Source organism: Homo sapiens, chromosome 21 (genome assembly GCF_000001405.40).
Source record: "Homo sapiens chromosome 21, GRCh38.p14 Primary Assembly".
Classification (NCBI taxonomy): Eukaryota; Metazoa; Chordata; class Mammalia; order Primates; family Hominidae; genus Homo; species Homo sapiens.
The window spans coordinates 17,475,646-17,738,716 of NC_000021.9; the positions used below are offsets into that span (position 1 = coordinate 17,475,646).

At 40.8% G+C, this 263,071-nt stretch overlaps 2 protein-coding genes, 2 long non-coding RNA genes and 3 pseudogenes across 19 annotated transcripts, besides 5 other annotated features; 3 read left to right on the forward strand and 4 right to left on the reverse strand.

Moving 5' to 3' along the window:
- RPL39P40 (ribosomal protein L39 pseudogene 40) lies at positions 24,835-25,228 on the reverse strand (annotated as a pseudogene).
- On the forward strand, positions 30,808-31,083 carry RN7SL163P (RNA, 7SL, cytoplasmic 163, pseudogene; annotated as a pseudogene).
- Positions 36,849-36,968: a silencer, noted in NCBI's record as "silent region_13221". NCBI's record gives its function as "represses an Ori minimal core promoter by ATAC-STARR-seq in GM12878 lymphoblastoid cells {active_cell/tissue: GM12878}" and the evidence as "EXISTENCE:reporter gene assay evidence [ECO:0000049][PMID:35858748]".
- Positions 37,029-37,568: a silencer, noted in NCBI's record as "silent region_13222". NCBI's record gives its function as "represses an Ori minimal core promoter by ATAC-STARR-seq in GM12878 lymphoblastoid cells {active_cell/tissue: GM12878}" and the evidence as "EXISTENCE:reporter gene assay evidence [ECO:0000049][PMID:35858748]".
- CXADR (CXADR cell adhesion molecule) lies at positions 37,398-160,617 on the forward strand. 10 transcript variants are annotated; one of them, XR_001754814.2, is made up of 9 exons: positions 37,398-37,527; positions 71,382-71,548; positions 76,104-76,308; positions 83,331-83,486; positions 85,057-85,179; positions 85,693-85,831; positions 89,783-89,966; positions 151,248-151,404; positions 157,504-160,617. XR_001754814.2 is itself a non-coding variant. In XM_011529476.3 (8 exons), the coding sequence occupies exons 1-8, from the start codon at positions 37,485-37,487 to the stop codon at positions 157,531-157,533; spliced, it is 1,047 nt and encodes a 348-aa protein (XP_011527778.1). In that variant the 5' UTR covers positions 37,398-37,484; the 3' UTR covers positions 157,534-160,617. The 10 variants fall into 10 exon arrangements, 9 of the variants coding, with proteins under 9 accessions (XP_011527778.1, NP_001193995.1, NP_001329.1 ...); XM_011529476.3 differs by lacking the exon at positions 151,248-151,404; NM_001207066.2 differs by lacking the exons at positions 151,248-151,404; positions 157,504-160,617 and adding an exon at positions 117,507-117,965.
- On the reverse strand, positions 41,289-43,416 carry BTF3L4P1 (basic transcription factor 3 like 4 pseudogene 1; annotated as a pseudogene).
- Positions 52,319-53,255: an enhancer, noted in NCBI's record as "H3K27ac-H3K4me1 hESC enhancer chr21:18900282-18901218 (GRCh37/hg19 assembly coordinates)". NCBI's record gives its function as "activates a minimal SCP1, AML or CMV promoter by ChIP-STARR-seq in naive H9 embryonic stem cells {active_cell/tissue: H9 hESC(naive)}" and the evidence as "EXISTENCE:reporter gene assay evidence [ECO:0000049][PMID:30033119]".
- On the reverse strand, positions 118,008-137,256 carry BTG3 (BTG anti-proliferation factor 3). 7 transcript variants are annotated; one of them, XM_011529441.2, is made up of 7 exons: positions 137,054-137,256; positions 136,012-136,129; positions 133,327-133,507; positions 129,215-129,352; positions 128,500-128,631; positions 122,972-123,179; positions 118,008-118,687 (listed from the first exon to the last, which is right to left on the reverse strand). In XM_011529441.2, the coding sequence occupies exons 2-7, from the start codon at positions 136,031-136,033 to the stop codon at positions 118,448-118,450; spliced, it is 921 nt and encodes a 306-aa protein (XP_011527743.1). In that variant the 5' UTR covers positions 136,034-136,129; positions 137,054-137,256; the 3' UTR covers positions 118,008-118,447. The 7 variants fall into 7 exon arrangements, with proteins under 7 accessions (XP_011527743.1, XP_047296626.1, NP_001124386.1 ...); XM_047440670.1 differs by having other exon boundaries at positions 135,131-136,129; NM_001130914.2 differs by lacking the exon at positions 136,012-136,129.
- Positions 136,041-138,469, forward strand: BTG3-AS1 (BTG3 antisense RNA 1). Its single transcript, NR_149073.1, has one exon. It is a non-coding gene; the product is annotated as a BTG3 antisense RNA 1 (long non-coding RNA).
- LOC124904999 (uncharacterized) lies at positions 183,631-198,774 on the reverse strand. The gene is made up of 2 exons (XR_007067821.1): positions 198,711-198,774; positions 183,631-184,024 (listed from the first exon to the last, which is right to left on the reverse strand). It is a non-coding gene; the product is annotated as an uncharacterized LOC124904999 (long non-coding RNA).
- Positions 190,995-192,194: an enhancer, noted in NCBI's record as "MED14-independent group 3 enhancer chr21:19038958-19040157 (GRCh37/hg19 assembly coordinates)". NCBI's record gives its function as "activates an origin of replication core promoter dependent on BRD2, BRD4, P300/CBP and CDK7 cofactors, and independent of MED14, by STARR-seq in HCT116 cells {active_cell/tissue: HCT116}" and the evidence as "EXISTENCE:reporter gene assay evidence [ECO:0000049][PMID:35650434]".
- Positions 212,737-213,639: an enhancer, noted in NCBI's record as "H3K27ac-H3K4me1 hESC enhancer chr21:19060700-19061602 (GRCh37/hg19 assembly coordinates)". NCBI's record gives its function as "activates a minimal SCP1, AML or CMV promoter by ChIP-STARR-seq in primed H9 embryonic stem cells {active_cell/tissue: H9 hESC(primed)}" and the evidence as "EXISTENCE:reporter gene assay evidence [ECO:0000049][PMID:30033119]".

The window sequence follows — 263,071 nt, forward strand, 5'->3', positions numbered from 1 at the left end:
CCAGAAGGAAAAAAGGGCAATGGTAGCCAATCTCTAAAATGACCTTCAACGATTCCTGCCTCCTGGTGTTTATATCCTTGTGTAGTCACCTTCCTCATTTTAACAGGGTTGGTCTGTGTGACCAATAGGATCCCGTGGAAGTGATGGTATGTCACACCCAAGACTACATTATAAAAGACACTGTAGGCCAGGCGCGGTGGCTCACGCCTGTAACCCCAGCACTTTGGGAGGCCGAGGCGGGCAGATCACCTGAGGTCAGGATTTCGAGGCCAGCCTGACCAACATGGAGAAACCCCATCTGTACTAAAAAAATACAAAAAATTAGCAGGGCGTGGTGGCACATGTCTATAATCCCAGCTACTCAGGAGGCTGAGACAGGAGAATCACTTGAACCTGGGAGGCAGAGGTTGCGGTGAGCCGAGATGGCACCATTGCCCTCCAGCCTGGGCAACAAGAGTGAAACAAAAAAAAAAAAAGAGAAAGAGAGACACTGTAGCCTCTGTCCTGGTTCACTTTTCTCCCCTGGACCAGTCACCCTGGTGTAAGCCAGCTGCTCTGCCAAGGTCAACCTGATAAGGAACTGAAATCTTTCACAAACAGCCAATGAAAAACTAACTTGCAACAACCACCACATGAGTGAGCCGTCTTGGAAGTGGAAGTTCTAGTTCTGGTCAGCCTTTGACATGACTACGGCCCTAGCCCACAGCTTGAATGCAGTATCATGAGAGATCCTGAGCCAGACCTTGAAGCTGAGCTGCTCCCAGATTTCTGACCCTCAGAAACTATGTATCATAATAAAGATTTGTTGTGTTAAGAGGCTAAAATTTCCAGTAATTTGTTTCACAGCAATAGATAATTAAAACAATCCTCTAAAAGGGAAATAGCATGTGGCCCCAAAATATCAAACATATACATTGTGACCCAAGAATAACATATTCAGACGAGATGTTATTCAAGAGTAGAAGTGTATATTTTCATAAATAAAAAATGTTAGGTGCCAGGCACAGTGGCTCACGCCTACAATCCCAGCACCTTGAGAGGTTGAGGCAGGTGGATCACCTGAGGTCAGTAGTTTGAGACCAGCCTGGCCAACATAGTGAAACCCCGTCTCTACTAAACATATAAAAATTAACTGGGAGTGGTGGCAGGTGCCTGTAATCCCAGCTACTCGGGAGGCTGAGGCAGGAGAATCACTTGAACCCAGGAGGCAGAGGTTGCAGTGAGCCGAGATCACACCATTTGCACTCCAGCCTGGGCAACAAGAGCAAATCTCTGTTTCAGAAAATAAAATAAAATAAAATAAAATAATGAATAGGCAATGCAAGATTCATTAAAAGAACTAGGCCAGGCGCAGTGGTTCCTGCCTATAATCATAGCACTTTGGGAGGCCAAAGCAGGAGGATTGCTTGAGCCTGGGAAGTCAAGCCTGAAATGAGACATAATTGTGATACTGCACTCCAGTCTGCAGCAGACTAAGACCTGTGTCAAAAAGAAAAAAAAAAAAGAATTACTTGTTAGGGAAGACCAGCTGATTAAAAGATTCATCAAAGCAAAGCATTCAGAAACAGAAATCATAGTGAAAAAACTGGCAGTGAGCATTGACTCTTTTAAATTGGAGAAATAAGTTCCTATGGAAATTTATTAAAATTTCCAGTTTTTATCAATAGAGTAGAAAGTAAATGTTAAAAATCATACAATATACAAATAATAAAAATAATGTCAATAAATAATGTCAATGACAAAGATGAGAGGAATTACAGGAATACTGAGGTCTTCAATCTTTTTCTAGAAGACCGTTGTTAATTGATAGGTAAACCGCAAAGATTTTATTAAATAAACACACTGACTCCAATGCTTCTATATTTTCCACAAATTCATTGTTAAGATAAATCTTTTAGGAAATAGTATCTCTTTTGGTAAAGAACTACGCTCTAATTTTTTTTTTTTTTTTTTGAAACGGAGTCTCGCTCTGTTGCCCAGGCTGGAGTGCAGTGGCGCGATCCCGGCTCACTGCAAGCTCCGCCTACCAGGTTCACACCATTCTCCTGCTTCAGCCTCCCCAGGAGCTGGGACTACAAGTGCCCGCCACCACGCCCAGCTAATTTTTTGTATTTTTAGTAGAGACGGAGTTTCACCGGTTTAGCCAGGATGGTCTCGGTCTCCTGACCTCGTGATCCACCCGCCTCGGCCTCCCAAAGTGCTGGGATTACAGGCATGAGCCACCGCACCCGGCCATTTTTTTTCTATTTCACCTACAATTGACTTGAGAAAATATGCTCTGATTTTGAATTCACTTGTTTCTTTTCTATTGTAATTTTTTTTTTTTTTTTTTTTTTTTTTTTTTTTGCTACAGAGTTTCACTCTTGTTGTCCAGGCTGGAGTGCAATGGTGTGATCTTGGCTCACCACAACCTCAGCCTCCCAGGTTCAAGCGATTCTCCTGCCTCAGCCTCCTGGGTAGCTTGGACTACAGGCGCATGTCACCACGGCTGGCTAATTTTGTGTTTTTAGTACAGAAGGGGTTTCTCCATGTTGGCCAGGCTGGTCTCGAACTCCCGACCTCAGTCGATCTGCCTACCTCGGCCTCCCAAAGTGCTGGGATTATAGGCGTGAGCCACCGCACCTGGCCATATTGTAAATTTAAATTATAATTGTATTTAGAAATAGAATGTATATTATGAATCCATTTGTAGAGAAGTTATTTATTTATTTAATTAATTAATTAATTTATTTATTTATTTATTTTGAGACAGGGTCTCATTCTGCAGTCAAGGCTGGAGTATAGTGGCACAATCATGGCTCACTGCAGCCTTGAACTCCTGGGCTCAAGGGATCCTCTTGCCTCAGCCTCCCTAGTAGCTAGGACTACAGATGAGCACCACCACACCAGGCTAATTTTTAAATTTTTTGTAGCGATAAGGTCATGCTATGTCACCCAGGCTGGTCTCAAACTCCTAGGCTCAAGTGATCCTTCCACCTCGGCCTTCCAAAGTGCTGGAATTACAGGCATGAGCCACCTTGCCTGGACTCATGTCTGCTAACAGTCCATCATATGGAGTAATTTACTTAATTATTTCCCCCTTGCTACATAGCGAAATTTTTTCTAAAATCTCATTTTTATAGAAATTCAGAGAACATACTTGTACATACATTTGTCTGCATATCCATGTTTGTTATTTCCTCAGAATAGATTCCAAAATGTAGATTTACTAGATCAATGAGCATGAATATTTTTAAAGTAGTATAAAAAGCAGTTTAAAATAATAATATAGTTATAAGTAACATTTATTGAGCACTTACTCTAGTACCAGATATTTTACTAAGAACTTTACCTACATTATCTCTTTTAATGATCACGTAAACCTAAGATGCTATTGTCATTTTACAAATGAGAAAATCTAGGCTGAGAAAGTATCATTTCCTGAAGTCACACAATTAATAAATGTCAGAGGCAGCATCAGAAGCAAGGCCAGACCCTGGGGCCTAATTTCATCCTCAAAAGTGAAAGTTTCACAGTAAGATTGCTTGTGTTTGCACCTTACCTCCATTTACTAGCTATGAAACTCTATACAAAATACTTAGTATCTTTGGCTTTGGTTTTCTCTAAACTGGAGAAAATAATAGTACCTTTCCCTAGAGTAAGAATTAAATGAAATAATGCCAGGCTTGGCGGCTCATGCCTGTAATCCCAGCACTTTGGGAGACTGAGGCAGGCAGATCACGAGGTCAGGAGTTCAAGACCAGCCTGGCCAACATGGTGAAACCCGTCTCTACCAAAAATACAAAAATTAATTGGGTATGGTGGCACACACCTGTAATCCCAGCTACTCGGGAGGCTGAGGCAGGAGAATGGCATGGCCCCGGGAGGCGGAGGTTGCAGTGAGCCGAGATCGCACCACTGCACTCCAGCCTGGGCGACAGAGCAAGACTCCATCTCAAAAAAAAAAAAAAAAAAAAAAAAAGGATTAAATGAAATAATTTAAATAAAACAGTAGTGACAATACGAAAGAAGAACTCGTTATAAATTACCTACCCAATTGCTACCCTTATTATTTACAACTCTCTGAATATACCTTGTATATTTTCCATAAACCCTTCCCAAATTACATTCCTACCAGCAGTATTGTTGACAGATTTATGTAAGTGTGGATTATAGTGGGTTCCAAGAATGCTAAGAAAAATAATGCACCAAAAGGTGACCTATGTATAATCCACTTCCTGTTGTTTGTGTATCATACATGCCTCCTAAAGGTGTTATTTGAATTGGCCCCCCTAAGCTTCCTTTTCATTCTTTGCTATAGTATTCATTTTAGAAAGAGGAATGTAAATAAGTGAAGTGGAGAATTAAAGGAGTATTTTTGGTAAATCAAGCTCTTAAAATTAATTCAATTTAAAAGTTCTGGTTGATGAGGGCAAAGCTGATATTGTTTGAAATTAAAGAGATAATTTCATCATTATCCTATTTTTTTTCCTATGCATACAATAAACTAGAGGAAGAGAAAGGGAGAAAAACAGGGTACCATCCTCTGTTTGCTGTTTCAAAAAAGACGTTTAATTTATAAATGTTATTATTTATAGCAATCAATTTTTATCATCCTCATTGATCCTCATTGCAATAAAACACAAATTTCATTGCTGCCTTTACGATTTTCTGATAATTTGTGATCTATAGACAGTAAAGATATTGGAATTAAAAAGTAAAATGTGGCTGGGTGTGGTGGTTAATGCCTGTAATTCTAGCACTTTGGGAGGGCAAGGCAGGAGGATTGCTTGAGCCCAGGAATTTGAGACCAGCCTGGGAGATATAGTGAGACCCTGGCTCAAAAAAGTAAATAAGTAAATAAATAAATAATAAAACGTAATTATATTCAAAGTGTACAAAATTTGATGATGAACATGTACAAAGTATACCAAATTTGATTATTACTTTCATCAAAATATGGAAATTAAAGAAACATGAAAGATCAAAACATGAACAGTTTTCATATTTTTTTAAATGTTATTTTTTGAAAACTACAAATGAGAATTAAGGAATATCACAATTTCAAATCAAAATTATTATTATTATTATTATTCTTTTGTGAGACAGAGTTTCCCTCTTGTTGCCCAGGCTGGAGTGCAATGGCACGATCTCAGCTCACCACAACCTCTGTCTCCCGGGTTCAAGTGATTCTCCTGCCTCAGCCTCCCGAGTAGCTGGGATTACAGGCCATGAGCCACAATGCCCAGCTAATTTTGTATTTTTAGTAGAGACGGGGTTTCTCCATGTTGGTCAGGCTGGTCTGGAACACCTGACCTCAGGTGATCTGCCCACCTCGGCCTCCCAAAGTGCTGGGGTTACAGGCGTGAGCCACCATGCCCGGCCCAAAATTATTTTTAAATGCTGAATTCTTATTTCAATTTTTGAACTTAATTATATTTTATATTAATATTTGAAACTAAAATCAGCATAATTCTAGCATTCAGTGTCCATCTAGTTGCCCAAATAAAGACTCCTTCTCCCATTTCAGTATGCTCAGACTATATGAACATTTAAGAGTAAGAGGAATTGTTCAGTCTTATGTAGTGCTGTTCCAAACACTCTGTCATTCTTGAGTTCCTTCAGAGGTACTCCTAACTGGGAACATGAAAACAAGACAGAAAATGGAAGGTCCTCATTACTTGGAAAATGATGATTCCATTAAGCAAGGATCTCTGCATTCATACTGTCTCTGAGTGGAAGGATTTGACCCTTTGTGCTTTCTTTTTACCTAGGCACTCCTGGGCTGAGAGCCTCTCTGCACTCCAAGGCAGTGTATTTGTCTGACATTGGCAGCAGCATATCATGCTGGCTTTTGGTTTCAAGAACATCAGCAGGACATGTGGAGAATCCATCATTTCCTTGGGGCCTCAATGACGTTAGCCTCAGGACTGATCGTTTAGGGTGACAGGTCATTCTGCGTCTGCGTGGTCATTAGAATGACAAAGTTGTCCATGTGTTTTGGTTTTGTTTTTTGTTTTTTGTTTTTTTGAGATGAGTCTCACTCTGTTGCTCAGGCTAGAGTGCAGTGGTGTGGTCTCAGCTCACTGCAACCTCCGCTTCTCAGGTTCAAGGGATTCTCCCACCTCAGCCTTCTCAGTAGCTGGGATTACAGACATGGGCCACCATGCCTGGCTAATTTTTGTATTTTTGGTAGAGATGGGGTTTCACCATGTTGACCAGGCTGGTCTCAAATTCCTGACCTCAGGTGATCCACCTGCCTCAGCCTCCCAAAGTGCTGGGATTACAGGCATGAGCCAATGCGGCTGGCCTATGTGTTCTTTAATACATTTATTTTGTGGCTGTTTCAGTAATATGTGGCGCTTGCCGGTATGGGATTCACAGCAGTGGTCCCACTGGCCTGGGTCTAAGAGCAGAAGTGAGTATTGCTCCATAAGTATTGTGGAGAAGCAAGTATTGCTTCTGTCTTCAAAGTCTTTATCCTGAGAACCAAAGTAGAGACTGTCATCATTAGGGTTGCTGGTGCAGAGCCCTTTAAAACCATAGCAGATCCTCAAGCACATGCATCCCCTGAGAGGCAAGAATCCCAAGTGAGAGTAGTAAGGGGCCAGCTCTTCCAGTCACAATAATAGTAACTCAGGAAGCAGGGGCTGGGCACGGTGGCTCACGCCTGTAATCCCAGCACTTTGGGAGGCTGAGGCAGGTGGATCATGAGGTCAGGAGTTGAAGACCAGCGCGACCAACATGGTGAAACCCTGTCTCTACTAAAAAATACGAAAATTAGCTGGGCATGGTGGCTCATGCCTGTAATCCCAGCTACTTGGGAGGCTGAGGCAGAAGAATTGTTTGAACCCGGGAGGTGGAGGTTGCAGTGAGCCGAGATTGCGCCACTGCACTCCAGCCTGGGGGGCAGAGCCAGACTCCGTCTCAAAAATAAATAAATAAATAAATAAATAAATAAATAAATAAATAAATAAATAAAATGAAGCAGGGGGCCCAGGGTGGCTGGTGTAGTAGAGACTGCAGGGCCAACTCCTCCAGCTCTGCAGAGCTCCTCGGGGCTCTGATTTAGAGGTCAGAGCCAGCTCTTTGCTCCCACATCTTATTTTGGGTACAGTGCTGCATTATTTGCATCTGGGCCTTGATTGGGACCACCCTGGTCCAGATCTACAAATCCACCAGAAAGCAAATCTTGGGGAACAAGCTTGGGGAGCAGGGAAAGAAGTATTTATCTCTCCCTTCCCAGAAGACCATGGTCTCCTAATGTAAAAGTTCTCAACTTCTCAGCTCAGGAGCTGGCTTTAAACAAAATGCCTCTTTTTACCTTTCTCCTGGGCATCACTCAAGCTTTCTCAGTGCAAAAAAAGGCATAAGGATCTGGTCAGGGTGATTTTCCATCTCTACCTATACAGGGAGGCAGTGGCAACATCTTTTGCAGAAAAAGAGAAAAAAAAAATATCTTGTGATCCCTAGTGGCAGATAATCCCATTAGGCAGGTGAATAAAAGCTTAATATTTATATAATTGGAATTCAGTGGACCCTTTCAAACAGTGCTGAGATATTATCATAGTAATTTGAGTCACTAGGAATTTAATACATTTATCTAGTTGGTGCTCTGGGGGAATATGTATCTCTATTGTTTGTCAACGGTATTTCCTTTGTCTTTCATTAGTGGTTATGCAGTTATTCCTTCTTTCTTTCTTTCTTTCTTTTCTTTCTTTCTTTCTTTCTTTCTTTTCTTTCTTTCTTTCTTTCTTCTTTCTTTCTTTCTTCTTTCTTTCTTTCTTTTTTTTTGAGATGGAGTCTTGCTCTGTTGCCCAGGATGGAGTGCAGTGGTGTGATCTCAGCTCACTACGGTCTCTGTGTCCTGGGTTCAAGTGATTCTCCTGTCTCAGCCTCCTAGGTAGCTGGGACTACAGGCATGTGCCACCACACCCAGCTAATTTTTGTATTTTTGGTAGAGATGGGGTTTCATCATGTTGGCGAGGCTAGTCTCGAACTCCTGGTCTCAGGTGATCTGCCTGCCTCTGCTTCCCAAAGTGCTGGGATTATAGGCGTGAGACGCTGTGCCTAGCCTATTAGCAGTTATTCTTAAGTAATCTTTAAATTATATGTTGAATGCTTCTCAAGAGCCTGGATTTCACCACAGAGAGGCAAATATAACATGTACGTCTGTAAAGATTAGTATAAAATTTCTTAATCTTTTTAGACAGAGAAGATAAAAAGAGTCACCACTATAATCCCAGCACTTTGGGAGGTCGAGGCAGGAATTCCAGACCAGCCTGGGCAACATAGTGAGACACCATCTCACCCAAAAGAACAAAAAGAAAAAACAATTCATCAGGAAAGGTGACGCATGCCTGTAGTCTCAGCTACTCAAAGGGCGAGGTGGGAGGATTGCTCTAGCTGAGATAGTTGAGGCTGCAGTGAGCTATGATTGCACCACTGCACTCCAGCCTGGGCAACAGAGTGCAACCCTGTCTCTCAAAAAAAAAAAAAAAAAAAAAAAAAAAAAAATATATATATATATATATTTATATATATATGGAAAATGTTGTTTACTGCCTAGGATATGAACTTTATGCAATCACACAATAGAAAATTTTAAAATTATTTTTATTACCTAAACTATTCATTTTTGCTGATTACAAAATTAACACTCATTACGGAAAACTTGGAAAATATAAAAAAGTACAAGGAGAAAATAAAAAGCACTTATATTTCTTCATCCAGATTTAAACCTGTTCGTATTCTGATGTAAAACCTACCAGTCTTTTTTCAGTATATTTGTCTATATAGATAATTCATTTCAAAAACTGGAATTTTAGCATGTGTTTAGTTTTACAGTTTGATGTCTTCAGTTACCATATTACAATTTTTTTTCACTTATTCAATAGTCTTCTGTGATATCTTTTTTTTTTTTTTTTCTTTTTGAGATGGAGTTTCACTTTTGTTGCCCAGGCTGGAGTGCAATGGCGCAATCTTGGCTCACCACAAACTCCGCCTCCCAGGTTCAAGCAATTCTCCTGCCTCAGCCTCCCGAGTAACTAGATTACAGGCATGTGCCACCACACACAGCTAATTTTGTATTTTTAGTAGAGACGGGGTTTCTCCATGTTGGTTAGGCTGGTCTGGAACTCCCAACCTCAGGTGATCCGCCCGCCTCAGCCTCCCAAAATGCTGGGATTACAGGCGTGAGCGACCACGCCCGGCGATGTCTTTTTTTTAAGAGGCAAAGTCTGATTATGTTGCCCCGCCTGGAGTGCAGTGGCTAGTCCCAGGTGCAACCATAGTGCATACAGCTTCAGACTTCTGTGTTCAAGTGACCCTCCTACCTTAGCCTCCTGAGTAGCTGGGACTACAGTTGTGCACCACTGCACTTGGCCATGGTATCTTTTTTGTTTGTTAGTTTGTTTTTGTTTTTTTTTGTTTTGTTTTGTTTTTTGAGTCGGAGTCTCCCTTAGTCGCCCAGGCTGGAGTGCAGTGGCGCGATCTCGGCTCACTGCAAGCTCCGCCTCCCGGGTTCACGCCATTCTCCTGCCTCAGCCTCCCAAGTAGCTGGGATTACAGGCACCCACCACCACGCCCGGCTAATTTTTTGTGCTTTTGGTAGAGACGGGGTTTCACCGTTTTAGCTAGGATGGTCTCGATCTCCTGACCTCGTGATCCGCCCGCCTCGGCCTCCCAAAGTGCTGGGATTACAGGCGTGAGCCACCGCGCCCGGCTGCCATGGTATCTTTTAATGTCTAAAGAGGATCATACCATTACAGTTATATACCCTGTTTATCTTTAGAAAAAAATGTTTCCTAATTTTTTTTTTTTTACCAACCAATCAAGCAGCAGTGAATCTATTTAAACAAACTCCTATTTTTAGAAATTTTAAGTTATTCCTTGTGTTTTACTATTATTTACTTGAAGCACATTTCTAGAACTAGAATGTTTGGGTAAAAGTGCCTATACGGGTCGCAAGCCCCTGGTAACCACAGCAAACCACATACAGCCACCTCCTTCCCACTCCTCACCGTCACCCCACATGCACGCTAAGCAACTAGTTTATGCTCCCACCAGAAATGCATATAAAAAGGCTGTCCCTGCACCTTCCTTTATAGGGCAGTATATGGTTTTTTTTCAGTATGGACAATTTATTTAATTACTAGAGAAAGGTTTTTATTTTCTTTTTTTCTCTTTTTTTTTTTTTTTTTTTTTTTAGAGACGGAGTCTTGCTCTGTCGCCCAGGCTAGAGTGCAGTGGCGCGATCTCGGCTCACCGCAAGCTCCGCCTCCCGGGTTCACGCCATTCTCCTGCCTCAGCCTCCCGGGTAGCTGGGACTACAGGTGCCCACCACCACGCCCGGCTAATTTTTTGTATTTTTTAGTGGAGACGGGGTTTCACCGTGTTAGCCAGGATGGTCTCGATCTCCTGACCTCGTGATCTGCCTCCCTCGGCCTCCCAAAGTGCTGGGATTACAAGCGTGAGCCACTGTGCCCAGCCAGGTTTTTATTTTCATACATTTAATTGCCTCTTGTATACTTTACCATTTTTCTGCTTGTTTTGTTTTGTTTTTTGAGACGGAGTCTCTCTCTGTCACTCAGGCTGGAGTACAGTGGCATGATCTGGGCTCACTGCAACCAACCTCTGCCTCCCAGGTTCAAGTGATTCTCCTGTCTCAGCCTCCCGAGTAGCTGGGATTACAGGTGCCCACCACCACGCCCAGCTAATTTTTGTATTTTTAGTAGAGATAGGGTTTCAGGCCGAACACGGTGGCTCACGCCTGTAATCCCACCACTATGGGAGGCCGAGGCAGGTGGGTCACTTGAGGTCAGGAGTTCGAGACCAGCCTGACCCACACAGTGAAACCCCGTCTCTACTAACGATACAAAATTAGCCAGGCATGGTAGTGCATGCCTGTAATCCCAGCTACTTGGAGACAGAAGAATCGCTTGAACCCAGGAAGCGGAGGTTGCAGTGAGCTGAGATCGGGCCATTGCACTCCAGCCTGGGCAACAAGAGCGAAACTCCATCTCAAAAAAAAAAAAAAAAAATAGGCCAGGCGCGGTGGCTCATGCCTGTAAGTAATCCCAGCACTTTGGGAGGCCAAGGCGGGTGGATCGCCTGAGGTCAGGAGTTCAAGACCAGCCTGGCCAACATGGTGAAACCCCATCTCTACTACAAAAATACAAAAATTAGCCGGGCACAGTGGCGGGCGCCTGTAATCCCAGCTAGTCAGGAGGCTGAGGCAGGAGAATCACTTGAACCCAGGAGGCGTAGGTTGCGGTGAGCTGAGATTGTGCCCCTGTACTCCAGCCTGGGCGACACAGTGACTCCATCTCAACAACAGCAACAACAAAAAAGAGACAGTGTTTCACCATGTTGGCCAGGCTGGTCTGGAACTCCTGACCTCAGGTGATCTGCCAGCCTCGGCCTCCCAAAGTGCTGGAATTACACGCGTGAGCCACCATGCCGGGTCCCCATTTTTTAGCTGTAATATTCAAGTTTCTTAATGAGCTTTTTACTTTGAAAAAATAAAGATTAAGGTAATTATCCTATGTCATGTATTTGCAAATATTTTTCTAGTTTGTCATTTTTCCTTTGTAATTGTGTTTGACATTTTTTGACATACAGATGTTTTAAATTGTCTATGCTGTTAAACTTATCAATCATTTCCTTTATGTTTTCTTCCTTTTGTTTTATTACACAGGAAATTTCACTTGCTGAAAATTTATCCACACTTATGATTTGTGTACATTTCCACAAGTATGTTATATTTCAGTAAGGTTTACCAAAAATAATAAAGGTTTTTTCTGCATAGTGTGTGTGTGTGTGTGTGTGTGTGTGTGTGTGTGTGTGTGTAACCATTTGTCCTTTTTTTCTGACCTAGGCATTCCTGCCCTGTAGAGTCCTCCCCTGTACTTGGAAGCAACATATTTTTCTGACATTGGCAGCAGCATACACTCAAACCTTCACATTTGGTCATATAAATATGATCAAATGTCAAATACACACACACATACACACACACATATTCTTCTAGTTATTCTATTACTTCATTTTTTAAGTTCTTTAAGCCATTTGGTTATGTTGTAACGTGAACCAACTAAATTTATTTTTCCAAATTGTCAACTAATTTTAGCAGAATCATTTGTCTTTGAATAGGGATAAATTAGTAGCTCTTTTTACCCCCTTAATTTTAGCATTATTTGCAAAACAAATGAGAAAGGTTGGTCTTTTGGCTCTTCTGTGTTCTTAACTTCTATGACTTAGAATCATATATGTTAGAAAATCACCGATGGTGATTTAAAACCATAAAGAGGAGAAAACACTGATGTAAATATACTAATCAAGCATTTTACCTAACTAGTCCAGAAAGACTTGAATAACCGACCTACCAATGGTAATTGTTTTCATACTAGTAAAGCCCAAGATATTAAAAAAGATAAAAACGGAGATAGAGAAGCTGTTTCTTCCAGATTTCTAAGATAAACAGTCTAGGGAAGAAATTATCAGAAGCAAATCTAGCCACATTGGCGGCAGAACAGTTCCTTATTTTGCGGATGGGTTCCTTCTCCTGCCTCTGGTGATGGGATAACTCTTTGGCCCCATGGTTCCTGTGCATCCATATATCCTTCCATTGGCTACTAATACTGACTTGGAAGCTCTTCAGACTCTGGGGTTGAGCATAGGAGCAAACAGGAGGTAATGCTACTCACCATCACTGAGTCACTGTTATTTCTACTGCTTCTCCATGTCTCCTAATTGGAGGAGCATACATTGCCATCATCTTGCCTAGCATTCTGTGACCTGTTACCATCCTCCTGAGCACCTACTGCCTCCTGGAGTAGTAGCTAAGGATCCTGCAAATTTATGGAGGCACTTATGCTTCCTCATAACTATGAGAACCACCTCCTAAATAGTAACCGGAGGCACTTGGTTAACTCTTTGGTCCTCAGAAAATAGGTGTTCCTAAAAATCTGTGTACTCCCAGGAATTTTGGATACCAATGTATGAACAGTCCTTAACATTGTTGATAAAACAACCCATATTTATTGTTATGGGCATAGGTCAGTAATGAATTCTACTTTGCATTTACTGTTGGGGACAGACTGCCAGTATCAACCAACACTACTTTCTGTCTCTTTAATCTCAGCACATTTGTCAAAACTCCAGCATATCTGAGTCTGTACCTCTGCTGGGTTTCATTTTGAATAAAGGAAGTCAGAAGTGAAAAAATGAAAACCACCTTCTATGTCAATACTGATCATTCAAATGTAGCCATGCTATCTAACTGTATTACACACTAGGGATCTTATAATGAATTTCATTTTCTACTAAATTGATTAAATTAAGGCCTGTTGATTTACTCCAGGAGAACAAAAAACTTGTTTGTTCCCTAATATCTATAATAGTGTCCATCACATATTTGGTGTGAAAAATAAATTATATAAAAAGTTATTTATTTTTTAAATAGGCAATGCATGCATATACAAATTCAAAAGATAGAAAAGGATATATAGTGAAAATTTAATTTTTGTTTCCTCATCTCCCAGCCAACAACTCTCTTCCTCAGAAGCAATCACTGTTATCAGTTTTTTTCTATCTTTCAGAAAAAATCATATGCATTTTAACATACACACACACAAACATATTTCACAGAAATTGTGTTATATGATAAAGTTTTGTAACTTACTTTTTTCCCATTTAACAGATGTTCTTGATGTATTATTTCACAAAGAGAAAAATATTAACATTTCATAAAAAGCTGCCTCAATGAAGGACATTTTGTATTTTTTGCCTAGTCAATATGAAAACTTAGTCATTGATAAAACTATTTCTACCTTCTAATGAGAATTTTAAAAACTATAAACATGATTTTTTAAAAAAAAATTGAGTTTCCAAAAAGAAAGGAAAGAAGATTAATCCAGAAACTCCACATCTTCCTGGATTGGAGGGTACCCTATCGTTCAAAAATTCTTCCAGAGTATCATATGTTTCAGATGGATTCAAGCAGAATATTTTTTCAAAGATCAGTAAGCGGTGCACTTAGAAGAGAAACAGCCTCTCTACATCTAAGACTGTGAGTATTAAAAGCCACATGTAGAAAGCACCTGCCTAACATAGAGCCAAACCAAATACAAGCAGAGCCAAAGGAACTGAGTCATGATGTGATCATTTGAACTTCTGGATTCAGCTAGGCCTGAAGCAGGGCCAGGACTAGGGTGAAGTAAGCGAGGCATTAATTTGAGGGGCAAATTTTAAAGGGATGCAAAGAAACCTCAGTAATAAAAGAAAATACAGTATTTTCTTTTTTATAATAAAAATATTTTAATTCTTTATTTCAATAAAATATATTATTCCCTCCTATTTGTCAGAACATGAACATAGAAAATATTTCCAATAATACTTTTAAGAATCAAAATTAATGCCCAAAAAATCCACAAGGAAAAAAACACCATTATTTGTTTATTTATTTCATTTATTTATTTTTTTTTAGACAGAGTCTTGCCTCTCTGTCACCCAGGCTGGAGTGCAGTGGCGCAATCTCGGCTCACTGTAACCTCTGCCTCCTGGGTTCCAGTAATTCTCCTGCCTCAGAATCCAGAGTAGCTGGATTACAGGCATGCACCACCATGCCTGGCTAATTTTTTTGTATTTTTAGTAGAGATGGGGTTTTGCCCTGTTGACCAGGCTGGTCTCGAACTCCTGAGCTCAGGTGATCTGACTGCCTCGGCCTCCCAAAGTGCTGAGATTACAGGCATGAACCACCACGCCTGGCCCAAAAGTACTAATTAAAAAATATATATTATTATTATTAAGTTCCGGGGTACATGTGCAGGTTTGTTACATAGGTAAATGTGTTCCACGGTGGTTTGCTGCACCTAACAACCCACCACCTAGGTATTAAGCCCAGGATGCATTAGCTCTTTTCCCTAATGTTCTCCCCCAAAACTCACCCTCCCTTGACACGCCCCAGTGTGTGTAGTTCCCCTCCCTGTATCCATGTGTTCTCATTGTTCAGCTCCCACTCACAAGTGAGAACATGCAGTGTTTGGTTTTCTGTTCCTGTGTTAATTTGCTGAGGAGGAGGCTTCCAGCTTCACCCACATCCCTGCAAAGGACATGATCTCGTTCCTTTTTATGGCTGCATAGTATTCCATGATGCATATGTACCACATTTTCTTTATCCAATCTATCATTGATGGACATTTGGGTTGGTTCCAAGTCTTTGCTATTGTGAATAGTGCTGCAATGAATATATGCATGCATGTATCTTTATAATTGAATGATTTGTATTCCTTTGGGTATATACCCAGTAATGGGATTGCTGGGTCAAATACTAATTTTTTTTTTTTTTTTTTGAGATGGAGTCTCGCATTGTGGCCTAGGCTGGAGTGTCATGTGCGATATTGGCTCACTGCAACCTCCACCTCCTGGGTTCAAGCAATTCTCCTGCCTCAGACTCCTGAGTAGCTGAGATTACAGGTGCCCACCACCACGTCGGGCTAATTTTTTATATTTTTAGTACTGATGGGGTTTCACTATGTTGGCCAGGATGGTCTCGAACTCCTGACCTTGTGATCCGTCCACCTCAGCCTCCCAAAGTGCTGGGATTACAGGCATGAGCCACCATGCCTGGCTAATTTTTAAATGAAAACAGGATCTTAGTCTGCACTTACATGAGTTTACCTTACTTGGCCTCCCTCTAATCCCAGCTCTGAGACATTCTGGTTATTACATGAGCAGATAATTTCTATACATTTTATTTTTACTTAAGTTAATTTTAGCTGAATTTCTGTCATTTGAAATTGAGAAAACCCTGCGTAAAGGATCAATTCCCAATGCTACTGTAAGCATTACATGATTTCATACATGTGTAGTTCTTAGGAAAGGCTTGGTGCATGTATAAATGCAGATTATTATGGCTATTGTTACTGCAATTTCATTTCACCGCCTCTACCATCCTAAAATACTCCAAACTCCTACAAAAATTTATTGCAGATATGCAAAATTGTAAAAGCAGCCCTGTTTGCGCAGATCCCGTGGGACAACCCCATGTGTTGTGCTGTGTATCCCCTATGCGTGGGTACTGAGGTTAAGCTTCCAATGGGCTGCTCCTGGCCAGGGACCAAGTGTGGCAGGGAAACAAAGGCAGACCCATTTTTCACCTGGTGATTCTGGCTTGAGGATTCCGCATCAACCTGGACAAAACTTTCTTAGAACTGCACTGCAGTCTAAGACATCCTACTCATTCTTCCTTCCTGCCCTCTCTCCATCCCAGGGATGAGATCAGCATTGCATCTGAAGCTCTCTCAACCCTCCTTTTTTCTGCTCAATTTTCCTTCACAAGTGTTTTCTCCAAGAAATTTCTCACACTTCAAATCCTGTCTTGACATCAGTTTCTAGAAAGACCAGAACTAACATTTGTTGATAATCTCTCTTTCTATTCCGGTGTGTACATTTCTTTCTAAATAACTCAGAACTATCAAACTTGGTACACACACACAAGCACACACGCTCATGTTCCTAACCAAAGGCTAAAACTCCTCGGCCATCAGGTCGGCCTTAGGGACTTGGTGGTGGTACTTAGGGGAAGTCAGGCTGTGGTTAAAACAGACTTACCAGGAACCACAAGCACTGGCAGATTATCAAGAAGCTGAATCACGGACCGTTACAAGAAGCTGAATCATGGATAGTTATTCCTCCTGATTCTTGTGTGGGTGTTTTTTTTTGTTTTGTTTTGTTTTTGTTTTTTACTGTAATTTAATCAGTCAAGAAATAGAAAAAAATTCAAGTATTTTCTAGCTTAATTTTCTGAAATACCTAGATGCCTCGAACCCTCAAATTAGAACTTCTAGTACATAAGCCATAGCTCCGATCTCCCACTGCTCACCTCTGGTGACGCAGGCACCACATGGGAACAACGTAGGCCAAACACTTTGCCACCACTTATTTTCCTTTAAGGGAGTGAGGAATTCTCCTTCAAGAGAGTGAGAAATTCTCCTTCACTTACTAACCACTAATTGGTCTCTGACAGGATTAGCAGGTCCTCTTGAGAAACAAAAACACAGAATTCTTGTATCTTCAAAGGTTGTTTTATGATATCTCCCTTAACCAGCACCTGATTTAAAAAAGGTTTTATCTATGCAGTTGAACCAGACTCCTGCCTGTCTAGCCCATGAGGGTATACCAGAACCCAGGGACCTAGTACCATAATCCCCACCAGTGGGTCATTAGGTGTTAAGATACAGCCAAGCCACAAACAATGTCCAGTGATTCCCAAGCCACCACACAGAGAACATCTGCATGCTGCAACAGGCAAGGCGTACGCCAGCCCAGAAATCTTACCAGTAAACCAAAAAGCCTCCTGCTTTACCTGGGCAGGTACAGTGGACTGTATTTACTGGTTTTATGATGCTGCCTTTGTTCCAAGGTCATGATGACATCATAGCACTTGCAGGTATTGTTTCCCAATAATGGTTCATTTTACTAGGTACTGGGAATCTTCCTCCCATGGCCATCCATACTACTATGCTACAAACTGATAACTGTTATTGCTTCTAGAGAAAGTCTAGGTGACTGACAGTCAGGCATAAGAAAAGATTTTTTCCTTTTTTTTTTTTTTTTAAAGTAGAGACAGGGTTTTGCCATGTTTCCCTGACTGGTCTGGAACTCCTGACCTCAAGTGATCCACCTGCCTTGGCCTCCCAAAGTGCTGGGATTACAGACGTCAGCCACTGTGCTCGGCTACAATTGTTTACTTTTAAATCCTCTACTGAAGTTGGAGCCACATAATTGCATCACCTACTCAAAAAAGAAATAAACTAAAATAACATAGAAGTTGTGCTATTCCCACAGAAATTTTAGATGGCCTTACCAGTATCAGAGCAGGGTTCACAATTTACACAATGATGAAAGATACTATTCTTCAGTCTCTAGGGCTTTCTCCGGCATAAAACTTTTCCAGTGATATTTTAGTTTTCTACCACCTGCCACGTGAACACCTGGGTCTCTCTCCTTCACACCTCTGAGGCCTGCTAAAAACGTCATCCATTCTTCCATCAAAAACAGTGTTTCAATGTAAACATGGAGTCTATCATTTGGATCTCATGATACCTTCTGTCCAGGGTTGATAATTCCTGGCTGGCCCCAAACACCCTGTACTCACCTTCTGTATTAGCCTGTTTTTGCATTGCTATAAAGAAATACCTGAGGCTGGGTAATTTATAAAGAAAGCTGGTTTATTCTGGCTTATGGCTCTGCAGGCTATTCAGGAAGCATGATGCCAGCATCTATTTCAGGTGAGGGTCCCAGGAAGCTTACAGTTATGGCCAAAGGTGAAGGCAGAGGTGGCACATCACATGGTGAGAGAGGGAGAAAGAGAGAGAGGAGGAACCAGGCTCCTTTAAACAACCAGCTCTCGCTTGAACTGAGTGAGAACTCACTTATTACCAAGGGAAGGGCATTAATCCATTCATGAGGGATCTTCCCCAACGATCCAATCACCTCCCACTAGGCCCCACCTTCAACACGGGCGATTACATCTCAACATGAACATGAGATTTGGAGGAGACAGACATCCAAACCATATCAACTTCTAATATGCTAAGACAAAGTACAATTTTTCCATAGATCAGCATAAATCCTCAAAGACACAGACTCTTTGCCACTTCAGGTGGAAATCCCAGTAAATTGAATACAAAGTCATGTACACATATGCATTTATAGGCTGGGTGCAGTGGCTCATGGCTGTAATCCTAGCACTTTGTGGGGCTGAGGTGGGCAGATCACTTGGGCCCAGGAGTTTGAGACCAGCCTAGGAAACAGGGCAAAACCTAATTTCTACAAAAAATACAAAAATTAGTTGGGTGTGGAGGCACATGCCTATAGTCCCGGCTACTCAGGAGGCTGAAGTGGGAGGATCGCCTGAGACCGGGAGGTCAAGGCTGCAGTGAGCCAAAATCATGCCACTGCACTCCAGCCCGGGGAACAGAGTGAGACTCTGTCTCAAGAGAACAAAACAAGACAACAACAATAGCAACAACAACATATATGCACTTATTTTTCTTAGTGAGAAGATTCTTTATCATTTTTTCCCAATCAATGACTGCCTAAGGATCTTTAGCTTTAATCAAATTCTCCAAGTGATTGATAGCCACCAAAAAAATTTAACCATATAGCAGATGCCATGTAGCAGTGCCTGGTCCATAACCATTCTGCATTCACTGTTCCCATTTTTCCTACGGGCAAGCACCAATGACTGACTGCCTGAGGACTTTCTTTAGCTGCAGGAGTGTGCTAGACCCCTAAGAGACAGATGGTGAAAATTTGGGAGTTCATACCTCCAGGAAAAGCCTTCAACCATTGACAGATGAAAGTTGGTGAATAAACACCCCAGCTCCTCACCCCTCCGATGGGACAACTCCAAGACCTACTCTATATAATCTTTCAGGATCTCCCATTAGGATTGACCCAATATCCACAAGGTCAACCTGCCACCAACATACCCTCTCTTGGCTTTTTTCCATGGTTGTTTTACTTCCCTATTTCCCTACTCGTGCTTGAGATCACCTTCTACTCTGCACCCAAATCTGTACCTTAGGGTCAGCTTCTGGGGAAAAGTTCTCAGCCCAAGTTAAATGACTATCCTATTGGTTCTCTTACAGATTATCCATTCTGGCTATCAACTGGTTCATCTGTACTTCAATCAATACTAAATTCACAATGTCTGCTGAGTCAGACCAGTTTTATATCCATCTTTGGAAATCTACCTGTATTTCACTGATCCCTTCTTTAATGGTAAATCAGACCCTACTTTGTATTTAAACTCACTATACTGTACACCAAACTAGAGGTAGCTTATAAAGAAAATACATTACTCTTCCTAACATTTTAGGTTTTTGTGCCCAGCATACCTTCTTAAAAAAAATTTCTGGAGCTCTTTGAGGCCTTGGGGAAAAAATAAAATGAATGAAAAAGGAGCTGACCTGCGATATCATGGAGGCTAAATATTTCACTAATTCTGTTTTGTTGAAGATTACAGTCTGATTTGGTTTATTTGTTTTTTGTTTTGGTTTGAGAGCTTTCCTTCTTTCTCCCTTTATTTGGCACTCATCCTTCTTAAGAGACTATTTGAGTTTTAGTAGCTGGACTCTGGGAACCGCAGGCATGTTGTTTGGCAGATGGATTTTTGCAGTTCTACAGACCAAACCTAATTATCCATTTTGAGTTGTCATCTGAGTTTCTGTTTGAGTTGCCAATGTTTGTCCATTGGATTTTTCTCCTGTCCATTAAGCAATTTTCTCGCATGATAGAGCATCTACACAAAAAGAATTTCAGGAAACCAGCAGCCATGTGTTGAGACCCATAGGGGAGCTGCTGAGATTATTCACACAAAGTCCATTTCTCTCCTTAAGCAAGGAAGCAGGAAATATATAATACTAGAATAAGGAACTCAGAAAAGATGTGGCCTAACACATCTACAAGACACAGTCTGGAAAATTCCTATCATGTTAACAGTCCAACATATGCGCTGAATGCATTTCTACTTGGTCAAGCCAGAGAATATTTAATCTCCATCTGAATAACATAAAAATGAAAATGCTATAAATTGCAACTACCTAAATATTTTTTGAATCAATACATATCAAATATGTTTAAGTGTTCTTTTCTCATTTTTCTTAAGTTTCTACAAAGGATCAACTGTCACCCGCACCCAGCATCTCCTGCCATATCTGAAGTTTGGGTGACTCACTGACCCAACAGAAATCAGTCTCCCTTTAGTGATACCCCCTATATTCCTTTCTTTTTTTCATTGCTTAGCAATAGCACTGCCAGGGAAATGGAAACAAACAAAAAAGGAGAAAATCAACCCCCGTTTATTTTTATGTACAATAAAGTTTTCATGAAAGTGAAATCATAATGCCTAATGGTGACAAGAATGCTTTTTAGTAATGAGAGACTTTGTAAACCTTTCAAGTGCTTTAAAAAACGATATATAATATTTGTACCTATTTTGGGGGTACTTGTGATATTTTGATACATGTATACTATGTGAAATCAAATTAGGGTAATTGGGGGTATCCATCACCTCAAATATATATCTTCTCTTTGTGTGGGGAACATAATAATTCTTCTAGCTATTTTGAAATGTACAATAAATTATGGTTAACTATAATTTCCCTATTCTACTATTGGATACTACAACTTATTCCATCTAACTGTACCTGTCAAGTGTTTTTGAATAAGAAACATTTAACTGACTTTTTTTTAAAGAGATGGGGTCTTGCTGTGTTGCGCGGGATGAATTTGAACTGAACTCCCTAGTAGCTGGGACTAAAGGCACATACTTTTGAGTTTGGCTTAACTGACTTTGAAAGCTATAAAAGTAGGGATAGGTAAGATCAGCTGAACAACATGTCCATTTGCATAATAGCAGAGTTCCTCCTTTATCAGAAATGTGCAAGTTTCCTTGTCCTTTAGAGTTTGAGTTGTGAGTTGAGATAATATGTTTTTGCTACCAGCAATCGTAAATTAAATCAACATACCTACAAATGGCTGTCCTAACAGGGAGTCATCTAGTATCCAAAGAACCACCATTCCCTGCCCACTCCTATTGCTCCTGGATACCCACGCCACTTCACCTTCCTTCTCTTCTTCATTACTGATTAGTAGAATGTGTGGCTGCTATCTTCCCAAACTCAATAATAAGGTCACCAAAGCTGCCAGGGATCTGTGGTTCCCAGGCATCCTATTCTTGCTGAATTACCACTCCTGCTACTCACTCCTTCAACCCTAATCAGGGTCCTTCACTCCAACTTTCCACTCCATTACTATCAGCCTCTGCCTAAGCTAGATACTTATCCTTTCCTGAAACATCTGCCAATTCTCTCTCTCACTTTGTAACATGAAAATGTAACCCTGTCTCCCTAAAACTACAAGCAGTATTAGTTCAACACCAAAGAATCTGCACTTTGCCCTTAAACCATCTATGCTCCTTTGTTAGGAAGGAGAATAAGGTTTGACTCCTAATTCTGTGTCTGAGCAAGAAAAGGTGCTTTTTTTTTATTTCATATTTTCTTTTATTTATTATTATTATACTTTAAGTTTTAGGGTACATGTGCACAATGTCCAGGTTAGTTACATATGTATACATGTGCCATGCTGGTGCGCTGCACCCACTAACTCATCATCTTGCATTACGTATATCTCCCAATGCCATCCCTCCCCACTCCCCCCACCGCACAACAGTCCCCAGAGTGTGATGTTCCCCTTCCTGTGTCCATGTGTTCTCATTGTTCAATTCCCACCTATGAGTGAGAATATGTGGTGTTTGGTTTTTTGTTCTTGTGATAGTTTGCTGAGAATGATGATTTCCAATTTCATCCATGTCCCTACAAAGGACATGAACTCATCATTTTTTATGGCTGCATAGTATTCCATGGTTTATATGTGCCACATTTTCTTAATCCAGTCTATCATTGTTGGACATTTGGGTTGGTTCCAAGTCTTTGCTATTGTGAATAATGCCGCAATAAACATACGTGTGCATGTGTCTTTATAGCAGCATGATTTATAATCCTTTGGGTATATACCTGGTAATGGGATGGCTGGGTCAAATGGTATTTCTAGTTCTAGATCCCTGAGGAATCGCCACACTGACTTCCACAATGGTTGAACTAGTTTACAGTCCCACCAACAGTGTAAAAGTGTTCCTGTTTCTCCACATCCTCTCCAGCACCTGTTGTTTCCTGATTTTTTAATGATTGCCATTCTAACTGGTGTGAGATGGTATCTCATTGTGGTTTTGATTTGCATTTCTCTGATGGCCAGTGATGGTGAGCATTTTTTCATGAAAGATGCTTTACTGGAGTACTGACTTGGCCTGGTGAATACAAGTCCTCCTAGAAACATTCTTATAAATATTTCACCACGCTCTGTCAAGAACACTGTAGGCTAAATGGGTGTTTGGAGGCTTCCTTGGTAAATTAACTACATTCATTTACAGCATAGCTGCTATGAGAAGATGCATTTAGTTTTACTTCCAATATGAAAAACAAACAAATTCCTCAAAGGAGTACAATCTAGGTTCCAAAATCTAGATCTCCAGCCAGGTCGGCTCTCTTTCTGGCATCTTCACTTGGATGTCCCTCGGGCATTGAAAACCTAACATTTGTATTCCACTAAACCTGCTTGTCCACTAACCCTATTCAATTAGCAGCACCTTTTTACATTGATTGCCAAATCTAGAAACCTGAAACAGCTTTGTTTCTTGTTCCTCACTGCCTATATCCAGCTGGGCTCAAATTTTGCTAGTCATCCCTCCAAAAATCTCCTAAGCCTCTCAGATTGCTGTAACAACTTGAGTTCAGACCCCACCAGTTTTTACTGTGACTTTAAAAACAATTTCTTCAATAATTTCCCTTTTGTTTTTTCTGCCCTCTTCAGATCCATCCTTGGCACTGCCTCTAGAGTTTTCTTTCCAAAACACAGACAGGATTATGATAGGCCCCTGTTTAAAAGGAAAGAAAAAAAAAAGCAAACTTAGATTGTTCTCTCTGCTAAATCAAAAAGCCTGACTTCAGAAGAAGAGGGATTCTTGCCCATTCTGTCAAATTTGAGCACCTGGGCAGTACAACAAGGATTTTGCTGGCAGCAATTCTCCAGGAGTCTCAGATGTGAGCCCCTCAATAAGGCCAGAGAATAGACAGCTCTAATGCATTCAGTCTTCTCTCTCTTCAGGTGCCCTAGAAAAATCTTCAGTGAGGACCCCCTCACCCAGAGCAAAAAAGATGCATGGAGAGGAGTCTGCCTCTTGGATTCAAGTGGGAACAGTTGCTACAGAAATAATCCCCTGGCTTTCCTGTCTAATCTCAGATTTCTAATAACCAGAGTTAAATTTTGTATTAATTGTGGTAGATCCCCTTAATCCCAGTTTTTCTGAGCTCTCCCCCTTTCACTACCTTCCTAATTTGTCTCTTATCTTACTCAAGTTTTAATGACTATATTTTAAGTTGTTAAGGCATTCTATAAATTTTCTGTTCAAGCAGATTTTAGAATAATTAGAATGCCAATCATTTTCTCCCTAATTATAATCCCAAGTTGAAGTTGCAGAATTTGGGTGCAAATTTTGAAAGAACACTCAACTGGGCGCAGTGGCTCACACCTGTAATCCCACTACTTTGAGAGGCCGAGGCTGGCGGATCACGAGGTCAGGAGTTCAAGACCAGCCTGGCCAATATGGTGAAACCCTGTTTCTACTAAAAATACAAAAATTAGCTGGATGTGGTGGGGAGCGCCTGTGGTCCCAGCTAAGGCAGGAGAATCACTTGAACCCGGGAGGTGAAGGTTGCAGTCAGCTGGGATCATGCCACTGCACTCCAGCCTGGGCAACAGAGCGAGACTCCATCTCAAAAAAAAAAAAAGAAAGAACACTGTTGGTTGGGCATGGTGGCTCATGCTTGTAATCTCAACACTGTGGGAGGCCAAAGTGGGAGGAGGATCACTTGAGGCCAGTAGTTCAAGACCAGCCTGGGAAACAAAGCCAGTACCTATCTCTCTCTCTCTCTTTGTTCTTTTAAAGAAAGAACACTCTTTCTAAAATCTAAATGCATTCAGTCAACAAATACGTTTGAGCCTATATTTAGTACTAAACTAGATGCTGGAGCTACAACAGTAAGGAAAAACCGACATGCACCCTGCCCTCACAGAGCCTACAGTTGGGTGAGTGGGATAGGCATGAATCAAACAATCAAACAAATAACACATTCAAGTTTGACACTGCAATTGTAGAAAGTGCTCTGAAGGGGAGGTGACCGGTGCTTTGAGAAATATAATGCAAATTATTATTATTTTTATTTTTTCAAATGAAAGGTCTCACATATTTATTACTGAACCCAGCCAACCAGCGCATTCACAATAGATTCAGAGAGGAAAAAAATATATTCCCAATAAAACATGACCAACTGTCCAGATAGTGGTGACATTTTCAGCTTGATATGGTAACATGGTCATGACCTTGAGACAGCATAAATACGTGTGCCATCTCGTATGCAGTTCCTTGCAGACCCAGCTTGGTTCTTCTCCAATATCTCCTCTTGGAGTTGTACCCGATTTTATTTCCAGTTTTCATCCGAATCTACTGTGGAATGGGATAATTTTGCTTTTGTTTCATTGCCAGGAATTAATCCTGAAAGCGTGAGAAAACATGGCGAAAAGTGGAGTCAAGCACACACCACAATGGCAAAGAAAGGAAGAGACAGCTGTAATACAAATTAAATCAAATGTAATCAGAGGGGTCCCTTAGGAAAGGATACTTGTTCTGAAATAGTAAGGATGACTAGGAGATACCCGCTTGAGAAGGTCAAGTATTCCAGGCAAAGGGAACAGCATCTGCAAAGGAAACAGCCACAGCAGGGACGGGGACATTGAGATGAACTTAGAGAGGCAGGTAAATGCAAACTCTTCAGTTAAGTATTATCTTTATCATAAATGCAACTGAAGTCCTTGAATCAATCCCTTCATGAGGAGGAAATGAGGGTGCCACTGGTTTCATTCTAATCAAAGGAAGGGGGACTTATTCTGAATTCCATCTCTGATTCCCAAAATATCTGGCTAGTGCTTTAATGTTTCCATGACTCTAGTTTCCTTACTTATAACAAGTTTACCTCAATGCTTGTCACCTCCAGTTTTATAAAGGTATTTTAAGGAACAATGAGTCATAATTGCTGAGTTCTTTGAACTCCTTGGATGAAAGATGTTATACTGCCTATAAACATAAAGCATTGTTATTATCTATCAGAAAAAAAGCTGTCCCCAGCCAAAAAGAAACCAGCAAAATACAAAGTATATGAGGCGCCACACACTTCTGTAATATTTAAATTTATAATCTGGGTATAAATTAAATGGGTTTGACATTGAGTTAAGCCCAGCATCTTTGATCTATACTGCCCACAGCACTATGCAAACATTGAGTTAAGCCCAGCATCTTTGATCTATAATGCCCACAGCGCTATGCAAACATTGAGTCATCTAATCTGAAAATGCTCTGGGGGTGTGTATGTCACAAACACCAGACATTATCATTCTTTCTTTGAATTTTTTTCCTAAAGCACACCACCAAAGCTAGTGTAAAATCTCAGAAAATGAACACAAATTAGTCGTTATTCTGCTAGTCTTCTTTCTTTTCATTCAAACGCCCAATCAAAAGCATCTCTACACCAAAATACAAACATGATCACAAAGATAAGGAAAAGCTTAAATAAAACAAGCAAAAGATTTTTATTCCTGGGTAAACATCTTATCTTTTTCTTATTTTTAGTACAGGGCAGGTTTGCTACTTTGTGAACTGTTTTGGCCTAAGAAGGAAAGTAGAGAAAAAGGACTAGAGATGAGGATACTATAAGAATGGGAACTTTGGCAAAAGAAGTGAAATGGAAACAGGGATGAGACGAAAATTTATATAGGTTCATTCCTTTTCTTTTTTTTTTTTTTTTTTGAGAGGAGTCTCGCTCTGTCGCCCAGGCTGGAGTGCAGTGGTGCGATCTTGGCTCACTGCAACTTCCGCCTCCCGGGTTCAAGCGATTCTCCTGTCTCAGCCTCCTGAGTAACTGGGATTACAGGTGCATGCCACCATGCCCAGCTAATTTTTGTAATTTTAGTACAGACGGGGTTTCACCATGTTGGCCGGGCTGGTCTCAAACTCCTAACCTCAGGTGATCCACTCACCTGAGCCTCCCAAAGTGCTGGAGTTACAGGAGTGAGCCACCACACCCAGTAGTTCACTCTTTTCTTTCCTTTCACTAATATAGCTTACAGTAGAGATGGAGGGAGGGTGAGACACTTAAAACCCAGGGCCAACTTATCCAGGGCCTGTGAAAATGTTTTAATTTCTTTTAAAATCAGAAGAAATAATGATATGATCCAGCCTGAATTAAATTTGTCTTTATACCAACACTGTTGTAAAAACAATTATTATTATTTTTAATGGTGGCAGGGGTTCACAAAGATGAAAGTACTTAAGGCCCCTGAAAGTCACAATGTGGCCCTGGAAATGCCCTTAGATATTTTGAGGAAAACTTGCTGAGGACATCCTTGACTATTTATTTATTCTACCTGGACACTAGAGAATTCCACAAAAGCAATTGAATACAATATTTGAGAAGTAATTCAATAAACTGAATGGAGGAAGCTAAGTAAAAACAGAACCTGGGCCGGGCGTGGTGGCTCACGCCTGTAATCCCAGCACTTTGGGAGGCTGAGGTGGGTGGATTGCCTGAGCTCAGGAGTTCCAGACCAGCCTGGCCAATATGGTGAAACCCCATCTCTACTAAAATACAAAATATCAGCTGGGCATGGCAGCAGGCCTGTAAGCCCAGCTACTTGAGAGGCTGAGGCATGAGAATTGCTTGAACCTAGGAGGCGGAGGTTGCAGTGAGCTGAGATCATGCCATTGCACTCCAGCCTGGGTGACAAAGTGAAACTCTGTCTCAAATAAACAAACAAACAAACAAACCCTGGGGGATTATCAGTAAAGGAAACTGTGGTTTAACTTCTCCATACAGCTTATGTACACGGCATGGGGTATATTCCCCTATTTACAAGGCTATTGAAGAGAGTCATGAACCTCATCTAAGAATTGGTAATTATAGGCCAGGTGCGGTGGCTCATGCATGTAATCCAGCACTTTGGGAGGCCGAGGTGGGTGGACCATCTGAGGTCAGGAGTTCAAGACCAGCCTGGCCAACATGGTGAGACCTCATCTCGATTAAAAATACAAAAAATCCCAGCTACTCAGGAGGCTGAGGTGAGAGAATTGCTTGAACCTGGGAGACAGAGGTTGCAATGAGCCAAGATAGTGCCACTGCACTCCAGCCTGGGCAACAGAGCGAGACTCTGTCTCAAAAAAAAAAGGGGGTCTCTTCTCTTGGCTTTGGAGCCCCCGCATCTGTCTCTGTACAAGGTAGCTTCTTCCTTTTTTCTTCTCCCTTCTTTCTTGCCGATTAAACTCTCCACTCCTTAATACCAAAAAAAAAAGAATTGGTAACTACAAGCCCTTCCTCATGCTAGTGTCTGATCAGAATTTACATTAACAATATAATCTATAACGTAGCACCAAGAGGGTATTTTAAACATTTTCCTGGAATAGGAGTGTCCCTAGGATCCTGTCAGAAGCTAATACAAATCCCCTCTCAAGAAAAACACTTAAGGCGGGGCGCAGTGACTCACGCCAGTAATCCCAGAACTTTGGGAGGCCGGGGCAGGTGGATCACCTGAGGTCAGGAGTTTGAGACCAGCCTGGCAACATGGTGACACCCCAGCTCTACTAAAACTACAAAACTAGCTTGGCGTGGTGGCACAAGCCTGTAATCCCAGCTACTCGAGAGGCTGAGGCAGGAGAATCGCTTGAACCTGGGAGGCAGAGGTTGCAGTGAGCCAAGATTGCGCCATTGCAATCCATCATGGGCAACAAGAGCGAAACTCCGTCTCAAAAAAAAAAAAAAAAAAACACTTAAAACCCTCAAACAATTCACACAGATAAAGCTCCATAAACATGAGTTTATAACAAAAAATCATCATAAAACACATGAAATAAGCCTAACATAAGCAAAAATGTACAAAAACAGCAGACAATAAAATGAGAGCTGGGCACAGTGGCACACACTTGTGGTCTCACCTACCTGGGAGGCTGAGGAGGGAGGACTGCTTGAGTCCAGGAGTTTTTTGAGACTGAATTTTGCTCTTGTTGCCCAGGCTGGAGTACAATGGCACATTCTTGGCTCACTACAACTTCCACCTCTTGGGTTCAAGTGATTCTCCTGCCTCAGTCTCCCGAGTAGCTGGGTTTACAGGCATGCACCACCACACCTGGCTAATTTTGTATATTTAGTAGAGACAGGGTTTCTCCATGTTGGCCAGGCTAGTCTCAAGCTCCTGAGCTCAGGTGATCCACCTGCCTCAGCCTCCCAAAGTGCTGGGATTACAGGCATGAATACTGTGCCTGGCCAAGTCCAGGAGTTTGAGTCTAGCCTGGGTAACATAGAGAGACCTTGTCTCCAAAAATTAATTAATTAATTAATTAAAGAAAAAAAAAACCAGCCAGGCATGGTGGCTCACGCCTGTTAATCCCAGCACTTTGGGAGGCTGAGGCAAGTGGATCACTTGAGGTTAGGAGTTTGAGACCAGCCTGGCCAACATGGTGAAACTCCATTTCTACAAAAAATACAAAAATTAGCCAGGCATGGTGGTGTGCACCTGTAGTCTCAGATACTCGGGAGGCTGAGGCAGGAGAATTGCTTGAACCCAGAAGGTGGACGTTGCAGTGAGCGGAGATTGCACCACTGCACTCCAGGTTGGGCAACAGAGTGAGACTCCATCTCAAAAAAAAAAAAAAGGAAAAGGAAAAAGAAAACAAACCAAAATGAGACACATAATGATTTCAGATCATGCAATTATTGCACACATAATATATAAGTATATTTAACATGTTTAAAGAAATGATAACTGGAAGTATGAGTAGGAATAAGCAACCAAGCAGATATATATTTTTAAAGCTTAAATATTATGAATAAAAATACACAACTTAAATAAAAACTCTTAAGGATAATTGAAAGTAGATTCAACACAACTGAAGAGCAAAGTTGTTAATAGGTAGATAAAACTGAAAAAAATCACCCAGAATTCAGCTCAGAATATCAAATACATGGAAAATATGAGACAATAAGATATAAAGGATAGGATGAGAAGGTATAACACTTATCTAAGTGGCACCCCAGAGGATGACAATAGAGAGATATGGGAAAAGCAACATTGAATAAGAATTTAAATATTGAGATTTTTCCAGAATTGAGGGATAACACAGATAGGTATTTTTAAACAAATAAAAACAAAGTTTGCTTTAAAAAGACCCTCTTAGGCCAGGCACTGTGGCTCCCACCTGTAATCCCAGCACCTTGGGAGGCCGAGGCAGGTGGATCACCTGAGGTCAGGAGTTCGAGACCAGCCTGGCTAATATGGTGAAATCACGTCTCTACTAAAAACATAAAAATTAGCCGGGCATGGTGGCCACCTGTAATCCCAGCTACCTGGGAGGCTGAGACTGAAGAATCGCTTGAACCTGGAAGGGGGAGGTTGCAGTGAGCCAAGACCACAGCATTGCACTCCAGCCTGGGCAACAAGAGTGAAATTCTGTCTGGAAAAAAAAAAAAAAAGTCCTCTTGGTGTAATCAAGTTGCCAAAACAAAAAATAAAAAAGATACTCAGTAATTTGTAAAGGACATACTTCTGGAAGAAGGAATTATCCCAGAAGTGGTTTGATATGCAAGAAGAAATGGTGAACAAAGACATGCAGACAAATCTAAAGGAACATTGACTCTATTGAGGACTAAACTCTGATTTTTTTTTTTTATCTTTCCCAAATTCTTATCTAAGGGGTCTGGGGAGTCATGGCCTAGAAATCATAAATTCTCATCAGATGGGTTTTATTTAACCCTATATATAGTGACTTACTTTCCAACCTGACTCTGGCATAACATTCAGAGACAAGGAAGAAAATCAAAATATTTTACCCCAAAACATGTTTCTTTGCCGTATCTTGAAAGCTGTCCTTTGTGGGGGAAAATTTGCATCTGTAAGGAATTTCTATTAACATAGCTAGTTCTTCTTCCTCTAGGACCTCCCAATCCTAAAGAGATTAACTGGCTGGGAGCGGTGGCTCACACCTTTAATCTCAGCACTTTGGGAGGCCCAGACCGCGGATCACAAGGTCAAGAGACTGAGACCATCCTGGCCAACGTGGTGAAACCCCGTCTCTACTAATAGTAAAATCCAAAAAAATTAGCCGGGCGTGGTGGCGGGCGCCTGTAATCCCAGCTACAGGGGAGGCTGAGTCAGGAGAATCGCTTGAACCCTGGAGGTGAAGCTTGCAGTGAGCCGAGATCGCGCCACTGCACTCCAGCGTGAGTGACAGAGCGAGACTCTATCTCAAAAAAAAAAAGAAAAGAAAAAGAAAATTTGAGACGGAGTCTGGCTCTGTCGCCCAGGCTGGAGTGCAGTGGCGCGATCCCGGCTCACTGCAAGCTCTGCCTCCCGGGTTCACGCCATTCTCCTGCCTCAGCCTCCCGAGTAGCTGGGACTACAGGCGCCCGCCACTACGCCTGGCTAATTTTTGCATTTTTAGTACAGACGGGGTTTCATTATGTTGGCCAGGCTGGTCTCAAACGCCTGACCTCAGGTGATCCGCCCGCCTCGGCCTCCCAAAGTGCTGGGATTACAGGCGTGAGCCACCGAACCCGGCCTAAATCTAGCACCTTTTAAAGATCTGGATAGGAAGCATTTGTTATCTATTGTCTCTAAGGGCACCCACTATAAGACTTCAAAAGAACCTTGGTCTCCACAATCTCTTATCTTAACCTGAACATTTCCTTTCTGTGATCTCGCGTCTTTAGATAAACTCAACCAATTGTCAACCAGGAAATGTTTAAATTTTCCTAGAGCCTGGAACCCCGCCCGACTTTGAGTTGCCCCGCCTTTCTGTACCAAATTAATGTATTTCTTACATGTATTTGATTGATGTCTCATGCCTCCCTAAAATGCATAAAACCAAGCTGTGCCCCGCCCACCTTCGGCATGTGTTCTCAGGACCTCCTGAGGGCCATGTCATGGGCCATGGTCACTCATATTTTGCTCAGAATAAATATCTTCAAATATTTTACAGAGTTTGACTATTACTGTCAACTATTAAAAAACAAGTCAATGTATAACTTAGAAGGTGGACAGGACAGAAACATTGGATTACACTATAAATTAGGAAAGGGATATGATAGGAGTTAAAACAGTCTAAGATCTATGATTATTCAGGAAAATAATAAAAATGTTCATTTTCTTTAGACTTTTAAATTTAAATATCCATGGGGGCATTTCATCCCAACTGAGGGCAGACTTCCGAAAAATAATGAAGAATTAAACACATGCATTTACCGTGATTCTTCCTGAAACCCTTATTAAAACCACATTAATAGAATTTAAAAGGTTTAAAAAAAAAAAAAAAAAAAGCCTGAAGGCAGAAAGACAAAGATAACAGGGTAGAAGACAATATCAACATTTTGGGAACTGGAAGGCAGATAGATGAGAGATACTGACTGAACACATTCCAGACAGCTGAATTCTAAACCAGCAGTAGTCAAAGTGAACCTTCCAAGAATTTCAGGATTTGATGGTATCAGGATATTTGAGAGTGAAGCGAAGGTGGGGCTAAAAACAGGGAGATTGGCTTAAGTTAGTTTAAAAAGAAGTTAAGCGGCCAGGCACAGTGGCTCACGCCTGTAATCCCAGGACTTTGGGAGGCCAAGGCGGGAGGATCATGAGGTCAAGTGATCGAGACCATCCTCGCCAATATGTTGAAACCCCCGTCTCTACTATAAACACAAAAATTAGCCAGGCGTGGTGGCGCACATTTGTAGTCCCAGCTATTTGGGAGGCTGAGGCAGGAGAATCGCTTGAACCCAGGAGGCAGAGGTCACAGTGAGCCGAGATCGCGCTACTGTACTCCAGCCTGGTGCAGAGTGAGACTCCGTCTCAAAAAAAAAAGTGTATGTATTTATACATTCATTGCTTGGGAGTAAACAGGTAACTTTTGGATGGTATTAACCCATAAAGCCAATGTTCCTGGTAATGTAAATAGAACACACTAGAAAGAAATTTTCATTTCTTTTTTTTTTGAGACAGAGTTTCGCTCTTGTTGCCCAGGCTGGAGTGCAATGGCGCGATCTCCACCCACCACCGCCTCCCAGGTTCAAGCGATTCTCCTGCCTTAGCCTCCCGAGTAGCTGGGATTACAGGCATGTGCCACCACACCCGGCTAATTTTGTATTTTTAGTAGAGATGGGGTTTCTCCATGTTAGTTAGGCTGATCTCGAACTCACGACCTCAGGTGATCTGCCCGCCTCGGCATCCCAAAGTGCTGGGATTACAGGCGTGAGCCACTGTGACTGGCGAAATCTTCATTTCTTAAGAACAGCATTATCATTTTTCAGAAAACAGAAAAATTAGCAGCAGTTTCACATATAATAGAAAGTTTCTTGGCCTGGCGCAGTGACTCACGCCTGTAATCCTAGCACTTTGGGAGGCTGAGGCAGGCAAATCACCTGAGGTCAGGGGTTTGAGACCAGTCTAGCCAACATGACGAAACCCCCATCTCTGCTAGAAATACAAAAATAGCCGGGTGTGGTGGTGCATGCCTGTAATCCCAGCTACACGTGAGGCTGAGGCAGAATTGCTTGAACCCGGGAGGCGAAGTTGCAGTGAGCCGAGATCATGCCACTGCACTCCAGCCTGGGTGACAGATGGAGATCCGTCCCAAAAAAAAAAAAAAAAAAAAGAGAGTTTCTTAATTCACATGTCTTCATATTCCAAGCTGAGAAGAGATGAAAATCCTTTAATTCTTAAGTATAAATTAACCTTTGAATATGATTGTAGGATTTTAATAATCTATGGGTGTGTTCATAGATCTATTAGTGCTGAGACATTTTTGTAAGGATGGATGCTTTATTAACCACAGTTATTTGTGTATCTGTAATTATAGCCTTGATGGAGCAAGGATCATCACCTTTAAGCTGGTTTAGAGGCTATATAATGTGGAGTGCTTGGTGCATTACTAAGACAGGGCAATTCACTTAATGGCTGTGCACTATTTCTTAGCTTGGTTTGAAGACAAAAAAGAATAATTTATATGTTCCAGAATAAATGAGATTATCTTATTATAGCTTCCAGAAGACATAATTTCCAAGCTGACAACAGCCACAAATGCATTTTAAGGTGTCTTTAATATATTTCACATAACTGCATAATTTTAGCTACTGTTTATGAAATAATTTAGTCACAAACCAAAGTCTAAAAATGACTTCATGTAACTTTTTAAAGAACAATACTTCCCCAAATAAGATCGACTGCTTCTTTCAAGATTATTTAAATCTTAGAATGGTACATTTTAAAAAAATCTGTGTTCAGTAATCTAAAGCAGCAGAAAAAAATTGATGTAAAACTTACGTTTTAAAAAACGCATTCTGGGCTGGGCACAGTGGCTCACGGCTGTAATCCCAGCACTTTGGGAGGCCAAGGTGGGCGATCACCTGAGGTCAGGAGATCTAGACCATCCTGGCTAACATGATGAAACCCTGTCTCTACTAAAAATACAAAAATTAGCCGGGTGTGGTGGAGTGCACCTGTAGTCCCTGCTACTCAGGAGGCTGAGGCAGGAGAATCGCTTGAATCCAGGAGGCCAAGGTTGCAGTGGGCGAGATCACGCCACTGCACTCCAGCCTGGGCGACAGAGCGAGATCCTGTCCCCCTCTCCCAAAAAAGCACATTCTGAAAAGATATATTTAAGGTGCAATGATTTGTTGTTGCACAGATACTTAAATTTTATTAACATATTGCCATAGAAAATAAGCATTCAATTCAACTTGAGAAATACTTGAGAACCTAGTATGTGCTTTCAGAAGTGACGAAGACAAAAAAAAAATGTGCTTTTTCAGCCTTCTAGAAGTATTTAGAACAAGAAAAGTGATTAATAGGTATGCAAATGCCTAACACAGAAGGAGGCAAAAGCTAAGAATTAGAAGAAAAAGTACCAGGAAAGGGATTAAGATAAAAATCCTTTTGGGTAGTTGTTGTTCCTCTTCCTCCTCCTCCTCCTTCCTCCTCCCTTCGTCCTCCCGGTCCTCCTCCCTCCTCCTCCTAAATCCTTTCGGGTAATTCCTCCCCCCCCCCTCCTCCTCCTAAATCCTTTTGGGTAATTCTTCCTCCTCCTCCTCCTCCTTTTCTTCTTCTTTCTGCTTCCTTCTCCTTCTTGGATCAAGGCTCTCTGCAACCTCTGCCTCCTGGGCTCACTTTATTAGCTCCACTTACTGAGATCCTGCTTACCGGGTTCCTGCACATAGTAAGTGGAAGATAACAAAACTAATATTGGATAATATTTGTCCTCCTACCTCAGCCTCCGGAGTAGCTGGGACTACAGGCACTGCGCGCCATCACATCCGGCTCATTTTTTATTTTTAGTAGATATGGGGGGTCTTGCCATGTTGCCCAGGCTGGTCTCGAACGCCTGGGCTCAGGCGATCGTCCACCTCTGCCTCCCAACATGCTGGGAGTTCGAGACCAGCCTGGCCCATATGGTGAAACCCCGTCTCTACTAAAAATACAAAAATTAGCCGGGCGTGGTGGCGCGCGCCTGTAGTCCCAGGTACTCGGGAAGCTGAAGCAGAAGAATCGCTTGAACCTTGGAGGCGGAGGTTGCAGTGAGCCGAGATGGGGTCACTGAACTCCAGCCTGGGCGACAGAGCGAGTATAGAAAAGTTCTCGTAGAACACTGTTAAACAGATGAACAACTTCAATACTTGCTCTTCTCTGCTTGATTTCATTTAGTGTGGTGAGTAAAAATTTAAATTCCAAATATTATTTACACGCAATTATATCCAGTAGAATTCCTGTTTGCTCAAATGGGAAGTCCCTAGCCGTTACTCATGTTGTCTTACGTCTGTATTGAACTCTTATTAGTTTGTAAAAGCTTTGGCAGAACTTTACAATCAGATGGTATGATTTTGCAAAGCCACTTCCTCTTACTACCACTGGTCATCTGTCATTTATTGGGCTGCCGTAAAGCAGGATTCCCCTTAAATCAAATTAAATTGGAATCACTTGAGTAAGGCTCAGGTACTAGTATATATATACATATATAGATAGATAGATAGATAGATATATTTTTTTTTTTTTTGAGACGGAGTCTCGCTGTGTCGCCCAGGCTGGAGTGCAGTGGCGCAATCTCGGCTCACTGCAAGCTCCCCCTCCCGGGGTTCACGCCATTCTCCTGCCTCAGCCTCCCGAGTCGCTGGGACTACAGGCGCCTGCAACCACGCCTGGCTAATTTTTTGTATTTTTAGTAGAGACAGGGTTTCACCGTGTTAGCCAGGATGGTCTCGATCTCCTGACCTCATGATCCGCCCGCCTGGGCCCCCAAAGTGCTGGGATTACAGGCGTGAGTCACCGCGCCCAGCCAGGCACTAGTATTTTTAAAACATTCTCCAAGTAATTTTCATGTGCAGCCAGAATTGCAACTCACCAGGCTAAACTGCAGTTGCGCAATTCTGGTCTTCTTGATACCTGATTTCTTTGCCCCTTCTCTTTTCTGGTTCAATGCATAATAAGAATTTTCCAATATTAGTTTTATTAGCTTCCACTTACTGAATTCTGCTTACGGGGGTTCCTGCTTAGTCTAGATAGTAAGCAGGAACTTACAAACTATGTAAGCTTATAGACTACATAAGCAGGAACCCTGTAAGCAAGAACTCAGTAAGTGGAAGCTAATTAAAACTACGTGCCAGGCAGGGTGCCAAGCATTTTTTGTGCATTATCTCATTTAACTTTCATAGCAACCCCGAAGTAGGTGCCATTTCTATGAAACCTGCCCAGTTACTGCCCCACTCCGCGGAATAAGCTCTTACCCACCGCTCCTCTTCTTCAATTCATTTCTGTTATGGAACTGTCGCGGCACTACAAAGTCTCTATGTAGTTATAAATAAACGTTATCTGGAAGAGCAGCCGACAACAACTTTCAAGATCTCCAATTCCCCGACCCCACACTCCAACTGACGCCTTCAACCACAACTACTGAGCCCCACTTTCAAAGCTCACTCACTAATATTGGATAATAGTTGTCTGCCTACCTCAGCCTCCGGAGTAGCTGGGACTATAGCGTCTTACTAGCCAGCTTCAGGGCTAGAATAGCCTTTCTGTGCAAGTGGAAAAAACCTCAGGTATTTCCCAAATCGGTAGCTGCAGAGGGGCTCTATCCCTACCAGAGATGGAGAAAAGCCCTCTCGCGCTTTTTATGTCAGCCAGAGCGGCTCGTTAAGAGAGCGAAGGCCAGGGGCTGCACAGGTCGCATCCCGTGAGCATGAGGTCAGAGAACCTGCCCCTGGGGCAAACCGCGAGGGGTGGGACGGGTGGGTGCAGGCGGGGCGGAGGGTAGGAGCCGCCCTAGTGGCGGCCCCTGGGAGTGTCCCGTGCCTCGCCTTAAAGGAGGGCGCCAACGCAATTTCAGTATGTGGGAGACGGGCTGCCCCACCCCCGCGCGCAAAACCCTGGTTTAGCTTAAGGGATGGAGGCGGGGACCCCTGCGCAGGCTTGCGGCGTGGGAGGCGGCCGCCCGCGACCTACGACGCCGCGCGCCGGGAGGCTGAGAGTTCGGCGCCGGGAGGGTCCCGGGGACAGAAGAGCGCCTCGCCCGGTTGCCAAGGCAACCCCACGCGGCTGGAGAAGCCGGCGCTCGCAGCCCGGCCCGGGCCGCTGCCGGAAGTGACGCGAGTTCACCTGCCGAGCGGGGGCTGGGAGGAGGGGCGGAGGGTGCAGAGGTGCCGCCGCCGCCGCGAGCCAGTCGGGAGCGCGCGAGGCGCGGGGAGCCTGGGACCAGGAGCGAGAGCCGCCTACCTGCAGCCGCCGCCCACGGCACGGCAGCCACCATGGCGCTCCTGCTGTGCTTCGTGCTCCTGTGCGGAGTAGTGGGTGAGTAGGGGCCATGGGGTCCTCAGCACCCGCCCAGCCCGGGGGCGCTCGCTGCCCGCGGCCACCCAGGAACAATGGGGCGTGGGGGAGGGGGCGGGCGCGATTTGGGGGCGCTGCTGCAGGGGCGGCGGGGCGGGCAGAATTGCACAGGGGCGCTTTTGCTGGGCCGGGCGCTCCTGGAGCCGTCCCGTAGGGAGCCGCGCAGGGCGCGCGGAGTGCCCGGGGACGGAGCCCTCGGCGGGGGGTGGAGGCGGAGGGGCTCGGGCGCGGCGTGTCGGGTGCGCCTCGCAGCTCTCCCATAGCATTCTCTGCCCCGGTGCGGGCTTGCCTTTCTTTGCTCTCGCCGTCTCCCTTGTCAGCCTTCGTGTCGGTTCTCTCCAGCGTTACCCGATTTCAAAAACCTTGGGCGGCGAGTTTTCAGGTGTCGAGTCGCCCAGGCGGGGAGGCTGAATTGCAAACGCCATTATTCAATGGACATGGAGCTGCCCGGTGCCTCGGATCGGCCAGGCTACCTCTAGGAAAGAGGCGCTGAGCGAACGCCAGCCTGGACGGTGTTAGTCTCCTGGAAGCAGCTCGCCCAGGCAGGAGCTGCTAACCAGACGCGCATTGTGAAGGAGACCGTGGAAAATCAAAAGTGGGTTCCTGCAAAAATGTAGCATTGGTTTCTGCAGTCCTTGGGCGAAGTGCAAAGGAGAATTCAGTGACCTCGTTTTTGAGTTTGTAATGAGTCGTTCATTTTGGAGATAAGACGGGCTGAGTTGTACAGGGTAATTGCTAGAGGATTTGCCAAGTGCGTTTGTCGACTGCTCCTTTCTCTGGGAGGGGAAAAAAGGCATGTGAAAAATGCGTGGACCATTAGGAGGCGTAATCATTTTGACACTTTAAAAAACGGATTTTCCATGTCGGTGTTTTAACCAACTGATCTTGTTTGTCAAACTAAGCACTTGCTGCGTTTTATAACCAAATAATTCATTTTTAAAAATCCGTAGGTGGGATCCTAGGAGGCGCACTTAGTATAGCCTCTGGAAGGGTAATTTTTTGTTGTTAGGTGCTCTGAAGCAGGATCTAGTGGCCCTTTCTGTTGGGATGGCTCTCTGCTTCCTGTTGAAATGTTAATTCCATTGTTGGATGCCACAGCTGTGAGCATTACTCATGGGATCAACATTCTATTAGCAAGTCTAATCTTCGATCTGAGCCTATAGCACTACCTCCACCTTTTTGATATATATCATTTAGACTTGGCGGGCTGAAATGTCCAAAGTAAGCCTTCCGGAGAAGATGAAGGGTCATAGAACCAGTTTACAGGTACATTCCCACCTTTCTTTCTTTTTTTTCTTTTTTTTGTCTAGGCCGAACCTGAAGATGAAGTTGAGAACACAGTGTGTTCTCTGGGAAAAAAAAAAAAAATAGTTTTAGACCACATCTAAAGCAGAAAAGTGGAAGAACATAAATTATGTGGAGGAACTTTTTTTTTTTTTTAAATGGAGTTTCGCTCTTGTTGCACAGGCTGGAGTGCAATGGCGTGATCTTGGCTCACCACAACCTCCGCCCCCCGCGTTTAAGCGATTCTCCTGCCTCAGCCTCCTGAGTAGCTGGGATTACAGGCACCCCCCACCATGCCCGGCTAACTTTTTTATTTTTAGTAGAAACCATGTTGGTCAGGCTGGTCTCAAACTCCCGACCTCAGGTGATCCGCCTCCCTCAGCCTCCCAGAGTCCTGGGATTACAAGCGTGAGCCACCATGCCTGGCAGGAACTAGTTGTTGTTGTTTTAACGGGAATATTTAGATAATTGGATTTAATTTTTTTTTTTTGGAATGCCTCACTTTGATAGGCACAATTCTAAGAAATAATATTTTGATGCAGAGAGTCATTGTGCTCATAAGGTATACACGGGTACAGTGAACATCTACTCGAAGGGCCAGTGTCTCAGCTAAACAAGGCAACTATCTTTATTCCAGTTTTTCAGTTTAAGAACAGCTGAGGCCAGGCACGGTGCTTGTAATCCCAGCAATTTGGGAGGTTGAGACGGGAGGGTCATTTGAGTGTAGGAGTTTGAGACCAGCCTGGGCAACATGGCGAGACCGCATTTCTACAAAAAATACAACAAAATAAAACCCAAAAAGAACTAGCTAGGTGCAGTGATGCTTGTCATAGTCCCAGCTACGCGGGAGGCTGAGATGGGAGGTTTGCCGGAGCCTGGGAGGTCTAAGCTCATGAGGTCTAAGATCATGACGCTGCTCTCGAGCCTGGGCGACAGAGTGAGACTCTGTCTCAAAAAAAAAAAGAAGACATACTAATTGATGAATGGCTTTATTTCTTCAGATATTTCTGACCATTTAGAAATGCATTGGTATGGGCCGGGCGCGGTGGCTCACGCCTGTAATCCCAGCACTTTGGGAGGCCGAGGCGGGCAGATCATGAGGTTAGGAGATCGAGACCATCCTGGCTAACACGGTGAAACCCCGTCCCTACTAAAAATACAAAAAAATTAGCCGAGCCTGGTGGCAGGCGCCTGTAGTACCAGCTGAGGCTGAGGCAGGAGAATGGCGTGAACCCGGGAGGCGTAGCTTGCAGTGAGCCCACATCGCGCCACTGCATTCCAGCCTGGGCGACAGAGCTAGACTCCGTCTCTGAAACAAATAAACAAAAAAAAAGGCATTGTTATTAACTCAAGTTCACTGTTAACATGATTGACTCCTACTTTAGCAAAACAAGGGAAAGACTCATTCAGATTATACCGTCAGTGATAGATATTCCTCCAGCTCTGAAACAGTTTTGTGGTATACTCTGGCTGCAGATGGGACTCCTTTCGATGCATTTTTATTGGCTGCCTACTAGTGAGTCATACTACTAGTAATCAGTAGTAGCAGCAGTAGTAAGCAGTGGCAGTAGCAGTAGTAGTAAAATTAAACCCTTGATCAGTTATGAAATGCCAGATACTGTTCTAAGGGCTTTACATACCTATATATTCAATCCACCAAGCAACCCGAGAGGGTATTTATTATACTTATCCCTGTTGTACAAATAGAGAAACAGAGGCACAGAGTCGTTATATAATTAACTTGTGAAGATCACAGATTTGCTCTTGAATCTGTGTTCTCATCACACTATGCTCTTCTGTCCCTACAGCAGCCACTTTCTCTTACTACCACTGGTCATCTGTCATTTATTAAGAACCTACTGTTGGTTTGACTGTGTGTCAAATACTGAAGGCTTTTATTATTAGCTCTTTAATGTCATAGTCTTAATTGAATACTTTGAGGCATTGTGAGGACACTAGTTTCTCCAGGGCTTGGGTTGACATTGTAAACTAATGTGGCCTAGGGACCTGCAGCGTCAGCATTACTTAGGGATCTTGTTAAAGTTTGGGGTGGTGTTCTTCAATTGCCAACATGAATGGAACTAAAAAAGTCTGGTCTCCCAACCTCTTGTTAGCTATTTGATGGTGGCCAAGCCTCACTGTGTGTCTGTTGCCTTACGTGTCAAGAATGGGGATCCTGGAGCAGGTAATGGGGGTTGAAGGTGGAAGGGTTGGGTAGATGTTGGTCAAGGGATACAAAATTAAATCCATTATCCAACATGGTGACTATAGTTAATAACAATGTATTATATTTTTGAAAATTGCTATGAGTGGATTTTAAGTGTTCTCACCACAAAAAGTATGTGAGGTAATGCATATGTTAATTCCCTGGATTTAACCATTTCACAAGGCACACATATTTCAAAATAATGTGTTATATGTAGATAAACATACACAATTTTTGTCAATGAAAAATAGAAAAAAAACAGAAAAATACCAAATTTATAAAATAAATTGAGGTGTTTGGATGAAAAAAAATACAAGAGCTTTGCCTTCATGTCTGTAGATCTCTTAATATATTATTGGTCTTGCATCTCAGATATCAAATAAAGGTACCTAGCTTGACACAAAAGTTGGTAGCTGCAAGGTTAAGCTGTATTAGTTTGATGATGGGCCAGGAAATGATATATTTTCTAAATTTTATCCTTAAATATTGGCTGTAACAAATGCTGATATAGCAAAACGTAAGCTTCTATTAGACAGCAAGAGGGAAACTTGAGTGAATGAATGCAACTTACCTCCAAGTCCTCTTAAAGGAGGTAAAATAATAAATACTGTGTTTTACCAGTGCTCCCCCCAAAGCATTATTCTAAGCATGCAGGAGGGTATAGTGAGCAGCTACAATAGTAAGATCCAACCCAGAGGTAGGTTCAAGGCCAAGAGTAGGAGAGTGGTTGAGGAAATCCTCCTAGGGCCAGTACCATTTCATAGAATGCCCATTTGTGTTGGGGGATGAGTCTGGCCTATTTTCTTCTGATTCAAAAGCACATTCCCAATTTCAACCTTGCTGAAAAAGAGGCATTTTTGTACCTGCTATTAAGAACAGCTAGGATACAGGATAAGGCTGGCATAAAATTATTTAGCAAGCACATGCTAGCTATTCCAGTTTGAAATCTACCAAACTGTAAAATCGGGGAGAAATAAAAAGTTGAAGTTGTTGTTCCTCAAGATGAGGGAACAAAATCTTACAAAAGGTGGGATTAGGCACTCGCTTAACTCTATATGGAGAACATCCTTCTCAAGCTAGGTGGAAGATGAGGAAGAATATTACCAAAAGCTGACCAGGCCATTTGGAGACCAAAAGGAAAGGAAAAAAGGCATTTAGGAAGCAAGCTAGTAAAAGAAGTTCTTCTGGGTCTGACTAGGTAAGTGAATCTAAGGGAACCATACCAAAGATATGTTACCCATTACTCCAGCATGAAGCCAGTGGCAAAATACCTCAAGACATTTTAAACCCAGAGAAGTGTATGAAAAATATGATAGTTAACCAAGCAGATTAAAATCAAACCACTAATGGTAAAAATCTCTTCAGATCTGAAATCCAAGATACTCACTTTCCATTAATTCTGTGTTTTATAGGGGGAAAAGAAAAGTAACAAATGTAAAGATTTTTTTTATTTCTACTGGGGAGGGAGGAGGATAAATAGAACTGTTTTCCAATTTGCTCTCCACTGTATACACACATACCCACACACATACATAAGCAAACATACACCAAAAATACCCCAAACCAAAAACAAAAAAACCAGGAATCAAAACCCAGAACACCCTCAAACTGCACCAATACTTCATATTTTGACCAAAAAAATATCCTGAGAGGAAGGCAAAATGCAAAATCAAATGACAGAAAAATGCTGAACAGCATTATTAATATACAAAATATTTATATTAGTGAACTAGTAACAGGTGATGTTCTCTGTGTCTGTAAAACTTTGGAACCACATAGCTGATTTGTTCAATCTAGTCCATGCCAGCTTCCAAAAACCATGCCAGCTTCATTCTTTGATGCCTCATCAAAATTTTCTACAAGATCGGGAACATCATCATCCTCCTCATCAGTGTCTTCTGGTTTTGCTGCTTTACTGTCCAAGACTTGCCGTGGGAACTGTTCAGCTAACTTCCTAAGGCTTGTTAAACTGTCAGCACCAAGCTGACTTAATATTCCAGGTATCATTTCTGTGATTGGTTTGGCTTCTGCATGACCAGTAATTGCAAAGGTGTTAGCAGAAAGGGAAGCTTGGACTTTGGGATTGTTGAAGTGAATAACTGTCCCATCATCTTTAATCATGTTCATCTCTTCAATACCAACTATATTATTCACAGCCAGTTTTTTTAGAGAACTCTGAAGCTTTTTGTCATCAGCCATGGCTGTTTTATGTACCACCTTCTTTCTGCGAGCTGTACCCTTGCCCCCTATCCGGACCTGAGCCTGAAGTTTGGCTAACTTTTCTTGATTCATGCTGTTGGTAAATCTGAAGCAGGGAGGGTCCTCCAGCACCAGCACGCGGCAAGAGCAAGATGGCTGCCCGATATGCCCCCTCTTAATCTTTTCATTCCTGCGATTATACCACCATCAGAGGAAAAATGCCTCCCCTCCAAGGCAAGCCTCCCTACATTGGCTCCTTACCCTGTCTGTTGTGGGGTCTCCATCGATTACCAACTTAGCTCACTGCACTAGATCAGAGGACAGGGCCATTACCTATATTCATTGTTGCAGTCCCTGCATGGTCTTGTGGCTCCTGGCAGACAGCTAGTGTTCAGCAAGTCCTTTTTGCATGACTGAAAGTTTTCAACTTCTTTGCCACTAGGCCTGTGTGTATGATAGAGCTCTCTTCAGTTCATCACTCTCTCCCTTCTCATCTAATAAAGATGGTCCTTACAGTGATTATTCCACTAGTCATGTCTGAGTCAGTTTTTAATCTAAAGAAGCTGAGCTTCTGCTTTATCTTTGACCTCGTTCTATTTTTTCTCCTGCTTCAGTTGCCAAAGGTTACAGTAATGCATGTGCCAAATTGGTTTATCTCTTTGGAACTCCTTGACACCTATTTTGGTTCTTTCCCACCCTGTTGACCTGCGCTTTACTGTCTTCTAAAATAGGTCCCTTAAATGTCAGCCTTCCTTATAGTTTAGCCCATAGTCAATCTTGACCTTAAACCTGGGTGACCTCTTGTATCCATCATGGTAATCTCCCAAGTATTGGTAGTGAATTAAAAATATTTTCAGCTCCCAGCCTGGCCAACATGGTGAAACCCTGTCTGTACTAAAAATACAAAAATTAGCCAGGTGTGGTGATGTGCGTCTGTAATCCCAGCTACTCAGGAGGCTGAAGCAGGAGAATTGCTTGAAGCTGGGAGGCTGAGGTTTCAGTGAGCTGAGATCGCGCCACTGCACTCCAGCCTGGGTGACAGAGCGAGACTCCATCTCAAAATAAATTATATGTATACACACACACACACACGCACGCACATGCACACACACACATATATATATAAAATATATATTTGCACCTCAACCCACCTCTGCTTTGGATCCTGGGCCACTATTTCCAACTGCGTAACTATTCAACTTCCATTCGAATACCTAACACTCTTCACTCTCCAAGTACACTCACCTGTTAATTAAGTGATACTTAATGTACTGATACTACTATGTGCAAAGCCATGTGCCAGGTGCCCCTACAATAGAACATGACATTGCAAGTTGCAAAAGCTTTGGCAGAATTTTCCAGTCAGATGGTACAGCTTTTGCAAAGACATAGAGATCTGAAGGGTTTGATATGTCTTGGGAGTTGAGTAGTTCAGTGCATGTAAGGCACCTAACCAGTGCTTCTCAAACTTTGTGCATCTGAATGATTCTTACAAGGAAGTCTAGGTGGGGCTTGTGAGTTTGCATTTTAACAAGTTTTACATGATGTCACTGCTGACCACGTTTTGTGTGGGCAAAGATCTAAAGGCCATACTGAGAGCTTGGTGGGAGCTGACAGGTCTGTCAGGTTATGCACCCTAACCCCACGGTACTAAGACATTTGTGGAAGTGTCGAGAAGTAAGGTTATACGCTGAGATTTATTTTATTGAATGGTAGCTATGTAGCAGTTCTCAAGGAAGGTAGAACTGATAGAGCTAACACAGGAATCCTCTGGGATGATCTGGACGTAAGCAGTCCCTGTTGAAACGCAGCAGAAGAGAGTTGGGCTTCTGCTTTGATCTGGAAAGCTTTTCTGAAGAAGATAGTAGTGGAACCTGATGTCTGGTTGCTTGAATGAGTAGCATGAAAAAGTTGGAGAGATTTCTGGCTTGAGTGTATAATGATGTCACTAACCTACGGGAAATAAAAAGGAGCAGGTTTTAGGGAGATGACAATGAGCTTAAGTTTGGACAGGTAGTATTTGAGGTGCCTGAGAGGCAAGGAGGTAAAAAAATATCTGATAGGAAGATTGCAACACAGGACTGGATTTCAGGAAAGAGACAGACATTGGTGATACAGACTTGAGAATTCACTGCTGTTAGGTGGCGTCTGTATAAAGTTAAGGAGGAAATGCAGGTAGGACTAGAAGAGAAGGTGAAATGTGAGGCGGGGGAAACATGAACTTCTAATAAGTACATGAGGAAGCAGCTGGGAGTAAGAAGGAGTGATAGGGGATATAGGAGACCTAGAGGATGAAGGTGTCCTAGAGAATGATGCAAAAGTGAGGCTAGTGGGTTTTAGCACTGGGAGACTGTTGAGAACATTCAGAAAGTTCCCATGGGGAAGACAGCTCTGCAGAGGTGAGAGTGAAGCCAGATTTTATTATTATTATTATTATTTTGAGACGGAGTCTTGTTCTGTTACCCAGGCTGGAGTGCAGTGGCACGATCACGGTTCACTACAACTTCCACCTCCTGGGTTCAAGCGATTCTCCTGCCTCAGCGTCCCGAGTAGCTGGGAATACAGGTGCCCGCCACCACACCTGGCTAATTTTTTTATTTTTAGTAGAGATGGGGCTTCGCCATGTTGGCCAGGCTGGTCTCGAACTCCTGACCTCAGGTGATCCACCCTCCTTGGCTTCCCAAAGTGCTGGGATTATAGGCGTGAGCCACCGCACCTGGCCAGGCTCCAAATTTTGATAGAGGAGTGGGCATCAGGTAAGTGGAGAGTGAAAAATAAACTTCACATTTGCAGGTGGTTTGACAGTGAAGCTTTGCATGTGTGGCCTTAATTCCAGAGGACAGTAGCATATCCCAGGGGAGAAGGTAGAAGCCAGCAGATAAAGACTCTTTTAACTTCCCTCCATCTAGGCCTACAATCTTGTCCACATCATCATTCCACAAAACATGGTATTTCTCCTTAAGGCCAATTCCTGAACTTCAGACCTTTTGGCTTCTCAGGGATGTCACTCTGTTATCCCATCTATTATATCTGGATTCCGTCAACTTTAACCAAGCTTATTTATCCCTCTTTATATTCCTTCGGTACTGTTGTCGCTTTGCCTTTATTTTTTATTTTTAAATTATTTATTTTTTTGAGACAGTGTCTCTCTCTCTTGCCCACGCTGGAGTGCAGTGGGCTCAGGTGATTCTTCTATCTCAGCCCTCAAGTAGCTGGGACTACAGGCACCTAGGCTTATTTTTCTTCTTTCTTCCTTTTTTTTTTGGAGACGGAGTTTTGCTCTTGTTGCCCAGGCTAGAGTGCAATGGCGCGATCTCGACTCACCGCAACCTCTGCCTCCCGGGTTCAAGTGATTCTCCTGCCTCAGCCTCCCGAGTAGCTGGGATTACAGGCATGCACCACCACGCCTGGGTAATTTTGTATTTTTAGTAGAGCGGGGGTTTCTCCATGTTAGTCAGGCTGGTTGTGAACTCCCGACCTCAGGTGATCCGCCCGCCTCGGCCTCCGAAAGTGCTGGGATTACAGGTGTGAGCCACTGCGCTCAGCCTTTATTTTTCTTTATTAACCAGATTTCTGGAAAAAATAGCCTGCATGTACTGACTGCATTATTTTCTTTCATGCCCACTAATTCTTCCATCCTTTGCAATCTAATTTTCATCCCCTTCTACTTCTATGAAACTGCAGTTGCTGTAGATTGCAGTTGACACTGTGGCTACATCCGGTGGTCACATCGTATCTTCAGCCTCTTAAACCTCAGCACAAATAGCTCTATTGAACAGTTTCTTTCTGCTCTTGAGCTATTCCTCATTTCCTTTTGTATGGTCCATTTCCTTCGTGTACCGTAAATGCCAACATTTCTCAGTTTATGGGTGCAGTTACTGTTTATTTGCCTACAGTCTCCAGTACATTTCTAGTCTCCCTTCTCCAACTTTACCCACATCAAAACCATCCACTTAATGTCTCTACACACACTTCCCACAGGCATCTCCAGCTGATTCTGTTTCACACTCTTCTCTCTCATATTAATTGGCATTTTCAGACACCAAAATGCCCAGGCAAAAATATGAATATCTTACTTGGCCTTTCCTATTTTCCCATCTGCTCATATCCAATTTCGAAGTCATTGTGTCCCTCCAGCCACTACCTGTAATCTAGGTTATACCATTCTCTCTTCAGCTTGTTGAGATGCTTTCATAATTGGCCTCCTGTTGAGTGAACTTTACCCTGTCCTCCAGGCACATCCTGTTACTTACTGCAGCATGTTCTAACCTTTATCAAGCATGCCGATACTGTCATTGTTTTCTCTTGCCAGAATGTACATTTCATAGGTCAGGCACTGTTTACATTGTATTCCCAGTATATGGCACAGGGCATGTTCATTGCATAAATGGGGAAAGTTATGCTAGACAGGAATTCATGTTTGTAGGCTTGGGAAGGACCTAGAAGAGAAAGAGCATTTGAAGATCAAGAATAGGTACCTCATGGAAGAGGTGAGCAGGGCTGGGCTCTGTGTCCTGCACAGGTCAGCTTTGTGTCAGCTTTGCCAGGTGTTCAGGAGTGGAGTTTATATCACCACTCACATTTAGTTCTCCTACTTGCAGCCAGTTCTCTCCCCTTCCCTTATTTCCACCTTTCATCTGTCATAGAAGTCATCATCAGATGAGAGTTGATGCTTTGTGTCATTAAATAAAGGAAATAATTGAGGCTGGGAACTTTGGATTCAGTTTATTTGGTGGCTAGCAAGTAGTTGATGTGAAGATAATTATTAAATTAAATTAATTATTAAAATAAGATAATTATTAAAATAATGCAGAAAACAATTAAAAATTATCCAACCAGAATGACCTTATGGGTTTATCTTACTGTCTTTCATCTAACTTCTGTTTCTTAAGAAAACAAACCTAGTAATCTAGAATAATAATTGTTCAATTGGGTTTGGATTTAGGTTGGTTCTTTTTATTTTTCTTTTTCTTTTTTAAACAGAGTCTTGCTCTGTCGCCCAGGCTGGAGTGCAGTGGCGCGATCTCGGTTCACTGCAACCTCCGCCTCCCAGGTTTAAGCAATTCTCCTGCCTCAGCCTCCCAAGCAGCTAGGATTACAGGCGCTCACCACCATGCCCAGGCGATTTTGTGTGTGTGTGTGCGTGTGTGTGTGTGTGTGTGTGTGTATTTTTAGTAGAGTTGGGGTTTCACCATGTTGGCCAGCCTGGTCTTGAACTTCTGACCTCAGGTGATCCACCCACCTCAGCCTCCCAAAGTGCTGGGATTACACGTGTGAGCCACTGTGCCTGGCCTACATTGATCTCTTCTGTGCCTTCCCATTTGTCTTTCTTCCCTCAACTTATTGCCTCACCCATTCTTTTTTCAGTAGTTACCCAGGGCCAGGCGTGGTGGCTCATGCCTGTAATTCCAGCACTTGTGGGAGGCCGAAGCAGGCGGATCACCTGAGGTCAGGCATTCGAGACCAGCCTGGCCAACATAGTGAAACCCTGTCTCTACTAAAAATACAAAAATCAGCTGGGCGTGGTGGTGTGTGCCTGTAATCTCAGCTACCTAAGAGGCTGAATCAGGAGCTACCCAGGAGGAGAATCGCTGGAACCCGGGAGGCAGAGGCTGCAGTGAGCCGAGATCATGCCACTGCACTCCAGCCTGGGCAACAGAGCAAGACTCTATCTCAAAAAAAAAAAAAAAAAAAAAAAAAAAGCCAGTTAGAGGCTGGGAGTGGTGGTGTGCGCCTGTAATTCCAGCACTTTGGAAGGCTGAGGTGGGAGAATCACTTGAGCTCAAGATTAGCCTGTGCAACATAACAAGACCTCATCTCTACAAAAAATACAAAAATTAGCCACGTGTGATACAAAAATTAGCCGGGTGTGGTGGCACGTTCCTGTAGTCCCAGCTATTCGGGAGGCTGAGGTAGGAGAATCACTTGAGCCCAGGAGGTCAAGGCTGCAGTGAGCTATGATTGCACCACCGCACTCCAGCCTGGGCGACAGAGTGAAACCCTGTGTCCAAAAAAAGTTAGCCAATTAGACTTAAATTAAGCCTTTGAGTTTAAGTTGACTCAAGTTTTTGTAGTTTATTTCAGTTGGTGGGGTGTTTGCAGAAGAAAAGACTTTCTTGATCTATTGATAAAAAAAGGAAGATAGGAAAAGGGAAGGAGATAATAGTAACAATATTTTTAGGGTAAGTGTGAGATCAGTGGTATGGTTCAGTTTGTCCTTTGGTACTTGGTGAGAAAAAGGATTAACAATTAAATTAACCAACATTTATACATACTAAGAAAATGCAAATTTCTTTGGAAACGTTAAAATCATTTTCATTCTTTCAAAGATATTTCTTACAAAGTGGAATGGGAATGGTTTTAATTTCATTTACTTCTAAGAAATAAAAGTATGTTAAGATTTTAAGAAGAAACAACATAACTAATTGCAGTTATTTTTTCACTTTCCCATCGTTAGATGTGTGTTCTATGTGAGTTTTAGACATTTTCAGAGGAAGGGTGGATTGACTGTATGTTTGAAGTCCTCTCAAGGAATCTCAAGGGACATACAATGAACTAAATGTGTTCAGCCCCCACCTTTGTTCAGTTGTTGGAGTGACTATCACTTATTCTCTTCAGTCTCTCTCACATGTATTTTAAACACTTGAATACTGGACAGTTCCCATGGGAGATTTCTGTCAAGGACCAGATACAAACTTTTGACTTTGTTTTGTGCCAGGGTAATTCTGCAGGAAGAATTGAGAAGACTCTTAACTTACTCAGTTGTACAGTGGAAATCTGATACTTCTAGAATGAACTTGTAAATCTGGATGAGCAAAATGATCATATCTTATTTTTAAAGACAATTGCACACGCATCTCATTTAGAGCCACTCTCTTAACCTTGGGATAGAAAGGACACATCATATTATTCTCATGTATAGGAAACAAGTCCTAAAGCCCAGGCAATTGTGGCATTGGTGTTAGAACAGTGCTGTCCAACAGAAATATAATGCAAGCCACATATGTAATTTAAAATTTGCTAGTAGCCACATTAAAAGGCAAAAAGAAAAATGTGAAATGAAACAATATATTTTGTTTAACACAATACATACAAAATATGCTTTTTTCCCCATGTATTCAAATGAAAAATATTGGGATATTAAAATGTTTTTCGTACTTTGCCAGAATCTGGTCAGTGTTTGACCTACAGCACATCTCATTTGCACTAGCCATGTTTCAAGTGCCAGCAGCTACTGTATTGGTCAGCACTAGGAGTTTTAGTTCCAGTCATCTTCCACCATAGTCCTAGAACATTTAACCTGAAAAAGCATGGGGGCAGTGTGCCATCAAAACAGCTTTCTCAAATGGAACATGCCTTTGGAATAGTTCTCATGAGATTTTACTTCTAAAATCGTTATTTTTTTTTTGTCACATAGTATTTGTTTCCTGTTAGCGATGAGCTAAAATAGTTTCTTATTTCTTACTTAATCTCTTGTAGTCATCAAAACATTTGTTACAGGCACACAAAATTGTATCAGCTCTCCTTATTCCATAGTTAAAGCCAATCACATCTTGAGTATAAAGCAGAAAAGTATATGCATAATAATTATATTTTTAATTTGCCTAGGTGGGGAAATAAATGCATTTATGGAAAGGTCCAAAAGAAGCAGGATAGAATGGCCCCAGGTAATGGTTGCTGGGGAAATTTGAATTCACTTAGAGTTATTAAAAAGGAATCTATACCAAGATTGGGGCAATCAGGTTAGACATGCTCACAACAGGGATAATTTTCTTATTGGAGTTAACTTTTTCTTCATTAACTTCAGGACTTTTCTATAAGGAAATACACTATTTGCTCATTTTGCTAATAACATCTGTGTCTATTTCTTGGATATCTTATTTTCTGTGATCACATCTTTATAAGACACTTCATCTGGGTGGGTTTTGGTGTTTTGTTTTTGTTTTTGTTTTGCTAAATAGTCACTTTTCCTGTCTCATGTTAATTGAAGAGGAAGAGAAGCGAGCTGCAAGTTTTATATGAGCCAGGAGGCAAAGGAAGATTTCCTTATATGGAGTGATACATATTATTCTATGAAGGTGATGAAAATATTCACCATGGCAACTGATCTGCCTTACCCATAATGCAAAATACCCTATTTGCATTTATTTTGCCAGAGAATTCTGAAATTAGGATCTATGTAGTAGAGAATATGAGGAAGGTAATATACTATTTCGGTTGAAAAGGAGAATAATTTTTCTTTTGACTCGTCAAGTGCAGTAGTAAGAAGGGGGGAAGAGAAGAACAAAGAGTTGGATCTGTAACTGTGAACAATTGATTGAAATAATTCACTACTTTTAGACCAACCAAGAAGAAGAATAGTTTTGACCAGAATTGGAATTTGAACGCTCCCCCAAGTTGAGTATGTCTGTGTGCTAGTGGAGTGGGGAAGGGTTGAGTCACAATCCAGTTCAGCAAATCTCTGCCAGGATGTTTACTTTTTAGCTCCCCTTATCTGATTTTCCATTGTAAATTTGTATTAAATATTTCTGATAAGCAGCCTCAATTCTTGTGGAAGTTTGAGGGCAAATAAATAATATGTACTTATGGGCAAGGCATTGTAATAGTTGCTTCAGGAGATTTAAATGAGTAACACACCATTCTAGTACTCTTGGCAAGCTTAAATCCAGAGGGAGGAGTCAGACAATTATTCGTGCAGCTATGGTACCAGGCAGAGCAAGGCAGGAATCATAGCAGATATGCTATCTGAAAATGTAAGGTATTCTGATTATTCCTTCCATGCCTTAACTGGCATCTCTAAACCATTTTTCCTTCCACCTTGGGAACCCCTCATCCTTTGAGACTTCTGCCCTTTGCTTATATCTAACTTATAGTTGCTGCTCCTTTTTTATTTTTTTATTTTTATTTATTTATTTATTTATTTTTTAATGAGACGGAATCTCGCTCTGTCGCCCAGGCTGGAATGCAGCCTGCTTCTCCTTGTTGACAGGAAATGCTCAGCTTCACATTCACCCCCTGCCCCAGCATTATCCGGCATTTTAGTATTTACGTTTTACAATGCACTTTTCTAACATCCTTACACCACATTTTCTTGACCTTTCAAATACAGTGAAAGGTATTTTTTAGCAATTTTACTTAGGCAGTGCTCTCCTTATGCTTAGTTCTTTCTTTTTTTTTTTTTTTTTTTTTTTGAGACAGAGTCTGGCTCTGTCGCCCAGGCCGGATTGCAGTGGTGAGATCACAGCTCACTGCAAGCTCTGCCTCCTGGGTTCACACCATTCTCCTGCCTCACCCTCTCGAGTAGCTGGGACTACAGGTGCCTGCCACCTCACCCAGCTAATTTTTTTGTATTTTTAGTAAAGACGGGGTTTCACCATGTTGTCCAGGATGGTCTCAATTTCCTGACCTCGTGATTCGCCTGCCTTGGCCTCCCAAAGTGCTGGGATTACAGGTGTGAGCCACCGCGCCCGGCATGCTTAGTTCTTTTTTCTTTTTTCCCACGCTAAACCAGAGACCCTTTTTTTGAAATGGAGTTTCGCTCGTTACCCAGGCTGGAGTGCAGTGGCGCGATCTCGGCTCACCGTAACCTCCACCTCCCGGGTTCAAGCGATTCTCCTACCTCAGCCTCCCGAGTAGCTGGGACTACAGGCATGCGCCACCACGCCCAGCTAATTTTTTGTATTTTTTAGTAGAGACGGGGTTTCTTCATGTTGGTCAGGCTGGTCTTGAACTCCCGATCTCAGGTGATCCGCCCACCTTGGCCTCCCAAAGTGCTGGGATTACAAGCGTGAGGCAGCACGCCCGGCCAACCAGAGACCCTTTAATGCTTAGATCTTCACTTCTAAAATCTTGAACTCTAATATCATGCCTCCCAGCTTTCTCATTCTGCATCACACCTTCTCCTTAATATCAGTGAGGCCTCCAGAGCCTTTCCCAACTCTCACACCCCTACTGGTCTTCTGGCTACTTTAAAACCAGAATTTCGTCACTAGTCCTGGTCAGACTCCAGCTCCCGTTCCTGATGTGGATCAGTTCTCCGGGGCAGTTTCTTTGCTCCTACTCACGGACTGTGATGCACAGCTGTGTGGCTTGGGGAGGTACTTTTTATTGTCCAATTTGACTGGACTTTTTGTCTTTTTTTTTTTTTTTTTTTTTTGAGACAGAGTCTCACTCTGTCACCTAGGCTGGAGTGCAGTGGCGCGATCTAGGCTCACTGCAACCTCTGCCTCCCTGGTTCAAGCGATTCTCCTGCCTCAGCCTCCTGAGTAGCTGGGATTACAGGAGCCCGCCACCATGCCTGGCTAATTTTTGTAGTAGAGACGTGGTTTCACCATGTTGGTCAGGCTGGTGTCGAACTCCTGACTTCGTGATTCACCCGCCTCGGCCTTCCAAAGTGCTGGGATTACAGGCTTGAGCCACTGCACCTGGCTTTTTTTTTGAGACACAGTTTCATTCTCCCTCCCAGGCTGCAGTGCAGTGGCATGATCTTAGCTCACTGCAAGCTCTGCCTCCCGGGTTCAAGTGATTCTCATGCCTCAACCTGTTGAACAGCTGGGATTACAGGCATGTGCCACCACGCCCTGCTAATTTTTGTATTTTTAATAGAGATAGGGTTTTGCCATGTTGGCCAGGCTGATCTCGAACTCCTGACCTCAAGTGATCCACCCACCTTGGTCTCCCAAAGTGCTAGGATTACAGGTGTGAGCCACTGCGCCCGGCCGCCTTTTTGAATTAAGTACATTAATAAAGCGTTAGAACATTATGTATTTAACACAAAGACAATTTGAATTTGCTTTTTTGTTGCTTATTCCTTCAGGTATTCTAAAATTTATTTTTAAGTAAAGCTTTTAATTGAAGTTATGACATGCACAGACTACCACACAGTTTAGACCATTAATTTTTATAAACGTACAGGGTAGAGCATTGTCACAAAGTGGCCACACCTGCATACCTAGCAACCTGATCCGGAAATAGAACCCAACCCACATATCAGAAGCCCTGTCATGCCCCTTCCAGTCCCTTCCTTTACTATTTTTCTTTTTCTTTTTCTTTTTTTTTTTTAATTTGAGATGGAGTCTCGCTCTGTTGCTCATGCTGGAGTGTAGTGGCTTGATCTCGACTCACTGCAACCTACACCTCCTGGGTTCAAGCGATTCTCTTCCCTCAGCCTCCTGAGTAGCTGGGACTACAGGCGCATGCCACCATGCCAGGCTATTTTTTTTTTTTTTTTTTGTATTTTTTAGTAGAGACGGGGTTTCACCATACTGGCCAGGCTGGTCTCCAACTCTTGACCTCAAGTGATCAATCACCCACCTCGGCCTCCCAAAGTGCTGGGATTACAGGCGTGAGCCACTGGGCCCGGCCTCCTTCACCCTTTTTTCCACTCTTTTCTGATTTCTAACAATGTAGATTAGTGTTAACATTTTATATAAATAGAATTTTACAGTTTGTGTTTTTTGTCTTATTTTACTTCTCATGTTGGTAAGATTATTCATGTTGTGTAGCTTTGTTTTATTCATTTGCATTGCTGTGTGATATTCTATTATGTGACTGTATCACAATTGATTTATTTATTCTACTGATGGACCCTTTTTCCCAGCTTTTTTGCCATTATGAAATAACTACTGTGAAGGCCGGGCGTGGTGGCTCACGCCTGTAATCCCAGCACTTCGAGAGGCCAAGATGGGCCTATCACTTGAGGTTAGCAGTTCAAGACCAACCTGGTCAACATGGTGAAACCCCTTCTCTACTAAAAATACAAAAATTAGCCGGGCGTGGTAATGCATGCCTGTAATCCCAGCTACTAGGGAGGCTGAGGCAGGAGAATCACTTGAGCCCAGGAGGCAGAGGTTGCGGTGAGCCGAGATTGCACTGTTGCACCGCAGCCTAGGCGACAGAGCGAGACTCAGTCTCAAAAAAAAGAAAAAGAAAATACTACTGTGACATTATCCTACATGTGTTTTCATGCATATGCACATAAATTTCTCCCTATCAATGGAATTTCTGAGTCCTGTAGGTTATACATAAGTTTCACTGTGGTTGATACTGCCAGTTAGTTTTCCAAAGCTAATTGTACCAGTTGACACTTCGATCAAAGAGTATGAAAGTTCCAGTTGCGGTCAGGCGCAGTGGCTCACGCCTGTAATCCCAGCACTTTGGGAGGTCGAGGTGGGTGGATCACGAGGTCAGGAGTTCAAGACCAGACTGGCCAGCGTGGCGAAACCCCATCTTTACTAAAAATACAAAGCTTAGTTGGTCGTGGTGGCAGGGCGCCTATAATCCCAGCTATTCAGGAGGCTGAGGCAGGAGAATCGCTTGAACCAGGGAGGCGGAGGTTGCAGTGAGCTGAGTTTGTGCCATTGCACTCTAGCCTGGGCGACGGAACGAGACTCTGTCTCAAAAAAAAAAAAAGAAAAGAAAAAAGAAAGTTAAGAAAGTTCCAGTTGCGCTACATCCTTATCATGGCCTTCTTTCATTTTGACTATTCTGGTGGATGTGTTAGTGCCATCTCATTATAATTTTCTTTTCTTATTCTTTTTGTTATGGAAAATTTCAAATATATGTAAAACTAGAGAAAATTATTTGGCACATCCCAGTATATCTTTGCTCAGCTTTATCAACTCTCAGCTCATGTCAGACTTTTTCTGCTGCTCTGTTGACTCTGATTTGTTTCGCCATTCCTCCTCACAGGTGTCTCAGACTTGGACCAGTCTCTAAAATTCTCTACCTACAAAATGTTCAGCCTCTTGTATTTTAAGTTAATATTGTAGTCCCCGTTTGTCACAGAGGATATCAGGTACAAATTCTTGCAATTTCTTGTACTCTAATGTGTAAACTTAACGATAAGTGTGCCAATGTTTACATCTTTCCTTCAATCTCTTTTTGGTTTTTTAGAGTTAAGGTCTCACTGTATTGTCCAGGCTGGTTGAGCAAGTGATGCTCCCTCCTTGTCTCCCGAAGTGTTGAGATTACAGGCTTGAGCTACGGTACCTAGGGTCTAATAAAAGGTGTCTTATTCCTGATATTTGTTTTTTGGGTTTTTTTTTTTTTTGGTGGTGGGGGACAGGGTCTTTTTCTGTCACCCAAGCTGGAATGCAGTGATGCAGTCACAACTCACTGCAGCCTCGACCTCCCAGGCTCCCACCTCAGTCTCCGTAGTAGCTGGGACTGCAGGCATGCACCACCACGTACAACTAACTTAAAAATTTTTTTTTTAGAGATGGTGCCTTCCTATGTTGCCCAGGTTGGTCTCAAACTCCTGGGCCTAAGCAGTCTTCCTGCCCCAACCTCCCAAAGTGTTGCTATTACAGGTGTGGTGAACAGGTCCTTATTGACAGTTTTCTAGGTCTCATTCTTTTTTGAGGGCTTGATCTTTTAGTCTCTGGTGTTTGGCTATAAGATTTTTAACGTCTCCTATTCTATTTGCTTTTTCCTTTTGACTTATAAATGTACTCAATGTTTCCCATTTCAAAAAGAACCTTTCCTTGACCACATATCATACACTGTCTATTTTCTCCCCTCATCGAGAACAAATTTCTCAAACTAGTAGTCATTTCTGTCTTTGCTCACATCTCTCAAGCACTGTGGTCAGATAATATCCTGTTGCAGCTCCCCAAAACCTTCACTAAATCTGATTTGGCCTAGGACACCGATGATGTTCTAATTGCCAAATCTAGTGGATACATTTCAGTGTCATTTTTTTTACATAATAAATTGTGAGTTCTTCCTAGTGGAAGGCACTGCTAAATGCCTTTTAAATATAAAAGATGACAAGACATAGGGTTATGTATCATAGTAGAAGTATTAGGCTTATCAGATGACAGTGAATTGCCTACTAGCTACTATTTATTGAAGAGTGAACACCAGGATGTGCTGCAGCTGTTCTAAGAGGTTTACATGTGTTATTTAATTTCTCCAATGAAGTAGGCATTATTATTTTTAATCTTCATTTTAGAGAGGAAAACATCTAGTCACGGAGAGGCTAGAAATTGCCTGTGGCCAAGCATTTAGTGAGATAAATTTGAATCTGAACCCAGATCTAACTTTAGAACTCCTACTGTTTAAGAAATGTCTGCATTTGTTGGGAGCTGGACTCAGAGAACTCCTGCTAATGCCTTTGAGATGTGGATACAGGGGAGGAGAAGAAATGATTGTCAGGGAAGGCTTCTTGTTGGTTGATTGATCAATGGGCTAGAATTAGAACATACTTAGTTAGGTCTGAAATAGATAATTTAGTTCAACACCCCTAATTTACATTTGAGCCCTAGGGAAGCAACTTGTCCAAAATCATACAGAGCTTTTTTGTGTAATAAATTTGGCAACAGTCAGATAACCTAGTCTGACATTTATTTTTCTGTTTTTCCAAAAAAAGAAAAAGTTTCACCCAAACCCCTGAACCATGTGCCACCTAAAATGCTACTAGAAATGTAGCATAGAAGAAGAGTATAAATTCCAAACATTTCTCTACCATGGTGATTGGAATAGGATTTCTAATAATGCACCCATTGTATTTTATAGTGACTTCAGAAATGAAATCTTTATTACTGTTGTATGATGTTCGTGGATTGACTTCTACATACAGAGTGAGTGTGGCTCCAGAATCAGTCGGCCTAGATTTGAATCTTGCTCCTTCAGTAGCTTAGATGTGTCTCAGTGTGTTTGTTTCTTCATTGCAAAACACGGATGCATAATATTAGTACCTTTTTCTTGGAGTTGTTATGAGAATGGAAAGAGTTAATACGTGTAGGGCATTTTGAAAAGTGCTTGGTCTGTCATAAGCACTCAGTAACTGTTTAGTTGCTGTTTATTGTTAAGGTGATGGTTTCCCCATTTCTATTCCAGTTTATTTCCTGGGGGCCTGCTTTTTGATTTCTCATTGGGGATAGGGAGCTGGGAATTGATATTTGAAAAGTACAAAGAAGAGCAAGTGTGTATACTTATGCCATTTCTCATTGTTACTAATTTATCTTGCTGTATTAATTTCCTTAGCTCTGAGTACATATTAACAGTCTATACTGAGTAACACTCGTGGGAATTAAAGAACTAAAACTCCTAGACAATGAAGAGCATAATTTCTACTTCCCTGTATTTTCTTCTCTTTCTCAGCAATATATATATATATATATATAGCTATATATATATATATACACATATATATAGCTATATATATACACACACACACATATATATATATATATATATTTTTTTTTTTTTTTTTTTTTTTTTGAGATGGAGTCTCGCTCTGTTACCCAGGCTGGAGTGCAGTGGCGCGATCTTGGCTCACTGCAACCTCTGCCTCCGGGTTTCAAGCGATTCTTCTGCCTCTAGCTGGGACTACAGGTGCCTGCCACCACACCCGGCTAGTTTCTGTATTTTTAGTAGAGACGGGGTTTCGCCATGTGGGCCAGGCTGGTCTTGATGTCCTGACCTTGTGATCTGCCTGTCTCAGCCTCCCAAAGTGCTGGGATTACAGGCGTGAGCCACGGCACCCGGCCTTAGCAGTATTTAAAGCCTTAGTTGGTAGAGTTAATTAGTGTTAACATATTTAAAGTGTTTTTCCCTTCTAGAAACTGGGATACTCACTATTTAGATGACTTTCAAATATTGCTAATCTCAAAGCAACTTCCTGGGAAGAAGAAAGGCAAAGGTTGGAGTTAGGGTCTGGCAGAGGGGGAAAGGAAATGGTGCAAATAGCATGGTGGTCACCTTTTTGTATAGAGTTTAGAGTATCTCAGTGACTTGCTAACCTAGACATCTATAGTATTTGTAATTAAATGCACAAAATTACACTTGTCTTTATCAATCTTCTTCTTCATTTTCTCGAACCTCTAAATCTACTTATAAATCTTTTAACATACTAGTTCCTGATTTGTCTAACTTATTTTCTTCCTTTTTTTTTTTTTTGAGAAGGACTCTTGCTCTGTCACCAGGCTGGAGTGCAATGGTGCAATCTTGGCTCACTGCAGCCCCTGCCTCCCAGGTTCCAGTGATTCTCCTGCCTCAGCCTCCTGGGTAGCTGGGATTACAGGCACATGCCACCACGCCAAGCTAATTTTTGTGTTTTTAGTAGAGATGGGGTTTCATCCTGGCCAGGCTGGTCTCAAACTCTTGATTTCAGGTGATCCGCCTGCCTTGGCCTCCGAAAGTGCTGGGATTATAGGCATGAGCCACCGCGCCCGGCCTCTAACTTATTTCTTAAAGTTGCTGTAGTGAATCATTTTTTGACTATTATTGAGTGTGTGTTTTGACACAGCGTCTTGCTCTGTTGCCCAGGCTGGAGGGCAGAGGCGCAGTCATGGCTCGTTGCAGCCTCAGCTTCCCAGGCTCAAGTGATTCTCCTATTCAGCCTTCCTAGTAGCTGGGACCACAGGCGTGCACTACCACACCTGGCTCATGTTTTGATTTTTTGTAAATATGAGCTCTCACTATGATGTACCCTGCTTAGATCTACCATGCCTGGCTAATTTTTTTATTTTTTTGTAGGTATGAATTCTCACTATGTTGCCCAGGTTGGTCTTGAACTCCTGGACTCAAGTGATCTTTCCTCCTCAGCGCCTCCGAAAGTGCTGGGATGGTTACAGGGGTGAGCCATATTATTGTGTTTTTATAGTAAGTCTTCTGATTTCTATGATTCGAATTCAGCATTCACATTCAGAATGTGTTCTCCCTTTAAAATAGTAACCCTTATGACGGGTTTTGACATTTTTCACAAAGCTCAATATTAAATAAGTTCTTCATAACATTTGGTATTAAGGTCATATCCCCTTTCCAAGCAACCGAACAAGCATGTAAGACTTTGGAATATAAATTTAAGTTCCTCTTATTGGCTGGGCACGTTGGCTTACACCTGTACTCCCAGCATTTTGATAGCCCCAGGCAGGTGGATCGCCTGAGTTCGGGAGTTCAAGACCAGCCTGAATAACACAGTGAGACCCCATCTCTACAAAAAAATACAAAAATTAGTGGGGCATGGTGGCGTGCACCTGTAGTCCCAGCTACTCGAGAGGCTAAGGTGGGAGGATGGCTTGAGCCCAGCAGGTGGAGGCTGCAGTGAGCCAAGATTGTGTCACTGCACTCTAGCCTGGGTGACAGAGCCAGACTCTGCCTCCAAAATAAAGAAAACTCCTGTTTTTATTTGTAAAACTTTTCATTTTTTTGTTAATTTCTTTGGAATGGCGCCAGATATTTCGAGAAGAATCATGTATCAGTGTGTAATCTTTTTTCCTTTATTTCATCCTAGAGATAGCTGAAAGATAACAGCTCTTTTCGTCTATAGAATGAAGAATACGTAGTTGTGATTTTAGAGTATCCACAATAAAAGTTTTTCTTAACATACTTCTTTTATGTCAACAACTATACATAAAGTAGCATCAGTGTTCATTTCTTCTCAGATTTGCTAACATTTCTCATCAAAAAATAAGTATCCTGTCTTTCCTTCCATCAGTATGTGACCAGGCTCGCTCAATTCCCTGAGCTGTTTCTCCCATGTAGGCTTCATTGTTCGGGTTCTTTGCTTCTCTGGATGCACAGTCACCCCAGGGCTCCCTTCTCATGCCTTATGGTCCTCTCTCCCATCACCGGTCTGCCTTCAGATAGCTCCTTCCTTTCACTTTCCCTCTACTCTGAGCTCCCTCCTTCTACTTGTCCAAGGCTGGAAGGGAGAAGGCTGACTGAATAAGTCTAGGGACACACCCTCCAGAGAGGAAGCACGTTCACTTCCAGTTAAGTTAGTATGTGCTTCAGAATAGGGACATGTAAATACCTAGAGGAAATGTATAAAACAGAGGAGGAAGCAATTAACACTGCCTGTGGGGATCAGGGGAACTTCTGAGATGAGCTGACAAGTAAAGTGCATTATTTATTTTTTTTCTTTTTGAGACAGTGTCTCACTCTGTCTCCTAGGCTGAAGTGCAGTGGTGTGATCTCAGCTCACTGCAACCTCTGCCTCCCTGGTTCAAGCAATTCTCCTGCCTCAGCCTCCCAAGTAACTGGGACTACAGGCGCCCACCACCATGCCCAGCTAATTTTTTGTATTTTTAATAGAGACGCGGTTTCACCATGTTGGCCAGGCTGGTCTCAAACTCTTGACCTCAAATGATCCGCCCGTCTCAGCCTCCCAAAGTGCTGGGATTACAGGCATGAGCCACCATGCCCAACCTAAAATGTATTTTGATAAATGACTAGAGGTGCTCTCTGGGGACAAGGTGGAGCAAGAGAGAAAAGGGACTTTTACACATAGAAGGAAAAGCATATGCCAACAGTGTTCCACACATGTGGACTGATTTGTCTTTTTCCCCTTAGTGCCTCCTCTGATTTGTTGTTTTTATTATTGGTCCCAGACCAAAACAATCTCACTGTTGTGGTTCATTTTGTTGTCAATTTTTTTCACTATTTGTAAATGTACCGTCATTCATTCCTAGTGCAATTTCCCTTCTCTTATACAAAGGCACTTGTGCCTGTGAACATTGTTTTGCCTGCCACTTCCCTCAGAGATCTCAAAATTGTTATCTGCTTACCTCCAGGCATCCAGACTTGCCTGATTGCTGTTTTATTGTTACAACAAAGTGCTTTGTTGACTGCTTAGATGTCAAGACAGATTATGCAGTTATGCAGTTGCCTAACTCATAATTCATAGCTCCTCTCTGTCCCTGCTTGAATTCTACAATGAGTCATGATCTTTAAAATCCCTGTGCATGTGCCATCACTGATCAGGGTTTACATCTAGTATCTTTCTGGGATAGGTTAAAAACACAGAAAATATGTTTCAAAGTGTTCCTTTTGTTTTGTTTCCTCAGCGATAGAAAAAAGAAAACCTTCATTCAACAAATATTTGTTGAATGCCAAGTGCCCAAAATTTTGCTCTGCTAAAAAAAAACCAGTGATGATCAAGAACAGCATGAGCTTTGCCACCAAAGTCAAATGTGAAATAGTCCCTGGAGGCAGAGGGTGAGCGCAGTTTCAGTAAAGTGAGGAAAGTGCCCGTGATGAAAGCATTGTTAGTGCTAGTCCGAGGAGTAATTAGAGGACATATGTTCTGGAGGAAGGGGCTGAACTGAGACCATAGTAAGCCTAAAAGGTGGGATGGAGCAGAAGAGGAGGTATCTTTTTTTTTTTCTTTTTAAGATGGAGTCTCTCTCTGTTGCCCAGGCTGGAGTGCAGTGGTGCGACCTCGGCTCACTGCAACCTCCACCTCCCGGGTTCAAGCCATTCTCCTGCTTCAGCCTCCTGAGCAGCTGAGACCGTAGGCATGTGCCACCACGTCCGGCTAATTTTTATATTTTAGTAGAGATGGGGTTTCACCGTGTTAGCCAGGATGGTCTCAGATCTCCTGACCTCGTGATCCGCCTGCCTTGGCCTCCCACAGTGCTGGGATTACAGGTGTGAGCCACCGCGCCCAGCAAGAGGAGGTATCTTACACTGTGCTCGTGCTGAGTGAGGCGAGATGATGATGGAGATGATGATGGCTGTATTATACTGTGGGAGTGGGAAGTGGTAAGAAGCTAAAGGTGCTAGAGGGTGGCTAGTCAAAGGACCTTGAGGGAGAATTAAGGTGTCTGAATCAATGAGGAGCGACCAGAGATTGTCAGACATGTCAGTGACGTCTTTTTTACAAAAGGAGTTATAGGCTGGATGCAGTGACCCATGCCTGTAATTCCAGCACTTTGGGAGGCTGAGGTGGGAGGATTACTTGAGCCCTGGAGTTCAAGACCAGCTTGGGCAACATAACGAGACTGCAACTCCACTGGGAAAATAAAAATAAAAATAAAATTAGTGGGCATGGTGGCACATACCTGTAGTCCCAGCTCCTTGGGAGGCTGAGGCAGGAGAGGATCCCTTGAGCCCAGGGGTTTGAGGCCACAGTGAGCCTTGGTTGTGCCACAGCACTTCAGCCTGGGCAACAGAGTGAGACCCTGTTTCAAAAAAATAGATAAATAAAAGCAATTATATAGAGAACACTCTGGGTGAAGTATGGAGAACAAGTTAGAATGAGAAAGTGTGGTTGCAGGGAAGCCAGTTAGCAGGCTACATCCAGGCCACGTGAAAGATAATAGTGGCCTGGATATAGGTAAAAATGGTTGGATTTGGAATGTATTAAAGAGGACATAGTATGCTTTGAATGAGTGAACGTTGATACCCTGCTGCCTTTCATTTTGTCTCCAGGTTTGTGCAGATGATTGGTGATGCAGCTATTTCTTGCATCTGTGATCTTATGCAGGGATTGATTGCCAAAAGTGTTGGTAGTAGGTCACGTCACTGAGATAAGGAGTTCAAAGGAGAAATTTAGGGTTGTGCTGGGGAAACAAACAGTTTGATCAAACATCATCTCAGCTTGCTGCCACTGGTCCCCCTGCCTCCAAATCAAGTATGTGGGTTGAATTATAAAATTACCCCCATATTTTCTTGTGTTATTAGAAGTCTTCCAGCCCAGCTTTAAAACTGTCGCTGGTTTGTGCTTTCCTTATTTTAGATTCTCAGGGGATCTACAAGGATATCCCTATTACCTAAACAGACTTCTTCCTGCTCTTGAATTTTCTTGTCTCATATCCTCATTTTTCTTATTTCAGTGCCTTTATGATCTTTCACTTCCCTCTTCTCCTTCCACATTAGTCTGGATTAAGTAACTGGTATTATTCAACATTTACTTGGATTTTGCATAAGAAGCAGTTCTTTGATGTCATTGTCTGTAATGCCTGTTCCACAGGTTTTGTAAGGATCAGATGAAATAATTAAAGCCCTTTGCATAATGCTTGACTTACAGATAAGCAATAAATTTAAATTCCTGTGCACTTCTGTATATTAATGTACATAATTTTTTTTTCTCCTGAGAGGGACCATCCAGGCAGTTCCCTCGTGTCTTTATTGGCTAATGGATTGAAAAGTACATTTTTCCATCATTTTGCGAATTCCCAATATGTTTAAATCTTCTTGAGAATTTCTGCTGAAATCATTACCTTCATGTCCAGTTGAACAGTATACCCTATCCATGATGAGAAACTTCACTGCTCTGTATGCAGTCTGTATTAGTCTGCTCAGGCTGCCGTAACAAAATGCCATAGACAAAATACCAATACAAAATACCATAGATGCCTTAAACAATAGAAACTTGGTTTTTCACAGCTCTGGAGTCTGGGCAGTCCAAGATTAAGATGCCAGCAAGTTTGGTTTCTGGTGAGGGCCCTCTTCCTGGCTGGTAGACAGCTGCCGTCTCCCTCTATCCTCACGTGGCAGAGAGAGTGCTCCGGTATTTCCTTCTCTTAAGCGGATGTCAGTTCCTTCTGTTCTGGGCTCTATGCTATGGCCTCATTTAATCTTAATCACTTCCTTAAAAGCCCTACCTCTAATACAGTCACATAGGAGGTCAGGGATTCAACATATGAATTTTGGGGGGGACATGATTTACTCTACCGCCGTCCCCCAAAAGTATTTTTATTCTATTAATATATTTATTAGTATACATTATATGTTTAATGTTATGTTCCTTTTGAAAGACCTAATTTCATTCGATGATTGTATTTGCTGTTGGGTGAATGGAACCAAAGCTGAAGGTGGCAATATTTAGTCATACTTCTATTTATATGAGTGAAAGTCAGCATTACTCCCCAGAAGCCAAATTTTAGTAGCATCTTTTTGCTGGAGGGGACTGGTTCTACCTGATCTGTTTGTCCTTGCTCTTTGTCTGAGGTAGGTGAGCTTGAATTTCTTACTCTGATTTTCCTGACTGTTGTTGGACATTTAGGTTGTTTTCAGATGTTTTTGTGTTTCAGAGAGCATCAGTGAGTAATATCCTTGTACATATGAGCTGTTCAGTTATGAGAGTTCAGCTGCAGTTCCTAAAAGTGGATTAGCACACTGACATTTCACACGTCTTCTACTGCGTTGACAGTAGGTTGTGCTGATTTACTTTCTGTGTTGCCACAGTTTCCAACACTTTTGCCAAGATTGGCCTTATTGAATTTTTTTAACCACCGTCAATTTTATATTTGAAATATGTTACGTTATTCTAATTTATATTTATTTAATTATAAATATGGTTGTGTGCTCTCTTGTTAATCTTTTTTAAAAATAGACTTTATTTTGTACAGCAGTTTTAGATTTACAGCAAAATCGAGCAGAAAGTACAGAGTTCCCCTGTACCCCTTTCCCCCATGCACCAACATCTCCCTCGCTTGTCAACACGCCCCCCACCAGAGTGTACCTTGTTAGGATTGATGAACCCGTATTGACATAACATTACCACCTAGAGTCCATAGTTTACATCGGGGTTCACTCTTGGTTTTGTACATTCTACGGGTTTGGACAAATGGATGACATGCAGCCACCATTATAGTATTACACAGAAGCATTTCCCTGCCCTAAAAATCCTATGTTCCGGCTGGGCGCGGTGGCTCACGCCTGTAATCCCAGCACTTTGGGAGGCCGAGGCGGGCGGATCACGAGGTCAGGAGATCAAGACCATCCTGGCTAACACGGCGAAACCCCGTCTCTACTAAAAATACAAAAAAAAAAATTAGCCGGACGTGGTGGTGGGCACCTGTAGTCCCAGCTACCCGGGAGGCTTGAGGCAGGAGAATGGCGTGAACCTGGGAGACGGAGCTTGCAGTGAGCCAAGATCGCGCCACTACATTCCAGCCCAGGCGTCAGAGCAAGACTCTGTCTCAAAAAAAAAATCCTATGTTCCACCTATTCTCCTCTTCCCTCTTTCCCCTGCATCTGTTGATTTTTTTTTTTTTTTTTACTCTCTGTAGTTTTGCCTTTTCCAGAATGTCATATAGTTGTAATCATACAGTGGCTTTTTTCACTTAGTAATATGCATTTGTGTTTAAGTTTACTCCATGTCTTTTCATGGCTAGAGTATGCATTTTTGACTTGGTATGCAATACTACAGAAGTAATACTATGTTCTTTTCTAATCAGGAGGTACATAATGTCCATTTGTTCTGGTGAAGGTAAATTTGATCGTTTGATTAAGGTGATGTATACCAGATTTCTTCACTGTAAAGTTACTACTTTTTCCTCTGTAATGAAAGTGTTTTGTGGGAAGATACTTTGACATTATGTAACAAATGCTGTTTCTCATCATAGCTTTCAGCACCAATTTTCAATATTTTGCCTGAAACAATTATTACTCTGTTTTTGCCAAATGGTGATTTTTTAATAAGATTTTTAGTATAGTTAAATTTTTGTCTTCTTCCATAGCTTTTGTGTTTTTCTGTTCTACTTTTCTCTAAGGCTTTCCTCACTCAAAACATTATTAAAAATTCTCATGTTTACTTCTCTTTTTAAAAAACTAGTGATAACATTTCATGAGCACTTTCTAATGTTTATGACTTTAAGATTGCCAGAAGGAAAAGATCACTGAAGACCACCTAGGTTAACAAACAGCTTAAATTTGAAAAAACAAGTGAAAGAAGCCAACGCATGTTATCAGTTCATAACATTACCTCCCTTCTAGAAGAATAGCTTCTTCCATTCTCTCCAGTTTGCTTCCAATCTTATAGTGGAACCAGATCTTCTAAGGCCTTAGTAGGAGGTGACATCAAGGGCTAAAAAAATACTCTTTGATGAACTCATGTCACTTTGATGCTCAGATATAAGTCAGACTGTGCAGAAGAGAAGCTTTAAAGATCCAAGTGATTTAGAAACTGGAGATAAGAAAAGCAAGCAGAAAACTGGGAAATGTTATTTCAGTCACTGCCAATATGGGATGTGGTTCCGTCTGTTTATTTACATAATATGATCTAGTGCTGTGCACTTATTAACTAGACTGCAAATACTTGCAGCTTAATAATGTGCCGCATATTTTATCACATCCTGAATTATAAATTTGAATAAAATTGTAAGAAGATCTGATATTTGATTTACCTTTTAAACCGTGTTTCAACCTGCAAGTAGTTTGCAAGTTAAATTGTTAATCTACTTGCTGCATAAATAAAATTGGGCAGTATTAGGAAAGATGCCCAGGGCCGCTGTCTGAGACCAAGTGTCTGTCTTTTGTCTTATGTAATTTGTGTCTGTTGCGTACTTCAGCACTTGAAAAACTATTCCTCTGTGAAAAGAGGCCCTTCAGTGTTGCTAGGAAACCCAGGAACTGTTTTATATGATCTCAAGATTTTAATTCATTTCTAGTGCAACACAGTGAAGAGGAATTGAAGGCTTTAACCATTTTTTGAAAGAAAAACAAAAAACAAAAAAATCTAAAAGTCATTAAAAAATCGTTTTAAAATATCATAAGCAGCATACTCATTTAAAAAAATCTCAGAATAAAGCAGAAATGGACAGTTGTCTTCCTTAAAATCCTAATTCTCAAAAGTAGTTGCTGTTAACAATTTGACATATATCTTTTCAGATTATTTTGTTACACATATATGACTATTTTAAGGCAGTTTTTTAAAATTACTTTTTATGTATCAAACGAGAAAGAAAGATAATATAAAAACTAAGTTGTATTTTATTTTGATCACTTTGTATAGTGTAAGTACTGAGAACATGAATTTGGGGGATTTCAACTTTTACAAATGTAGGTGTCTAATTGAAGTTATTTAACATTTTTATTTGATTTCTACAAAATGAAAACTCTAAAAACACACAGTAACCCGGAAGTTTTTATTGTTATTGATAGCAATTTTTTATTCTCACTTATATATTCTTAGCTCCATATTTGAACTATTTCTTGGTTTGTTTTGGAATGAGATTTTTATTTTTAAGGGTACTTAGATTACTCATATTATTTGATGCATGATGTGTTAATAACCAAACTAAATTTCTGAAATTGATCAAATTTATAATTCACTCATTAATTCTTTTCTATTATGTGCAAAGAACTACAGCAGGAGATAGAGGTAGCCGCAATTTGCAATTTATTTCAGCCCTAATAGAGCTAATGATTTAATAGTAAATCAGGGCATGCATTTTAAAAGTTCGCAAAAATACAAGGTAACATGGGAAGAAGATAAGTTTCTCAACATCTAGGAAGATGTGACAGGCCAGGCACAGTGGCTCAAGCCTGTAATCCCAGCACTTTGGGAGGCAAAGGCAGGAGGATTACTTGAGCCTCAGGAGTTAGAGACCAGCCTGGGTAACATAGTGAGACCTCATCTCTTAAAAAAATAAAAAATAGAACATGTGACACAACTCTGGATGCCACCTAAGTCAGTTTCACCATAAAATTTATAGAGGAAAAAAAATTCCAAGGCAACATATGCTAAGTGCCGAGTAAGTGATACCGATGGTAGAAAGTAAAGTACAATCAGCATTCATAGAGAAAGAAAAATCATTGTAGGGTGGAGAGGTAGAAATGCCTTAATGAATGAGATAGGAATGGAACTGAGTTTATTAGAAATAATAGAGTGTATTTAGGTTACACATTTAGGAGAAACACTTGAGATTATGTACATAAATACCAAATCATATCATTTTAAATAGAAACATGGGCATGAAATGGAGGCCAGAGTAGTTGGACTTTTGGGCTGGATCAGTGGGTTTGGATGATGTCTGATCAATATTTGCTGTATAACAAAACAACTCAAACTCTAGAGGCTTAAAACAAAAATCATGTATTCATGATCCTGTGGGTTGCTAGTTAGACTAGGCTAGGATGGAAAATTATGGGCTCAACAGTGGGGCTGCAGAGAGCTGGTCTAGACTAGGGCTGAGTGTTCGAGGGTTGGCCAGACACCTCCGTTGCCCCCTCTGTGGTTTGTTCACACAGTGGCCGGTGACCGAGGAGGCAAGAGTGGGTGCAGCAAGGGTTTTTGAGGCCTAACCTCGGAACTACACAGGTCATTCCTGGCACATCCTGTTGGTCAAAGCTGGGCAGGCCTCAGGTTTAAGGGAGCAGGTGCAGATAATTTGAATCCCAATTTAAATTTATTTCAGGAGTGCATTTACATGTGATTGAAAGCTTACGATGGTGCCTAAACGTAAATGGTGTTGAATGTAACCAGGATTTTCTTTAGTTCTCAGTCTATTGGCTTTGACTTTATTAAAATTTTATTAGAACTGATAGTCTGTGTATATTAAGCTTATTTTAGGACTAATGGAAAGAATCATGCAGTGACTAACTCCTCTTCATTTTGGTTTGTTCTGTCAAAATTTATTTGAAAAACAACATCAAGATAGTCATGTGGAGAATTAGGACTTTGGATTGATTTACTCCTAATTTTGCTCTAATGTGTTTTTTTTTTTTTTTTTTTTTTTTTGGTGGGAGCAGGGGAAAAGGGAGAGGAAGAGAGAGGCAGGCCCCGTGAACCATACCATATCTTAGTGCTTAGGGCCTCCTCCAGGTCATCATCCAGCTCTGAAGGTTGTCAGAGTCAGGTGACATAGGTCCAAATAGAGTTGCTCTTCAACAGAAAGTAGTGAAACTTAATGGTTATGCACACTTTAGATGTTTGAATTTATACTTAAGAAAATGTTGGGTAATCACAAGTAAACCATAGATGTGACAAACTAGTGCTATGCATACTTTTATAGTATGAATAGGAAAAAAAGTTTTATGTGATTGTTCACTTACAGACTAAATTTGCATTTAATTTTTTAATTTTTTGAGACAGAGTCTTGCTTTGTCACCCAGGCTGGAGGGCAGTGGCACGATCTTGGCTCACTGCAGCCTCTACCTCCCAAGTTCAAGCGATCCTCCTGCCTCAGCCTCCTGAGTAGCTGGGATTACAGGTGCACACCACCACACCCAGCTAGGCTAACTTTTGTATTTTTGGTAAAGATGGGGTTTCACCATGTTGGTGAAATTAAGTTATGTAATTTTAAGACGTCTTTTATAAAATAAAATAAATGTGATTATTGGCTTTTTCAGAAGGGAAATAAAAAGGGATGAACAGTAAGAAGTGTCTCAAAAATAATATGAGTCAACTATTTGGTTTTTTTTGTTTTTTTTTTTTTTTGAGACAGAGTTTCACTGTTATTGCCCAGGCTGGAATGCAATGGCACAATGTCGGCTCACTGCAACCTCCGCCTCCCAGGTTCAAGCAGTTCTTCTGCCTCAGCCTCCCAAGTAGCTGGGATTATAGTCATGTGCCACCATACCCAGCCAATTTTGTATTTCTAGTAGAGATGGGGTTTCACCATGTTGGTCAGGCTGGTCTCGAACTCCTGACTTCAGATGATTCACCTACCTTGGCCTCCTGAATTGCTGGGATTACAGGCGTGAGCCACCGTGCCTGGCTGTACATTTTTAAAAGATAAGTAAATTGACAGTGTTCCTTTTCTTTTTGAATTATCCTCATCAAAACTTATTGCTTAGAAATATTTTTAAGCATTCAATAGAAGGTTATAGAATTAAATCTAATAAAAATTTAAAGAAGCCTTAGCAGAAACTGTGTCACAGTTGATCAGCATATACCCTACCGACAGTGACTTAGTTCCCTGTGTGTTTGTGGTGAGCATGAATTAATGTAGCCTTGAATTTGTATGACATGACTGACCGTATTAGTCCATTCTCACACCGCTATAGAGAAATACCTAAAACTGGGTAATTTATAAAGAAAAGAGGTTTGATTGGCTCTGCAGGCTGTACAGAAAGCATGGCTGGGGAGGCCTCAGGAAACTTACAATCATGGCAGAAGGCGAAGGGGAGGCAGGCACGTCCCACGTGGCCAGAGCAGAGAAGGGGGAGGTGCTGCACACTTTTAAACAACCAGATCTCCTGAGAACTCACTCACTATCAGCAAGGGGGAAATCCACCCCCATGATCCAGTCACCTCCCACCAGGCCTCTCTTCCAACACTGGGGATTACAGTTCAACATGAGATTTGGGCGGGGTCACAAATCCAACCTGTATCACTCACCTTTCAGAGATTCTAGCCAAATTCAGTTTTAAACATCTGCTTGCATATAGAAACCTTCTACCAGTAGAAACTTACATAATGTCAGGAAGTTCACAGCGTTCCTTAAGGGAATTGTATCAAATAAGATGATACTACTTGTGTCATTCTACTTTTACAAAGGCACAAATTAAAAACTGGGCATCTCTTGAGTTTGGACTCCATTCCTCGGGACCCAAACCCCGTCCTGTATCCCTCGCATCAATGTGCTGCTTCTGAATGGCTGCGGGGCACTGTGTGGGCTGTCAGCGTATAGCAAATGCTTAGTCCCTTGTACATTTCTTTCTCTAGATTTCGCCAGAAGTTTGAGTATCACTACTCCTGAAGAGATGATTGAAAAAGCCAAAGGGGAAACTGCCTATCTGCCATGCAAATTTACGCTTAGTCCCGAAGACCAGGGACCGCTGGACATCGAGTGGCTGATATCACCAGCTGATAATCAGAAGGTGGATCAAGTGGTAAGTTTGATATGTCCTTGCTCGCTTAGCAGCTGTCTGTGCAACTATCTGATGTGTCCATCACCTTGCCAGTCACATGGATGGGCTGCAGGGAGCTAGGAAGGAAGCCCCCCAACTTCTCAGGCTTTATGGTCTGGGTGAGGAAGGCAATTGCTCTGGTGGAAATTGAGGACACATGTAATGGAGGGAAATAGATAATGAGTGTGACCTAAGGTTACAGAAGAGCAAAAGATCACTGGAGTTCTTAGAGACACTTCAGGGAAGAAGAGGAACTTATGAAAGTTCTGACAATCTGGATTTGAGGCGGGGAATAGCAGAGGCCTAGATGGAGCAGGCATGACGTTGAGACAGGAGTGTGTGTTGTGTTAGGAGATGGCACATAACTGTGCTTTGTTAAACGTTAGACAGAATTGAAATTTTTAAGTTTTACCCAAGGATTCTGTCAGCAGTAGAAGTGTCATTAGCTATGGTGTAACAACTACATAGTATTACAGTCTATTTTCCTTATTTTTTCAAGTTAAATATCCTGTCCAATGAATTTTTTAAAAGACAAAATCTTTTTAAATTTATTTTTTTTACTTTGACTTTAAAACTTCCCAGTGTAAAAATGAAGTCTTTAGAGCAAAAAACAATCTATAAAATATTTAGTCTTAAATTTAAAAAATCTTAAAACATTGTTTCAGTATTTTTTCTAATCAAAGTAATAAGAGTCTAATGTAGAAAACTTGGAAAGCCAAAAATAGCACAGAGGAGGAAACATGCCTAATAATCTCATCTCCAAATATATGTCATGTTTTACCTTTTCAATGGTTCTAGAATACTTTATTTAGAATGTTGCATATTGGCTTTGTCTGACACATTTAATTTTTTAAAAAGTTAATAAATTATATTAGATCAGGGAGAGGAAAATAAGTCCAAATATTTAGGTAAATATAGTAATATATATATTTGGAAGAGAAATTTTGTTTTTACTTCATTTGTTCATGTAAAAGAAGGGGATATTTAAAAGTTACAAGTAACATCCTTCCATTTAATGGCTGAATCAGTGCAGTTAGGTAATTAATATTTTTGGCAAACCCAGTCGGTTTGCCCTTGATGTTTATGTTAAGGAAATAATTAAGGTGCTTTCCCAAGTTGTGAGTGACTAGAGCCACCCCCTCCAAAGATGTAACCTCTGCCCTGATTCTGTTACCAGAACTTCTTTCTGTTTCCCTGAGCAAAATAAATCGGGCCTGACTCATTTTATCTACTCAGCCTCGTTGCCCTGTTCCCTGTCACTCTTACCTCCCCCTTCTCTCCCTTCTCTCTCTCTGGAGGTGCTGGCACCTAGAGTACAGGCTCCTGTCTGAGGTCCTGCAGTTCCCCGTTCCTGTGACAGTGCAGTGCCTGTCCCGCTTTAGAGCCCAGGACTCTGATCCTGTGCGTAAGATAGGGGAAGCCTAGGAACCATATGGAGAGCGTGGGTCTTCCGTGCTTCTGCTGAGTGAAGCTTGTGACCAGGTGCATGTAGAGACCAAGAAGCACTGTGCCCTGAGCCATTAGCGTGTCTGTTAATGAGAAGAAGACTCCAAGTCGTCCATGCTGAGTGAGAGGCACGGCTTTGCCGTCTACAGGAGTTGTAAGATAAATGTGAAACTGGGACTTGACTCTGAGTGACCGTTTCTGGGTTAAAAACCTAGCTTCTAACCTAAAACACAGTCACATCAGACCAAAAGAAAGAAGGGTTAGGAAGAGATTGATGCAGAAGAGGATGCATACATGGAATTTAAACTACATATGTTAACAGAGCCCCTATTTTAATATATTTCAGCTAGTAGACAGAATGGTTAAAAACTAGGAATTGGAGGACTGAGCTGGAAAAATTTGCATTCTTATTCCTTATGTGATCTCTTTAGTCAGCAGTTACTGTAAACAGCGTGCTTGGGCAGTGTTTTGTATACTTTAATTGTATATACTTAAGCCTTAAAACAACATAGTAAGGTGAGAATTATTATACATATGGCAAGGAGGAAACAGAGGCCCAGAGATTTTCATGCCCAGAGTAACAAGTGCAGTTGGGATTTGAACCCAGGTCCCTCTGACTCTCACAGCTGCTCTGTTATCATTTGCACTGTCCTCTGCTGCCTCCCGTGTTTCATAAACCTGTTTCCTCATGTGTAAAGTAGGAACAGCTATACCTAGCATCTCAGGGTCATTACAAGAATTCAGCAAAATACTGTATTCACACGCATTCTGTAAGCTTATAAATGATATTGAAATGATAATCATGTACTGTGCCAAGTTAAATGGATCTGGTCTGCATCTTTGTTGTGTGACTTGGCAAAAGCTGATCAGTGAGAGCCACTTCTTTCCTCAGCCTAAATGTCAATGTGGACAATGCCATCGTCCTTGCAGGGTTGTGAAGGGGAATCTGAAGACATGTAAAATTTCATGGTAAATTTCCCATTCCTTAACTAATATTTATAACATTGTTTTCTGGGAAGACACTAAGCTAGCTTATAAAATAACCAACAGCGGGAATGCATCTTATTTCTCAAGCCCCCCTTAAAGGACTACTAAGGTGTGTGTGGAGCATAATGAGCTATTGGAAGTATAAGAGATTGAACTCTACGACCTTTAGAGTTAGATTCCACAGGCAAATTATGATAAGCCTTTTAATCAAAGGAAATTAATCAAAGGAAGATAGAGTAGCCAGATTTGTGGAGTAGTCAGTGTTGCTTTTGACAAGTGGGTATGTCAAGAAGATTGAGCAAATAAAGTAATAGCTTGTGTTTACAGAGTAAGTCAGCTGTGGACCCGTCAACTACTTCTTTTATTTACTTAGCAAACTGGTATTGAGCGCAACCTAGATGCACACAGTTCATATATAAATAAAAGATCTAGCTGGGCACGGTAGCTCATGCCTGTAGTCCCAGCACTTTGGGAGGCCGAGGCAGGCGGATCACAAGGTCAGGAGTTCGAGACCAACCAGGCCAATGTGGTGAAACCCTGTCTCTACTAAAAATACAAAAATTAGCAGACGTGGTGGTGGGCACTTGTAGTCCCAGCTCCTCGGGAGGCTGAGGCAGGAGAATCGCTTTAACCCAGGAGGTGGAGGTTGCATTGAGCCAAGATCGCACCACTGCACTCCTGCCTGGGCGATAGAACAAGACTGTCTCAAAAAAAAAAAAAAAAGATCTTTGGTGGGTTGGGGTGGGGTCAGTGTGGTTGGGAAGGAGATAATACAGAAGAGAACCCAAGTTCCTCCACTCAAGAAGTTTCTGCAGAATAAACCTGGAAAACAGTGTTCTTAGATGACATTTATTCTGATTATACTGCCCATAATTAGCACTCAGGTAAAAGAAATTAATTGCAGGATACAGGCCGTAGTTGTGTTTCCTGATTATTATTTGAGTTTTGGCATCACTGCTCTTTGGCCCATGGGTCTCGTATAACCAGAATGAAGAGATTTCATTAGCAAAAAAGAAAAATTATAAAATGTGTTAAATTAATGTTAGAGATTGTTAGAGATGACTACTACAGTTCTCTTCCAAGAAAATATTCCAAACATAGATTTTATTTTCCCTCTAAAGCATCCAGCCTTTAGTAATTGCCTTCAAAGGCTATGTGTGGTTCAGAAAACTCAGTGGGTTAGGCACAGGTCTTTGCTTTAGTTACAGAAGATTCATTCAAAGGACTTGTTAACCTGGGTACACATATCTTAAGAGGTTTATTTTATGATTTTATCTGTTAGAGTCTAGAGCCCTCAAGTAACTCCAACTTAGTATTAAGACCAAACAAAGTTATCTTTTTGTTAGATTCCACAGGCAAATTATGATAAGCCTTTGTAGGGGCAGGGGGCAGTAGGTACTTGATTTTGTTACACTTGGTTGGCAAACTACAGCCTCAGAGGCAGTTGAAAAATAGAGTATATAAGAATGAGCAGGCCAGGCATGGTGACTCACACCTATAATCACAGCACTTTGGGAAGCCAAGGCGGGTGGATCCCCTGAGGTCAGAAGTTCGAGACCAGCCTGGCCAACGTGGTGAAATCCCTTGTCTACTAAAAATACAAAAATTAGCTGGCTGTGGTGGCACGTGCCTGAAGTCTCAGCTACTGGGGAGGCAGAGGCGAGAGAATTGCTTGAACCCGGGAGGTGGAGGGAGCCGAGATCTCACCATTGCACTCCAGCCTGGGCCACAGACACAGACTCCACCTCAAAAAGAAAAGAAAAGGAAAAGAAAAGACAACGAACAAGCAAATCTGTGTTCTTGCCCAATCTTACTAAATTGCTCTCTAGGACAGTATAGGGCTTTACTATTTTATCATGTTGCGTCTTGGTTTCCCCATTAAAAATAGAAGTCTGGGACTATACCCAAGGATCACATTGATTCCTTTCCATTTTCTCGTTCTGTGGTTTGGGTAGTTTTATGTTTCCCCATAATACTGTGTTCTTCTTTTTCTTTTCTGGGAGGGGGCGTTCTGTAGCAGCAGGTGTATCCAGGGCTCCTTTAAGAGACAGTTTTTTTTGTGTGTGTTTGTTTTTCCTCCTGTCTAATTTTGGCTTTCTTTTAGATTATTTTATATTCTGGAGACAAAATTTATGATGACTACTATCCAGATCTGAAAGGCCGAGTACATTTTACGAGTAATGATCTCAAATCTGGTGATGCATCAATAAATGTAACGAATTTACAACTGTCAGATATTGGCACATATCAGTGCAAAGTGAAAAAAGCTCCTGGTGTTGCAAATAAGAAGATTCATCTGGTAGTTCTTGGTAAGTTATTTTTATTTGTGTTAACGGGTTACTGAGTAAGAGAATGATTAGTCATAGTACTGTAGTAGCAGCACTTGTATAAAATAAAGCTTAATTTTTTAGAATAACAATTTTAAACACTTGAAGTACTTCTATGTTGGATAGCATCAAATATAAAACTAGCTTTTGGTTTTGGATAGGAAAAGTAAGAAGTGATCAACTTCTTTGTGAAATTCATAAGAGTTTGAAAATAAGTGAACGAGTATTATGGTATGGAGGAAGAACCCTAAGCTAGGAGTTAGGAGATCTAGGGTTTTTGCCTTGTCCTCAGAATTTGCCCTGAGAATTATGTAGAACCATGTTTCTATGATGAATAATTTAAGCATTTAGAATGGAGATGAAGAAATATGGAAGAAGGAATATTGAATTCAAGTAAGGCCATTAGGCATCACATAGTATTTAAGCTTCTTGGCATCACTGTTTTTCATCATTAAAGTGAGGAGATGAGACATTCACTGATATCTTATAGCCCTCTCTGTAATAGTTAATAGGGAGGTAGTGTAAACTGCTTTGTAAACTGCCAAAGACTACAGAGTTTATTATCCTTCTCTAGATTCTGTGATAATGTCTACAAGCACTCTTAATCCCTTCAAATTGAGAAACTGAAAGATAATAGTTCATAAATATACTTCTAAAACCATACTGTGGTAAGCTTTACACAAAATGTACATTGGCTACCATGTAGAAAAACATAGCTGTCTAGCTCTCTGCTTAATGACAGTAAATTCCCCTGTCCTCATGTTTTAGGGGACACTTGGGGATTGACTTTCATAGGAAAAGCTGATGCTAGAATTGTCTAGCATGACTGGAAATAACTGATCAGGGCAGGCCTCCCACATCAACATTTACCTCATTCCTTCTGTTTAGAGAACTGATTAGGGGTGGGGTAGAATATTCTAAAGAATACTCTTTATTTTAATTTTAATTTAATTTAATATTATTTTATTTGAGATGGAGTCACACTCTGTTACCCAGGCTAGAGTGCAGTGGCACAATCTCTGCTCACTACAGCCTCTGCTTCCCAGGTTCAAGTGATTCTCTTGCCTCAGCCTCCCAAGTAGCTGGGATTACAGGCATGCACCACCACGCCTGGCTAATTTTTGTATGTTTAGTAGAAACAGTGTTTCACCATGTTGGCCAGGCTGGTCTCAAACTCCTGACCTCAGGTGATCCACCCACCTCGGCCACCCAGAGTGCTGAGATTACAAGAATACTCTTTAGGAGAGCAATGTTCAAGATGACTTGGGCACCCAACACTTAACTACTCCTCCTACAAGTAGACCCAGCACTTAACTATTACTCCTAGAGACTAGGAACAAGAGTGGGGATTTTTGTGTACCTTCATGGCAAATTCATGCATTGTCTTGGTAGATAGACTCTGCTGGCAGCATCATTGAATGGGGACCTGAAGAGGTCCTGGTGAAATGCATCATTCTGAATCGCACTAACTAAAAATGTTTCTTGTGGTGTGAAAGTAAGTCAATCTAAAAAAGGAACCAGGAAAAGGAATATGGTAATGTTGGAAATTTGAATTTTCTGTGTCTTCATTGAGTAAACATGGAGTAACTTTTCTTTGTTATAAATGTATAAGCAAGTGAAAGATTAACACCTGGTCCGAATTCTTTTTTTTTTTTTTTTTTTCTTTTTGAGACCAAGTCTCGCTCTGTCACCCAGGCTGGAGTGCAGTGGCATGATCTCGGCTCACGGCAACCTCCGCCTCCTGGGTTCAAGCAATACTCTTGTCTTGCCGTCCTGATTAGTTGGGACTACAGGTGCCCGCCACCACACCTGGCTGATTTTATTTTTGGTAGAGACGGGGTTTCACCATGTTAGCCAGGATGGTCTCAATCTCCAGACCTCGTGATCTGCCTGCCTTGGCCTCCCAAAGTGCTGGGATTACAGGTGTGAGCCACCGCACCCAGCTACCTGGTCTGAATTCTTATCACAGACCCAGGAATTCCTGAGATTATAACCCTGACTATACTTTCTTCCAACACTGCTCTCTAGGAACTATTAAGTTGGAAGATGTATACGGAATATTAACTGGTTCATGATATGCGAAGCAGAAGATATTTGATTATCGGAATTATTTATTGTGAAACCCCTGTTTGATGGGACAGTTACACTGGGATTAATGGGGTTGGCACATATTCCCAGAAGAGTTGTGGACAAGCATGTTTGTGTGTTTGTGTATTGTCTGGATCCTGTGGGACCAGGTTCAGGGTCACATTTGCAGTTCTCAACTGAAGAGAACATTACAGCAGAACATGTCCCAAAAAGGAACCTGAGTTGGGTGGTAGGGGATGGCACATGATGTGGCTCAGTTCACTCATGGCAGGAGCCGTGACTGCCCGGCAGTAGGAATGGCCTTTTTATATTAAACTTTGAACCCCAGCATGTCCTAAGAATGGGTAAGTGGGAAGCATTGACACAGTTCACCCTGAGTTACTCCTGGGGAGAATTTTATAGCCAAGTCAGCCTTCAGTTCAAACCAAGGAGGGGGAGAGGGGATAAACTGGGGATGAGAGGAGAAAGCAGGGAAGTGATTGCCGAAGAGAAGTAGGGACGACTGGAACTCTGATCTGGACGAGGTTGTGTCAGAGCCAGAGAATTCCTTGTAGCTTTTTCTTCCATGTTTTTAGATGAGTCGTGACTGCTGCTGGGAGAAACCACCAGAATTATATTCTCTCGAAGGTGAAAATTAATTGGATTGAAGCTTATCTGTTAGTTTTGCCTGGAAATTCTGCCTGGATTATCTGGGGCAAAAGATAAGATGAAGTGCCCTCTAGTGACCCAACTAAGTGGTGGTCACTGGAGCTCATTTGATTGACTGATAGTGGCTCTGTCTAATGCTTTGGTTCTTTTGTGGGAAATCTGAAGTAGTTGCCATCATGGCATTCACAGGGTAATGGCAGTGCATTCATTGAGCTTGTGTGTTATGTGGCCGTTAACCCACAGAGATGATTGATAGTCGTCTGGATGTGAGGGGCAGCATGTTGCTGTAGCTTGCTCCATTGCCGTGCCTGCCTTGCTCTTTCAGACACAGCAGAAGCTCTTGTGGATGCAGCTCAGTAAAGAAGCAGAAGTGGGAAATGATAACAAAGAGAGTTGATAGAAGGTTACTGTTGTGGCCATATATCACGGGCACCTTCCCCTGGAGCTCTGGAAGGGCCTGTTTATTGAAACCTTTTGGTATAAAGAGACAGAGTTGTTTTGAAGAGCAGAACATGCACAGTTAACAATTCCTGGACATATATGGTATACTCCCACTGCACCATGCCACAGTGGCAGCAGCAAGTGTAGTGGCTCAGTCATCACTGGCCTTAAAGGTCCTAAGGGATTTGCAAACCATTGATACTGGGCACGGCCCCTCACTACTTTTTATTTTACAATAATTTTTAGTTTTATGGAAAAGTTGCAAAAATACAAGGAAGTTTCTGAGAGTGGATCCATCATCTAATTTCCCCTAATGTTAACATCTTACAAAATCATATTATAATTATCAAAACCAGGAAATTAACACTGATACAATACTATTAACTAAATTACAGACCCAGTTTGAATTTTACTGTTTTCCGGTAATGTCCTTTTTGTACTAGGATTGCATCTAGAATCCACATGGCATTTATATCTCCTTAATCTCCTCCAGTCACGTCTGGGGGCACATGATGTCATGTCTTATTGTTAATCGTGATCGCTTGGTTTAAGTTTTATCTGATGGGCTTCTCCACTCTAGAGTTATTATTTTTCCCTCTATAATTAAAAAATGTCTTGGGGGAGCTACTTCGAGACTATGCAGATATGTTATTTCTTATTTAACTTTTGCCTATTGATTTTAGCATCTATTGATAGATTTTGCCTGGAGTCAGGGTATTTTTGAACCAATAAGAAATTATATTTCTTGGAAGGATGACATCATGATAAAAGTATCCCCTGTCTCATGTAGGGATTTAGAGATTATTTCCAGTAGACTGGTGCAGCCACTAGCAGGAAAAGATGATGAAGGAATACGTGTATGGAACAGAGCATTACTAAATTGGTGGGATACCATGTCCAACTACAACTTGATGGTCACATACCCATATCTGAGAAGGACTGTTGTTTGTGTTAGTGATCATGGAAGCAGATGTTCTGAGGACAGCGGCCAGTATGTGGGAAGTCCAGACCAAAGAAACATTTAGGAGACAAGACTTTATTCGTGCTCTCTTTGTGGTTTTCTTCTGTTCCAGCAGAGTACCATGGGTTAAGAATTAATCTTCCTCGTAGTGTAATGGTTGGATGTTGGCATGTAAAAGACTTGTACTTCCTCTTCCCAGTGGAAAGCAGGTGGGCCACTCCAAAGTGTCATTCAGAAACCTGTGTTGGTAGAATCTTGTTTTATTGTGGACGGGTTGTAGTGAGGCCCTGAATTTCCTAGCAGCTATTTTAAATAACTATCCGTTATTAGATATGTTTAGATTGCTGGTTATATGGGAGAAAATGGATATAGAAAGGATGAGCGTTAGAGTTAGAATACCATATTACCCATAGATGTTTGATGCACAAAGCATTGCATCAGTTATTTATTTGCTGGTAATTTATTCTAATAAAGGATTTATTGGTAGTTTGAAGAACTGGAAGAGAACAAGGCTCATTTCATTGAAGACTCCCAGAATGAAATAATTTGCAAAACTTATTTAAAAGTCCAATTGATGTAGTCTCCAGAGCACCTGGTCAGATTGAAAAATAAACAGATTTGTTTGGAAAAATCAACAGTGCAGTTAAATATGTGTTGACCCTTATTTTAAAAATGTAAGTAGGAGCAGATGAAGGGGAATACAATTAAATTTGTTAAGGAGTTACTAAGAAAGAGTAAGGTCATGGTTGATAACCTTAGTTGAAGATACCCCACTGAATATGATAAATCATGTTGAGCCAGTTTTGGGAAACAATTTGACAATTTCTTACAGTGTTAAAATATGTACAGTCACCATATGATCCAGCAGTTACTAAGACAAAGGAAAGCATACGCCAGTGTTCACATGAGTGTTCAAGCAGCATTATTCATAATACTGCAAAACAAAAATGCATTTACCTTTATTCATAGTAGTGAAAGAATAAAAACCCATTCACGACTGAAAAAATGAAAATCAGCTTAAACTAAAAAAGAAAAAAGTCTTGACGTTTATCAGCCGGAAGGACAGATACAGATTAAAGTCAGCCACAGAGTTTATAGAAAACATTGTCTCTCCCAAGGTTATAGAGTAGTAGTAAAGCATAGACTATTGCTGTCTTTTCTAGTGTTGCCCGCAGACCCACATTTCTCTACCCATCCTTTACTGGAATACTCAATTACTAAATGGCCCCACCTCCTCACAGCTCCCACTTCCTGTTTAATCCTCATTTTTCCTAATCTCAGAAACAGCTGATTGACAGCTGATGGCTACTTCCTTACAACCTCCTGAGAATCCTTCAGCATCCCTGCTCTTGTCCAGTGGCATTCCGTGGTTCCTCGTAATGCCGTCCTCACTAGTCAATCTGATTTTGATAGACCACACACTTGCTCCTTGTCAGTTTGGCTGACTGGGCTTTGACAGTAGCCCCAAACTGGAAACACAGTATTCATTAACAGGTGACTGGATAAGCAAACTTGTGTTATAGTCCATTGAAATACTAAAATAACTATATATACAATAACGGCTCAATCTCAGAAATGTTATGCTGAATAAAAGAAGACAAGAAAATACATACTGTAGTATTCTATTCATGTGGTTCCAGAAGAAGAGCTAATCTACAGTGGTAGAATCTGATCAGTGGCTTCCTGGGTCCAGGGTTTTGGAGTCCCATCTATTGTAACCAGCATGAGGGAACTTCCTTGGGAGAGGGTTGGAGTGGTGCTTAATGGATATAGACACATTTATTAAAAGTGATCAGCCCACGTGATTAACATGTTAACTTTATTGTGTGAATATTATACCTTATTAAAGTTCAGCAGAAGAGTATGCAATGCCAAGGTGTTAATCCAGGATTGGGGTGAGTTGCAGGTAATGGAGTTAGTAGTTGTTCTAAACAGTTACCCAGAAACACCTGGAATATAACCTCAGATTTCCTTTTTTTTTTTTTAATTAAATATTCTTTTTTACACATGAATTTCCAGGCTGTGAATATCTTTTTGATTCAGGGTCTGGTTCTGTCACCTAGGCTGGAGTGCAGTGACATGATCAAAGCTTCACTGCAGCCTCAAAATCCTGGTCTCAAGTCATCCTCCTACCCCAGCCTCCCAAGTAGCTACGACCACAGGCACACATCACCACACCCAGCTAATTTTTCGAAGTTTTTATTATGACAGAGTCTCGCTATGTTACCCAGGCTGGTCTCAAACCCCTGACCTCAAGTGATCCCCCCACTGTCTTGGCCTCCAAAGTGCTGAGATTACACTATGCCCAGCCCAGGTTTTCTTTTTTGTAGCCTGCTCTTTGGATGGATTTGAGGTGATGTAAATGCAGAATGCTAGTTGTTCCTTGCCACACTAAGTGTTGTTAGTATTGTTGATGATAAACTGCCTGATTGTCAGGGTTATGGCGCCTAGAGGGATGTGACTTGGTACATACTGCCAGAGGGTTACATGTCAGGCATGGGGAAGAATAGCTAAGGAATGGGAGGGGGAGCTTCCTTGACTCTCAAGTGGTCTTGCTGAAAAAAGCAAGTGCATCATTCTTGCTTTTTTTCAGGTGTGCCCCATGAAATGGACAGGCACCGAGCTATGCCTGAGATATTGCCATATCTACTAATGCAGTGGCTGCTTGTCTGAGCTTATTCTTTGCTGTTTTGTGTCAGATAAAGCTGAATAAACTGATGTTGATCACTTACTGTGGTCTTTCATTCTTTTGTGAATTCTGAACCCAGAACCAACTGATAATGAGTCAGTGGTTGTGTACAATGCTGTATTCATAAAAGTAAGTTCCATTCTCTTATGTAAATTTATAATTTGTTTTCTCTTTCAGTTAAGCCTTCAGGTGCGAGATGTTACGTTGATGGATCTGAAGAAATTGGAAGTGACTTTAAGATAAAATGTGAACCAAAAGAAGGTTCACTTCCATTACAGTATGAGTGGCAAAAATTGTCTGACTCACAGAAAATGCCCACTTCATGGTTAGCAGGTACTGCTGATAATAGTATTTGTACCACATGCCATTGATTTGGACTAAGATCTAGTAGGGGTGTGTGTGTGATTTGAGATAGGGCCTTGCTCTGTCACCCAGGCTCACTGCAATCACGGCTCACTGAAGCTTCAACCTCCTAGGCTCAAGTCATCCTCCCACCTCAGCCTCCCAGTTAGCTGGAACTACAGGTGCATGCCATCACACCCTGCTAATTTTTTTTTTAAAAAATGTGTAGAGACAGGATCTCCCTGCGTTGCCTGTGCTGGTCTCAAACTCCTGGGCTCAAGGAGTCCTCTTTCCTTGGCCTCCCAAAGTGCTGGGATTACAGGCATGAGCCCAGGCATGTGCCCAGCCTGCTTGTATATTGTAGATTCCCAGATGCTTTCTTTCCCTTTTCTACATAGAATAATCAGGATTTCCATAGGAATTATTCAGTGTTTTATAATATCAATTTAGTGTCATATATTATAAATGAAGAGCTATTCTATGATTTCATTTTTTTAGGATATTAGTTACTTTGGTACTTTTTTTTGGGTTTTTTTTTTTTTTTTTTTTTTCCGAGACAAGGGGTCTCGCTCTGTCACCCAGGCTGGGCGTGCAGTGGTAGAATCTCGGCTCCCTGCAGTCTTCACCTCCCAGGCTTAAGTGAGCCTCCCACTTCAGCCTCCCGAGTAGCTGAGACTACAGGCATGTGTCACCACACCCTGCTAATTTTTGTATTTTTTGTAGACATGGAGTTTCTGCATGTTGCCCACACTGGTCTCAAACTCCTGGGCTCAAGCTCTCCACCCACCTCAGCCTCCCAAAGTATAGGTGTGGGCCATTGCGCCTGGCGAATTTTTTTTTTTTAATTGATGAGACATGTTCATGATTACAACTTAGATGGTGGCTAAAGTATAGTAAGAGTTGGCTCTTTAGTGTTTTGCCTAGATTGAAAATATAGTAATTTACCCATGGTGTGTCTGTAAATTAAAAGAAAACCCGTGTGACACTAACTAGAAAGTTACAAATTGGCCAAATCTGCTCACCTATTTGTTATAATTGACTTCTTAGTTCAAACTGATGACCAGGCTCCACCCCGCCATCCACTGCATCCTGGTCTTTAGTAGGTTTTCTCTCTGCCTCTCTGTTTTTCAAACTAAGAGACCAATCTGGGAGTCCTCTTCTGACTTCCTTTTGTATGTTTCTTCCATCTAGGGGGGAATAAAATAGGTTTTGTATGTTTTCCTGCTGCAGGAAAGATCCTTTGTGGAATGCGGTAGCGTTTATAGTCTTATGTGCCCCAAGATGGGTTTGCAGCAGGTACACAGTGGACCAGCACCCCTGCTCCAGCTGAGGCTGTGTGCTGCAGGGGATCATGGTTACTTTCACCTTGATACATGTGAACTGGAAGCATGATTGAATTCTGGAAACATCTGTGTGGCTCAATGCCAGTTTGCTTGCATCCAGCCTTGGTCTGTCTTGCTTTTAACTGGATTGTTTAATTTGGAGAGGACTATGTTTACTAACACCTGATAACAATACATACTATAAAAATGAGTTTGTTTTCTTTTTCCTCCTTCCATAGAAATGACTTCATCTGTTATATCTGTAAAAAATGCCTCTTCTGAGTACTCTGGGACATACAGCTGTACAGTCAGAAACAGAGTGGGCTCTGATCAGTGCCTGTTGCGTCTAAACGTTGTCCCTCGTAAGTTATCTTCTTTCTGTTGGTGGTTTTGTTTCTGTTATCTTTATACCACCTCCTTTAGTTCAGTCAGCAAGTGTGTATTAAGGACAAAGGGACACTGACTTTGATCAGAACACTGTGGTTTGATTATTAGCTTTTCTAGAAAAATACATTTTATTAAAAAAACTTCATAATTGCAATGATATATTAAGAAGGTAAGAGTTGTCAAATCAACCCTTGTACCATATTTAGCTGTTATAAGTATGAGTAGCTTAGAACATTCTTATATGTTAACCAAGATAGCTTTGAATATTAAAATCTTTCAGACAGGTTTTATCATTTTAATGCTTGGAATAGATTATACAGTTCAGAAGACAGTTCTTTTTATGAATTTTTCCCCCGGATCAAAAAGACTAAATAATTTGTCTTAAAGTTAACACGTGATGAAATCAATCTAAAAATGTATAGCCTACCTTCAGTATCTATACATGTATATATGTATATATTTTTTACTATTAATTCTTCTTATTTTAGCTTCAAATAAAGCTGGACTAATTGCAGGAGCCATTATAGGAACTTTGCTTGCTCTAGCGCTCATTGGTCTTATCATCTTTTGCTGTCGTAAAAAGCGCAGAGAAGAAAAATATGAAAAGGAAGTTCATCACGATATCAGGTAATTAAGTGAGACAGGAGTTGACTGATGTATACCAAATATATGTCATTTCTCTAAAGCATTCGTTCTCTTATTAACCACCCAAAGCATCTTTCTTAGGAGAATGGGTAAAAGCTCTGGCCGCCTTCTCAATACATTTGAAAGCATTTACTTCTAACTGCAAGTGCAGAGCTCCAACCACCATTCGTTGTGCCCCGCTCCCCAACCTTCTCGTACCCCATTTTAAGAACCACTGCCAAATGATTATCTCAAGACTGCCTGCTTCTTGAGAAGAATCCCTGCCTGCAGTGGTAGGGATGAAGTAGATATTGAGGTTTGAAAAAAAAACTGACCTGATTGTATCAAGTAATCTGGAAGTTTGTAGAACAATTGGTAGTATAATTTTTATTTTCCTTAAATATTCTAAATCAGTAGGTCTTAACGAGAAGTGTGCATATTAGATAATAGAATTTTAGAAGTAATAACACATGACTTCACACCCTAGAAATTGACATTTGGCAGGTCTAGGGTGGGGTCTGGACACTTGTACAGGCACACTTCAGAGTTATCGCACACTGCGATAAATCACATGAATGTTTTTGTTTTTCCAGTGCATAAAAGGTTATGTTTATACTATATTGTAGTCTAAAATGTGCAGTAGCATTATGTGTAAAAAAACAGTGTAGATACCCCAATTAAAAAATATTGCTAAAAAATGCTAATGATTATCTGAGCCCTCAGTGAGTCTTAATCTCTCTGCTGGTGGAAGGTCATGCCTCACTGTTGATGACTGGTGGCTGATCAGGATGGTAGTTGCTGAAGGTTGCAGTGGCTATGGCAATTTCTTTCTTTGGTTGTTGGGTTTTTTGTTGTTTGTTTTCTGAGACAAGGTCTCGCTCTCTGTTGCCCAGGCTGGAGTGGAGTGATACAATTATGGCCCACTGCAACCTCTGCCCCCTGGGTTCAAGTGATCCTCCCACCTCAGCTTTCCGAGTATCTGGGACTACAGGCATAAGCCACCACACCTGACTAATTCTTGTATTTTTTGTAGAGATGGGGTTTCACCATGTTGCCAAGGGTGGTCTCGAACTCCTGGGCTGCATTGGCTCCTGCCAAGATGTCAACCTGTCCTTTAAAGCTTTGAAGCCAGACATTGACATCTTTAGCCACTAAAGGCCTAGATGGTGTCTTCTTCCAGTAGAAGTCTGTTTTGTCTCTATTGAAAATCTGTTACTTAGTGTAGTTACCTTCATCAACGATCTTTTAACTAGATCTTCTGGATAACTTTCTGTAGCTTCTTCATCAGCACTTTGTTGCTTCACTTTGTATTTTTATGTTATGGAAATGGCCTTTTTCCCTAAACTCATTAACCAGCCTCTGTTAGCTTCCAACTTTTCTTCTGCAGCTGCCTTAGCTCTCTCAGCCTTGATAGAATTGAATAGAGTTAGGGCCTTGCTCTGGATTGGGCTTTGGTGTAAGGGAATGTTGTGACTATTTTGATCCTCTATCCAGACCACTAAACTTTCTCCATATCAGCAATAAGACTGCTTCACTTTCTTATCGTTCACGTGTTCACTGGAGTAACACTTTGACTTTACTTTAAGAACTTTTTCTTTGCATTTACAATTTGGTTTGGCTGTTTGGTGCAAGATACTAGCTTTCAACCAGTGTTGGTTTTCAACATGCTGTCCTCACTAAGGTTAATTATTTCTGGGTTTTGATTTAAAGAGAGCCTTGCTGATGATTGCTTGACTCCAGGAGTTTGAGCTTGCAGTGAGCTAGGATCGCACCACTGCACCCTACCGTGGTTGACAGTCTCAAAATAAATAAGATATTTTTTTAAAAAGTAGAGCCATGATAACTATTCCTTTTACTTGAACACTTAGAGGTCATTGTAGGGTTATTAAGTGGCCTAATTTCAATATCATTGTGTCTCAGGGAATAGGGAGGCCTGAGGGAGGGGTGAGAGATGGGGAGGATGTTGGGGGGGATGGCCAGAACACACACAACATTTATTAAGTTTGCTGTCTCTTATGGGCATCATTCATGGTGCCCCAAAACAGTTAAAATAGTAACATCAAAGATCACTGATCACAGATCACCCTAACAGGTATGATTATGAGAAAGTTTGAACTGTTGTGAGAATTTCCAAAATGCAACACAGACATGAAGTGAGCACATGCTGTTGGAAAAATGGTACTGGTGGCCGGGCACGGTGGCTCACACCTGTAATCCCAGCACTTAGGGAGGCCGATATGGGTGGATCACGAGGTCAGGAGATAGAGACCATCCTGGCTAACACGGTGAAACCCCGTCTCTACTAAAAATACAAAAAATTAGCCGGGTGCAGTGGCGGGCGCCTGTAGTCCCAGCCACTCGGGAGGCTGAGGCAAGAGAATGGCGTGAACCCGGGAGGTGGAGCTTGCAGTGAGCTGAGATCACGCCACTGCACTCCAGCCTGGGCAACAGAGCAAGACTCTGTCTCAAAAAAAAAAAAAAAAAAAAAGGTATTGATACATTTGCTTGACACAAGGTTACCACAAACCTTCAATTTGTAAAGAAAAAACAAAACAAAACAAAAATGCAGTAAGTATCTATGAAGTGTAATAAAAGCAAGGCACAATGAAACGAGTATGGCTGTATTTTTTAAATGCACCAAAGATAACTCATATACATAGTTATTCTTCGGTATCCATGGAGGACCTCCTGCAGATACCAAAATCCAAGGATGCTCAAGTCCCTGATATAAAATGGCGGCCAGGCGCAGTGACTCACGCCTGTAATCCCAGCACTTTGGGAGGCGGAGATGGGAGGATCATTTGAGCCCAGGAGTTCAAGACACCAACCTGAGCAAGATGTCTCTATTAAAAAAAAAAAAAGGAAAAAGAAAAAGATACAATGTATATAACCTGCACACATTCTTCTGTATACTTCGAGTCATCTCTAGATTACTTATAATACCTAATATAATGTAAATACTATGTAAATAATTGTTATAATGTATTGTTTAGGGAATAATGACAAGAAAAAAGCTGTACATGTTAGGTATTTTAAAAATATTAAAACAAAATTTTCTATACATGGTTTGTTGGCTTCACAGATGTGGAACCCGTGGATGTGGAGGGCCAGTTGAGCTCTCTGTCAGTGTTTGGTATGAAAATTCTTATGCCTAAATTCCCAGCAAACTTAAATCTGTAGTGTTTTCAGCTAAGGTTTTAGATAACTTTAATATAAAAAGAATTTTTTCTTTTCCTTTTTTAAAAAATTTTAAAATTTATTATTTATTTCTCTTTTTTTGAGACAGAGTCTCACTCTGGCGCCCAGGCTGGAGTGCTGTGGCGCAATCTTGGCTCACTGCAACTTTGGCCTCCTGGGTTCAAGCGATTCTCCTGCCTCAGCCTCCCGAGTAGCTGGGATTACAGGCACCTGCCACCAAGCCCGGCTAATTTTTGTATTTTTAGTAGAGATGGGGTTTTGCCATATTGGCCAGGCTAGTCTTGAACTCCTGATCTCAAGTGATCTGCCCACCTCAGCTTCCCAAAGTGCTGGGATTACAGGTGTGATTAAGATAGAAATATACCTGTAGGTGTTAGTGTTTTCTCAACTATAAAGTGTTACATGGCTTTAACTAGATTGTCTTGACCAGTGATACTAGAATATGAAACTATTTGAGATTTGTGTTTTGTAAGACAACATTCTAGAATCATCTACATTTGTGTAAATACCATATTTCATTAAGTGTGAAGTTATAACTCTTTAATCAGAATGACAGATTGGAGACATACACAATTTATGACGTTATGGCTTGTGCTTTTTGCTTTTTTGTGACACACACACACACACACACACACACACACACTTTTATATGTTTAGTACCTAAATACAGGCTCTTATCCATGATTCATAGCTTGCATAATTGTAGGTTTTTAGAAACTTATTCTCTTGACATGTATTGGGGATTTTGCTTTGCAGGGAAGATGTGCCACCTCCAAAGAGCCGTACGTCCACTGCCAGAAGCTACATCGGCAGTAATCATTCATCCCTGGGGTCCATGTCTCCTTCCAACATGGAAGGATATTCCAAGACTCAGTATAACCAAGTACCAAGTGAAGACTTTGAACGCACTCCTCAGAGTCCGACTCTCCCACCTGCTAAGGTAGCTGCCCCTAATCTAAGTCGAATGGGTGCGATTCCTGTGATGATTCCAGCACAGAGCAAGGATGGGTCTATAGTATAGAGCCTCCATATGTCTCATCTGTGCTCTCCGTGTTCCTTTCCTTTTTTTGATATATGAAAACCTATTCTGGTCTAAATTGTGTTACTAGCCTCAAAATACATCAAAAAATAAGTTAATCAGGAACTGTACGGAATATATTTTTAAAAATTTTTGTTTGGTTATATCGAAATAGTTACAGGCACTAAAGTTAGTAAAGAAAAGTTTACCATCTGAAAAAGCTGGATTTTCTTTAAGAGGTTGATTATAAAGTTTTCTAAATTTATCAGTACCTAAGTAAGATGTAGCGCTTTGAATATGAAATCATAGGTGAAGACATGGGTGAACTTACTTGCATACCAAGTTGATACTTGAATAACCATCTGAAAGTGGTACTTGATCATTTTTACCATTATTTTTAGGATGTGTATTTCATTTATTTATGGCCCACCAGTCTCCCCCAAATTAGTACAGAAATATCCATGACAAAATTACTTACGTATGTTTGTACTTGGTTTTACAGCTCCTTTGAAAACTCTGTGTTTGGAATATCTCTAAAAACATAGAAAACACTACAGTGGTTTAGAAATTACTAATTTTACTTCTAAGTCATTCATAAACCTTGTCTATGAAATGACTTCTTAAATATTTAGTTGATAGACTGCTACAGGTAATAGGGACTTAGCAAGCTCTTTTATATGCTAAAGGAGCATCTATCAGATTAAGTTAGAACATTTGCTGTCAGCCACATATTGAGATGACACTAGGTGCAATAGCAGGGATAGATTTTGTTGGTGAGTAGTCTCATGCCTTGAGATCTGTGGTGGTCTTCAAAATGGTGGCCAGCCAGATCAAGGATGTAGTATCTCATAGTTCCCAGGTGATATTTTTCTTATTAGAAAAATATTATAACTCATTTGTTGTTTGACACTTATAGATTGAAATTTCCTAATTTATTCTAAATTTTAAGTGGTTCTTTGGTTCCAGTGCTTTATGTTGTTGTTGTTTTTGGATGGTGTTACATATTATATGTTCTAGAAACATGTAATCCTAAATTTACCCTCTTGAATATAATCCCTGGATGATATTTTTTATCATAAATGCAGAATAATCAAATACATTTTAAGCAAGTTAAGTGTCCTCCATCAATTCTGTATTCCAGACTTGGGAGGATGTACAGTTGCTGTTGTGTGATCAAACATGTCTCTGTGTAGTTCCAGCAAATCAAGCTGAGCTTTGAAAAAGTTTGTCTTAGTTTTGTGAAGGTGATTTATTCTTAAAAAAAAAAAAGAAAGAAAAAGAAAAAAAGATAAGAAGGAGGAGTAAAGGGACTACTCCTCCTTGCCAAATGTGCTAAATATCATTTTAGGAGAAGAAAGTGGGTTTATTGTATTTCCCTTAAGATTGTGAGGGAGTGTGGATACAGTAGAATGAGCCAACAGTTTCTTTATAATAAATACGGTCTGCAATAAATTATTTCACTAGCTCTAAAACCTTTCCCTAGATTTTAGTAGGGAGTTGGTTTCTGTTAATATCTTTGGGTGCTGTGGTGGTAAATGCTATATTATGAACGGTGGCATGTATTTACAGTTAGAGTATTGTGTGTACACTTTTTAATGGTAAACTTAAGCTGAATGTGTAATGGATTTGTGTATAGTTTTACATATTTGGAAGCATTTTAAAAACAGGTTTTAACCTTATGTAAAATTACTTTTATACTCGTGTTAACATTTTCATCTGTGCCTTTTGGTAATTTAATTTCTATTATGAATTTCTGGTGCCTATGAGCTAGCTATCACCTACCTGAAAGGTGCTTAGAGGTGAAGGTACTGTTTCTAAAAACACATCACTGTGATACCTTTCTATCCTCACATTTTCAAGCTTGCCTCTTTTCTGTTCTTTGTGGATATAACTTAAGCAATTGTGTTATTCATAAAGGTTTAGAAATTTCAATATTCCCAACACTCTATGTTTCTGATTTTATAACAGTAGCCATTTTTGAAAGTCAGATGTTTGGCCTGTTTTATATGAATAAAGTTTATTTATAAAATATTATAAAAAATAAGTAAATAAACAGAACATTAATAATAAAGTTTTGGTTCTTCCTATTCCTGACTTTCATATAATGAAAATTATCCTATTGATCTAAGTAGAAGTTATCATAGAAAGTGGACACGTATAAGACTTTCCTTCCTTTTTTTTTTTAATAACATATGAGGAACAAGACTTCTCTTCCCATATACTTCATATTTTAGAGGACATTGTTTTAAAGGCTTATGTCTCACTGTAAAATTCTGTCAGCCAAATAGTACCAATACGTTTTCAAGTAGTTCTCACTGATAATTTAGTTGAACCAGAGATCAAATATTTGCTCCCGAATTACTACTGGTAATCAAGTAGTTGAACAAAAAATTACTAAAGCATTTCCGTTAGATCAGTCAAGGACAGTACTGCATCTTTTTTTTTTTTTTTTTTTTTAAGACGGAGTCTCGGTCTGTCACCCAGGCTGGAGTGCAGTGGCGGGATCTCGGCTCACTGCAAGCTCCGCCTCCCAGGTTCACGCCATTCTCCTGCCTCAGCCTCCCGAGCAGCTGGGACTACAGGCTCCCATCACCACGCTCGGCTAAGTTTTTGTAATTTTAGTAGAGACAGGGTTTCACCGTGTTAGCCAGGATGGTCTCGATCTCCTGACCTCGTGATCTGCCTGCCTCGGCCTCCCAAAGTGCTGGGATTACAGGCGTGAACCACTGCACCCGGCCCAGTACTGCATCTTAACAGCAAAGCCATTTTATTCTACTTTATAACTGAGAGACTTGATACCATCCATCTCTTTAGGTTACAGAGGATAATTTGAAGAGAAATGTTACTGTAGAATATATAGTTCTGTACTTTTTTTTTTTTTTTTTAAGAGATAGGGTTTCACTATTGCTCAGGCTGGTCTCAAACTGCTGGGCTCAGGAGATCCTCCTGCCTTGGCCTCCCAAATTGCTGGGATTACAGGTGTGAGCCGCAGCATCCAGCCAGTTCTGTACTTTGAATATGGAGTAGTTTACAGCTATTTTTTTTTCTTACTGGTAATCTTAACTAATATGATTCCCTTGTTAGAGAGCCTCTCACTCCCCCACCCCCAAAAATGTCTACTATTCATGACAGTAACCAATTATTCTGGACAAATTGCTTCTTTTTAATTTGAGCTATCTGCCATGGACTTTCTAAAATGGAAACACAGCCTGAGTGTATCTTAGGGAGAGTTTGATTGAAAAAATCCAAATCACTATCCATATAGATCATGGATATAAAGAGATACCTGATTTTTATTAAAAAGATACTTTTTCAAATTTAAGAGTTAATCTTGGAAATTTGGAACAAGTAAAGGGGCAAGTAAACCTTTTGATGAAATATAAAAGGAACTCATTGCATGAAGTTGACTATCAAATTCTGTGATGTGTGGCTTCTTAAAAATATTCTCAGTGTCTTTTGTGTGCGTGCAGCATGTACATTTGATGTTATGTGAATGTTGAGTTTTTTCTTCTAATTTTCACTTCAGCAGTGTTTAGGGCTTTCAGATGCCTTATTCCAGTGTGAACAGAAAAAGTTCATATTTTATGTGGTTAATGCTTTGATGTGTCACATAAAGAGTAGTTTGTAGAAAATGTTGGCACAATTTTAACTTCTTAGTGGCTTGTGACATTATATATTATATATATATATGTACATATATCTTTATAACATTCCTGTGTTTAGTAGTGTAAATGTTCTGGGCAAGTTTTAATATTTTGAATGCCTTTGGATATTCCAGCAATAAAGGCATCATGTTCTGCAATAGGATTTCTTACTCATTTACCTATTTTAACACTAAAATAGACCACAACTGAGCACAAATTCCTTTTATAAATGTTATAGAAGCAGGGAAGAATAATAAACACATTTGTGAATTGTGGTTCAGTTTATTTATCTTTAGGGAAGGCTGATCATTTATCTTATAGCAGATAACCCCAGCCTCTTATTCATTATGGTTAACTTTTATAATTTATCTTATTTTATAATTTAAGAATATAGTACATATCAGTTGGGTTTGGTTTTGGTCATCGAGACTAAAAGCTCCATCAAAACAGAACTTTGTGTTTTCTGCTAACTTATTTAATGACACAAGTTTTAAGAGAACCACAATTCATTGATTCACTTATTCTTTTCCCTAATTGTGAATTTTAGTGATAAATACACCTGTACTACTGAGGAAAATATTCTGACACTTCACGTGTGCAAAGTATAGAACTGACAGTGTCAGTTTCAGATTTTGTATGTACGATTTCTGGCTTATATATCCAATGGTGCAGATTTTGAAATTTGTAAGAACAAAATTTGTTAAGAAAAACAACTTGCTCTAGTTTTGTGACCTTGTGTACTTTTGAAATAAAATCAAGAAAGCAGTTCTCTGCCTCATGGTGTGGCTTTATTGTGCCTTTTATACAGTGTCCACTAAAGCTTTAATATTTTATTCCTCCCTGCTTGCTGTGTCATGGTTTCCTTCCCCCCGTGTATCCTCTAAACAGAAAGAATAAAGATTGCGACAATCATATTAATACATCATTGAAAACATGTCAAGCATACAGACCATTATCTCCCCATTCCTGTGTGCTTATATAACAGTATATACTATTTGGGGTTGAAACCTCCAACGTTCTGTGATCATTTCAGAATTTACAGTATAAACTCAAACATTTTTCAGATACATTGCCCAATGTGTGTATATATACACAGATATGAGGATGGGAAGTCAAAGATCAAGGCACTGGCAGATTTGGTGTCTGGTGAGAGCTTACCTTCTGTTTCAAAGATGGGGCCTCTTGCTGTATTCTCACATGACAGAAAGGAGGAAAGGGAGCTTCCTCTAGCCTCTTTCATAAGGCCATTAATGCTATTCATGAGAGTGGAGTCCTCCTGACTTGATCACTTCCCAGAGGGGCCCCACATCTGAGTGCTATCACGTTGAGTATTAAGATTTCAGCATAATGGTGAGATTTGGGCTTCTGGCTAATAAAATGTATATCAACATGAGAATTTTAGGGAGGCACAGATATTCGAACCAAAGTAACATCTCGTTATGGCTTAAAGTATTTTCATTCACTGTAAATGTTGATTTCAGGAAAAACCAGAATGGGATGTTGATGCTACTTTAAGAAGCATGTTGAGGAATATTGTGTTTATACTAGGGTTTCTCAACCAGCACTATTAACATTTTGGGCTGGATAATTCTTTGTCGTAGGGGACTGTCCTGTGCATTGCGAAATGTTTGGCAGCACCCCTGGCTTCCACCCGCTGGATATCAGTAGCACCCTGGTCCCCGCCACCACAGCATCCCCACCACAGTTGTGACAATAAAAAGTATTTCCAAACATTACCAAATATCTCCCCTGGGGTCGGAGCCAAATCGCCTCCTTTTGAGAACCACGGATTTATACTGATGTGAAATTTTCTACTCGGCGATTAAAAGGTGAAGAGCACAGGGCTTAGAGTCAGGCATGTTTAAATACCACTTATTACTAGTTGCTTCACTTTGCTTCAGTTTCCTAGTGCTTAAAATGGTACAAAATACCTACTTCACAGGGGATGTTGGAGGATTTCAAAGAGATAGAACTGATATAATAATGAAAGTTCTTTGTATTTATCCTTGATAGCTGGGATGCTGATAATGATACAGACTTTCAAGGAATCGAGATTACAGTACAATATGCCAAGTGGAACTGAGAATAATTAAATGCCTTTCATTTAGACCATATTTTAATCTTATAGCTCTAATGGCTGGATCATATTTCTGCTTAACAAATGGCAAAGCTGATTAAACTGAGACAACATTGGGTATGAAGTAACTTATTATTCAGTAAAAATAGTGTAAGTCTAAGGCATAATCAAAGATAATTTCAAGATGCAGTAATACCAACAGTGAAAAAATCAAGAAGCTACTCCAAGAAACTAAGCTCAGTTTTTCTGCCGGTATTTCCAAAATGTAAGTCAAACATACTTTGTTACTTAGATGATTTTTAAATTGTGTTAAATATTTATAGGGGGAAAAGTTGCTACTCTAAGGTAACTATACAAAAAGAAGCTATTAGGTTTTCCAAATTTGGGATACTTCTGTGCCCTCCTCAGTGTCAACACAGGTCTTTTATGGCACAAAACCTTTGCATTCTAATTGTTTCGCATGCTTGATATACCTCCTTCAGTAACCTGAAGGTGATTTACCCACCTCAGTCCCCACTGCCTAAGTCTATGACTTCCAAATTGCTCAGTAAATGCTGAGTGGATATTTAGTAAGAAACCTATGGACACTGGGGACAAATATGTGTTCATTAAATATGCATCATATACTCTGCAAGCCACCTGGCCTGGTCTCTTCAAAAAGGCAGTATTGGCCAGGTTGGGTGGCTCACGCCTGTAATCCCAGCACTTTGGGACGCCAAGGCAGGCGGATCACTTGAGGTCAGGAGTTCGAGACCAGCCTGGCCAACATGATGAAACCCCATCTCTACTAAAAATACAAAAAAAAAAAAAATTAGGCAGGCGTGGTGGTGCATGCCTGTAATCCTAACTATCTGGGAGGCTGAATGGGATGATTGCTTGAACCTGGGAGGCAGAGGTTGCAGTGAGCCGAGATCGCGCCACTGCACACTCCAGCCTGGGTGACAGGGTGAGACTCCGTCTCAAAAAAAAAAAAGGGGCAGTATCATGAGAAAAAGGATGAGTATGTGCAGTGAGGGGAAAGGCTGCACTTGGCTTAAAGAGTTAACTTGCGCAAATACAGCATGGGGTTACCTGACTCAGTAGTAGCGAACACGGAAAACAGAACTCATTGTAAGAAGCATTTCAGAAATATATTTCTAAAGCCCTTCTTACGGATTCCCGCTGAATAGGTCTAGGGTGAAATCAGTGACTCTTCTCTCCCAGATTATTTCAATAATTAACCAACTTAGGGAGCCTCTGGGTGCTTAGGAAACCCTTTGCAGATGACTGATTTCCATGCTGAGGCACTAACTAACGTTGTTTTTTTTCCCCTGGGCTTCACAAAATTGCAGACTTTTAGTGTGGTTGAAAAAAAAAATACCTGCTTAAAATTTGTTGTTTAATTTTGGTATACTAATAATATATCTTAGTATCAGAATTTGAGGTGATCTGCGAAAATACCGAAAACAATTTCTTAGAAGATTTTAGCTTTCCAAAAGACCTGAAGAGTATTCCGTCAAAGTCTTTTTAAATGGCTAGTCTTCTGAAATGCCTAGTCATTTACAAGTCATTTCTATGTGTGATTGTATTAGCTGTAACAAATGGCTACAAATTGCTTGAAGAACAGAAATGTGTTATAGTTCTGGAGGTGGAAGTCCAAAATCAAGGTATTGGCAAGATTGGTTCCTTCTGAGGGCTGTGAGGGAAGGATCTGCTCCAGACCCCTGTCTTTGGCTTGTAGGTGACCATTTTCTCCATCTCTCTTCCCTCTATGCATGTCTACCACCGTGTGTACATTTCCATTTTTTTAAGGACACCAGTCACTGAATTAGGACCTACCCATATAAGCGCATCTCAACTAATTGCGTCTGTAGCAAATCTGTTTCCAAACAAGGTCACATTCTGAGATTCTAGGGAATCTGAGACTTCAACATAGAGGTGTCCCATAGAGGATGGGGACACCTCAACCCGTAACAGTAATGATGACTGCACATTATGAGAGGGACTAATAAGATAGTGTGCATTGGTATAAAACATGTACCCAGAGGGTTCTCTGTTTAACTTTCAATGGCATAATAACAGTATCAACACCTAAATAACTATGCCAACATAGTTATTTCATGATCCTCAACTGCCTCTGCCTACCCCAGGAATATACTATCTTTATTTCAAATATGGGTGACTTTGTTAACTTCACATCTGCTTGTCAAGTGAAAAAGTAGTTGAAACGGTTATGAGGCTGGGCACGGTGGCTCACACCTGTAATCTCTGCACTTTGGGAGGCCGAGGCAAGTGGATCACTTGAGGCCAGCAGTTCGAGACCAGCCTGACCAATGTGGTGAAACCCCATCTCTACTAAAAATACAAAAATTAGCTGGGTGGTGGCACATGCCTGTAATCCCAGTTACTCGGGAGGCTGAGGCAAGAGAATTGCTTGAACCCAGGAGGCGGAGGCTGCAGTGAGCCGAGATTGTGCCTCTGCACTCCAGCCTGGGCAACAGAGCAGACCCTGTAAAAAAGAAAAAAATTCATAATCTGAATTTGTCTTTTTAAGTGAATCCTGCTGACAAGATAAAACTAGTTTTTGAGGGAAGTAAAGCTTAGAGGAACTTCTACATTTCACACTTGATCTTAGCCAAAAGGCCAGGAAGTGATAAGAACTTCTACATTTTAAGTTATTCACAAGATAACTATTAATGAACCTGAAATAGTTTGTAAAGTATTTCAGAAAGGTGATGCACAAAGTATAGAGTGAAATCTAACCCTCTCACCCGTATTTCCCAGTTTCTGTCCCCACTTCCCCTTCAAAAGGCATTAACTGATTGCTTCTTCAATTTTGATAATTTTTGAATAGGTCATCTATTTCACAGAAGAAAATTCAAAAGGTCTGAGTATATAGTGAAAAATGTGATCAGTTTTTTATTTACCCTTCTAGGAATGCTCTATACATAGTCCAGTACTTGTGTATGTGTGTTTGTGAGTTTATCCTGAATATTTTATTTTAAAAAGTTAACAGTGAATGGATTGGTCATGATGGGTGAGTGGATATTAGGTTTTTGGTTGGAGTAACTGTGTGGGAAATTATGATACTAAGCTAGGAAAGACAGAAGGATTAGCAAATTTGAAAGCAGAACCCTGTTTTAGCCATGCAACATATAAAATGTCTATTAGAATCCAGGCATGATGATAGGAGGCAGGTGAATTACCAACTTGGACCTAAGTAGAAAATTCAGAAATGGAGAGAAAATTGGACAGTTTTAAGCCTTAAGGCAGATTTTAGACAGGAATAGATGAAGTCATCATGGTAGAGAATGCAGACAGAAGTAAAGGTAGTGATCAGAGCGCTAATTCTTTGAATGTTCAGAAGTGAAGCTAAGGAAATCAGTTTTGAACATGTTGAGTTTGAGAAGTTTGTTAGATATGCAAATGGAGATGTTGAATAGATACCTAGATGTATCTGGAGTAGGAGAGAGGACTGGAGATAGAAAAATGTGGATTACCAAGGATGTGTGTGATATAAACAAGTGCCCAAACTATGGGCACTTCACTCAAATAGGAAGTAGGGAAATGGAAAAATATGGAATATATATATATTACATATATACACACACATACATACATACATACATACATACATACATACATACATACATACATACATAAGGGTTGATATTTAGGGGTCCAATGCTGTCAGCCAGTGAGAAAGATAATATTCCTGGCAACCTTGAATGAAGTGTCTCATTCTATCTGCTGCTGCTCCTGTTGGGAAGGCTTTTCTGTTTTTTGTTTTGTTTGGTTTTGTTTGGTTTTGTTGAGACAGGGTCTTGCTCTATTGCCCAGGTCGGAGTGCAGTGGTGCGATTATAGCTCACTGCAGCCTCGATCTTCTTTGCTCAGCAATACTCCTGCCTCAGCCTCTCAAGTAGCTGGGATAACAGGCGCACCCACATGCCTGGCTAATTTTTTTGATTTTTGGTAGAGAGAGGTCTTGCTGTGTTGCCCAGGCTGGTTTGGAACTCCTGAACTCAAGTGATACCCCTGCCACGGCCTCCTAAGTCCTGGGATTACAGGTGTGAGCCACCATGCCTGTCCTCAATTGTAAAATTTTTTTTTTTTTTTTGAGGCGGAGTCTCGCTCCGTTGCCCAGGCTGGAGTGCAGTGGCACGATCTCTGCTCACTGCAAGCTCCGCCACCCGGGTTCACGCCATTCTCCTGCCTCAGCCTCTCAAGTAGCTGGGACTACAGGTGTCCACTACCAAGCCCAGCTAATTTTTTTTTATATTTTTAGTAGAGACAGGGTTTCACCGTGTTAGTCAGGATGGTCTTGATCTCCTGACCTCGTGATCCACCCACCTCAGCCTCCCAAAGTGCTGGGATTAATTTGTAAAATTTTTAAAGTTAAAAAAAAATGATTTTAGGCTGGGCGCAGTGGCTCACGCCTGTAATCCCAGCACTTTGGGAGGCCGAGGCTGGTGGATCACCTGAGGTCAGGAGTTCAAGACCAACCTGACCAACATGGTGAAACCCTGTCTCTACTAAAAATACAAAAATTAGCCAGGCATGGTGGTGGGTGTTTGTAGTCCCAGCTACTTGGGAGGCTGAGGCAGGAGAATCACTTGAACCTGGGAGGCAGAGGTTGCAGTGAGCCGAGATCACGCCACTGCACTCCAGCCTGGGTGACAGAGCGAGACTCCATCTCAAAAAAAAAAAAAAAAAGTTTTTAAGGGCTTTGAAAAGGAGGAAAAAGAAACATGCCCAACAGGGTTCCATTGATTGAACAAATTTAATTTGGTGCAAATGCAGTAAGTGCTTAATAGGCTGTTGGCAGGGAGCTAGGGAATCCTCCAGAAATACTTTGGTCAGGATAACACCATAAAAGGAGCTTGGGAGATAGCCAGCTCTGGTTCCATCTCTGGCTTCACTACTTACTAGCTGGATGACCTTAGACAAACCACTTAACCTCTCCATACTCCTTTACCTCATGAATAAAATAGGATAATAGTATCTACCTTGTAGTATCTATCCCAATTTTTATGGGATTGCTGTTTACATATGTCAAGTATACAGGCTGGCACCTGGTCAGTGATCAGTTAAGTGTTAGCTTTTAGCATCGTTATTATTCTTGTATTATACTAGTAATATTTACCTCATATCTCACTAATATAAGGTGACTGTATCCCACTTTTCCGGGGGTAGATTTATGTCTGTTACTTCGGTGTAATTGATAACAGCAATAAATCATTTGCTCTCAAAAGTATGTCGGATTGGGCAGTAAGATTTATGGTTACCCTGCCTTTGGGATTTTTACAGTAACTCGGAAGTAGTCCCTTGGTGTTATGTACTAACCATGAGAAAAATAAATGTCTCTACTCACACTTTCTCTGTCACTGTTCAATCAAAAGCAGAACCAGCAGTTCCAAAGATAGTGAGTTATCTCCATTAAATGTTCACAGTTACAGGTCAAGCTCTTTGTTCTACTCTTTTGCCCCTTCTCACTTTTGCACTTGACTGGTCTTTATTTTAAAACAAAAAACAAAAAAGCACTATATTTATAGTTAAACAATATTTAACTATTTAAAAACAAGTTTAAATAGTTAAAAATATGTTACATTTCCATGCTGTTTAGACTATCTCCAAAACTCTAGGATATACACCAGTACTGCTATAATGTGTGACATCATTTACTGTGTTATATCAAAATACCTGCCAGTAACGAGAGTGCCTCTGCACTTCAGTCTGGGCTACAGAGTGAGACCCTGTCTCAAAAAAAAAAAAATTGTTTCCTTGTTAAGATAACACTGTGACCAATAGTAAATGAATTTTAAAATATTTTACCTGACATCATCATCAAAACCTGTCTGTCCTATTTCACTTCTGGCATATTTAAATACATATGTTTGATTTTTAAAGTGCATGTTCTCTAATTTTTTTTCTACTTAATATTATTGTATCCTAAACATCTGTTGTTGGAAGTATTTCATATATATCCATTTTAATGAAGCATGATGTTTCATTAAGTTGACGTTCCATAACTTATCATTTTCTTATTTTTGGACCTAGAGATTGTTTTTAATTTTATGTCATATGTAATGTTGCATTCCTGGAGTCTTTTTCATTCTTTTGAACATTCAGAGCACAGGTATTAAGACAATGGGTTGTTGGGAAAAATGAAATGAAATTTAAGTGAAACCACTTTTTCTCACACGTCAGACCATTCTGCAAGCTTTTTTTTTTTTTTTTTTTTTTTTTTTTAACTGATGCATTGATCTCTAGAACACAATTTAAGAAACCTTGGTAAGGAAAAAAAGTGAACTTCTGGCCTTTCTTTTTTAACTTGTGGTAAACACATTTAACATGAGAACTTAATCATCTTGCATAATTAAAACTTTTTACCTGTTGAATAGCAATTCCCCATTTCTCCCTCCCCGTTTCTCCTGGCACTCTCTGCTTCTCCTACTCTCTGCTTTCTATTTTATATACCTCATAAAAGTGGTTTTATGCAATATTTGTCCTCCTGAGACTGCCTTATTTTACTTGGCAAAATGTCCTCCAGGTTCATTCATGTTGGATATAGCAGGACTTTTTTTTTAAGGCTGAGTGATATTCCATAGTATTTAGATACCATTTTCTTAATCTACTCATCCATCTATTAACATTTAGGTTGTTTCCACATCTTGACTAATTCAGTGAACATAGGAGTGCAAATAGCCCTTCAATATCTTAATTTCAGTTCTTCTGAAAATACCAAAAGATTGATAGGATTGCTGGATCATAGGGTAGTTCTATTTTTAATTTTTTGAGGAATCTCCATACTGTTTTCTATAATGGCTGTACCAATTTACATTACCACCAGCAGTGTACAAGAGTTCCAATTTCTCCACATTTTCACCAGCACTTACCTTTGGTTTGTTTTTGTCTGTTTGTTTAATAGCTAAACTGACAGGTGTGAGGTGATAAGTTCTGGCCTTTCTAAGTGAAAGGTGTATGGTGAAATCACCAGGTAAGAGTGTGTAGAGTGAGAAGAAGCCCAAGTCAGCGCCCTGGGGCACGCAGGAACTAAGAAAACCCTACTGTGAAAATGAAATCATACATGATGATGGACCAGTTCTGGTAGGATGGTTGGGTCAACACTTAGAACAGTGGATTAAAGAAATCTAAGGAAGCAGGGCTGGGCTCAATGGCTCACGCCTGTAATCCTAGCACTTTGGGAGGCCAAGGCAGGCAGAGCCCAGGAGTTCGAGACCAGTCTGGCCAACATGGCAAAGCCCCATCTCTACAAAAAATATAAAAATTAGCCGGGCATGGTGGCACGTGCCTGTTGTCCCAGCTACTCAGGAGGCTGAGGTGGGAGGATTGCTTGAGCCCCAAGGGTGCAGTGAGCCATGATAGCGCCACTGCACTCCAGCCTGGGTGACAGAGCAAAAGACCTTGTCTTCAAAAAAATTAAGAAATCTAAGGAAGCAGTACATTTTGCATATACCTGTCTCAAATGAAATCCTATGTAAGGTTCAAATCATATCAGATGAAATGGTTATTGTTTATCTTCTCTTTGCCTCCCCACATCCCCCCTTCACCAGATCCCCCACTAGCTCCAGAGACATCTGATTCATAAGACCCAATATAAAAGCTAATAGACTATTCTTTCAAAGTCCTTGGTGGTGAAGGGAAGGAAAAAGCAAGACGGCACAGTAACTAGAAGCAGGGCAAAGGTTAGTTTAAGATAGGAGAGATGCAAGCATAATTAATGTAGGCTGTGGAAAGAGAGCCTGGAAAGAAGGGGCCAAGATAAAATGAAGAACTTGAGAAAGTGAGAGAGATGGATGCAGATTTAACACATTTGTGACTGTGTGGATAGGATGTTATTAGACGGTCTTACTTTTCTTTTTCCTTTCTTCTCTTTTCTTTTTTTTTTTTGAGATGGAGTCTCACCCTGTCACCCAGGCTGGAGTGCAGTGGTGCAGTCTTGGCTCACTGCAACCTCCGTCTCCCAGGTTCAAGCGATTCTCCTGCCTCAGCCTCCCGAGTAGCTGGGACTACAGGTGCATGCCACCACACCCAGCTAATTTTTTGTATTTTTAGTAGAGACGGGGTTTCACAGCGTTAGCCAGGATGGTCTCGATCTCCTGACCTCGTGATCTGCCTGCCTTGGCCTCCCAAAGTGTTGGGATTACAGGCGTGAGCCACTGCGCCCCGCCGGTCTCACTTTTCTTTATGATGTATAGGTGAGGCCATTCCCTGGGCGGCTTGCCAGTTGTAGGGCAGGGTAAGAAGACAGAAAAGAGATGAAATTTAGGAAATTTCGGATGAAGAATGGGAGAGAGAAGAGGCTTAGAACACAGAAAGCAGTCCTTGAATGGTGATGGTGCTGGTGAGGTTTGAATCACAAACTTGTTACACTGGCCATTTAGGGCCTGGATATTAGCTGGCAGAGTAAGTGCTCAATAAAAGTGTGTTTGTATGAAGACATGATTTGTTCCATTCCTGTTGTATTTTATTAAAAAAAAAAACAACCTTTCCTATTCATTTACTATTGCATATAGAGGACTTGGGTGCATCTAACCTCAGGAAGACATGAAGAGGTGATGGACTACTTTATTTATTTACTTATATTTTTTATAGAGATGGGATCTTGCTATGTTATCTAAGCTGGTCTCAAACTCCTGGCCTCAGGCAGTCTTTAGCCTTTGCCTCCCAAAGTGCTGGGATTATAGGCATGAGCCACCATACCTGGCCCTGGACCACTTTGGAAAGAAATATGAATCCACTTGATTATGAAAACAGCCGTTTATTAAATTTATTAATTTATTAAACAGCCTCTGCAGTTAAGTATGTTCTCCTAGACAAGAGTTGGCGAAAACTCTCACTTCTGGGTTAACTTTCTTAAAACACTTATGTTCACTCTCTTGCTCAAAAGCTTTCCTAGACAACTTCCAATTTAAAGAATTCCAGGCCAGGCGTGTTGGCTAACACCTATAATCCCGGCACTTTGGGAGGCCGAGGCAGGCAGATATCTCGAGCCCAGGAGTTGGAGACCAGCCTGGCCAACATGGCGAAACCTGTCTCTGGTAAAAATACAAAAGTTAGCTGGGCATGGTGGCAGGCGCCAGATACTTGGGAGGCTGAAGTAGGAGGATCACCTGAGCCTGAGGAGGTCAAGGCTGCAGTGAGTTGTGATCGCACTACTGAACTCCGGCCTGGGTGACAGAGTGAGGCCTTGTCTCAAAACCAAAAATACATAAATAAAGATTAAAGTCTAAACCATAGGTTTAGTGGCTTCAGACTTTTACATCTGACCCTGCACTATTATACTTACTCTATCCTTATACTGGCATATACATGTATTTTTTAAAAAATAAAAGTTAATACAATGTTTCTTTTTTGAGACAGAGTCTTGCTCTGTCACCCAGGCTGGAGTGCAGAGGGGTGATCATGGCTCACTGCAGCCTCAACCTCCAGGGCTCAAGCAGTCCTCCCACCTCATCCTCCCAAGTGACTGTAACTATGGGCACGCACCAGTACACCTGGCCAATCTTTAATTCTTTTGTAGGGAGGAGGTCTCACTATGTTGTCCAGGCTGGTCTCAAACTCTTGGGCTCAAGTGATCCTCCTGCCTTAGCCTCCCAAAGAGCTGGGATTATAGGCATGAACCATCTTGCTAGGTCACAAACTTGTTTTTAATTTAACAATTGCTCTCAGGTCATTCTGTATTTCCCTTTGTATCTATTATCTTTGGTACAAAGCAAGCTTTTTTTCTCCCAAAACTGTATAGTGTTACATCAAAGTGATACACTATAACGTATATAATCAGTTTCCAATTGATGGTCATTTAAATTAATCCCATCCTTTTGGTATAACAAGTAAAATTACAATCAATATATATGTATATATGTCATTTTGTGTATGTATAAATATATCTTTAAAATAAATTTCTAAAAGGAGCAAATGAGTAAAGAATATTTTGATAGATACTATTAAAACAGCATCCTAAGTGTTGTGGCAGCTTATGCTTTCAATATATGAGAGTGTTTATCCCCTGAAAATCTTCACCATACTTTTATCCAACTTCTTGATCTTTCCTGACCTCAGGAGAAAATTATCACATGGTTTAAAAGTCTACCTCTCTTTCAATTTGCTCAGTTGAGCATCTTTTTCTTTGTTTAAAAACATTTGTAGGACCAGACACGGTGGCTCACACCGGTAATCTCAGCACTTTGGGAGGCTGAGGTAGGAGGATCACTTGAGGCCAGGAGTTCAAGACCAGCCAGGGCCAACATAGTTGAGACCCTATCTCCACAAAAAATAAAAAATTAGCTGGATGTGGTGGCATGTGCCTGTAGTCCCAGCTACTCAGGAGGCTGAGGTGGGAGGATCACTTGAGCCCAAGAAGATTGAGGCTTGCAGTGAGCTCTGACAACACTGCAACTCCAGCCTGGGGTGACAAAGGCTAAGACTCTGTCTCAAAAAAAAAAAAAATTATATTTTTGAGAATTCCATTTTTCCTTTGTACTAGTAGTCTGGCTAATTTGGGAGGAGTTTGTTTGTTTGTTTGTTTGTTTGTTTTGTTTGTTTTGACGGCGTTTCACTCTTCGTTGCCCAGGCTGGAGTGCAGTGGCACAATCTCGGCTCACTGCAAACCTCTGCCCTCCCGGGTTCAAGTGATTCTCCTTGTCTCAGCCTCCTGAGTGGCTGGGATTACAGGCACCTGCCACACATTTCCTAAGGCCACATAGCTAGGAGTGGGAATCTAGGTCTCCCTGAATTCCTGGGTCTAGCCGAACACACCCAGGTAATTTTTGTATTTTTAGCAGAGACAAGGTTTCACCATGTAGGCCAGGCTGGTCTCGAACTGCTAACCGCAGGTGATGCACCCGCCTTGGCCTCCCAAAGTGCTAGGATTACAGGCATGAGCCACCGCAGCCCGCTGGAGGAGCTTTTAAATATTAATAATATTAGTTCTTTGTGATTTGACCCGCAACTTTTCCCCTCAAGTTATCTGACTGTTTGTATTTGCCCTTTTATGGCTATGTAATCTTAATCCTTCCTAAGTCCCACAGAGAAGCCATTTCCAAACCATTCTGGTTCAACACTGACTTATCTCTCCCTCCTTGAAATTGTACCCTCACTGGGAGCTCAGGGTCACCTGTCTTTTCATGTGTTTATCTCCTATCTCTAAGCAGATGTCAGAGTTCTGAAAGGCAGAAACATCTTTACATCTAACTGTTCAACACATAAACTCTCAGTAATCTTTGCTGATGATAATAATTGTAGCAGCTCTGGCTGTGTTCATATCAAGCCATTGCTGCATGTATCGCCATAACAGTGTGTCTCCTTGATTTATCTTTGGTTTCTTCAAGTTGTCGGAATTTTTGCCAAGAGCAGTTTTATGGAATCAGCACAAACTAATGAAGAAAGTGAGTTATCTTGCATTTGAAAAGATGTGTCTAGGTTACATCTTAGGTCAGCTGTCACACACTATCCCAAGTTCAATGTTGGCTGCTGGCACTGTGCTCTTTTAATGTTTCTAAGTAAGACATCTTCTCACATAGTCCCAGAACTGTCAACAATGAGATAATTTTTTGGGAACAGGAGAATGACCTTGCGATTCTGGGAGGAGAGAACGTGATAGAAAAGATATCAGTGACTGCAATTTGCAACCTGTTGGGAAATCATAGTCCTCTAACATTCACCAGTCTTTTAATCTGACAAGGAGGGGACATTTTATGTGTTCACAGAAACGAGAGAACACAAAGTAAAATTAAACAATTACATGAGAGGAACCATAATCTCTGCCTTCTCAAGTAAAAGATACTATCTGCTGTGTTCGGGACATGATAAAGATGTGCTATATAGTAGACCAGGAGAGCTTTATGAATGTATGTATATATAGATTTGGTTTAAACTTCTTGTAATGTTATGGGCAAAAGATTTGTGGTACAGTTAAGTGAAGAAATTTACATAGCAGTTAAAGTTCTGCAAAAAACAGAAACGTCCATAGGCTGTTTTAAATGTTAAAATAAAAACCTTTAAATGTCTATAGTAGTCATAGGAAAGATATACCAAATTTTAAGAGATTAACTTGGGGTGGTTGTTTTTCAGATTTTCTCCAACATATATGTATAACTGTTGTACATCATCCATTTTAGTATCAGAGCAATACTTGAAATACGCTACCATCTCATCCAAAATAGCCATCAGATGATTTGGCCATGCTGACACACACTCGAAATCCACTTTGCTCCCCCTGGTATCAGTGAACAGACATATTTTAATGATTAAATACCCAAATGTTAACTAAGAAATAAATGTATAATCCTCTCTTTGAGTTTGCTCAAAGGCTGAGGAAGAAGAGAGAAATATCTTAAAGAGATTTTTAAAATTCAGCACTATCCTAATGATCACATGGGATTCCTTTTTGGACCCTTTCTTTGAGGACAGTTTACCAGAAAGACCTCATTATGATCTGGTCCCATCTCTGTTAAAATTAGCTTGTAATGGATCTACAAGGCTGCCTACGGGTGTAGTAACCTCACACAGAATGGATCTTAACCTCCTTCCTTCCTTTTGTTGCTATGTTAGAAAGGGATCCATTATAGCCACAAGTTAGTGCTTTCGAGGCTTGCATACATAGGACATGCTTATTCCTGGGTTTGTGTGTTTGTGTGTGTATGTGTATGCAATCAACTCAGGTGGGAAAGATTTGTGCTTACTCATGATTTAAGATAAATGGAAGGATTCTGTTAGAAGAAGTAAATGTAATGGTTAAGAGTTTGGACTCTGGAGTTAGAGGTTATCCTGGCTCAGCCACTGAACAAATGAAGAACAAACTGTATAGACCTCAAGAACATACATGAGATAATCCATGTAAAGCACCTAGTCCAGCGTTTGGCTGGTATGAAGCCATCAATAAATGATGATTTTTAATTAAAGACGTAGCTTTGGCTTTTTATTTATTTTGGTCTGTAACAGCGATGTGAAGATCATCTTCTAAGGAAAGAGCGTATTGTAGTGCAGGGTGGTTCACGTACACATCATCGTGCCATCCTGCATTCACAAGTTTGGTTATTCTGTCTTGCAAACGTTCAAATGGTTCCTAATGTATTTGGACATCTTACTATTATTAAGGTCTTGCGATTCTGAAAGTTTTAAAAAGTCCTGCCCCTAGGCCGGGCGTGATGGCTCACGTCTGTAGTCCCAGCACTTTGGGAGGCCGAGGAGGGCGGATCACGAGGTCAGGAGTTTGAGACCAGCCTGGCCAACATAGTGAAACCCTGTCTCTACTAAAAATACAAAAAGTTAGCTGGACATGGTGGCGGGCACCTGTAATCCCAGCTACTCTGGAGGCTGAGGCAGGAGAATTGCTTGAACCCAGGAGGCGGAGGTTGCAGTGAGCCGAGATTGCACCACTGCGCTCCACCACAGAGAGAGACTCCGTCTCAAAAAACAAACAAACAAACAAAAACTCAAATAACAAAACTGACTTTATATTTTCATGTTACAGTCTCTTTAAACAAAGTTCAAAAATTTTAAATACATTTTCATTTTCAATCAGTATATTTTATCACTTCTTCTTTAGAAGTGGTTGATGGATGATTTATAAGATGCAAAAACAATGTTTGTTTTTTTCCATAGAGTTTAGTAAAACAAAATCACACTGTTTTTCCATTGAATTTTGTGGCTTTACTTATTAAATTAACTCTGAAAAATGTATTGTCTATATTTTTTATGTGTGAATTCATAAAGTTGGTAGTTCTGAGATTAACTTGGCTGTTTATTTCTGGACTTTAAATGAATACTCCTGACCAACATCTGACATTGATATGCATTGAGATATATGATTGAAAAGATATTTCTGAAAGAGATTTGTAGCTTAAAATCTAGTAATAAAGATTTGTTAAATCAATTACAGCACATACATATGAGTACCATGAAACTATAAAAAATCATGTTTTAGGAAAAAAACAATGGCGTAAGAAAACATTCCATGTTTTCGAATTGTGTGACCATAAAATGAACATATTTCATATCATAATACAACAGTATAGGAGTATATAAAGTAAAAGCTCCCCCATCCATTAAACTATTAATAGTGGTTTTCGATTCCAATGATCTGTCTTTGTGCTTCTGGGTGTTTAATTATTATTTTTTTTTGAGACCGAGTCTCGCTCTGTCGTCACGCTGGAGTACAGTGGCGCCATCTCGGCTCACTGCAACCTCCGCCTCCCAGGTTCAAGCGATTCTCCTGCCTCAGCCTCCTGAGTAGCTGGGATTACAGGCGCGTGCCACTACGCCCAGCTAATTTTTTTGTATTTTTAGTACAGACGGGGTTTCACCATGTTGGCCAGGATAGTCTCGATCTTTTGAGCTCATGATCCGCCCGCCTTGGCCTCCCAAAGTGCTGGGATTACAGGCATGAGCCACCGCGCCCGGTTTTAATTCTTTTCTTAAATGAACAATACTACTTTTATTAACAGAAAAATAATTATAGTAAAGAAATGTTTTGTATAATAACTATGACATAATTCATTAAAATTCTCCATTACCAGTGACAGTTTTTACATGTAGACCCATAGGAAAAGAAGTGATTTAAGCTATAACCACTAACACTTTTCCTGTAGAAGCTAGATTATTCTTTGCGAATATAGTATTTAGCTAAGCTGGAAAGGGAAATCTGATGCCCTCTTGTGGCCAGTAATTTTTATAGGCGATTTATTCCTTTTCATCTGGTCTAAATATGGTCTCAATTTATAGTTCCCTCGTCATTAGTGTGCCATTGTCTTATCTTTTAATATTTTTAGCCATTTGTGTTTCTTTATTGATTTGGCCTTACTAAATGATTTACTTTAATTATATACAGACCCTTTTTGTATATAGTGACATTAATTCATTTTCTTTTACACATTTTGTGAAAATTTAAAATTTTTTCCCCATTCCAAATGGCCTGTCTTCCAATATTTCCCAAAGCTAAAGTTTATATGTATATATACAAAATGTGTGTATATATATATATAATGTGTATATATATATATAATATATATTATATATGTATAATCCTTCCATATTTCCTCTCAGTTCTTTTATTTATTTTTATTCTTGGTAAAGATGGGGTCTCACTTTGTTGCCTAAGTTGGTCTCAAACTTCTGGCCTCAAGCAGTTCTCCTACCTTGGCCTCCCAAAGTGCTGAGATTACAGGTGTGAGTCAGCCTCTTCTCAGTACTCCTATAGTTTCATAACTTACGTGATTTCTTTAATATATTTGGAATCTATTTTTATGGTTTGAAGTAGGGGGTTAATTTTTAAAAATGGATAGCCAAATACCTATTAATTTTTGTTTTGTTTTAGTTTTTTAAAATTTTTTATTATTATTATACTTTAAGTTTTAGGGTACATGTGCACAACGTGCAGGTTTGTTACATATGTATACATGTGCCGTGTTGGTGTGCTGCACTCATTAACTCGTCATTTAACATTAGGTGTATCTCCTAATGCTGTCCCTCCTCCCTCCCCTCACCCCACAACAGTCCCTGGTGTGTGATGTTCCCCTTCCTGTGTCCATGTGTTCTCGTTGTTCAATTCCCACCTATGAGTGAGAACATGCGGTGTTTGGTTTTTTGTCCTTGCAGTAGTTTGCTGAGAATGATGGATTCCAGCTTCATCCATGTCCCTACAAAGGACATGAACTCATCATTTTTTATGGCTGCATAGTATCCCATGGTGTATATGTGCCACATTTTCTTAATCCAGTCTATCATTGTTGGACATGTGGGTTGGTTCCAAGTCTTTGCTATTGTGAATAGTGCCGCAATAAACCTACGTGTGCATGTGTCCTTATAGCAGCATGATTTATAATCCTTTGGGTATATACCCAGTAATGGGATGGCTGGGTCAAATGGTATTTCTAGTTCTAGATCCCTGAGGAATCGCCACACTGACTTCCACAATGGTTGAACTAGTTTACAGTCCCACCAACAGTGTAAAAGTGTTCCTATTTCTCCACATCCTCTCCAGCACCTGTTGTTTCCTGACTTTTTAAATGATCGCCATTCTAACTGGTGTGAGATGGTATCTCAATGTGGTTTTGATTTGCATTTCTCTGATGGCCAGTGATGATGAGCATTTTTTCATGTGTCTTTTGGCTGCATAAATGTCTTCTTTTGAGAAGTGTCTGTTCATATCCTTCACCCACTTTTCGATGGGGTTGTTTTTTTCTTGTAAATTTGTTGGAGTTCATTGTAGATTCTGGATATTAGCCCTTTGTCAGGTGAGTAGGTTGCAAAAATATTCTCCCATTCTGTAGGTTGCCTGTTCACTCTGATGGTAGTTTCTTTTGCTGTGCAGAAGCTCTTTAGTTTAATTAGATCCCATTTGTCAATTTTGGCTTTTGTTGCCATTGCTTTTGGTGTTTTAGACATGAAGTCCTTGCCCATGCCTATGTCCTGAATGGTATTGCCTAGGTTTTCTTCTAGGGTTATGGTTTTAGGTCTAACATGTAAGTCTTTAATCCATCTTGAATTAATTTTTGTATAAGGTGTAAGGAAGGGATCCAGTTTCAGCTTTCTATATATGGCTAGCCAGTTTTCCCAGCACCATTTATTAAATAGGGAATCCTTTCCCCATTGCTTGTTTTTCTCAGGTTTGTCAAAGATCAGATAGTTGTAGATATGTGGCGTTATTTCTGAGGGCTCTGTTCTGTTCGATTGGTTTATATCTCTGTTTTGGCACCAATACCATGCTGTTTTGGTTACTGTAGGCTTGTAGTGTAGTTTGAAGTCAGGTAGTGTGATGCCTCCAGCTTTGTTCTTTTGGCTTAGGATTGAGTTGGCAATGCGGGCTCTTTTTTGGTTCCATATGAACTTTAAAGTAGTTTTTTCCAATTCTGTGAAGAAAGTCATTGGTAGCTTGATGGGGATGGCATTGAATCTATAAATTGCCTTGGGCAGTATGGCCATTTTCACGATATTGATTCTTCCTACCCATGAGCATGGAATGTTCTTCCGTTTGTTTGTATCCTCTTTTATTTCATTGAGCAGTGGTTTGTAGTTCTCCTTGAAGAGGTCCTTCACATCCCTTGTAGGTTGGATTCGTAGGTATTTTATTCTCTTTGAAGCAATTGTGAATGGGAGTTCACTCATGATTTGGCTCTCTGTTTGTCTGTTATTGGTGTATAAGAATACCTATTAATTTTTGATTAGTGGATTCTTCATCTTTAATTTGAAAAGCCCCATTCACCAAACTTCTGTATATAAATGTTTCTGGTTCTGGATCTGTAATTCTGTTTCACTGGTGAATTAGTTTATTCCTATGTTATACTTCAGAGTATGTATTAATAAATAATGTAAAAGGAAAAATACTCTCTGCTCATTGTTTTACTTAAAACAATTCTTGGTAATTCTTGAAATTTACTCTTCCATGTAAACTTAAAATCAGGCTTTCTAGTTACATAAAATTTTGCTGGGATTTTAAAATTATGATTTCTATTGACTTTATGTATTAATTTGTAGAAAAGTAAAGCTTTTATAATATCAGGTCCATTTAAAAATGATATATTCTTCTATTCAGTTTTTGTCTTTCACCAAATTTTAATAATTTTCTTCTCTATAGGACTCACTCCTTTTTGTTGTTGTTAAAGTTTATTTCCAGGTATTTAATAAATTTTCTTTCACTTTTCTTTTTTGCATCCCTCTACTCCCTAATACTTTTTCTTAATAATGGGGTTTTCTCCCACCAAATACTATATTTAACATTTTTCTCATGAATATTATCATATTATATATAATGGGAACACTGGAGGAAACTATGCACTATTGCTACCCCATTATAAGTATTTACTATTTCAGAATATTTCCTTGTAGACACAGTATGATTACAAACATAAAACTGTAGCCACATTGCAATTGTTTAATTCAGAAATACAACAGATTGTCCACAAAACATACAATTTGATTATCACTGATGGCAGCATTTGCATCTGCTAAAAATAAATCCATTGAACTTGTCTTAAAGCCCTTTGAGAAAGTGTCTTTTTACCCTCCAGTTACAAAGTAATAATGCTCAATATAAAAATTTAAAGATCAAAATGTTGAAAGTAGAAAAATAATATTCTCTGTATTTGTCCCATTCCCCGCCTCTGAGAACACTAACTACCATTAACAATTTTTTGCCCCCAGACAATACTAGCACCATTCTAGGCATACCATTTTTTTTTTTATTCTACTCTTTTTTAATGGCTACATGGTATTTTCCACAGCATTTCCTTGAACAGATGTTCAAATTTTATTAAACTGTTCATCTATTGGTGGCTACTTGGGCTTTTGTTATTTTTGCCACCCAAAACAATTTTGCAGTGAACACTTATTACGTAGGTAATGGTCCTCGTTTGAGTACTTCTGTAGATAAATTTCTAGAAGTACGTACAATTGCTTGATCAAGGGATATATACTTCAAGAAGGTGTAACTGCCCTCCTCTTTAAGCCTCTAGTAACACTGTAAGAGACTGCTTCCCCTACACCCTCACCAATATTGGGCATTATTAATTTTGATTCCCAAAATAAATGTTTTAATTTGTATTTAGTGTTCATATATTTATTGGTCATAACACTAATATTATACACAGAAATGATCCATTAAACCTCTAGTCTAGATAGAAATGTGTTTCACCCATATTCCCTATGGATTTATATTTTATAAATTTTATATATGTATACACACAAATAAACATTTTTTAGCCATGGCATTGCTGTCTAAATCATAATTAGTATTTTTAAGTCCTATGAAATTTAAACACAAAGTCTCCCATGATTATGTTTCTTAACTTTTATGGAAGAAATTTTTGTAGCTAGGTATTTTTTTTTTTTTGATAGGAGAAACAAATTCAGTACTTTTATTTGTGCTGATTGTGTGCTTTACAGAATAAACATCAAACTACCCTAATTGCAGTGATGTATCTGCTACAAGTCTTAATGGTGAATTTGTTTTTGATAAGGGTTAAACATGCTTCCACTTTTGTCCTTATGTTACCCTTAAAAGTATACATGAAAGAACAAAGGAACATAGAAGATGGACTAATGCTATTAAATTTGGAAGTGGGTGATGGTTTCTGCAATGAATAAAATGTACATATTTTAAAGAGGAATTGCATGAGCCTTCCCTTGTGCTCATGAGTGCTTGTGTGACAACTTCGCAGTACGAGTCAATGCCATAAAGTGCCATATGCAATGCAGGGATATTGTTGTGTTTCCGTAAGAGCCTCACAATGTTATTGCTTCATCCATTGCAATAGATTCCAGAGTATATGAAGAAATTTGGCACAAAGTTTACTAACGTTGTACACTCTGTTAAATTGCCAAGTAACTGATAAGTAAGAAAAAAAAGTTAAAGACTGTGACAGACTTGGGAATTACTACTCATTATGTGTGATCTTTCCATGTAACAAGTCATTGGTACAGTTTGCTTTGTCATCTCAGTCTTCACTCTACTGGGTTGTACTGTTTATTGCAATTTAATTTCTATTTCCAGCAATAAAATTACTATCAGATGATCAGCCAGCTCCCTCTTCAGATATATCTGAGTAGTTTGTAACAAGAAACTTGGCCAAAGATTTATTAGTGGTTAATCAATAGATACTTTAATGTCTTATATTCTCATTAATTTACCTTCGCACTGGTTCCTTTTTTTAAAAAAAATCTTGGTCTGATAATGAACCTTCTTACAAGTTTCAAGATTTGGTAGATTTTATAGGTAACAAAATGAATCTGATGGCAAGGTACCATGGCATGGGCCTTAAAAAAGCCCAGCTGGGTTTTAAGTCAGAGCTTCATTATTTAGTTTTCTGTGATCTTGGGCATTTTTAACTTCTCTGGAATCCTTATCTAACTGGGATGATAATGGTACATACCCCCTGAGGCTGTGATGATTAAATAAGTTGTTGCCATGTAGTAATAAAAATTAAAAAAATTATTTACTATTATCTGTAAAATGGACAGAATGGCTACACAATAAACTGTACATGGTAGGTGTTTGTATTTTTCCCTCTTCCTAATCATAAAATAAGAAATTAACACATACCTCTGTTAGCTGAGAAGTCAACATAAATGCTTTATTATCTTAACTTGGAACCACAGAAGTTTACTAAAAAGTTAAATACTTTGAGATAAATATTATACTAATAAACCAGAAATAAGCACTGCTTTAGTATTAATGTGATAGAACTTACTAAAACTTTTTTTTTCAAATATCCAAGTTTAACCTATAAAATTTAGAGCTTTGCAGTTATGCCTACAAATACAAAAATAAAATGGAGAATTTAAACAAATTATTGTTCAGTGATAAACCACTCCTGCTTGAAATAGCCCGATAAGGCTTTCAAGCTGAAATTATGTAGTCATGTTTTAAGAGCCACCTTGGAGTTGTCTAAGGGAGACAAACTTAAGAGAACAAAGCACCTAGAGTCATAATTACTACTAAAAAAGGGTTTGGCAAACTTTTGTACCCCATGCTTGCTAGAACTTAAGACCCAGTTGCTGAGTGACAGTTTTATTTCATTAGGAATAGATTGGAAAAGCCATATTTATGAGAGCTTTCTTTTGCTCTAAATAAGTTTCAGGACAAGGTGGAGGATGGGTAGTCGAAACACTGGCAGAATCTTCTATGAGTAATAACATCTACCTGTATGCAGTTGAATTCAAAACTAGTGGTTTCCCCAAGAGGCCCTGTCATTTAATCGTCAGAACTAATTAAGGAGATTTTGTAGTAACGTGGAATGTTCTGGCTACTAGGTATGTGCCAAAAATAACACTTCCTTCTTTACACTATTATGCTTCTGATTTTCCCAACAAACCTATATAGTCATCCCTCAGTATCCTTGGAGGATTTGTTCCAGGACCCTCCTGGATACCAAAATCCTCAGATGCTCAAGTGCCTTATATAAAATGGCTTCGTATTTGCATATAACCTATGTACATCCTTTAAATCTAGATAATACCTAATGCAATGTAGTTATATTTTAAAATTTGTATTTTTTTAATTTTTGAGTATTTTCCATACATGGTTAAATACAGATGAAAAACCTACAGATGAGGACCAATTTGCTCATAAGCAAAGCAATAAATAAATTCTGTCTGCTAACTTCATGATAAAAATACTTGAAACTTTCCAACTTTACGCCAATCACCTACAAATCTGTCATTATCACCACAAAACTCTCAAGGACCCATAAGGAAGCAGTGTGATGACTCTGAAAGTAATTTTTTTTTCCTTTTTTTCTTTCAATAACTTTGGTTAAAAAAAATTGATAAAACGCATCTCCCTTGTGACACTAATAAACAAACATGCTCATGTTTGAATAGGCAGTCACTAGATTTCAGGAAAAGAGTAGATATGGTTTAGAGAGATGTTAAAATTGTGTATGGCTTAAAGAGTACAATATTAAAGCTAGAAAAGTCTCTAAGGTTTAAAAATGAGTTTTCTGAAGTTGCAAACTTTAAAAACTGACATTTTCATACTATTGAGCTATACCTTTATGATTTGTGCAGTTTTGTATTTCAACAGAATTTATCTTCCTAAAAATAACAATAATTTGTGGAATAGCCATGGCCATTCAATGATTTATTAGCAAGTTGTGATTTTTCTGGTAAGTCAAATAATTTAAGACTGCAAATTTAAAGATGAAGGTGATGGAAAAAGTATTGCTGATCTTAGTTTTTAAAAATTTACCTTTGGAGAAAAATCAAAACTCTTATAGAGATATCTCTTTTTTTCTTTTTGTAGTTCAAGTACCCTTACAAGACTGATGGAATTACAGTTGTATAAATATGGACTACTGAAGAATCTGAAGTATTGTATTATTTGACTTTATTTTAGGCCTCTAGTAAAGACTTAAATGTTTTTTAAAAAAAGCACAAGGCACAGAGATTAGAGCAGCTGTAAGAACACATCTACTTTATGCAATGGCATTAGACATGTAAGTCAGATGTCATGTCAAAATTAGTACGAGCCAAATTCTTTGTTAAAAAACCCTATGTATAGTGACACTGATAGTTAAAAGATGTTTTATTATATTTTCAATAACTACCACTAACAAATTTTTAACTTTTCATATGCATATTCTGATATGTGGTCTTTTAGGAAAAGTATGGTTAATAGTTGATTTTTCAAAGGAAATTTTAAAATTCTTACGTTCTGTTTAATGTTTTTGCTATTTAGTTAAATACATTGAAGGGAAATACCCGTTCTTTTCCCCTTTTATGCACACAACAGAAACACGCGTTGTCATGCCTCAAACTATTTTTTATTTGCAACTACATGATTTCACACAATTCTCTTAAACAACGACATAAAATAGATTTCCTTGTATATAAATAACTTACATACGCTCCATAAAGTAAATTCTCAAAGGTGCTAGAACAAATCGTCCACTTCTACAGTGTTCTCGTATCCAACAGAGTTGATGCACAATATATAAATACTCAAGTCCAATATTAAAAACTTAGGCACTTGACTAACTTTAATAAAATTTCTCAAACTATATCAATATCTAAAGTGCATATATTTTTTAAGAAAGATTATTCTCAATAACTTCTATAAAAATAAGTTTGATGGTTTGGCCCATCTAACTTCACTACTATTAGTAAGAACTTTTAACTTTTAATGTGTAGTAAGGTTTATTCTACCTTTTTCTCAACATGACACCAACACAATCAAAAACGAAGTTAGTGAGGTGCTAACATGTGAGGATTAATCCAGTGATTCCGGTCACAATGCATTCCAGGAGGAGGTACCCATGTCACTGGAATTGGGCGATATGGTTTATTTTTTCTTCCCTGATTTGGATAACCAAATGGAACAGGAGGAGGATAGTGATTCTGATGGCCATTCCCTCGATACATTCCTGGCTTTTTTCTGGGCAAAGGGTGCCACATTGGAAGAGGTGGAAATATAAGTTCTGAAATCTGTAGGGAAGAGAACACATTAAGTTAATTCAAAGGAAAAAATCATCATCTATGTTCCAGATTTCTCATTAAAGACAAACAAAGTTACCCACAACACTGAGATCACATCTAAGTGACACTCCTATTGTCAGGTCTAAATACATTAAAAACCTCATGTGTAATAGGCGTATAATGTATAACAGGTGACCAATGTTTTCTGAATGCATAAAGAAATGAATAAACTCAAACACAGTACTTCCTAAACAACTTCAACCAAAAAAGACCAAAACATGGAACGAATGGAAGCTTGTAAGGACATGCTTGTTTTAGTCCAGTGGTTTCCACAGCTGGCTAAGCCAGGAGTCACTTGGAGGCTTTTAAATACAAAACATTGGAGCTGGAGGCCATTATCCTTAGCAAACTAATGCAGAAACAGAAAATCAACTACCGCATGTTCTCACTTATAAGTGGGAGGTAATGATAAGAACTTATGAACACAAAGAAGGAAACAATAGACATTGGAGTCTATTTGAGAGGGGAGGGTGGGAGAAGGAAAAGGAGCAGAAAAGATAACTATTGAGTACTGGGCTTCACACCTGGGTGATGAAATAATATGTACAACAAATCCCTGTGACACATGTTTACCTATGGAACAAACCTTCATGTGTATCCCTAAACCTAAAATAAAAGTTAAAAAAAAAAAAAGATAAACACAAAACATTCATGCCCTAGCACTGGTCTAATGAACAATAATAAAATCTCAGAACTAGAGGCCAGGTATTTTGACAAAGCTCCCCAGGTGATTCTGATGTAGCCAGTTTAGTATTTGGGAATAATAGTTTTAGATTATCCCATAAATCAGGTGGGCACGTCAGGTTCACATTATTCAAAGTGTTCTTATCAGCAGTTTTAGACCTCTCTGCTTAGAATGCCACATCTTCTTAAATTTCTGATTTTGCTGATCTCAAATCTGCATTTCTAAGTATAGGATTTTTTTAAAAAAATTATATTGTGTATAGCATTGCATTCATGATAGAAAATTCAAAAAGTACAAAAGGGTAAACTGTGGAAAGTCCCTCTTTTTTTATCTCACCCTTTATCTTCTTTATCTTAACCCTTCTCAAGGGCAACTGACACCAAACATTTTTTTAAATATACCTTTAGAGATATTCTATCCACATCTATACACACTTTAAAAATATATATGTATACTGGATTGTATCCTGCTTTTTACATTTCATAATAATACATTTCAGAAACATATCAATACATAAAGATCCTTCTCATTTTTCTACAGCTAGATAGTATAGCAATGACTATAAATTAAATGGTCTCCTAGTAATGGGACATTGAGGCTGTTTTCAGTCTCTTACTATTAAAAAAACAATGATACACAACGAACAAAACAATGCTGCAATGAATAACAGCACAGTTAATTCTAATAGAAGGCTTTATAGGCATATTTTCGTTTCTTTTGGTAAATATTTAATACTTAGGAGTGGAACTGCTGAGTAATAGAAGAGTTACACATTTAACGTTAAAAAGTTCCAGTTTTCCAAAGTAGTGGTACTATTTTACATGACTAGCAAGTTTATGAATCTAGCTGCTTCACATCCTTGCTAACATTTCATGCTGTCAGGCTTTTAAATTGTGCAGTTCTGGAAGAACTAGTGTTTCATATGGATTTAATCTGCATTCCTCTGATCATAAATGAGGCCATTCACATAACTCCTTTTGTAAAGTGTTTATTCACATCTTTTGCTCCTCCTGCCCTTTTTTTGAGATTACAGCAGGATATGCCCATTATTTTTCATTGAATCATTTACCTTTTACTAGTGATTTGTGAGCGATTTTAAAAAAAGTATATTCTGGAAATAAGTCCTTTACAGATATATGTAATGAGAATATTTTGTCCTAGTCTATGGTTTGCCCATTTTCTTAATGGTTTCTTTGATGAACAAAAAGATGATTAATTTTGATGAAGTCCAGTTTGTCAATTTTTTTCCCTTATTAGTTACTTTTTGTGACCCTCTAGAGGAAATATTTGCCTGTCACAAAATAAAGATTATATTTCCCTATGTTTTCTTCTAAAAGCGTCAGAGATTTATCTTTTATGTCTAGGTACACAATCCATCTCAAATCAATATTTTTGTGTATGGTGTCAGCTAAGTTAGGTTCGTTTTTTTTCCTACACAGATCATCCAGTTGTTTCAGCACAAGTTCTTGAAGACTTTCCCCATTGAATTGCTTTGGCACTTTTGTTAAAAGGGAGAAAAAAGACTAACTGTATGTATGTGGGTCTACTTCTGGACTCTCTATCCTGTGCCATCAATATATTTGTATGTTTTTAAACCATTACCACACTGTCTTGATGAATATATAATAGCTTTGAATTAGTGTGAGCCCTCCAACTGATCCTCCTTTTTTAAAATTTTGAATCAATTTGTCACTTTCCAGAAAAAAACCTTTTAAGATGTTCATTGATACTGAATTGGATCTACAGATCTATTTCAGGAGAACTGACACAATCTTCATTTCTTCGTTTTTTAAGATATGAATAATTCTTTATCCCCTCTCTTGGGATACCTTTTAGAAAACAGTAGAGAACAAAAATTCCAAGCTAGAAATTTTGTTGTCCTTATTTGATAAAACTTTTTTAAAGCTTGTGGCAATGCCAGATTCAAGATACTAGAAAGAAGAAAATCAAAGTGGGCCATTTGCACTAGCTTTCACACAAGTAGTGTTTCTCTATTATAAAATGTTTTGCTAATGAGTATTAGGCCAAGGAGAAATGTTTTCCTTAAAAAGCACGTAAGAGACACCTCAATTTCCATACCTTTCTGTTATCCTAATAGTCTTTCAACATGAGGGAAAATAAATGCAATTTAATTTTAAAAGAAATCCTAAAAATTAAAGGTTAATTTGCTTGTAAAAAATTAGCAGCAATCAATTTAATTTGAGACTTACATTCTTGCTTAACAACAAATAAAATTCTGAGGTAAAATTGCCACACATTTGGATGAATTCCAGAAAATTCAATATACCTAATTTGCAATATATAATCCATCACACAGAGAAAAAAAATGCCTCAAATATTTATGGCAAGGTTTTTAAAAATGATCCTGAAGTACAAATACTATGTTTACTTATTTATATAGGGAATGTCTCTGGAAGGATACTAAAAAAAAGAAAAAAAAACCTGGTAATGAATGTCTCTGTGGAAATGCATAGGGACTGGTGGTTGGGGAGAAAGAGGACTTCTCACTATTATACTGTCTTGTACTGTTTGAAGTTTCATAAAGCCAGGTACATGTTATATACATATACATATACATACACATATACATAGAATCCTAAATTATGATAATCTTCAGAAATAATCTTCCCCTAAAGTCTAGGAAGAATAATTCAACTGAGAAAAAAATGAGAAAACCAAAAATTAAGTTACACTGAAATAATGTTCATTATGTAAATGTATGCTGAATTTAAAAGTTTAGTTTATCATACTAAAAGCTCCAATATTCTGCTTCTTACTCATTAGGTCTAAATTTTCATTTTCAGCTCAACCTTACCACAAACCTGGTATGTTTCACATTTAATCAAAGCAAGTAAGTAAAAATAGATAACCTTTAAAAATTAGTAATAAGTACATTTACAGAATAAGGCTCAACTCAAAAAATCTCTTTAAATTGTTATGACTTTAAAATATCTTTCCTGTTGAAGAATGCTGTTTGGTCAACAATTTTTTAAAGTCGATTAAATGTTCTTTGGTATGTAGATATAAATAGTAAATCAGTGAATGGATCTGTAAGTGCAGGCACACTAGCTATATGACTTTTCAACTAGTAAAGCAAAAAGGGAGACAATGTTTCAGCTTGAGTAAAATATTAATTATAATATAATAAATTTAGAGAGGTTTCTCTTTAATCATGGAACGGGAGAGAATAGAAAGTTAAACCCAAAGGTACAAAACAAAGTGTTACATACTACAAAAAATAAGTGGTAACTTTTGAATGAGATTTTAAAATATCAGGAATGTTTTACCATCATGAATTTTCTACTTTTTGCCAATTTTTCTGAAATATATTTATCCTAGTTATTGTATAGTGAAGCTGACCTTTGATAAAATGACTCAGGATGCCTATTTACGTGCCAGAGAAACAGCTTTCCCTTAGCATGGGGAAAGGCAAGAACTATTATCCAGAATCTCAAGTCAGAAACCTTGGGCAATGCCAAGTAGGACTACCTGAAAGGTCCTGGCAATCCCTGCACATCCCTTTAAAACTGAGCTGTTTTCATGGTTACCTGGTACACAGGACTTGCGGCTGCAGTCACCGAACTGGGTTTCACTTCCATTTCCTTACTTGTTTCTTCATCTGAAGAAGAGGATCCTGAATGATAATCAGAGGTAACCTTATCAAGGGCCCTGGTAACTTTCCTGGAGATCTCATCCTTGTTCTCATCTTTATTTTCAAAGCTGGCAACAATGAATGCATTGTTTTTCTCTCCATACCTAAGAATAAAATTAAAAACTTACAAATCTTGAAGTCACATCAGCAAAGCAAAAAATGTCCATAAAAACAAAGAGATCTGGACATGCCATCAATACAAGGCAAAGATTGAATCATCACAGAACTTGACCCTACACATTTAATATCCTAATACAGCTCAATGCCAGCAAGCAAACCACAGTTTTCTACTTCTGGTCTATTTAAGTATTCATAAACATAACCCCATTTTCTTTCCCTTATTTTCTTTCTACTAATTCCTAAAAAAAAAATTGTTTAAAACATCAAAAAAAGTCCATTGTTTTGATTACATTTTTGTATGTACCAATGAAATTGGTTGTACAATAAAACATTCTGATGTATTTTTATTTTTTTGAGATGGGTTTCACTCTGTTGCCCAGGCTGGAGTGCAGTGGCACAATCACAACTCACTGCAGACTCTACCTCCTGGGCTCAGGTGATCGATCCTCCAACTTCAAACCTCCCAAGAGGCTGGGACTACAGGAGTGTACCACCATGCTCAGCTAATTTATATACATTTTTAGAGACAGGGTTTCACCATGTTGCTGAGGCTGGTCCCAAACTCCTAGGCTCAAGAGATCCACCCACTTCAGCTACCCAAAGTGCTAGAATTACAGGCATGCGCCACTGGCTGATTTTTTTTTTTTTTTTTTTGAGACGGAGTCTCACTCTGTTGCCCAGGCTGGAGTGCAATGGGTGCAATCTCGGCCCACTACAATCTCCACCTCCCAGGTGTTCAAGTGATTCTCCTGCCTCAGCCTCCTAAGTAGCTGGGATTACAGGTGCCCACCACCACGCCCAGCTAATTTTTGTATTTTTAGTAGAGATGAGGTTTCACCATGCTGGCCAGGCTGGTCTTGAACTCCTGACCTCAGGTGATCCACCCGCCTCGGCCTCCCAAAGTGCTGGGTTTATAGGCGTGAGCCATCACGCCCAGCCCCAGCTGTACTTATAAATGTAACATATATGCTAGTAATTCAAGTCACAGATCAACTAGAAATTTCCTATAAAATTGACTTTAACCCCAATTAAATAAAAAAGGGGGCCTGTTATTTATACTCACAAAAATGAGAACTGAGGCAGTTATTGAGATTAAAGAAAAAAGATAGTTGTTGAAGAATATAGAGGTTTTGCTTAAATTATATTGCTTACTTCAGAGTTTCCTAGGATAACTACTCACCTCTCATCTTAATTTTTTTTAAGGTAAGATGAAAAAATCTTGTTATTCTTCCAAAACATTTTTGAAGATTTTTGATTTTTTTTAAGTTGTCAAAATATGTAACATATGCTGCTGGTTACTTAAAAAAAAATTCTGAACTGTAGGAAAATAGTGTAATAAACTCAAGTAAAACCAAGAGTTTTTATTCAGTGGACATAGGAGAAATCCACAAATCTATTTAAATAGATTGCACAGTGTCAACACTATCAAACAATTTCTAGCATCAGGACAAAGGATATTGTTAAGCGGTTCTTACAAAACACATACAGTTAGAAATGTAATTAAAGTGATTCTAAGTTTGAAAAAAGATAAAAATAAGTAACTCTAAGTAGAAATAATGTCAAGCTTTTGATTCAATAGTTAGCTGAAGTTAATTCATTTCAAGATAGCACTCGTCTCAAATTATTTCTGAATCAGAATGGTTATCTATTATAAAGTAAAAGGCTTAACTGCTATAAAGCCTTTGAAAATGTACATGAGGCTGGGTGCAGTGGCTTACACCTGTAATTCCAGCACTTCAGGAGGCCTAGGTGGGCAGACTGCTTGAGCCCAGGAATTTGAGACCAGTCTGGGTAACATGGTGAGACCCTGTCTCTCAAAAAAACAAAAAAACAAGAACAAAAAATTAAAAAAACAGAAAAGAAAATGTATGTGGAAATCTAGCAGTCTCAGAGATCACACATAGATGAGTTCTATTTCTTCAGATAGCTATGCTGTCTTCCATTCCTATAGGCCAAATGAAACTATAAATACTACTTAAATATAGTACATAACTTCGCTTTTGTATTCTTTTTTAGTTTACCTCATAAAAGTTGCTACAGGGGCTGGGCGCGGTGGCTCATGCCTGTAATCCCAGCACTTTGGGAGGCCAAGGCGGGTGGATCATGAGGTCAGGCGTTCGAGGCCAGCCTGGCCAACATGGTGAAACCCTGTCTCTACTAAAAATACAAAAAATTAGCCGGGCATGGTGGTGTGCGCCTGTAATCCCAGCTACTCGGGAGGCTGAGGCAGGAGAATTGCTTGAACCTGGGAGGCAGAGGTTGCAGTGAGCTGAGATCGCACCACTGCACTCCAGCCTGGGCGACAGAGTGAGACTCCGTCTCAAAAAAAAAAAAAAAGTTGCTACGGGATGGTAGAAAGGGCATTAGACTAGTTTCTCATTCTGGCTCTGCCACTGACTAGCTTGGTCACCAGAGGCAAGTCACTTAATTTCCCTAGGCCTTAGTTTCCTATATGCTGGACGAGGAAGCTGGAGCTGGCTAGATAGTGGTTGATCTACGGCTGGTGACTCTTCGTAGTATAAAATACCTAAACAGAAGCTGGACATGGTAGCTTACATCTATAATTCTAGTACTTTGGAAGGTCAAGGCAGGAAGATTGCTTGAGCCCAGGAGTTCACAATTATAGTGAGCTATGATCATGCCACCGCATTCCAGCCTGGACAACACAGCAAGACCCTCTCTCTAAAACAAAACAAAACAAACAAAAAATAAATTCCTAAACAATTGAGTTCCTCACAACATAAAATTTGTGTTCTCTAATTTCAAGTTTACTTAGCATAAGGTTTTAGCAATACACATTTACTCCATGTCCCCTCCACAGTTGGAAGACTCAACAAATTTCAAGACAATCAAGGGTTAATTCATGTGTTAATGACACTAATATAACAATGACTTAGGCCTATCTTCAGTTTTGCCCATTAATGGAATCAAAATTCAAAAATGGAAAGGCAAGAAATTTGAGAAAAATTCCTGCCTTTGTAAACAGAAACCTCAACCAAGGGCAAATATCTAATGATTGAAGGATCAGCATTATTAACTCAGATTTCTTTGACACCTAGTTTGGTTCTGCATTTTTCCCTTTGTACTATTTTGGTATGAAGGCTCTCTCTTCATGGTAAGAGAAGCTGCTGACTATACTACTATAACATTACAATGTGCAGTCGATATCTTAGGAGAATTAGTAGACACCTGGACAACTTTTAAACTTTCCATTTTTCAATGATCACTGATAAAACATCAAGGCTAATTTAGTTATTTAGAAACAATCAATAGTATTTAACACTCTATTGGGGGAAAAAAAGGATGGCAGAAATCACCAAAAAAAAAAAAAGTTGTAAAATATGTTGAGTAGATAAGCTGGCATCTGTTCTCAGAACTTCTCATCATAGGCAAGATTTATTTTCTATTCTGTATCACGAAGTGATAACCTTTCTAACTATATGGCACTCTTTGTACTCTTGCAGCATTTTATTCTATCAGAGTAAGTGAAGACTATGAAGAATGTTCTCAGTGCATCTCAATTTTTTTTTACAATCTTAGTCTCTAGTATACCAATGAGTTATTATTTTTAAAGATTCTCAGATATTTGATCAATTGTATACTTGCTAGATCAGCTTTAATTTTCAAAATATCTATGTTTCCAGTTTTGGTGAAAAAATATTTCTCAATGTCTTTTTCTTCTGTTAACTTATATCAACCACCTCTACTAAACGATTAATACGTCTTTCTTTTTGGGGTTCTGTTATTGAATGAACACCTGACACTCGCAGGTGATTTCTATTAGCTGTGAAAAAAATCACATCAGAGCCAATTTTTGGCAAATTTACATATAAATTAGAAGCCTACTGAATGAAAAGGTTTTCTAAGATTAATAAGATGAAAGCAAAGTAGCAGTTTTTTCCTACCAGGCATCATCAAGTAATGAAATGTCTACTGAAGTAGAATGTCCGTATAACTAAAGTTTTTATGTTCAGGTACTGAGACTTATTTTAAGCATTTTAAATACATAGGTCCAAAATGTTTATATAATTATGTAACTTGTTAAACATCCTTGGACATAAAAACTTTCCCCTGATGGTTTAGGATCATTATATTGAACGTAAACTATTTGATTGTGTGATAACATAATCGTGCTGATTTTTTAGCTTTTTCATTTTTGCCTCTATGTCAGACCACATGACATTTTTTGGTAGCGTCTGACTCATCAACCCTCTTTAAAATGCTGCTTCTCACATTTCATGGGTTAAGAAACCACACAACTAACTTAACTGTGTGTTAAATAGGAGCCAACTAGGATCTAAGTGCAGGTCAAATTAAAAAGTAAACAATTCAATATAGTAGCTTTTTGACAGCTATTTCTTATAAATGGAGGTCTTCTGCACAGGTTCAGTGGCCAAAGTTTTCCAAGTCTGAAACTAGCCTAAAGCAGGTCCTTAATTAGTCCCAGAATCTAAAAATGTTTATTTTCTCAGACCTAAATTTGAGATAGCTTGCTCCTTTTCTACCCGAGAAAGAAGTATTGGAGAATGTTTATCACAAACCTCTACCACCTACATCTGGTTTCCAAAAGCAATAAACTTACACCAACCACTGGCAAATCAGGTAGTAACCTCAAGCGGTGGTCCTGACAAAATTTAATGGAAGAATAATCATGTAATTCATCTCTCCTGTCTTCACCTCCACCTTCATTGCTGGAATCAGGTCAGTCTGCGACCACCTTAGGAGTACATAGTTAGGGTTCCTTCAAAAAGCAACTTTACTACAATCAATAAAGAGGCCAGGTGGTCAGGTGAATTGTACCTCAAAACCAAATAGAAACATCCTAAAGGCAGAGCCACAGGAAAATTCTTGCAGGAATTCCATGCCTCTGTTCATCTTCTTCCTGCTAGTTAGAACATCCTTCCCACCTTGTCACCTGGTCAACCATGGCTCATCCTTCACCTCCCAGCTCAAGTATCACCTACTCAGTAGTCTCCTGACTCCTCACCAGATGCAGTAACTTTCTACTTTGTGCAACCTACCACTGCATTTTGTACACATTTCTAACATAAATCAGATAACAATGTAATTTGCTTACTTTTCTTCTCAATTTCAAACTGAATTACCTAAAAGCAGAATGTTGCTTTCGTTTTTGAAAACCCTACAACTGAGAGTGCCTGGTCCACAAATAATGGTTTTTGAGCAAGTGGAGTTCAAAAAGATTTCATACCTAGCACTGATCTTTCACAACTCTATTCATTAGGAGATGTGAAAAATAACTTCCATTATAAAAATAAAACCACGAAGTATCACTCAGTCACTTACATAATCAAAAAGGAGGAGGCCGGGCGCAGTGGCTCACGCCTGTAATCCAGCGCTTTGGGAGGCCAAGGCGGGCGGATCACGAGGTCAGGAGTTTGAGAGCAGTCTGGCCAACATGGTGAAACCCCATCTCTACTACAAATATAAAAAAAAATTAGCCGGGCACAGTGGTGGGCGCCTGTAATTCCAGCTACTCAGGAGGCTGAGGCAGGAGAATCACTTGAACCCGGCAGGCAGAGGTTGCAGACAGCCAAGAATGCACCATTGCGCTCCAGCCTGGGCAACAAGAGTGAAACTCCGTCCCAAAAAAAAAGAGGAGAGAGGGAGAATAAACAGAAACAGAAACAAACCAAAAGTGGTTATCCAGTATTATTTGGGATTAGCTTCTTAATTTGAAGACAGACAAGTGCACCACCAATTAAAGATAATAGACACCTAGCGGAATCTAGGTGTCTACTTCTTGGTCTACAATAAGCTTCTTGGCAAAGCACTACTAGAAAACCCCCGCCTAATCAGTTTCTTTTTTCGGCTATAAAGCAGAAATCTAACTAGTCCTTCAACATCACCTCCAGAAAAGTATTTCATAAAATTTACATCTGAGAGAGTTAAACCACCAGCTCCTGGCCATAAAGATACACAGGCAGGCCGTACATGACAGAATGTCATAAAATTAGTTCCAGCATGGTCATCAGTTCAGCCTCTAAACTTGAGAACTCACCGACAGCACACCTCACATGGGTCCACCCAGAGAGTGAGCTCCTTTGGCAAGCCCAGGTCACTATACAAGATGCAGCTGTTTTCACAGGCTTTCAGGACATCAGGATCAACTCTCTGAAATTTATTGACACGAATACATCTACAACAAAGTGGAGTTACGTTAATGGATTTAAATGAATTTAATCATAAACGCCGTAATATCTATTCATACTTGCCAAGGTGAGTAATAAAATAGTAATAAAAAAATACCCTGGTAGAGAACCTAGGAGCATATCTATCCTAAACAGATAATAAATGTGAACTACAGGCACAGAGGCAGCCTGAAAAAAAGATGGCACCTATGTGAGCCCAAGGAAATCACTAGTACTGGGTCTACCTCAGTCTACCCAGAGACTTGACCACCCATGTACATTAAATGAGCACGGAGTATGAAAGTTGCACGAAATTTTAGAACTCTGAAGGTAAAAGTTTCTATAGGCCAAGTTCCTATACAAAAAAATCTCTAACAAAAGGCCTCATCTAATGTTTCAGATGGTATTTGGAAATGCTTACGACAAATTCTGATCTGTCATTAACTTGCTTTTATATCTCAGATAGTAAAGTGGTAAGAGGACACCCTTGCTTTACCTATAATTGTTCTATAAATACAGGATAAGTGAAGGACACAGATTCATTCATATCATATACTTATGATTAAAATACCTAACTAACATGTTATTGGCTTATTTCATTTAACTTCTATTTACCCAAGCACTTTTATTTAAATAGTTGTCAAAATTAAGTGAGGAAAATTTCTAAACCAATAAAGCCTCTGTCCCATCTTTTTTTAACCTATTATACGACATCTACCTAATGGAATGTTTAATAAATAAAAAATATGCATTCTGTTAAATGATAAGCATTCTGATTAAGTAGGGAAATAGGGCCTATGAAGGAAAAGTATTTACTGCCTACAATCAAGAATCAATCAAGAGAACTTGGATTTCAGCACTAATCCTAGTATTTATCAGGTAAGCCTAGTTAAGTCACTGTACCTCTTCCTCAGACCTGTAACTATAAAACATGGAAATACAAGTTAATTGATGAATAGTAATTACGCTGTAAAATACAATGATATAAAGACTAATGTGCTATTTAAAGTTTTTGTAAAAGTTAAATTATTAGTTGGTTTTAATTTCTATTTAAAAAATGAAAAAGTTCTCAACAGGTAATAGGAATAAGTGTTTCTACATAATAATATTAACAATAATAAGCATTTTAAAAAATTTATTATGCAATGGACAATTTCCTAAATGCTTTGCATGTATTAACTCTTAATTCTCATGATCATCCTGTGAGTTAGATACTTTTTTCCTCAGCATAAAGAAAAAAGGAGGCAGAGAGAGTTTGAGTAACTTCCCAACATTACACAGCTACTAAGTGATGGATCTAGGGTTCAAATCCAGGCCACTAGACTCCAAAGAGCAAGTTATTTCCTTAATACTCAACCCTGTATATACGTACCTATCTTAGCGTCACCATTAACAATATAACAAAGGCAAAGTGAGAAAAATTATTTTCTAGTATGTAAAATACTGCTTAGTCCTTTTAAAAACATGGTCTTATGCTATAGATTCTAATATTGTATAGGGTAATTTGAAAGATCCCATGTGCTCTGGGACCAAAAGCAGTTAAGGATAAAAAGATATATCTTAGATGTATGTGTTTTTCTTATCTACAATTAAGGTGATACAGGCTCTAAGCTTACAAATTATATATAAATATAGATGCTTAAACAGAGACTATGCTTCAACAAAATCTGCATACCTTACATGTTTTGTACTATTTTTTTTCACTCTACATACTACTTATCCATTAACTACTCTTCAAAAACAAAATTTTAAAAGTTGCATAAAAATATTCTATCATTTACTTAATGTTGACAGTTTAGTTCTTTCCATTTTTGCAATTACAAAGTGTAAGAGACATCCATATTCATACATGTTCGTCTGCATTTCTAATTATACTTCTAGAATAGATTCTTGGGAGACTTACTGTTCAAAAGGTATGAATATTTTTATAGATCTTGATAATATTGCCAAATTGCTCTCTACAAGTATCTTATTTATATTGCAGAAAAACAATTTCAACTTACAAACATTTTGTAAGAGAAAGAACACTCCACCTATTCTACAGACTGAAGTCTCTACTAACTTGGTTAATCTTATATTCTATTCATTTTTATAATAGTAACAACCCACTATTTTTTCTACTTCAAATACAGCTTTAAAATGACTCAGTAATGATACTTCTGATCACATGCCAATTTAATCGTTTCAGTTTTTTTCTCAAGTTTTTAGAATTAATGGAAATGAAATTGTACACTGTCTGACCTTTAAATATTTACTTGACAGTGCCTCCTTTTTCAGTAATAGTATGGTGGCTTGGCACTTCCAAAAAGCCTTCATCCAATGTCAGTTAAATCAGAGTAAAAAGCCTCAACAGTTCTAACTTAACGAAAGCTGTTCACTCTATTGGAAATGAAAATATGCAAAAAAAAAATTAAGATAATCAAGAGATAAGATAAAAAATGACTTGAGCCTGTGTTAGCGTGCACATTTCTATTTTAATTCATTTTCCAATTTACTGGAAACCTCTTTGGATTAAAAATGAAAAGGAAAATAAACTATTTTGATTCTCTTCTTGTCAATAGAACACAAGCTCACTTGACTTTCAGTACATGAGAAATTAGCAAATAATATGTTTACCTCCTTTTTAGACTCCTTGAATAGTGCTGTACTTGCAAGAGCCCAGTGGCAGAAAGGAAGTCCTTCTGACATCAAAGCACAAAGTGTTGATTTGTGTAGGAAACTTTGGGGACATCAATATACACAAATAAAAGAGTATTTCTGTAGTTATCACTATAGTCACTGTTCCACTTTTATTTCTCGTGGCCACATCCACAAAATGGGACAATGTTTGGCAGCTGAGTTTAGCAGAACATTCTCAACTGAGGTTCCTGAGCAGTCACATAAATACTACAGTGAGCATGCCAGGGCATGTTTTATAGGAGTCTGCTCTTCTTTACTTTAAGCTGTAAATGTACCTTATACAGCAGAGTACAAAAGACAGCTCCAAGTGAGAATTACCTTCGTTCTCAGTGCCAAAACAGTGGTAACACTGTGGTGTGCAGAAAGCCCATGAAAACATGGGGTCATGTAGACCTGAGTTCAAATCCCAGAACCTTGGCCAGGCATGGTGGCTCACGCCTGTAATCCTCACATTCTGGGAGGCAAAGGGAGAAGATCGCGTGAGGCCAGGAGTTTGAAACTCACCTGGGTAACACAGCAAGATCCCATCTATACAAAAAAAAATTTGTTTTTAAATTAGCCTGGTGTGTTGGCACATGTCTATAATCCTAGCTACTTTGGAGTCTGAGGCAGTAGGATTGCTTGAGCCCAGGAGTTTGAGGCTGCAGTGAGCTATGGTTATACCACTGCACTCTAGACTGGGTGACAGAGCAAAAACAATACCACAAAAAAAAAAAACTCCCAGAAAAGCAAATCCCAGAGCCATTATTTACTAGTCGTGGATCACAGGTGAGTCACATTCATCTAGAAAATAGTTACACTGACTTCTACCACAAATATATAAATGAGATTATTCTTGTATTAACGACATATCAGGTGTCTGATAATCTTAGTTCCCTTTTTCCATACTTTTTTTTTTTTCAAAGAACATATAACATGTAATTTACTTTTAGATGCAAGATTCACTTCTTTCAACTCCTACCATGCCCATTAATGTGTTATTAGGGGTCCTCTAGAATTGTGAAAATCCCTAAGTATTTGTGATAAACAGAAATGCACTGTTAGGAGCCAGGCTATAACCACAAAAGACTAACTCCTTTGACCCCATAGCATTGGCCTCCTGTGTCCAGGCAGTGGGACTCCACCACTCCGCCAACAAATACTTGTTTTAAAATGAGTAAGGAGAAAATATACAAACACCCCAGAGTTCTATATTTTGCAGATGAAACACCTGTAGGCATGGTCTGCACACCCTTCAATCATCCGGCCTTGAACCCACCTCAGGGGTTGATCAGCCTCTGCTTAATCCAATCTAATCCTTTACCTGTAGGCCTGTCCTTTCGATGGTTTTTCTGGATACCAGTGATTTTTATATTTTTCTTGAAGTATTAGGGTCAATTTCTCAGCAAACCTCTCAACTGCCTCTTTTTTCAACTTATCATGTTTTCGAACTAGCCTTGTGAAAAAGAAGACAACGGCAGCAATTTCATTCTTCATTTTTTTCCCTGCAAAGATAAAACATGTTTTCTCAGAAAAACAAAATATAAAAACTGGGAAGATGAAGCTCTGTAAGATATACCTCCTTTACAGCTCTCCCCTTCCTCCTTCCAATTTTATCTTGTATTTCTTTGGCTTATATCTGAAGTAGAGAACAATCTACTTATCTTTATGCCATAAAGGCCTTATTATAAAATACTACTTAAAAATCTTATCACTTAGCTTCATGAAGAAATTCCATAAAGATAGCACGTTGCTCCTGTTGGCTAAAATAAAACCACACCTATCAGTAAAAGAGAAGCACTATAATAAATGATACGACATAGATGTTACTGTGTGTGTCAATATTTAGCTGCAATAATCTAAGTTTAAAATTCTGTGAAATGATTTGAACTTTAAAACATAAAAAAAGTCTACTTTAAAATCTAGAACTGTAGAGCTATTTTATAACAGAAAAGTTCGGCAGTTCCTAGAAAGGTTAAACACAGAGTTATCATATGACACGGCCAATTCTACTTCTATTTGCCCAAGAGAAATGAAAACATATGTCCACACCAAAACCTTGTACAGAAATGCCCATAGCAGTATTCATAATAGCTAAAAAGTGAAAACAATATGTTTACCAACTAAAGAATGGACAAATACTGTGTTATACACACGTATGGAATATTATTCAGCAATGAAAAGGAATGAGTACTAATACAAGCTACAATATGGGTGAACCTTGAACACAGAAATGCCCACAGCAGTATTCATAATAGCTAAAAAGTAAAAACAATCTATATGTTTACCAATTAAGGAATGGACAAATACTGTGGTATATACATGTAATGGAATATTATTCAGCAGTTAAAACGAATGAGTACTAATATAAGCTACAACATGGGTGAACCTTGAATACATCACACTAAGGGAAAGAAGCCAGTCACAAATGACCACATATTGTACGATTCCATTGATATGAAATATCCAGAATAAGCAAATCTATATAGACAGAAGACAGATTAGTGGCCTACGGGGAAGTGGGAAACCAAGAAAAGGAGCATTGCTAATAAGTACAGGGTTACTTTTTGAGGTGATAAAAATATTTACTAAATTTCACTATAGTAATGGTTGTACAACTTTGTGAATATACTAAAACCATTGAACTGTACATTTTAAATGGGTGAATTGCATGGTATATAAATTAAATCCCAAAACTGTTCTACATAAAAAATTTCAGCATTGACTTTCCGAAAGTACTCTTTCAGGAAGAGAGATACATTTATCCACAAGTTAAGAGACACAAAAACTAGTGGATCTATCAGGACATATTTAAGAAATGGAAATTCAGGTCACCCGCAGAAAAACAAACTAAAAGAAATAATCAGAGATTTAGCTACATTTTGGATTGCCTCAAAGGACTTTAAAAATGGTATATCTGATTTATCATTGATTAATCCTTAAGGGCAAACCCTTGTCCTAAGATTGTTTTGATGTATGTTGTCTCTACTCAGTGAGCTCATTCATCTGGCTGCTGTAACCTGGAGTTATTAAGATGCTGCCTTTAGTAAGCAACATCACCTTTTTGGGAGCCAATTACGTATTAAAAACATACAGCCTCTGCTATGTTTAGCATAAAAACAACTAACCTAGCAGTAGTTTGTGTTCCCACATTTCCAAAAAAATAAAGCTGATTGTTAGCTTTCTTTTCTCAAACTGCTCTTTCAGTCTCTCTTCAGAATATGACTCCTTTATTCCAAGTGCAAATTCAAACAAGGAACCTCACTGTGAAATAAATTCTACACAGTTATCTGAGAGGTGTGCTGGCAGCCGCAGATAGCCTGATGGAGGGGAAGGCACACAAATCTTCCTCCCAGAACCCTAGAATGAGAAATTCACCTTCTACAGCCAGCTAGCAGGCACCGGGCATGGGTCCACACACGAGTGTACACGTATACATAACCCCAGCCCACCACGACTGCTGTGCAGCCTCCTCCTGAAAAATGTAAGCCATTTCCACTTTGTAAAGCTACGTTTATATTCCACCACGATACGATGGAAAAGAAAACCCAAGGCAATTTAATATACGGGTTGGGAAGAAAGTTTTGCTGATGGAACTACATTAGCCTCCACTCCAGCAAAGCAAACAAGGAACCACACTAAAGAAATGTACTGAATCTTTTAACTAGATCTTTCTCCTCATTCATTACATTTGCCAACTATGTGCCACATATCTGAGTTCTGGATTTGTTTCTGTTTGCTCTGCTTCATATAAAAAAATAGAAAAGAAGGAAAGAACCACTTAGTGGTTGCTTTTGGTTGTAACACAAGATGACTCATTTGGACTTTTGTTTTCCCCGTTTGAAGAAATGATAGCTCGAACAGCTGAAAAATAAGCCCACTCCCACCAGTATTCTAGGAGTACCAAAAGGTGAAAGAGGGAGAGTTACAGTCAGGGCAAGAACCACCAGAGGCAAGCAGGGCCAAGAAGACCTCAGGCGTCTTGAGTAAGTAGGCGTCCTCCACCCACACTCAGAGCAAAAGGCTCCCATTTTAAATATCGCACGGTGACGTCATCCTGGGACCTCGTCACCGCGGCGGCTGCTCCTCAAGTTCTACTTTGTTCCACAAGGCTCCTCTGCTCACGGCTGCGTGGATAAAACCCAAAGGGAATCCAGAATCAAGCTCGGCCTCGCAGGAGTTTATAACTTTTGTACTTTTCCCTCCCTTGTAACGAAAAGCTAATCGCAAACGTTTCTAGGAACACATTTTTCTCCTGATAGACGTTCCCAAGGTGGAGGGCGCGAGAAGACTGGCCCGTGGGGTGAGGAGCCCCGGCCCGACCTCAGCGGCGCCACAAAGCCATGAAGAGGGGAAATAATTTTCCAAGGGGCTAAGAGTTGGACTTTCTGAAGCCATCGAAACCTGCTGCTAGGCTCTCCCGCTGGGGTTTTGAGAGAGGTAGGTGAGGAGGGATCAAACATCTCCACCCGCTCTTGAAAGAACCGCCTTGAGCTGCGCCCAACTTCTGCAATCCCGGTTTTCCCCAAGTTCAAGGGGAAGGGCCCTGGCGCCCAATGCCCAGCCTCCCCGACAACATCCTCGCCAGGGTGCGCCTGCCCCGCGGGTCCGCTGTCCCCGGCGGGCGGCCCTGGGTTCGAGGACCCGGCTTCCCGGAGGCGCGACTCTCCAGCAAACAAGCGGAGCTCCAGAAAAAACACCGACGCGAAGGGGGTGGACAGAGGGTGGGAAGCCGCGGGGTTGTCGCCCACCCGGAGGCGGAATGTAACGCGCTGTGGGAAACGTGGCAGGAGCCCTGAGGCGGCGTCTTTTTCCTCAGGCGCCCGCCGAGGGTCCCGCGGAAAGCCTCGCGGGCCGCCCTCGCGGCCCGCAGCCCCGCTCTGGCGCCGAGCCGGAGCCCATGCAACCTGGTTCCATCCCCTGCCCCTCCCCTGTCCCCGGTGCGCCGCCCGCCAGCGAGCCTTCGACGTGGCCGCAGGGGCGACGGGACCACCCTCCCCCGATACCCACAGCCCCGCCATGTCTGCCTTTCCCCGGCCCGGTCTCCTCACCGCCGCTGCCGCCGCCGCTCTTCGGCCGGAGATTCGGCGGCCCAGACCGTGTCCTGGCCGGGAACTGAGGGCTCCGCCTCAACGGGCCCGCGCTGGGCAACAGGGAGCGCAGCGAGCCTCGTCCGGCGCGTGCGGCTCCCGCGTCGTCGGGCGGCCAAGCGCGCGTTGAGAGGACTGGCGGGCGGACGAGCGCGCACACGAGTGAGCGCAGCCCCAAAGCGGCGCGCAGGGGGCTCGCGGCCCGGAAGAGGGGAGGGGCGATGACCCGGGAAAGGGTTGGCGCGCGCGGGATCGGCTCGCGCGCCTGAGGGGCGGTGCCGGGGGCGGGGCTTCGCCGCGAGGCCACCCCCGAGCCCCGGGCCTAGCCGCACGGGAGGCGACACACCCTCGCCCTACCCTGAGCCTGGCGCAGACCCTCGACCGCGACGGCGCGGTCCGCAGAACCGCGGGCTTCCCTCCCCGGCAAAAAGCGGCGCTGAAGGCCTGTGGGACCCCCGCCCGGCCGCCCTACGTGCGTCAGCGCCTTCGGGGGTCGCGCGGGCTTGGTCCTTTCGGCTGTCTCGGCCTTTTTGTTTCCCCCTCAGGTCTCTCCACGCTGCACTTGACACCCTCAGGGCGGAATGGCGAGTTCTAGACCCAGCTCTCTAGACCCGGGGCTTCATGGGGGACACGGACTCGACGGGAAGGGGAACTTGGCATTTATGGACAGATCCTCATCCTTCTTGCTGTAGTCAATTACACGCACGTTAACCGTGCAGCCGCCCTGCTGTATTTTAGGCGGTTGTTGGCACTCCTAGTTGGGCCCTTCCCTGGCCCCTCACAGCAGGGCCTGCCTCCTGTGGACGCTTGTGTGCTGCCCTGGCACCGGCCACTGTGTTTTGCATAAAGGAGAGGCTCCAAAGATGTTGGCCAAAGGAATGAAGCCTTGAGAGTCCAGGCTTTCTATTTCTGAGACACTCTACTCAAGGACTTCCCAGATGCAAAGCTTCATCTTTGAGCAAATACAAATATGGAGAGGGAACATTAACTTTCTGAAGAAAAGAAGGAACATCTTTTCAACCTTTTATATTGAGTTAACACCATGGTCTTAGTTTTGTGAAAGCACTTTAATACATCCAACTAGCGGGAGGAATACAAGATATTCCTACCTTTTTATTATTATTATTAAAAGAGGGCTAAACCATGTTGTAAACTACTTAAGAACTGAATGTTCAAGTTGTACAGTATATTGGCCAGATTCCTTACTGCCCACTAGGCTTGGGAGCATGTTTTCAGCTCAGTTTTATGAATGTTTTAAATTTGTATTACTGATCTTTGTTATAGCCAATTAGCAATTCAAAATGGTAATTTTTTTAGCAGTAATAAATATACCATCCCCCAAACAGTACAATAAACTTTATTTGTAAAAAAAAAAAATTATACTCTTCTAGGACTTAGTCTACTTACTGGTACATTTAAAGAGGATATTTACACCTTGGAGTCTTCTAGGAGGTGTGAAGGTGTTTTTATTTTAAAATCATAACAATCTGATGAGGTTATTTTTACAGATAAAGGCCTTTAATTCTGCAGTTTCATAAAATAGCTAGGTAACCACCCACATTACTCAAAATTTGTCCAGAAATTTCTATAGTTTAGGATTAGTATTTTGTGTAGTATTTATAAATCTGTGGTCCACATTTTCCAGTCTTAGAGCAGTACCATATTCAAAAAATACAGGCAAGAACCTGAAACCCAATTTCAAAATGACTTTTAAAAAATTCTCAGGCTGGGCACTGTAGCTCATGCCTGTAATCCAGTACTTTGGGAGGTCAAGGAGAGAGGATCATTTGACTCCAGGAGTTCAAGACCAACCTGGCCAACATCATGAAACCCAATCTCTACAAAAAATACACAAATTAGCCAGGTGTGGTTGCATGCAGCTGTAGTCTCAGATACTCTGAAGGCTGGGGTGAGAGGATCACCTGAGCCCAGGAAATTGAGGCTGCAGTGAGCTATGATAACATCATGGCACTCCAGCCTGGGTGACAGAGCAAGACTCTGTCTAAAAAAAGAAAAAAAAATTCTCATAGCTGAACACTGTGAAATAGACACATAGCAAACAATGTCTCTTAAACACTTTTTCTCTCATCCACTTCCCTTGCACACACAGTATTTGTTTTTATGTCTCTTTCAAAACTTGCCCTACTCTTGTGTGCTTCAGATGCTTTGCCCCAGCTCTCTTTCCTTGTGAGTTGGAATCACAAAATCACAAATGAATTGGTATGGCAAGGCAGAGCCCTCCTCTTTATGGGACTGAAAGAGGAGAGCTGCTATAAACTAAATGTTTGTGTCCCTCGCAATATTCGTATGTTGGAGACTAAATCCCCAATGTGATGGTATTTGGAGGTGGGGCCTTTGGGAGACACTTAGGTCATGAGGGTGGAACCTTCATGAATGGAATTAGTGCCCTTGTAAGTGGAAACATGAGAGAGATGATCACTCTGTCTGCTCTCTTGCCAAGTGAGGATATAGGGAGAAGACAGCAAACCAGAAAGCATACCTTCACCAGACACTGGATCTGCTGGTACCTTGATCTTTAACTTCCCTACCTCCAAACTGTGAGAAATTTCTGTTGTTTAAGCCACACAGTCTATAGTATTCTGTTATAGCATCCTGGAATAAGACAGGAGCAGAGCTGATGTAAATAATTACAGTAGTTCCCCCTTATCCACGGTAGGATATGTTCCAGGATCCCCAGTGGATGTCTGAAACTGCACATGGTACCAAACCCTATGTATAATTTATAAATTAGGAACAGTAAGAGATTAACAATAATTATAATAACAGAACAATTATTATAGTACACTGTAATAAAAGTTATGTGAATGTATGCTCGCTCTCTCTCAAAATATCTTATTGTACTGTACCACTGGTAACTAAAACTGGTGAAAATGAAACCAGGGATAAGAGGGAACTACTATACTCATTAATATGTATTTCCATTTCACAGCTAACTTTAAGATATTCACTTCTATTGTGTGTTAATGGTGTAGTTTGCTTTTAGCACAAGTGGTTTCTTATGAAAATGAGCCACTCTAATATGTCTAGGGCTTTATAATCACAGGAATCATCACACACATCCTGTGGTTGTGTCTCAGAGTTGCAGAGAATGCAACTTAGAATCAACAAAATCTGTGAAATAGCTTTCAAAATTAGGACTTATTTTCACTAAATATGTGAGTCTTTAAAATCCTTTGAACTCAAGAGTTCAGCATTAAAAGCAAAACAGTCGGCGGGTCGTGGTGGCTCACGCCTGTAATCCCAGAACTTTGGGAGGCTGAGGCAGGTGGATCACCTGAGGTCAGGAGTTTGAGACCAGCCTGGCCAACATGGTGAAACCCCATCTCTACTAAAAATACAAAAATTAGCCAGGTGTGGTGGCATGCTCCTGTAATCCCAGCTGCTCAGGAGGCTGAGGCAGGAGAATGGCTTGAACCTGGGAGGTGGAGGTTGCAGTGAACTGAGATCATCGTGCTCTGCACTCCAGCCTGAGCAACAGAGCAAGACACTATCTAAAAAAGAAAAGAAGGAAAAAAAAACAGTCTTGGGTACCATCTTCTCAATTCACTTGTCAAGTTTGAATCTGAATACAAAAGTCTTTTTTTTTTTTTTTTTTGAGACAGAGTCTTTCTCTGTTGCCCAGGCTGGAGTGCAGTGGTGCAATCTCGGCTCACTGCAAGCTCCGCCTGCCAGGTTCACGCCATTCTCCTGCCTCAGCCTCCTGAGTAGCTGGGACTACAGGTGCCCACCACCATGCACGGCTAATTTTTTGTGTTTTTAGTAGAGACAAGGTTTCACTGTGTTACCTAGGATGGTCTCGATCTCCTGACCTCATGATCTGCCAAAACAGTCACTTTTATAATGGACATGGAGGATTTTGTGTTATGTTAGTTGCATTAGCTATGTAGAGAAACTGGTATGTAACATAGAGGATGTTACGTTACATAGCATATGTTACATTATGCTATGTAACATCAAGGAAAAGTGTGTGCAGCCTTCTGGGGCCTTTGGAGGTCCAGCAAGTAAGATCTGAGACTATAATTTTAAGAACACTTCAACACATTTCTTCAAAAATTTCCAGAACTTAGCCATGTAACTAAATTAAAAAAGACTAAATCTACTTCTCTTGCATTAGCTTCTTAAATATCCATAAAGCAGCAGTGATTAAAGTATAAGCATAAAGAAAATTTGCAATCTTCATTATTTTCTCCGTTACATCATGCCATAAAACTGACTTCCAAAAGTCAAAACACAAACTCTCTTGATGAATGAGGCAATGGAAACTGGGCACACCAACCTCCTATTTTGAGTTGCATTAACTGTGGAAACTTTCCTCCCTACCTCAAAGAGGCCTCAAACTTGGCTCATCTTTTTCAGAAGAAAATGCTTTGATCAAACTTTTCATATTATTGTTTGGTAATTGGTTAGGATTTATGTGAACTAGGTTAGGGTGATGTATAAGTTATGACACTCAAGTGGGCCAGACACTCTATGCTTAGGTAGAACTTCATATTGGAAATCCCTGGAGTAAAATTTCCCAGCTTGGCAGGAGAGGTGCCATTATTGTTGTTGTTGTTGTTGTTGTTTGGCAATACTCTCCTATTCTCCATGCCAGCAGAGAAACTGACTTTTATTAGTGAGTAATGCATAAACTCCTATCTTTATTTTAGTATATGTGCTGCCGAAGCGAGCACAACTCCTATCTTTATTTTAGTGCAACAAAATTAAGAATATAATAAGAATATAGGTATTCCGGCATACCTCGGAGATATTGCGAGTTCAGTTCCAAACCACCACAATTAAGTGAATATTGCAATAATGCAAGTCACACACTTTTTGATTTCCTGTGCCTATTAAAGTTATGTTTACACTATTTGTAGTCTATTAAGTGTGCAGTAGCATTGTGTCTAAAAAGTACTTAATTAAAAAATATTTTATTGCCAAAAATGCTAATGATCATCTGAGCCTTCAGGGAGTCCTAATCTCTCTGCTGGTTGAGGTCTTGCCTCGATGCTGGTGACTGCTAACTGATCAGTGTGGCGGGTGATGAAGGTCGGGGTGGCTGTGGCAATTAAAAAAAATAAGACAGTAATAAAGTTTGCTCCATTGATTGACTCTCCTTTTCATGAAAGATTTCTCTGGTAGCTTGTGATGTTGTTTGGTAGCATTTTACTCACCGTAGAACTTCTTTCAAAATGCAAGTCCATCTTCTCAAACCCTGCTGCTGCTTTATCACTAAGTTTATGTAATATTCTAAATTCTATGTTGTCATTTCAACAATGTTCGTAGCATCTTCACTAAGAGTAGATTTTATCTCAAAACACCATTTTGTAGCCAGGCACCGTGGCTCACACCTGTAATCCTAGCAACTTGGGAGGGATTGCTTGAGTCCAAGGAGTTAAAGGCTGCAGTAAGCCTTGATCGCAGCACTGCACTTCAGCCTGGGCAACAGGAGACACTCCTCATTCATTCAAATTTTATCATTAAATTACAGCAATTCAGCCACATCTTCAGGGTCCACTTCTAATTCTAATTCTCTTGCTATTTCTACCCCATCTGCAGTTACTTCCTCCACTGAATTCTTGAATCCCTCAAAGTCATTCATGATAGTTGGAATCGGCTTCTTCCAAACTTCTATTAATGTTGATATTTTACCTTTCTCCTGTGAATTGCGAATGTTTCTAATGGCATCTACAATAGTAAATCCTTTCCCTAGGTTTTCAATTTACTTCGCTCAGAGCCATCAGAGAAATCACTACCTATGGCAGCTATAGCCTTATAAATATATTTCTTTTTCTTTTCTTTTTTTTTGGAGGCGGGGATGGAATCTTGCTCTGTCGCCCAGGCTGGAGTGCAATGACACAATCTTGGCTCACTGCAACCTTTGCCTCCTGGTTAAAGCAATTCTCTGGCCTCAGCCTCCCAAGTAGCTGGGATTACAGGCATGCACCACCACGCCCGGCTAATTTTTGTATTTTTAGAAGAGACAGGGTTTCACCATGTTAGCCAGGCTGGTCTCAAACTCCTGACTTCATGATCCACCCGCCTTGGCCTCACAAAGTGCTAGGATTACAAGCATGAGCCACCACTCCTGGCCATGAATGTATTTCTTAAATAATAAGACTTGAAATTCTAACTTATCCCTTGATCCATGGGCTGCACAATAGATGTTGTGTTAGAGGGCATGAAACAACACTAATCTCCTTGTAGATATCCATCAGAGCTCTTGGGTGACTAGGTAAATTGTCAATGAGCAGTAATATTTTAAGAGGAATATTTTTTTCTGAGCAATAAGTCACTTAAGTAGGCTTACAATATTCAGTAAACCATGCTGTAAACAGATGTGCTGTCATCTAGGCTTTGTTGTTTTATTTCTAGAACATAAGCAGAGAAGATTTGGCATAATTCTTAAGGGCCCTAGGGTTTTCAGAATGGTAAATGACCACTGACTTCAACTTAAAGTCACCAGCTGCATTATCCCCTATTAAGAGAGTTAGCCAGGCTGGGCGCAATGCCTCAAGCCTGTAATCCCAACACTTTGGAAAGTTGAGGTGGGTGGATCATGTAAAACCAGGAGTTCAAGACCCACATGGCGTTCAAGGAGTTCAAGACCAGGAGTTCAAGACCAACAGGAGTTCATGGCTAACATGGCAAAACCCTGTCTCTACTAAAAATACAAAATACAAAATTAAAATACAAAATTTAGCTGGGCATGGTGATGCATGCCTGTAATCCCAGCTACACAGGGGGCTGAGGCAGGAGAATCGCTTGAGCCTGGGAGGCAGAGGTTTCAGTGAGCCAAGATGGTGCCATTGTACTCCAGTCTGGCAGCCTGGGCATCAGAGCAAGGCTCTGTTTCAAAAAAAAAAAAAAGAGAGAGATTCAGGCTATACTTTGAAGATCTGAAGTGAGGCATTGACTTCTCTCCAGTTATGAAGGCCTAGATGGCGTCTGCTTCCATTATAAGGTTGCTTTGTCTCCATTGAAAATCTGCTGTTTAGTGTAGTCACCTTCAACCATGTTCTTAGCTAGATCTTCTGGATAAATTGCTTCAGTTTCTCTATCAGCATTTACTGCTTCGCCTTGCACTTTTATGTTATGGAGATGGCTTTTTTCCATAAACCTCATGGACCAACCTCTGATAGCTTCCAACTTTTCATCTGCAACTGCCTCACCTCTCTCAGCCTTGGTAGAATTGAAGAGAGTTAGGGGCTTGCTCTGGATTAGGCTTTGGCATAAGGGAATGTTGTGGCTGGTTTGATCTTCCATCCAGAGACTAAAACTTTCTCCATATCAGCAATATCATGCTATCTTATCATTCATGTATTCCCTGGAGCAGCACTTTTAATTTCCTTCAAGAACTTTTCTTTTGTATTCACAACTTGGCTGACGAGTTGGCACAAGAGCCCTACCTTTCAGCCTGTCTCGACTGACTTTTGCCATCCACGCTAAACTTAATCATCTCTAGCTCTTGATTTAAAATGAGAGATGTGTGACTCTTTTTTTCACTTGAACATTTGGAGGCCATTGTAGGGTTATTAATTGGCCTAATTTCAATGTTGTTGTGTCTCAGAAATGGAGAAGCCCAAGGAGAGAGAGACAGTGGAATGGCAAAGGTCAGTAGAGCAGTCAGAACACATGTAACATTTATCTATTAAGTTAACTGTCTTGTATGGGTGTGGTTCATGGCACCTCATAACAATCAAAATAGTAACATCAAAGATCACTGATCACAAATCACCTTAACAGATATATTAATTTTGAAAAAGTTTGAAGTATTGTGAGAATTACCAAAATGTGACACAGAGACACAAAGTGATCACAAGCTGTTGGAAAAATGATGCTTAAACACTTGCTTGACACAAGATTGCCAAAATCTTCAATTTGTAAAAAAACATGCAATATCTGCAAGTTCCAGTTAAGTGAAGGGCAATAAAGCTAGATATGCCAGCATTCAATTAGCAAAAGGTTCAGAAATAACGTAAAAAAAAAACTGCTTGAAATACAACTTTATTAATCAGGGTCCTCTAGAGTCAGAACCAATAGGAGGCACAGAGAGAAAATAAATAAATAATTTTAAAAGAAAAAAGACAGAGAGGAGAGATTTATTTTAAACAATTGGCTCATGCAACTGTGGGAGCTAGCAAGTTCGAAATCTACAGGGCAAGCTGGCAGGCTGGTAACTCAGGCAAGAGTTGAAGTTATAGTCTTAAACCCAAAATCCACTGGCAAGATTTTTATGTTATGGTTTTGAGGCAGAATTTCTTCTCTAAAAAACCTCAGTTTTTGCTCTTAAAATGTTCAAATGATTGATATCCACCCACATTATTCAGGATAATCTTCTTTACTTAAAGTCAACTGAGTATAAATATTAAGCACATTCACATCTAGCAATCTGGATGTGGGCACCATAGCTTAGCCAAGTTGACGCATACAATCAACCATCACAACAACCTTCATTCAATAGCATTTTCTTACAGGCATGATGATAAATAGGTTTTAAAACATAAATCCCCTAGTGAACCACATAAAGCATGCTTTTATTAAGAAAACAAATTACCTTGCTTTTATTTTTCTTTGCTCTTTTCAGTCAGTTGTGTGGTAGTGAGGATGGGGTGGGGACGGGGGAAGGAGGATTGGATGTCTGTTTTCAGGAGCATCTGCAGCATAACCATGTCAAATATTTGTGCTAGAGCATTGGGAACAGTGCACACATTAGAAAGGATCAAAAGGAAATAATAAATTGCTCACAATACAGTCAAAGATACTGCTATAAATTAATGTGACCCCTGCAAAATTCAGGTGTTGCTGATGCTATCAACAGTACCAAGAGATGGGACCTTTAGAAGGTAATTAGGCCATGAGGGCTCCTCTCTCATGAACAGGATTAGGTGCCTTTATAAAAGGGCTTGATGGAGGCTCTTCATCCCACTTGCCTTCAGCCATGTGAGGACACATCCTTCCTCTTCTCTAGAGGACGCATCTCTCACCAGATAATAGAACCTGCTGGCAACTTGATCTTGGCCTTCCCAGTCTCCAGAACTGTGAGAAATAAATTTCTGTTATTCATAAATTACCCAGTTCCAAGTATTTTGTTGTAGCAGCACAAACAGACTAAGACATATGTGAGCAATCTACTTTACACATTACAAGTTGTATTATGAATTAAATACCGCATAAAAGTATAAAGACAATAATGGTGTAGGTATATAAAAGGGTTTGTATGTGGTTGGGCTCCCAGCTGAAAGGAAGTTTCACAGGCTTATGAGGGCATCATTGCAAACCTTCTTTGTAATTTTCTGATACAGACTGGTAGAAAGGGAGAAGGCATAAACATAAAGGAATTGCCTCTGAGGCAGAGTCACTCCTTTAATACAGGCAACATCAGTTGCACCACAGAGATGGCTAGAATTAATCAGATTCACACAGCAAGTCCTGACACTTGATGGCTTAATTAGGGTGATTACGGGTAGGCTTTTAAAATTCTGCTTTGTCAGCAGATGACCCAATAAAATGTTACCGTAAAGAGCTTGTTCCCACCCCACCCCAGCCCAGGAGGAGCTCAAAACCTGGACTGTAGTTAGTATATTAATAATGTTTGTGATGTGGTTGGCAAAATATTTTGTAATGATGTGCTTATAAAAGTTGCTTTAGGAGGTAATGGCAGCAGGTCAGGTTTTTCTTTACCTTGTAGGAAGTTACAGCTAACTCTTTTTGTGATACAAAAAGACATGTCTATACCTATATATAATGCATATATGTATATGCTTTATTTCAGGGGGGCATGAAAAGAGATTTATGACAGAACATTTTTGTCAGTGTTTTTATCCTAGCTTGATGTGCTCACAAATAACTGGTTTTTTTTCCAGAAGGAAATAACTAATAAACTATGATGTGTATCATTAGCAACAACCAAAACACAATGGAGGTATTATGTATAGAAGGAGAGTAGAACGAAGTTGTTAGATTGGTGACTCTATTTTGTTTTGTTTTTGTTTGTAATTGTAGACTTGTAAATATTGAACTATCATGGAGCTGAAGAACGAATAGGAGAGAATAATTCTTCTCACTGAATGTTCAACATAAATATAATATAAAAAGGTGCACCATTCTAAGACACTAAAATGTTTCAGAGCAACAACTATTGGGAGAATATATTCACTAGTCCTTCAATATGGGTGTGTAGCTTATGCTAATTTCACTGGGGATCCTCAAGTATATAATCTGTTTAATTTGGAATATCTAAAATTAAGTGATGACTCTTTTTTTTTGAGACAGGGTCTTGCTGTGTCACCCACCTCAAGCAATCCTCCCACCTCAGCCTCCTGAGTAGCTGGGACAACATGCATGTGCCATCATGCGCAGCTAATTTTTGTATTTTTTTATAGAGATGGGGTTTCACCATGTTGCCCAGGCTGTTCCTGAACTCCTGGGCTCAAGCCATCCACCCACCTTGGCCTCTCAAAGTACTGAGATTTACAGGTGTGAGCCACTACACCCAGCCAAAGTGATGACTCTTTATTTTGGAAGTATTTATTTATTCTGGACCCTTTATTTCTTTGATGTATTTTTTAATTCGATTTTATTATCTTATAGACAGATAATTCATTAAATACATAACTAAATGTTTTAACAATATTTTGGTGTGTGTGCTTACTGATATGTTTGTATTCACAAATCAGAAAAAAAAAATTTAATGTAAGAGAGACTTTCGAAAACAATTAAGCCCCGAGGCAGCATCACTCCTCTCTTTACATTCATTTCCTCTGTGTTTGAACTCACCCCATGGTTTTGAGTACTGCCTGTGTGAGAGGACTCCCTAATTAATCATTCCAGCTCTTGATAATCCTCTGAACTTCAAACTTGTGTATCTAACAATGTGATGGACATCTCCACTTGGATAGCTGATAGGCATTTCATACATAACATGTCCCAAGATAAACCCTTGTTTGCCCTTGTCCCACAACTCCCACTAAACTTGCCACTCCTCTTTGTTATCTCATTATGTCTTTTTTCTCCATGGCTGGGACCAAAAATTTTGGAGTCAACAATGACACCCCTCTTTCCCCAACACCCCATAAGCTATCCCTGAGCAAATCCTCTTGATTCAACCTAATTTTCAATTCTTTTTGAGACACTCAAGTAGCAGTTTTAAATGGTTCAACCCAACATATCCAGAATCTGACCATTCCTATGTCCATTGTAATTTCCCTAGTTCAAGCTGTTGCATGAATGATGGCAACATTTGTCTAATTGCATTCTACACAGGGTAGTTCACAGTGATCCTTTTATCGTGTAAGGCTGATCGTGTCATGCCTCTGCCCCAAACCCCCATAGGCTCCCCATTTCACCCACAGTAAAAGACAAAGGTCTCACAATGTTCTACTAAGCCCCACAGTAGCTGACCCCTCATTTCCTTACCTCCCCCAGCCCATGCTTTCTCCCTCTCTTGCTTCATCTCCTGCTATACTCACCTCCCATTTCAATCAAGTCTCACAGTATTAGTTTTCTATTACTTCCACAACAAATGACCACAAATTGCCACACACTTAGCAGCTTAAAGCAACATAAATTTATTATCTCACAGTTCTGTAGTTTGGAGGTCTGAACTGTCTTGGCTGTTTCCTGTGTTGGTAGAATCCAGTGCCTTCAGTCTGCAGGACTGAGGTCCCTGTTTCGTCACTGGTGTCAGCTAGGGCCCACCCTTATCTCCCAGAGGACAATCCTTGCTCATGGGTCCCCATATCTCAGAGCCAGAAACAGTGCATGCTATCCTCATGTTTGGAATCTCTCTGATTTTTCCCTTCTGCTGAATCTCTCTTGCTGCAGCCAGAAAAAGTTTTTTGCTTTTAAGGGCTCATGTGACTCTATTGGACCCACCTGGATAATCTAGGATAATCTCTTTATCTTAAGGTCTGAAATGCCATTTCCGTCTGCAATTTCTTTGCCACATAATGTAACAAATTGACAGGTGCCAGGCATGTGGGCATGGACATCTTTGGGGCACCACTATCTGCCTACCATATGGTCTCTTAGCCACGCATGCTTCCATCTCTGGGCCCATATGCTTGCTGTCCTGCTACCTGGAATATTGTTCCCCCGGTTAATTACGAAGCTCATTACACAGCAGGTCCTTGCCCAGGTATCACCAGATCCTATCAGCCTTTCTGACCAGCCTGTAAAAGAAACATCCCCCATTACACTTTTTTTTACCCCTTAACCTGCTTTTTGTTTTCTTTCTCTAACCACTATCTGACAGAATATATTTGTGTATCTATTATATGTCTCCCTCTACTAAGACCTTTGGGAGCAGAAACTTTGATTTATTCACTCCTGGATTTGCCCTACCTAGACCTGTTTCTTGTACTTGGTAAAATGTTCAATAAATATTTGTTGAATCACCAAAAAAGCCCCAGAGGCCCCACTGCATTAATCATGTTTGGGCAAAAACATGAGTCCACGAAGTGTGAATTTTACCTAAGGAACTATTTTTTTTTTTTAAACTTATTCATAGGAATACCATTAGTTTGTCAAATGCCTTGCTGAGGTCATTATAGCAACTTCTATAGGTATCTCCTGAAGCTCTGAAAGAAAAAAATTTATTGCAGATTTCAAAATACATAGAAAAGGAGAATTCTAATGTTGCCAACACAAAGAAAAGTGTTTGAGGTGATAAATATCCCAATTACCGATTTGATCATTACACATTTTATATATGTATCAAAATAATGACGTACCCCAAAATATGTACAACTGTGATATATAATTGATATATTAATTTTAAAAAAGAAAAGAAGTAGTTTGGCATTACTGTCCTTGGTATACCTAAACTAGCTCAAAGTGTTCATCTCTTTCATCTCTAATTGCTGATAAACTTTTTATTAATCTGTGCTAAAATCTTTAAAGAGCTCGAGATCAAGTCTGTAGTTTTCAAATCACTTTTCATCTTCTTTCAAAATCAGGACATATACCATTTGCAAATTCCTGATATTTCTCTTATACATTTCCTCGTTTAATTATCAACAGCATACCTTAAATCTACAGATGATTCTAGCACCGGAGATATCAATCCCCTCAGAGTTACTATTTCTTCTTTTTCTTTAACTCCTCACCTTAGGATGTTAGCTCTGTTCTTTTTTACTTAAGGTTGCTTTTCTTGGAATAAAGAATGAAACAAAATGAGATTCTGAAGATTTTATTTTTGCCTCCATCTGCACTGAGCGGGAGTCTGAAGACTTTCTCTGAACTTAGCAAAACAGCTTTTTGAGAACCATTAGCCCATTTTTGACATTTAGCCTTCCCTTCCCCATTGTTATGGGTTTCAGCCAGTGACTTTTTCATTTGCAGCTGGTCTACCTTATGCAGTCTTTTCGGTTTCCTATGCATTTCCCCCTTTTCTTTCTTCATGGGCATTATTTTTCATATACGGACAGACTATTTTAGAGTTACCCATTTCTCATGAGCCATTTTCTGTTTTAGATATTTGTCAATGCAAACATACCTATCCCCTTGGAATTAAGACAGGTTTTTTAAAAAAATAATTTTTGAGCACATGCTAAATGTAAGCAAGAAAATGTGCTATATACTGCAGAGCAGTTTTTTCTCAAAATTGGTTCCTGGACCATCTGAATCTGAACCATGGGGTGGTGATAATGGTATTTATTACCATGTAAATTACCAATTACTCAATCAGAATTAGAAGGGGGTAGATGGGAGACTTGGGAATCAACATTTTTTTTTTCTTTATTTCTTACTTGATGAAAAGTTTCCCAAGGAATCAGCATTTTTTTTAGCAAGTTTCTCAGGTTATACTTTTCAAAGCCTGACAACTTTATCTGTCAAGGATATGCAGAAGCATAAGTCCCTGCTGATAAGAAGCTAATGCTATATTTAAGATGCTATGGCATAAAAATAACATAAATAATGAGTGGCACAGACAATCAGCGCACTTGAGTCAGCAAGTGCAGCTGCTGGGAATGGGGTAGTGGGTGTTAAGGCTGGCTTCATAGAGCAGGTGTTTATTGCTCATAAAAAGCACTCAAGAACTGTTTGTTGAATTAATGACAAAAGCTGTGCTGAAAGGTAAAGAAGCCATAATATTGTTTTAGTTGAGAAAGAACTTACAACCCTTTTGTTTTCCCCCATTATCATATAGGTAAAGAAATTGAGTTCCAGAAGAGTAATTGACACAATTGCCCCATGTCACACAACACGGTGGTATTGAAAGAGACAAGAAGGAAAGTTTCCTAACTTCAAACTTTGTGCTTTCTCCACTATCCCGTGAGAGAATTTGGACTGGCTACAAGCAAGGGGTAAGGCATTTTAAGAACTGGAGTAGGCCAGGTGCAGTGTCTCATGCCTGTAATCCCAGCACTTTGGGAGGCCAAGGCGGGCAGATCACCTGAGGTTGGGAGTTCGAGACCAGCCTGACCAACATGCAGAAACCCCATCTCTACTAAAAATACAAAATTAGCCAGGCGTGGTGGCTCATGCCTGTAATCCCCACTACTCAGGAGGCTGAGGCAAGAGAATCACTTGAACCTAGGAGGCGGAGGTTGCGGTGAGCCGAGATTACACCATTGCACTCCAGCCTGGGCAACAAGAGCAAAACTTCACCTCGAAAAAAAAGAGAACTGGAGTAAATTTAGTAAGATGTGTAATAAATGGGTTGTCATTAACCAACAAGGAAGGACAAAGGACTTGATTGAGAGATTGATGAAAGACAGGCTGGAAAAGGCAAGTTAAGATTGTGAGGCTGCGTGTGGCACCTCATGCACCTGACCTCACCATCCTGTAATCCCAACACTTTGGGAGGCCAAGGCAGGAGAATTGCTTGAGCCCAAGAGTCAAGACCATCGGGAAATATGGTCTCTACAAAATATTTAAAAGTAAATAAAAGAGAAGACTGTGAGTCACTTGAATACCAGAGCAAAAGGAGTAGATATTAGAGAGCTGCTAAAAATTTTGAGACAAGATAAAAGCAATGTTAGGAAAATTAACTTGTGGTTGCTACTCGGAAAGATGAGAGAGACAAAAGTTCAGAGCCAGTGAGATGCCAGATTAGGATCCAACTTTGTGGACCATGATGAGAAAATTAAGACCCAGATTGGTAAAAGTATGGATGTGTGAACAAATTTAAAGTTTGGGTCAATACAATATGGAAACAAATCCAATTCTGGTCTAGTTCAGTAGTTTCTTTCTTTTAGTTGATTAAGTTTTTAGTTGATTTTTTCTAAAAGCAAGTAATTCTCTTTTTTTCACACTAATGTAGAACTCAACTTTTCCTTTTCTCAAAGCCCAACTTTTTTTGTGCACAAACAAATCAATACTCAAATAAGAGTTATACACTTAAGAGATTATAAAAGCACCATTTCATTCAGCAAACCTTTAAAAGAAGCATCTACTCTTTGTTAGGCACTGTTCCAAGTTCTGGGCCTTTAGAAATGCATAAGATATGGTCTCTGTTTTAGTCAGGGTTCTCCAGAGAAACAGAACCAATAAGATGTGTATAAATATATATAAAGAGATTTATTTTAAGGAATTGGCTCACACGATTATGAAAGCGGGCAAGTCCCAAGATCTGTAAGATAAGTTGGGAAGCTGGAGACCCAGGGGAGCCACTGGTATAGTTCTAGCCTGGGTCTGAAAGCCTGGGAACCAGGAGAGTCCATGGTGTAGTTCCAGTCCCATTGCCGGCGGGCTTGAGACCCAGGAAGAGCTGACGTTTCAGATGGAGTCTGAAGGCAGAAAAACGTCAATGTCCCAGTTCTTTTTTTTTTTTGAGACGGAGTCTCGCTCTGTCGTCCAGGCTGGAATGCAGTGGCGTGATCTCGGCTCACTGCAACCTCTGCCTCCCAGGTTCAAGCGATTTTCCTGTCTTAGCCTCCCGAGTAGCTGGAATTACAGGCGCACGCCACCACGCCCAGCTAATTTTTTTGTATTTTTAGTAGAGATGGTGTTTCACCATGTTGGCCAGACTGGTCTCGAACTCCTGACCTCAGGCAATCCGCCCTCCTCGGCCTCCCAAAGTGTTGGGATTACAGGCGTGAGCCACCGTGCCCGGCCAATGTCCCAGTTCTTAGAAAGTAATCAGGCAGCAAGAATTCTCTCTCACTTGGGAGAGGGTCAGCCTTTTTGTTCTGCTGAGACCTTCAACTGATTAGAGGAGTCATATCCACAGCATGGAGGGCAATCTGCTTTACTAGGTCTACTGATTTAAATGTTGATCTCATCCAAAAACACCCTCACAGACTCACCCTGAATGATGCTGGGCTAAATAGTTGGGCATCCTATGGCCAGTCAAGTTGACATATACAATTAACCATCACAGTCTCTGTCTTCAAGGAGCTTACAACTTACTGGGGGTAAGAGACAAGGAGGCCAATGAATCACAGCACTTTGGGAGGCCGAGGTGGGCCGATCACTTGAAGCCAGGAGTTTGAGACCAGTCTGGCCAACATAGCAAAACCCCATTTCTACTAAAAATACAAAAATTAGCTGGGTATGGTGATGCAGGCCTGTAGTCCCAGCTGCTCAGGAGGCTGAAGTGGAAGGATCGCTTGAACCTGGGAGGCGGAGAGTGCAGTGAGCCAAGATGGCACCACTGTACTCCAGCCTGGGCGACAGAGAGAGAGAGAGAGACTGTGTCTCAAAAAAAAAAAAAAAAAAAATTAAAAAATTAGCCATGTATGTTGGTATATGCCTGTAGTCCCAGCTACTTAGGAGGCTGATGTCGGAGGATTACCTGAGTCCAGGAGGTTGAGGCTGTGGTTAGCTGTGATTGTGCCACTGCACTCCAGCCTGGGAACAGAGTGAGACCCTGTCTCAAACAAAACAAAACAAAACAAAACCCAAAAAGAAGCAAAAAACAAAACAGACAAATAAAATTGCAACTTGTAATTCATACTCCAATATAGGTCTTTATTTTAATTCTATGAAAACATCAAATGGAGGAGCTGGGCATGGTGGTGGATGCCTGTAATACCAGCTACTTGGAGGCTGAGGCAGGAAGATCACTTGAGCCCAGGAGTTTGAGACCAGTTTGGGCAACATAGTGAGACCCTGGCGCTATAAACAAACAAACAAATAAGCAAATAAATAAATAAATAAATAAAACAAAGTGGAGAGTGATAAACTCTGCCTGTGGAGAAAGGTGAAGTCAATAACGTTACAGGGAAAATAGTTTCTGTTTAGGAAAACACCAAGATGGGCCATTTTATTTATGGCTATCAAGCTATCTGAGCATTGCCAGAATAACCCAGGATGTCTCCAAACTGCCCCAGGTGGGAGGTAAATGGGCTTCCGGGTGTTGGATGTAGTTGGGACATTAAGAGTGAGATTCTAAGAAATCAAGGCTACCCAAAAATATATTGGGCTCTTTCTTGAATTAAAAAAAGACAGTCGAATGAAAGTTTCTAAGATTCAGGATTTATCAAGAGACCTAAGAACAGGAATATGTTATTTTTTACTTCCAAATTAGAAAATTGTATGAAGTGAAAAATTTTAAACATATCCAAAAATAGAGAGCAAAGCACAATGAAGCCCAATATCCATCGAGATTTAAAATTACCAAGATTGTGTCACACTTGCGTAATTGCTTTTTCTTTCTTTGCTAAATATTTGAAAACAAATCTTAGAAATCCTGTCATTTCACTCCTACATACTTCAAGATGCATCCCTAAAAAATATGGTCTTTTAAAAATTCATAATGCCATTTTTACATCTAACAAAATTAATAGTAATTCCTGGTATTTTTGGTATTATGGAATAGCCAGCAATATTAAAATATCCCTGACTGTCTAAAATATTTCTGTATACTGTTGGTTAGTTGAATGGTAACGCAAAGTCCACATATTTAAATGTTTTGACTCTCCTGTCTTTTAAATGTAGAGAAGACTTCCTTCTTCCTTCTTCTTTTTTTTTTTTTTTTTTGGTTTCTCATGGTATTGATTTGTTGAAGAAAATGCATCTATTGTCATTAAAAATGTTCCATATATTGAATTTGTTATAATATTCATTTTAAGTTATTTTTCTGCAATATAATCTACATTTCACTGTATTGTTTCAGAAATTCTGCTTCCTACTCAGCTTTAAGTCAAAGGTAATTATGGGAGCAAAGGAACTTAGGAGATACTTTCCAGGAAGGTAATGGATTACAGAAAAGAGGAAGGAAGTGCAGAATTCGAAACGCAGGGTGTCGAACAAGAAGACAAAGAAAGCAGCAATGGAGAAAGAGAGATGACGCAGAGAGAGATAAGGCAACTCCCTGGCTTCCTTGTACTTACCAAAAAAAGTGAACCAAATTTGAGATTCTCTAAGATAGTTGTAAAAAGATCAGTATTATATTAAAAGAATGATGGAAATCTGAATAGTAAAATGTATTGAACCTACTAAATAGTTTGTTACATTAGCACTGTGGGTTCTTTAGCCTAAATATAGAACTTACCATTTTTTTCTTGAGGAAAAGATAGATTATGACACTTACGGTAGAATCATGTAAAATTCAGTGGTAAATAGGTTCATGTAGTTTTACAGTTCGTTGCTTTTATAGTCTTAGACTATAAAATAAAACAGTTGAACTGAAAATGTCTGCTCTTACCCAGTTTTATCATCCCACTGCTTTTCACGCTCTTTTGCTTTTTGTTGGCCAGCACACTAGTTCGTTTTTAGCCAAGTATTTCAAAGTGTCAAATAAAAGTACTGCTGCAGCCAGGCAGCAGCTGACTTCATTTTTACTCAAGTGTGAGATAGCACTCACAGATGTCAACTTGTATTCTTTTTTAATGAAATAATTTTGATGAATTCTAAATATACTAAAGCATTGTCAGAATCAGCTTTGAAAATTCAGGGTTTAGTAATCAGTGCCAACTCCAGTGACACCTCAAACATACCAAATATTCGTTCTCTTAGAGACCTGGTGAGATTAACATGACAGTATTAATGATTTTAGCTTTCTATATTCACTCTTGGTATTGCTGTCATTTTATACATTTCTCCACATTACTGCCATCTAAGACAGACTCTAAGCTAAAGACATTTATTTGTTTTGCTCAGCTACCCCTACGTGTGGTAGACTAGATACCACTTGATTATGATGACAATTAAAGGAAGATGAGGCTTAAAAAATGCTTGAATTTGGATCACGGCTCACTGCACCCTCTATCTCCTGGGCTCAATAGATCGTTCCACCTCAGCCTCCTGAGCAGCTGGGACCACAGGTGTGCACCACCAACCTGGCTAATTTTTAAATTTTTTGTAGATACAGGATTTTATCATGTTACCCAGGCTAGTCTCGAACTCCAGGGCTCAAGTGATCCACCAGCTTCGGCCTGCCAAAGTGCTTGGGACCACAGGTGTGAGCCACTGCACCCAGCCTGAATTTGGAAATTTCAACAGAAAGCAGCAAACATGTTTGAGAATTTGAGTATAAATAACTTATTTATTTATGTATTTCCAGTTTCAGTACCACATAGTGAGAGATTCAGAGTGGACCATTCGCAGTTGACAAAATTCACACTTCTCCCCAAGAGTTTGAAGGGTTTTATAGTCTGTGTTAAGATTGAAGCCTGAGTGAAAATGTCTGTGAAAAACAAAGTTTAAGAGCTCAGAGGGAAACTTAAGAGAACACCATGTAAGTGAACAGCCTATTAAGAAAGATCAAGGATAAGAAGAACTATAAAAAGAACAGATAAGGAAAGCACTCAGAATAACAGTTGCATATTGATGTGGAGGCTCAACTCAAAGGGGGTTAGAACAGGCTGGTCAAGGTTTCCAAAGCGCGACATTTAGGAGACACAAACAAACTTGGCAAGTCATGTGGTCATTAACCTGTACTTAAAACTGAAGAGAGGCCGGGCGTGGTGGCTCACGCCTGTAATGCCAGCACTTTGGGAGGCCGAGGCGGGCGGATCACGAGGTCAGAAGATTGAGACCATCCTGGCTAACACGGTGAAACCCCATCTCTACTAAAAATACAAAAAATATTAGCCGGGCGTGGGGGCAGGCGCCTGTAGTCCCAGCTACTCAGGAGGCCGAGGCAGGAGAATGACATGAACGCGGGAGGCAGAGCTTGCAGTGAGCTGAGATCGCCACCGCACTCCAGCCTGGGCGACAGAGTGAGACTCTGTTTCAAAAAAATAAAAAAATAAAACTCTGAAGAGAAGGGTGTGAAGGGTTTGAAGGAGGGTGCTCAGATTTGGCTAGGTGTATAATCACAGTGTTCCCAAGGTTTAGGTGGTCTTATTCTCTAAACCTGTGCTAAGACAATTGGATAATGTTGGGGCTCAGAAAACGATGTCTCATAGTGTGGCTCTATAGCATGTTGAACACAGTGAATTAAAGAAAATTGGAAGGCCTGAGAAGCTGCCTCAGAATCAAGGTCTCTCTGATCTTCCTTTGTTTTCTTCCCCCAGGCACAGGGAGAGCTCTCCCTGAAGTTCTGACTGAGGGAATTCCTTCCAAAAGAAACACAATTGTCTTCAATCTCCTGTCTGAAATCTCACTAACCAGGGAAGATTAATCACCAAAGAAGAAATTAAAGATTATCAGCTGGGCCCGGTGGCTCATGCCTATAAGCTCAGCACTTTGAGAGGCCAAGGCGGGAGGATGGCTTGAGCCTAGGAGTCCGAGACCAGCCTGGGCAATATAGTGAGACTCCATCTCTACAAAAAATAATAGCTGGGTGAGTTGGTGCACATCTGTAGTCCCAGCTACTCAGGAGGCTGAGACAGGAGAGTCACTTGAGCTGGGCGGAGGCTGCAGTGAGCTGTGATCGTGCCACTGCACTTCAGCCAGGGCAACAAAGCAAGACCCCTCAAAAAAAATTAAAAGAAAAGATTGTCCCCACATAGTCCCAGACACACTTTTCATCTATTCTTCTGAGGAATGGTGCCTGAGAGACTTTATCTGCGTAATTAGACAGCCTTTGTTCACAGTGCAATTCTGCCACTAAACTTCTCATAAATTGTCACCATCTCTCTCAGAGCCCAGACTAACTTTGTCCCAGGCTATTGTCTGTTCTTTGAGCCAATTCATCTCCCCTAAAAATTATCTATTCTTCCTCTAAAATTACCTACATCCCCTCCTTCCCTCTGCCTTATGAAGAAGGTATTTAACCTTCAATAATCTGGCCCTTCTTTGAGTTTTATACTTTGTCTGACTCCCATGTGCTTGTACATTTATAAATTTGTATGCCTGTTCTCCCATTAATCTGTCTATTGTAAGTTTGTTTATAGATTCGAATTCTCAAACCTTCAGGAGGTGAAAAGAAAGTTCCTTTTGCCCTTACAACAACGTGAGACTAGCTCTGAAGTTTTCATTAGCTATGTGAAGCTTATATCTCAGAATAGCCTCACATACACTGGTAAAGATTAGCAGGTCATTTGGGCTGATGGCATAGTCTGGAATAACAGAGGAGGAAATAAAATTTTAAAAGCTCATGAACCCAAGAGTATGATCTTCAGAGGAGAGATTTCCTATCTCTTAAATTCTACGTAAATAGTGAAGTCCTATATGGGGGGGATCCTTCATCTGGGGCCTACCTTGGGCAGAATAATGTAGTTGTACCTCATTCTATCATAGCTAAAAGACAAAGTACTTTTTAAGACTTTGCAAAATTTTGTTCATGTTGCGTATCTTTTTAAAGTCTGACTCTCTGCACTAAAATAGGATAGCCTAAACAGGGCTCTTTTCGGAGTAAAATTATTATGAGCCCAGTAGTTTTCCCAGTAAGTAAGCTATCAGAACTTACAAAAATATGAGACAGAGCTTTGCAGATGTAGCTAGAGAAAGGTCAGTTGGTGGACTTGAACTTGTTTTTAGTTTATTTATGTATTCTCCAATACTCTAGACTGTTCTAGAAATCACTAGAGAGAAATAATGGTGGTATTCCATGCCTATGATACATCACAGACTACATTTGGAGGACTGCAGAAAGAAGCAAAAACAGAAGTTTCCATAATGAGTGGTAGAGATGTGCTAAATGTCTTCTTTTTCAAACTTTAATTTTTAATTTTTAATTTTTTTTAGAGATGTGATATTGCTATATTGCCCAGGCTATAGTGCAGTGACTATTCACAGGTGCAGTCATAGTACACTGCAACCCTGAACTCCTGGGCTCCAGCAATCCTCCTGCCTAAGCATCCTGAGTAGTTAGAACTACAGGTGCATGCCACAATACTGGGCTTAATGCCTTCTTTACTGATCCTTGATGGTAAAGGGGAAGACCATTTTAGAACCTTTGATTCCTTGGACATAATCCCATGGTACTGCTCTTTAATAAAGATAAATTATAAGGAATTGGATTCTATAGGGAAGAAATGGATGGAAGTTGTAACAAAATGTAATAGTAATGAAATATTAATAGAAAGGCCTAAATAGAATCTGTGGCATAACTCTCAAAATAGTCCTTTAATAACCTCCTTTTGAAAATATCAAGGTTAAGACCTAGAGACGTAAAGTCCTGCCCAAAGTCAATTGTCTGGTTAGTGGCACACAGAGCACTAAAGTTTACATCAGCAGGTTCCCAGTTCAGTACATCTTCTAGAGCTTCTAAAAATTAATGTGAAGATAGTCTTTGCTCTATTGAAGCATAATTATAAACATCAAATATTTGTAAAATATCTTCTATATAGTAGGATGTTTTTCCTTTTATTTATTAGTAAATTTACCACAATATTAATTTAGTTAGTAAATTAGAATTTTTCTTTCCCATTCATCATTTATGTCACCAGCAGGTAATCCTACTCCATCCTCCCACCACATCTCATTTCATTATCACCTGGCCTCCAGAGGGTGGAATCACTTGGGCACTGCTCAAGCTTATGAGATCTTAAAATTTATTTTTAAAATATTTCAAATCAAAAAGTTTTTGAGCTGTGAAATTTAATAAGATATTGAGCTTTCTTCTAGCCTTTTATCCACTAATTCTACTCTTAGAAATTACTTCCTAAAAAAATACTTTTTAAGAAAACCACACACACACAAAATGTCCTCTAACTTTGTTCTTTTTTCTTCCAAGTTGTTTTGTCTGTTCTAGATCTTCTGCACTTTAATTTAAACTTTAGAGTCAGCTTGCTACTTCTACAAAGTAGCTGGCTGGGATTTCTATTAGAATGCCTTGAATATACAGATCAATTTGGAAGAAATGACGTCTTAACAATATAGAGTCATCTAATCTAGGAATATGGTATATTTCTTAATTGACTTAGGTCTTCTTTAACATTTAATTTTACTCAGCAATGTTTTATAGTTTTCAGTGTACAGGTCTTGAACATCTTTTGTCGAATTTATCCTTAAGTATTTTACAGTTTTGATGCCACTGTACATGGCAAACTTTAATTTTAATTTCTGATTGTTTATTGCTAATATAAAGAAATGCAATTGGTTTTTGATATTGACTTTGTACCCTGCCACTGAACTAAACTCACTTTCAGTTTTAACAGCTTATTTGCAGATTCTTTAGGGTTTTTTGATAGATGACAATATCGTCTGTGAATAAACAGAGATTTATGTCTCCCTTTCCAGTCTATTTGCTTTTTATTATTTCTCTTTCCTTATTAGAGTGTTAGAACCTCCAGGATAATGTTGAATAAAAATAGCGGGAGTGGCCATCTGCAATGGTTAATTTTTAAAATTAATTAATTAAGTTGCTTCCAAAGGATGCAGTGTTGGAAGATGGCTCCAGACTTTGAATCCTGTTTTTGGGCAGTAAGATCAAAAGCTGAAGGCAAAAGGTATATACTAACTGATTCTGTCCCTTTTCATTAGGAATAAAATAGCTTTCCTGGAAGATCTAACCAGTAAATGTTCATTTACATTTCATTAATCAGAAATGAATTACATGTCAACTAACGTCACGTTGGGAGGTATCTGGGGAAATAAGTTTTTGTAACTGGGTATTTTGCTGCGTCAAAGAAAATCGAGGTTTAGAAGGTAGGAGAGAGGTTATTGGGTAATTAGCAGACATGATATTGATACTAACAGTTGCTGTTTCATTTATCTAATGCTGTGCAACAAAACATGGCAAAGTCTAGTGACTTAAACAACGACGACATTTAATACGCTCAGGTCTGGATTGCGACAGGGATCAGCTGCAGTGGCTCAAGGACTAAGGCTGGAATAATCTGAAATCTTGCTTCCTCACATGTCTGGGAGTTGATTTTGGCTGTTAGCTGATGGCTCCACTGGGACAGTGCCTGGAACACCTTCACTGGCTCCTCTATGCAGCTGCTTGGCATCTGCACAGAATGGTGGCTGAGCTGCTTTTTATGACTCAGCCTTGGATATCACATGGTGTTACTATTGCTGTAGTCATAGGCTTACCTCTCTATTCAAGGGGAGAGGACCTGACCCCACATTTTTTTCTTTAAGTCTCCTATCGCTTTTTTTTTTTTTTTTTTTTGAGACAAGTCTCACTTTGTCACCCAGGCTGGAGTGCAGTGGTGCGATCTCGGCTCAATGCAACCTCCACCTCCCAGGTTCTCCTGCCTCAGCCTCCCGGGTAGCTGGGATTACAGGCTCCTGCCACCACGCCAGGCTAATTTGTTTTTGTTTTTTTCTTTTGTATTTTTAGTAGAGACAGGGTTTCACCATGTTGGCCAGGCTGGTCCCAAACTTCTGACCTCAGGTGATCTACCTGCCTGGTCCTCCCTGAAGGCTGGGATTACAGGCCTGAGCAACTGTCCCCGGCCAGACCCCACTTCTTGACAGTAGAATGCCAGATACAATTTGCCCGAAAGTGCTTACATGCCCATGCGCTAATGTCTGAACAAGGTTGTTTCACTTCTACAAATGTTAGCCAAAACACTCTTTTTCCCTCCCTCCCTCCCTCCCTCCTTCCCTTCCTTCCTTCCTTCCTTCCTCCTTTCCTTTCTTCCTCCCTTCCTTCCCTTTTCCCAGATAATTTTTTTAAAAAGAAAAATTGGGCCATGTTGTTTGCTCACTTAAAATGTTTCAATACTTCTCATTATAAATCAAATACAGCCAGGCGTGGTGACTCGCGCCTGTAATCCCAACACTTTGGGGGGCCAAGGTGGGTGGATTGATACCTGAGGTCAGGAGTTCCAAAACAGCCTGGCCAACACGGTGAAACCCTGTCTCTACTAAAAAACACAAAATTTAACCGGGTGTGGTGGCACAATCTGTAGTTCGAGCAACTCAGCAACTCAGGAGGCTGAGGTGGGAGAATTGCTTGAACCTGGAGGTGGAGGTTGCAGTGAGCTGAGCGAGATCTCACCACTGCACTCCAGCCTAGACGACAGAGCGAGAACCTGTTTCAAAAATAAATAAATAACTAAAAAGAAATAAATCAAATACAATTTTTTTTTTTTTTTGCTGCAGTTTATGAGGCCTGGTTTATCACTCCAATTTCATCTCATTTTATTCTGCCCTCTCCTTGCTGTGCTTCTGTTACTGGACATGTCAGATCCACAAACATATCTGCCTCTTTTGCTCTACTGCTTTGCACATGCTCTTTGCTCCTCCTGGGACATTTCCTCCAGCACATTGAATGGGCCAGCCCCTGCTCGTTCCTCACTTCTCAGGGGACCTTTTAATAGATGACCAGCTAAGACATTACATATCAACGTTTATGTTTACTAATTTATTGTTTATTTCCCCCTGTGATATAAAGTTTCACAGCCACAGAAACCTTGCCAGTTTGGTCACTATTGTATATCTGTTAGTAGTATGTTTGGCATGTCATCATAATCTGATGAACTAGATACTGTTATTATCAATAGGAACTGAAGCCCAAGGCTCAGAAATGGCACAGCCACACTGGAATCCAGGTTCTCGGACTCCAGAAGCAATATTCGTATTTGCCCTGCTCTGGATGATTTAGCAAAAGAGGGAAAGGATGCATCGGTTGAGTGTGTCATAGTTAATTGAGAAAGGACTCCATGAAGGCAAGGCCACTTGAGCAGGGCCTTGAGTGATGCATATGCATACATTTTGTCAGATGGTGATTGAAAAAAAGGGTATTACAGGTGGTGGGAAGAGTGTGAACAGAAATAGAGTTGAGAAAGCACTTGTACAGTCTAAGAATAGTGAGTAATTGTAGAATAGGTTGTGGAGGATTTAAAACTGGAAAGGTAGGTTGCATCATTCTGTAGGTAATTAGAAGACATTAACATTGTTTTGTGAAGAGGAGACTCCATCTGTGCTTTAGAAAGCTAAAGCTGCACAGGCAAAGTGTAAGGAGTCAGATGTTGGTCTTGAACAAATCGTATATATACCTAGAATATCATTTTACTTATTTATAAAATGGAAGCTGAGTGCAATGGCTCACAACTGTGATCCCAACACTTTGGGAGGCTGACATGGGAGGACTGCTTGAGGCTAGGATTTTAAGACCAGCCCAGGCAACAGAGTGAGCCCCTTTCTCACAAAAAGTAAAAAATAAATACAATTTGAAAGATGAGAATATAAATAACATCATGTTCATAGTTTTTGGTGAGAGTTAAATAAGATGATCATGTGAAAGTACTTTGCAAACTATAAAGCACTACACAAACATTAGCATTTTCATCATAAGTGTTCTGGGTGGTCCTGGGGTAGGGAGAGTGTACAAGTAGGCACATAGCCAGAGTAGTTGGGCAATGGCAGAGATCCAGGTAAAATGTGACCAAGGTCTAAAAGAGGATAAGATAATAAGATAACATTGTCCACAAAATCAAGTTTAAGTAGGTTGTATTAGTCCATTCTTGCACTGCTGTAAAGAAACATCTGAGGCTAGGTAATTTACAAATAAAAGAGGTTTAATTGGCACAGTTTTGCAGGCTGTACAGGAACCATAGCAACTTCTCCTTCTGGAGAGGCCTCAAGAAATTCACAATCATGGCAGAAGGTGAAAGAGAAGCAGGCACATCTTACATGACGTGAGCAGGAGGAAGAGAGAAGTGGGAGGTGCTACCCACATTTAAACAACCAGATCTCATGAGAACTCACTATCATGAGAACAGCACTAGGGGAATGGTGCTAAACCATTAATGAGAAACCACCCCCATGATTCAATCACCTCCCACCACACCCCACCTCCAACATTGGAGATTACAATTTGACATGAGATTTGGGTGGGGACACAGATCCAAACCATATCATTCGCCCCTCGGCCCCTCCCAAATCTCATGTTCTTTTCACATTGCAAAATATGATCATGGCTTCCCCACAGGCTCTCCAAAGTCTTCATTCATTTCAGCATTAACTCCAAAGTCTCAAATCCAAAGTCTCATCTGAAATCAGGCAAACTCCTTCCACATATAAGCTTGTAAAATAAAAAACAAGTTAGTTACTTTCATGATACAATGAAGGTACAGGTATTGGGTAAATACTCCTGTTCCAAAAGGGAGAAATAGGCCAAAAGAAGGGGCTACAGGCCTCACAGAATTCCAAAACCCAGCAGAGCAGTAATTAAACCTCAGAGCTCCAAAATAATCTTTTGGACTCCATGTCTCACATTCAGGTTATACTGGTGTAAGGGGTGGCCTCCCAAAGCCTTGGGCATCCCTGCCCCTGTGGTTTTACAGGGTTCAGCACCTGCAGCTGCTTTCATGGGCTAGCATTGAGTGCCTGAGCTTTTCCAGGCACACAGTGCAAGCTGTTGATGGCTCTACCATTCTGGGCTCTGGAGGATAATGGCCCTCTTATCACAGCTCCACTAGTCAGTGCTCCAGTGGGGACACTGTGTGGGGGGCTACAACCCCACATTTCTCCTCTGCACTGCTGTAGTAGAGGATCTCTCTGAGGGCTCCACCCTGGCTACAGGCTTCAGCCCGGACAGCCAGGCTTTTTTGTACATCCTCTGAAATCTAGGCAGAGGATCCCAAGCCTCAATTCCTGCACTCTGTGCACCCGCAGGCTTAGCACCATGTGGAAGCCACCAAGACTTATGGTTTCCACCCTCTGAAGCAGTGACCCAAGCTGTACCTTAGCCCCTTTTAGCTAAGGCTGGAGCTGGAGAAGTTGGGATGCAAGGGGAGCAGGGTCCCGAGGCTGTGCAGGGCAGTGGGGCCTTGGGCCCAGCCCAGAAAATCATTCTTCCCTCCTAGGCCTCTAGGCTTGTGATGGGAGGATCTGCTGTGAAGGTCTCTAAAATGTCTTTGAGGCCTTTTCCACAGTGTTTTGGCTAACAGCACTTGGCTCTTTTTCACTTATGCAAATTTCTGCAGCCTGCTTGAATTCCTCCCCTAAAAATGAGTTTTTCTTTTCTACCACATGGTCAGGCTCCAAATTTTCCAAACTTTTATGCTCTGCTTCCCTTGTAAATATAAGTTCCGATTTCAGGTCATTTCTTTGCTCACAAATATAAACAAAGGCTACTAGAAGCAACCAGGCCACATCGTGAATGCTTTGCTGCTTAGAAATTTCTTCCACCAGATACACTAAATCATCACTCTCAAGTTCAAAGTCCTACAGATCCCCAGAGCAGTGGCACAATCCAACCAAGCTCTTTACTAAAGCATAGCAAGAGTGACCTTTACTCCAGCTCCCAATAAGTTCATTATTTCCATCTGATACCCCCTTAGCCTGGACTTCATGTCCATATCACTATTGGCATTTTGGTCACAACAATTTAACAAGTCTCTAGGAAGTTCCAAACTTTCCCTCATCTTCCTGTCTTCTTCTGAGCCCTGCAAACTGTTCCAACCTCTGCCCATTACCCGGTTCTAAAGCTGCTTCTGCATTTTCAGGTATCTTTATAGCAATGGCCCACTCCTTAGTACCAATTTTCTGTATTAGTCTGTTCTTGCGCTGCTATAAAGAAGTACCTGAGGGTGGGTAATTTATAAAGAAAAGAGGTTTACTTGGCTCACAGTTCTGCAGGCTGTCTGGGAAGCCTAGTGGCTTATGCTTCTAAGGAGGCCTCAGGAAATTTACAATCATGGCAGAAGGTGAAGGGGAAGCAGGCACATCTTACAGAGCCCAGCAGAAGGAGGCTAGAGAGGTGGGAGGTGCTACACACTTTTAAACAATCAGATCTCATGAGAACTCACTCACTATCATGAGAACAGCACTAGTAGGATGGTACAAAACCATTCATGAGAAACCACCCCCATGATCCAATCACCTCCCAACAGGCCCCACCTGGGAGGGCCCTCAATTTGACATGAGATTTGGGCAGCCACGCAGACCCAAACCATATCAGGTTTATATTCATAAAGCTCTTAGAAGATCACCTGGATGATAACTCAAAATAAGTGATTATATATACACATCAATCTATCCACCTATCCATCTATGTTTGCCAAGTAATAGAAATGCAAAAGACATTTAATGATGAAACCAATCAAGATTATATTCTTTATTATATGAAGGCCATTTGCAGAGAGGAAAGAATCAAGGTTAACAAAAAATTGTAACACAGAGTGCCTGGGAGAATGTTCATTAACTGAGATAGGGAAGAAACAACAGTTTTTAGAAAAGATTAAGACTTACTTTGAAGATGATAGCTTGTCTATAAAAAACACATATCAAGTGTTCAAAAGCTTGTTGAAAATGGAGACATAATATACAGGATGGAAGGAGCTCATGGTCAGAAGAATAGATCTTGGGATTTTTGCTTATAATTAAAGTATTTTGTTGTTGTTTTTTTGTTTTGTTTGAGATGGGGCCTCGCTCCATCACCCAGGCTGGAGTGCAGTGGAACCATCAGGGCTCACTATAGCCTCAATTTCCCAGGCTTAACTGATTCTTTCATCTCAGCCTCCCCAGTAGCTGAGACTATGTGTGCACCACCACACCCAGCTAACTGTTTTTTTGTTTGTTTGTTTGTTTGTTTGTTTGTTTTGGTAGAGATAATGGCTCCCTATGTTGCATAAGCTAGTCTCAAACTCCTGGGCTCAAGTGATCCTCCCACCTTGGCCTTTCAAAGTTCTGGGATTACAGGTGTGGGCCGCTATGCTCAGCCTGGTTAGTTGAAGTTTTGGATCAGACTATCAAGAATAGAAAGAAAGCAGGTTAGAGAAAATGTTCAAGGGCAGACCCTTAGAGCTATGCTTCTCAAGCTTTACATGTACATGAATCATCTGAGCAGGTACTTAAAATTCAGATCCTGGGATTCTGATTCAGCAGGTTCTTAGAAGGGGCCTGAGATGCCATATTTCTGACAAGCTTGCAGATCACTGCCATATTGTTAGTCCATGGCCACAGAGCAGCAAGTCCCTCCAACCTGGTGTACTGAGGCATGACTAGAAAATTCAGGGCCAGGGTGGAGTAGGAGTAAATGGAACTTGAGAATGCAATATAATTAATAAATGGAGAAGAAAGTTTCCAAAAAAGAAAAAAAGAGAGAGAGAGAGCAAGAGAGAGAGAGCTTCTTAGTGCAAGGACAATAATTGAAGTTGTTAATTTTGGCAATTAAGCCAAAAGGTATAAATGGGAGAATAGTTTAAGTAGATGAAAGATGGAGGTCAGATTACACATAGCAGGTAGAAAAACTGAGCAGTGATTGTAAACCAGCCAGTGGAAAATTCAGCAGAGAAAGAAAGATGGGTAGTGGCTGGTAGCTCAATAGGGTAGTAACTTTATGAGAAGTATTGCTTTTAGGAGCAAAAATACTCTAGTGGAGAAGAAAAGAGAAAGAAGAGAGGAGGACAGACAGAATATGCCCTAGAGAACAAAAGGAGGACTTAAATCCAATCACAGGCAAAAATTAGACTTGGAAAGAGGATAGGTGAAAAATACAGAGATGATTTCAAGCAGAGGAGAGGCTAGGAAATAGATACATTAATTTTCAATAATTTTATCTGCTGAGAGTGGGGTACAGAACTAAGACAGATGATTCAAGGAGCATAGAAAATATTTCTAATAGTCTTTCTGGGTGACATGACAAAAAACAAAGAAGAGTGAAATAAAGATGGCCCTACAGAATGAGGACACATTGAGGCTAGATAGCATGAATTCATAGTGATGCCAAATGGCACCATTACATGACTTTCTCAAGCAATGCACAGATGCTTACAAATGAAACAGAAGTAGATGGCTGGGCTTATACAGGTGTTGGGAGATGGACAACACGAGAAAGTCATGCTGCTCACATTTTAATATCTTTGATTGTTGCTTCACAGTTGGGTAAAGAGCCAAGTGAAACCAGGAGAGAGGGAAGAATCAGTGGTTCAAAGCAACGTGATACAGAAGAATGAACACCAGACGGATAGACTGAGAACCAGGAGACTTAGGTTCCAATTCCAGTTCCACTTTCTAGATGGCTGACTTTGTCCCTTCACCTTCATAATAAAAGTGTTGACGTAAATCAGTTAAAAACCTTGGCTATGCATAGAATTGCCTGGGGATGTTTATACAATATTATTCCTGGTCCCTATTTTAGAACAACAAAATCAGATTAGGAGATGTCAACTGGATATCTATGTTTTTAAAGCATGTCAGGTGATTTCTATTAGATAGCCAGGGTTGAGGACAACTAGGAAAGATGATCTCTAAAGTTTATTTTTCTTTCTAGTCTTTTTTAGATTCTCCAAGAAAGACAATGGTAAGACCAGAGGCAAAATCAAATTCAGTAATAGTGGATATCCTTAGTCCATTAAGGCTGCTATAACAGAATAAACTGGTTGCCTCATAAACAACATAAATTTATTTCTCACAGTTCTGGGGCCTGAGAAGTTCAAGAGGAAGGTGCTGGCAGATTTGATGTCTAGTGAGAGCCCACTTCCTGGTTCATAGATGCTGCCTTTTTGCTGTGTCCTCATGTGATAGAAGAGGTCAGGAGGCTCTCTAGGGTCCCTTTTATAAGGTCACTAATCCCATTCATGAGGGCTTCTCCCTATGGCCTTATCACCTCCCAAAGGTACCACCTCTAAATACTACCACATTGGGGATTAGGCTTCAACATATGAATTTTGGGGGACATAAACATTCAGTCAAGTGCAGTGAGTGATAAGAAATGTTGAAAAAATAGATCAGAAAGTGCAATGTCAGGGCAATGATGAGGTTGGGGGAAAGGCCTTTTATGTGGGTGGCGAACACTACCTAGGGTTAAATGCTGTGGCAGCACAGAAATAGATTTTATTCTTTTTCCATGAAGAACTTATAGAGTTCAGATGTCCCTTCCAAATCTCATGCTGGGATGTAATCCCCAGTGTTGGAAATGGGGCCTGGTGAGAAGTGTTTGGCTCATGGGGGTGAATTTCTCATGAATGGCTTGAGCCATCTCCTTGGTAATAAGTGAGCTCTCACTCTGAGCTCACATGAAATCTCGTCGTTTAAAAATGTGTGGCACCTCCCCCCCACACACATTGCTCTTGCTCTCTTGCTCTCTCTCTCTCTTGCTCCTGATTCTGCCGTGTGGGATGTTTGTTCCCCCTTTGCCTTCTGCCATGACAGGAAGCTTCATGAGACCTCCCCAGAAGCAGATGCCAGTATGCTTCCTGTACAGCCTGTAGAACCATGAGACAAACTTCTTTTCTTATAAATTACCCAGTCTCAGGTATGTCTTTATAGCATTGCAAGAATGGCCTAATACAGGGATATTATGCAAAGAATCTGTAGAATAAAAGCCATAGTCAAAACAGTGGACAGCATGTGGGATCTAGCCAGAGCCAATCTCAGCACTTACAGACTGGGCCACAGACTAACATAAATGGTCACCTGGCAGCTGAGCCCAGGGTGAAATGACAAAACCACAGAAACTTATTGGCTATTAATTCCTTTCATGTCTCTCATGTCTGTCACCCTCAGGTCTGGAATGCAGGCTCCTCAGCGGTCTCTCTCCTTCGTATTTTCTTCTCCATCCTGCTCTGTGATTCATTTCTCTGGGTCATCTTCCTATCACTTCCGATGGCTGACCTCTCTCACAATTCTTCTACTACTCTCTAGAAATTTCATTCTATTTTCTATGACATCCGCAGTGTCTTTGCAGAACTTACTATGTTCCTGTCCTAATGGAAATTTGGCTTTTCCTTGATGTCATCACTTCTCTGGCAGTTTTCTCTGAAAAAGCTGGCCATTCTTCCTTTCTGTATCTCTGGGCCAGGAGATGATAGTGACTTAGACCTTCATGGTCACTTCCAAAGTTTAACTCTACAATCTTATCCAAAAAGCCCTCTTTCCTTGGTTGTATGACATCTAAGTCTAACATGCACTACCCTGCATCAACTAATCTGGTCACTTCCACAATCAATTAGAACTAAGACAAGTGGTTCCTCATCAAAAAGAATATGAAATGAAAATGGCCTTCCCTATATGTCTTCCAGTCTCTTATTACTTTACTTTGGAAGCAACTTTTATCACCAGCTTTTGGATATCCTTTAAAGGTATTTTGTGCAAATATAATCACATGCATAGATATGCACATATAAATGCATGTTTATATAAATTTTTGGTTTCTTAAAGATAAACAAATGGTAGAAAATTATATATCCTGTTCTAAAACCTTTCTTTTTTTAAACAAAATATTTTAAAGGCTTTTTCTTATCAATGCATACAAACTTTTCTTTTAGAAATATTACTGCATAATATTTTATGTGGATGTTCAATAATTTATTTGACCTGTCCCCTACTGATGAACAACTAGATTCATTCTAGTGTTTCTAGTCTTCTGCTATTGCAAACAAGGCTTCTATAAATAACATTCTACTGATGTCACCTTTTACTTTTACAAGTTATTTGGGTCAAAAGTTATTTGCTTTTTAAAAGTTTTGATAGATACTGAAAAAATTATACTGCATGAGCTGTGCACTAATTTATATACCCATTAACTACGTTTAAAAGAACCAGTTTCCCATTAGCCTTGCTAACATAATATTTTACACTTTTTTTTTACTTTGCCAAGAACATAATTGAAAATATTTCATTGAAATTTTAATTTATGTTTTTCCTATGTTGAGTGAAGTTGAGCATCTTTGCAAATGTTTAACACTGTACTTTCTTTCCTGGACATCTCCCCTGCCTATTTTCCTATCGTTTTATTGCAAGTCTTTCCATAGTAAGGAAAATAGACTTCTACTAAAATATGAGTTGCAATAATTTTTTCTCAGTTTGTTGAATTGTCATTTTGGTGTTTGTCATGCAGAACAATTTTATTTGCATGTCGTTTAGTTTATAAATCTCTTCATTTTGCTATCTATATTTTATATCATACTTTATACTTGTTCTATTTTGGATAATTTTTTAAAAATTATTTTAACACTTCCATCTTTTTTTTATTTTTTATTTTTTAACACAAATCATTGGTCCACCTGAAATCCTAGTCTTCTTTCCAACTCTTGCCTCGATCGTGGATCACTTCAGTGTTGACGTCACCTACACAAACCCCACCCACCATGTTCCCGGATCTCCTCTGCTCAGACAACCACCTCCCTTCTCACCTCTCATGACAACATCCTGGAGTGTCTTATCCTTGTGTGATGCTTCTCCATTTCTAAAACTGTAAAACTCTCACATTCTATTATTCTCACTCCCTCAACATAATCTCTTATCCTTCTTGGTCTCTTGCTCTCTTAGTTCTGTTACATATTTGTAATAGTTTCATTTAAACCTCAGATGTTTCAAATCTCCCTTTTCTCTCATATGTCTGCCCTTGCTAGGCAGGGCCACATCATTACGTAAGCACTTTTGCCTTTTGGGGCCCCTTCCTCCATAAAAGAATATTAAAAGGTACATTTTATGATTACCTTATAAAGATAAATATATTACTATGCATAAAAACATTTTTTTGGTGTGAAAGTTTTTTTTATTCTGATTCTAAAAATAAAATAAAACATTTTTGTGGGCCCCAGAAGCCTAGTGAACCCCAGGTTCCATTCTTACTATGTGTAAAGTATCAGTCAGCTCTGCTCCTAGGCACTGATTGACTACTACCTTTTTAAAATTGAGACAGGGTCTCACTCTGTCTGGAGTGTAGTAGTGCGATCTCAGCTCATTGTAACCTCTGCCTCCAGGGCTCAAGCAATCCTCCCACATCAGCCAGCCTCCCAAGTAGTAGTTTTTTTTGTATTTTTGGTAGAGAAAGTGTTGCCCAGGCTGGTCTCAAACTCCAGGACTCAAGCTGTACGCCTGCCTTGGCCTCCCAAAATACTGGGATTACAGGCATGAGCCACCGTGCCTGGCCAGAACCACTTTTCTCCCTTGGCCCTCTTCTCCCTTGGCCCTTGTTTTCCCTGTGTATCTGCATTGCCCACCTCCAACCCTAGATAAATCTGTTGAGCTCTACTAGAGAAAATTATAAAGAGGGCTGATGCTATCAAAGATTTAGGGTCTATGACATAAATTGGGCCCTCAACACTGCTTAACCATTTTTCTACTTGTCCCTGATGAATTTTTTGTTTCATTCCTCAAATTAATCATTCCAAATCATTTAGCAGTCTCCCCAGCTAAGAGAAAATAGTGTAAATTATCTTAATTCCCTGTCCTTTCATATTCTGATTAGCCCTGACTAAGTAGCAAAATAACCCAAGATGTAGTGGCTTAAAACAAAATTTATTTTTCTTTCAAGAGTCTGTGTACTGACAGCACGGCGGGGCAGTTCTTATTGTGGGTCTCTTATGTGACCTCCATCACCATATTGAAACTATTCTTTTTTGGTCACTAAAGACTTCTCAATTGTCTAATCTAATAGGTACTTTAAAACCTTTATCTTAACCTTTTCATAATATTTAAAGATATTGATCACTCCCCTGTTCTTGAAACTATTTGTGGGCTTTTCTGAATCTTAGTTTTCCGTATGACTTCTTGGTACAATATGGATGGTGAAGTCTTAGAGAATGAAAATAAAGAATAGGATAGTGTATTAGTTTCCCACGGTTACTAGAACAAATTACGACAAACTTGGTTTAAAACAACAGAAATTTGTTCTTTCATGCTTCTGGAGGCCAGAGGTCCAAAGTTAGCATTGGTGGGCTGCAATCAAGGTGTTGGCAGGGCCATGTTTCCTCCAGAAGTTCCAGAAAACAATCCGTTTCTTGCCACTTCCAGCTGCTGGTAGCTGTCAGAATCCCTTGGCTTGTGGGTACATCACTCCAATCTTCAAAGCCAGCACCTTAAATCTCTCTCTCTCTTCCATCTTCATATTGCTTTCTCTCCGTGTGTGTCAAATCTCCTCTTGCCTCTTTCTTATAAAGACACACGTGACAGCATTTAGGGATCACACAGATAATCCAAGACAATCTCTTCAACTTGACATCCTTTATTTAATCACATCTGCAAAGACATTTTTTCAAATAAGGTGACATTTATAGACTTCAGGGATTAGATCATGAATATCTTTCAGAGAACCATTTTTCAGTGTCATATTGGAGAATAAAACTGACCTAGGAATTCCAAACTATTTTGAAAGTCATGGATAATTGGCTGAGGTGAATCTAGCTAGTGTAAACAAATACATGAATTTCAAAAGATCAGTACAAATCATTCAGAGTGTTTTTTGTTTGTTTTAAGAAAAGACTGGAAGCTGTACTCTGGAAGAAGAAAATGGTGACTCTCTTGCAGGTTTAAGACTAGTAGAAGGAAGTGGCTGTCACTGAAATGGGCTTCAAGGGAAGAAATCAGGAGAAAGCTAAATTTCAGTTAGGACAGGAAGGTAGTGTAGGGGGGCTTGGAGCACTCCTGTAGTCCCAGCTACTTGAGAGGCTGAGGCAGAAGGATCATTTGAGCCCAGGAGTTCAAAGCTCTAGTGTGCAATGATTCGTGAATAGCCACTGCACTCCAGGCAACAAAGTGAGACCCTGCCTCTGAAAAACAAAAATAACAAAGGTAGAAGTAGCATTAAGTGAATATTGACCTTGATATAACAGTTATGATAAAATGAAATCTTGTTAGTGTAGGGAGAGACTATCATAAGTTAATTTGAAATAGTATTTATTTCAAATTTATATAGTGGTAGCAGAAACCACTAGAATAGATACTGTATAGTTAATGCATCAGTAATTAATTACTGTTGATATGGAAAGACTATTCAAATTTCAAACAATAGTGCTTAACTGTGCACTTATTCAGTAACTATAATTAAACAGAATTAATTGAATTGATCATCTAATGAACATAGTGATCTTTAGAAGTCTGACATCACATAGCTGTAGAACAATTGTCCCAGGAGACTCTTTTGAGCCCTGACCTATCAGGGGGTAAGCATACTTCCTCATGTTATCAAGTAGTCATTTACATATACAGCTCCTTAAATCCAATTTTAAACTGTTTTCTTCTTCTTTACTTTCAATCTAAAACAGTAAAAATTTTAAAGGCAGTTAATTGTTAATGGTAATAAAATCATATTTTAAATTACCATGAATTTGCTTTGAAGTGTAGAGACAGTTTTTAGTGTTGAACACGGTAGACTGAAATTCAAAAAGAACAAAGTCAAAAATGCACCACAATTGCTCCTGAAGCAGAGGCTATTGATTTCTTGCCCATTATCTCATCACACAGAAAGTGAAGGGAGAAAAATACAAGTTCAAAGACACCAGCTACTCAGGTAACAGGCAGGAGCTTCAAGTGAAAATTTCTGCCTCATTAAAAACATTTAAAGGAAGCAGCTTTTCTTTAAGTAGGAATCATTATTCCCAGTTTGAGTTCATCCTCTGGAGTTTTCACCTCTTCAGAAGGGCACATTCTGTGCAATTTCTAAGAAGTGCTTCTTTAATGGGAGGGATTTATGTTAAGTTGGTTCAGGGGAGGTAGACCATTGTGGAGCCTTTTTAATGGACTACAAAAGACTGTCGAGTAATTAAATAGATTTCCTTTCCCTTAGACTGTTCCATGGTTCTAAAAACACTCAGCTGAGCATGTAAAATCAATTTCCATTACTGGCCTTGACCTTTGCAGTTTTGTAAACATGTTTTTTCCCTGGCTTTGGAATGTGGTTCAAAGGCAATAGCAGAAGACTAGAGGATGAGACAGGTTCTCTTAATGGAAGTTAACTTTTTTTACAGTGAAAATCTCCTTTTCTCACAGACATTCATTCAACTGCATATGTTATAAATATAATTATATACATACCTGCTTATTTATGTTTATATACATATGTATATGTGTATTTAAATTGGAGTATATAAATATATGTATGTATTTTTTTTAATTGACAAATCATAATTGTATACATTCATGGGGCACCATGTTATGTTTTATGTATCTATACAATATGAAGTGACTAAATCTAGCTAATTAACATATCCATCACCTCACTTACTTATAATTTTTTTTTGTGGTGAGACATTTGAAATTTACTCTAAGTTATTTTGGAATATACTATACAATACTGACTGTAGTTACTCTGCCGTGCAATAGATTTCGAAACTTATTTCTCCTAATCATACATTTGTGCCCTTTGACCACCAACTCCCCATTCCCTGCCCCCACAAAATATAGGAAGTTATACATCTTTTTGTTTTCCTCCACAGATACGTGTTTCGTTTTCACTGCTCAAAGGTATTTTCCCCCTTCCCATTCCAAGAAAATAGCCACGCCATTGTGTTCCAGGGGCTTTGGATGGTCGAATGGAAAGCAGGTGTTCCCCAAGAACAGCTTCATTCCATTTTTGTTTTGTTTTGTTTGGATGATTAGACCTACTGCAGGGATTATGCCACATCACGTAGAGTGGAGGAAAAGAAAGATGAGGTCTTCTAGGGGGTGCTGGGAGGTGGAGGCAGAATTGACTTCAGGTAGCAAATTCCTCGAGACAAGAAGGAAGGGAGTTTGGGTGGTTTGCAAAGAAAGTAGCCCCCAGGTCCTGCTTGTTAACTCCTAGTTGGGTGGATTGCCTCAGGACAAAGGGAAGACCTCTAGGAGCCCTGGTCTCAGGAACTGCCTTGATAGAGAAGTCAGAGACCTTTGTCCAAGCTTATCGGTGAGTACCACTTCCCTCAGGGACTAGATCATGAGAGCCTGGACAATAAGCATATCAGTGAGGACCAGTGGAGGCCATACACCTTTCTTTCAGGATTTAGGACCTAAGAAGACATCTCTACTCCCGATTTCTGTGTCACCTGGAAGTGGAATTGGAGGAGGGAAGTCCAGAAATGATTAAAATGCAATTTCCTACTTGCTGACGCAGCTCAATTTGATTTAAACAAAATTTGTGATACTTCTTTTTCTCAGAGCTAAGGTGAAATTTTCACTGCTTTTTCTTTCCCTTACCATTTGTTCATCTGCAAAATGGTGATTATTGTACTCACCTTGCAGAGTTGTTTCTAGCATTTAATCAAATGACCTGTGTAGAGTGACTATATCACCACCATAATAGAAGGTGCTCAATAAATTGTCACTAGGAAATATTCACATTATATGTGTTCATAGTGTTGCAAAAATGGAATCAGGTGCTAGGTTTTTAAAGCACAAGACATACTTCTAGTTTTCAAGAATTTTATATTATAATTATAAAGCTATCTAGAAGTACTAGGTTCATATCTCTAAGCAAGAAATACAGGCAGGTGAATCATGGGAAATTGAATTCCATTCAATTTCATAAAAGTAAATTGAATGGAAGAATTTGGAGGCAGAAGTCATGATGTAAGACAGAAAACCTATGGGAAGCTTAAGAGAGAAGATAGCAACACTAAAGGTGAAAGGAATTTGTCTGTGATGCTATCATTAGAAAATCTCATAAACAGAGAGAAAGAAAATCTTCTCCAACACACAACATTTGGACAGCAGGTTTAGATTTTCTTCATCTTTTTTCTCTTCAATTTTTTTCCACTGCAACGATAAGCTAAGAGATTGATTTTATTTCAAGAATAACTAAGGGTATACTAATATGCATATCTCAAAATAACATTGCATTATTGAAGACATACTGTTCCAATAGTCAAACAGTTAACAGAGAGGGGACAGGAACCAACAAACTGGAAAAACACACCTGTATTATACATAAAAATCAGTGGCCAATATTTCTCCAGTTATTCTCAAAAGAAAAATACTCAGCAAGTTACAAACTGAAAAGCTTTGCTTAAAAGCTAAACAAAACAAAACAAACCTTCCATGTATAAGAAAAGCTCAGCCCCTTAAAAACGAGACTGTTGGTGGGAGTTGAACCGTTGTGGAAGACAGTGTGGCAATTCCTCAAGGATCTAGAACCAGAAATGCCATTTGACCCAGAAATCCCATTACCGGGTATATACCCAAAGGATTATAAATCATTCTACTATAAAGACACATGCACACGCATGTTTATTGCAGCACTATTCACCATAGAAAAGACTTGGACCCAACCCAAATGCCCATGAATGATAGACTGGATAAAAAAAATGTGGCACATATACACCATGGAATATTATGCAGCCATAAAAAAGGATGAGTTCATGTCCTTTGCAGGGACATGGATAAAGCTTAGCATCATCCTTAGCAAACTAACAAGGAACAGAAAACCAAACGCTGCATGTTGTCACTCATAAGTGGGAGTTGAACAATGAGAGCACACGGACACAGGGAGGGGAACATCACACACTGGGGCCTGTCAGGGGCTTGGGGGAAAGGGGAGGGATAGCATTAGGAGAAATACCTAATGTATATGATGGGTTGATGGGTGCAGCAAATCACCATGGCATGTGTATACCTATGTAACAAACCTGCACGTTCTGCACATGTGCCCCAGAACTTAAAGTATAATAAAAAAAGATTTAAAAAAGACAAAACAAACAAAAACCAGATAGACATCCATAAAGTAAAACAAATGAGAAAAACTGGCTAAACTTCTCAAACTAAATTATATCAAATATATATATGCATTTTTGCAAAATAAAGTACTAAACTATTCTTTGTAGACATATTCATTACATTTATTTTAATAACTACTTTGATATAGGTTGACTGGCTCTATTCTATTTGTTAAAGAAGGCAAATGTTCCCAGCCATGTTTTACATTAACATGAATTATACTGCCTTTTTTGTTTTTCTGTTTTGGTTTTTTTTTTTTTTTTTTAAGGGGATTTCACTCTTGTTGCCCAGGCTGGAGCGCAGTGGTGTGATCTCTGCTCACCACAACCTCCACCTCCTGGGTTCAAGCGATTCTCCTGCCTCAGCCTCCCGAGTAGTTTGGATTACAGGCATGCGCCACCACGCCCGGCTAATTTTTGTATCTTTTAGTAGAGATGGGGTTTCTCCATGTTGGTCAGGCTGGTCTCGAACTCCCGACCTCAGGTGATCCGCCCACCTCAGCCTCCCAAAGTGCTGGGATTATAGGAGTGAGCCACCGTGCCCAGCCTGAATTATACTGTTTAATGAAGACCCAGCTTTTCATTTGTTTTAAATCAAAGTTATAGGTGCACAAAGTTTAAAAAATAAAATAATTCAACAGAATATTCCAAATACTCCTTACCTCCTGTGATCCATTTTTTTCTACTCAGGATCAACCACTTTCAACTCTTACCTGTTTTGTTTCTTTCTCAGGTATATGACCTTGATGTTTCTAAATAATGTGCTAATATTTCCAGTCTTGTTTTTCCCCAGCCATTATCTATTAATATTTACATCCCATTTTGTTTTGTTAAAATTTTTTATTCTTAATTATGGATACAAAATAGTGGTATAGCTTCCCATTTTGGAAAATGGTGACTCCTCTTTACTTCTCATATCTATACTCCACCCCCATCCCATCACATGAATTCTTCTTTGCTCCCCATCTTTCTAAGGTGGTTATATTATTATTTAAGTTGTAACAAATTATTGTATGATGATGATGATGATGCAAATGCTATTCACAACTATGCCTTGTAGAATACAATGATTTATACAAATATGATTGTTTTTCCTATTTAAAGCCTGGTTTTCTCTAAATTAAATAGCTGTCCTTAAATATTTTTATATTAGTTTTCTATATAATCCTAATTCATACTTTCTGCCAATTGCCTAAATCTCTCCTGGTGTTGCATACCCCTGATGCACTCCTTCTCGAAGATGATAATTTGTTTTAATCTGGAAAGGCTGATCTCAGAGCTGGTCACACAGCTGTATTCATGGAATTGACTATGACCACACTCCTGCCATTTCATTCACCTCTCTCCCCTGTCCCCAGGGTTTCATGTCTTCATTTTTCTTGGTTTACCCACTGACTTTACTTAAGCACATTCTCCAGGTGGTTATCTTAGAGAGGGTGCAGGTGATGTAAAATTCTTGATACCTGAATGTCTGAAAACATTCTTATTCTTCTCTCATACTCAATTGATAGCTTGGCTAGATACAGATGTCTATATTGAGAAATGCTTTCTTTCAGAATTTTTAAGATGTTGCTTTTCTAACTTCCAGTGTGCTGCTGAAAAATCCAAGGCTATTCAGATTCTTGGTCTTTTTAGGTGACCATTTCCCCTCCTCTTTGGAAGCTTGCCTTTGTCCCCAGTTTTAAGACTTTGTGATGATGTGACTTCAGTATGGTTTACTCTTAGCCATCATCTGCACACTATGAATTCTCTTTTAATCAGAATACTTAGGTCATTCTGTTCTGAGAAACTCACTTGAAATACTTCTTAAATAATTTTCTCAGCCTTATTTTCTCTGTTCTATTTCTTGAGAACTCTTATTTGAATATTGAACTTATGAACTTGTCCTCTAAGTTTCTGATTTTTTTCTTCTCTTTTTTATTTTTGGTTCTGCTTTCTGGAAGATTTCTCCAATTTTATTTTGTGAAACTTCTATTGAGTTTGTCATTTATGCCATTACGTATATTTTTCTTTTCACTCAGCACGTTCTAGTCTCACCATTATATTTTTAAAGAATCTAATCTTTTATATTTTTATTTATTGGATATTCCTTTTCTTATGGCAGGCTATACTTGTTTCATGGAAACAATATCTTCTCATAGTTCCCTGAGGATATTAATGATAATACATTTTCTTCCCTCTGTGTCATCTCTGGTTCTTTTGGTTTGCTTACACTTTAACTTTGTTTTCTATTTTTTGTATTAGATGTCTTAAGTATCTAGTGATCCTTCATTGTTTGCATATATTTAAGAATATGGCTCACTTAGAGTGTGTACGTGGAGATTGTGAACTTTGTTGTGGGGATATCTGTGTAGGTCAGTGTCATGTAATATTGTTAGCAGTGGCAAATCTGTACAGGTGTGCAGTGACTCAATTCTTGCCTCCTCTGAGGAAAGAATTTGGCTAAGGGGCATAAGATAGACTGAGAGACTGAGGCAACTTTTAGAGCAGGAGTGAAAGTTTATTAAAAAGTTTCAGCGCAGGAATGAAAGGAAGTAAAATGCACTTGAAAGAGGGCCAAGTGGGCAACTTGAGAGCTCCAAGGGCCCTGTCTGACCCTTGACTTGGGATTTTATACATTGCTGTGATTCTGGGATTTGCATTTCTTTTTCCCTAACTCTTCCTTTGGGGTGGGCCCTCCGCATGTGCAGTGGCTTGCCAGCACTTGGGCTGGGCTGCATGCACAGTGAATTTACTGAAGTTGTACACATGTTCACTTGAGGTGTTTTTCCCTTACCAATCGAGCGTACTTAGAGGCAAGTCATATACCATTTATGTCCTGCCATTTTGCCTCAGTCCACATGCTTGAGCCCACTTGCCCAACCCCTGATATTTTATTGGGAACCTGCTGATAAACAGCTTCAGCTATTTTCTGGCTATTTCCTTGGCACCAGCTGCAACCAATTATTATTTTAGAGAGACAGTTTTAACAACTGCCTGACCATCACCTGATGGTCGTCTGACATTCCTCGGGGTTGGGGGGCAACCCTCTTCTGCCCTGCTCATGTCTGCCTGGCTACCTGCTCTAACAATATAACTTTTTATGATGTTGAACATGTTCTATATTTGCACTGTCCGATGCTATAGCTACTAGCCACATGTGCCTATTGATCACTTGAAATGTGACTAGTGTGACTGAGGAACTGGTGTTTTAATTTTACTTAATTTTATTACTTTAAGTTTTAGAATAAATTGCCACAAGCGTCTACTTCCTACTTCATCGGACAACACAGATCTAGGCTATCTCTGAATTTTTTCTATAGCCAGTTTGGTGGATTCATTAGATAAAGAGTTTTTAACTCCTTTCTGGAAGATTTAGGCCTGATTGCTAGCATGAATGAATTTTAGTTTTTAATATGTCAACATCTACCTAATCCTAATTTTCTGTTCAGTATTGCAGTTCTCACTTCTCCCAGCACCCTCTGTGTTAGCTTTGCCCAAAAAATAAATTTCCAGGCTTTTCTTGAAAGTAGATAGGAGACTTGAGGCTCTAATTGTTTGTTTTTGCTCTTTTCAATTTTATTTTCAGAGCCACCTAGCACTACCAGTTCCCAAGACTTGTGTTGCAATCAATGGCTTCTCAGCTTTTCTCCTACCATCTTGGGAGCCAGCACTTTTTCTGTATGCTACATCAGTTTTCTTTCATTTATTTCCTTTCCAACTTCCTTTTTTCTTTTTTTTTTTGAGATGGAGTCTTGCCCTGTCACCAGGCTGGAGTGCAGTGGTGCGATCTCAGCTCACTGCAACCTCTGCCTCCCAGGTTCAAGTGATTCTCCTGCCTCAGCCTCTTGAGTAGCTGGGACTACAAGTGCGCACCACCACGCCCAGCTAATTTTTGTATTTTTAGAGATGGGGTTTCACCATGTTGGCCACGATGGTCTTGATCTTTTGGCCTCGTGATCCAGCCGCCTCAGCCTCCCAAAGTGCTGGGATTCAGGCGTGAGCTACCGCGCCCGGCCTTCTTTTTCTTTTTTCCGTCACATGGGCTGGAGTGCAGTGGCACGATCACACTCACTGCAACCTTGAACTCTCAAGCTCAAGCAATCATCCTGCTTCAGCCTCCTGAGTGGCTGGGACTACAGGTGTGAGCCACCATGCCTGACTAATTTATTTTTGCTTTTATCTTTTGTAGAGACAAGGGTCTCACTACGTTGCCCAGACTGGTCTCGAACTCCTGAGCTCAAGCAATCCCGCCCCAGCCTCCCAAAGTGCTCAGATTATAGGCATGAGCCACCACACCTGGCCCCAACTTCCAAGTTTTGATGCTGTTGTCTCTTCCCTCATTTTTGGTCCCTATAATTTTATGTTCTGGAAAAAAAAAACTCTTTATCATGTTTTAGTGGGGGTTCAAAACACAAATGAATATGTTCATTTAGCCATCTTTACTCCAGCGTTGGTTTATTTCATATGTGAATCTATATTTATAATCTTTCCAATATAATCACTTAGTCTACTGTTTTTTAAGTTGTCCTTTAAATGGAACATTTACAGTGTTACCCAACTGTTATAATTTAGAATTCATACCTCCAGGAATCATTACAAATCCGTGTAAAATATTTTTGTCTTCTTTTTTTACCAACGCCATCAGCTGATCCCTATAAGCATTTTAAACTTGCACTGATTGAGACTGAATCAGAACATCGTGTCTTCTCACAATGAGCTTTTCAAAATAATTGGATAGGCCTCTCATAACAGGAAAGATTTTGTACAGATTAAAATATAAGGTGAATTCTTGTATCTCTAAGAAAAAAATGGGAAAAACTACACTTTATATTCATACATATATAATTAGCTGTTCAAAATAATTGAATAGGACTCCTATAACTGGATAGATTTTATAAAGACTCCAATATAAGGGAATTCATTTTATTTGTATGAAAAAATGTTCAGGGGAAATGTCATCTTACATTGAAGTATTTATGGTATTTAGGCAAATCTGCACAAAATATAAAGTATTAGTGTGACTTAAATACATAATCATTGCTACTGTGTTTTCTTTTCTCTTCTCCCACTGTAGGGGTGGTCATCAATAATGACTACAGTTGTACATTTTCCTGAGCATAAAGATTCTGATTAGCTATAAAAGTGCCATTGATTGTACCTCCATGTTCACGGGATTGGGCATAAGCCCATTATATTTAAGGGAATATCTGACGAGGGGGATAAGCAGAGTCATAGGAAGAGTAAGCCATTCTAACCTTACAAGGGGCTACATTTTGAAACTTACATTTCAGCTTGTACCTTTTCTGGAATGGTATGATTTATTTCTGCTCCTTGTTTTCTAACTGTAAACTGACTTTTCTTGCAAAATAAAGATGGCGGCTCATCTCTTAAACGCCACGGGTGGACCCAGTCAAGGCCCATGCTTAGAACCTTCAAAGCCCACCAGTCTTCGAGAATGTTTCTTTGGGGAAAAAGTAACCAGAGCTAGCTGCTTTTGCTTGCATGCCCTTTGGGTGCTAAAAATGAGCCTTGGTGTACAGCTCTTCTGTTTTTGCTGGACCTACTGTATGACTTCTGTGTAAATCTTGACAGTTGGCAAATCACGCTTATGTTTGTTTTTCTGTTCAGTGGTTGAAGCTATTGCTGCACCCTCATTGTTCTTTCTTTTCCCTGAATTCCTACCCCACCCAGAATTTGTAACACACAATTTTCTATCTAATTATATAGTGTCGTTTTGTTGCTACTTGCTTCAGGTAGTCCCACTCTCCCTACCTCCTTCCTTCCCGCCTCCATCTAACTAAACCGTGGTGGTTCAGAAGACAAAAGTCAGGCATTGTCTGTCTTTGTAACCCCCACGTGCTGCTTGCAGAGACACTCGGATAATAAGACTCTTGCAGGGAGAAAATTTCCCCTTTGCCCTCTAAAGACTCACTGAAAATCAACAGACAAAAAGCACATTAATAAAAGAAAACGCATACAGAATTTATTTGATGTGCACAGGATGGGAGAATTGCTGGAGAATGATTACCCAATAACCCAGGGTGGTATAGAAGCTTATATATGCTTTTTCCCAGGGGAGGGGAGAGATGAGGAACGTGGAAAATTCTTTTGAGGGGCAGCAAATCATTTGAGAGAATGAATGGACCCAGAAGATGGGAGGCAGACATTTTGGGAAGGTGAGAGGTGGGGCTGCACAGGAATGAAGGTTGACTTATTATGAAGCAAAGTCCTCTAGGTAATCACTTGGAGCTGTCCTCAGAAGGATAGATGAAAATTCTGTTGGGGACATGGTGATGACTCCCAGTCTCTTCTTTTCTCTGGTGGTTGATCCTCCCTGGTTGTTTGATGAGATTCCCTAGAAAAGGGGTTTAAGACAATTACAATTCTTTTGGAAAGAAATTTTCTTGGTCAGATAAGGACATTCCAGAAAGAATCACTCCCTGTGCTTGAGGTGGAGGAACAAGTCAAGGTTAGAAGGACCTTGATTCTGAGGCAGCTTCTAAGTCCTCTCAACATTTCAAAGCACCAGTCTTTGGGGTATCGCTTTCTGAGCCCCAACACTCTCATAGCGAGAGACATGACTATCGCATGTGTTACCATTTATAGTGTACATCCTCTGTCTCAAGTGCTGTGAAAGCACTTCATGTATTATTTCTCATTCTTACATAGATCCTTCAAGGGGAATGACATTTTTACTGCCTTTCCCAGTTGAATCTAAGACTCAGAGAAGGCCAGTAAATTCCATACAGCTAGAAAGCATCAGTCAGGATTTGAAGCCAGGTTGAACCCAGCATTTGAATCCATGCTCTTTCTACACTTGTAGTATACCAACTCCTTTCATTCTCAGAACTCACATAAGGTCTGCATATTACAGATAAGCTTATTCTACAAGCATATTCTAGCAGCATTATTGAATTTTCATCTAGAGCTGTAATGTGGACTACTAACCTAGATAGAATCGAAATCCATCTAGGATGGACTGGATGCTGAGACATATAATGTTAGCTCTGTCCTTTTGGGAATTAGGTGACCAGTTTTCCAAGCAAATGTACTTGTCTCCTTAGGGCCATTGGATCCTGGTGAGAACCTGGGAGAGTCAAGATATCATCAATGAGCAGCCTGGTTCTGAAATTCAGAACCCCTCCTGAGTCTAACAATGGCAGAAAGCTCTTAACTTATTCTTCATTTCCTTCTCTGCATTCCTTACTCCCCAGATTTAAAAACGACACTCTCTCCATGATATAATCATGGGCAAGCACTCTGAGTTGAGTGTCAGAGGTATTTTATTTGTCTTGGGAAGATGTAAATTCCTGGGTGTGTACAGATTCCAGTGGCTTTCCGAGGGAAAGAGCATGCTGCTTTTCTTAAGAAAGGCCACCAATGGGAATGATTTCTGGTGATGCAATGTTGATATTTTAGTACCATTCTAGAAAAGGGAAGAGGTGGGGTTTCTCTGGAGCCAGATTAACTCATAATTAGTTCTCACGCAGCCTGCTTAAGTAATTATGGTGAAACCAAATCACATTACTTTTTTCTCCTGTTCCTGATAAAAGCTTCAACCCCACTCCTTCTGCCCCATAGGGCACTTGGCTGGCCATCATACCCTACACTACAGGCACTATTCTTCAGTTCTGTTTCCAGGCTACAACTGTCACTGTGTAAAATAAGAAGTGTGGGGGAAAAATGTACACCTCTCGGTCTCACTACTTCAGAGGCACCTAGCAACCCTGTCTCCAGGCAGGCAGCACGCATCTCCCTGGTAGTTTACAGCCCACTCACAGCAGAGGCGGCATGCTCTCTGCAAATAGCCTACGTCTTTGCTGGTGCCAGCTTGGCGGTGGGGTGGTGGTGTCATTTGGTGTCCTCAGGGACGTTTGGTTCTTGTTCTGGGAAGACTAGGGCAAAGCAATGACTATTTCACCAAAACTGCCTGAGGGATTAGAAATTAGGTCAAGCAGTTCTGTACTTGGGGTTGCATTGTCTAAAATCAAAAGCAATGGTTTTTAATCTTTGTTTTTCTCCAGTCTTTGGGACATTTCTGTCATAAACCTTCCAGTATGCTTGGGAAGATAGAAAAGGATGTTTATGGTGTGGCGTGGTGGCTCACGCCTCTAATCCCAGCACTTTGGAAGGCCGAGGCGGGCAGATCATCAGGTCAAGAGATCGAGACCATCCTGGCTAACATGGTGAAACCCCGTCTCTACTAAAAATAAAAAAATTAACCAGGCGTGGTGGCGGGCACCTGTAATCCTAGCTACTTAGGAGGCTGAGGCAGGAGAATTGCTTGAACCCAGGAGGCGGAGGTTGCAGTGAGTCACGATCGCACCACTGCACTCCAGCCTGGCGACAGAGTGAGACTTCACCTCAAATAAATAAATAAATAAACAAATAAAGGTTGTTTCTAAAAGGTATATTGGCCAGGCATGGTGACTCATACCTGTAATCCCAGCACTTTGGGAGGCCGAGGCAGGTGGATCACCTGAGGTCAGGAGTTTGAGAACAGCCTGACCAACATGGTGAAAGCCTGTCTCTACTAAAATCCAAAAAGTTAGCCAGGCATGGTGGTGCATGGCTTTAATCCCACCTACTTGGGAGACTAAGGCAGGAGAATCGCTTGAACCTGGGAAGTGGAGGTTGCAGTGAGCCAAGATCACACCATTGCAGTCCAGCCTGGGCAACAAGAGCAAAACTGTCTCTCAAAAATAATAAATAAATAATAAACATAGAAGGTGTATCTATGCAATGAGCAACTCTGCTGGCCACTTTGTCTATCTGTCAGCCCACTAACAATGATACACATCAACCATTCTCACATCCATCCTCTGCTTCTAGAATGTCAGCTGGGCTGAAGAGCATCTTGCACTGGTTTACCAACAAGCCCACATGAACATTCCATTTCAGGCTCAAGTACCACAGGATATTATACATAGATGCTGAGACTTTAAATTAGATTTCTGTACCTGAGGGAATTTGTAAAGAGTCTTTGTTTCTTAACTTCTTGTATTTGACTTCATTTTAAGCTCCCCCCCTGGAAGAAGGGCCTTGGAGAATGAAAGTTGTGTCTCTTTGGGAGGCACACAAAGCTTTTCCTATGTGGTAATTGATTAAAGAATGGAAGAATGCAGGCTTTTAGGAATATAAGGCTTGGGAAACTGAGTCCTGCTGGGTAGAGAGATGATCTCAAGATATCAGGAAAGGGCCGGGCGCGGTGGCTCACGCCTGTAATCCCAGCACTTTGGGAGGCCGAGGCGGGCGGATCACGAGGTCAGGAGACCGAGGCCATCCTGGCTAACACGGTGAAACCCCGTTTCTACTAAAAATACAAAAAATTAGCCGGGCGTGGTGGTGGGCGCCTGTAGTCCCAGCTGCTCAGGAGGCTGAGGCAGGAGAATGGCGTGAACCCGGGAGGCGGAGCTTGCAGTGAGCGGAGATCGCGCCACTGCACTCCAGCCTGGGCGACAGAGCGAGACTCCGTCTCAAAAAAAAAAAAAAAAAAAAAAGATATCAGGAAGGAACAAGGTTTTAACCTGCAAGAGTCATTCACTCATTCACAGAACAGTTATTGAATTCCTACCACGCGCCAGGCCCTCTGCTAGCAAGGGAAACAAATATGAATGACAAGTGTAATCCACAAGCTCATAGTCTACAGGATATTTTAGTAAAAGCAATAATTAGAAACAATGTCAGATTTGTTGTAATGCAAGGAAGTGCATAGCCCTTTGGAATCTCAGACAGTAATGGGAGACCTCTCTAGGGAGATGAAAGGGAGGGAGGAAGAGAGGGCTATATAATTTAATTGTTGATAATAGCCACGTTTAACAATTGGCTGCAAAATTTCTGAAAATTTAACACTCCACTCTCATGAGCTGATAAAAACTGGCTCCACAACACCATGGGATGAAGGTGAAATTGGGAAGTGTAGATATGTCTTGTTGCCATGCTAAGGAGGTTGGACTCATTCCACAAGGCAGGATAATTTGAAATACTAATTAGTGCTTTTATTTTTCTTGTTTTATATATTTTTACTTTCCCTCACCAAAGAAGTTACCTAACTTCTGTTTTTCTTGTCTCAGGGTCTTTTGTGCTGCTGGGCAGAAACCAAATATTTTAAAGAAATAAGGCTGGCATTACCTATCTTCATAGCACCTTGTAGATATGGTAGAGGTGAAGAACGGTAGACAGCATTGTAGGCAAAGACCAGAGGGCCTATTTGTGAATATTCTGGATGAGAGCCCTGTAATTTCAAAAGATCTTTGATAGAAAAGGAAGGAGCACAATAAAAAGACTGAAATTGAATTTCTCACTGGCTGAGTGGAAGAGGGTTGAATATAATTTAACAACTGCAGAGAATTTAAGGGAAGAGAACTTCCTTGCACTCTAGTGTTATAGGGTAAAACTGATACCTGCTAGTCATACACATGTTTTAACCAGAATTATGACCTGATTTTATCTAAATTTTGGAAGGATAACTCTGCCACCTGCATAGAGAAGGAATTGGAAAGGGGAGAACCGGATGAGCTTGTTGCAATCATCTATGATGGTGAGGAGAGTAGCCAGGGTAGTCTAGGAAAAAAAGAGGAGAGGATAGACTCCAGAATATTTCAGAGGATAAATCACAATTGATGTCAATATAACTTTGAGGATTTAAAATATGAGTGGTGTGATTTAGAGGCAAATGCAAGCCCCATGCCTATTTTGGTTATATCTCTATTTTCTGCCTGGCACAAGGCCTGGCAGTTAGCAGGTGCTCAATAAATATATATTGAATGAATGAAAGAGCAAATACATGAGTAAGTCAAATGCACAAACAACTAGGCATGTTTTTATTACATTAAAAGACTAGTCAAAAGAATGAGAAGACAAATCACGGATTAAGAAAAAAATCTTGGCAAAAGACAGATCTGACAAAGGTCTGCTATGCAAAATATACGAAAACCTTTTAACACTCAATAATTAAAAAGCATCCCAATTAAAAAGGAGGCAAAAGACTTGAACAGAGACCTCACCAAAGAAGTTACACAGATGGCAAATAAGCATATGAAGAGATGCTCTAGTTCATATGTCATTAGGGAACTGAAATCAAAGTAACAGTGATGCCTGTCCTCTAGATGCCTAATCACTAGATGCCTGCTAGAATGACCAAAATCCAGAACAGTGACAGCACCAAATGCTTGTGGAAATGAGGAGCAACAAGAACTCTCATTCATTGCTGGTGGGAACGCAGAATGGCACAGTAACTTTGGAAGGCAGGTTGGCAGTTTCTCACAAGGCTATATATACTCTTACCGTATGATCCAACAATCATATTCCTTGATGTTTACCCAAATGAGTTGAAAACTGCTGTCCACACAAAAACCTGCACAGATGTTTTTAGCAGCTTTATTCATAATTGCCAAGACTTGGAAGCAACCAAAATGTCTTTCGGCTGGGTGAATGGATAAACAAACTGTGGCACATCCAGACAATGGAATACTATTCAACATCAAAAAGAAATGAGCTGGCTGGGCACAGTGGCTCATACCTGTAATCCTAGCACTTTGGGAGCTTAAGGAAGAGGATCACTTAATGTTGAGACCAGTCTAGGCAACGTGGTGAAACCCTGTCTCTACAAAAAATGCAAAAATTAACCAGGCATGGTGGTGTGCACCTGTGGTCCCAGCTACTTCAAAGGCTAAGGTGGGAGGATTCCTTGACCCTGGGAGGTGGAGGCTGCAGAGCTATGAAAAGACATGGAGGAAACTGAAATGAAAACTACTAAGTGAAATAGTGAAATAAGCTAATCTGAAAAGGCACACACTGTACAATTCCAAGCCAAAAGTATGGGTATGGTAAAAAGATTGGAGCTTGCTGGAGCTGGAGGAAAGGAAGGGATGAATAGGCAGAGCACATAGGATTTTTAGGGCAGTGAAACTATTCTGTATGATATTATCATGGTGGATACATGTCATCATATACTTGTCAAAACCCATACAATATATAACACCCAGAGTGAATCCTAATGTAAACTATAGACTTTGAGTGATAAACACAATTTATGGGAGGCCATTGTTTTGAGCTAGCGTTCCACATGAGGCTCCAGCAGACCAGACCAAACTAGGATGGAGTCACTTATGTTCCACATTATCAAACGGAACCTTAAAACGGGCCAGTTTAAAAAAATAAAAACAGCCCAGGAGATTCCAGGCAATCTGAGTCAATGAATAAGGGAGTGCCCTCTGTTTCAACCTTACAAAGAAAGTAACTTTGAAACCACCAATACACTTTTTGTTCTCTGTTTCTGATTTCTTCAACATTTTCCTGTCTATAAAGCCAATCTCCTCTGCTCAGCTTATCAGAACACTCATTCTGTTTTATAGAATGTGGTATTGCCTGATTCTAGAATCTCAAATAGAAGCCAGTTAAATTTTTAAACTAGATTTGGGGTAATTTGATCTTTTGACAGTGATGGTGATTTGTTAATGTAGTTCATCAGTTTTAACAAATGTACCACTGTGGGGCAGGATGTTGATTGCGGGGAAGGCTTGTGTGTGTGTGGGTGTGTGTGTGTTGGCAGGTGGGGGAGGTGCATGTGGCAGTTATGGGACCTCTTTGGACATTACGCCCAGTTTTTCTGTGAAACTTAAAGTGCTCTGAAAATAAAAGTCTAGGCCAGCTGCAGTGGCTCACGCCTGTAATCCCAGCACTTTGGGAGGCTGAGGCGGGTGGATCACGAGGTCAGGAGATCGAGACCATCCTGGCTAACACGGTGAAACCTCGTCTCTACTAAAAATACAAAAAATTAGCCGGGCATGGTGGTGTGCACCTGTAATCCCAGCTACTCGGGAGGCTGATGCAGGGGAATCACTTGAACCCAGGAGGTGGAGGTTGCACTGAGCGAAGGTCACACGACTGCACTCCAGTCTGGGCAATAGAGCGAAACTCCATCTCAAAAAAAAAAAAAAAAAAGGCTATTTAAAAGGAAAAAATATGAGTCTCAAAGTGACATGAGAATTTGTGACTCAGTGTCAGAATAGTGGTTATGGAAACTTCACTTCTAAGTCACCTGCAGCTGATATTCTGACCAGTAGACTGCACTTGTGTAAAGATCAATGAACATGATCAGAAAAACAAATGCTAGTGTGGCAGAAGGAAACTGAGATATAACGGATCATTATGAGGTCTGTGTTGAAGAAGAGGGTATGAGAATTTGAACCAAGAGTTCTATGAATGTCAAATGACTTTGGGCTTCATTGGAACTCTCTACTAGTTAGAGGGGGTGAATTTCCTATGCACTAGCTTACCACCGGGCAGTTGTAGCTATTAACATATGACCATGAGATCTACGGAAGAAGGAAAAAGGAAACAACTTTATTTTCTGAGTAACAATTAGCAGATTAGGGAAATGTGCTTTCAAGGAAACCAAAAGCATGCAGAAGGGAAGGAAACAGTGGAATTCAGGTCTTCCAGGGTCTGTCTTACATGCTTATTCATCAGGCTTGGGAAATAGCTATTAATATTTATGGGAAAAGTCAAGCTCATGTCCAGTGAGTTAACATGTATGTAACATACATTCCATGTTCACTTTGGGGTGGGGTTTTATCATTAAAGTGAGGTGGAATTTGACTTTTTACCTCAAAAAGTGAATTATAGGGCACAAAGACATTTGTGCACAGTCTCTGAAAGCTGGCTGGGACCGGATTAGGGTCTGTAGCTGCTTATCAGGAAACAATGTTTGTAAGGCAGGTCTCTTGTAAAATGGGTGCTGCTGGCAGGATCCCTAAGGTGGGGGTCCACCCAAATGAGTCTGGCAATGTTTTCCTAGAACAGGTTTCAGTCTAACTGCAGAAAGAAAACTTTATAGCAGTTAACAAGCCTTTTAGTAGTAATGCAGGATTTTTTGCTCCTTTTCTCGGCTAAAATCCGAGTTCTTGTCTCACAACCAGGAAAAATCAGGTCCACGGACACATTGAAAGGTGAGGAGAGCGGAATTTATTAAAAGAAAGCTCTCAGCAAAAAGAGGGGGTCCTGCCAATAGGCTCCCACCTCACAGACTGAATACCAGGCCACCACACACGAGCTGAAGAAGCCAGACTCTTTCCCCTGATTAGGCAGAATTCCTGGTGGCTCCACCCCATTCCCCCAGTGCTCACGTGAGCCCCCAGTCCACCCAGTCCATTGCAGGCATGCCCAGGCAAGATCCTGGGCAAATTCCCTTATCTGTCTCCTGGATCTATCGGTAGTTAACAATGTACAGGTACATGACCAAACCCTTTTCTCTGTTATGGCCGCTTAATTTTCTCTTGAGGGTCTCAGCCACAGAGAGTTCATCTCATCTGTCAGCTGGGGGTATGTTAATGTTAATATACCAAATGCCATTTCAGACCATATTGTTCTAAGCAAACAAATATTTGCTTGTAAGCAGGCACAACACAATTTTACAGCCTGTGGTGACTTGGAATATTTTCACTTTCAACCCTTGAACATCACCTTCATGAAAGGATTTCTGCATGATGGAGGCAGATAGGTTCTGATCGATGAAAGGGCAGCCCTTTTGGTGAGATCTGATGACAGGATTGTCTGCTAAGAGAAGGAGCACACGGCCACTGGGGCCTTCAATCTAGAAGCTGCCCTTTGGTATGAACAACTGGCCCAGACAGGTATTTATTTATATGTAACTCCTGCAAATATGGAGATGTCTAACTTCCAACAATCACACACAACTTAAACCCCACTAATTTCACCAATGAAAAATTCTAACATGCTAAATAATAAACCTTCTGTATGTTGACTTCATACAAATACTTTTTAATGCCACCTGGCCAATTCTTTTTTTTTTTTTTTTTTTTGTGATGGAGTTTTGCTCTTGTCATCCAGGCTGGAGCGCAGTGACCCGATCTCGGCTCACTGCAACCTTCGCCTCTTGGGTTCAAGTGAGCCTCAGCCTCCCGAGTAGCTGAGATTACAGGCACCTGCCACCACGCCCGGCTACTTTTTGTATTTTTAGTAGAGATGGGGTTTCACCATGTTTCCCAGGCTGCTCTCAAACTCCTGACCTCAGGTAATCTGCCCACCTCAACCTCCCAAAGTGCTGGGATTACAGGCCACGCGCCCGGCCCCACTTGGCCAATTCTTAGGGTGTTAATTCTATTAGGTTACTTCATGTGCTAATCGATCCCTAGGGTACAAATTAGAGTTAATTGCTGCACACAGAGTTCCCAGTGTTTACATACCGTAGTATTGTAAAGTGAATTACAACACACAATGAAATCAAAGGAAACATCAAAAAGAAAATTTTAAGAAGTCCCCAACATCAAAATGACTGTACCTCTGCTTTACATTGTATCAGTTATAGCTGCCTAATAACGGAGATTCAATTGCGCAAGCCACCAATTATTGTGTTGGAGGGCATGAGCATATATGGGGCTTTGCAACATTTTAATAAAACAGTTTGAAATAATTTACTGTCTTGATGGTTGTAGCATCATGGCTCTTTTAGAGATTCCCCATTAACAAAAGGTAGCCCTTTACTTATAATTGCATGTAATTTTTTTTTTCGATTAACAAGAAAAACCGTGAGTACTAGGGATGTCTGGGGAGAGCAGTCAGATATCCCAGGGAGAGGTTGTCATAGAAACTGTGCTGGAGAGCAGCTATACACAGGGTAAAATGCACCCTCCAAAGAAGAGAGGATGGACATTATTGTGAAGCTGCCCTTTCTATCAGTTTCAGAGTGTAAAGCTCTTAATGAATGTCTTTGTGGAAATCATCCTCAGTGATAGCAAGGGTAGGTAGAATAGAAGGATGCTGGGGCTAATGATATATGCCTCAGCTGGGTGCAGTGGCTCATGTCTATAATCCCAGCACTTTGGGAGGCCAAGGCGGGAGGATTACTTGAGGCCAGGAGTTTGAGACCAGCCTGGGTAACAAACATAACAAGACCCCCGTCTACAAAAACAAAAACCTTCATAGGATTGTTATAGAAAATTAAATAGATAACAATCATAAAACACCCACTATGTATAGTCCTTGGAAAATATTAATAGAAATGATAATAATTTTTACATTTATTATCTCATATAATTCTCACTAGAGCAATCTGAGGGAGGCACAGTCATTATTTCCAACTATTTTTGGATACAAAAATTTATTTTCAATCATGTTTGGACATGGGGAAGGAAGAGACATATTCTAGAATTCTATCAGAAGATTAACATCACTTGAGCAACTGCTCAGTCATACCTCTGAGAATAGTAATTTTAAATAAAATAACAACTTTTTTTTTTTTGAGATGGAGTCTCACACTGTTTCCCAGGCTGCAATGGTGCAATCTCAGCTCACTGCAACCTCCGCCTCCCATGTTCAAGCGATTCTCCTACCTCAGCCTCCCGAGTAGCTGGGATTACAGGAGCCTGACACCGCGCCTGGCTAATTTTTTGTACTTTTAGTAGAGACGGGGTTTCACTATGTTGGCCAGGCTGGTCTCGAACTCCTGACCTCGTGATCTGCCCACCTCGGCCTCTCAAAATGCTGGGATTACATGCATAAGGCACCACGCCTAGCCAAAATATTTCCTTTTTTTCAATGAGAAAATGAGGATCAAAGAAGTTGAGTTGCTCAAGGTCACATTGAAAGTAGTAGAGCTGGAACCCAAATGCAAGGTTATCTAGCTCTAGGGCCCATGCCCTTAACGTCTCTGCTGGACTGAACTAGTGGGCAATCAATAACTGGTAATGATTACAAAAATGGTGGTAGAATAATAAATAGTGGAAGTTTTGATTGCCACGCTATATGTATGGCAGAATGTCATAGCATTTGTTGATTTTGTTCATTTCCTAAGTTTATTTTTCCCAATGGACATGGAGGAAAGTGTCATCCTATAGGATGACAACCAAATTGTTCTGTTTTCTCCTCCTGACTCCCTAATGCAGAGCTCCAGGCTGCTCCAACCAATCTATGGCAGATAGCACTTAAGTTAAAACCTGTTGGTCATCCCCACCTAATCTTAGTCCTTCTTCAAAACTCCAGGAAAACCAGGAATTTTCTCTCTCTCTCTCTCTCTCTCCGTCTCCCAAAGGAGCAATTTATAGCTGGAACTTCCTTACCATACTTTCCCCAATGTTTTAAGACCCTATGTTTTGGGCTGAATTGTGTCCCCCTTCTCTCAATTTATATGTTGAAATTTTAACCCTTAGTACCTCAGTATGTGACTGTTTTTGGTGACAGGACTTGTAAAGAGAGGATTAAGGTAAAATGAGGTCATAGGGTTGGACCCTAATCCAATATGACTGCGGTCCTCATTAGAACAGATTAGGACACAGACATACACAAAGGAAATACCATGTGAAGACATTACAAGACAACAGTGTTGGGGCTCAGGACACAATACTGCAAGGTATGGCCCCTTGGCGTGTTGAGTACTTTGAACTGAAAGAGATAGGGAGGGCTCAGAAGCAAGGTCTCTCTGACCTCTTACCTTCCTTTCTCTCTCTCTCCTTTTCCCTCCAAGGCAGGTCACAGAAACTAGAACTCCTCTCCCCAAAGGCAGCTGCAAAACCTAAAAATGTCACTCTCTGACCCTCTCACTTTTCCCTTGAAGGCTTTCATGTGACAGGTGTCCTGACCTGTACCCGGAGAAAGGAATGCTACACAGAGAGGCCAAAAAGAATTTGAACAAACAGGCCTCGCTAAGTTGCCTCCTCAGTTAATTACCATTAGAGCATACCATATTTGTCCAATCACATTTCTATTCTTCATTGAACCTAAGCATAAAAATACATAGGGTTATACAGAAGTTCTCTGGGCCTTCATTCTTTTTTTCTTTCTTCTTTTTTCTTTCTGAGATGGAGTCTCTCTCTGTTGCCTAGGCTGGAGTGCAGTAGCGTGATCTTGGCTCACTGCAACCTCTGCCTCCCAGATTCAAGCAATTCTCTTGCCTCAGCCTCCCAAGTAGCTGAGATTACAGGTGCCCGCCATCACACATGGGTCATTTTCGTATTTTTAGTAGAGATGGGGCTTCACCATGTTGGTCAGGCTGGTCTCAAACTCCTGACCTCAAGTGATCTGCCCACCTCAGCCTCCCAAAGTGCTGGGATTACAGGCGTGAGCCACCACACCCAGCCTGGGTCTTCATTTCTGAAAACTTCCATGTCACATGAAACACTGATTAAATACATGTGTTATACTTTTCTCTTGCTAACCTATCTTTTGTTTAGGAGTGTTGGCTGTGACCCTTGTGATGGGTGAGGAAGAGGTATTATACCTTTTTTGCCCCTGCAACAACCATCTACAAGCCAAGGAGAGAGGGGCCTCCAAAGGAACCAATCATGCTGAAGGCTTATCTTAGACTTCTAGTCTCCAGAACTATAAGGCAATAAAATTGTGTTACTTAAACCCCCCTGTGACACTTTGCTATGGCATCCCTAGAAAATGAATGCACTGCACAGCGGCCTGAGCACCATGGCTCTGTTCAAACCCATGCCACCTTTTCTTCCAGTCCTCTTCACTTTTGACATTCTGTCACTGTGTCGGTTTCCCAGTAGTTAAGCGCCAGGTGTGGAATGAGAACCCATTGTGTAAAATGGCACAGGTCCACACTGCAATTGGCTCTGGGGAGGCTAAGTCCCGGGAAAATTAATCAAGATGTGTACTCTCCTTTGTGTTCCTGTGCCTGACTCCCACTTGCTCATGCTCTCCCAGGGCATGGTGCCTTCCTCAGAGCTAACACAACACTGTGTTCATATCTAGATGAAAGTTCTCACAGGACTGTGACACCATTAATTTTTTTATGTGCCTGTTTGCCACCTCAACCCTATCTCCAGTTAAATTCTGAATTCATAGACACTGAGATTATGGCTATGAATTATTCATTTTGGTATCCCAGCATCTGCTACAATTCTAGTGGTTCAAAAAAGGCATAAATTTATATTTGGATTTTTTGAGTGGATATCTTTTTTTCTGATTTCTTTCTTTCTTCTATACCTCTGTGAAGGGAGTTTTATAATACAGATGTAAGGGAAAGAAATTTTAAATACGTTAAATATGTTGGTCAGGCATGGTGGTTCACGCCTGTAATCCCAGCACTTTGGGAGGCCAAGGTGGAAGGATCACTTGAGCCCTAGGAATTTGAGACCAGCGTGGGCAGACCCTGTCTCTATGAAAAAATTTAAAAATGAGCTGAGTGTGGTGGCACACACCTGTAGTCCCAGCTACTTGGAAGGCTGAGGTGGGAGGATCACTTGAGCTCAGGAGTTGGAGACTGCAGTAAGGCATGATTGTACCACTGCACTCCAGTCTGGGTGACAAGCAAGACTCTGTCTCAAAAATAAACAAACAAATGAATAAATATGTTATGCTATCAGCAGTGGTCAATGTCTTAAGAAAAAGCATTCATGTTTATCTTAAATGCTCTAATCAGAAGATTCTAAAATGTCTAAGCTTCTTCTTAGGGGGGAAAATCCAAGCACAATGAAGGTTGAGCTGTCTAGGAAAAACAGTCCTCAGGACCTCAAGGATCTTACTGCTCCCTCCACCTGCAAGATGGAGCCGAGCCCAAGGAGAGGAGATGGTTCTAAAATAGGTACTTTTCAGCTGGAGCTGGCTTAGAAAGTCACTCTTAATGTCTGATGAAGCTGTAGACAAGGAATTACCCTCAAGTAGTTGAAGCTTCTGTTCCATCGTTCAGGAGATAGGGAGAGAAGGGAGACTGCAGAAGAAAGAGACTCCCCAGTGCCTACCCAAGACAGACTCTGTAAGGACTGTCAGGCAGTGGGTTGGAAAATCAATGCTTTGCCTCTAGACTCCTCTGAACTCTCTTTGTGTGTTTGGATCAGTTACTAGTATGGTTGTTTCTTTTTTGGCAATGAATTGTCTCTAAATCTCCTTGAACTTTTTGGACAGAACAGAGGGACATAGTAATATATTTAGATTGTTATGAACTGTATCTTGCTTGTCATATTGAAACATGGAAACACTACCCTCATCCACTCCTTAGTGAATCTCCTGCTTTATCATGGGATCTGGTTGGAAAGAAAGTATGGTCTTTCTGCCCTTCACCCGTCTCTTCCTAGAGACACTATCCAAGGATGGTCAACTTCTTTGAAAGTCTTAGTAAAAAGCTGGGTCATGAGCTTTGGTTATTTTTAGACAACAATAGGCGATGGATGAAGCAAGTTTGTAACTAGGAATGCGTGGTTTGCACTACTTGGAATGCAGTTTGCCTTCGGGGGTTTGCTGTTTGTAAGACAATTGGCAACACCCCACAGATTTGTGTCAGGAACACCAAAGAATTAGAATCAATCATTTGTGAAGAAGCAGAACAGTCCTCCATTAGACTTTATATATTAATAAAAATGAGCACAAGTGAGGGTCAGATCTGTTCACCAGGTCCCTAATTATAATTCAGAGAGCCAGGGGAAAGAGAAAAAAGTAAAAAAAAAAAAAAAAAAAAAAAGAAGAATGCCTGACGTTTGGGAACACTAAACAGAGACAGAAGATTTTTCTGTCTTTCACGTCAAACATCCAGCCACGTGCTCACTTTTTTTCCTTGAAAGGCATTTAACGTTGTGGGATTATATTTTTCTTCCTGACTCCTAGAAAAATATAAATGTCATCGACGTTTGATCTCATCTAGGTAGTTTGAAGGCTCTTCGTTTGTGGGTAGGAAAGTTAATGCCACAAAATGTACTAAAATTCAAAAACATTCCAACTTTAATGATTCACAGCAAAGTCAGAATGCAGGTCAGATGCTGTATTTCTGATATTTAAAAAATACAAAAAGAATTCTTTGAAAGTATGTTTCCAAAAGACAGTAGACATTTGTACTATTTATCATTCAGCAAGAGCTAAATAGCATAGGAACATGGTTATTCTAAGTTACATTTTGAAAAAAGAGAAACAAAACAATTATTTCTGAAAACAGCAAAAACATCAAGCTTGCTAATTTGAACAGTTTTGACAGTTGACACAAAGGAGAGAAAAGGGCCTTTTATGTGTTGTATAAGGAAGATCTGTTGAAGAAAATTAGCTCCTACAGGAATAGGATTGATAATGTGACATATACTCACTCTGATCTAAATTTAACATCTTCCCACGTTCTCATTGCTCCAATGCCCTTCGAGTTACTATAGTGATCCTACCTTGCCATTCAACATTTAATTCCTAGGTAACAGACAACAACCGTGGCGACCAGGGAAGGAATAGGCAAAAATCTATTTATTAAATATTATCTGGAGTTACTTGCTTGAAAAAACATCTCCCCCACAACCCCAGCAGATTTTGGGCTGAGTTACAACTAAAATATAAATTGTACAAGAAGAACCAAGAAGAATTTTCAGGCTCCAATTTTGAGTTTTAGAATCTTGACATAATGGCACAGACCCCCAAAATAAAGATTCTGAAATAAGCACTTTTCATCTGGAGCTGGCCTGGAAAGTCTCTCTTAATGCTTGATGGAGCTGTAGGCAAGGAAATACCCTCAACTAGTTGCGGCTTCTGTTCCATCCACTGATGTTGTACCATATGCTTATCCTTCCTCTAAAATGGGCAGATACATGATGTGAGAGTTTTTTCTCACAAAATTAGCTTGCATTAGAAACTTCCAAATGAAAGACTCTTCTGACCACTGGAAAAACAGAGTAAGTACTTACTAGGTTCGTGCAAAAGTAATTGAGGTTTTTGCATCACTTTAATGGCAAAACCGCAATTAACTTTTGCATTAAACCTCATACATACATCATGTAAGTATACTTATATACATACTTTAAAAATATCTTCTCAGTAGCCTTCTCTTTCAGCTCTCCAGTAAAAGGGCGTCCAAAGATGGTAGCCTTCTCTTTCAGCTCTCCAATAAAAGGATGTCCAAAAACGCATACCTGAGGAGCACAAAAATACCCCACTATTTCCAGGTATTGGTCCTGTGGCAGGCCAGGTCTCACTAATGCAGTCTTCCATAACACCTGCTTCGGTACTGACTGACTGGCTAAGTTTTAAAAGCCAGTGCCCTTATACAAAGACTGGAATGTAACAAAAGCCCACCAAGAGTTTTGCCTAGGCTTTTCCTGAGCCTTAAAGCATAACAAAATAACGAAGGAATCCTTAACGGGACCCATTTAGGATTAAACAAGTTTTATTGGGAGTCTGAAGAAACTCCCCAGGCTTCACAAAGAAGCTTATTGGGGTTCTGAAGGAACTCCCCAAACCTCCATGATTTAGCAGGAGACAAGATAAGGGTAATCACCCCAGCACCTGGACCCATTTAGATCAAGTAAATTTATTGAGGTTCCAGGGGAAGGTCTCAGGACTCAGACCTTAGTTATAGATTAAAAGAAGTTAATCATGGCCAGGCATGGTGGCTCAAGCCTGTAATCTCAGCACTTTGGGAGGCTGAGGCAGGTGGATTGCCTGAGGTCAGGAGTTCGAGACAGCCTGGCCAACGTGGTGAAACCCCATCTCTACTAAAAATACAAAAATTAGCTGGGTGTGGTGGCAGGTGCCTGTAATCCCAGCTACTCAGGAGGCTGAGCCAGGAGAATCGCTTAGAACCCGGGAGGCAGAGATTGCAGTGAGCCAAGATTTCACCACTGCATTCCTGCCTGGGTGACAGAGTAGTGAGATTCTGCCTCAAAAAAAAAAAAAAAAAAAAAGGAAAAAAAGTTAATCACATGTGTCTTTAGATGAATGCACACTTACATGTAGACATATAGCTTACAAGGTATATAAGCGCTGGAAAACTTTGTGATTTTGAGTTGGTCTGGTGATAATTTCCAGGCCTTCTCCCTGTAAACGGCTGCAGAAATAAAAACTCTCTTTCTCCCCAGTTCATCTGCATCTCGTTATTGGGCCACGAGAAATAGCAGCCTGATAGTCAGTTACATCTGGGAACAGTCCTACAATGCAGTTTTCTGTGTTAGAAATAGCAATAAATCCATTCGAATGCAGGGTCCTGAACTAAGAACCCGTACTTTAAAATCTAACTTTTTCATTGCCATGGAGTGAGCAAAGGGGAACACAAACAAAAAATTAATAAAAGCAGACCAAAAGTACACTAGAAAAGTAGACAGTGAAAAAAGGAAAGGAGAGATAGATATGACGAAAATAAAGTGTTATATTCAGAAATCAGAAAGTAATACTGATTGTAACATTTGTTAAACTCTTCCTTTATCCCCAGGCTCATGCTAAGCACCTTACCTTCATTATTGTATGAAGTCCTCGTGGCAGCTATGTGGGCTTGCCACTATTAATATTTCCATATTACAGAAATATAGGGTCCAGCCCTACGGAGCTTGGCGGGTGTTCTCCTGGTGTGCAGAGATGAGAGATTGTAATAAATAAAGACACAAGACAAAACGATTAAGAGAAAAGAGCTGGACCCGGGGACCACTACCATTAAGACGCATAGACTGGTAGTGGCCCTGAACGGCTGGACACACTGATATTTATTGCATATAAGACAAGGGGGCAGGGTAAGGAGGGTGAATCTTCTAAGTGATTGACAAGGTGAAGCAAGTCACATGATCACAGGACAGGTGGCCCTTCCTTCTTAGGTAGCCAAAGCACACAGAGAGAAGGCAGCATAGGTCAGTGTTTTCTTCTATGCACTTATAAGAAAGATCAAAGACTTTAAGACTGTCACCATTTCTGCTACCGCTATCTACTACGAACTTCAAAGAGGAACCAGGAGTATGGGAGGAACATGAAAGTGGACAAGGAGAGTGACCATTGAAGCACAGCACCACAGGGAGGGGTTTAGGCCTCCGGATGACTGCGCGCAGGCCTGGATAATATCCAGCCTCCCACCAGAAGCTGCTGGAGCAGAGTTTTCCCTGACTCCTCCAAGGAAAGGAGACTCCCTCTCGCAGTCTGCTAAGTAACCGGTGCCTTCCCAGACACTGGCGTTACCGCTTGACCAAGGAGCCCTCAAGCGGCCCTTATGCAGGCGTGACAGAAGGCTCACCTCTTGCCTTCTAGGTCACTTCTCACAATGTCCCTTCAGCACCTGACCCTATACCCACTGGTTATTCCTAGGTTATATTAGTAATGCAACAAAGAGTAATATTAAAAGCTAATGATTAATAATGTTTATAATAATGATTGATAATTGTTCATGATCATCTCTATATCTAATTTGTATTATGACTATTCTTATTCTAACTATTTTCTTTATTATACTGAAACAGTTTGTGCCTTCAGTCTCTTGCCTCGGCACCTGGGTAATCCTCCGCCCTCAGAGACAAGGAATCAAGGGTGAGTCCATTAAGGCAATTTGCACAAGAAATCCCCAGTAAGAAAGTAAGTGGGCCGGGCTTGGTGGCTCATGCCTGTAATCCCAGCATTTTGGGAGGCCGAGGCAGGCGGATCACGAGGTCAGGAGATCAAGACCACCCTGGCTAACACAGCGAAACCCTGTCTCTACTAAAAATACAAAAAAAAAAAAAAATTAGCTGGTCATGGTGGCAGGTGCCTGTAGTCCCAGCTACTCAGGAGGCTGAGGCAGGAGAATGGCGTGAACCTGGGAGGCAGAGCTTGCAGTGAGCTGAGATCGCACTACTGCACTCCAGCCTAGGCAACAGGGCGAGACTCCATCTCAAAAAAAAAAATTAAGTGGTAGAACTTGCATATATTAAAAAAAAAAAAAAAAAAGCCCAAGCTGTCTGGACTCCAGAATCTGAACTCGTAGTGGGTATCATGGAGAGAGGGAAAAGTATAAATATAAAAAAGAGAAAATATGTAACAAAAGAGAAATTAATTCCTGCTGTATGTGGAGGAGACATTACAGGTAATTGGTCTCACAAGTGCCAAAATATACGCTACAGCAGGTGTCCCCAGCTACTGGGCCAGGGACTGGTACTTGTCTGTAGCCTATTAGGAGCCAATTCACACAGCAGGAGGTGAGCGGTGGGCGAGTTAGCATTACCACCTGAGCTCTGCCTCCTGTCAGATCAGCAGCAGCGTTAGATTCTCATAAGATTGCAAACCCTATTGTGAACTGCACATGCAATGGATCTAGGTTGCATGCTGTTTTTGAGAATCTAATGCCTGATGATCTGTCACTGTCTCCCATCACCTCCCAGATGGGACTGTCTAGTTGCAGGCAAACAAGCTCAGGGCTCCCACTGATTCTACATGATGGTGAGTTGTATAATTATTTCATTATATATTACAATGTAACATAATAGAAATAAAGTGCACAATAAATGTAATGTGCTTGCATCATCTTGAAACCATCCCCGCATCCAGTCCATGGAAAAATTGTCTTCCATGAAACTGGTCCCTGGTGCCAAAAAGATTGGAGACCACTGCTCTATGGGATCCATGAGCCTTGTACTTTACCCTAAACCAGTGAATTCACAAAGTCAAGGAGTCAGAATGGGTTTCCAAAGCTCTCCTTGAATGGAAGCAACCAGAAACTGTGGTGTAGATTTTACTTTTACAAAAGTGAAACAATTCTTTTGAATAGAATAACTTTTTATTCTCCTGCTTAGGAGAATGTTCACGTGTCCTTTGATAAAAATATTTACACTTATGTATGTATTCACATCGCCGAGTTGGAAAGCAGAATAGGTAGAAGTTCTTTATAACATCTGATATGCAAGAATATGATAATTTTAGACTTTTTGTCCTACAAAGTAGTCCTATGGACCAAAGGTGGATGGCAGATTTATTACTGTTCTTGGGAATTCAGGATGGGTGTCAAACAGCGATAATCATATTTCATTATGGTCTAGAGTAATTTTAGAAGTTCATTCTGAAAGTTCCAGCATGTATTATTGATTATTGTTCTATATGAATTAATCACAGATGAAATGTAAGATAGAGTGGTGTCTTGTACAATGAGTTACATAAAATTAAACGGGTCTATACAAAACTTCTTAGTGGTAGAAAAGAACAGTAACTGCAATACACCACAAGAGGGCAAACTGGTACTGTTGAATATCAGTAACTTGGCTGCAAAGAGTGCAATGAAAGACAAGGTGATGTCAGATCCAAGCCAGTTTACTTTTCTGCAATCATTCAAAGATCAAATCAGAAAGCTTTTCTTTAGTAAGTTTTGTGGTATTTGAGAAAAGTAATAAGGTCTTACTAGTTAGTAAATAAAGCATACTGCTTTTTACTTTCATTGAAAAAAATAAGATTTGTCTCTAAAAATATATTTTCCTGGGTTAATATTGTATTAGATACATACTTTGTATCATCACCAATTGTCAAGAAAATTTGGGGAAAATTAAAAGAAAAAATTATTTTCTTTTTTATCAGCAGTGTACAGCAATATAGCAAAACAAGCTACAAATAGGTGAAATTGGGGTTCACTTTAGCAGACAGGAGAAAGGTTAACAAGGTTAAGGTTAATATGATAAATAAATTATGGCAGAGAATTGAGGCAAATGAATAGAGATTCAGACAGTTCTCCCTGACGCTTCCCCTTACACATGTAACTAGGTGATTCATTGTAGATTAAAGAATGCCATTTGACAGGGCACTTTGGCTCACGTCTGTAATCCCAGCACTTTGGGAGGCCGAGGCGGGCAGATCACGAGGTCAGGAGATTGAGACCATCCTGGCCAACATGGTGAAACCCCATCTCTACTAAAATACAAAAATTAGCCAGGTGTGGTTGCGGGCACCTGTAATCCCAGCTACTCAGGAGGCTGAGGCAGGAGAATCGCTTGAACCTGAGAGGTGGAGGCTGCAGTGAGCTGAGATCCCACCACTGCACTCCAGCCTGGGCGACAGAGCAAGACTCTGTCTCAAAAAAAAAAAAAAAAAAGCATTTATAAACAAGACTGTCCATTAATTTTTAGGCCCTAAATTGTCTTTTTAATAACGAGTGCAATCTGAAAATGAGGTTCTTTGTATGTTGTGGCCTGAAGATAACGATAAAAGATAAAGAAACATTGGCAAACTGCAAAATCCTCACAGCACATGCAGTTTAGAGTGATGCTAGAAGTAATGTGATGTTTCCCTATTGAAAGAAAACTTATAAATATTTTCACTAGGAATGTTCCGTTAGTCCAGGGGTTGGCAACTTTTCCTTTAAAGAGCCAGATAGGACTGGGTGCGGTGGCTCACGCCTGTAATCCCAGCACTTTGGGAGGCCGAGGCGGGAGGATCACAAGGTCAGGAGTTCGAGACCATCCTGGCTAACACGGTGAAACCCCATCTCTACTGAAAATAGAAAAAAATTAGCCTGGTGTGGTGGCAGGCGCCTGTAGTCCCAGCTACTCAGGAGGCTGAGGCAGGAGAATGGTGTGAACCTGGGAGGCAGAGGTTGCAGTGAGCCGAGATCGCGCCACTGCACTCCAGCCTGGGTGACAGAGCGAGACTCCGTCTCAAAAAAAAAAAAAAAAAGAGCCAGATAATAAATACTTCTGGTTTTGCAGGCCATCTGGTCTCTGTCTACTTCTGGCTACTCCTTTTTGCCACTGTAGTGTAAAAACAGTCAGAGACAAGCAAATGAATGGACGTCATTGTGTTCCAATAAAACTTTAGTTAACAAAAATAGATGTCAGGCTAGAATGGCCCCTGGGTTGCAGTTCGTTAAACCCCACTTTAGTCTAGCTGTGGACCCCTTCATAGTAAAGGAGTAAATGAGAAGGAGAAATAAACTTGAGACTTGGACGTAGGGACACAAATAGCCTATAACTGGAGAGCAGAAGGTTATAAAAATCTCCACCTCAGGTCCCAAGAGATGTTCAACACTCAGAGTCTTAACAAGAAGCAAAAATTGTCTTAGGAAAAAGCGTATTTTAGAAAATTGGTTGAAACACATCCATAGCCTCATGCTTAAAATATGTAAATCCTGAAAGTGAAGTAAATCTAAAAATGTATGAGCTGGGGATTCTGTCCTGAGCATCAGAAGCCCGGGCATTTTGAGCCATCAAGAAGTAAGGAAATGCTTGAATCTTGCAGGAAACAGTAGGGTTTTGCAGCAAGACCATTGTGGGTGACAAATTCGCTCCAAAAAGCACCCTCATTTTCTGAGTGTAAGGAAACATCCCATAAATTACACCTCACAGACATTTCTAAAAGACCACTGGAAATTTAAAAATTTTGAAAACTTATTTCGTCATTTGTAGAAAGAACAAATTTTCAAAGAGTGACACATGCATTCTACTTTGATTTGAAAGATGAGCTAAGTTTTTCATGAAATCAACTAATTAATTGCTGGGGGAAAAAATGGCTTAAAAGAGTATATACTGCAATGGTGCCCAAGTCTGGCTGTAGGAAAATGTCAAGGAGACTTTTGTCAATGAAAAGTGGCAAACTCTGTAAAATATTTGAAGAGATGTATTCTCAGGTAAATATGAGTGACCAATGGCCTCTGACACAGCCCTCAGAAGATTTTGAGAACACGCACCCGAGGTGGTCGGAGTACAGCTTGGTTTTATACATTTTTGGGAGACATGAGACATCAATGAATACATGTAAGATGTATATTGGTTTGGTCCAGAAAGGTGGGACAACTCAAAGCAGGAGACCTTCCAGGTTATATGTAGCTTTAAAGATTTTCTGATTGGCAATTTGTTGAAAGAGTTATTATCAATAGAAAGGAAGGTCTGGTTACAATAAGGGGTTGTAGAAACCAAGGTTTTATCGTGCAGATGAAGTCTCCTGGTAGCAGCCTTCAGAGAATAGATTGTAAATGTTTCTTATCAGATTTAAAGAGTCTGTTCTGTCAATAATTCCAAAATGGAGGAGGGTATAATGAGGCATGTCCAGCTCCCCACTCCCATCGTGGCCTGAACTAGTTTTTTCAGGTTAACTTTGAAATGCCCTTGGCTGAGAGGAGGGGTCCATTCTGTTGGTTGGGGGCGGGGGCCTTAGAATTTTATTTTTTGATTTACTTTTTTTTTTTAAAAAAGCAACACAGCTTCCCAGATTTTACTCCAAACACTGAATTGGATTTTCTGGAGCCTGTGTGTGACACAGGCATTTTTATGACACTTCCCAGGTGAGTCTTGGTAGAAACCAGGCTAGCACCAGTCCAGGGAGTGGTATTTAGGAAAGAAAAGGACAAAGTATAAAACTTGGGTTTGATTTTGACCATTGTTGGGGCCAAGGAAAAACTATTTCACCCTCTGAAGGTCTGGTGAAAAATCAACTCACAAAAGGCATAAAAATCTATTAATGTGCACACAGGGGAGAACCACAGAGCGCATGCAAGGACAAAGCTGAACTGCAACAGGAATTTGGAATTGAAAGCCAGTTCCAGTCCCTAATGGGGTGCAGAAGCTTATATACCATCCTGAAGTACAGAAAGGATAGAGGCTCAGAGCATGGCCGATAAAAGGTTACGGTGGTAAATCAGGTTATAGTGATAAGACAGGCTACAAGAGGGAGAGAAGAGGAGGCCTGTAGCAAAGGTGGTCTTGTTATGTAGGTGAAAATTCACAGCTGGCAGCCCTCCAAGAGGGAGAGAAGAGGAGGCCTGGCTAGAAAAGTTGGTCTTGTTATGTAGGTGAAAATTCATAGCTGGCAGCCCTCCAAGAGGGAGAGAAGAGGAGGCCTGGCTAGAAAAGGTGGTCTTGTTATGTAGCAGACCTCAGACTGAATAGATGATGAATGTTTCTTTCAGGCCTTTAAAGGTGTCAAACTCTCAGTTTATCTTTCCTAGATCCAGACAAGAAAGGGCCTGGGTGCACCGATGCAGATTCTCTACAGAGGTGAATCTTCCTCACAAAAGACAGCTTTGCAGGACAACTTCTGTTTACTGGCTCTGTAACAGCCATCTCAAAATATGTCAACTAAATATATTTGCGTTAAAATATTTTGATTTCCTTCACTATGCTGAGTTCAAAGCTGCACCCTGCCATGTATTAGTCATTTGTCCCTGAGCTGGTGATGTACTCTTTTAAGGCTTCAGTTACCATCCCCATGACATGAAGCCAGTGTTTGTCCCTAAGGTAAGGATGGAAAATCTGAGAATGTGACTCTGTGTGGGCTTCAAGTATACATGCTTTATCTCTTTCACACCCTTCTCCTCTTTCTTCCTGGGAACAATATAACTGGATTTGCTTCACTCAGCAATATACAGAATTTTACTGAAAATGAGAGCCTTTGGAGAAAATATATTATTTTAGCTTTGTTCCATTGAAGCATTTCTTCCTGAATTTCCTGAGAACTCTGGGTTTATTTATTTTTTAGACTTTTGATTTTATTTATTTATTTATTTTAACTCTTTTTTTCCAATAAGTTATTGGGGTTCAGGTGGTATTTGGTTACATGGGTAAGTTCTTTAGTGGTGATTCGTGAGATTTTGGTGCACCCATCACCCAGGCAGTATACACTGCACCATATTTGTAATCTTTTATCCCTCATCCCCCTCTCACTCTTCCCCCTAAGTCCCCAAAGTCCATTGTATCGTTCTTATGCCTTTGTGTCCTCATAGCTTAACTCCCACACATCAGTGAGAACATATGATGTTTGGTTTTCCATTCCTGTGTTACTTCATTTAGAATAATAGTCTCCAATCTCATACAGGTAACTGCAAATGCTGTTAATTCATTCCTTTTTATGCCTGTGTAGTATTCCAATGTGTGTGTGTGTGTGTGTGTGTGTGTGTGTGTGTGTGTGTGTGTGTGTATATATACATATCACAGTTTCTTTATACACTTGTTGATTGATGGGCATTTGGATTGGTTCCATGATTTTGCAATTGTGAATTGTGCTGCTATAAACATGCATGTCAAGTATCTTTTTTGAATAATGACTTATTTGCCTCTGGGTAGTAGTGGGATTGCTGGATCAAATGGTAGTTTACTTTTAGTTCTTTAAGGAATCTCCACACTGTTTTCCATAGTGGCTGCACTAGTTTCCATTCCCACCAGCAGTGTAGAAGTGTTCCCTGTTCATCATACCCATACCAAACATCTACTGTGTTTTGATTTTTTGATTATGGCCATTCTTGCAAGAGTAAGGTGGTATCGCATTATGGTTTTGATTTGCATTTCCCTGATCATTAGTAATGTCGAGCATTTTTCCATACGTTTGTTGGCCATTTGTATATCTTCTTTTGAGAATTGTCTATTCATATCCTTAGCCCAGTTTTTGATGGGATTGTTAGTTTTTTTCTTACTGATTTGTTTGAGTTCATTGTAGATTCTGGATATTAATCCTCTGTCAGATGTGTAGATTGTGAAGATTTTCTCCCATTCTGTCTGTTTACTCTGCTGACTGTTCCTTTTGCTGTGCAAAAGCTCTTTAGTTTAATTAGGTCCCAACTATTTATCTTTGTTTTTGCTCCATTTGCTTTTGGGTTCTTGGTCATGAAATTCTTGCCTCAGCCAATGTCTAGAAGGGCATTTCCAATGTTATCTTCTAGAATTTTTTATAGTTTCAGGTCTTAGGTTTAAGTCCTTAATCCATCTTGAGTTGATTTTTTATAAGGTGAGAGATGAGGATCCAGTTTCATTCTCCTACATGTGTCTAGCCAATTATCCCAGGATCATTTGTTGAAAAGGGTGTCCTTTCCCCACTTTATGTTTTCATTTGCTTTGTTGAAGATCAGTTGGCTGAAAGTATTGGGTTTATTTCTGGATTCTCTTTTCTTTTCCATTGGTCTATGTGCCTATTTTTATACCAGTACCATGCTGTTTTGGTGACTATGGCCTTATGGTATGAGTTCTGCTCTGATCTTGGTTATTTCCTATCTTCTGCTGGGTTTGGGTTTGAAATCAAGTAGTGTGATGCCTCCAGATTTGTTCTTTTTGCTAAGTCTTGCTTTGGCTGTGTGGGCTCTTTTTTGGTGCCATATGAATTTTAGAATTGTTTTTTCTAATTCTGTGAAGAGAGATGGTGGTATTTTGATGGGGATTGCATTGGATTTGTAGATTTCTTTTGGCAGTATGGTCATTTTCAAACAATATTGATTCTACCCATCCATGAGCATGAGATATGTTTCCATTTGTGCCATCTATGATTTCTTTCAGCAGTGTTTTTTAGTTTTCCTTGTAGAAGTCTTTCTACTCCTTTGTTAGGTATATTCCTAAGGTTTTTGTTTGTTTGTTTGTTTGTTTGTTTTGTTTTTTTTTTCAGCTATTGTAAAAGGGGTTGAGTTCTTGATTTGATTCTCTGCTTGGTCGCTGTTGCTGTTTAGAAAAGTTACTGATTTGTATACATTAATCTTGTCTCCAGAAACTTTGCTGAATTCTTCTATCAGTTCTAGGAGCTTTCTGGAGGAATCCTTAGGTTTTTCAAGGTAAACAGTCAGCAAATGGTGACAGTTTGACTTCCTTTTTACCTGTTTGGATGCCCTTTATTTCTTTCTGTTGTCTGATTGCTCTGGCTAGGATTTCCAGTACTATGTTGAAGAGGAGTGGTGAGAGTGGACATCCCTGTCTTGTTCCCATTCTCAGAGGAAATGCTTTCAACTTTTCCCCATTCATTATTATGTCGACTGTGGGTTTTTCATAGATGGCTTTTATTACATTAAGGTATGTCCCTTATATGCCAATTTTGCTGAGAGTTTTAACCATAAAGGGATGCTGGATTTTGTCAAATTTTTTTTTCTGCATCTATTGAGATGATCATGTGATTTTTGTTTTTAATTCTGTTTATGTGGTGTATCACATTTATTGACTTGCGTATGTTAAACCATCCGTGCATTCCTGGTATTAAACCCACTTGCTCATGATGGATTATCTTTTTGATATGTTGCTGGATTCGATTAGCTAGTATTTTGTTAAGGATTTTAGCATCTATGTTCTTCAAGGATATTGGTCTGTAGTTTTCTTTTCTGGTTTTGGTATTAGGGTGATATTGGCTTCACAGAATGAATTAGGGAGGGTTCCTTCTTTCTCTGTCTTGTGGAATAGTGTCAATAGGATTGGTATCAATTCTTCTTTGAATGTCTAGTAGAATTCTGCTGTGATTCCGTCTGGTCCTGGACTTTTTTTTGTTGGTAATTTTTAAATTACAATTTCAATCTCACTGCTTGTTACTGGTCTGTTCAGGGTATCTAATTCTTCATGATTTAAGCTAGGAGGGTTGTATTTTTCAAGGAGTTTATTCATCTATTTTAGGTTTTCTAGTTTATATGCATAAGGGTGTTCATAGCAGCCTTGAATGAACTTTTGTATTTCAGTGGTGTCAGTTGTAATATCTCCTGTTTCCTTTCTTAGTGAGGTTATTTAGATTTTCTTTCTTCTTTTTGTGGTTATCTTGCTAATGGTCTATCAATTTTACTTATCTCTCAAAGAACCAGCTGTTTGTTTCATTTATCTTCTGTCTTGTCTTTTTATTTCAATTTCATTTAGTTCTGCTCTGATCTTGGTTATTTCCTCTGTTCTGCTGGGTTTGGGTTTGGTTTGTTCTTGTTTCTCTAGTTCCTTGAGATGTAACCATAGATTGTCTATTTGTGATCTTTCAGACTTTTTGATGTAGGCATTTATGACTATGCAGTTTCCTCTTAGCACTGCCTTTGCTGTATCCCAGAGGTTTTGATAGATTGTGTCATTATTGTCATTCAGTTCAAAGAATTTTTAAATTTCCATCTTGATTTCCTTTTTGACGCAATGCTCATTGAGGAGCCAGTTATTTAATTTCCATGTATTTGCATGGTTTTGAAGATTCCTTTTGGAGTTGATTCCCAGTTATATTCCACTGTGGTCTGAGAGAGTGCTTGATATAATTTCGATTTTCTTAAATTTTTTGAGGCTCATTTTATGGCCTATCATATTGTCTGTCTTGGAGAAAGTTCCATGTGCTGTTGAATAGAATGTGTGTTCTGTGGTTGTTGGATGAAATGTTCTGTGTATATCTGTTAAGTCCATTTGTTCCAAGATATAGTTTAAGTCCACTGTTTCTTTGTTGAATTTATGTCTTGATGACCTGTCTAGTGCTGTCTGTGGAGTATTGAAGTCCCCCACTATTATTATGTTTCTGTCTATCTCATCTCTTAGGTCTATTAGCAATCGTTTTATAAATTTGAGACCTCCAGTGTTAGGTGCATATATGTTTAGGATTGTGATATTTTCCCACTGGACAAGGCCTTGTACCTCTTTGTCTCTTTTAGCAGATGTTGCTTTAAAATTTGTTTTGTCTGATATAAGAATAGCTACTCCTGCTTGCTTTTGGTGTTCATTTGCACGAAATGCCTTTTTATACCCCTTTACTTTAAACTTACGTGAGTGCTTATGTGTTAGTTGAGTCTCTTCAAGGCAGCATATAGTTGGTTGGTGAGTTCTTATCCATTCTGTGGTTCTCTATCTTTTAAGTGGAGCACTTAGGCCATTTACATTCAACGTTAGTATTGAAACGTGAGGTACCATTGCTTTCATCATGTTCCTTGTTGCCTGTGTACTTTGGTGGTTTCTTTTTTGTTTTTGCTTTTTAACTTGTATTTTTGTTTTATAGGTTCTATGTGATTTATGTTTTAAAGAGGTTCTATTTTGATTTGTTTCAAGATTTAGAGCTCCTTTAAGCAGTTCTTGTAGTGGTGGCTTGGAAGTGGCAAATTCTCTCAACATTTGTTTGTCTGAAAAAGACTATTTTTTCTTCATGTATGATGCTTAGTTTCACTGCATACAAAATTCTTGGCTCATAATTGTTTTGTTTGAGGAGGCTGAAGGTACGTCCCCAATCCCTTCTAGCTTGTAGGGTTTCTGCTGAGAAATCTGCTGTTAATCTGATAGGTGTTCCTTTGTAGGTTACTTGGTGCTTCTGTCTTGTGGCTTTTAAGATTCTTTCCTTTGTCTTAACTTTGGATAACCTGATGACAATGTGGCTAGGCAAAGATCTTTTTGCAATGAATTTCCCAGGTGTCCTTTGTGCTTCTTGTACTTGGCTCTCTAGATCTCTCACAAGGCCAGGGAATTTTTCCTTAATTATTCCCTCAAACATGTTTTCCAGGCTTTTAGAATTCTCTTCTTCCTCAGGTACACCAATTTTTCTTAGGTTTGGTTGTTTAACATAATCCCAGACTTCTTGGAGGCTTTGTTTATATTTTCTTATTCTTTTCTCTTTGTCAGATTGGGTTAATTCAAAGACCTTGTCTTTGAGCTCTGAATTTCTTCCTTCTACTTGTTCAATTCTATTGCTGTGACTTTCCAGAGCATTTCAGATTTCTAAAAGTGTGTCCAAAGTTTCCTGAATTTTTATTGTTTTTTCTTTAAGTGATCTATATCCATGAATATTTCTCCCTTCACTTCTTGTATCAGTTTTTTGGATTTCTTTGCATTGGGCTTCACCTTTCTCTGGTCCCTCCCTGATTAGCTTATTAACTAACCTCCTGAATTCTTTTTTCAGGTAAATCAGGGATTTCTTCTTGGTTTGGATCCATTGCTGGTGAACAAGTGTGATTTTTTGGGGGTATTGAAGAGCCTGGTTTTGTCATATTACCAGGATTGGTTTTCTGGTTCTTTCTCATTTGGGTAGGCTCTGTCAGAGGGAAGGTCTAGGGCTGAAGGCTGTTGTTCAGGTTCTTTTGTCCCATGGGGTGTTCTCTTGATGTAGTACTGTCTCCCTTTTCCTATAGATGTGGCTTCCTGTGAGCTGAACTGCAGTGATTGTTGTCTCTCTTCTGGGTCTAGCCACCCAGCGAGTTTCCCAGCTCTGGGCTGGTACTGGGGTTTGTCTGCACAGAGTCCTGTGATGTGAACCATCTATGGGTCTCTCAGCTGTGGTTACCAGCACCTTTTCGGGTGGAACTGGCAGAAGGTGCAATGGGCTCTGTGAGGTTCCTTAGCTTTGGTGGTTTAATGCTCTATTTTTGTGCTGTTTGGCCTCCTGCCAGGAGGTGGCGCTTTCCAGAAAGCATCAGCTGCAGTAGTGTGGAGAGGGACTGGCAGTGGGTGTGGCCCTAGAACTCCCAAGATTATATGCCCTTTGTCTTGCACTACCGGGGTGGATAGGCTAGGACCACCAGGTGGGGGCAGGGCTGGGTGTGTCTGAGCTCAGACTCTCCATGGGCGGGTCTTGCTGCTGCTGCTGTGGGGGATAGGGTTGAGGTTCCCAGGTCACTGGACTTGTGTACCTAGCAGGATTATGGCTGCCTCTGCTGAGTCATGCAGGTTGTCAGGGAAGTGGGGGAAAGCCGGCAGTCACAGACCTCACCCAGCTCCCATGCAAACTGAAGGGCTGGTCTCACTCCCACCATGCCCTGGCCAACAGCCCAGAATCTGTTTCCAGGAGGAGGGTGAGATGGGCTTGAAAATTTGCCTGAGGCTATCCACCTCCCAGCTGGGAGAGAATAACGCTTTAGTTCTTCTCCTGCCTGTGAAGTCTGCATGCCTGATTCGTGCCCTCCCGAGTTCTTGCCCAGAGGCTTCTTGCCCTGTTCAAATTGTTACAAAGTTCAGCTAGAGAATTCCTTCTCCCTGTAGTTTCACCCCCTGCTCCTCTGGCCACCCTCCTGATGTGTGGTCCCAGGCAGGAACTGGCTGCTTAGGGACCCAGCGAGCTCCCAGGGCCTTTCTGCTGCTTCCTCTACCCCATATTTCACTCGGCTCTCTAACTGGACTCGGCACCAGGTAAAGTCGAAAACTTCTCCCTCAAACAGAACTTCGGTTTCTCCAGTGGGTGTGTGTGTCCAGGAGAGGTGGATCTTCCTTTCCCACTTCTATGGTTGGGACACTCACAGTATTTGGGGTGTCTCCCAGGTCCTGCAGGAGCAGTCTGCTTCCTTCAGAGGATCTGTAGTTCCTCTCGGTGTTGCTGGTTTGTTTTTGCAGTCAATGTATTTGACTTTTTAAAATTCTGGTCCAACGTATTTTAAATCCCCAATTCATGGGTTATAATCACAAAGACATAAGGATGAATTTGAGGCTCTGGAACTGAGCTCCTGGGTCTCTGTCTTGCCTGATCCTCTTAGCTGGAGGCAGAGTCAGAGCTCTGGGTTTAGGTCACTTGAGCAGGTACAGAATAGTGTGAGTGATGGATGGGTTAATATGCCTACCATCTCTTCTCTTAAGCACCAGGTGGGGAGAAGACCAAGCAGGGAGATGTCAAGTCCTCATGTCAGGGGCATTTGAACTAGAGTGACTCCATCTTGAATGGGGGCTAGGTAAAATAAGGCTGAGACCTGCTGGGCTGCATTCCCAGGAGGTTAAGGCATTCTTAGTCACAGGATGAGATAGGAAGTCAGCACAAGATACAGTTAACAAAGACCTTGCTGATAAAATAGCATGTGGTAAAGAAGCTGGCCAAATCCCACCAATGCCAAGATGGCGACAAAAGTGACTTCTGATCACTTTCATTATATGCTAATTGTCATTACACACTAATTAGAATGTATTAACATCCTAAAAGACATACCCACCAGCACAACAACAGTTTACAAATGCCATGGGAATGTCAGGGCAATCTAAAAAAAGGGGGAACCCTCAGTTCCAGGAATTGCCCACCCTTTTCCTGGGAAATTCATGAATAATCCACCCCTTCTTTAGCAGATAATCAAGAAATAAACATAAAAATAGGCAACCGGAAGCCCTTGGGGGTGCTCTGCCTATGGAGTAGCCATTCTTTTATTCCCTTACTTTCTTAATAAACTTGCTTTCACTTTATGACCTTGTCCTGGATTCTTTCTTACACAAGGTCCAAGAACCCTCTCTTAGAGTGTGGATCAAGACCCTTTTCTGTTAACGCTCAGATATCCCTTCAAGTCTTAGCTTGTGCTGACTTTCTTGGCTTAAGGCAATTCCAAACTTACTGCTCAGAAACTGGCTTTCAATTCCAAATTCCTGTTGCACTTGAGCTGTGTTCTTACATGCAGGTGTAGGAGGTTTTTGCTCCTTTGTTAGAGGTTAAAGCAGCAGTGAAGTAAGCCACCCCTGCTGCTCCTTAATTTATTTATTTTTTCATTTTCTCTCTGGTTTATTTGAAGGAAGAAGAACAGAACAATGTTAGCCCCTCTGAATCTTGAGTGTGGAAAATTACGGGGCCACCTACCAATTGTTACTGGCAGGAGACGTAATAAGAGAGCCAGGAGCTGGCAACTCTCCTTCCTCTGGCCAGGAGTTTTCTTCTTACTCATTAGCAATTATTTATCTGCTCTTTGGAAGGAGGAGTTGTTCCTCCTTGCACGTGCTGTGCTGAATGAACTCACCAGAAGGAAAATAATTTCACAGTGCATGTTTTTTTTTTTTTTTTTTGAGACGGAGTCTCGCTGTCACCCAGGCTGGAGTGCAGTGTCACGATCTCGGCTCACTGCAGGCTCCGCCCCCCGGGGTTCACGCCATTCTCCTGCCTCAGCCTCCCGCGTAGCTGGGACTACAGGTGCCCGCCACCTCGCCCGGCTAATTTTTTGTATTTTTAGTAGAGATGGGGTTTCACCGTGTTAGCCAGGATGGTCTTGATCTCCTGACCTCTTGATCCGCCCGCCTCGGCCTCCCAAAGTGCTGGGATTACAGGCGTGAGCCACCGCACCCGGCCTCATAGTGCACGTTTTTAAAGCTCCCTCCATGGTAGGAAAGTTTTTGTGGAACAGAAGAAAATTGGAGGTTAGCAATCATTTTATTATTTTGTTAAATGAAGAAAGCCAGGAAAAATAAAATTCCTGGTAAAGAAAGAGTTGCTTCAGTTTACTGCTCTGGGGTGGCTTCTCCAGTGATTCTGGCCGGTGCATTAGGAAGCCAAGTTTGCATTTTGGAGGTTGTGGACTCAGCATATGAGTCAAGTTTCTTTGCAAAGAAAACCTGAGGGTTTTGTTGTATTCTAATTTATAATTAGGCATTAGGCAAAGTAGCAATGAAGGATCTTACTTCAGCAGGTTTACTGCTTGATTTTGCTTTTGGTTCTACTTAGCAACTTTAAGTAGAGTAAAGGAAGCAGCTATACTCCTTCAGGGAATCAAGATATGACAATTGGACATTTGGATATTCATGTGTTTTTTTAGGATGGAACCTCTATAAATGGAATGACACTTCTAAGGTCCAAAAGTAAATATAAATTTTAAATTGTTCTTTTAAATCTATGCACATTTCTCAGAATCTCAGAAAAAATAAACATTCCAAGAATAAAATGTGATTTGTATTATTTCTACTAAAAAAAAAAAAAAACTCCCAAGCCAAATACCAAAGCAATGCACATCTGTTGAAATTAGGAATACAGTTATTAAATAAAGCTAAAAAATACACATCTGAAAAATAAAAGGCAACACAAAGATTAGTGACTTGCTACTATTTTTTATTTGATTTTATTTGCACGTTAGCAATCCTGAAATTAAAAAGAGTCGCACCTTGAAAGATAAACTAAGTATTCATGGTTTTTATTTTTTATTTTATTTGTTTATTTTTTTGAGACAAAGTCTCACTCTGTTGCCCAGGCTGGAATACAGTGGTGCGATCTTAGCTCACTGCAACCTCCGCCTCCTGGATTCAATCGATTCTCTGCCTCAGCCTCCTGAGTAGCTGGGATTACAGGCGCCCACCACCACGCCTGGCTAATTTTTGTATTTTTAGTAGAGACAGGGTTTCACCATCTTGGCCTGGCTGGTCTTGAACTTTGGACTTCGTGATCCACCTGCCTCAGCCTCCCAAAGTGCTGGTATTATAGGCGTGAGCCACTGCACTCGGCCTCTTGGTTTTTATTTTTACAAGATAGAAGTTCAAGGGATTATTTTGAAGTGAAAATAATAGTGTTACTTTTGGTGGTTAAATGATTGCTTTACCATTCCAAGCACTTTTGACATCCATGGTGGAGGAACTTTGTTTAAGCCAGAAGAAAGGTTTTCCATGCGGCTCTCCTTACAGTGCTTTCTAGAGATGGGCTATGACACACAGCGACACTGGTTAATAATAGTACTTCCCTATGAGTGAACATTTTAAGTATGGTTAAAAAATAGGTAACAAATGATGCAAAAGCAATATAGCTGATCTAGCTAAAATGTTGCTTTATAAAAACTAGATATCTTGGCACCATCTTTGCCTTTGTCCCGTCTGCCTCTAATCTGTGACCAAGTTCTCAGTCCCTTCCTCTCCATTCTCTCTGCCACTACTTTGAGAAATTATTCCTTCACTGTCTTTTTCCCTAAACTATGACACCAGTTTCTTTTTTCTTTTTTTTTTTTTTTTGAGACAGAGTCTCGCACTTTCGTCCAGGCTAGAGTGCAGTGGCGGGATCTCGGCTCACTGCAAGCTCTGCCTCCCAGGTTCACGCCATTCTCCTGCCTCAGCCTCCCGAGTAGCTGGGTCTACAGGTGCCCGCCACCGCGCCCGGCTAATTTTTGTATGTTTTTTTTAGTAGAGACAGGGTTTCACCGTGTTAGCCAGGATGGTCTCGATCTCCTGACCTCGTGATCCACCCGCCTCGGCCTCCCAAAGTGCTGGGATTACAGGCGTGAGCCACCGCACCCGGCCGACACCAGTTTCTAAATGCTTTGCTGCATTTCCCCCTATTTTTTTTTTTAATAATTCATCCTCCTGAAACATAAACCCCAAAATGTCATCCACTTGCTGAAAACCTTGGTTTGCATAACTCTCTGTTTGCAACAACTGTTTTCTCTGGGGTTGTCCATATTTTGGGTTAAGACCTTCACTAATGGCCAGGACTCAGCCCACAGAAAAGGGAGTGTCAGGGTTTGGCAGATCGTTAGGCCCCAGTCAAGTAATTAAGAGTTCTTCCTGCAGCTGCCAGCTTTGGGGAAGACTGGGTCGCTGCTGATGATGTTGAGTCAGGAGCCCAGCTATGTACACTGGGCACATGTGGGGAAGGATGGGAGAAGGCTGGAGCCCCAGTGGTCATGAACTGCCCAAGCACTCAGGCAATGCACAGTAATAGCAGGACTAAGCCCAGAGCCTGCACTCTGATGGATACGAGATAACCAGCCCACTTCCTGCCTCGTTCAGGAACTCTACAAGGCCAAACCTATTCATTTTATTTATTTATTTATTTAGAGATGGAGTCTCACTCACTTTGTCATCCAGGCTGCAGTGCAGTGGCGCAATCTCGGCTTACTGCAACCTCCGCCTCCCGGATTCAAGCGATTCTTCTGCCGAAGGTGTGGTTTGCCCCTCCACACCTGTGGGTGTTTCTCGTTAGGTGGAACGAGAGACTTGGAAAAGAAAGAGACACGGAGACAAAGTATAGAGAAAGAAATACGGGGGCCCAGGGGACCAGCGTTCAGCATACGGAGGATCCCGCCGGCCTCTGAGTTCCCTTAGTATTTAGTGATCGTTCTTGGGTGTTTCTCGGAGAGGGGGATGTGGCAGGGTCATAGGATAATAGTGGACAGAAGGTCAGCAGATAAACACGTGAACAAAGGTCTCTGCATCATAGACAAGGTAAAGAATTAAGTGCTGTGCTTTAGATATGCATACACATAAACATCTCAATGCCTTAAACAGCAGTACTGCTGCCCGCGTGTCCCACCTCCAGCCCTAAGGCAGTTTTCCCCTATCCCAGTAGATGGAATGTACAATTGGGTTTTACACCGAGACATTCCATTGCCCAGGGATGGGCAGGAGACAGATGCCTTCTTCTTGTCTCAACTGCAAAGAGGCGTTCCTTCCTCTTTTACTAATCCTCCTCAGCACAGACCATTTACGGGTGTCGGGCTGGGGGACGGTCAGGTCTTTCCCTTCCCACGAGGCCATATTTCAGACTATCACATGGGGAGAAACCTTGGACAATACCTGGCTTTCCTAGGCAGAGGTCCCTGCGGCCTTCCGCAGTGTTTGTGTCCCTGGGTACTTGAGATTAGGGAGTGGTGATGACTCTTAAAGAGCATGCTGACTTCAAGCATCTGTTTAACAAAGCACATCTTGCACAGCCCTTAATCCATTTCACCCTGAGCTGACACAGCACATGTTTCAGGGAGCACAGGGTTGGGGGTAAGATTACAGATTAACAGCATCTCAAGGCAGAAGAATTTTTCTTAGTACAGAACAAAATGGAGACTCCTATGTCTACTTCTTTCTACACAGACACAGTAACAATCTGATCTCTTTTTCTTTTCCCCACATTCTGCTTCAGCCTCTTGAGCGGCTGGGACTACAGGTGTGCATCACCACACCCAGCTAATTTTCATATTTTTAGTAGACATGGGTTTTTACCATGTTGGCCAGGCTGGTCTTGAACTCCTGACCCCAAGTGATCTGCCTGCTTTGGCCTCCCAAAGTTCTGGGATTACAGGCATGAGCCACTGTGCCTGGCTCCCATTTTAGATATTGGTAACGCAAGCGGGTAAAGACTAAGAATGACTTACTCCATTCTCTAAAGTAGTAGTTCCCAACATGGGCTAATCATATGAATTTCTTGGGAAGATTCCGGGGACCCATTATGAATGGTCTGAATCAGATTACCCAAGCAGATCCGACCCCAGGAATATGTATTTTAATCTAGTTTTCCAGGTGATTCCCACGTAGTCGGTTTGACAAGGCCTGGGGAACCAGTGAATAAGAGGGGGAAAATCAACATTCCTCACCATCACACCCAAGGCTGTTTACCACCAAAGTCCTATCATTCTGTAGCCATTCAGCTTTGTAGGTTTGTTACTTATTTATTTATTTATTTATTTATTTATTTATTTATTTATTGCTCCTCTCCTCTCTGGTATGTGATAATCCTGTGCACTTCTGTACATTTGCTCATATTTTTTGCTTTGATTTGAATGCTGTTTCCTATCTTCTTCATTTGGGAAGAAAAATCTTGTATTTATTTCAAGTTCCAACGACTGATTCATTGAGAGGGTTCCCTTGATCCTACCAGCAGAATTAATTGCTTCTTTTATGCTTTCAAAAAGCTTTGTTCATACCATTGGTAAGTATTTATCACACAGATTTATAGTTATAAGGTTAAGACATTCTGAATCACAAACCAGGACACATAATCCTGCAATCAGAATTGCCCCAGATAATGTAAGATCCTTGATTACCACAGTTACAGTTGCTTGTGTCTTCCCTGATAAAGTATGAATTCTTACAGGCCAGAGACAGTCCTGTATTCACCAGTGTAACTCACACAACCTTCAATATGGTACAATGGAAATAGAAGGTGTCTAATAAATGTTGGGCGTCCATGTGAGCATGGTGCTGCCATTTTGAGTGTCAAGATACACTTAGCACCACTCAGAACTGGGAGCACGACTCCTCTTAGAAGGTGAATGGAAAGAATGTTTTGTCTTTCTTTTTATTTGTCATATTTCAGTTAAGATCAGGCATAAAGTGTCATGTGTGTCTGTATGAAGACAGTCCACCACACAGGCTTTGTGTGAGCAACAGGGCTGTTTATTTCACCTGATGCAGGCGGGCTGAGTCCATAAAAGGAGTCAGCAAAGGGTGGTGGGATTATCATTAGTTCTTATAGGTTTGGGATAGGCGGTGGAGTTAGGAGCAATTTGTTGTGGGCAGGGGGTGGATCTCACAAAGTACCTTCTTAAGGGCGGGGAGAATATCACAAAGTACCTTCTTAAGGGCAGGGGAATATCACAAAGTACCTTCTTAAGGGCAGGGGAATATCACAAAGTACCTTCTTAAGGGCGGGGGAATATCACAAAGTACCTTCTTAAGGGCGGGGGAATATCACAAAGTACCTTCTTAAGGGCAGGGGAATATCACAAAGTACCTTCTTAAGGGCGGGGGAATATCACAAAGTACCTTCTTAAGGGTGGGGAGAATATCACAAAGTACCTTCTTAAGGGCGGGGGAATATCACAAAGTACCTTCTTAAGGGTGGGGAGAATATCACAAAGTACCTTCTTAAGGGCGGGGGAATATCACAAAGTACCTTCTTAAGGGCGGGGGAATATCACAAAGTACCTTCTTAAGGGCGGGGGAATATCAGAAAGTACATTATCACAAGGGCAGGGAGGGTGTATTGTCATAGGTCGATTGATCAGTTAGGGTGGGGCAGGAACAGGTCACAATGGTGGAATGTCATCTTTTGTGGATCTTCAGTTGCTTCAGGACATTTGGATGTATACGTGCAGGTCACAGGGGATATGATGGCTTAGCTTGGGCTCAGAGGCTTGACATAAAGCATGCTGGGATGTTAGTAGTACTGGGCCTGGAGGGTGAGGGAGGGAGGAACCCATGACCAGCTAGAATGGGGACAGGAGTTGGATGTATAAGATATATACAAGATCCCTGTTCTCATAAAACTTACATTCTAGCAGGGGAGATGGGCCAAACCAATTTGAACAAATACAGTATTTCCAAAATGATAAGTTCTTAATTTAGCAGAGGAAACAGAGAATAAGTAAATACCCAAATGAGATGATTCAAACAGTGATAAGAGCTATGAAGAAAATAAGAGATAATGTCTCCAAAGGGGTCTACTTATCAAGGGGTGGGGGTGCAAAGGGGTAGGATTAGATGGGGTGAAGGGCTCTCAGAGATGACTTTTGTTGAGAGCAGACATAAGGAAGGAACTAGCTATGCAAAGAGTTGGCAAGAGACAGTTCTAGGAAGAGGAAACCTCAAATGGCACAACCTTGAGATATGAATGAGCTGGAGCATTTGGGGAGCAGAAAGAGACATACTGTGGCAAGAGCCCAGTAAGTGAGGAGCCAAGCTGTGGGGAGTGTGGGTGGAGATAGACACAGGGCAGATTATATGGGGCCTTGGAATATTCCTTTTATGCCAAGTGCAGTGGACAGACCTTGGAGTGTTTTTATTTTGTATTTTTATTTTTATTTTATTTTATTTTTTTTGAGACGGAGTCTTGCTCTTGTTAGCTGGAGTGCAATGGTATGATCTCAGCTCACTGCAATCTCTGCCTCCTGGGTTCAAGCGATTCTCCTGCCTCAGCCTCCCAAGTAGCTGGGATTACAGGTGCGTGCCACCACGCCCAGCTAATTTTTTGTGTTTTTAGTAGAGACAGGGTTTCACCATGTTGATCAGGCTGGTCTCGAATACCTCAGGTGATCTGCTCATCTTGTCCTCCCAAAGTGCTGGGATTACAGGCGTGAACCACCGTACCTGGCTGCTATTGGAGTTTTAAGCAGGGAGTGGCATAATCAATTCTGAGAAATCTTAAAGAGGTAACATTCTCAGAATTAGGTAATTTCTAAAAATACATCTAAAGGAGAGAGTGGGGTGAAGACGTTCAAAGATTCAAAGGTGAGGGCCAGGCGTGATGGCTCACGCCTGTAATCCCAGCACTTTGGGAGGCCGAGGCAGGTGGATCACAAGGTCAGGAGTTTGAGACCAGCCTGACCAATATGGTGAAACCCCATCTCTACTAAAAATACAAGAAATACCCGGGCGTGGTGGTGGACGCCTGTGGTCCTAGCTACTCAGGAGGCTGAGGCAGGAAAATCGCTTGAACCCAGGAGGCAGAGGTTGCAGTGAGCTGAAATCATGTCACTGTACTCCAGTCTGGGCAACAGAGTGAGACTCTCTCTCTCAAAAAAAAAAAGAAAAAAAAAAAAAAAGATTCAATGGTGATGCTCAGGTTTTCAACTTAGCTAATTGGGTGGATATGGGTGCTACAGAAGGAGAAGGTTTTGCATGGAAGTTGATGTTTTATTTTAGACATGCTGAATCTGAGATTTCCATGGGGCATCTGATTGCAAACTGTGTGTGTGTGTTTCAGACAGGATCTTGTTCTGTCACCCAGACTAGAGTGCAGTGGTGCGATCTCGGCTCACTGCAATCTCTGCCTCCTAGGTTCAAGGGATCCTCCCACCTCAGCCTCCCTAGTAGCTGGGACTACCGATGTGTGCCACCATGCCCAGCTAATTTTTATATTTTCAGTAGAGATGGGGTTTCACCATGTTCGCCAGGCTGGTCTCGAACTCTTGACCTCAGGTGATCCTCCCACCTCAGCCTCCCAAAGTGCTGGGATTACAGGCATGAGCCACCATGCCCGGCCCAAATGTGTTTTTTGTTTTTTAAGATGGTATCTCACTCTGTTGCCCAGGCTGGAGTGCAGTGGTGTGATCATGGCTCACTGCAGCGTCAACCTACTAGACTCAGGTGATCCTCCCACCTTGGCCTCCTGGGTAGCTGGGACTACAGGTGTGTGCTACTAAGCCCAGCTGATTTTTTAAAAAAAAATTTTTGTAGAGATGGTGGGGTCTCACTGTGTTGCCCAGGCTGGTCTCAAACTCCTGAGCTCATGTCATCCTCCCACCTTGGCCTCCTAAAGTGTTGGGATTACAGGCGTGAGCCACTGTGCCCTGCTGCAGGTGGAAATGTTAAGTGAGAAATTGGATATATGTGTCTGAAGTTTTGGGGAAACATCTCGTTCAAGGATATAGATTAGAGATTCATCATCCTATAGGTCATTGTTAGAACGACAAGAGTGGCTAAAATTACACAGAGTGTGAAGCATGAGTGGGTTGAGGATGGGCTCTTGGGAAGACAAATATTTCAAGAGTGGATGAAGATAACAGTACCAACACAGGATATGTGGAAACAAATCAAAGGAATTGTCTGTGGACAAAAAAATGCAAAGGGCTTTCTCTACTCTCTCATTCAGCAATGATCAACACAGAAAACCACATTCGGTGACCAATTGTGGGTGCGCTTTTCCCCACACAAGTGAGCAATCAAGTTCTCCAGTGGACCGCAGCTGGATGGCTCCAATCCAGTTCAATTCTGACACTGTGTACCTGAGATAGTGTCAGATCCCACAGGTTGAGGGCTTGGTCCCACAAGACTGGCCCCACTTCCAATGTCAATCCCAAGCCCCTGGTTGTTCTGCCAGGGCTTCTGACTGCCTGTAAACCAGGGTTTCCACAATATTGTGTCAGGTTCGAATCAGCCTAGTTGTGCTAACTCTGACTTAGGAGCTGGGAGGTATCAGGATGACTCAGTGGCCAATTAAATGCTTTTGAATTCACGGTTTATTGTGAGGCTTTCACACATCAACAATCATGCAAATATATTCAACACACACACAAGCAGCAATAAGAGAGAGAGGGGACCAGCATGCTGAGGGATGAACAGGACAGGTCTGGATTTCCCTGGAAACGCCAACCAGCAGAGTGGGTGGGAGGCTGCTGCTTTTCTCCCCACAGCTTCTGGTGGCCACTGCCAATGGAGAAGAGGCCACAGAATTCTGAGGCAGAGCTTCTTCAGGCATCTTGGACATGGTCAGTTTCTTTGCTGTTTTGATGTCCCTCCTCAGGTATGTCCACGGTCAATATCACAGCTGCCTTTTGGCTTCCCTTTTTTTTTTTTTTTTTTGAAACAGAATGTTGCTCTGTCGCCAGGCTGGAGTGCAGTGTTGTGATCTTGGCTCACTGCAACCTCCGCCTCCTGGGTTCAAGTGATTCTCCTGCCTAGCCTCCCGAGTAGCTGGGACTACAGGTGCCTGGCACCATGTCCAGCTAATTTTTGTATTTTTAGTAGAGATGGGTTTTCACTACGTTGGCCAGGATGGTCTCCATCTCTTGACCTCGTGATCCGCCCGCCTCGGCCTCCCAGAGTGTTGGGATTACAGGCGTGAGCCACTGCACCTGATCTGGCTTCACTTTCTTGTTGGGTCTGGGGGGTGCCTGGCCAAGCAAGTGTTATCTTATCACCTCAGTTCACCATACATATGCTTATCACTTTGAGGGGTCAGCAATTTCCGATTTCACTCTGGGCTCTCACTTGTCACAAGTGAGTCCATTTTGAGACATGTTAAATCACATTATACTAATGTGTATAGTATAATTAGTATAATGTGATTTAACTATAATGTGTCAATGAAGAGTCTAACTGTAAAATAGTTGAAGAGATTTATTCTGAGCTAAATATGAGCAACCATAGCCCATGACACGGCCTCAGGAGGTCCTGAGAACATGTGCCCAAGGTAGTCAAGGTGCAGCTTGGTTTTATGCATTTTAGGGAGGCATGAGACATCAATCAAATACATTTAGGAAATACATTGGTTTGGTCTATTGGTTTGGTCTAGAAAGGCAAGACAACTCAAAGTGGGAACTTCCAGGCTATAGGTAAATGTAAACATTTTCTGCTTGGCAATTTGTTCAGTTTGTCTAAAGACCTTAGATCTATAGAAAGGAAATGCTCAGGTTAAGATAAAAGATTGCAAGACCAAGGTTCTTTTGAAGTCTTATTATCATGGCTGCCCTTAGAGACAGTAGATGACAAATGTTTCCTATTCAGATCTTTAAAAGGTACTAGACTTTTAGTTAATCTCTTTAGGATTGGGAGGGCCTGGAAGAAAAAGACCTAGCTATGTTAATAGAGATTCTATGTTAATAGAGATTCTTTACAGATGCAAATATTCCCCTACAAAGGACAGCTTTGTAGGGCCATTTCAAGATATGGCAAAGAAACATGTTTTGGGGTAAAATATTTTTATTTTCTTTCTTGTTTCATAATGTTATGCCAGAGTCAGGTTGGAAAGTAAGTCACAATATATAGGGTTAAATAAAACCCAAGTGATGAGAATTTATGGTTTGTATGGCATGACTTCCCAGACTCCTTAGATAGGAATTTGGGCAAGATAAAAAAAATCAGAACTTAGTCCTTAAATGTTCTATCACCTAACTTCCCCTTGGGTTTGATTTATTCACGAACTCAGGGAAACAGTTTACTGGTTCATTATAGAGGACATTACAGAATTTCAAGTCTTATTACTTAAGAAATACATTCATGACCGGTGCGGTGGCTCACGCTTGTAATCCTAGCACTTTGGGGCGCTGAGGCGGGTGGATCACCTGAAGTCAGGAGTTCAAGACCAGCCTGGCCAATGTGGTGAAACCCCGTCTCTACTAAAAATAAAAAAATTAGCCAGTCGTGGTGGCACATACCTGTAGTCCCAGCTACTCAGGAGGCTGAGGTAGGAAGAATTGCTTGAACCCAGGAGGTGGAGGTTGTAGTGAGCCGAGATTGCACCACTGCACTCCAGCCTGGGTGACAGAAGAGTGGAACTGTCTCCAAAAAAAATTAATAAATAAAGGATACTACAAAGGATACAGATGAAAAAATGCATAGAAAAACGTGCGGGGGAAGGTATGCGGAGCTTCCATCTCCTTCCCAGGCAGTCACCCTCCAGGAACCCCCAAGTGTTCAGTTACCTAGAGGCTTTCCAAACCTGGTCCTTTTGAGTTTTTATGGAAGCTTCATTACATGGACATGATTGATTAAATAATTGGCCATTAGTGATTAACTCAACTTTTAGCCACTCTCCCTCCCCAGAGGTCAGGAGGTAGAGTGAAAAATCCCAACCCTCTAATCATGCCTTGGTCATTCTGTGACCAGCTCCCATCCTGAAGCTACATAGGGGCTGCCAGCCATCAGTCAACATTAGCATACAAGAAGTCATCACTTTGGAGAGTCTAAGGATTTTAAGAATTGTATGCCGGGAAATGGGTGGAAGATCATATATATATTTCACAGTATCACAAATTGTTTTTATAATAAAGACTTAAATATGTCCACTAGATTTCATAGTGTGGAGGCATTGGTGACCTTGGGGAGACAAACTGATTCAGAAAGTGAATGTTGACTGCTTTCTGAGAAGGTTGGCAGAGAATGAAAGGAGACAAATTACAGTGAATAGTAAAAGGTCAATGGGTTTTTTTTTAGGGTGGGAGAGACTTGGGACTATTTATAGGCTAAAGAGAAAAAAATCAATAGAACAAAAAGATGGAATATTCAAGAGAAAAAGTGAAATTTGAAGGAGTGAGAGCTTGGAAGAAAAAATGAAGGGATTTGGAGCAGTTATCTTAAAATAGGAAGGATAGTTTATTCTCTTAGGATGAAATGAAGCAAGTAAAAGTGTGGATGTCCACATGTTTGAGTGCAAGATGATGAGTTGAAAACTGAGGGAATTTACTGTAGATGGTCCCAACTGTTTTATTCAATCTAGTTAGATAGTAAAATGTTGCCAGTCTGAGAGCTCATGTGTGTGTGCACACATGTATGTAGATGTATGTATGTATGTGATATTGTTTGGATCTGTGTCCCCACCCATAGCTCACGTTCAATTGTAATCCCCAGTGTTAGAAGTGGGGCCTAGTGGGAGGTGATTGGATCATGATGGTGCTCCTTCATGAATGGTTTATTGTCATCTTCTGGGTGTCATTCTCATGATAGTGAGTGAGTGAATTATTGTGAGATCAGGTTGTTTAAAAGTGTCCAGCACCTCCCTTGACCCTCTTACTACTGCTCCTGCCATGTTAGGTGCCTCGCTCCCCATTTGCCTTCTGCCATGAGTAAAAGCTCCCTGAGGCCTCCCCAGAAGCAGATGCCAGCATCATGCTTCCTGTACAGCCTGTGGAACCATGAGCCAATTAAACCTCTTTTCTTTATAAATTGGGCCAATTAAACCTTTTTTCTTTATAAATTACCCAGTCTTAGGCATTTCTTCATAGCAATGTGAGAACTGGCTAACACAGAATGTGTGTGTGTGTGTGTGTGTGTGTGTGTGTGTGTGTGTGTGGTGTGTACTTGCTTTCTTTTTTTTTTTGAGGCAGAGTTTCACTCTTGTTGCCCAGGCTGGAGTGCAATGGAGCAATCTCGGCTCACTGCAACCTCCATCTCCCAGGTTCAAGCGATTCTCCTGCCTCAGCCTCCCTAGTAGCTGGGATTACAGGCATGTGCCACCACGCCCAGCTAATTTTGTATTTTTAGTAGAGACAGGGTTTCTCCATGTTGGTCAGGCTGGTCTCGAACTCCCAGCCTCAGGTGATCCACCCGCCTCGGCCTCCCGAAGTGCTGGGATTACAGGCATGAGCCACCGCGCCTGGCGGTGTGTACTTGCTTTCTAAAAAACATTTTACTTTTTTACTGAGGTAAAATTTGTGTAAAAAAAATTATCATTTTTTAAGGGCAGGGGAAGGACCTTAAAAAAATAAATAGAATAAATAAAAATTACCATTTTAAAGTGAAGAATTCAGTGGAATTTAGTACTATAAATCAAAAGTAAAATTCTAAGCGCCTCCAACCATCTGAATGGACCCTCCTCTAGGCCAAGGACATTCCAAAGTTAAACTGAAAAGCTAGTTCAAGGCATGATGGGAAGGAGGAGTTGGACATGCCTCATTACCATTAACATCAACACAGACCTTAAGGCTGATAGACCAGACTTATTTAAAATGTATAATCCAGGGATCATGGCAGATGGAAGCCAGGACTAGATTGCAGCACCCACTCAGACAGACAGAGCAGCATGTGGAGGCTTGCATCACGAACTTTTGCTCCAGAATGACTGCAGGAATACATTAGGAAAGCCAAGAGAACCAGCAGACCCTCTGAAGGAAGTGGATTGCTCCTGCAGGACTTAGGAGATACCCCAAATACTATGAGTGCCCAAACTGTGGAAGCGAGAAAGGAAGATCATGCACCCCAGAACACATACCCCTGCACAAGAGAACCTGAAGGCTTAGATTATGGGAGAAGATTCTGACCTTACCTGGAGCTGAGTCAATTTAGAGAGCCGAGTGAAATACAGGGGTAGAGGAAGCAGCAGGAAAAGTCCTGTGGGCTTGTTGGGTTCCCTAGCAAGCCATTTCTGCCCTGCCTCACAGGGGCCCTTGGGAAGAGTGGCCAGAGGCACTGGGAAAAGGCCACAGGGAGAAGAAAATCTCCAGCTGAAATTTGCTAACAATATGAACTGATTGAGAAGCCCCCTGGCCAGAACTCAGGGGAGGACATGAATCCAGTGTGCGGACTCCACAGGCAGGTGAAGAATAAAAGCCCTAATTGCTTTCACAGCTGGAAAGTGGGTAGCCTGGGGCAAGTTCTCAGTCCTGTTCACCCACTGCCTGGAAACACACTTGGTGCTGTTACTGGGGGCACGGTGGGAGTGAGACTGGCCCTTTGGGTTGTGTGGGAGCTGGGTGAGGCCTATGACTGCTGGCTTTTCCCCACTTCCCTGACAAGTTGCATGACCCAGTAGAGGCAGCCATTATCCTCCTAGGAACATAACTGTTGATCTGGGAATCTCAACCTCATCCCCCACAGCAGCTGCAGCAAGACCGCTCAAGGAGAGTCTGAGGTCAGACACGCCTGCCACTGCCTCTACCTGATGGTCCTTCCCTACCTACCCTGGTAACTGAAGACAAAGGGCATATACTCTTGGGAGTTCAAGGGGGTGGTGGTGCCCCCCACCACCTGTTCCTCCCCATTCTACTACCGCTGATGCTCTTGAAATCACCACCTTCCGCAGGAGGACAACCAACCCAAAAATAGTGCATTAAGCAACCAAAGCCAAGGACCCTCACAGAGCCCATTTTACTCCCCCACCACCTCCACCAGAGCAGATGCTGGTATCAATGGCAGAAAGACTCACAGATGGTTCACATCAGAGGATTCTGTGCAGACAACCTCCAGTACCAGCCCAGAGCCTGGTAGACTTGCTGGGTTGCTAGATCCAGAAGAGAGATAACAATCTTTACAGCTTGGCTCTCAGGAAGCCACATCCCTAGGAAAAGGGGGAGAGTACTACATCAAGGGAACACTCCATGGGACAAAACAATTTGAACAACAGCCTTTGGCCTTAGACCTCTGTGACAAATGAGAAGAAACCAGAAAACCAACTCTGGCAATATGACAAAACAATGTTCTTCACCACCCAAGAAAAAATCACACTAGCCCACCAGCAATGGATTCCAACCAAGAAGAAGTCCCTGATTTACCTGAAAAAGAATTCAGGAGGTTAGTTGTTAAGCTAATCAGGGAGGCAACAGAGAAAGGTGAAGCCCAATCTAAGGAAATAAAAAAAAAAGATACAAGAAGTGATGGGAGAAATACTCAATGAAATAGATAGCATAAATAAAAAATCAAAATTTCAGGAAACAATAGACACACTTATAGAAATGCTAAATGTTCTGGAAAGTCTCAGCAATAGAATTCAACAAGCAGAAGAAAGAACTTCAGAGCTTGAAGACAAGTTCTTTGAATTAACCAAATCCAACAAAGACAAAGAAGAAAGAATAAGAAAAATTGAACAAAGCCTCCATGAGGTCTGGGTTCACGTTAAACTACCAACCCTAAGAATAATTGGCATTCCTGAGGAAGAAGAGGAACCTAGAAGTTTGGAAAACATATTTGGGAGAAAAATTGAGGAAAACTTCCCTAGCCTTGCTAGAGACCTAGGCATCCAAATACAAGAAGCACAAAGAACACCTGGGAAATTCATTGCACAAAGATCATCACCTAGACACATTGTCATCAGATTACCTAAAGTTAAGATGAAGGAAAGAATCTTAAGAACTGTGAGTCAAAAGCGCCAGGAAACCTATAAAGGAAAACCTATCAGATTAACAGCAGATTTCTCAGCAGAAATCCTACAAGCTAGAAGACATTGGGGACCTATCTTCAGCCTCCTCAAACAAAACAATTATCAGCCAAGAATTTGTATCCAGTGAAACTAATCTTCATAAATGAAGGAAAAATGGTATTTTTTAGACAAACAAATGCTGAAAGAATTCGCCACTACCAAGCCAGCACTACAAGAACAGCTAAAAGGAGCTCTAAATCTTGAAACAAATCCTGGAAACACATGAAAACAGAACCCCTTTAGAGCATAAATCTCATAGGACCTATAAAACAAAAAGGCAATATAAAAAAAAAACCCTCAAAAAACAAAAAAACCAAGGTATACAGGGAACAAATAGTATGATGAATGAAATGGTAACTCCCATCTCAATACTAATGTTGAATGTAAATGGCCTAAATGCTCCCCTTAAAAGATACAGAATTGCAGAATGGATAAGAACTCACCAACCATCTGCTGCCTTCAAGAGACTCACCTAACACATAAGGACTCACATAAACTTAAAGGGATGGAAAAAGACATTCCATGCAAATGGACACCAAAAGTGAGCAAGAGTAGCTATTCCTATATCAGACAGAACAAACTTTAAAGCAACAGCAGTTAAAAAAGACAAAGAGGGACATTATATAAATGATAAAATGTCTTGTTCAACAGGAAAATATTACAATCCTAAATATATATGCACCTAACACTGGAAGTCCCTAATTTATAAAACAATTACTAATAGACTTAAGAAATGAGATAGCAACACAATAATAGTTGGGGACTTCAGTACTCCACTGACAGCACTAGACAGGTCATCAAGACAGAAATTCAACAAAGAAACAATCAGTGTAAACTATACCCTGGAACAAATGGATTTGACAGATTTATACAGAACATTCTACCCAACAACCACAGAATATACATTTTATTCAACAGCACATGGAACTTTCTCCAAGATAGACCATATAATAGGCCATAAAATGAGTCTCAATAAATTTAAGAAAAACACTCTCTCAGACCATAGTGGAATAAAACTAGAAATCAACTCCAAAAGGAACCACCTTCAAAACCATGCAAATACATGGAAATTAAATAACCTGTACCTGAATGATCATTGGGTCAAAAATGAAATCTAGATGGACATTAGAAAATTCTTCGAGCTGAATGGCAAGAGTGACGCAAATTATCAAAACCCCTGGGATACAGCAAAGTGGTGCTAAGAGGAAACTTCATAGCCATAAATGCCTCCATCAAGAAGTCCGAAAGAATACAATCTAAGGTCACACCTCAAGGAACTAAAGAAACAAGAACAAACCAAACCCAAACCTAGCAGAAGAAAGGAAATAACCAAGATCAGAACAGAACTAAATGAAATTGAAACAATCAATACAAAATATAAATAAAACAAAAAGCTGGTTCTTTGAAAAGATAAATAAAATTGATAGACCATTAGCAAGCAAAGACTCTATTTTTATGTCCAACTTTTATTTTAAGTTCAGGGGTACATGTGCAGGATGTGCAAATTTGTTACATAGTTAAATATGTGCCATGGTGATTAGCTGCACAGATCATCCCATCACCTAGGTATTAGCCTAGTGTTCCATTATTGGAACACTAAGCATGTGGGAGTTATTTATATCCTACTGCTCAAGGTCATTGCCAAGGTCTGATTGATTGCAAAAATTCAAAAAATTTCAACCTCAGGCATAAATGGGTTAAGCCCAGTACCCTTTACCTATTCTTCCTGATGCTCTCCCTCCCCCCCCTTCCCCCAACCCTCCAACAGGCCCCCGTGTGTGTTGTTTCCCCCATGTGTCCATGCGTTCTCATCATTCAGCTCCCACTTATAAGTGAGAATATGCAGTATTTGATTTTCTGTAGAACAGACTCTTCAAGTTGGGTAAGAAACAATCTATTCTCCCTGGAGCCTGCTACTTGAAGGTTTCACCTGCATAATGAAACCTTGGTCTCCACAACCTCTTATCATAATCCAGAAATTCCTTTCAATTGATTCCAGGTCTTTAGATAATAACCAATTGCCAATCAGAAAATCTTTGAATCTGGCTATGACCTGGAATCCCTCCCAACCGGCAACTGCCACTTCCAGTTGTACCGCCTTTTCAAATAGAGTCTTTGTACATCTTACATGTATTGATTGATGTCTTACATTTCCCTAAAACGTATAAAACAAGTTGTAGCCCAACCACCTTGGGCACATGTCATCAGGATCTCCTGAGGCTGTCCTTAGGACGGGCATGTCATGGGCATGTCCTTAATCTTGTCCTGAGGCATGTCATGGGCATGTCCTTAACCTTGGCAAAATAAACTTCTAAATTGATTGAGACTGTTTCAGATACTTTTTAGTTTACAGTACATTCCAAATTGCTGTGCAACTGCCACGTGTATTCAGTGCTAAAATATTTTCATCTTTAATTGGCTGTGGTAGCACATGCCTGTAGTTCTAGCTACTCAGGAGGATGAGGCAGCAGGATCACTTGAGCCCAGGATTTAGAGGCTGCAGTGAGCTATGATTGCACCACTGCACTCCAGCCCGGGTGACAGAGTGAGACCCCATCTCTAAAAACAAAACCCAAAAAACGCCACCACACACATTATTCTCATCCCCAAAGAAAAACCCATATCTTCCCTTCAGCTCCTAGAAGCCACTCATATATGTTCTGTCTTTATGGACTTATCTATTCTGATATTTTCTATAAATGGAGTCACATAATATATGACCTATTATGTCTGGTTTCCTTCACTTTGAATAGTTTCAAGGTTTACCTTCATTGCAGCATGTATCAGAACTGCATTCCTTTTTATGGCTGAATAATATATCCCATATTTGTTTATCTGTTCATTTGTTGATGGACATTTGAGCTGTTTCCCATATCATCTTAACTATTTTTAAGTGTATGCTACAGTAGTGTTAACTATATGCATATTGTTGTACAGCAGATCTCTAGAACCTTTTCATCTTGCAAAACTGAAAGTCTATACCCCATTGAGGAATGACTACTTATTTCCCCTTCCCTCCAGCCTCTAGTGACCACATTAACTTTCTGTTTCTATGAGTCTGACTACTTTAGATACCTTATATACATGGAATCATGCAGTATTTGTCTTTTTTTGTGACTGGCTTATTTCACTTAGCATAATGTCCTCAAGGTTCATGCACTTCTAGTATATGACAGGATTTCCTTCTTTTTAAAAACTGAATAATACTCCATTGTATGTATATACCACATTTTCTTTATCTAGTTAACTGTCAATGGATATTTAGGTTGTTTGCTCCCACCTCTTGGCTATCGTGAATATTATTGCAATTAATATGAGTGTGCATAATCTCTTCCAGATCCTGTTTTCAATTGTTTTGGGTAAATACCCAGGAGTAGGATTGCTGAATCACATAATAATTCTACTGTTAATGTTTTGAGAAATCTCCATACTGTTTTCTTTAGCAGCTGCACCATTTTACATTCCCACCATCAGTGCACAGGGTTTCCAATTTCTCCACACTCTCACCAGCATTTGTTATTTTCTAATTTTTGGATAATGGCCATTCTAATAGTTAGGAGGTGATATCTCACTGTGGTTTTTGATTTGCATTTCTCCAATGATTAGTGACATTGAGCATCTTTTCATTTGCTTGTTGGTCCTTTGTATATCTTCTTTAGAGAAATGTCTATTCAAGTCCTTTGCTCACTTTTAAATCACGTTTTTGTGTTTTTTTGATGTTGAGTTGTAGGAGTTCTTATATATTCTAGATATTAACCCCTTATCAGATATATCATTTGCAAATATTTTCTCCCATTCTTTTTTTTTTTCTTTTTCTCCCATTCTTCAGGATGCCTTTTTACTTTACTAGTTGTTTCCTTTGCTGCACAGGAGTTTTTAAATTTGATATAGTCCCATTTGTCTATTTTTCCTTTTATCACTTGGGGTTATCAGGTCATATCCAAGAAATCATTGCCAAATACATGATCACAAAGCTTCTGCCTTATGTTTTCTTATAGTTAGTCGTTTTATAGTTTCAGATCTTATGGTTAGGTGGTTAATCCATTTCGAATTGATTTTTATATATGTTATAGGGTATCCAACATTTTTCTTTTGCAATTGGATGTCTGGGTTTCCCACCAGCATTTGTTGAAGATACTACACTTCCCCCATTGTGTAGTCTTGGTGCCCTTGTCGAAGATCATTTGACCATACATGTGAGGGTTTATTTCTGGGCTCTCTATTCTGTTCCATTAATATATATGCTTGTCTTTATGCCAGAATTATACTGTTTTGATTAATGTGACTTTGTAATATATTTTGAAATTATAAAGTGTGAGGCCTTTAGCTTTGTTTGTTTGTTTCAGGATTGTTTTGGCTACTCAGAGTTCTTTGAGATTCCATATAAATTTTAGAATTTTTGTTCTATTTCTTAAAAAAATACCATTGGGATTTTGATAGGAACTGCATTGAATCCGTAGATAGCTTTAGGTAGTATAGACATTTTGACAATATTGTCTTCCAGTCCATGAACAGAAGATGCTTTTTTATTTGTGTCCTTTTAATTCTTTTCAGGAATATTTTGTAGTTTTCAGTGTACACGTCTTTTGTCTCCTTGGTCAAGTTTATTCCTTAGTACTTTTTTTTTTTTTTTGATGCTATTGTATACTCAGTCTTAGCCAAAAGGCCAAAAGGCCAAATCATCCTATTGTAAATAGGATGATTTTCTAAATTTCCTTTTCATATTGTTTATTGTTATTATATAGACATATAGCTGATTTTTTGTGTTAATTTTGTGTTCTGTAGCTTTTCCAAATTCGTTTATTATTTCTAACAGTTATTTTTAATCTTTAGTGTTTTCTACATATGGAATCATATCATCTTCAGAAAGAGATCATTCTATTCTTCCTTTCCAATTTGAATGCCTTTTATTTCTTTTTCTTCCTTATTCTGGCTGGGACTTGTAGGATTATGTTGAATAGAAGTGATAGTGGTCATCCTTACCTTGCTCCAGATCTTATCAAAAAAACTTTCAGCTTTTCACCATTCAGTATGATGTTAGCTGGGAGCTTTTTATATATGGCTTTTATAAAGTTCAGGTAATTTTCTTATATTCCTAGTTTATTAAGTGTTTTTATCATGGTTTTGAATTTTGTTGAAGGTTTTTTGTGCATCAATTAAGATGATCATGTGATTTTTTTTCATTTATTCTGATAATGTAGTGGTCACATTGATTGATTTTAATATGTTGAACTACCCTTGCATCCTAGAAATAAATCCCACTTGGCCGTGGTATGTGATTCTTTCAATGTGCTGTGCTGTTAAACTTGGTTTATTAGTATTCTGTTGAGGATTTCATTTGTGTTTTTGAGACCCAACACAGAAGGAGAGATGACAGGAACAGGATGAGAACTGGTTGGAGGAAGGATGGAGATTCTAGTCCTTGGGCGGCAGTTGGAGATGGCAGGTTTAGAAGAAGGAGCTGGAGAATTAGGAAAATAGCCAGTCAGAAACGATTGACAGTCAGGAAAAAGCTGCCAACTGGATCAAAACATTTGGTACAAAAACAAATCATACTAAGTCCAGGGGTGGTTTAGTAGTCAAAGAATCTTAAAGAGTCAGCAACTGTGGAGTTACTTTGTCACCAGGCCCTGTTGTAGCAGTCTGAGTTAATTCTGACATGTATCTGCAGGGAGGCTATGATTAAGTAACCTCCTTTCTCTGACTATGAAATGGGGTTAAGCAAGAGCTTGCAGTGGGAGATAATCATCAGAGACTTCAGATGCAGACAGCAGGAGATCCAGGGGCTGGGAAAGCCAGGCAGAGGTTCAGCACTCACTCTCAAAACCTCATAACTTTTCTCATTACTCACCTCACCCTCTTCTTCCTTCTACCACCCTCCACCTTTATCTTCCTTCCTTCTCCCTTCTCCTCCTCCTCTTCCTTCTCTCTTTCTTCCCCTCCCCCTCTTTCTCTTTCATCCTTTTTCTTCCTTCTTGCTGCTATTTTTCTTAAATCTTCATGGACACTGTGTACAGAAAATAGATAGGGAGGAACTAACATCATTTGTCTTTGCTACACTCTTGTTATCTTTATACTCTCAGTTCCCTGCAGATTCACATCCCCTCCCCAATATAGATCAATTGAGCTGAGAGGCTGCAACCAGACCGAAGTTTGTTGATTTTTAAAAATAATTTATATTGTATATATTAAAGGTAGACAACATGATGTTATAATATACATACAGATGGCAAAATGGTTAATATAGTAAAGCAAATCAACATATTCATTATCTCACTTAGTAACCTGCTTTTTAAAATGTGTTTTGTTTTTCTTGAGCAAAAGCAGCTAAAATCTATTAATTTAGCAAAAATGGTGAATACAATACAATATTATTAACTATTGTCCTCATATTTTATATTAGATCTCTAGGCTTGTTTATCCTCTATATCTGCCACTTTGTATCCTTTGACCTACATCTCCCCGTTTTCTCCTTTCTCAACTTTCAACCTCCACTTTCTATCCCTAGTAACCATTGTTTTATTCTCTATCGTATGTATTTGCCTTTTTTTTTAATTTCACAAAATAAATGAGATCATGCAATATTTGTCTTTCTGTGTCTGGCTTATTTTTTTTCTTTTCCAGCTTTGACTTTAGGCTGCACACAGCATGGAGACCTTGGGCCCGGCTATGAAACCACTTTTTCCTCCTAGGCCTCTGGGCCTGTGATGGGGGGGTTTGACATGAAGACCTCTTGAATGCCCTGGAAAAATTTTCCACATTGTCTTGGGGTTAACATTTGGCTTCTCATTTCTTATGCAACTGTTTGAATTTCTCCTCAGAAAATGGGATTTTCTTTTCTATTGCATTGGCAGTCAACAAATTTTTTGAACCTTCTATGCTTTGCTTCCCTTATAAAACTGATTGCCTTTAACAGCACCCAAGTCACCTCTTGAATGCTTTTCTGCTTAGAAATTTCTTCCGCAAGATACCCGAAATCATCTCACTCCAGTTGAAAGTTCCACAAATCTCTAGGGCAGGGGCAAAATATCACCATTGTCTTTGGTAAAACATAACAAGAGTCACCTTTGCTCTGGTTCCCAACAAGCTCTTCATCTCCATCTGAGACCTCCTCAGCCTGGACTTTATTGTCCATATCGCTATCAGCATTTTGGGCAAAGCCATTCAACAAGTCTCTAGGAAGTTCCAAACTTTCCCATATTTTCCTGTCTTCTTCTGAACCCTCCAAACTCTTCCAACTTCTGCTTGTTACCCAGTTCCAAAGTCGCTTCCACATTTTCAGGTATCTTTTCAGCTACACCCCACTGTGGTACCAATTTACTGTATTAGTCCGTTTCCGTGGTGCTGATAAAGACATACCTTAGCCTGGGTAATCTATATAGGAAAAGGGGTTTAATGGACTTACATTTCCACATGGCTGGGGAGGCCTCACAATCATGGTGGAGGGCAAGGAGGAGCAAATCATATCTTATGTGGATGGCAGCAGGCAAAGGGAGAGCTGGTTCAGGGAAACTCTCATTTTTAAAACCATCAGATCTTGTGAGACTCATTCACTATCACTATAATTCAATCACCTCCACAGGGTTCCTCCAATGACACGTGGAAATTGTGGAAGTTACATATCCCATATAGCCAAATCATATCAGGCAGGATATGTTAACTGAACATTTACTCATGCTTTTGTACTTTCTTATATTCACTTTTTTGTTGTTGATAAAGTTTCCTTATATAAATATTCATCTTTCTTTGCCTTTGCCAGGGGAAGAGGAAAAAAGAAGGTTTTGGTTCATGTCTAGGCCTGGAGAGGGGAGCCATTTAGCACAAAAATTTAGTTAGCACTTAGCCTTAAGAGTAGCCTAGGAGAGAGGTGAGAATTCAGTGGGTGAGGGAGGTCTGGCCAGAGACCTCTTGAGCATTTCTTCCTGACCATCTAGAGTTGTCTAGGCACAAGCTCATCTTTGTGTATTGCTTTGAGAATTTGTGTTTGATGTGTCTTAGAGTGGTGAAAATACTTCCAATCGCACAGCTGGTGGGTGAGGTAGGATCAGGAGGAGGGGGAGAGGACTCTTAGATTTGATTTGCCAGTCTGTATGTTCTAGGAATCCCAAGAGGGAGCTTTGGACAAAGTTTCATATAGTAATCATTTATCAGGTATACTTGCATTCAGTGAGTTTGTTTACCTTAGATGAACTAAGTTGGCACCCCTTAACACCACCCCTGAATTCTGTCTAAAAAGATGCAATTTCACATCTTGGACAACTGTACTTGATGTGAACTCCTGACACACTGGTCAATTGAAACTATCTGCATGTAAAACAGCTTTGTTTTTCCTTGCCCTGTAATGGATCATATTAATACATAGTCCCGCTCAAGACCAAAACTCTTTAGGACCAGCCTAGTGTAATTCCTCTTGGCCAGCTCTGGAGAGGACTGGGCTATGAATCATGCACAAAAGCCTAAGTGAAATGAACATGGACATCTTCATTCCTGGGTAGTCTGAGTTTCCAGTCAGTTTATCTTCCCTGGGTTCAAGGCTCATTTATACTGGAGGTTGTGCTGGGTAGAGAAAAACACTGATGATGAACCTATTGCAACAATTTGGTTGACCTGGGAGGTAGACTGGCCCATGATAAATTAGGATGACCTTTAGATTCTTACAGGCAATTGATAATGATGTTTACATTCCAGAAAAGGCCTAAAAGGTTATCTTCCAGACCTTCTTAAAAAGTGTTGACTGAATTTGAGGAAATCTCTAAGAGACTTCTGAGCAGCTACAATAGTCAGGTGGTCAAATAACACACCAATCTCAAACATAATAAAAGCTTCTCTGCCCTTTGAAGCAGAATTTGGAGTGTTCTGGTAAAACAACTTTCTCAATGCTCTCTGTCATATCTTGTTTTCTTTTTAACATCTCTTAATTTTATGTCTTTCTTTTCTCAATTCTCAGATTGCCAAAGAGAATATTTGAGATCTCATAGACTATTTTTTTTGAGACAGGGACTTGCTCTGTCACCCAGACTAGAGTGCAGTGGCATGATCTCAGCTCACTGCAACGTCCACCTCCTGGGTTCAAGCAGTTTCCTGCCTCATCCTCCCAAGTAGCTGGGACTACAGGCACAAGATGCCCAGCTAATTATTGTATTTTTAGTAGAGACATGTTTCACCATGTTGGCCAGGCTGGTCTCGAACTCCTGATTTCAAGTGATCCACCTGCCTTAGCCTCCCAAAGTGCTGGGATTATAGATGTGAGCCACCGTGCCTGGCCTCATAGACTACCCTCAACAACAAATGTGGATACCCATATTTTCTAGGGGATGATGGTTGGGAGGGATATAATCAAGGATATTTATCCTAATCATTACAGGTTCTGGCTAAGAGCCTTTACTAGAGTAATTCCTCAGTTTCAGATCAAAATTTTAAACTAATTATTGGCGTTGCTTTTTGGATATTGGAATGGCATTCCCCTATGAGCTTCCTAGGGCTACCATAACAAAATACCACAAAACTGGGTGGCTTAAAGCAACAAAAATTTATTCTTTCATGGTTCTAGAGGTTGGAAGTCTGAAATCCAGGTGTTAGTAGGATTGGTTCATTCTGGAGGATGTGAGAAAGAATTTGCTCTATGCCTGTCTTTTAGCTTCTGGTAGCTTCTGGCAATCCTTGGCGTTCATGACTTATAGACACATCACTTCAATCTCTGCCTCCAACTTCACATGGCCATCTCCATTTATGTGTGTCTTCAGGGAGTGTCTTCAACTCCCTTTCCCCTTATGAGGACATCAATCATAAGATTTAGGGCCTATTGAAGTTTATAGCATTGAATGCCTACACAAAACACACACAAAAATAGACAGATCACAAATTAACAACCTAATGTCACATCTCAAGCAACTAGAAAAACAAGAACAAACCAAACCCAAAGCTAGCAGAAGAAAAGAAATAACAACGATCAGAGGAGAACTAAATGAAATTGAGACCAAAAACAAAACCCAGTGGATCAATGAAACAAAAAGTTTGTTCTTTGAAAAGATGAAATTGATAACCACTAGCTAGACTAAGAAAAAAAGAAGAGGGCAGATCCAAATAAACACAATCAGAAATAAAAAAGAAGATATTACCGCTGAGACCACAGAAATACAAAAGATCATCAGAGATTTATAAACAACTGTATGCTCACAAACTAGAAAACCTAAAGAAATTGGATAAATTCCTGGAACATACAACCTTCTAGGATTGAACTGGGAAGAAATAGAAATTATGAACAGACCAATAATGAGTAGTGAGATCAGTAATGAAAAACCCTCCCAGCAACAATAAAAAAAGACCAGGACTGAATGGATTCACAGGCGAATTCTACCAAATGTACAAAGAAGAACTGGTACCCATCCTCCAGAAACTGTTCTAAAAAATCAAGGAGGAGGAAGTTATCTCTAACTCATTCTTTTTAATTTTTTTTTTCTTTTCCTTGAGATAGAATCTCACTCTCCTCCTGGGTTCAAGCAATTCTCATGCCTCTGCCGCCCAAATAGCTGGGATTACAGGTATGTGCCACCATGCCCGGCTAATTTTTGCATTTTTTTTCTTTGGAAGAGACAGGGTTTCGCCATGTTGTCCAAGCTAGTCTTGAACTCCTGGCCTCAAGTGATCCCCCTGCCTCGGCCTCCCAAAGTTCTGGGATTATTTAAGTGAGCTACCATGCCTGGCCCAATTCCCTAACTCATTCTATGAGGCCAGGATCACCCTGATACTAAGGCCAGACAAGGACACAACAACAAAAGAACCTACAGACCAATATCCCTGATGAACGTAGATGGAAAAGTCCTCAACAAAATACTAGCAAACCCAACCCAACAATATATAAAAAAGATAATACACCATGATGAAGCGAGTTTTATTCCAGGGGTACAAAGACAGTTCAACACACATAATCAATAAATGTGATTCATCACATAAACAGAATTAAGGATGAAAACCAGATGATTACCTCAATAGATGCAAAAAAAAGCATTTGATAAAATTCAAAATCCCTTCATAATAAAAACACTTGACAAACTAGACACAGAAGGAGTATACCTCAAAATAATAAAGGCAGTGTATGACAAACCTACAACCAATATTATACTAAATGGGGAGAAGTTGAAAGCATTCCCCCTAAGAACTGGAAGAAGACAAGTATGCACACTTTTACCTCTCTTATATATCATAATACTGGAAGCCTTGGCCAGAGACATAAGGCAAAAAAAAAAAAAAAAAAAAAAAAAGAAGACATTTTTTGGAAAAGAAGTCAAATTATTTCTGTTCACTGATGATATGATCTTATATCTAGAACATCCACAAGACTCCACCAATATCTCTTACACTTGGTAAATGAATTCAGTAAGTATATTGGTCCATTCTCATGCTACTATAAAGGACTACCTGGCTGGGCGCGGTGGCTCACGCCTGTAATCCCAGCACTTTGGGAGGCCGAGGCGGGTGGATCACGAGGTCAGGAGATCGAAACCATCCTGGCTGACACGGTGAAACCCCGTCTCTACTGAAAAATACAAAAAAATCAGCTGGGCGTGGTGGCGGGCGCCTGTAGTTCCAGCTACTCCGGAGGCTGAGGAGATTGGCTTGAACCTGGGAGGCGGAGCTTGCAGTGAGCTGAGACCACGCCACTGCACTCCGGCCTGGGCGACAGAGCAAGATTCCCTCTCAAAAAAAAAAAAAAAAAGGACTACCCAAGATTCGGTAATTTATAAAGGGAAGAGGTTTAATTGACTCACAGTTCGGTATGGCTGTGGAGGCCTCAGGAAACTTACATTCATGGCAGAAGGGGAGGCAAACACAACCTTCTTCACATGATGGCAGGAAGGAGAAGTGCCAAGCACAAGGGGGAAAAGCCCCTGATAAAACCATCAGATCTCATGAGAACTCACTCACTATCACAAGAACAGCAGCATGGGGGTAACCACACCCATGATTCAATTACCTCCCACCAAGTCCCTCTCACAATGCGTGGGGATTATGGGAACTACAATTCAAGATGTGATTTAGGTGGGGACACAGCCAAACCATATCAGTAAGGTTTCAGGATACAAAATCAATGTGCACAAATCACTAGTATTTCTATATACCAATTATGATCATGCTGACAACCAAATTAAGAAGGCAATCACATTTACAGTAGCTACAAAAAAATAAAATACCTAGGAATATATTTAACTGAGGAGGTGAAATATTTCTTTTTTTTTTTTTTTTTTTTAAATTTATTTTTTTATTGATAATTCTTGGGTGTTTCTCACAGAGGGGGATTTGGCAGGGTCATGGGACAATAGTGGAGGGAAGGTCAGCAGATAAACAAGTGAACAAAGGTCTCTGGTTTTCCTAGGCAGAGGACCCTGCGGCCTTCCGCAGTGTTTGTGTCCCTGATTACTTGAGATTAGGGAGTGGTGATGACTCTTAACGAGCATGCTGCCTTCAAGCATCTGTTTAACAAAGCACATCTTGCACCGCCCTTAATCCATTTAACCCTGAGTGGACACAGCACATGTTTCAGAGAGCACAGGGTTGGGGGTAAGGTCACAGATCAACAGGATCCCAAGGCAGAGGAATTTTTCTTAGTGCAGAACAAAATGAAAAGTCTCCCATGTCTACTTCTTTCTACACAGACACGGCAACCATCCGATTTCTCAATCTTTTCCCCACCTTTCCCGCCTTTCTATTCCACAAAGCCGCCATTGTCATCCTGGCCCGTTCTCAATGAGCTGTTGGGCACACCTCCCAGACGGGGTGGTGGCCGGGCAGAGGGGCTCCTCACTTCCCAGTAGGGGCGGCCGGGCAGAGGCGCCCCTCACCTCCCGGATGGGGCTGCTGGCCGGGCAGGGGGGCTGACACCCCCCACCTCCCTCCCGGACGGGGCGGCTGGCCGGGCGGGGGGCTGACCCCCCCACCTCCCTCCCGGACGGGGCGGCTGGCCGGGCAGAGGGGCTCCTCACTTCCCAGTAGGGGCAGCCGGGCAGAGGTGCCCCTCACCTCCCGGACGGGGTGGCTGGCCGGGCAGGGGGGCTGAACCCCCCCCACCTCCCTCCCGGACGGGCGGCTGGCCGGGCGGGGGGCTGACCCCCCCACCTCCCTCCCGGACGGGGCGGCTGGCCGGGCAGAGGGGCTCCTCACTTCCCAGTAGGGGCGGCCGGGCAGAGGTGCCCCTCACCTCCCGGACGGGGCGGCTGGCCGGGCAGGGGGGCTGACCCCCCCCACCTCCTTCAGGACGGGGTGTCTGGCCGGGCGGGGGGGCTGACCCCCCCACCTCCCTCCCGGACGGGGCGGCTGGCCGGGCAGAGGGGCTCCTCACTTCCCAGTAGGGGCGGCCGGGCAGAGGCGCCCCTCACCTCCCGGATGGGGCTGCTGGCCGGGCAGGGGGGCTGACCCCCCCCACCTCCCTCCCGGACGGGGTGGCTGGCCGGGCGGGGGGCTGACCCCCCCACCTCCCTCCCGGACGGGGCGGCTGGCCGGGCAGAGGGGCTCCTCACTTCCCAGTAGGGGCAGCCGGGCAGAGGTGCCCCTCACCTCCCGGACGGGGCGGCTGGCCGGGCAGGGGGGCTAAACCCCCCCCACCTCCCTCCCGGACGGGGCGGCTGGCCGGGCGGGGGGCCGACCCCCCCACCTCCCTCCCAGACGGGGCGGCTGGCCGGGCAGGGGGGCTAAACCCCCCCCACCTCCCTCCCGGACGGGGCGGCTGGCCGGGCGGGGGGCCGAGCCCCCCACCTCCCTCCCAGACAGGGCGGCTGGCCGGGCGGGGGGCTGACCCCCCAACCTCCCTCCCGGACGGGGCGGCTGGCCGGGCAGAGGGGCTCGTCACTTCCCAGTAGGGGCGGCCGGGCAGAGGCGCCCCTCACCTCCCAGACGGGGCGGCTGGCCGGGCGGAGGGCTGACCCCCCCACCTCCTCCGGACGGGGCGGCTGGCCAGGCAGGGGCTGACCCCCCCCACCTCCCTCCCGGACGGGGCGACTGGCCGGGTGGGGGGGCTGACCCCCCCATCTCCCTCCCGGACGGGGTGGCTGGCCGGGCTGAGGGGCTCCTCACTTCCCAGTAGGGGCAGCCGGGCAGAGGCACCCCTCACCTCCCGGATGGGGCGGCTGGCCAGGCGGGGGGCTGACCCCCCCACCTCCCTCCCGGACGGCACGGCTGGCCAGGCGGGGGGCTGACCCCCCCACCTCCCTCCCGGATGGGGCGGCTGCCGGGCGGAGACGCTCCTCACTTCCCAGATGGGGTGGCTGCCGGGCGGAGAGGCTCCTCACTTCTCAGACGGGGCAGCTGCCGGGCGGAGGGGCTCCTCACTTCTCAGACGGGGTGGTTGCCAGGCAGAGGGTCTCCTCACTTCTCAGACGGGGTCTCGGCCGGGCAGAGGCGCTCCTCACATCCCAGATGGGGCGGCGGGGCAGAGGCACTCCCCACATCTCAGATGATGGGCGGCCGGGCAGAGACGCTCCTCACTTCCTAGATGTGATGGCGGCTGGGAAGAGGCGCTCCTCACTTCCTAGATGGGATGGCGGCCGGGCGGAGACGCTCCTCACTTTCCAGACTGGGCAGCCAGGCAGAGGGGCTCCTCACATCCCAGACGATGGGCGGCCAGGCAGAGACACTCCTCACTTCCCAGACGGGGTGGCGGCCGGGCAGAGGCTGCAATCTCGGCACTTTGGGAGGCCAAGGCAGGCGGCTGCTCCTTGCCCTCGGGCCCCGCGGGGCCCGTCCGCTCCTCCAGCCGCTGCCTCCCGGGCGGCCGAGGTGAAATATTTCTACAAGGAAAACTACAAAATATTGATGAAAGAAATTGTAGACGACACAAGCAAATGGAAAACTATCTTATTTAATGGATCAGAAGAATTAGTATCATTAAAATGACCATAATGCCCAAAACAATCTACAGATTTAATGCAATTTCCATCAAAATGCCAACATCGAGTTTCACAGAATTGGGGAAAAAAATCTTAAAATTTATATGGAACCAAAAAAAATCCCAAATAGTGAAAGCAATCCTAAGCAAAAAGAACGAAGCTGGAGGCATCACATTAACTGACTTCAAGCTACACAACAAAGCTACAAAAACACCATGGTACTGATACAAAAATAGACACATAGACAAGTGGAACAGAATAGAGAAGGCAGAAATAAAGCAGCATACCTATAACCAATTGATCTTCAACAAAGTCAACAAAAACAAGCTAATGGAAAAAGGATCCCTATTCAATAAATGATGCTGGGAAAACTGGCTAGCCATATGCAGAAGAGTGAAACAGGACCCCTATCTCTCATCATAAACAAAAAGCAACTCGAGATGAATCAAAGACATAAATGTAAGACTTGAAACTATAAAAATATTAGAAGAAAACCTAGGAAAAACTCTTCTGGACATTAGTCTAGGTAAAGAATTCATTACTAAGACCTCAAAAGCACAAGCAACAACAACAAAAATAGAAAAATGGGACTTAATTAACCTAAAAAGCTGCTGCACAGCAAAATAAATAATCAACAGAATGAACAATCTTCAGAATGGGAGAAAATATTCACAAACTATGTATCCAACAGGGGACTAATATCCAAAATTTACAAGGAATTCACATGACTCAAGAACAACAAAAAATCCAAGTAATCCCATTAAAAAGTGGGCAAAAACCATAAAAAGACATGTCTTCTCGAAAGAAGGCATACAAATGGCTAACAAACATATGAAAGAATGCTCATTATATCACTAATCTCAGAAAAATGCGAATTAAAACCACAATGAGATATCATCTCACACCAATAGGAATAACTATTATTAAAAAGTAAAAAAAAAAAAAAAAAAAGATGTTGGTGAAAACGTGAAGAAAAGGGAATGCTTATACACTTCTGGTGGCAATATAAATTAGTATAACAATTATGGAAAATAGTATGAAGAATTCGCAAAGAACTAAAAATAGAACTACCATTTGATCCAGCAATCACACTACTGGATGTATAACCAAAGGTAAAGAAATAATTATATCAAAAGATACCTACACTCATACTTATCTTAGCACTGTTCACAATAACATATGAAATCAACCTAAGTGTCCATCAGTCGATAATTAGATAAAGAAAATGTGGTATATACACCCAGCGTAATACTATTCAGTCATAAAAAGAATGAAATCATGTCTCTTGCAGCAGCAAGGATGGAACTGGAGGCCATTATCCTAAGTGAAGCAATTCACAAATAGAAAGTCAAGGCCGGGCACGGTGGTTCACCCATGTAATCCCAGAACTTTGGGAGGCTGAGGCAGGAGGATCATGAGGTCAGGAGTTCGAGACCAGCCTGGCCAATATGGCGAAACCCCATCTCTACTAAAAATACAAAAAAAAAAAAAAATTAGCTGCACGTGGTGGCAGGCACCTGTAATCCTAGCTACTCAGGAGGCTGAGGGAGGAGAATTGCTTGAACCCGGGAGGCAGAGGTTACAGTGAGCCAAGACTGTGCCATTGCACTCCAGCCTGGGCAACAGAGTGAGACTCCATCTCAAAAAAAAAAAGGTCAAATACCAAATGTTCTCAGTTATAAGTGGGAGCTAAATAGTATGTATACATGGACATGGAGTGTGGAACAATAGACATTGGAGACTTGGAATGGTGGGGCGTGGTGGTGACAGATGAGAAATTACTTATGTACATTATTCAAGTGATGGCTATATTAAAAGCCCAGACTTCAATACTATGTAATATATTCACGTAACAAAACTGCACTTATACCCCTTAAATTTATAAAAAGAAAAAAATTAGGGCCTACCCTAGTCGAATATGACCTCATCATAACTTGATTACATCTATTGTCTGTTATGTTTCGAAATAAGGTCACATTCACACGTACCAGGGATTAGGACTTCAACATATGTTTTTGGGAGGCCCACTTCAACTCATAGTAGTCCCCATCAACAATTCCAAAGCCCAAATCATGATCTCACCCTTAAAACTCTGCGTCAAACTTTCCATTCAGTTCATTCATTCATTTATTCAGCATTGCTAGGCTTAATTGTTGGTGCCAAAATAAGACAGTGAAAATCAAGAAAAACCATGAAAATCATTTGTGCAAGTCTGAAAGCATTTTATATGTTATCACATCCGCCCATTCCCAAATCCAAACAATTATCAAGTCTTGCTGACTTCATTTTTTGAATACGTCTCACATCCATTCCTTTTTTTTTTTTTTTCCAATTCCACCTCTACCTTCATCTCTGGAGTCCAAATTCTCATATTCTCCTGCCTGGACATCTGTAATAGCCTTCTAAATGCGAATCACATTTAATTCTCATTCTGTCTAATGAGTTACTACTCTAAGGTTAGATTTCCTCCTACAACCTCCCTCCCTGCCCAGACTTAAAACACTTCAATGATTTTCCAATATTTTTAGAGTAAAGCCAAACTTGAGTTGGGCACAGTGGCACGTGCCTGTAGTCCCAACTACTTGTGAGGCTGAGTCAGGAGCATATTTTGAGCCCATTCACTTAAGCCCAGGAGTGTCAGGCCATCCTGGGCAACATAACTCATCTCTTTAAAAAAAAGAATAAAGCCAAACTCCTCAACATGGCTGATGAAACTCTGGGTGGTGGACTTTACCCACTTGTCTAGCCTCGGCTCACACCATACCCCACCCCTCACTTCCTCAGCTCCAACCACATTGGTCTTCTTTCAGTCTCTCAAATTTTAAAATGTGTACAGATTGCTAGGGAATCTTGTTAAAATGCAGATTCTGGTTAAGTCAATCTGGAATTGTGCCTGAGAGTCTGCGTTTCTGATTAGCTCCCACGTGGTACAAAGGTTGATGGTCCAAAACTCTGTTTGAATCCGAAGGTTTGCCAGTTTCCGTGCTCCCTTGGCATATGCTTTTGCACATGTTCCTGGCTTTCCTCAACACTCTTTCCTCCTCTCTTCACTTGAACCCATTGTTCAGATCTCAATTATTATCTCTTCTCGTGGAAGTCTTCTCTGACCTTCCTGACTAGGCCAAATCCCCCCAATCCCAGTGCGAAGTCTCAGGGACTCTGTCTCTCCTTAGCACTTAGCATAGTTGAGTTCTATGTTTTCTGTGCACATTTTTAAAATCATATATTTGTCTCCCCCAAGACCATTGGCTCCATGATGGAGTGTCTGTTTCTGATTGCCATCGCATCCCCAGAATCCACATAGCATGGGGTTTTCAGATGAGACACTTAATAAATATTTGTTGAGGCACTTGGATCTCTCAGGTCGCCCACTTGGCCCTCTTCCAATTGTACGTTAATTCCTGCCACTTGTGGTAAAAGCTTTTTTTTTTTTTTTTGAGACGGGGTCTCGCTCTGTCGCCCGGGCTGGAGTGCAGTGGCGCCATCTCGGCTCACTGCAAGCTCCGCCTCTTCGGTTCACGCCATTCTCCTGCCTCAGCCTCCCGAGTAGCTGGGACTACAGGCTCCCGTCACCATTCACTCCTGCTCTAAAATTTGCCTTGGTCACTTCCTCTGTTTTATGCCCCTCTGCCGAATTCTTTCCTCTTAGGAGGCAAGAATCAAGTTTGTTGCAGACTCTTTGGATTCGCTGCTGCCACATGACTTGGATACGTTCCGTAGTGGTAAGACACCTCTATCCCTTGCCTTCTTTGGCTGGAGGCATTTCACCCCTGTGTGTGGTTTCCTTAAAAATGAATGGATGGATGAATAAATAAATAAATAAATAAATATTTGTTGAATGAATGAATCAGTGGTACCGAGTTCTTAACAGCCTTTTCTTTTACTAACAGGGTAAAAGGATGATTTAATTAAGTTGCCCTGTGGATGTTTAGACTCTCTATAAGAAAATGGCTTTGGTTTCCCCAGACTGTTCAGCAGAGATTCTGCTGCTTCTATTCTGGGTTGCTTCTGATGTTGTTAACAACCTTTGCACACACTCTGGGTTTGTTTCTGCCTTGTGGCTGCTGAGCTCAGATGGTGACCTGGGGTTAATAAAATCATGTCTCTGCAAGCAAGAGAGAGCCTCTCTGGTTATTTCAAATAGCGGGGGCTTGATTGTAAGGTTGTATGTGGAAATTAGGTAGATGGGATCTTAGCTGGGTAGGCAGTCCACTCAGACAACAGAGCACTACAAGGTTGCCTGGAGTTAAATGCAGCTCTTGAGGCAGCTCTTGTCACTGTGTCAATATCGCAAGTTGATTGCTCTCTGGTGTCTGGCTCCACCACTAAGACAGCTCAGCTGTTCTTCCTGTCCCTGGATTACTTGGAGTATCCTTCAATTTCTGTTTTTGCCACTGCTTGTTCTCTCCCAATATGAAGTGCTCGTTCACAGTTTCCATCACTTTCTGGTTTCTGTGGCATCACTGCATCTGCTGGCTGCCTTCTTAGCTTTTACTCCCTGGTGTCTGCTGCTCGTATTCTCCATATACCTTGCATTCAAATTTTATTGCTTTGTTTAATCACAGTGTAGTCTTTTTCTGATTCTTACGCCACAAGCCTAGGCCACTAACAGGCCCATATCATCATATTTGCTGCCTATGAGCTTGATGCTCTCCTGGTCCAAGCAGGTCTGAGAAGGACAGTATGCTTACATGCAGCAGCGTGCTGGAGATCCCCAAGAGATGATTGTTAAATATTTAGGAAATTGATGAGCCCAGTTAAACAGCTGGTAGCTTGAAATCAGCCAAAGTAGGAAAATTTACACCACAGAAATTGGCAAAGGATATATATGTCGGGGCCCCATTTTTCCCTACAGAGCCAGTTTCCCAACACATGAATAGAATAAAAAACAAGGCTCCACTCCAAGGAAGCATTCAGAGCCATTTCCCTTGGTTATGTGGTTGCTATTCCAAGGCTTCCCTAATGGGGCAGTATGATCAGCAAGTCCCTTACATGGCTAGTTCAGTCTAACATGGTCACTCCCAGGACTTCCAAAGTAGACACAGACACCTTTCATTGCTGTTGCTACCCAATTGCTGCTATACTTATGTTTTAGAATGAGTTTCTTGGGAAACAAAGTCTGAGATGAGAATTTGTGTGCAGAATCTTATTAGGGAGTACTCTTGGGTTCAACTCTTAGAGGGGAGTGGAGGTACGATTATACAAAGGGAGGAGTTCAGCTGTGATGCAGTCACCAAAAAAGACATCAGGCAATTCCATCAGGAGGACCAGCCGTTAGATGAGGGCTGAGGGCTGCCTGTCGGAGCAGCTCTCTTCAGAATAGAGTGAGTCCCAGGGAGAAACTCTGGGCGGAGAACCATCAGCCACCAACACTCCCAGTGCCTGGGGGAATGAGCGTCTCAGTTTTGAAGGGGAATCTGTACGGCTCATGCATATTCACTTATATGAAGGGAAAAAAGCGTAAGAGTTATTAAAGTTTCTTTAGAACATATTAAAGTTGTTTTCATTAAGTTCTTGAGCAGGAAAACTTTGATAATTTGACAACAAATCTCTAAGGGTTGTAATTCTACTTCTATATCTTTCTGTTTTTCTGAGCCCTCATCTCCTGAAAACATGGTGACCCCAGTTTCCTCACCAGGAGGATCAGAGGACAAAATCACTGACATTTCATAGTATCACACTTACCTATCTTAATCTTCCGTGCTTAACTCTGCCCTTCTCTCCACTCAGGGCATTCCTGTCTCCAGCATTAGGTGTAACAGACTCAGGATTACATAGTGCTTATGCTGCAGACTTTTTCCCTTTACCTTCACATCCCTCCATCCTGGCATTGGTTTTAATGTTTCTCACCCCTCCCTTTCTGGCAGGCCTCTTGTACTTTTTTGTAGGTTGACTTGCCAAATTACAGATTTGGTCCTTCCAAGAAGTGTGACCTTGGAGAAACCTTGGCAGATATGGCACTTTAAGGATGGTTACAAGTTCTTTGACTTTCTTTCCATCAGGAGATTGGATGGGGGTGGGACGTCTATGGCCTTTTGCCTTGAAAATGTGTGGCTCAGTGACTGCTTTAACAGTAGAAAATGGCGGAAATAATATTGTACTACCTGTTGAGCTCAGCCTTTAAGAAATTAGCAGGTTCTATTCTGGTTCTTAGAAAACTTTCTTTAAGAGCCCTAAGCCATGTGAGAAATGCAACTACCTGAGGCCTCATGCCAGAGAGGCCAGCATGGGTGCTCTGGTCCATGGCCCCAGCTGAGCCCAGCCTGCCAGTCATCCCTGCCAGTGTGCCAGACACGGGCATGAAGCCGCATTGGATCCTCCGCACAACATATCTGCCAGCCAAATACCTGAGCAACCTCAATCAATGCCGCATGGAGTGGAAAAATCACCCAGGTGAGTCCTGCCTGAATTCCTGATACACAAGATCTTAAGATATAATAAAACAAGTCCCGCTTTAAGCTGCTAACATTTGAATTGATCTATTACACAGCAATAAATCATGGAAACATCAGGTACATAGCATTCTAAATCACTGACCAAGATGATGCTGGTATTTTTTTTCTTTTTCTTTTTCTGGTTTTTTTTTTTTTTTTTTTTTTGGAGACAAAGTCGTGTTTTGTCACCCAGGTTGGAGTGGCATAATCACGACTCACTGCCTCAACTTCCCAGGTTCAAGTGATCCTCCCACCTCAGCCTCCTAAGTAGCTGAGACTACAGGCACGCACCACTACACCCGGCTAATTTTTGTATGTTTTTGTAGAGACAGCGTTTCACCATGTTTCCCAGGCTGGTCTTGATCTCCTGAACTCAAGTGATCCACCTGCCTTGGCCTCCCAACGTGGTGGTATTTTCTTCATAATTGTTTAATGAATGCTGCAACTAAGTGTCCCAAAATGTATTGCCAATTTAAATATGTAGTTCAAACTTCACTGAGAAACTAAGAGGCTAAGTTCTCTTTCTGTTATCTGCCTGGACATAAAGACGTATGTTTGGAGATGGCAGCCTTTTTTTCTGTTAGATGAGTAGATATGGAGAGTGCCAGGCACTCTTCTTTGTGTTTTCTCCCCTCTTTTCCCTTTCCCTTGGATTATAGTCCTTTTGATCCAACTTATATATAACCTTATAGAAACGAATAGAGGGTTAAAAGCTGTGGTGTTTGGGGCCTCCTTCCCTCCTTTCAGAACACAGTGTAATCCTAGGACTTACGCCATTTACCCTTTGGGAGATGTATCTCTCCACAAGGACAGAGGGTTAGATTTTCAATTCTTGGGGACAATAAGTTTATTCATTTGAAGCAAAGCTCCAAAAATCTGACCTTGCTAAGAAGATGCTATTATCCGATCTCCTTCCACTGGGGAGAAATCACTTTTCAATAAAAAATTTCTATTGTTTTTACAAAGAGAGAATATAATTTTTACTAAATTACAATGAACATGATGTAGACTTTATAGAAGGAAATAGGATTGAGAAATTATCCCTAAATGAAATCAGACAATGCACAAAGAGAACATAACTTGTGCATACAGAGGCTTTGTTCCTGTGAGCCTTGCTATTGTAAAATCTCACGTAGTCAAAGAAGCAAAGATACTTCAAGCAGAATCCTGAGAATTCTTGTAATTTGCTTTCTAATTCTGCATTCCCTGCCCTTCCCTGGTGTGCTTTTAGGTAAGCATGGAGAAGATGAATGAACACGCAGGGAAATAGAACAGAAATGTTAACTACACTGTTCACAAGAGTAACTCAATCACACTTTCTTATGTGCATTAGAATTATAGAGATGAAGAGGGATTTCATTCCAATCCCTCTTTTACTCATTAGGTAAAAGGAGGCACAGAGAATTTAAATGACTTGTTCAGAATCACATAGCCAGTTTTTGTTACATTGGGATTAGAAAACCAGCAATTGTTTGTACTATGACTACATCAACTCCTACTTTAATAACAATATTTATCCTTTCCAGAGTATTTGTTGACCTCTATCTAATATAGGGTACTGTGCCAGTCATTGGTTATGAGGAGCTGAATAAGACAGAGACAGCCCTGGCATCATGGAACTTACTCAAAGCAATCTGGTGGGACAGTAAAAAATGGTACTATTCAATGCGGTATGGTGCTCATAAGATGACAATCAAATTAAACTTTTCTTAGCATAGTCTTACTTATTGAACTGATGGGACAGCCAGCATAGTTTCCTTTAGGATACTCTGATTCCCTAACATTCTAAGGGGAGAAAATTTACTCTTGGATCCTGCTTTTATTAAAGAAGTTAGAGATTAAGTTTACAGACTTTTTTCTGTTACTTTGCGGCAAGATCTGTCCTTGTTCTCACAGAAGCCTGGAGGCTGGTTAGTCACTCTCAGTTCTTCCTGCTAAGGTTGAGTCCTATAAACGCTTGTTAGTCTAATTTAGTTGTCAAGGAGGGCCACTTTTTACCCAGCCTCTTTTGGTTTAAACTCTTTGTCAAGCAGAACTGATTGAAACAAATAGAAAGGAAGACAAGTTGCTATTTTAATATAGAACATTTTGGTTTGTTAGAATTAGTATCTGGAAAAAGATTCCAGAGCAACAGAAAGATGCGACTCAGTTATACTTCCTGCATAAACATCTAAGCAGCAACAATTGAGTAAGAAACACATGTAAAGACAAGATGGGATGGGAATGTATTAGGATAAGCCACATGGAATTCCCTATATGCAACAATTTTGACCTACAAAAATGGCAGTGTTCTTTAATTCAAATATGTTCTATTGCATGTATCAAAATCAGTTCGATTTAGTAAATGTTCACGTTTATTTCTGAGCAAGGGCCTTGGGTAATTTTATCTCTGCATGACTCAGTTTCCTTATTTGAAAAGTTGGTATAATAGATGTTGTTTATTTATTTATTTACTGTTAAAACCAATTCGGCCAGGCGCGGTGGCTCACGCCTGTAATCCCACCACTTTGGGAGGCCGAGGCAGGTGGATCCCGAGGTCAGGAGATGGAGACCATCCTGGCTAACACGGAGAAACCCCGTCTCTACTAAAAAATACAAAAAATGAGCCTAGCGTGGTGGCGGGCGCCTGTAGTCCCAGCTACTCAGGAGGCTGAGGCAGGAGAATGGCGTGAACCCGGGAGGCTGGAGCTTGCAGTGAGCCGAGATCGCGCCACTGTACTCCAGCCTGGGCAACAGAGTGAGACTCCGTCTCAAACAAAAAAAAAAAAAAAAGAGAGAGAGAGAGAGAAAAAGCTTAAGCTTGTAAATTTGATGCAATCCCATTTGTCTGTTTCTGCTTTTGTTGCCTCTGTGTATCCAATAAATCATTGCCCAGATCAATGTGATGGAGCTTTTCCCTTATGTTTCCTTCCAGTAGCTTTATAGTTTCAGGTCTTATGTTTAAGTCTTTAATCCATTCTGAGTTGATTTTTGTATGTGGTGTAAGACAAGGGTCCAATTTCATTTTTCTGCATATGAGTGTCCAGTTTTCTCAACGTCATTTATTGAAGAGACTATCCTTTTTCCATTGGGTGTTCTTGGCACCTTTGTTGAAAATCAGTTGACTATAAATGCATGGGTTTATTTCTGTGCTCTCTGTCCTGTTCCATTGGTCAATGTGTCTATTTTTATGTCAGTACCATGCTGTTTTCAGTAGCACAGGATCCAGCTAAGACTCTGGGAGGAGCCCTAAGAATGTGATTACATCATCACATATTGTTGTAAACTTTACAAGAGAAACTACAATCTTCAGACTGGTGCAATCTCTTTCCTTTCTGACTTCCCCTTCATCATGGTTCACCTCATGCTGGGTGACATTGGTCATTTTTGGCAATTGGCTGAGGGAAGTTGAGTTGCGGATGCATTTAGACAGAGCAGAATACATTTGGGGGCTTCTGGTCACTTCCATGTATGGTTAAGTTGTGGCTAGTTGTTCCGAGGTGGGAGTAATTCCCAGATGTGTCTCATGGAATCTGGTTCTGTTAGCAGAAGAGAAAGAAAGCTTGGAATGGAGGGCATTAGAAACTAGTTTGGGGAAAATTTTTCCGGTCATCAAATGTGCAAAATTGCAAGCAAAGAATTCGCTTGTTTTTGAAGCCTCATTAAAGTGGAGCTTCCCTTTTGCAGCACATTGTAATGATAAGTACCCCATTTTTCCTTTTTTGATGGGGATCCGACAAAACAGAATTTACTATAATTCTTGTGTTTATAAAGTAAAACGAGTCATAGAAATACAAGTACATCTAAATGTGAAGTTACTTTTTAAAAATAAATCCCAACTATAATATTAGAAAAGCAATTTCAGTCAGTCATATTAAAACTAATTTTTTAACTCCTTTTAGAAAATATGAAACTGTTACCATATAAATATATCAATGAATATGTAGCAAAAAATGTAACGTGAAAAGTATTATGTCAGGCAGAATAAAAACATCTTATTTTTCAGAATTTCTTGGTATCTGTGGCTTTTATCAACTTCTAACTTTTTTTATTTTTAAATATTTTATTTATTTATTTATTTATTTATTTATTTATTTATTTATTTATCTTGAGACCGGGTCTCACTCTGACACCCAGGCAGGGGTGCAGTGGCATGATCTTGGCTCACTGCAGCCTTGATCTCGGGGGCTCGAGTGATTTCCCACCTCAGCCTCCTGAGTAGCTGGGGCTATAGGCCCATCACCACCACATCTGGCTAATTTTTTTTTTTTTTTTTTTTTGAGATGGAGTCTTGCTCTGTCACCCAGGCTGGAGTGCAGTGGTGCAATCTCGGCTCACTGCAAGCTCCGCCTCTTGGGTTCACGCCATTCTCCTGCCTCAGCCTCCCGAGTACTGAGACTATGGGTGCCCACCACCACGCCCAGCTAATTTTTTTGTGTTTTTAGTAGAGACAGGGTTTCTCCGTGTTAGCCAGAATGGTCTCCATCTCCTGACCTCGTGATCCGCCCACCTCCACCTCCCAAAGTGCTAGGATTACAGGCGTGAGCCACCGCGCCCGGCCACACCTGGCTAATTTTTTGTATTTAATTTTTTAATTGCTCTGATTTTATTTATCATATAAGTATTTCCCTTTATACTTAATTTTAGATTAATAATTGGGTATTTTTCTTAAAGAGGGTCTCTAAATCATGTATAATCTTTAGTTCCTACAAAACCTGGATTGAATCTTGAAAAGATCAGATAGATAGTTTTTCTAAGGTCACATAGCAATTGACAAAAGAAGCCAACAGAGCACAGAGCAGCTGTGCTATCTTTGGCCTTCTGCCCAGTACCTTAGTCTTTCTCTAGCTTTAAGAGAAATGTTAAACACAGTGCCACACTGGATATGCATTCCAGAAGGTATTCACGTATTTAAATTGATGTCACAAAATACATGAACATCAGAAGGATGTGACCCAGAAAGAAATGATTAATAATTCAATATTTTTATTAAACGGCAAATTTAGTTATAGGAAGATATTAAGTAAAATAAAAAATTAGCAGCATTTACTGTTTGTTTTACTTTTATATGTAGATGAGTAGAGTACAAATGTATATTCAACAGGCAAGAGGCATAGCATCAAACCTGAAATCAGAAGGTCTTGATTAAAGCCTCCCTTCCACTTCTAAGATGCCTGGAAATATGGTAGATTTGGTTAATTGTCCCCATAATTATCTCTCTTTTTCTTCTTGAGTTGTAGCCCCCCAGCTGGACTACATTCCCCAGCCTTCTCTAGGTTAGGAGTAGCCATGTGGCTAAGTTTGGTTAATGGGTTGCAAATTAAAATGATGTAGGCAATTGTGTACAATGTCCTTAACTATAAGACCCTGCTTCCTAATCTTTCCTCTTCTCTCTGGGCTGGCGTGCAGATGTGGTGGATCCTGTTTTTGCCTAATGACATGGGCAAACCCAAGAACAGCAAGATAGCAGCCTGGGCCCTCAATTTCATGACATCTTTTGACTGTTTCAGGAGAGAAAAATAAGGAATAATTTTTTTTGAGCTATTGCATTTTCGAAATCTTCTTGTAAAAATAGCTTAGCTTGTGCCCTAACCAACACAGTGAAATATGGGCAAGTCACCACCTCTCAAAACTTCCATTTCCTCACGTGTAAAATAAGGGCGATAATATCAAGCCTGGCAACACATGTAGCTGTTCTGAGTATTAAATAAAATCATATAGATCAGAGACGAATACATTGCGTAATATAAAATGTTATTTTATATTTTAGTATTGCAGCTGCCAGAGGGGAGAAAATAAGATGAAGGTTTTATTTCTTATTTTGTACATAAACATTTTATTTTAGAATAAGCTAAGATTAATAGAGAATTAGCAAAATAAGTAGTGAGTTTCTGTATACCCCTCAATCAGTTTCTCTAATGTTAACCATTTACATTCTCATGACAGATTTGTCAAAACTAAAACCCAGCATTGGTACTTTACTACGCTTAGGTTATTTGGATGTCACTAGTTTTTCCATGAATGTCCTTTTTCTCTTCCAGGATCCAATGCAGGAGATAATATTGCATTTGTTGCCATTTCTTTTAGTCTGTTCTGTTCCGAATACTTTCTCAGTCTTTCTTTATTTGTCATGATCTTGACAAATTCAGGGAGTACTGGCCAGGTATTTTGTAGAAGGTTTCTCTGTTTGAGTTTGTGTTTTCATGATTAGATTGGGGTGATCGAGGTGGGGGGATGTGTATTAGTCTGTTCTCACATTGCTGTAAAGAAATACCTGAGACTGGGTAATTTATAAAGAAAAGAGGTTTAATTGGCTCGTGGTTCTGCAGACCGTCTGGGAAGCATGGCAGCTTCTGCTTCTGGGGAGGCTTCTGGAAGATTCCTGTCATGGCAGAAGGCAAAGGGGAGCCAGCGCTTCACATGGCCAGAGCAGGAGGAAGAGAGAGGAGGGAGGTGCCACACACTTTTCAACAAGCAGATCTCACTATTGCAATGACAGCTCCAAGGGGAATGGCGATAAACCATGAGAAACTGCCCCCATGAGCTAATCACCTCTCACCAGGCCCCACCTCCAGCATTGGGGATTACATTTCAACATGAGGTTTGGACGGGGACACAGTTCCAACCCATACTGGGGGAGGATTTTATTTTTAATGAAAAGGGTAATTCGGAATAAAAATGCAGTGTGTGTGAGAGAATAAACCTCGTTTTTCAATTTGATTGCCTTATCAACTCTAATTGCTGTTCTAGGTAGTGTGCCCCTCTTGTAGAGTAGAATTGCTTACTCAAGTTCCATGAGGTACCTTTGAGAATCACCACAATGCATTCAGCCTCCTGTTTTTGTCCTGGTACCTCTGGAGAAGACTGAGCTGCTCTCTGCTGCTTCCTTGTCACAGTCATTCTGGAAAGATGTCTAAAAAGCACTGGGTTGTGAATCTGGAACTTGATAACAGGTAGACCAGTGTCTAGTCCAGTTGAACAGAAAAGAGTATATTTTAGAAAAACTGTCCATTGACAGCTTCGTACCACAGTGAACTGATCAGCAAATCCTCAACACATTGGGACGGTTTTATTGTTATTGTTTTGTTTTTTTTAGAGTGAGGGAGGGAGGTTAGAAGGAAGGGCGAGAGGGAAAGAGGAACAGAGGACAATTAAAGCAAATGTGAATTATAGATGAGAAAAGAGATGGGACTTGGTGAATTTAGAATCTTAAGGAAAACTCTAGGTGAAGAGGGAGACTAAAATCTTTTCTTGGATGCTGACCTATAGTTTGACTCCCCAGATACAATAAGGAGAAAGCAGTATTTTGATTGGGACAGGAATTAACCTATTTCTTTCTATATTTACTTTTCAAGTTGAGCAAGATCTGGGAAAGGGCCTGCTAGCATATTTTGTTTTTACTATTTCAAACAAAGATATCCATCTTGAATGGCATTAGACTTTCAAAAAAATTTAGTGTGTTATTTCTTTCTGGCTATCCAAGGTCTTGATTATACAAAATTCCCATCAGAACACCCACACACTCTCTCTCTCTCTCTCCTATACTTAAGAAAAAAATCTAAATAGAGAAGACTATGACTGAAGAGAGCTTAATTTTGATTAAATTTCGGGGTCCATTCTTTCAAGAGCTCTTTCAGCTAAATGCTCAAATCCAATCTGTGGGTAGCTCTCAGTATCTGTCTTTCTTTGAAGGTCCGGCTCTGCAAATCTTGTCCTGGCCTCCAAAGACAACATCTCAGAGGCCACTTGGTGTATTTCAACTTAATCTTTGTCCACACACTCCTTTCTCTACACTTGGCTTTCCTCTGACCATATATCTTTATACTGACCATTATTTCTCTACTTCTCAATAATCCCCCTGCCCAACTCTCTCTTCCTTCAGCCTCACAGCCCAGTCTTCACCACACTCTGCTGAACCTTCTTTTTTTTTGAGACAGAGTCTTGCTCAATCGCCCAGGCTGGAGTGCAGTGGCACGATCTCCGCTCACTGCAAGCTCCGCCTCCCGGGTTCACGCCATTCTCCTGCCTCAGCCTCCCGAGTAGCTGGGACTACAGGCGCCCGCCACCACGCCCGGCTAATTTTTTTGTATTTTTAGTAGAGACGGGGTTTCACTGTGTTAGCCAGGATGGCCTCGATCTCCTGACCTCGTGATCCACCCTCCTCAGCCTCCCAAAGTGCTGGGATTACAGGCGTGAGCCACCGCGCCCGGCCTGAACCTTCTTAAATGCATGTCTGTTCCATCCATTTCTTTCTATCTCTATTGGCAGGGTCTGGTACAAGCCACTACTGCTTTTCTCCTGGACTAATTCATAATCTCCAACAAAGCTAGAGTGTTATTTCTGAGACATAATTCTCTTTGTATCAGTTCTACATGCTTTAAGCTTTTCATTGGCTTCATTTTTCTTTCCTTGAGGGCAGTCAAAATTCTGGAGAAAATTGCTGATAATAGATGTAGCCCTGTTAGATCTGGTTCACCCTTATTTTCCCGGTCAGAGCTCGTTGCATTCCCTCCTGCTGTCCTTATTCGCCATCTCTCCAGCTGCTTTTCCCCCTTGTCCTTCCCATCTCTCTCCACCACTGACACTGTAGTCACTCGTTTTAGTCCCTGGAGGATTCCCTGGTTTTGCTTTCTCTTCTCAAGGCTTTCAGTCAACACTCTCCAAATCCCCCTCCTTTTCCTCCTTTAGGATACTATGCTCTCGTTCAACCCCCAGGAAAATCTTCCTGACCTCCTCTTCTACTAATTTAGGTTGGTTTTCTCCACTGTGTGTCCATAGAACTCTAACTTTCCCTTTAGTAAATCATCCTTTTTTGTGATTGTTCATGCGCTTGTTTGTATTTCTCTTGGTATTTAACTCCTTGTTAAATAGTTTGTAAATAAATTTCTTAACCATTTCAAAGATGTACACATCCTAGAACCTCTCATGAACCACATTACAGAGGAACAGAAGATTCATTTGAGTTATGAAATATGGCAAGTAAATGGTGGAAGGATCTATTACCTGTTGTTGTTGTTTTTGATACGGGGTCTCTCTCTGTTATCCAGGCTGGAGTGCAGTGGTGTGATCATGGCTCACTGAAGCCTCCAACTCATGAAGTGATTCTCTCACTTCAGCTTCCTGAATAGCTAGTACTATAGGTGTACACCACCAGGCCCAGTTAGTTTTTAATGCTTTGTAGAGATTGGGTCTCACTATGTTGCCCAAGCTGGTCTTGAATTCCTAGATCAAGTGATCCCCATCTCAGCCTCCCAAAGTGCTGGGACTATAGGCATGAGCCACTGCGTTTGGCCCTGGTTTTCCTTCTTAGTGCACAAGTTTTCTTTTACTACATACATATTATTGATGACTGCTCCATATTGCACTGTAAAATAGCTGCAACCTATAGGAAAATGTAGCAGTTTCTTTTTGATAGTATACTCGGAATTTAATTTTCTCTATTCCTCTTACCTACCCTAAGCGAGGGCCCATAGTAGAAGGCACTGGATGTTGTAGTTTAACAAGTTATGATACTTATGTAGAGAATTAAGCATGCCTGGGATTACTCACAGAAAAATGACTGGCTGTAACCGACAACCTCGATTTTGTTATATGCCTGCAGAAGTAGTTATATTCTTTTTTTTTTTTTTTTTTTTTTTGAGACAGAGTCTCACACTGTCACCCAGGCTGGAGTGTAGTGGTGCGATCTTGGCTCACTGCAACCTCCACCTCCTGGGTCCAAGCGTTTCACCTGCCTCAACCTCCTGAGTAGCTGGGACTACAGGGGCGTGCCACCACACCCAGCTAATTTTTGTATTTTTAGTAGAGATGGCGTTTCACAATGTTGGCCAGGTTGGTCTCGATCTCTTGACCTCGTGATCCACCCGCCTTGGCCTCCCAAAGTGCTGGGATTACAGGCATGAGCCACCAGTGCCTGGCCAGTAATATTCTTAAATTGATATCCAAATGCAGTTAACTGTAACAACTGTGAGAAGGGTTGCATGCTTCCAGAACGATGAATTATACATGAAGAGAAAAGTACAATTGTCAATTTTGGTAGAAATTTTAAAAAGATTTAGAATCTCTGATTTAGATGTGATAAAGGTTTCTTCTAAACACTTGACTCTTATGTTGAAGCCTTCAGTGTGTCTACACTTAACATTTCTATTCCTTTGCCTTCCATTTTCGTGAATGTTGATATGTTTGATTATGAGTCTCTCCCCTTTGAAAACATTATGTATTTTCCCTTGACAATTTCTAGAGGAATAGTCTTCATTTTAAGTTATAAAACTGGTTTTAAGTTTAATCTTGACAAATTTCCTTTTGGAGCTAGAAATCTAGATGTTGTTCTTTGGAAGCTATTGAATATAATTAACACATTTCTGTCATCTCTACATATATCTACTCACATTTAGAGATAAAGTGCAATTATACCTATTTATAGTGTTATGTAACTAGGAGCCCGAGTTTTATCCCAACTGAACATAGTGTATTGTGGAAAAACGCATAAGAATGTTTCTGTGTTTTTATCACGGCTATGATTGACTTGCTCTGACAGTCTATCCTCCTAATAAATGCAATATTACTGCTAAAATGTCCCCATTCGGCAGAAATGCATAAACAAGGAAGGGAAGTAATGTAATTTTAGTTTATATTTACCTTTGACTTGTGGTTCCCAGTTTTGGATGGCGGCCACAAAAAGCCAAGCAAATTCCCAGGACGCCAGGCCACAAGGCAGTTTCCGGCAACAGCAAGTGATTGCAGCTTTCTTAGAACTTTGCAAATATAACTTCTTCATAACAAGTATTTAAAGGCAAATAGAGTTACATTCTCTTGCTTATGAACACCTATCTTATAAACATCTGTTAAAAGAAAAGCTTTAGACAAATTAAATGTAACAGCATTTAATTGAGCAAAGAACTATTTGTGCGTCGGGCAATCCTCAGAACCAGAACAGGTTCTGAAAGACTCCTGAGGCTGCCACATGGCTGGTTAATGTTTACAGGCAAAAAAAAAGGTAATTGAAGAACAGAAGATGGAAGG

What these genes read in the sequence shown, in the direction of transcription:
- CXADR (NM_001338.5), top strand. Translation starts at nt 37,485, where the DNA reads ATGGCGCTCCTGCTGTGCTTCGTGCTCCTGTGCGGAGTAGTGG. An exon ending in GCTCCTGTGCGGAGTAGTGG is followed by an intron (nt 37,528 to 71,381) that starts GTGAGTAGGGGC and finishes TTCTTTCTCTAG; the next exon opens with ATTTCGCCAGAAGTTTGAGT. An exon ending in GCCCACTTCATGGTTAGCAG is followed by an intron (nt 83,487 to 85,056) that starts GTACTGCTGATA and finishes CTCCTTCCATAG; the next exon opens with AAATGACTTCATCTGTTATA.
- BTG3 (XM_047440670.1), bottom strand. Translation starts at nt 135,155, where the DNA reads ATGTGGGAACACAAACTACTGCTAG. An exon ending in GGAACACAAACTACTGCTAG is followed by an intron (nt 133,508 to 135,130) that starts GTTAGTTGTTTT and finishes TTATCTTTGCAG; the next exon opens with GGAAAAAAATGAAGAATGAA. An exon ending in TCGAAAGGACAGGCCTACAG is followed by an intron (nt 129,353 to 133,326) that starts GTAAAGGATTAG and finishes ACTTTGTTGTAG; the next exon opens with ATGTATTCGTGTCAATAAAT.